At 36.5% G+C, this 288,358-nt stretch overlaps 8 protein-coding genes across 11 annotated transcripts in view; 3 read left to right on the plus strand and 5 right to left on the minus strand.

The window, feature by feature from the left end:
• The first annotated feature begins 9,248 nt into the window (after nt 1-9,248).
• Nucleotides 9,249-27,163, plus strand: LOC114453897 (von Willebrand factor A domain-containing protein 7-like). Its single transcript, XM_028445917.1, has 18 exons — nt 9,249-9,330; nt 11,730-11,938; nt 12,787-12,994; nt 13,506-13,591; nt 13,682-13,775; nt 14,806-14,934; nt 15,543-15,729; nt 16,122-16,291; nt 16,664-16,776; nt 17,866-17,982; nt 18,152-18,355; nt 19,242-19,377; nt 20,599-20,751; nt 20,833-20,925; nt 21,226-21,335; nt 22,809-22,973; nt 23,066-23,365; nt 25,031-27,163. The coding sequence occupies exons 2-18, from the start codon at nt 11,744-11,746 to the stop codon at nt 26,270-26,272; spliced, it is 3,702 nt and encodes a 1,233-aa protein (XP_028301718.1). The 5' UTR covers nt 9,249-9,330; nt 11,730-11,743; the 3' UTR covers nt 26,273-27,163.
• A 1,196-nt stretch (nt 27,164-28,359) lies between these two features.
• Nucleotides 28,360-95,137, minus strand: LOC114468985 (cytoplasmic phosphatidylinositol transfer protein 1-like). 3 transcript variants are annotated; one of them, XM_028456192.1, is made up of 10 exons: nt 94,799-95,137; nt 47,352-47,500; nt 43,523-43,611; nt 42,363-42,370; nt 41,591-41,662; nt 35,992-36,087; nt 34,930-35,085; nt 34,334-34,397; nt 32,649-32,788; nt 31,643-31,780 (listed from the first exon to the last, which is right to left on the minus strand). In XM_028456192.1, the coding sequence occupies exons 1-10, from the start codon at nt 94,844-94,846 to the stop codon at nt 31,775-31,777; spliced, it is 828 nt and encodes a 275-aa protein (XP_028311993.1). In that variant the 5' UTR covers nt 94,847-95,137; the 3' UTR covers nt 31,643-31,774. The 3 variants fall into 3 exon arrangements, with proteins under 3 accessions (XP_028311975.1, XP_028311986.1, XP_028311993.1); XM_028456174.1 differs by lacking the exon at nt 32,649-32,788 and having other exon boundaries at nt 28,360-31,780; XM_028456185.1 differs by having other exon boundaries at nt 31,638-32,788.
• A 3,051-nt stretch (nt 95,138-98,188) lies between these two features.
• Nucleotides 98,189-107,791, plus strand: psmd12 (proteasome 26S subunit, non-ATPase 12). The gene is made up of 11 exons (XM_028457234.1): nt 98,189-98,296; nt 98,932-98,991; nt 99,284-99,412; nt 100,500-100,607; nt 101,595-101,699; nt 101,851-102,000; nt 102,135-102,269; nt 102,524-102,636; nt 104,257-104,431; nt 106,009-106,086; nt 107,273-107,791. The coding sequence occupies exons 1-11, from the start codon at nt 98,189-98,191 to the stop codon at nt 107,480-107,482; spliced, it is 1,371 nt and encodes a 456-aa protein (XP_028313035.1). The 3' UTR covers nt 107,483-107,791.
• A 1,607-nt stretch (nt 107,792-109,398) lies between these two features.
• On the plus strand, nt 109,399-173,280 carry helz (helicase with zinc finger). The gene is made up of 33 exons (XM_028462884.1): nt 109,399-109,476; nt 124,427-124,672; nt 126,117-126,153; nt 127,260-127,384; nt 127,746-127,802; nt 128,048-128,096; nt 128,671-128,746; nt 129,699-129,897; nt 130,589-130,696; nt 130,823-130,964; nt 132,853-133,008; nt 133,182-133,452; nt 135,167-135,293; nt 135,423-135,635; nt 137,189-137,319; nt 138,671-138,850; nt 140,269-140,370; nt 141,765-141,943; nt 144,942-145,060; nt 146,450-146,595; nt 147,860-148,007; nt 149,055-149,238; nt 152,761-152,989; nt 153,543-153,816; nt 156,612-156,657; nt 158,902-159,089; nt 159,966-160,170; nt 160,250-160,332; nt 163,532-164,024; nt 165,092-165,347; nt 165,508-166,186; nt 167,416-167,710; nt 169,694-173,280. Exons 2-33 carry the CDS (start codon nt 124,445-124,447, stop codon nt 170,068-170,070), a joined length of 6,102 nt encoding a protein of 2,033 aa, XP_028318685.1. The 5' UTR covers nt 109,399-109,476; nt 124,427-124,444; the 3' UTR covers nt 170,071-173,280.
• A 542-nt stretch (nt 173,281-173,822) lies between these two features.
• LOC114473380 (voltage-dependent calcium channel gamma-1 subunit-like) lies at nt 173,823-190,882 on the minus strand. Its single transcript, XM_028462997.1, has 4 exons — nt 190,251-190,882; nt 179,689-179,763; nt 175,444-175,584; nt 173,823-175,352 (listed from the first exon to the last, which is right to left on the minus strand). The coding sequence occupies exons 1-4, from the start codon at nt 190,486-190,488 to the stop codon at nt 175,120-175,122; spliced, it is 687 nt and encodes a 228-aa protein (XP_028318798.1). The 5' UTR covers nt 190,489-190,882; the 3' UTR covers nt 173,823-175,119.
• A 9,849-nt stretch (nt 190,883-200,731) lies between these two features.
• Nucleotides 200,732-217,405, minus strand: LOC114465501 (voltage-dependent calcium channel gamma-4 subunit-like). The gene is made up of 4 exons (XM_028450561.1): nt 216,974-217,405; nt 206,475-206,558; nt 202,892-203,032; nt 200,732-201,960 (listed from the first exon to the last, which is right to left on the minus strand). Exons 1-4 carry the CDS (start codon nt 217,200-217,202, stop codon nt 201,413-201,415), a joined length of 1,002 nt encoding a protein of 333 aa, XP_028306362.1. The 5' UTR covers nt 217,203-217,405; the 3' UTR covers nt 200,732-201,412.
• A 10,319-nt stretch (nt 217,406-227,724) lies between these two features.
• Nucleotides 227,725-254,251, minus strand: LOC114466491 (voltage-dependent calcium channel gamma-5 subunit). Its single transcript, XM_028451955.1, has 6 exons — nt 254,137-254,251; nt 243,909-244,148; nt 231,353-231,439; nt 229,809-229,949; nt 229,082-229,227; nt 227,725-228,465 (listed from the first exon to the last, which is right to left on the minus strand). The coding sequence occupies exons 2-6, from the start codon at nt 244,102-244,104 to the stop codon at nt 228,202-228,204; spliced, it is 834 nt and encodes a 277-aa protein (XP_028307756.1). The 5' UTR covers nt 244,105-244,148; nt 254,137-254,251; the 3' UTR covers nt 227,725-228,201.
• Nucleotides 254,252-265,467: 11,216 nt separating this feature from the next.
• Nucleotides 265,468-288,358, minus strand: part of prkcaa (protein kinase C, alpha, a) — a 177,474-nt gene continuing 154,583 nt past the window's right edge. For both annotated transcript variants that reach the window (XM_028463973.1, XM_028463883.1), the window contains 4 exons: nt 286,096-286,176; nt 284,143-284,250; nt 278,996-279,136; nt 265,468-268,226 (listed from right to left, as the gene is read on the minus strand). In XM_028463973.1, coding sequence (XP_028319774.1) covers nt 268,062-268,226; nt 278,996-279,136; nt 284,143-284,250; nt 286,096-286,176 — 495 coding nt within the window. In that variant the 3' untranslated portion in view covers nt 265,468-268,061. The remainder of the gene's footprint in view (nt 268,227-278,995; nt 279,137-284,142; nt 284,251-286,095; nt 286,177-288,358) is intronic.

The following is a 288,358-nucleotide window of genomic DNA, read 5'->3' on the forward strand; positions in this document are numbered from 1 at the left end:
ACAATGACACATATAACATATACTTGAGAATAATTACCTCAATAATGATTGTATAAGCTAAACTTAGAAAATAATAATTATATAACAATCTGCAATGCCAATCAGTGTTCTACATGCTTAGAACTGCCACTGGAAATAATCAAACAATCTAGAAAACAGTAAGATCATTAGAATTGGTTGTAGAACATTACATTTAAAACTATCTAAAGTAGGGAAAACTATACTTCATGGTAATACCTATTAGATTTTACAATCGAAATGACAAGTTTTTTCTCAAATCTAGTTTCTTCAGCTAATGTGTACATTGGGTGCAGAGAGGCGCCAACATGCAGTATCTATGCAGCTATGATGATGCGTAATGCTTTTGTAATGCCCTTGAACAAGGTATCTTCTGCTAAATGTCAAGATGATTTCTGTAATTCAAATGAATAAAGACCTCAGATGTCTCTCTGAATGTATAACAATTAAAAGAATAATGAAAAGTTTAAATCATATTTTTGACTTAATAAACACTGCTGGTTTCTCTCTGTTCTCAACTTCGGAGACAAGCAGTGACAACATGTTTACACTGTAAATGAGATTACTACAAATTTGATTCTTTTATTTTTTTTCTACAAATTATGTGATGTAATGACCACTGTGGCTGAGATTGTTGTGTTTCAACACCACACTTAGAACATAGTAGAGTTGTCACGATACCATACTATACCAGACAAAGTGTCACGGTTCCGGGTAATATCGCAACACTGAAGCCTTTTTTTTTTTATCATTATTATTTTTATGATCTGCAATGTATTTGTACAAGTTAGAAATACTTACATACTGAATGTGATCCCTCCTTTGTATGTATATCATTTGTAAATGAAAAAATTAATTACATTTAAAAAAAAAGATCGCTCTGAGTCTGTGCGGAAAAAACAAACAAAAAGTGCCCCCTCCTTTGGCTCCTATAGCTTGATGGCAGCGCCTGCACAGTGGATCTTCTATTGCTTTACCGTCTCTGCCTCATTTAAAGCCCAAATAGTTCCAAATGGGACTTTTGGAGTTTGGTTTTTTGAGCAAAATTAGTGATGCCACTGATCCCACCACGGCAGACTCGCCGCTCAGGCCTGGTGCTTCTGCCATGTGTTGTCGTGTTTGTGACTGTAAGCCGTGCACGCATCCAGTGAGAAGCCGAGAGGAGAGTAGAGGCAGCCACTATGTAGCGGACACTGACACTGGTAGTATCGTAATGCACGGTAGTAACGTTGTGTAGAATTCCTAGTATAGTAGGAACCGTTACAATTTGGCACCACGGGGTACTGTGGGTATCGTGCAACTATAGAACATAGTGCACGCCATCTGGCGGCTGAAGAAAGAAGACAATGCAGAGAGCAGTGGAAAAAGCCTGCTTGCATTGCTACAAAAGGCTGAAAGTTATACCTTATGCCAGGTGGGAGGATCGAGAGATAACAACTGGACAAAACCCATGGGAACGAGAGTTCCAAGCTCTTCTGCTGGGAATCTTTGCGCTTTTAAGATAGCCAATAGATGGCCGCAGTTGCGTCCATCTATTGTGAGTTGCGATAAGTATTCCGTTTTCCTGCTTTTGATAAATAAATAATTGATTATTGGTTCTCTAAAACTTTGTGTCTGTTAAATCTGTTCACATCTCAGGCTGAACACTGGCAGCTGTTTTCTGCCCAAACAATAACAATACAAAAATACACAAATTGACTCCAGAATCACACTACAACAAAAACAATAATTACCTTATGCAAAAAATGCACAAAAAGACAACAGAATGAGTAAAAAAAACAAACACATTTATTGTGCGCATGTCCCATAGAATTGACAGTCAATGAAAATAAAACAAACGCTTCTGGAGCTTAGGTGAGGCTGATCAGAAGGGTCGAGTCATACATTTTAACATCACTAGAAGCAAAATGTATAAAATAATGTGAGGTATTTTTAACATATTTGATTGACATCGACCAAGAAATATTGGATTACATTCTAGGTTTTGAATTACTTGTGTAAAGCTTCTTTTGTTTTCTGTGAGACGTTGTTGATGACAGTTGCCGAGTCATATTTGTTTTTCACAAGGTTAGAATCCTGAACATCTTTGCCAAATCTTTCACAGGAATGTTTGTTCATTCCAAACACATCAAGCAGAAACACGGAAAGAATCACAGATGTCATATAAGTGGGTCTTTGTTTTTTACTTTTGGTTCACCAAGTGCGCAATCATTTTTAGATTGCACTCAAACGCACTTTTTTTGTGTAATCCACTTCCTTTGTGTAATGTCAGAATTGTTACTGAAAATTTATTTTCTGTATTCTGTATTCTGTATTTTCTGGGTGTATTTGAAAAGCCCTTCTAGGGACGGACATTGCAAATTAGCCTAGGCTATAAATGTTGTAGTGTGGTAAATGTTGATTGTTCACACTTGTCCCGATCAAATAAACGAATAAATAAATAAAAATTTACTTTGCTTCAGTGGATCTATATGCGTGTGACTGTTTTGTCACTCTGGGGTTGTTGTTTTTTTTGTGTGATAGTACAGTATACAGTATCTACAGATCATCTTTTTCCTAAAATAGCTTCCAAAATTGCCTATACTTTCAAAATGCAAGTTGCAACAGGTCCCTACCAATTTAATTCCAACCCAGGGCAGTAGTTTATGACACTAGTACACTGCCCGTCGGATGTATGTATTCATATAGTGGGGGCTTAAGTAGAGTTGTCAATTATGGCCAAATGAGTATATGTTTGAAGGTTGGATGTACAAAGAGGTGTACATACTCTGTACTCTGTAGTGTTATAAAGGGGTTTATTTGTGGGTGCAAAGTAAAATAGTGTGTGTGATTTCCCTGGTTTAATTCTAAGGGACATGCGCATAATAATTTATTTTTTTTTTTTCATTTGGTGTATTTTTCTGCAATGTATATTTTTTGGAATCATTATGTGTATTTCTGTATTTTTCTGTTGTAATTATTGTTTTTGTTGCCATTGTAGTGTGATTCTGGAGTCATTTTGTGTATTTTTGTATCTTTTTTGGTGGAGTTTTGTGCATTCCTGTTGTCATGTTGTGTATTTTTTGTATAAATATTTAGTTTTGTGTATTTGAGTCATTTTCATATTTTTGTTGTTGTTTGGTGTATTATTCTGTAATGTATGTTTTTGGAGTAATTTTGTGTGTTTTTGGAGCCTTTTGTATATTTTTGTGCATGTCATTTGTCATTTTGTGTACTTTTTGTTTAAATATTGTTTAGTTTTATGTTTTATATTTTTTTATAATAAATACTGTGTGTGTGTGTGTGTGTGTGTGTGTGTGTGTGTGTGTGTGTGTGCGTGCGTGCGTGCGTGCGTGCGTGCGTGCGTGCGTGTGTGTGTGTACCTCCATCTCCACTGTCGGTTATCTCTCACACACACGCATCTGCCGTGTGTGTGTTTACATTATAGCTGCTAGCATCTTAACACACAGTAATAATATAAGAAGAAAAACTCACCCTTGTGCAGAACAAACGCTGAAAATGTAGCGGCATGGTCTGGACAGATGAAGCCAGGGTAAAATTTTTGTCCCAGTCCACCCATGACCATTACCAACCACCTGTTTCATAGAGGACTAAAAAAGAGGCTGTAGTAGAACAGATATTTACAGTAATGAAGTAAAAATACTTACAAGCTTTACTGAACTCATTGCTTTCTTTCATTTACTTTTACTCCATGTATTTCCCCGTCGGAAACCGATTCTTTTCCTCCAATACATTTTCATTTAAACAGCTGGTCCCTAACTACGAAGCTGGATGAACTTATCCAGGATATCTCTAGCTCCATTATCCGGCTTTACCAAACCTAACATTCACAATCTAATATCAGCTGTACTTGTCTATGAAGCTGGTTATTAACACTTTAATTCAACCCAGAGGTTTTGCATCTGGATCAGTGAGTGCTCACATAAACGGACTGGAGTTTGCAGCGTCTGACCAACAACAAACAATTATTATAAAAAAATGTGAAGTATTAAAATCTATAATTAAAGCCAAAATCAACACTGTTGCTGCAGCAAAAGCAGGAAGGAAGGAATGCTGGCAAAAGATTGCAGACTGTTAATGCGTAAATTGGTGAGATTATACAATATTAATTCACATATGATGGACAACCGTCTGACCAGTCAGTTTCAGCCAATGAAGTTGGATCGTACAAAAAGAATTTGGCTGATTGGTTAAAATGTATAAATAGTGATTGCACTGTTTGTGGTGTGTTGAATTTGAGAAAAATGCTGGGATTTTTTCTGCGTGATTGATCAGAATCTGTAAAGATTTTGACTTTTTTAAGTTTTAGTAATAAATTGTTTAAACCATTTTCTAGACCAGTGGTTCTGAACCTTTCCAGCCTGCTACCCCCAAAATAAAGGTTCTAGAGACTGGGAACATTTATTTATTTTATATAGATAATATCCACTGTTATCTAGGAAGTTTATTTATTTTATTTATTTATTCAGTTCATTTCCGACACGGTTGCATTCACAGAAATTCATTTGACATTCAGAGCACATCATTGTTTTTTTTTTTTTTTTTTTTTTTTTTTTTTTTGTCCTTTTTTCATGCCGGAAAGGGCGACGGAAAAAAGCATTATGCTTATCTAGATCCGTCCCCTAATTTGAACACAGATAATTTTACATCCAACCTCGTTTCTTCCCTTTTTTTTTTTTTTTACTGTTACTCCTCTTCACAGTCTTTTTCCCCCGTATTTCCACGAGCTTTCTTTTCCAGTCGTTGTTTACGTTCCTCCAACTCTGTAGAGTTCAATGGAGAGTTGTCTTGAGATCTGTATGCATGTAGAAATGTCCTCCTCGTTTTGTCCTTAAATTGTTTCAGATTATCGGACTGTTGTGTCTCTGCGTCAAGGCTGTTCCAGAGGTTCATGGCTCTATACACAGTACTATATTTGCCAACGTTTGATATGATCCTGTTTGGTCTAAACACATTTTTATGTCTGAATTCATAGGGATTTTGATTGTATGTGAAACGTTTTTGGATTTGATGTGGTAATTTTTTTGACGAAGCCCTAAATGCGTGTATTTGTGTGTTATAGTGTATTATTTCTTGCAGTTTTAGGTATTTTGACTTCTCAAATAAATCGTTTGTGTGTGTGTTGTGTGGTACTTTATGTAAAATTCTTATAGCTTTTTTTTGTTGTTTAAATAGTGGTTCCCTCTATTCTTTAACTTGTTCTATTATTTCCTTGTTTAGTTTCAGTCTTATATCTCCTGTTTTTTTTCTCTTTCCAAAGTTAATGAATTTTGTTTTACTGACGTTTAGGGATAGTTTATTTACATCTAACCAAGTTTGAATTTTTAATAGTTCCTCATTTGTTGACTCTATTAGAGTGTTAATGTCTTTGCCTGTGCATAGAATGGTTGTGTCATCTGCAAACAATGTTAGTTTTAGGCAATTTGTGACTTTGAAAATGTCGTTTATGTATAGAATGAACAGTTTTGGCCCCAAAATTGAACCCTGTGGAACACCACATTGTATGGTTTGGCATTTTGATGTATGTTCTTCAAAGTCAACATATTGTCTCCTATTTGTCATATAGCTTTTAATCCATTTTAAGGCGTTGCGCTTTATTCCGTAATTTTGAAGTTTTTCTTCTAGAATATCATGATTAATTGTGTCAAAGGCTTTTTTTAGGTCCAGAAAAATTCCGAATACAAATAGTTTTTTTTCTAATGCTTCTCTTATATTCTCCGTGATGTCAATTATAGCCATTGCTGTTGAACGTCCTTTTCTAAATCCATATTGTCCTTCATGTAGTATATTATTGTCTTCTATAAATTTGTCGAGTCTGGTCATGAACAGTTTTTCCAGAATTTTTGATAGTTGTGGTAATATTGATATAGGTCGATAATTAGTGAAATTACATTTTTCTCCACCCTTGTAAATCGGTCTGATTTTTGCAATTTTCATTTTTTCTGGGAATACCCCATTCTTGAATGATAGATTACTTATATATGTTAGTGGCGGGGTTATTTCAGCTGTTATGGTTTTTATTAGACTCATAGTTAGATTATTAACGTCTCTGGATTTTTTTGAGGTACTGGTAGTGATTATTCTGTCCACCTCTGCTTCTGTTACTTCTTCAAGTACAAGGTACTTATCAATGTCTTTCTTCTCATTGTCAAAATGGTTCCATTTAAGTGTTGGGTGTTTATTTATCTCTTTCTCTATGTCTTTTCCAGTATTTATGAAAAAACTGTTGAGTTCTTGTGCTATTATGTTTTTATTGTGTTCTTTTACATTGTTTATTATAAAATGGTCTGCATTTTTTTCTTTGCATTTGCGCATGGTTATGTTGTTTATTATTTCCCACAATTTTTTGTTTTTGTTTTTATTCTCTTTTAATTGTTTTTCATAATATTCCCTTTTTTTTTCTCTAAGTAAATTATTAACTTTGTTTCTGTATTTTTTATAACGTATTTCTGCTTTTAATGTTTTTTCTGTTATATATTTTTTATATAATATGTTTTTCCATGCCTTTTTTTTCATTCATCCAAGTTTCTGATAGTGCTATTATGTCAAACCTATACAAAGTAGAGATGTAATCCTTAATGTCTTCAAAATTTGCATACATACTGCGACAATTACAGTGAACAAGTGACAGACCTTTTTCCTTCTTATTTTCCACTTTGAAGTCATTCTCTGTGTAGTAATGGCTGTTCGTGTATTGTTTCCAATGTGAAAAGTTGTTTGGGTCCACTTCGTCTACTTGATTAATCTCCCGTTGTTGATGTTGATGATGTTGCGGATGATTTTTAGTGGTTCTGTCCATATCCATGATTTTTATCAGTATTCTTGGCTTTTAGGTACCTCATTCGTATTTTTCCAGGTCTTCCATCCTTTGGACTAGAACGGGTTTTCCATTTTCTCCTCCTGGAGGTGTGATGTAAATCCTGCAGCCTCTGGTCCAGTTTTTCACAATTTTTCCTCCTTTCTTCAGTTGGCGTGCTTTCCATGCGATACTTGCATTCTGCTTCGTCAGGTTCTCGTTCATAAACACCATCGTTCCCGCCAGTTTTCTTCCTTGTTTCATTATTTCAGCTTTATATTTCACGTTGGTGAATGTAATTTTCACATCTCTGGTGTCTTTGCGTTTTGGCAGCAGCTGGCAGTAGTTGATGTTGTCTGGGTTCACTTCAATGCCTTTCGAGTCCAGGTAATCAATCACCTATTCTTCAATTGATTTTTCGTCTTCGCTGGTCTGATCCTCAGTTTGTCTTGTTGCACTGGCGTAGCTCCTTGGCCTTATCTTTAGGCCCGTGATGATGACATCCTTTTCTCTTTCTTTTCTTTCCAGATCTTCAACCCTCGCATCCAATGTTTTTATCTTTTCTGCATTCTTTACATTTTCTTCTTTCAGTACCTTGACATCATTCTCCAGTATTTTCAATGATTTCTCCAAGGCATTCGTCATGTTCTCCATCTTCGTAGATAGTTCTTGTCTTAAGGACATGAGATCCTGTCTCATCTCCTGTTTCATGTCCTTAATCATTTCTTTAAGCTCTTCTTTGAATAGCTTAAAGTTCTCTTCCATTTTTGGTGGCATGTCTGGGCCCAGTTTTCTCTCTTCAGATGCAGCTGGTCGCTGCTCGCTGGTAGTCAAGGTCGCGTTATCAGACGGGAGTATAGCTTTTCCCGGAGAGCTCTGAAAACACGTCTTCTCCCTTCCTTGGCTATTATTATTATTATTATTTGCTCCATAGAATATAGCCTCCTAAAGATGTCAATTCTGGTCTTAATCAGAAATAAATATGCGTGGAAAAATGGTCAAAAATTGAGTAAATGGTGGTGAAAGGGGATTTAAAATGTATTCAAAGGAGCAAAAAAAGCTGAAAATTGGTTAAAATATGGCAAGTTTGACATAGTTGCATTTGTTGCAATTGTTGAGAAAATATTCTGTTTCCTGCAGGCATTTGACGACCCCAAATGGGGTCCCAACCCCAAGGTTGAGAACCACTGTTCTAGACTTTTGGAGAATTTTGGAAGCAATGATGCAGAAATGTGTTTCTTCTTTTCAGATTTGTAGAGGACTATTTGTGTGAGTTTTAGCTATTTTCATTTCGTTTGAAAAGGAACCGGGTGGAAAATCGCAAACAATATCCTGTTTTATGATTAAAAAAACAAGTTATCACAGGTTGATGGATAATGCTAGAATAAAATGTGTGGAAATGTGACGGGTTGATAAAGCTGTTGTAACAGAAACTAGTTATTATAGCAGATAAAGCAGTGTGGTGTTGAAACCAAATCTTGTGAATCGTTTTAGTTAAAAGTTGTTGGGGGTTTTTTTTTTATGTTTTTTTTTCCCTAAAGTTCAACTTTTTTTATATTTTAAATGATAAATTGACGTGTACCAGTACTTCTGCTTGTGATGTTTAGTAAAATTTTAAAGCCAGTACCTTTGATACTTAAGTAAAGATAATAACAGCTACTTTAAAGTTTTTACTTTCATGGGTTTTCAGGCCAAAACTGCAGTAAAATAATAATAATAATTTAAAAAAAAAGTATTATGGCAAAAAAACATTTTCAAAAAGAAACACCTATTTATTTGTTTCCTACCTTGAATTTTAGATTGAGGTAATAGATACTTAACAAGGCTTCTTGGAAACAGATGATCGCTTGCCAAGAATTAAGAGTATTTTGTCAGTGGGCCAGCAACACAACTGACAATAACAGACAAGAGAAAGAAGAGCAAACCTACACATAACCAAATTCATTTAACGTAATTATTACTTTTGTCATCGACTTTTGTGAATGACAGTTTATTGTTTCAAAAATATATAGTTTCTTGACACATATTACAGTCATGCATCTGCAATAAATGAACAATAATTTAATTGAATACTTTGTCTATAACTTTATATAAGTACAAAAAATACTGTAAGACTTAAATTCCTCTTTCCGAGTTTGTATCATTTTCTTTATTCAACAAAATATACATATATATATATAAAAATATATATATATATATATATATAAATCTTTTAGGTTACGGTTTTTATCTCCGCTTTCCTTCTTTTTTTCTTATTTATCTGTTTATCTACGTTCATCTACGTTCGTCTCCATACGTTCCCTAGCTGAATGTTGTCCTGTCAAACCAGAAAGATGAGGATTTCCCAATCTAGGTGAGCAGGTGAGGCGTGATATTTAGATGAAGAGTGATGATTGGTGGACACATAAAACTGTGTGATACAGTTGCTCTAGAGACAGCTGTCTGACCATCAAACACAACCTGTGTCATCATCCCAAACAAGGCTGAGCTTTAAGCTGAAAACAGAACATCGAAAGGTTAGTTTGCTATTGTTACTTTACATCTTTGGTCATTTTGGTTTTATTTATTATTATTCTTGTTTTTGTGACATTTATCTAACACACATGAGGAGTTGTTCAAACACTTATGGGCATGTTTCTACAAGCATACTATGAATAATATAATATTTTTTTTTTGTTTTTGTTCTTAACATATTGACTTTTAAAAGTAAGTAGAATAGACTGCATATCTAAATATCTTGTGACTTTCTGTCTTTTGTTTTTTTGGGGGGGGGTTGTATTCAGACGCTCAACTATTCGATGGCTTGACGACACAAAATGTTATATATTACTACAAGAATATATGTATATGTAGATATATTTATTTATTTTTTTAAATAATGTTGAGTAATGTAATATGTAAATTACATTATAAACCAGTAACAAAGGTATTGAGTTGTTTCTTGTATCCTTGATGGTACCCCCTTTTAATCGGGTATAATCTAATTGCAGATCGTCAAATTTAAAGTTTTGTTTACAAGGAAAAAAAAAAAAAGCATTAAATTGTGCAGAGTTTGTCATCTGGAGTTATTTGAAGTCGGTTGTAGGCAGGGCAATTTCGTTTATTACATTCATTTACTAAAATCACGATAAAGCTGTTATTAAGTCAGTGATACTCAACATGTGGCAATTTTGCAACTTTCTTTGTCCCATTTTTCCGCTTTTCTAAAAAATGTGACATGTCTTTGTTTTTTCAGATTTTAGCGAAAAAATATCAATTTTTCCTCATCTTTGCAAGTTCTTTTTGACATTTTTATCAATTTTTTGTCAATTCTTTAACAATTTTTCATCCAAATAAGCTACCTTTGCCCAATAAATAACGCTTGTTTTGACAAAATGCCCTTACATACTCCCTGTTTCTTCTTCTTTTGTAATTTTTTTTTGCCACTCTGCTTTTGGCACATTTTAGTCACTTTTCACTCTTTTTTTGCCACCTGTGATTTATTTTTTGTCACTTTACTTACACTTTACTCATCACTGTTAACTCTTTGTTTACCTTCTTGGAACGGCGGCTTCGTCAAATGGCTGGCTGTGATTGGCTTGTTCACCATTCGATCAATCTCACTGGACCTCATTTTGTAGATTTTAAATGTTCTCCCCAAACTTGCATGGGTTTTTCCTGGGTACTCCGACTTCCTTCCACAGTGCAAAAACATGTCGATAGGAATGCCCATAGGAATGTCCATCTCTATAAGTTGTCCCTGTGAGAGGCTGCAGCCCAGTCCTTTCCTTTCCTGGGTGTACCCCGCCTTGCTCAACTGTCAGCTGGGATACACACCAGATCATCGTTACTGATATTTGAGCACTTCTTTTTGACTAATTGACTTGTTGGTACGATGCCAGTAAAACCCATTTCAGAGCCGCCATGTGTCCTATTGTGAGGAGGTTTTCTGTGTGAAGATACTCTGACATTGTCATTGTGGAAACTAACAGCGAATGGACTTGTTTAGTCTTTCTCAAGGGGTTTTAATTATAATGTTAAGTATGATCACGTACTAAATATCATAGAATTTAAAATTCACTTTTAATGAGCCACTGTTGTGTCTTTTTCAATCTTTATATTGTGAGGTAAAATGTTTTAGGGTTATTTTGTGAGCTCATGTGTAAAATATATTAGCGGTATTTTCTTTGTCTTTTCCTATAACTTTTTTTTTTTCCTGTTTCCATTTTTTTGTTTGGTAGCGTGGGCAAATGTTTGGCTTTTTTGTTTAATTGTAAAGGTTTGATATTCTTTTTTTTTCTTTTTGACTTTCTTAGACATTTATTTTCTAGTAAAAAGATGGTTTTCCTTTTCCACTAATACAAAAAAAACAAAAAAACTATGATGTCATATCACAATTTTTTAAATGCAAGCTAAACACCTATTTATTCAGTCTGGCTTTTATGTCATGCTTTATGATTTTTATAACTTTGAGGGTTCTTAAATTTTTTATTTTTTTATTATTCTGATTCAATGTTTTATATTTAAAAAATTGTTCCCTTCGCTGCTTTGTTTATTTTCTGACTTTTTATTATTTTATCATCTGTTCAATTATTTTTGATCAAATTACTTCTGTGTGCATTAGTCTCTAAACCTTTTCATCATTTTTAACTTTTGTCAATCAAACAAGTTAATTTCTGTGAAGCACTTTGATCTTTAATTCAATAGTAAGAAAGGTGCTATATAAATAAAGTTTGATTAATTAATTGATGTCTTCCATCTTTTTTATTGTTGAATTCATCTTAGTTTGTTAATAAATGTTCATATGTTAACTCTTCATTCATCCCACGTTTTTCCTCTTTTATTCAGAACTTTGATCGAGGTCACTTTATCGGGGTTGTAAGGGCTAGGGGTTCATACTTTAAAACTTTATTTGTTTCCTTTTATTTTTCCACAGCTCTGACCGTCAGCATGAATCCCATGCAGGTAGTCACGGTCCTGGTGATCATCTCATTGCCTGATCTCACCAAAAGCTTTCAACCATTTTTCTCCATCGATGGGGTGTCAATTACTCATCGCGATATAACTGAAACTGCAATCCTGAGAAAAACTGCAGAGGTCTGCCGGGACATTGCTGCAGATGAAGGAAGAGATTTCACGCTGAATGTGAGGTTTTAACAAAGGACACCAACATCAAGTTTTGCGATTTAGAAATAACTGCAATTTCTTTCTGTTGCTGTTATTAGTCTTCACTTTGTGTAACACGTGTGGTGACAAATTTGTGCTAAAAATGTATTAACATCAAAAATAAATCTAAATGTAAAAGTTAAACCTAAATGGCAAATCCAATTCTAAATGTTAAATCTAAATCTAAATGTTAAATCTAAATCTAAATGTTAAATCTAAATCTGTTTTCAGTCAAAAAAAACTGCACATTACAGTAAAACACATGGATATTAAAGCGACTATTGTGATTGTGAGTTAGTCTCAGCGCTGCTTCAGGGTGTGTGTTTATCACAGCAGCAGCGGAGTCAGTCATCTGTTTCAAACAGTCACCTCTTTCAAGTTCGTCAGTTTGGAGCGATTCTTCCCCTCTCATCACTCATTGAGCCTCAGTCAATGGTGTGGGCGGGGTCTTGTGATTGACAGGCACTGAACCTGCCCACTTTGCAGAATTTTGAAATATTTCGCTTCATTTAACATTTAGATTTAAATATAAATCTAACATTTAGATTTATATTTAACATTTAGATTTACATTTAAATTCAACATTATCATTTACATTTAGATTTTAGACATATATTTAACATTTAGATTTTAGACATATATTTAACATTTAGATTTAACATTTACATTTATTTTTCATATGTACACATTTTTAACAATGATATACAACATTCTGTTATTAAGAAAAATGAGCTAAATGTTCAAAATATGTCAGCTCTGAAAAAGTGGTTGAGGTTTTACATTGGGCACCCCATAAACACAGTTAAAGTCATTCTCTCCCTCTCCAGATTGATGGAAGCCTTACAGTCAGTAAGGTGCAACGGGCTTGTTCTGGCACACCCAGCTCCACCGTTCCTGTTTCTGCTGTATCGTTTCAAAATGCCCTCAGCACTATACACGACAGCAACACTAAAGTGGACTTTAATTCTGCATTAATTGCTAAAATGCATTTTGACAATGAAGAATTTGTGGCAGGGCGCAACATCATCACAGAAGGTAATTAACAACAGTGTAAAGACTTTATTGAGCATAAAATGGGGGACGTTATGAAAACATTTTAGGCCACAACTTTAGAAATATGCTTTAAATTTATTTTGTTATGCAAACCAAACACATATAAAGTGAAGGCATGAATGAATTAGTACTTTTTAAGGCCAATAAAACTCCTCAGACGAGTGCTCTGAAACAGCTTTTACTCTGCACCAGGGCATATCATCAAGACTTCTGATATTTCAGAATACAGCATTTATCATAGGCTGAGCATTGTTTTGCAAAAATGGTGCATGAGGATGTAAAATGGAAATCAGACTCTAAAGTGCATAAACTTTTGTGTTTTACTTTTTTTTTTATGACAGATTTTATGTTTCATTTACTACAAATGTATAATGACTATGATATCGTCAATCCCCCCAATACTGACAGATAATTGTAAATAGGTTGAGAAAAACTGGTAAAATGACCACACTCACTGGGAGTTTCACTCATAAAAAGGCTTTTCTTTATTTAGGTGTGGTTGCTGTAAAGTTTAATGTTCTACGGGGGAACTTTGAAGTAGGCAGGAAGACTCTTGGAAGAATCTGCCACACACTTCAGGTGCATTTACCTTTTATTCTGTTGCAATGTTTATTGTATTGTATAGTTTAGGAGAAATTTAAATATTGATAATACTGTCTTTTTATTCAGGATTTCTACAGCCACAGTGATTGGGTGGAGCTGAACAACAACAAGCCTTACAGTGCACTCATCATTCCCAGCCAACCACTCACAAACTTGACAGGTACGGTTCTGAATAATTGATTATCTATTACCCAAAATGCAATAAAATAGATTTTTTTAATAACTAGTACAGTGCCCGTTGGAAGTATGTATTCATAAAGTGGGAGGAGCTTTAGTAGAGTTGTCAATTATGGCCAAATGAGTATTTGTTTGAAGGTTAGATGTAAAAAGAGGTGTACATACTCTGTAGTCTGTAGTGTTATAAAGGGGTATATGTGTGGGTGCAAAGTCAAATAGTGTGTGTGATTTCCCTGGCTTAATTCTATGGGACATGCACATGATAAATGTGTTTGTTTTTTTTACTCATTTTTATATTTTTTTGTTTGGTGTATTTTTCTGTAATGTGTGTTTTTTGGAGTCATTATGTGTATTTTTGTATCTTTCTGTTGACGTTTTGTGCATTTTTTTTGTATATCTATTGTTTTTTGTTGCCATTGTAGTGTGACTCTGGATTTTGTGTATTTTTGTATCTTTGTTTTATTTTTGATGTAGTTTTGCGCATTTCTGTTGTCATTTTGTGTATTTTTTGTATACATATTTAGTTTTGTGTATTCTGAGTCATTTTCATGTTTTTGTTGTTGTTTGGTGTATTTTTCTGTAATGTATGTTTTTTGGAGTCATTTTGTGTGTTTTTGGAGCCTTTTTGTATATTTTTGTGCATTTCTGTTATCGTTTTGTGTACATTTTGTATAAATGTTTAGTTTTTTGTTTTATTTTACTCATTTAGTATTTTTTTTAAAAGAAATGGTAAAAAACTAAAATATTTAGGTTAATGTGTGAGGATATCTAAATTGTCATTGGTATTTGTTGTAATGCAAATGGGGCTTTAAATCTTGTCTGGGGTGCCAAATTGCTTAGGACAGTCACTAACATGTAGCATTTACCATAAGGCCAATACCAACACCAATAAAGGCCCATTTTGAGCCACTTGTTATCCTCCCAATTTTATCAATCACCATTTCATTCTGCTTTCAATTTAACTTTACAAGAAAACCAATACAATGGAAACATTGTGTGTTCAACAATTTCAGGCCAAGATGTTCCAACCTGCAGCAGCTGTACAGAAGATGTATGTAGGGACAACATTTTACCAGACATCTTGGAGAGGAAGCTTCTCACTTCTGGTTACTTTGAATTTTTTTCCAAAGTAAAACCTGCAGGTAAATCTAATTAAAATCTATTTCTTAACAAGTTCAAGTTCCGTAGTTAGTGGGGATGCAGGAGAATCCGTGTATCAATCCTTCATTCGTTTTTCATTATGTAACAAAAACATGAAAAACAAAAAAAAAACACTCATCATTTGATTTGTTTCCAAAACCAAAATGAAAACACGGAAAACGCCTTGTTTTTCAAATTCAAGCTCTTTTGCACCTTTATTTGTTTTCTCCAGTACCGATTTGCCAAAGTATGTGACCCGGAAGTGAAGCATTTCCGAGAAATCTTTAGCTCTGCAACACTTAGGAGTTTCTAAATCCTCCAAAATGTCCGTGAGGAAGTTTTGTGCCCAACACGAGCTAAAGTGAAAAGGACACGTTTCGGATGCACAGTTGGATCCGATCTTGTCATGCTGAACTGCCGTTAGCATAGCCGTTAGCGTCGGATGAGAGTACACTTCCGGGTCACGTACTTTGGCAAATCGGTAATGGAGTCTTGTTCTCTGCACACATGAGCGCTCACTAAGAAATTAGATGAATTTCTTTACTTGACCTTATGTTATTGATTTTCACCCTCCAAAGAAATCAAGGCTTATAATGGTTTCTCCTCAAAGGTAAATGCAGTCATGGAGGGTTATTTGACAGGACGAGCAGAGTGGACCCAGAAGGTGGCATCAATAAAGATTCAGTTGGATCTTTTCATGGCTACCTACATGTGAATGCAGCTACTGTTGCTATTGATGCCACCATTGAGCTACTGGAAGACATCCGAACAGCAGTTGGAGACAAGACTTTCTTGCAGTCAGTATTTCGTGATCAATGATGATTATTTATCATTTATAAACACACAGAAAGCTAACAGCCAGGGTTGGGGTCATTTTCATTTTTTAATTACAATTACTTTTTCAATTATCCATGTTAAATTACAACTCAATTATGATTGCCTTTACCAGAATGTTTTCCAAAAACAAATAACATTACAAATATTAGTTTTCCCCTGAAATCCATTACGTTGTCAATTACTAAAGTTCAATTAAAATTAATCACAATTACCGAGCGTTTAATAAACAACCCCATTAAATGTAACCTTCCTCTTGTGTTAGCTTTCTGTTAGCATCTCTGAGGTCAGTTTGACCCTATCATCTAATGACCCTAACCCTGCGAACAGCGCCTTATTGCTCACGTTCTTCCAGGTTCATGGGTGTGTCCCAGTCCTCTGCACTGAGTTTTGTCATTGACACGACAGGAAGCATGTCCGATGATATAGCTGCTGCTAAGGAGACCTCCTTCTCCATTATTGATAGTAGAAGAGGAACCGCTGAGGAGCCTTCCGTATATATACTGGTACCTTTCAATGATCCAGGTGTGTAACTTTGAAATTTAAACATAAACCTGCTTATACCTGGGCGACCGTGGCTCAGGTGGTAGTGGGTCGTCTTCTGATCGAGAGGTTGGGGGTTCGATCCCAGTACCTGACTATGTGTCGAAGTGTCCTTGGGCAAGACACTGAACCCTAAGTTGCTCCCAGTGGTCGACTAGCGCCTTGCATGGCAGTCCTGTCCCACTGGTGTGTGAATGTGAGAGTGATTGGGTGAATGAGCTGATATGTAAAGCGCTTTGAGACTGCGTCAGTGTGGGGATAAAGCGCTATATAAAATCAAGTCCATTTATACAAAAAACCACAACCTCAAGAACCCAATAATATGTAGTTTCCTGTGCTATATCCCCCATCTAGAATTTGGACCAGTCATTAGGACAACTGACCCAGATACATTTAAAGCTCACATTAATGAACTTACTGCAAATGGAGGAGGAGATTTACCAGAATTCAGCATGTCTGGACTGCAAGTGAGTGAACCTTTACTATTCAATTCAATTCAACTTTATTTATATAGCACAAATTACAACAAAAGTCATCTCAGCGCTATCAACATAAACAATTTGTAAAAAGAAGGAAAAACCCCAACAAGATCCACATGAACAAGCAACAGTGGGAAGAAAATAAACTTCTTTTAACAGGTAGAAATCTCCAGCAGAACCAGGTTCAGAGGTGGCAACCATCTGCTACGACTGGTAGGGGTTAGTGAACAGAAGGAGGATGAACAGAACAGGATAGAGAGATAAAACATAAGAGTGTCCCAGACTAGTTGAGCCGTGAACCACAGATCAGGAACTGTCAGCTCCAGCTTCAAGACACCTGAAACAGAAAAGAGAGAGAAGGGCGAGGAGAAGGCACAGACTGCAGAAAAACATGATATAGTATTAGCAGGTCAGCCTGTATGGTTTTTGGCTTTGTTCCTAGTGGTTAGGTTAACGCTAGTTAGAAAGGTGACGTATCTCTTCCCGTAGACTGGTAAGCTAGCAGCGACTCCATGGTTTGTAAATGTGACCATTACAGATGAGCTCATGTCCGCTCTAGTGGTTAGATTAGCTTTAGCTCTACCCTATTACTTTGCCTTTGCTACCCTATTACTTTACCCTTACTACCCTATTACTTTACCTTTGCTACCCTATTACTTTACCCTTACTACCCTATTACTTTACCTTTGCTACCCTATTACTTTACCCTTACTACCCTATTACATACACTTGTGCAGGGGCAACTGCTCCAGGTGACAATCCTGTTGTCCGCGTATAGCAGGAAACGGCTTCACCATGAACCGATGCTATATTTTCCATGACAGTCCCATTACATTGTATTAATTCTAAGTCATGTTCCTTTTTCAATCATGTTAAAAATAAAACAAATTAAACACAAACTAAATCTTGAAACTGTTTAAATTGCAAACCTTTGACTTTAGCACATCTGATGGTGCAGGTAAGCAAACTAGACCAAAAGGTTTTGTCACATCATCATTTATCTTCATCTCTTCTGATGACATGGTAACATCCTTTGACATTCTAACAACCAACTCTATTTTTTCTGTTATGTTTTAGCTTGCACTGACAGCCGCTCCCCCCTCCTCTGATATCTTCCTCTTCACGGATGCTACAGCTAAAGATGCAAATCTGAAAAACACTGTCCTAGCCCTGATTGAGAGCACCAAGTCTAGGGTAAGAGCACTAAGTGGTAGGTGTTAAACGCTGTGATGACCTATTATTTATTTTTAGACTGGGACACTTCTTGATTTCTCATGATTCAACATAACGTTTTCATGTATTAATGCACTGGTCAAAAAATAATGTAAATAACATTTTTCTTTCCCCATATTTGTACATTTAGGTAACCTTTATGTTGACCAACATTGTTACCAGTCGACGTAGGCGACGTGATTCTCAGAGTTTATCAGATCGATTCGCATCCTCAGAAGGCACTGTGATATACCGAGACCTGGCCCGAGCCTCCGGGGGGCAGACCATTGAAGTCAGCAAGCTCAACCTCATCGAGGGCACGGCCGTTATCGAGGATTTATCAGCCAATGCAGTGGTGAGACACCTAAAAATAGTGGCTGCGTCCCAATACCCACACTACGCTCTATGGACTTCCACAAAGTGTTTAAGTAAATGTGAAGTGTGTAAGGGAACAAGTGTGCTGAAAGTGTAGAATTGGGACAGTTTGTAGTTATGTCATCCACTGGAGTCAGGGTGTCATCAATCGTGATGGCAAAATATATAAAATATATACAATTATTATGTTTTTGCTTTTCTTGTTAAAACAATACAAAAAAAAAATGCTTTTAAATAACACACGACTTGTGTGGAAGCATTTTGGTGGCCTGTGAAAAATTGCTCATTTTCTGCCCTCAACTGATTACAAATAAATATATTTTTGTCTGTTCCTGTGAAAGATTAGACATTGAAAATTAAAAATATGTCTTGATAATGGGCGGTGCTCCTGGAGCAGTTAAGACACGCCCAGTCTAGACGATAAAATCTCCAAAGAACAATCTATGCAGTGCTAGCTAGCTACTTCACAACTCTCTCAACCCAACCTACTGAACACAGATTCTAGAGCCCACAGATGCTAGTTTTTATAAAAGGGGCGGGGCCAACAGTGCTTGTCTGTGACGCAAGATGGTCCCAAAACATCACATGATCTTGTTCTCAGCCAATAGCAAAAATCAATTGTAATAGCTGGGTTTCAACCCATACAGGGCAGTCACTGACATTTAACAACAAAATACACCAAATTGAAATACTTTGACTAAAATGTTGAGAGTTGGACCAGGATTAATCAACAACACTACTTAATACCCAAATACATTTGTATTCAGCAGAAACACTGGTTTTGGTGTTCAGTTACTCTTCCAAAAGAACAAAATAGAAGATTTCTGTCCCTAAAGAAGGTTTTTTCTTTTTTTCTGCCTCTTCAGGTGACAGTTTTTCAAGTGACAGAAGATCCCGGGAAGCCTGAAAATTTTACATTCATTGTTGATGCGGCAACAAGCAACATCAAAATTTTTGTCACTGGGATTTCATCACTAACCTTCCAACTAACCAGCCCTTCAGGTTAACATTTAATACACGCTTATGTGTTTGCTCATGGAAGATGACAAAATTACAGGTTTCCTACTCTTTTTTTTTAGCTTCAGATCTCAGATATTTGATATGTTGATAAACAAAAAATATATATAGTTTTTATAATAGAAGGAATTGATGTGATAATACCTGCTGTGTTATGAGTGAAAAAGTGACAAGTGAAGCTTGTTCCATTTACCGAGGTCCATATGTGTTTATTAAGTCCGTGTGTGTCCATGTTTATGCCTCCGTCCTTCCACTCTTTTTATTATATCCATGTCTTTTAAGGCTTTTATCAAATAGTCTCGGCTGGAGTCCGGGCCCCCGCCATCTTGGACTATGTCGTCACCAGCGCGACATTGCTGCAAGTCGCACAAGCGCAAATCGACTCAAATTAACTTAAAGCGGATTTAACCAAGTTAAGTGTTTACAAGAAAGAAGAATTATCAAATTTGGAAATAAAATCGGAATAAGCCAGCCACTTAATTCGGATTTAAGTTTAATTCGGAATTAAATTAGCATTAGTAATTAAGTGTTTATTAAAGCTCCCATGTAAACGTGGTCATTGTCCTGAGCATACGTTCTCCCTAAATCTAGTTCAGTGATTCTCAAACTTTTTTGTCTCAAGTTCCACCTTCGTCCGACTACAACATTTTGCTCAGAATACTTTCAAAAAACAACAATAGAGCATAATAATGGAATGAATGAGCGATAACACACATTTTAAATAATCTAATTTTGTAAATAAATGCAAGAAACAGTATTTAGTAAAGTAGTTCCTAACCTTTTTTGGATCATGACCCTATTTTGATATCAAGCATTTCTGGTGACCCCAAAGACATTTTGTTTTAGAATTAGTTTTTAATCATGTTTGAGCTCAGATATACTGCATTTTAGTTGAACTAGATTCACAAGTATAGAAATAGTTGTTTTAAATTTAAAAAAAAATATATATATATATATAATTCTTCAGAAATTTCAGGCAACTCCACATCGGGCCCCCCGACTCCAAGGTTGAAAAACACTGCTTTAGTGGCTCCTGAATAGATTTATTTCAATAGTTTTTATAATTTCCCGTCACATCATGCCTGGGGTGGGACCAAGACTGAGAATTTATTTGTTAATTCTCCTCTCTCTCTCATTTGAGAAACACTAATCTAGTTGAAGGGAGGCATTTTAATTATGTTAAATATTATATTGTAATGTTCTTAGGAGTATCTCAGAAATCTTCAGAGCCCAGTGGTCCTCTGGCATCTATCACCACCGTGGGGAATCTAAGGCGGATACTTGTTAATGGTACTAATGAAACAGGAACATGGGAGCTCAGTGTCAGCTCCAGTAGTGCCTACTCTGTTAAAGTTACAGGTCAGTAGTAAAAAAAACTAAACAAACTTAAATGTACATTATGTTGTATTTCTCAATGAAATATAATTTTACATTAATCAGGTCAAAGTTCTGTGAATTTTCTCTACAACATTGTGGAAAAACGGGAGGGGGCTCATGCTGGGATTGATGTTCAGGAAGGACGTCCATCTTCAGGTAAAAAAAGAAAAGATCATTTCTTCATTTACATTGTTAACTGTTAATAATGCCATGATATTCTTTAAATGTTTGGATTTAATTTAATTATTGGAAAAAGAAAAAAAAGCACACTTCTAAGGCCGATTGTATACAACACAAAAGTACAATACAAATTGGAAAAAAATAAAACCTGTACAAATTCAAAACAGGAGAACTGAAATACATTAGATTAAAATGATCTTTTTTATATGAAAGTTGATTCTTTTTAACTTTATTTATAAATTCCTGATGAAACCATTTCCTTGTTTTAACCTACAGGTGGTAATGTAACTCTTTTAGTCACTGTCACAGGAAGTGACACTGCAAAAGTTACTCATGTAAGTCTGTACGACAGCTCGGGTCCAACGCAAATCAACGGAACTGTGCAGGTAATCCATATTTTACTAAAGGGTTGGTTGGAAGAAATCTATTTATGGTATTTTAAGTACCATAGTTATATAGCCAGTTTGGAGTCAGCGTGTTACCATGTCATTGGAATTTTTACCACGATTATCCATGCCACACCTGCATGTGTTAAAGTCAGTTGAGTAAAAAATAATGATGGAAATTTTGATGGAAACTTATTAAAACATTATCTTTTACGAATGCTAAATATGGTTTTAAATCACACAAACGTTGTTAGTTTGCATCTCGGTTTTAATTGGTGAAGATGTGCTACATCTATAAAGGTGTAAAGAGTAGTGATATATTCTACTCGAGTAGAAGTACTGTTACTTGAATGAAATTGTATTCAAGTACAAGTAAGTCATACAGTCGTGCAGTGTACTTTTGATGCCAGTTGTCTGTGAAAATTACATTTTGTTTGTTAATTAATGCAATAAAGTATTTTTTTTTTAAATTACAGTAACTCTGAAAGTAATGTATTACTTTCTGGATTACTTTCTGAGTAAGGCTGCCTGATAAAAACACAGCTCCTTTTACAACCACCAAACATTTATTCACATTAATTATTTACACCAGTATATGTACTGTATTTCATGAATGGTTTGTATTAGGGATGTAACGATTCACTCAACTCCCGATACGATTCGATTCACGATACTGGGTTCACGATACGATTCTCTCACGATTTATTTTACAAAATGGGACTGTATATAAATGACTGAAAAATATTCCTTTATTTTTTTGGGTAAATACTATACTATTTTTCATTGTCAAAAGAATTCCTTGATAAACTATTCAAAACAATGCAATTTAACTAAAAATAAATCTTGAATGAAATAAATAAAAGAATAATACAAATGAAGAAGCTAATTATTTAAATTCTGGTTCTATAATAAACAATACAAAACTACATAATAGTTATTTTTCTTTTTAAAAGTGCAACTGAAAATGTATTTTGTGCCTTAACAATTGGACTTAAAAAAAAAAAAAAAAAAAAGTCATTTTACTGTATTTAGGTCAGATATTTGTTTGGACCAGCAGAGGGCGTTGGTAACCCAGTGGTCGGTTGGCATGCATATATTTTGCAGTGAAGAAGAGATGCTATGCTAGCAGACAGAGCTAATAGAAAAACGTGGCTTTTACAGATATTCACGTAATATTACAGATATTCGTTGTGCTAAAGGGGTAAGGAATCATTTATGAATATGTTTAAGAGTAGAAGGCAGCCAGAAAGAAAGTATTAGCAGATTTCCCTCGCTGCCAACACTTCTGGATAGCACCCTCTGCTGGTTAAAAAAAGTACTGCGATTCAATTTTCACAGCATCGATGTGAATCGTGATACCTATGAATCGATTTTTAACTGCCTTACGATTAATCGTTACATCCCTAGTTTGTATGGATTTGTATTTAACAGAAGTATTGTGTAATAAGATGTTTGTCCTTGTTTGGTCCTTAGGCTTTAGATAACAACAACTTTCTAGCAGAATTCACAGAAATTCCAGCAGGAGACTATGTGGTCCGTCTGATTGGACAGGAGAGTAACCCGACCTCCAGGTCCACACCCACCATGTTTCAGAGACAAGCCTCCACACGCATCAAGACCTCCAGCCTCACTGTTACTGTGAGTGTTATTCAAAAACCTCTTTTCTTCTAAAACAAATGTGGACCATGAAATATAAAACCAAACTTTGTCCTTTTCCTTCTCGCCCCCAGTCTTTAGTGGCTACCAGCATCCTAGAACCAGGTTCCAACATCTCCATCCCATTCACAGTTTCCTCCAACGTGAACGGAACATTCATGTTGCAAGTGAACAACGATCGCAGCTTTGATGTCGCTTTTCCAAGCAGCGTCTCCATTGGCGGAGTTGATGGAGGCACGGCCAACGGCACCGGAACCCTAACAGTCCCAGCCGACGTGAATTCAGGGACAGACTTAACCGTCACCATCCAGGCCCAAAACACAGCTGGGACGGAAATTAACTTTGCTGTCGTCAGGTTTTCCGTGGTTGCTAGGGTAAGAAAACTTAAATGGGAACTAAGCATCGTAAATAGTCTTTTATAATTCTAACCCAAGGTTTTGTTTCAGACATGGGATTAGTTATGGTGTACAACAGGGGTCACCAACCTTTCAAAAACTGGGAGCTACTTCATAGGTAAAGATAGTCTGAAGGGCTCCCAGTTAGAAAAGCACTTCTTAGATACTAAATGTTCACTTTTTCACTTAAATTAGAGGGTAAGATAATAAGGAAGGCTAGCAGTAACTTCAAAAACAACTGGGTCAACATGTAACAATTTATTTCTCCTAATTTATGAAATTGTTTCATTTTCATTACATTTCATAGAAAATTATCATCTTCCTAATTTACTAGCAACTAATCAACAATTTTTAACTTAGCATATAACGTAACATTTGTTAAATGTAACAATTATGTCATATTTTATAAAAATCCACCCATTATATTATATATATGTACCACAACCCATACACCATATCTGCAATTCGCATCATGTTTCAATGAAAATAAACATTCAAAAATGATAATTTAAAACTAAAACTTTATCACCTGCAGCAGTATTTGACTCTATTAAGTACGAACTACATCTGTCATATGTATTTGTTTTTGTTAGTTTAAATCTTGGAAAGTAAATCAAATGTTAGATGGACTTCATTGGTGACTAAAGCTCCTGAGGGCCCCTCACATGATCCATGCATGGACCATTTAGCATGGTTCTCCGCCTGTATCTAGGGCAGGGGTAGTTGGTGACCCCTGCCCTAGATACAGATATTTCTTCCACTTCTGACCCTGGTTTTTCAGCCCACCACACCCTCTCCACTGTCACATAGTCTACGAACAGCTGTCCAGACAGACTGAGGAGTGCCAGGGTGGCAACCCATCCCTCACTTTTGTTCCCTGTTCAATATTCATCACACTGCTTACATAGCCACTACACTGATTTCTCCACTTCCTATGTTCATTCCTATCTTATATAGTCTATCTCCAGGGTTAGCCAAGCAGGCTTGGCGGTGGCTGACTGCTTCCGGTCTACCCACTCCTGGTCTCTGGACACGTTTCAGACACCTCCAACACTATTACACCTTCACAAACTATTTGATGAACGATGTATGGAACAGAGACACCCAAGTAACATGCCCCGGCTGTGCCTTGCCTTTGACTCCCCATACCAAACAGTCCAGAACTGTTCAAGTGGTTTCATCGAGAAAAAGTAACCACAAACCTAACCCTATCTAGCTCCACTAGATCTCTCCACCTAACCCAAAAATGCCAACATAGCTCTAAATGACAGCCTTCATGACACCTTATTCATGCTAATGACAGCGTATTGTCAGCTTTATGTATAAAACTTTAAGCAGCGTGTTACCGTTGTTTTGATCTCCACTGTAAACACTTTGTTGACATTTCGAAAGTTTCACGCATTACATTGTGGGATGTGGAGTCTCGTAGACTGATGCACAAGTTTTTACTTTATTCTTTCTGTGATTTCTTGTTTGCCACCCAAAAAACTGCCAAAATGACTCCTCAACACATGCCGGATGGTTTACGTGGAAAGATAACACGGGAATGGGCAATACCGGGAAAAAACTAGAACAGTTTGTCTGGCAAATAAAGTTTATATACTTTAACGCTTGAACACAAACTTTTTTCCTCCTACTGTCCAGGTAGCAGACATGTCTGGCCCGGTGTGTGAGGTGGTCAACATATCCGGTATCTGTCCACACTCCATCGCCCTCTGCGCATCCTCTCAGTGGGAGCTAACTGCCAATCTCACTGATGGCGTCAATGGGACGGGCATCGAAAGAATCACTCTTCGTGAAGGGAATGGAACCTTCAACACCGTCACCGTGACAGAGGCAGGAGGTGTCAACGTCACCATGCTCACCTACAACTCTTCCTGCTGCTCACAGAGAGTTGTCCTGGCCACTGTGGACAGAGCGGGAAATGTAGGGAGGTGTGTGGGGCAGGCGAGGATGCTCTCAACACCTACGCCTATGACTGTAACCAACTCAACTCTTAACTTTACAACTGCAGCTAGCACCACAAGCCATGGAACGCTCCAGGTGGCAGACATGTCTGGCCCTGTGTGTGAGGTGGTCAACATATCCGGTATCTGTCCACACTCCTTCGCCCTCTGCGCATCCTCACATTGGGAGCTAACTGCCAATCTCACCGATGGCGTCAATGGGACTGGCATAGAAAGAATCACTCTTCGTGAAGGGAATGGAACCTTCAACACCGACACCGTGACAGATGCAGGAGGTGTCAACGTCACCATGCTCACCTACAACTCTTCCTGCTGCTCACAGAGAGTTGTCCTGGCCGCTGTGGACAGAGCGGGAAACGTAGGGAGGTGTGTGGGGCAGGCGAGGGTGCTCTCAACACCTACGCCTATGACTGTAACCAACTCAACTCTTAACATTACAACTGCAGCTAGCACCATGAGCCATGGAACGCTCCAGGTGGCAGACATGTCTGGCCCGGTGTGTGAGGTGGTCAACATATCCGGTATCTGTCCACACTCCTTCGCCCTCTGCGCATCCTCTCAGTGGGAGCTAACTGCCAATCTCACCGATGGCGTCAATGGGACTGGCATAGAAAGAATCACTCTTCGTGAAGGGAATGGAACCTTCAACACCGTCACTGTGACAGAGGCAGGAGGTGTCAACGTCACCATGCTCACCTACAACTCTTCCTGCTGCTCACAGAGAGTTGTCCTGGCCGCTGTGGACAGAGCGGGAAACGTAGGGAGGTGTGTGGGGCAGGCGAGGGTGCTCTCAACACCTACGCCTATGACTGTAACCAACTCAACTCTTAACATTACAACTGCAGCTAGCACCACAAGCCATTCGAGGCTTTCACACGGTCTTTTGATTCTGGGTTTGATTTTTCTCCTCCTGAAATAAATAAAAACATTACTTATCAAACAAATCACACTCTTCTAAAATGTGCAATCTTCAACTTTATTCCCATTTATAATTTGCTTGACAAGTCTTTAGCAATCAAATGCATGCAGCGCATGTATTCAGTGATATTTTGTCATACATTGGTCAATTATATTTGGATGTAGTGATACAAGTTCACTCCATTGGCTTCTTGTCTATAACAGTAAATATAGAAGACGTTATTGTGATTTTGAATGTTGCATGTGTTTGTTATTGAGAACAACAGAAGACAGCAGGCACATACCAAAGCAGCAGACAGGTGTTAAACCTCGGTGGTTGTAAAGCGCTATATAAATCATGTTCATTTACCATTTTAAAAGGGATATCACTACAAAGTTGGCAGCTTTTGTTATTTAGAAATGTAAAGTGTTAAATATTGGGCACAACTGTCATGCTCTTGTTCAGCTCCCCCAGTCCGGCTTTGATTGAATTAACTTTGAGACTATTTTGACGTTTTCATATGTTTTGCATCTCGTTTCACATCCTCTGTAGCAGTGGTTCTCAAGTAGCCCCCTTTCTCTTATTTCTGATTCAAAGTACCTCCTTTGTCCGACTACAAGGTTTTGCTCAGTGTACTGTGAAAAACAAAACTTTAGAACATTGTGATGAAATGAATGAGTGAAAAACACTGCTCTGTAAAATCTAACTTTGCTACCTCTCCATCAGCTTCTGCTTTAAAGTGCAATATCTTGTTTGTAAGTAAACACTCATTGTATACAATTTACAATTACTGAAGGATAACAGATCACCCTATGATTCTTTATGCCTGTATGATGCTACTATTGTGCAGAAAGCTCACCATGAATGTAAACCAAATCTACCTACGGGCACAAATAAAATTGTCTTACTTATTTTTCTGTGTCCCATATTATTTCCCCTACACAGCACCTGGTAACATGAGCTCAGTTTATATTTACAACTAACCTAAGTATCTATAAATTTATACTTGAAGCTTCAGTATCTGCACTGCTAATTTTATTTATTCTAAATACATTTTAAAATGTAGCTTGCAGATTTATAAATGAGAGAAATGTAATTATTGGATATTGAAGACTTCAAAGAGCAACTAAACTCCAAAAGGACCTTTTCCCTGTTGAATATGATTATAATTTAGTATGAACTGAAGTAGTGTTGTTGGTTGATTCTTGCCCAACTCTCAACAAGTATTTTGTTGTAAAAATGTGAGTGACTGCCCTCTATGGGTTGAATCAAATTTTGCTATTGGCTGAGAATGGTAGTTTTCTCCATGTGTGTCTTGGCAACTTTTATCCATTTTCTGTGAGCTGGGCTCACAAAAATGTGATTTTTTGATCCGAGGGCCACATTATTAACTTATGTCAGGATTTAGAATAATGACCGATCTGAACATTAATACAGGAAAGAACAAATGGTTTTGTCTTTGTTGTCAATTTGTGTAGGTTTGGTGGTGTTCTTTTTGAGTTTCTAGACCTTTCATGTGTTTTTGAAGTTTTGTCAATTTTTTTTTATCAGTAGTGGCAAATTTTTGTTGCAATTTTTGTGTTGTCTGTGTTTTTCGATCATTTTGTGCATTTTTCCGTAATCTTTTGCAATTTCATCTGCATTTTGTATATGATGCTTGTGTCATTTTGTGTTTAAGTGGTTGTTTAGTGCATCTTTATAATTGTGTGTACTTTTGTTGACATTCTGTCATTTTCTGTGTTTCTGGAGTCTGTGTGTTATGTTGAGCTTCATGCAACTTTAAAACTTCCTGAACTACAATTTTGTTTTGGGGGGCCGCACAAAATTAGAGCGAGGGCAGCGTGTGGCCCCCGGGCCAGGTGTCGGCTTTTACAGCCGTGGGTTAAGTTGCTTTTTTAAAGAAACAGTTCAGGGACAAAAATGGTTATTAGGTCTAGTTTGCACATTCACAACTTGCTTGGTGGTGAATATAGTAACCGCTCTTTTGTAAAAAATGGAGGAATCAAAACATCTTTACATATGATTTTCTATATAGCTAATGCACAATTAAAATAATCTGGATTTTTAGAAATGGCAGCATGTTGCAATAGATTGAGAGCGAACACAAGTTGCCATTGCATTTCAACAAACTTTTATTTGTCAATTTCAGAAGGTAAAGAAAAACAATTACATCAACCAACCAATCGAAGCTCAAAGGGCAGTAAAAATAGAACAAATGCAATATCTAGTCAAAGTGGAAGAACTAACAGTGACTTCCAGCAGCTGAAGAAAAAAAAAAAAAAAAATGGCACTTCTGGGATCTGGCTCACAAATCTAGGTTTAGACTGCAACCCAGTGACTGGGACCGCAGTGATTGTGGTTTGTCAGACAGATCCCAGTAACCAGAATACAGCACATAAGCCTGGTTGAATACAAAGCTTGGTCCATCAATGCCCCCTCCCCCCACACACAAAAAAAAAAATCAAATAAATTCAATGGTTAGCAAAACTCGACCTTTAAGCCATTAAGCAATCACAAAATAAAGTACAACAAGAAAAAAGAGGAACTACTTTCCGATAGTCAGAGCAAGAAAATGTCAAAATGGGCATTAAAAAAAAAAAAAAAAAGCATACACTAGAACAATTGTAAGCCATTGCCGAAAGCAACTGGAGGATCAAAAGTACACCACTACAATTTAGAGATAACCCGACAACTTAATATACTCAACTTCAGATACTAAAAATCATAACAAAACAACCTTCAATTCATGTGCATGAAAATGTGCAATTCCTTAAACCACAAACTTACATCCTTCAATATCTAATCCAATTAGCAAATATGTCACATCATTCATAACAAATCCAATGTAAGAAATCTACAAATCAACATTATGTATAACGCCAAACATGTTACTCCTTCAAACCCGACAGAACTTTATGCATCACTCAGGTGAAAAAGTGTCATGACTTTCATATCCAGCAAAAGATCAAACATGTCCCTGGATCAGAGTGTTTCTGACACAAGAGGTCAATACCAGAGGTGTAAAGCATTTAGTATCTACACATAACATCAGTGCGGTGGATCCATTACTGAGCATTTATATCCAAAAACAAAAGGCTACAGTTACAGATCAATAGCTACAATTTCATTAGTCAGTTCTTAACAAAAAGAAGTGACAAACTGTACAAAGTATCACTTATATTGAATGACGCATCGACCTTGGCCTTCGTTTTTTGACCTTGAAAAATACTACATTGTCCTAAGTGGACTTTGGTCCAACTGACCCAATAAGTGAAATCCTACGATGTGGAGAGCAAAAAGCATTTGCGTTGGAAAGTTTGTTATTAAGATAAAGAAAAAAAAACTGAAAATAAATCAACTAGAAAAGAGTAAGCTGAAAGCCTGGAGATTGTTTTGAGGTAAACTATAAGTACAGTAGCTGAAAAATGTTTTCAGAGATGATTGATTTGATTTCTTACGTGGGCTATTTTCTAATGGAGCCAATCAACTAAAAGGCTTTTTAAGTGATTTGTTGAGGGTTTGGGCTGCGAGTCTGACTGAAAGTAAGAAACAACTTGAGACCAAAAAACAAGAACTTTTAAACACGATTGCCTGATTTCTTTGGGTGCGTTTTTAAAGCTGGCTATAACGGGCTGAAATGTTTTGGCTCATACACGTGTAGTTGATACGACTGCATGCAGAGGCACCGAGTTAAAGAATCCATAGGCCCATATCACTTTGTTGGCACATGCTTATGTTTCAAAAATCAGCATTAATCTTTTTATCATAGAAAATTTAGAACACGCACCCCAGTGAAAGCATTAGTTTACATCTGCATACGGTAAAAGTTTGAATATCCTTACTCACTTCACTTAATGTATATTTAGTGAACATTTCATGCAGCATTAAATAAAATTGATTTATTGTATAATATATAATAACTGGCCAATTCCCACCAAAATGCAACTGCTCACTCATGTGTCTTGGTAAACTAGAAGCACAGGCTTTACACATTTTTTAGGTTGCTGCAAAAAACATCAAAGTTCAATAAATTTCCTGATTTCATTGGCTAGACATAAGTAATGCACTTTGGTGCACCTGGGAGGTTATACATGAGTCAGCGTCAACTAAAGCACGTCACTACCAAGTGTGCACAAAGATCACTTATTGTTCACAAGCTCCCAAAGATGGCCTTGTTCCTCCATGCAATAGAAAAGTGATTGACTGCTTTAATGAAAGTGGGTTGCGTTCATGCCACAAAGTGTAACTATTGGACTTCTATGGCAACGAATCCCTCATTCAACACATACACACACTAATGAAAGTCAACAACTGGTATAGTGAAATTGCAGTGCTAAAACAAAGAAAAATAGTATCCAAAAGTGCCAAACTCTCCGACGTGTAAACATTCCTGCGGTTAAGCAGCTTGGTGTCACACACACACACACAATAGTAACAAATCAAAAAAACAACAGGATAGAGAGAGAGAGAAAGGTACACCGACATCCCTTCAGACTGTAAACCAGGCAGTCCTGGAGACCTGAGGCGTGTTCTTTCATATTGTTCTGGTTTGCATCTCTGACGTGACTGGAGATTGTGGTTCAAATGGTAACAAAACAACTAAAGTAGAATTCAGCTTGGAAGACAGTTGGGTGGTACTCTGCTGTCTTACCAAGGAATGAGTATATCATTTTTGCCAACTGTGCTATTCTGGTTTGTGTCATTTTAACCTTTCTAACCTCTACTAAACATTAATGTATTTAATTCAACATAATGGGAAAACAAATAAAACACCCCTGACTCTGTGGTGTTAAGGCAACAATTTGATTGTTCCATGATAGTTCACAGCTAGCTTGTTTTGTCTGAAAAGAAAACGCGCGTCAAGGAAAACATCTTCATACGAAACAAAAAAAATGAATGGTTACAATTAAATGTCACAGCCTGGTGTTCAAGTAAAAGTGTGCCAATGACAGAGAGGTGAGCCACATCACATGTAGCTTAGCTTACAGCAGCCTGGATTCTATCAATGACATGAACATTTCTTAAAGGATTGTTGTGTCCTAATGGCAGATCACTGATCATAGGTTTATCAAAGGCTTGAATAATGGACACTAGTATTGAAGGTGAGTCTCTTAATTGAAGTGGGGAGTGTGTGGAACAGGCAACAAATGGGGGAAGACCGTCTTAAACCAGTCTACTGTTTGTCCATTCCAGCAGAGTCTGAATTGGAAGGTGGAGTGGAGGCTTGGAGATGATTTGAAATGGGCGATGGGCTTAAATCGGAGCCCTGAGGATCGCCACTTGAAGTGTGGTCCGGAAGAGTGAGGGTTTCTGGAGCAGACTTTTTTCGGGGTCGGTCTTTGGGGACAGAAAGGGAATCTGGTGCGTCAGTGCACATGGGGGTGGATGGGGCACTGGCAGGGCCGCTGAGGGCGCAGGAGGAAAGAGGAGTCTCACTAATGGAGAAGGATGGAGGGAACATTCCAATCTTCTGATTGGTGGCCTCCTGGATGGTCTTCTCAAACTCTCTCACTTCATCCATCGTCATGTCTAGTTTTCAAACAGATGAGGTAAAAAGTACATTAGTAAGAGGACATTTACTTTAGGCTTTACAAAAAGCAGCAAGTCACAGTAATAACTAAAAACACTACCAAAAATATACAACAAAACTATTTCGAGGGCAAAACTTGTCAAAACTTTACAGCCAAATACAGAACCTTTATTGCTAAACATACATACCATTGCTATTTTTTTTAATGACAGCTAGGTTTTCAAAAAAACTTCAATTGAAGATTCACCAGCAGATTAAATGCATTAAATCAAATCTATTAAATAAGAATGTTGGTGTCTTTTTAAGATACAAAATGTCCAATTTTTAATTGCCGATTAAGCAGTTGTGCCAAATCTCACTTTCAAAATATCAAACTTTAGTTTGATATTTTAAAAGCTGTTCCTATAGCTTAGCAACAAGATATTAAGGACCCGTGATAGGACTTCAGACCACCTTCTCATGCCTGTTGATAAATCCACCAGTACCATTTTTTAAATAATTACATATATCTTACCTGCTCTTTCAAGCTGTAGGAAAATGTTTTCTGCTATTGTGACATTTATGTATTTACCTTTAAGATTCCTACACTCAGTGCCTTGGCATCAAATAATGAAATTTAGTTATTAATGCATTGATGTGCCCAGCTCTAAAAACTGTCATGATGTTTGCATGGTTCTGGAACATTTTATTCAAGTCTTGAGCTGAAAACGTTCAACACTTGCCACAACTATTAGGATGGTCTTCAAAATTCTAACAATTGAATAGTCACTTGTTTGAGTCTATGGGGGATGCATGAGGACAGATGCAAAGTCAGAGATGAGTGAGAAACGATGAGTACAGAAACAAAAAAACAAAACAAGCACATACACTTTCTTTGTCATGGCTCTTTGTGTCATCCGATGAAGATGGGTTTGCGGTGGAAGGCCCTGGCTGCTCATTGCAAACTTTTATATTGGTTTGCTCATGCATTTGTTTCTCGAAATTCCGCACATCATCCAAAGTCATATCTGGAAGAGGGGGTGGAACGAGGGGTTGACATGTGATGATTTCCTCTACATTGGTTTACACTTAAGTTGGCAGCAGGGTAGAAAGAACTTAGTGACCAGTGTGGACTATAGAAAGTGCAAGATTCCCCAGGCCCAAAGTGTTCATAGCAGACAGCAATGCAAAGGGATTAGGTGAACAGGTACGAAAAAGGAATACCAACAAAATATCACTAGCTTCGCAGGCAAAGTTAATTCAAGGCATGAAAAGATATCAAGCATCCACAACGCTAATGGAAGGGTCCTTCTCCATTATCTCCATTATGAAACATAAAAGAGCAGACGAGGGGGTTTTGTGCAGGATTTCTCTGATGTGAACTGTGCAGAGTGTTTGTTATTATTAGAAGGTTAGCGGTGGCATGACAAGTAAAGATCGATGTCACAGAAGACTGAATGAAAGTGCATGCAAGCAAATCAAGGCAACAATGACTTACAAAGACATAGAAAGGATAATGTAAATGTAAGATCAGAAATAGCGAGAAGTGAGACAAATAATACACCAATCAGCCATATTATTATAACCACCTACACAATACTGTGTACTTCACTGTTAAAGAAAAAAAGAAAAAGAAACAAACTGTTAATTATAGACTAAGCTCACTGCTGGAACTAGTGGTTAGCGACAAACTGAGATAAAGGCAGCCAACATGTGGGCTTTAGACAATTTTGATGTGGTGATTCCAAATATCCATGTTCCCAAGCTGAATTTCAAGTTCTTCAAGCTCAAAATCCCCATTTAAAACTGCTTATGTACATTGTTAGCTTAGAGATTATTTTATGCTCGTGCTATGTGCAGAACCTTACTATATGCAAATGTCCGAAAACGGGTGTGCTACTAGTGAAGAACTTGTCTGGCATGTACACGAATTAATGATTTCATTCAGTAAGTATTGCTAATATCATTGACTATCAAAATATGTTACATTGCAGGGGAATGTGTTCACAGAGTTCTGTCTGTAATGTAATGTAACAAAGTTTGAATTGATTTGACTAAAATTTTACCAAATAATAATCTCAATATCACCTGTTTGTAAAATGTTGAAGATTGGCCAAAATCTGCCATCCAAGCACAAATTTAGATTTTTAATTTAAGAGGTAAAAGGCTCAAGTTACAGCTTGGGAACATTAATATTCTGAATCAGTATATACAGTATACCCAAATTGTTCAAATCAGCTTGGTTCCCCACTTTTACCCCCAAATGCTCCTAACATTCACCTTTTTGAGAATGCGGCCTAGACAACCATGTGAATTCTGGCACCATTCCATCTGTGCAAGAACTTTATTAGATGTCCGGTAATCAATCCAAAACCCATTATGAGCATTAGTTCGATTTGTCTGAGTCAAAATTTCACTGCTTTTCTATCATTTGACCACTTTCAGTGTCCATACACAGAAATTCTTTATTTTTCCAGTAAAAATTAATAATGTTAGGGCTGATTGGTGTACATATGCTCTTTTTTCCAAAGTGCATCAGACAGAAAACAAAGGATAACAATGAGAAGGTATACCTATCCACTCATCTACCCAGGCAAACGCCTGTCTGTGGCCGAGCAACAGCACATCTCGGACTACCTGGAACACAATCCAAACATTATTAGACACTTAATGATTTACTGAAGGTACTCCAGTACGGATGTACTACATGCCAATTCAAAAAAAATTTTTTGTTTCCACAAAAATGTTTACCAAAGGAGAAAAAAACATTTCCAAACAAATTTTGAATCTTTAAAACTACTCTTCTACTCATTATAATGTAGTTGCAATAAAAGTTAGATAGTATTATTATTACAATACAGAGAAAGTGATCAACACAAACCTAACTTGATTTGAAAATGACCAAATTGTAAAATGGGGGTGGGTGATTTATTAATAATCAAGTGTTTGTTTTTTCTTTATTATATTTTTATCTTAATATAGATGCACTTTGATTTCTGTTGCAGGGAACTTCTTCCGCAACTTGACGAAAATATTAAGTTTCCTGACCGATACAAGATGAGATCACTAAATGCTTTTCAATAAACATGTTAAAATCTATAAATGCGCATTACAAATCTTGAAAATAAAGGTCAACAGTGTTTTTTTTCATAATGATTTCCATCCATACCTTGTGAACGAATTGCTCCACTCGTGTTTGCAGACCCCAAACCTCAAATTTGACTGTAACCAGTTTGTAGGAGCACATGATGGGATTCTGCGTGTCTCTCCAGCCTTCCTGAAGCTTCCCTCGGGAGGTCTTTTCCGACTTGAAATATCGCAAATCCTGCGATAAAAGTACACATACGTGCTTAGATATCAAATAACTTGATTTAAACAGAAGAGTTTTGTGGTTTAAACCTCATGAAGACAAAAAATAGTGGTGAGAATAAACGTTTTTACACAGTTCATATGAACTCTTATGGGCCTTGACAAATCACTGCATGCTTGTTTAAAATAAACCTATACTGTATTAAACAGCTCATATGGAAAGAAAATCATGTATGGAGAACAAAGATGATGAATCATATGAGATCAAGTCCATCATTAAAAGCTGTACGATATGCTTTTTTTGAAAATAATAGATGTATACAAGCCGGTCTGGGTCTATTACAATAGGTTTGCTGAACAGGAAGTGCTTTATAAACACTTTTTGCAGTGACCGTGTTTGATCAGTGTTTTTTTTTTTTATGATTAACATTGGGTTTTTTTTGACCAGCCATGCAGGGTTAGGGCTACTTAAAATAGTTGTATATATCTGTATTATATTTGTACATTTGTATTAATATTATTAATTAGGGATGTCCCGATACAACTTTTTCATTTCTGATATGATACCGATATTGCAGCCTTGTGTATCGGCCGATACCAATCCAATATCAGCATGAATCATACATACTTTTTATCCTCTCTTTTCTTTAATTAAAAAAAAAAAAATTACTTCAGAAAATTGAATCCGATATTCGTTTTCAGGCTAATATCGGACCGGCACACCCCTATTAATAATCATATTTTACTGATGTCTACCGTAATGTGTGCACTTGTAATTTATCCTTATTTAATTAACAGTGTTTTACTTAATTGGTACATTTTTTCTTTCTTTGTTTAGTGTTTATTATTTTTATTGGTTTCCTGATTCTGAAAATATTAACAAAATAAATCAATAGGGATGGGAGAGAACTACAGGACTTACCTCTGACTCTTTATAATAACGCTCAGGGATCTCATCGTAAGCAATGTCAACGTAACACACCTCTCTCTCCTGTTCCCTCAGCTCGGTGTCAAAGATCTGTAAATAAAACAAGTTTCTGATTGGTCGCGTCTAAAATGGAACCAAATTCATAAATATTAAGACATGGTACTAAATCTCATCATTTCTTATATAACCATTAAAAGTTGCTCTAGGCTCATCCGTGTGGTCTTGCTCGATTTTCAGTTGTATAAAGTGAAGCTTGAATTTCTCTGTAGCAGATCTGAGAATAAACAAAGTCTTACAACGCAAAATGCTTTTAGGTTTTATATACTTTCTGCTTAAAAATGAATAAATAAAAGAAAATCCTTTGAAGCTCAAACCTGACTAATACAAGAATGCCAGCATGGTGCTCCACATTTTAATGACATTTTTAAGATAATTTGCATCATTAATACACTTGGAAAACTATGACCATTTCTGAGATTTCTCGTCACATCAGGATTAAGCTTCAAATTTCTGTATCCATATTAAGTCTATTGTGAAATGGCATTTCAAACAGACATTTAAATACTCAAGTTCATCCAATTCTTCGGACATTATGAATGCAATCCTAAGAAGACCAGGAATATTATAAATGTAAAAGTATTTCAGTGGAACTGTCTTTGTATCTATTTAAAGAGGAAGTCCTCAAATAAGCTAAAAGTAAGGAAAAGCAGAGGAGCATGAATGACTTAATGTCTAATAACGAAAGGTTGACCGATAATTATTGGTAATCAACGAAACCGATAACAGATATCCATTTGCTGTAAAGATTTCGGTGTCAAATGTAGAACCCCACCTGAGACTAGACTGAATACAGTATACTGTTTGTTTTTGTACACTGATCTATGATTTTATTTAAGAAAAGGAGCTCGTTTTGAAATACACTGCTGATCGCTATTATAAAAAAAGAATTTCAGCCAATATAATCGGCCTGCTGATTATTGGTTGATCCTCACTAACAAATACTGTTATTTAATGAAAAACTACAACAGGATCCTTGTTTAGTTATTATAGAATGAAGTCAGTACTTTCCTTAGGTTTCAGTGACTACATTGTGACTTCTACCCTGCACTTGGTCATCTTTTTCCTCATTTTTAGATCCTTCACACAGAGCTGAGACATGCTGAGTGGACAGATGGATAGAACGCCATAACATGACACTGAACAAACAACAACAACACACTGAGCTCATTCTTTTACAGAACCAATTGAAAAATACAGCATAAATCATCTAAACGCACTCATAAAATGGGCTAACATGCAATAAAGATATTCTACAAAAGTAGATGAATTATTGAATAATTTTGAATGTGAAACATAGAATAAGCCAAACAATAAACTACCAGCCTCATGTGTAGGTTTCTCCACACAGGGAGTTCCCTGTGTGGAAAAAGTTTAAACTTAATGAGGGGAAAAATAATCTCAAATGAACTACAACAATACTGACCATAGATATTTTTAATTGTCTTGCCGATTTGGCCATTGCATCACTTAGATACTGTATATGAATTCATTCATCCCTTGTGTAAGCTAGCACGGTAGGCAAAGCAAACTGCTCATAGCTAATGTATGTAGACATAGATGACTGAATAGTACATTCATAGATACTTGGGTTACGTACACAGTTGTGTGTTTTTATAAATGACTAAGCATTTATAATTAATCAAGAAATTCAACTGCACACACACACACACACACACACACACACACACACACACACACACACACACACACACACACACACACACACACACACACACACACACACACACACACACACACACACACACACACACACACACACACACACACACACACACACACACACACACACACACACACACACACACACACCCCCCCCCCCCCCCCCCCCCCCCCCCTATGCATGCCACTCTCCTCTCCCTGCTCTTCAACAGTGGCAGCCTTTCATATGCTGACTAATGCAGTGAAGCAGAGCGTCCAGCAGCCCAACTGAACCTAGCCGTCCAATAAGTGGAGTGTTTTTGGCTCACTCTCAAAACTCAAGGATTGTGCAGCTAAAGGATGGTTTGAGTCACTAAAGTGAACAGTTGGCCCTGGCTATTCCAACCAATTCAATGTGGCTCTATGTAGAACTTTCATTTTCTACCATGCACATGCTGTAGGTTAATGTTAATCTTACCCAGTCAGTTAACAAAACCAAGTCAATTCTATTAACTGACTCGTCTCTCAGGGCTGACACAAGTAGCTTAGTTTTAATGACGTACATAAAGACTAATGACTAATGTAGAACTACTGTTAACCATTGAAAGTAGGGACTAGGGAGCATCAGATAAGTTATAGATTAATATTTTCATCCTTCCCCCTAATCTGCTTCACAATGGTTTATGCCATGTGTCAAAGTCACGGTCCGGCTCCCAATTCAGGCCATTTTGAGCATCTGAGTCGGTCCGCAGGAGAAAGTACAAATGACAGAAAACATGAACCATTGTGTAAGTTACCAACTAATTCAGTTGTAGATATCTCAATGACTCTAAACACACACATTCATTTAAACTCCACAATATTTAACAGTGTTCTCATGCTTACAACATGATTGAAGAATCAAAATTTTCTAAGATTCTGCAAGTTTCATTTAATTATTTTACCAAATTTTCCAAAAATGAAATAAAACAATGATCACAAAATCCAGGAAATGTAAAGACAAGAGCCTGCAGGGACAGATATCCATCACTTATTCCTTAGATATTGTAGGTGTCTTACATACTTTATATTTCATTTATACATGGCAGTACAAAATAGGGCATGTTAAAGTTGAAATTGCTCGTTTTTGCCATAAATCTGAGGCCCACTTGACACCAAACTGCTCCAAATTTCAAACCTGAGCGTAAATGGTTTATGCTAAAGGTCATTCAACGTCTCATTTGAATTACTGTAGTGGTCACACCTGGTGCTAGGAGGTGAATTCCTCAATTTCTTTTTTGTTCATTGTTCCTTTAGTGACCGAGGTAGCAATCGCCAGTATGGGTAAAAAAAGAAAAATACTTTTTTTAACCTTTTTGGATGAGTATTAATGCACAAACTTCCAGTTTGAGATAAATACTGTTAAAGAACATTTAGAGAACTTTCAAAAAAAAAAAAAAAAAATCTGTCAAAACCCTAAACCTTTTAGATGCTGAATAAGACTTGCTGTGGATGATGCATTTCAAGTTAAAGTATTCATTGACCTAAATTCATAAAATATGCATGTTTTCTTATTGTAAAGCTCTCTGGGAAAAATGACCTTATTTAGCTTTCCAAATATATATCAATTTTAATGTAATATTTTTCTATATTCTGTAAATTTTTTGGTTATTATGTTACCTTTTGAAAAAAAAAAAAAGTGATTGTTAATGTGCATGTCTATTTAAAAAAAATGGGTTAATCCCACTTTTGATAATTAAATCTGACTGTATATAAATTTTCTTTTGAAGCTGAGGGTAGATAAGTTGCTATAATTTATCCTATAAAGTACACCTTTGTTGCTGCCTCAGATTACTGTTGTGTTTTCTGAAAGGTATTTAAATACAGTGGTGTGAAAAAGTGTTTTCCCCCCTTCCTAATCTTTTTTGCATGTTTTCCACACTCAAATGTTTCAGATTAACACAAGTAAACACAAAATGCAGTTTTTAAATGAAGGGTTTTATTAATGAGGAGGTAAAAAAAAATCCAAAGCTACATGGCCCAGTGTGAAAAAGTGTAAATCTAATAACTGGTTGGGCCACCCTTAGCAGCAACTACTGCAATCAAGCGTTTGCGCTAACTTGCAATGAGTCTTTTACAACACTGTAGAGCAGGGGTGTCCAAACACCGTCCTCGAGGGCCGGTGGTCCACCAGGTTTTCAATGTGTCCCTGCTCCAACACAGCTGAGAGGCTCATTAGCAGACTTTCTGCAAAGCTGCTTCAGGATTTCAGAAGTGTTGGAGCAGGAACACATTGAAAACCTGGTGGACCACCGGCCCTCGAGGACCGTGTTTGGACACCACTGCTGTAGAGGAATTTTGGTCCACTCATCTTTGCAGAATTGTTGTAATTCAGCCACATTGGAGGGTTTTTGAGCAAGAACTGTCTTTTTAAGGTCAGGCCACAGCATCTCAATAAGATTGAGGTCAGGATTTTGACTAGGCCACTCCAAAGTCTACATTTTGTTTTTCTTCAGCCATTCAGAGGTGGACTTGCTGGCGTGTTTTGGATCATTGTCCAACTGTAGAACCCAAGTTCGCTTCAGCTTGAGGTCACAAACAAATGGCTGGACATTCTCCTTCAGTATTTTTTGGATAAACGGCAGAATCCATGCTTCCATTTATCACAGCAAGTTTTCCAGGTCCTGAAGCAGCAAAACAGCCCCAGACCATCACATGTTCTTTTTCTGAAATGTGATGTTACTTTTACGCCAGATGTAATGGGACACAGACCTTCCAAAAAGTTCAAAAACTTTTGTCTCGTCAGTCCACAGAATATTTTCCCAAAAGTCTTGGGGATCATCAAGATGTTTTCTGGCAAAAATGAGACGAGCCTTGATGTTCTTTTTGCTTAGCAGCGCTTTTCGTCTTGGAACTCTACCATGCAGGACATTTTTGCCCAGTCTCTTTCTTATGGTGGAGTCATGAACATTGACCTTAACTGAGGCAAGTGATGCCAGCAGTTCTTTAGATGTTGTTGTGGGATCTTTTGTCACCTCTTGGATGAGTCGTCGCTGCTGTCTTGGGGTAATTTTGGTCGGTCGGCCACTCCTGGGAAAGATCACCACTGTTCTGTGTTTTCACCATTTGTGGATAATGGCTCTCACTGTGGTTTGCTGGAGTCCCAAAGCTTTAGAAATGTCTTTATAACCTTTTTCAGACTGATAGATTTCCATTACTTTTTTTTCTCATTTGTTTCTGAATATCTCTGGATCTTAGCATGATGTCTACAGCTTTTGAGGATCTTTTGGTCGACTTCACTTTGTCAGGTAGGTCCTATTGAAGTGATTTCAAGATTGAGAACAGGTGTGCAGTAATCAGGCCTGGGTGTGGCTACAGAAATTGAACTCAGGTGTGATCAACCACACCTTTTCACACAGGGCCATGTAACTTTAGATTTTTTTTCATTCTTCATTAATAAAACCATTCATTTAAAAACTGAATTTTGTGTTTACTTGTGTTATCTTTGACCAGTGTTTAAATTTGTTTAATGATCTGAAACATTTAAGTGTGGAAAAAAAAGTAAGAAATCAGGAAGGGGGGCAAACACCTCATCACACCACTGTATAATATTTCTGTTCAACAATTAATATGTATACAATTTAAAAGGTTTGTACATTATAGATTAACTGTAGAGTAACACATTTAAGCACGTGTAGTTTATCCTTATTGATTGCTGAGAGTGTCTTCCTTGCTGGATTATGTTTCCCCTGCTAATACAAGGTAAAACACTTGTTGGGAGAAATTAACTTTGTGAAGGATTATAAATACACCAGGGCATCCATGCCATTTCCAAGTCTAAGTTAGAAAACACTAGGCTGCCATTAAAGACTATTCATAGTGGAGGCATACTCACATTATCGTTGCTTCCTTTGTTATCTTCATATTTAGTCTCTATGTGGATGGAAAACTTGGGCAGGAATGAGCACTGTGGGCGGAGTGAGAAACACTTAAATCCTTTGTATAAACATATTTGAACAGCAAAAAACATGTAGTCTGCATGTTTTTTTACTAAAAAAATAAAATAAAATAAAGACACTCAAACAAAAATGTGATTCTTTTAACACGTGTTAAAACACCGGAGCTCTTTATGATTAATTCAAATGGTACAACTTGTTTAAAATGTTTATTACCATTTGTTTTGAAGGGGAAAAAACTTTAATTAGCGAGAGAAGTTATACAATTAAAAAAAACTGGGCCAGATGAAGAAGTCTCAATATTGCCTAATTGAAAATAAAATGTGACAGTACATTGCTTCAACTTTAACTTTAAATCAGTACAAAGCATGTAAACATTTCTGTACCTGAACTTATGAAAGCTTAGTGTTTGTTTTTAGGGTTAGTCACAGGTCAGAGATGCAGAACAGCCTCATAGGAAATATAAACTCACTGATGTGGAAAAGAGTGTGTATGCACGAGCCTGTTGTTTTGATGATGGCAGACGTATAGATTTTTCCACCGGTATTTGTACCATCATAAAATGATCTTTTTGCTCTGTTTTCTGTTTAAGACTATCATTATTTATTTTTTTAATAAAGAGGCTGCAACCCAATGGGGAGTAGCACACAGTTTTAAATTAAATGCTTCTATAACTATCACAAGAATAAAGTAACCATTGTTAATACTCACAGTATATTCTTGAGAGGACAGCATGAAGTGACGAGAAAAAACCCAAAACAAAAACAGTTAGCACAGTTTTCATCACATTATGATTCAAAGTATCATTCACGTAGATATGACATTCAAACGTGTCAGCTTTAACACATTTCCATGTGGATGACATGCTCGTGTTTTCTCACATTATGTCTAATGAATGAACGCTGAGTTGCAATGGTTTCAATGACTCGATATCCTTGTCGCAAAATAGTCAAATTAAATCTTAGACGGCAACAGGGTCTTACTGTAACTACGACATACATTTCAAATTAAAAAAAAAAAACAACTTTAGGTGCTATTTTTTTTTAAAAAAAGCGAAAAAATGATAGGCTACATTTACATGAGAGCTTTAATTCCTCTTTAATTCAGAATGAAAACTTAATCCTCTCTAAAAAGATTAAAATTCACCTTTTAAATATCAAATTCCGAATGAAAATGGCCATTCCGAATTAAAATTAAATCCTAAGTAAGTGACTGGTTTATTTAGTTTTTAAATTCTGAATGGAATAATTCCTTGATCTTGTATATGTATAATTGCACTTTAAATTAATTTTGGGCGTTCTGTGCCTGCTCATCCTGTCACTGTCCAATCAGAACACTTCCCAACCCCCAGATCTAAAGCGGAATTGAATAAAGGCAAATCAACATGTTTACATGTAAACCTCAATTCAGATTTACCATTTCCACGTAACCACGAAGCAGAACACTTTAATTCCAAATTACCTAATTCTGAATAATTAATTCCAGATTTAAAAAAAAAAAAAACATGTAACGTGACTATTTGCTTGTAGAGTTTGTGTTAAACTGTCCTCTGAATATTAATTATGTACATTTAACGATTACCAATACCCATACCAGTCCACAGAAGTGATTCATGATGCATGTTTAAACACCAGCATTTTTAATTAATATTAAATAATTCTGTACTTGTGGACAGCATTTTTGTTCTCAGTTTTGTAACAATCATTTTCTAAAGCTTCTGAATGTAAAGGGGTGGTGGTCTGGGTGTTTTTCTGACCAAGTGGTCAGTGAGCAAACCTTGTTAAAAAAAAAAAAAAAGAAGAGGGCTGCAATGTTGTACAGTTGATTTACAGCTAGGTGCTTTGAATGCAGTTTTTAGGTCGTATACTCACCAGTAACGGTGTATGGGTAGTAGTTCCATGCTTTCTCTGTCACATAGAAGATTTTAGGAACTACTGCTCTGGCCCAGCTGGGTAATTTACTGCAGAGACAGAGAGATGACAGACAGAAGAATGAGGCTACAGTCAATGCTAGATTCATTTAAAAAAAAAAAAATAAAAAAAAAACTGCCTTTATCGACAAAAAATCCAATTTGCATTTAAATAGCTAGAGGTTAAAAACCTGTTGAATGTGTAGGAAAGATAAAATGTCTACTTTAAATCAATAGACTTAAAACCTTTATCGCAGTAACAAAGGTCAAAACAACAGATCATACCAAGACTTAAACATTTTTTTTTTTTATACAGCTAGAATATTCTAATCATCAGTCTAATATTGCTTTGGTTCCACACTGACCGGAGGCAACTATTGAAAGTCTGTCAAGACAGAAAAATTATTCAAGCTCCAAGTTTTTTTTTTGGTCAAACATTGCACAGATATTATTGATAATGCTCTTTTTGCAGATTAACTATTTCCATTTAAGAAAACGAGAGTGTAAATGAACATTGCTAACAAAGAATAGTCTGATTACAAATCCGATGATTCGAGCCACAATGCCATGAGTTTTCAATGCCGTCTTTGAAAGGATTCTCCTAAAGTCATGCTCTCAACAATGTACTCAGACTAAAGAATTAAATCTGCCTTTTGTTGTCACGTTTTGGCAAAGCTGGCAGATTTGTGCCCGCTTTCTATTTCCTACACATCCATCTTTTGAATTCTGCCATTCTGTGCCATTATTGGCTGCTCTGCCAGGCATAATTGCTGGCGGCCCGGACTCCAGGTGACACTATTTAATAAGAGCCTTAAAAGACATGGATAAAATGAAAAGAGTGGATGGACAGAAGCATAAACACGCAGACTTTCACACGGACACATTAAACACACGGAGCTCGGTAAACAGAACAGGCTTCACCTGGCACTAGGACCCGGAGGCGGAGTACATGCGTCCCCGTACTGCATTCACAGGCTGTAATAGCACCAGTTTATCATTTTACCTGTTAGTTGCTCACTAATAAAGATAGTAGCTCTATTATTCCTGGTGATTGTTTTCCGGAGTTTTACTGGGGTTTTTACCGGTGATTAGTTCATATCTCCCTTCTGCTCCGTGGTCAAACTGAAACCAGCCACGCACACGCACAGCAGTCACGTTCTGAACGCATCTTACACAAACCCCTGCGTAAACGCACAGAGCAAGCTGCGCAAACAAACTAGTGCGGGCATTTAGGAATCAAAAAAAAAAAAAAATCGAAATGCAAACATCTTCGTAACGGTTCCGGAACCGGATGTCAGGAACCGGTTCTCGGTGCCCAACACTAATTAAGAACATCATAAATAGCAGTAACAACATATAAAATCAGAATCTAACACATTACATCAACATGTCCAAACGTTTAGAGTGCAAAAGAAAAGAATATTGATAAATACTCAAATTTACCCAAAAATTTGCCAAAATTGACTAAGGGCTAACTATATAAATACACAGTTAGAGTGCAACTCCTAGAAAACAATTACAGAATATAAAGAAACATTAGAACATTAGGCTTAAGACTACAGGTTTTGAACAAGAAACACCAGCCTCAGCATTTTCTGGCTTGGGTGTCCACTGGATTAATTAATTAGGGTACTTATGTCAATCAACTCATGGGGGCGTGTCGAGGCATTCAACACGAGTGTCCCACCTAAAAAGAAACCCTAAAACTTTGGTTTTATATCCATCAGAGGCTGCATTATAGATGTAAAAATTGCAGACAAAATCATAATCACAATTAAAATTTGATTAATTGTGCAGCCTTAGGCTGAATATCATCTGATTGTAGAACATTTGGTAAGAAGAACCACCCACAGCGTAAAAAACAATAACATTAATAGGGAAATCACAAGTTGACAGACAGAAAGCGGTTATGAGTCCATTTGAGCCAAATCCAGACTATTCCAGTATGAAAGCATCGAAAAGTTGAGGAGGCAACACTGTTGGTGTACTGGTGTCTGATAGGGATCTAATGTGGCCAGAGGTGGTGAGACACAAACATAGCTGTGTGTTTTATTATATTATTTACTCATACAACTGATGAGTTGTCACTCAAAACAGAACGGCCGAGCTTTCCCCAAGGATTTAAAGAGATTGTTCATAAAAGGGATCTTTACCCCAAAATAATTCACAAAATTGACCAAGTCTAGTTACTCCACTATTAGATGCATCTAGTAAAGCTAAATATTTTCAATTTCCCTTTTACATTACAATGTTAAATGTATTGAGAAAGGCTGTTTCATTTCACACAAGCTGGATGGTATTAAGATTTCAGCTCATTTCAAAAATAAAATATTGTTTTAATTTCAATTTCTTTAGATTATATTGAACTTTTAAGAGCAAGCATTATAGTCTTAAAGATAGGAAGGCCAAGTACTTCTGTGTAATCTTCCGAAACAATCTGGTCTTTGTTAAAAATCATTGAGTCTATTTTCCTTAATCAAGCTTTAAGCAGTGAAGTTTTAATGAAAGCTATAGCAAAAATCTATTTACACAAGTTTTTCTGAGCACGTATTAAAAATGAATTAAAAGACTTGAGCAAAATTACAAGTCACTCATCAGTGCTGCTGCCTTTGCCCTCCTCTGCAGAGCAGAGCTGCGCTGACTAAGCGAAAATTAACTCCCCCACCGTTGCAGATGCTGACACAGGTATTTTGTACTCTGGCAAATAGATTTTTCTGCCTGCTCCTTCTTTTTTCCTCGCATTAGGTTTGTCTTATACTATTGTCTTACTGTTGCTTGTTCACCTCTGTCGTACTCTGTTACATCTAGATCAGCCTCTCAGGGTAAATGATGGAGAAATTGGATGGATTGGCATTGGGATATTTTTTTGCCTTCATGGTGGCCAATACCTCTGGTTTTGCTTTGCTGAGACACTTTGACAGCAGCATAGTGTACAGTTTAGAACATCCTCAGGTCTCAGAGGCTCTCTTGATACCCGATACTTCTCACTGTCATTTGTCAGACCAAACAGACTCATGACTCAGCCAAGCCTCCGTCAAATGACACGACCTCAGGCTGTTGTCTGATTTTGAAGCCTCAGACCGTAAAACAACATGGTGTTTTATTTTGAAGGAACTGAAAGTACATAATGATGATGTTAAAGGAAAAAAAAGCACACATGACGAAGCAAGTTGAAAAGTCGTTTTTTCCTTTTGTTTTTACAAAAAAGTCAAGATATATCAATGTATTGTTTGATTAATAAACACACAGTTCAATGAAACATTGATATAATCTTAACTTTTAAAAATAAATAAAACTTTCAACTTACTCTCGTAGCCGAAGCAGCACATATCGATGACGTCATGAGTATTTTCGGTTTCTTCAAAATACGTCAGCTTGAAGCCATCTAGGCTGATGACTTAAGTCGAAAGCTGTTTTATTTATTTCTAAAGGTTAAGATAAATTGTTTCATTTAACTATGTATTTATTAATCCAACAATAACTTGATATACAGTATCTTAACTTTTTTTGCCATGTGTACTTTTTTTAATTCAAAATAAAACGCCATGTTGTGCTTTACGGCCTGAGGCCATTGAGTCCGATGATTTTGAAGCCATTTGATGGAGGTTTTGCTGAGTCATGACTCTGTTTAGTCTGACCAATGACAGTGATTTTCACAATACCTCACTCTGAGACCTGAGGACGTTCTAAAATGTACACCGTACAGCAGGCTGAATCCAAGTGTCAACATTTTGCTGAGACAGGATCACCAACGATTGACCTGCATCGTCACACGTGCACATTGGACTGACCTGTTGAGGTAGACTCGTTTCTCTGTGAACTGTCCTTGTCCGTGAGTTGGATCTTCATATGGTTGATTATGCACAACCTCCACACCCTCTCCTCGGTCACTCTGCTCATGGCTGTGTTTGCTGATCATGTAAAGCTGACCGATCCGGTACTGGAGAATGAAGCACAAACGATTGGAGAAGATGAAACACTTGTTTAAAAGCAATCAACCGACAGTTTCCTTTGAAAGAAACGTGCAGAAAAAAAATAAATGAAGAACTGAGGCAGAAAAGACTGACATTCAGTTACAATTACCACTTCAATTATCAATGTTCAATTAGAATTACAGTGATCAGCATTTTTTCCAATTACATTTTTTTATCCTCAGAAAGTCAATTAGAATTACGTTCTCAATTACTAAAGTTCAATGACAATTAAAAACAATTACTAAGCCTGAAATAAAGAAAATGACAAAATGAATGTGCACTGCTCTCCAAGAATGAGGAATGACATGACACTATAAATATATCATATATGTATATAAATCAGCTGGAAAATACATTAATAACAGATATCTATGAAAATATTGGTATTAATATTTTTGGTGTGGGCATCTGAGCCTTTTTTCTGTCAGTATCCCTCTAAATTTATATATGTATATATTTTAAATGGTAAAATATGGGAACACTTGATATGAAATATATTTTAATAATTGTTAACTGCGTGTGAGTAAAACTATACATAGAACTGTAACATGGTTCCCAGTTTAGCAGTAAATTATAATTGACAATTTTTATAGAATTTTTACGACAATTATTGAATGAATGCATGTTTTTATTTCCGTTTAAAAAATTTTTTTTAAATAATAATAATTTAAATCATGTTTTTACAACAAAATTTGTTGAAAAAGCAACCAAAAAAGAAATAGGCTGAAGCCCCAAGGCTCATTTTTGCCTATCCTGTACCATCATAGGATTAACTAAATAATTCACAATAAAAAAAATAAATAAATAAATAAATAAATCAGATTTCAATTTAAAAAAACAGAACATAATCATGTGCTCATCCGATTTTAAGTGGAAATGTTGTTGAAAAGCATGCGAGCAACCAAGAACAGATGTTCCCCGATGTACAACATCTGCAGAATAGCTGAAAATTATGCATTGAGAGGTTGAAAGGACCCGTTATTTTAACCGATTAACCAAAGCAATCATTGTCAAGTGCTACTCACAGCGTCCCTTTCCCGGGCTCGTCACTGCAGGACCGATCATTAGCTACATGATGCAGCTCGGATGAAGAGGCCCGCACTTTCCTCATCTTTATTTGATTTGTCTGATGACAAGGCTATTTGATTTGCTGGAGCACATTCATTATTGCCAATAACCCGGAGTGCCTTGTCGTCATCAGCCTAATATTAGAGCGCTCTGGTCAAGGTCACAGTAACCAAATTCACAAATTAAGTATAGTGACACTTTATGAAGGCCATACATTCTCTACATTGACCTTTTATACTTTTTTTTTTTTTTCTTTACTTCAAGCCACATCTTTAGCATCTTAAAATATGATTTGAAGGATTCGTAATGGCCAAGGTTCAACCTTATATATGCATAGAAAAAGATGAATTCATTATTCATTTTAATTGACAAAATACTTTCTTCTAAATAGTTCAACCCTATTTCAGTTTCCTATGGAAATAGCCACATATTTCAACTAGTGCTGGGCGATATGAACCAGTCGTCACATCTCAATATTTTTCTCAAAATGGCGATATATACGATATAAATCTCGATATTTTTAATTCAAATATATTCTTACCAGAAATACAATTTGGGTTACATTTGCTGACGTGTATTGCCACACAGGCCCATTTATTAACTAACAGCAGCACAATATGTGCCACTTTAGTCTTTTTCTCCTCTAAGGGACAGCATGTGTGAGTGAGTTCTGTAGTGTGGCTTGTTTAGATGAAGGTCTGGGTTAGGACGCACTCCGCAATTCATCCAACTTTTTTTTATGCTGTTCTGAAAAGTAGCAACTCCTAAAATAAGTATTTTAATACAAATTTAGCAAAAAAATAAATATCTCAAAATAGGCTATATTGTAATTTTTCTATAAATAGAAAACTCAATACATCTTAAATCTCAATACACATATGTAAATAACGTAAAGCAAAGGTAGGCAACTTATAACAGCGGGGCCACGTAAATGTGTTTGATCGGAGGGCCACGTGTTCAACATTCATGTAAAATGTGGGCTAACAGTAAACAGACACACAAAATGACAGAAAAACACATAAAATGACTGTCATTTTGCATTTTTTGGAGCAATTTGTGTGTTTTTGTTGTCGTTTTGCAAAATAATTTGACATTTTCCTCTTGTTTGTGTACTTTAGTCATTTTCTGTAATTTTCTTTATTTTTCCACAAGTAATTTTGTGTGCTACTCATTTTGCTCATTTTTGCAGTAGTTTTAGGTGTTTTTGGAGTATTTTCTGTGTTTTTCTCGTCTTTTACTGCATTTTCATGCAATGTCGTAATTCTATGTATTTTTTAATGTATTGTTACTTTTGTTTTGTGTATTTTTATCTCATTTTGTCCATTTACTTTGGGGGACGCATAAAATTAGACCAAGGGCCCCGTGTGGCCCCTGGGCCGCCAGTTGCTCATGACTGACATAAGGTGTAAAAAATTTCACAAATATGGCAGTTTGAAAGTTTTTTTTTTTAATCATTTTGCATCAGCAATTATAGGTGTAAGGAGCAGCTGAAACAGTGAAACAAAGACCGTTAACATGCTTAGAGTTCATCTGAAATTAATCAGTGTCACACATGAGAAGGATGGCTGAATTTAAACAAAATGGAATAAAGCTTTATGCAAGTAATCCAACCTTGAGACTAATGGATACATTTGGGCTTATGTGTTGAATTTGTCAAGCACTGTTTTGACAAAAAAGAAAAAAAGTCAATAACCTAAATGGATTCCTGGTGTTTTTAGGAAACAATATGACTCGACCAGTTTTCAGCTATTTATGCATCAGCCCCGAGCATTATGAATGAATGACATAGCTGTGTTAAAGTGGATCAATCGATATGTGGTCTATCTGAGCTCCCTTTGCAATCAATAATGCTACAGTCCAGTCATCAAGAAAGGTTGAGGGGGAGAAAGAAAGAGGAGTATAAACAGGGGTTGGCATTCTTCTAAGGCCTGTAAAGCTGCAGTGCTGAGGCAAATGAAAAGGCAGGATATTAAGTAGGAAAAATAAAATAAAAATATGGGTAGAAAGATGGAAAGAAACAAAAAAAGATAAACAGTAAAGGGGCAAGTAAAAAAGTGAAAGGGAAAGCAGGAGGAAAGACACAGAAATGTTGCATTATTTTATACATAATGCTTTCATGTCAGCTTATTGAAATATAGGACTGCATATAAAAAAACACTAAAAAGCATCAAGTTACTGCAAGTCTAGTGTTACGTTTCATAAATGGGTCTTGTAAATTAGATTTTGTTTAAAGTGTAACATTTCCATCTTAGTGCCAGGGGACTGTTGAATGGGATTCAGGGTTGGGCTTAGGGCTGCACGATGATGGCCAAAATGACAGTCACGATTATTTTTTATTAATATTGTAATCACGATTATAATCACAATTCTTTATGATATTTGGGAAAAGCTTTCAAATGTTTTTTTTTTTTTTTTAATTAACCCAATAATTTAAAATGTACTAAAGGCATTTGATAATTAACTTGTGGAATCATGTTACAGCTCTATTGCTTACACATATATGTAGTGAATTATCAAAACTCATTTCAAATCAAGTTACCCCCTCAGTTCTCTTGACGCCCACACCAAAAATATTAATACCAATATTTTCATGGGAAAAGAAGCCTAACAAGGTAACCAAGAGATGAGAAACCAGCGACCCTCTAGTTCCCAACCCAGGTCCCTACACACTGAGCTACTGCCGCCCAGTACTGGTATTAAAGCGAAAGTAAACAGGAGAATAAACAAAACAAGGGTGCGCACTAGGGCTATTGAGGTTTTGACGACAGCAATAATGTAACCTCAAGAGGCTCAGGTTTTTTTCTCTGGCGTTTGAGTGATGTTCACCAATCAGAACGGTGGAGCCTTGTGATCTCAGGTTCAGCAGGAACAGATAAAAAGGTCTGAGTTTCCATAAAGCAGATATTTGTGTTTAGACAGACACTGTGAATCCTCCAGAAGAGGGCGCTGTCCACATATAACCAAATATTTTTGAAAGTAGATTAATGCGTTTTGTTCTAATGTGGGGTAAATTGAGCAAGAATATGTTGTTTGACAGTCTAAGTCTAAGTAACACGACTTCCTTTACTCATCATTTGAGCAGTTTATGCATTTAACTGTATCAAATTTAAAAATCTCAAATCAAATCACAATATTGGTCTGAAAAATCTTAATTAGGTTTTTAGTCAGTCGTACAGCCCTAGCGCACACATACACTAACAGCAGACGCTGTTCCCTTTTTCAGAGCCAGTAGACTGTGGAAGAAGTCCGGCGCTCAACCGCTCCGCTCCAACAGAGATATTTTTGCCGTTAGCTTACAGGTTTTGGCCTTTGTGCACAAATGTGAGCCGTGTCATGCAAAGCAAACAACTCTTTGCTGTAAATGAGAGATAAAACACTGCAATGGGTGCATCTACAAAAAGTTTCATCGCGACAATGACGTCATTGATTGGATAGGCGAATGAAAACATTACAGTCGATCACGTTAATTAGTTACATGGATAATTGAAGAGGTAATTATAATGGAAAAATGTAATCAACTACAACCCTGATGGTAGTACACACTAAAAGTTTTTAAAAATAAAAATAAAAAGTCAGATGGGCGGATCTAGTCGCCAACTCCAAAACTTAATAAGGCCAATAAGGATTCCAATGTGAAAAAATATTTTTTCCGCTAATTGATCTTGATAAAGTCAAAGACTATTCTTAATGTAAACTAATCTGATCCGTCTTCCTGTGACTTAACCCAATACGTGTCATCCTCCGAGTTAGTGCTAATGTGGAACACGGTGCTGACCAGCTGAGGCACACAGCCAGAGCGCACGTCTGGCCTCGCATCTCATCCCTCACCCAACGGTTATTGCTCATATCGTCACACACGTGGACTGATAGAACATGACAACTTTTACAGACATAATTCAATATGGGAGACATAAAGCTAATAATTCCCTGTGACTACGACGTGAATCGTGACTAGAGGTGAAACAAACTAAAAGAAGTTAACAAATTTAGGCAAAATGACAACAAAAACCTAGACAATTTGGCAATAGAATGCAGTTAGTATAGTTTTCCTTACATGTTTCATTTTGTCTGTCAGTTTTGGGTATCTAGTTTTATTGTATCAGAAAAACCTCACGATAATCTTTGGTGAGACACACCTGATTTCAATACCTTAATGGAAAATTGTGACAACTTTAAAGCCACAAAGAAAGCATGCTCAATGAATGAATCAGTTACAGAATAAAAGAAACCAGACGATGAACTAAACTCAGATGGAGGGAAGATGCATGGTAGGAATCTATTCTAATCCTTGCTAGCTAACACAGGGACTGTAAATCCCCTGAAACTTGAGAGGATGCAATCAAACCATTAGTCTGTTCCTCTGGTGAGAAAAAAACAACCTCCAAACTCACTAGGGCATTCTACACCAACACACATATATATAAGAAGGCGGCAATGTGCCGATACGCCAAGTTGCCAACTTTGGATACAAATTAGGATATTTGCCCAGAATACAGCAGATTGTGATCAATTAAAAAAACAATGGCCACAAATGCATGTTATTTTTTTTAATTCGGATATAATTATTCATAATTAAGTTATTCGGAATTGTTCTGATTCGTGTTTACATGGAAATAGTCATTCCAAATTGAGGTTTACATGGAAAACAGGTTTATCGGCTTTATTCAATTCGGCTTTAGATCTGGGGGTTGGGAAGCATTCTGATTGGACGGGGGAAAACACAGAACAAATCTTTTACTTTCAGCTACAACATAGAAGACCACATATCAAGTACTGATTTCACTTTTACTTAGATTGTAGTTTTGCAACAGCAGCTTGACAATAACCATCGGTTTCACTTTTGTTAGCTGAGCAGGAGAAGGAGATAGGAACTAACTGGCGGTAAATAAAGCCTAGTAAAATTACGGAAAATAATAAACGGGAATAAAAATTTGCTCTCTGGTAAAGATAGTAGCTCTAACAACCGGTACAATGATAAATTTGCTGATATTACAGCCCGTCTTCATCTCCGGTATGTCTCTGAAATGTTTCCGGATGTTAGTATCACCCGTCCCGGTGCAGGGCTTCATGTGCCAGATGAAGCCCACTTCGCTTGCCGATGTCCGTGTAATATTTACGCATTTTTTTTTTTTTTTTTATTAATCTTTTTCATTTGGGAATACAATGGTATACAAAAAATTATACATAATACACATATTTCCCATCATTTTTTTCTTTTACAATGAACATAAAACTCAAGGCCCTGAAACAAAAGCCATACAACAAGAACAGTGTCTCTGACAGGAAATATAATAGTAATGTATATAAATTAATACAATAGAAAAAAAAAAAAAAAACAAAACAAAAAAAAATAAATAAATAAATAAAATCAAAATACAAATTTGACATAAATTAACCCAAGTGAAGTCTCACGTCCAAGTGGTTAACTGTGATGAATGGTTGATTGGGTTACAAGAATGCAGAAAACCGTGGCATTTGTATTGGTAACCTTCACGAATAATGCTAATAAAACAATAATAAAGAAAAAAAAAAAGGGGGAGGTGCGGTGGGTACTGGCATCATGTAGGGGAGTCAGTCAGGGGGCAAGGTTTTCAAAGAGTTAAAGTAGTCCGTGAAAGGTTTCCATTTACGAACAAACGTCACCCTTCACAGAGAACATTATCTTTTCAGATTTAACAAAATATATAACATCTCTAAGCCAGCAGGCAATTGAAGGTGGTTTTGGGAATTTCCAAAGGAATAAAATACATTGTCTTGTTAACAGAGATGTAAAGGACAATATATCTGACTGTAGGCGGTTTAGATTAGAAGAATCAACAGAAAGGCCAAATATAGCAAGGAAGGGACCCATTTGAATGCATTTTCCCAGAACTTGTGACATAATTGTGGAGTAGTCGTTCCAGAATTTCTGTAAGCTCGGACATGAAAAGAACATATGGCTTAGAGTACAGGAGGTAGCCTGACATTTGTCACATTGATCTGTAACATTAGGGTATATTCGGGATAACCGAGATTTTGATAAATGAACGCTGTGCAGAACTTTAAATTGTACTAATCCCAGCCTAGCACAGGGTGTGCTCAAACGTATATTATTGATGGCCTTATCCCACAACCGATCTGTAAACTGAACACCCAACTCCTGTTCCCAAGCAATGCGAGGTTTGGAACCCGAGTGGCCATCAATTGACAATAACTGGAAGTATATTTTAGATATGAAAGCTTTCCGGCTGGGTTCGCATTTTTATGCTTCTGTCCATCCACTCTTTTTATATTTCCATGTCTTGTAAGATTCTTATCAAATAAATAGTCAGGACTTGAGTCAAGGCCCCCATCTTGGATTATGTCATCTCCCGTGCATCATCGAAACTGGACGAGTATGCGCAGAACGACCGGAATTAACCTAAAATGGATTTAAGCATTTGAAAGATCGAGTAATTATTTAACTCAGAAGTCCAACCTGAATAAACCAGCCACCTAATTCAGATTTAGGTTTAATTCGGAATTAAGTGTTTACAAGGTCAGTTTAAGGAGGATTTAACTTTCATTCTGAATTAAAGGGGAAGTTAAGCTCTATTGCTAATGTGGCCAATATCAGTCACTCTCCTAAGATTATGGTGTGTGTGTGTGTGTGTGTGTGTGTGTGTGTGTGTGTGTGTTGGTTTTTCTACCCTGGTGGGGTCCACCTCCTGAAATATCACTCACGCCGTGGGGACCGATTTTCCCCGTGGGGACCGAAAATTAAGGTTTCAAGTGATTTGTGTGTTCCCTTAAATTTTTCATGATTTTAGAAGTTAAAATCAGATCTGTATGACCTTCAGAAAGGGTGGATCCCATAAGACACCATTCTGTCATTGGTCCTCAGGGTGTGATAAAAACGGGTGTGTGTGTGTGTGTGTGTGTGTGTGTGTGTGTGTGTGTGTGTATCAGTGTAGAGTGGAGTTGCTTAGTGTAGGAGGGCAGGGGAATTGTTTGCATTGCACAGAGAGGTTGTGAATGAGGTTGAGAGCGCGAGTGTGAACACAACTCAAATAAAAAAGGTCACGATGGGTGACGGCAGCTTTGATGGGAATCCCTGCTGGGTTGGTGTGTCTCTGCGTGCGTGCGTGCGCGTGTGTGTGTGTAGCAGGGCTCATCAAAGCTATTTTTAACCCAACAGGTTGAATTCTTACTTCAGTTGAGCCAGCTCTGCACTGCATTTTCCGTAACATCTTCCCTTTGTTTTTATATCCTTTTCTCTCTTTTTTTACACAATTATACGTAAGTTTATGATGACAGTTTTTACCTAAAAATAAAAACAAACAGACTTGCTTTAAGTCAGGATATCTCCCAGAAAACTTGCTAAACCTGGTGGTAGAGAAGCCCATCGGCGGCTCATCATGTTTATGTAAAAAAATTAATTTCAAAGTTGACAGGAACTTAGAAATTTTGTGTTTTCTATTTTGTGTTATTATAAGCCACTTATTAACGATACTTCAACATAGAGTTACAAAAAGGCACAATTTTTTAACGTTTTAACAAACAAAAAATACAATTAAAAAAAAAAATCTCAATTATTTTTACTAAATCCTAGTGAATCTTATTTTCATAATAGTTATTTCAGTGTACTGTATATACATTATTGGTTACTTTTGCTTGCTGCCATCACAATACTTAGAGTCTAGGGCTGCAACTAAAGACTATTTTATTAGTCGACTAGTCATCGATTATTTAAAATGATTAATCAACTGATCGAATGGCAAATCGTACAATTGTTTGCTCTATGTTGCTATAATCCTAAATTTGGCTTGGGGCAAATTACAATAAATAAAACATGTTTGTGCATATGGGTCACTCCATTAGTGTTAGTGTTTTTACTTTATCCTTCGACAAAAGTGTTCAATCTGACCATAAGTACATCTGTGGCCCTTTGTGGTTTAAGGACAGTAAGTCGTGTACTTTTTACTAGTCTTTTCCTTTCATGAAGTGGTGAGAAGGTGGGATGAGCCACTCTCAGAAAAAACAACATTCAGCTCCATCCACAGCTTGGAAAAGACAGTTAAACCGTTAAAAAAAAAAAAAAAAAAAAAAACTATTTAAAATAATTAAACAAGAGATGCTTAGCCTGGCGAGGGGGGGGCAAGAAAAGCCTGGCGGCCCACCAGGCCTATGAAGTAAGTACTGGGGGAAACCCTGCTTCAAGCAATATGTTGTTTTGAAGTTGCCTTTTGTTTATTACAAATTCAATTCAATTAACTTTATTTTTTCATTCGGAAATTCCTTTGTAACAGAGTGTAAGCGCTATGAACAGAATATAATGCTGTTAAGACCACATACACACGACACATTTCACATACCATAAATGGCAGATAAAAAGCTCTTAAAAAAAAAAAAAAAAAAGTAGCTTCGTAAAAAGCTGCAACATGCAGGATACATTATTTGAGGTGATTAAAAAGGTTTGGTTAAGATGCTTTTAATAGGGCACATTTCTGTAATCCATGCAATACTCAAATAAAATAACAAGCAAATCTGTTGAACAGAAGGAAGGAAGAAGCTAAGCAAATTCCAGCTCCAGGTGCTTTAAGCTAAGCTGCTGCCTCTCACGGATTATGCCTACGCTCCGTCTCATTTCAGTGTTAATACCTGTAGGGTCCATAGGGAAAAAAACGTCAGGTATTCATTAAAGTGCATCTTATCACAGCTTGCCAAGCAAGAACAACTGTTGGCTTCCTCAGTGCACTAATTAAAGTTCATACCAGACTCTACCCACTGAAATAAAGCACAGCAATCAATTAAAGCAGAACAAAGGAACTTTTTCACCTTAATGAATCCTACCCGTATTCCTCAGAGGGTAATACAAGTGTTTACGGGGTCTTTTATCTCCCCCTGTTGTCTCTGGCCAGAAAACTACGATTGCAACTTTCCCTGCCTCCGGACCAGTTCCAGTCTTGCAGCTCTGTTCTCGTGGCAAGTGGTACTGCTTTACGACAGCCCAATACACACTAATGCTAGACTGATGACCAGCCCCGTGGCTGCTCACGGTCGTCTACAAATTAACTTTTCTTAAACTTATATCATGGTGGAGACAGCAAAAAAAAGGCAAAGAAGACCTTTGTCCGTTAAAAAAAAATGTGAATTGGACCAACAGAGGGCTCAAACACAAATTAACTTAGGGAAGGCATATTGATAGTACCCACCTCTTCAGATATGATATCCTTCTTCTACCGTCCTGGGGTAGCAAAAGTGAGCATGTACCTGTGGGGTGGGGCAGGTGGTGGGGGGGTGCAGAGTTTTTACAACAGTAACATAACCAAAGGGACCTTTAGGGGGAGCGCTAAGCGCAAGTTACTTAGTTCTGCTTTAAGATTACTAGAGAGGACTCGCTGTGCTGTAACTAACTTTTCTGTTAAAAAACACCTGTTCCTCTATTACAGAAACATTGATTTAAAAAACAAAAAACAAAAAACTAAAACTTAGTCTTAGGTCAGGTACAGGTCAGTACAAAACCCCATATCTGATGCCACACAGCTGAACAATGCAAGACAAATGCGATCACACAAAGTGAACACAATTTAAAAATATTGAAGCGTACACGAACAGAAATATGTTGTTGCTCAGGCAACCAAAAGAGAGAAGCTAATTATAGTTCTGCCAGTAAACTCTGGGACACTCAAAAGATGTGATATTTTTTGACATTGAACATCATGATTAAATGTGAATTTAATGAGCGTTTGCTCTATATGTTAGAGATGGTTTTTACTTAGGCATGAGCAGTAATTTACCTATGTCTGATGTTTATAGTAGAATAATCACTTGTTTCCAATTTGAAACATGAACAACAGGGAACGTGTGGGTAATGAGATCTTTGGCAAAGTAAATACACACTACTTGTCATTGCAATTCTCACAGGAATGAAGCAATGTAGGGCAGGTGACATTGTTTTGCAGTTGCAAAATGGGAATTTAAATAATGTACAAATGGTCACAGTATAATAATTTAAGTATTTTATGTATGTTGGAAACAAAAAGATAACTCTTTTGAAAAACAAAAACAAAAAAAAACATACAGAACCTAGAAAGCATTTAAATTACACCCCAATATACGAACCAGGTGGGGGAAAAATCTCATCAAATGCTGAGAATTGTTGGAATTACCTTAAAACAAAGTTAAGTTATGCATTGTATTACATTGTACAGGATTTCCAGTGATTTCCAGTTTTGACTTCTATCATGAAATCACCAACAAGTTTATTTGCTTTGTGTGGAATAGGACCAAAGCCAAAATGTCTTGAAGAGACACTTTCTACAAGTTTACTCGCTGTTTTTATACAATGATTACATTGCACCAGGAAGGAGATGATTTACACAAATTTCAATGCCATTGCACTTGAATGGATATTTCAACTTCATTAGAATGCCAAATTGTGAATTTTTCTGAAGATGTACTGTTAAAAGTATTTTAAAACGAAACTGATTCGCAATTTAAAAAAAAAAAGAAAAAGAAAAAGTGTGCTTTTATACAAGAAAGTACCGCAAGTTTATTTTCCCAAACTCACCTGCTTTCCAGAGTTTTAGCCCTCTGAAAAGTCACTTTCTGAGCAGTTCTATAAACAGGCTGTTTTGCGGCCTACTTGTGCATATTCATGAGTAACCCTGTCTATAGACTCATACTTCATGCCTCGCTCAGCAGCAGCAGCTCAGAGAGCAGGATTAGTGAGAATTTCTCTGAGACGCAGAGAGGAAGCCCAATCATACTTTGGGGGTGTTTTTGATAAAGAATTTACATTGTAACAAGGTTACAAGCTCAAAAAAGGTGATTTAGCATGATATAGGCTCTTTAAAATAAGGAAGGAAACTAAATAAAAACATAACTGCAAGGTTCAAAAGAAGGTCCATGCAATGCATTTCAGTATTTTTCTTTAATTCAAATGTATAGCTTTTAATCTCCCTTAACTTTACACCTTCAAATTTACAACCCTGGAAGACTACTTAAGTTCTCCCCGTCCTTAAGATACTATCACTCCCGCAATTCACATCTTAAAGTTCCACAGGACTTTTAGATTTTAATTGAATGAATAGTGTATAATAATGCCACCTGCTAGTGGGTGGGTTGTATTAGCAGCAATGGAACATTTTGTTCCTAAAGTTGATTTGTTGGATGACAAAAACATGAGCTAAAAAAACATTTAGGAAGATTTAAGAGAGGCCAAATGATGTTGGCTGGACAAGTAGTTACTACAGGATAATGAAAACTCTTGCTTCTGTTGGGTTTTGCTTGCCTGTCGGGGTCAGTATGAACCTCAGTGGTCTAAGACGTAAAAGCCTCATTACTGCACAGTGAAGGCTGGCTTTTGTAGTTCGACTGTGCTGGATGTGATATAATGATGGCATAATAAATTGTACATAAAAGGACAAGGCCATGTAGCCGCACTAACCACAGTTTTATGCTAAAAGAACCATTAGCAGGCATGTGGGCATTGGAACCGGACCATCTAGCTAAAAAAAAAGCAAAAGGAGAAAGAAATGTCTTAGGCTGATGTATCACTTAGTTCAGGTATGCATAATTTGCTTGATATACAGCAGAAAAAAGGAAGAGTTTGAGGTCAGTAACTAAATATCAGATGTGTGGCACAGCCTTAAATGTCCAATAAGACTAAAATTTGACAAAACATTGCAGTGATTAATGTAAAATAGAATAAATATTCAAAGCAGAGTTTATATTTCCAACTCCTATGTGGTATACGAAGAACCATCTACCAATCTAAACAAAATATGGGCCTAAAGATGAAAATACTCTGCAAAATCTTTGTTCCATAACTGCCTGGCTAGAGAGCAGTGTAAAGACATCAAAAGAGAAAAACAAAATCGTAATGGGGCCTCAACATTTGAAGCTATGAAAAGAGCTCAGCTGGCAGTTTACCAACATGGGAAATGGAGCATTTCTAAATCGGCCAACATCTCATTCATTTAATCTTTTGAAACATTGCAGTTTCCTGGAAAATATAGTGACTTTTTCCTTGCACTGCAAATTGCAGCCAGGGTAATGCCAATTGCCATGGAAATTGTAACAATTAAAGTTCAAAGTTGAGGGAGAAATAACAAAGGAGGCCTAAAACCAGAGCAGGGATTTAGAATAAGCATCTACTCTTTGTAGAACGACGGTATTGAGTAACAAAAACTTGGAGTACCCAATTTAGCAAAGGCTAGCCACAGTATGTGAGGAGTGTTGAAAAAAAAAAAAAAAAAAAAAAAAACAGTGCTTTAAAAATGTCTTCTATTCACTAAGCCTGGTCAATATATCAAGATTCAAGCTATATGGAGATTTTTAATTTGGTGAAAATTACAATTTCGCCCATAGCGGTACATTTTTATTTATTAGCTTATTTTGGAATAAAACACTCATTTTAGGAGTTGCTACTTTCTTTACTTCTCAGAACAACATGAAAAGCACAGTTACATGGATTGATTAGTGTATCCTAACCTAGACCTTCCCCTAAACAATCCACACTATAGAACTCACTCACACATGCTGTCCCTTGGTAGAGAAAAAACAAAAGTGACATGTTGTGCAGCCGTTTGTTAATAAATGTGTGTGTGCAGCATTTTGCATCAGATTATTTAACCCAGAATTGCTTTTCTGGCAAGATTTTATTGAGTTAAAAATAGAGATTTATATCTTATATCGTCATTTTGAGAAAAAGTATTGAGATAGGAGTTTTGGTCCATATTGCCCAGCCCTACTATTCACCCTTTTCAGTTTCTTATTACTTGTTGTTGCCTTAATCAAATAGATTACTGACTTATAACAGCATTTAAATTACAATCCAACTATAGCAATAATAATTTTACCAAAAACCAACAGCATGTTTATTCAACACAAGCACATATGTCATCTTCAGGGATTACAGTCAGCTATTATAGCACAATGACAACTTCAGTCAACAGTTATTGCTGTGCTCTGCTATTAATGACAGGTTAGTCTAACCACGGCAGAGTTTTTGCAGCAGGCCAACACAGAACTGGACTGTTATTAAGGCAGTAATGGCTCCACCCTCATACACTAATGGAGCTCTCTTATTGATTGTGCATGAAAGTGGCTCCCCAGGGCAGACTATGGTGAGTATGTGACTAAGAAAGTTAAAAAGGAAAACTTTGCATGTGGTAGAAAAAACAATGTTATGTAACATCTCCCTGCACCAGGTTCAAAAGCAAGCTGATGCGACACGGATATTTCTGTGAATTGATGTTCCTCTGAGAATCTGCGGGATAATAAAAAGCACTTGTGCCCCCGACACACTGCTGAGACGCAGAACCTAATGCATTATTTAGATGTTTTGACTCCAACAGTCACATGCCACTGGGACATTGTGTGGTCTTTAAGAATAGAATGTGACCACAATCAGTCATACTGGGTGAAAAAAAGAAAGTGATGAAAGTTCATTAAAATGTTTTAACTTTACCCATATTTGCAATTAAAGTTGTTTCAGCCAGGTCGGGGTCAATTACATTTTTCATTTACAATTACGTTTCTGATTACCAATGTCCATTTACAACTCAATTACAGCGACCAGCACTTTTTCCAATTACAATTATTTTTGTCCTATTATGACTAAATTCACAATCATTGAGCCTGAAATACATAACCTAATAAAAGTTCACCTTATTTTAAATTTACATTAGCATCTCTTGTCTTCAATCAGCTTTAAAATACACCAAAAACAAAATATCTATCATCTAATTTATTTCCTACCTATTGGTCACATTGTTAGACTTCCTAATCAATGGAAATATAAGTTTTAATATTTTTGGTGTTGGCGTCTCAGCCTTTTTTATGTCAGTACACCCCTCGCTTTATATATTATTTTTAAATGGTAAAATGTGGGTAAGCTTGATATGAAACATTTTAATAATTAACTATATATGTGTAGATCTGTACATGGAACTGTAACATGGTTCCCCAGGTTTGCATTAAATTATAATTGACAATATTTAAAGAATTTTCATTGCACTTAAAATTATAAAGTCATTAATCTGAAGTCAATTAAAATTTAATTACAAATACGACAGCAACAGATTTTTGAAATTACAATTACACATTATTATCAACCCTGGTTTCAGCATTTATTATTAAACTAACAATGGGTGCTGCTTGCCGACATCCCCCCCCAATTACAAATCAATTGTAAATGTTAGATACCTTCTAAGAGCAGAGGTTATTGTGGTGTAGAATTTACTGGAAGTGTCCCACTGTGATAGAGTCCATTAGTGCGGCTGAAGAGACTTGGTAGAACAAATGAAAGCTGGGATTGATCCGAGATAGAGTAGAATGCATATTTTACAGTAAGCTGCAAAAGGCACTTGATTTTGCGTCAAAACAAATAGCGTTTTTTAGGTTTGCAGATAACTGAAGTAGGGCTGGGCGATATATCGAATATACTCGATATATCGCAGCTTGTAGTCTTTGCGGTGTTGAAAATGACCATACCGATAAACTCGCGGACTTTTTTTTTTTTTTTTTTTTTAAATATCTTAGTGGCATTATGCACAAAAGGTGCACTTAAATTTAGTGTTGTTTTGAAATGTCATCTTAATGACAACATGCACAAAAGGGCACTATTTGTTTTAAAATATTGTAGTGGCATTATGTACAAAAAGTGCACTTTAATTTTGTGTTTTGAAATGCCATGTGAGTTGCATCCTGCACTAATGTCTTGTTTTGAAATGTCTCTGTGACAATTTTGCACAGAACGTGCACTTTCTGTTGACAATTTTATGTTTGAGCCACTCACTGTTTAATAAATACAGTTATGTCAACTTTGACTTAGTTGTGATATCCCCTTTTTTGCATGAAAGTTTAAAATTGGCATATATTAATGCAGTATGATCAAGAATGTTTTAATGTAGACATATAGAATCATCATACTGGTGTGATTTTGTGCATCAAAGTGTTAATTCAAGGGTAATGCAAAATATCGAGATATATATCGTGTATCGTGACATGGCCTAAAAATATCGCGGTATTTATAGAAGGCCATATCGCCCAGCCCTAAACTGAAGGACTGAGTGTTTGTGTCTGAAAGCCATTTGTAGGTGTGTTTGTGTTAGGAGGCCAGCATTGATGGAAAGCACGAGCCAGTCACTAGAGTTATTAGGTGTTAAGGACAGAATTGCAGCCAGGACAAGACTTTCCAGTTCTTGTAAATCATAAGACGTATATTATCGCCTAATGGTTTGGTCTTTAGTCAATGGTAACAGCAGCCTGGATGCATCTCTGCTCAGGAAAGTTAGAGTTTAGTGTCCAAATGTTGAAATAGTACAATAATCCTATTTCACCTAATAATGAAGGTATAAAAAAATAATAATACCAATAAGGAACATAAAACAAATGTACACGAAAACAGAGTGTAAAACAATGGAAACTAGGGATGAACTGGTTGGATACTGGGCTAATAGTCGTACTGGTCAAAGTTTACCAATACCCATTGCATGTAATTTTCAGTCATTTCTGTTGTAGCTTTGTTCAGGGACACATTGTAAGCTCACTGAAATTTTGTGAGAGTCGAACGTGGACAAAAAATTAATGTGTTGTCAGACTGAAAGTTCGAGAAAATGCCAAAGATCATTTTGGAAAGCATGCAATAGTTTCACAGAAAAGGTTTGTTTTTTACTAAAAATGTCAGTTTTATAGTAATTTTTCAATATATGTTTTACCTAACATCAACATAATGTAATAAGTAAATATCGGCACACAGAATCAATCATGATACCGATTATTTTTTCTGATATTAGCATAAATCATACATACTTTTGTTACTTATATTGTAGTGTGGAATGTAGGAAAAGACTTGATCAAGTAATATTATTCAGAGAACAGTCAGCAACAGTATGTATGAGAAAAAGTCCCCCCCATTGTTTAGAAGTGCTGGAGCAGAGTATGGAATGGACTGCTTGTATCGGATAGAGATTTTAGATACAGGCCAAAAAGGACTTTTTTTTTTTATAGAACTACAAAAAATTGAAACATTATGATACAGAATACATGAAGCCTCTATCCCCTATGCCTGCATCCTTAAAATCATCAATTTTTGCTAATATTCTATTAAATTGCAAATGCCATATGTGTACTGAAAGGGGACATTATGAAAAATCCACTTTTGCAGTTTTTTTTTGGATTACATATGAGGTAACTTCAGTGTTCACCAGCACACAAAATGTGAAATAAAACCATCCAGTCGTTTGTTTGTGGTGCGGGTAAGTCTTACAACACCTGACAATTGCTCAGTTTCAAATTTTTTAAGTTTGTGACATCACAATCTAAATCGGGAAAGAATACCCTCCTCTCCACTGGTATCTCCACCCATGGACCGGTTATATCACCTCGTATCCCTGATCTGAAGCGTTTGTGACACAATGCGATGCAGAGGTTGGATAAAAATGATTATCACCTTAAATGCACTAGTCCTGTAGTTGAAAGAGCAGAGGAGGAGAAAGTGACTTATCAGCTTAACACTCCAGTGAGTTAGAATGACTGCTGCTGCTGCCGAGATAAAAACAGACCCTGAAGCGCTAAGACGGACTCAAAATTACAATAGACTCTTAAATAGCCATGTAATTTACTGTAATGTGCAGTTTTTTGTGTGGATAGCAAAACTAAAATTGCTTTGGTGATCACTGATCCCCTTATAAAAGAGTGAGGCCGGAAAGTCAGCGTCTATAGACACGCCCACTCATGAATATGTATAAGTAGGCTGCTAAACAGAAAGTGACTTTTCTGAGGGCTAAATCTCTGGAAAACAGGCAAGTTTGGGAAAATAAACCTCAAATACTATGTTTTGGGGTTCTTAGAACAAATGGAAAGATGTTGAGTTAGCATTGCATTTTCATCAGTCGCTAAAATGTCATACAAACAGCTGTTGGCAAAATAAGAGGAGAAAAAATGGTGACACGTTTGAAAAAGGTCAAGGGCAGCCAGCAGAGCCCTATACTACCTGCGTTTCCATAACAGTGTTGCTAAAGGCTCTGCTGAACCAAGGACACACACGTAGGCGGTCATATTTTACCAGCATAAGTTGCAAGAGAGGCTGGGCACTTGTGTTCATTTTGACAAAAATCGAGTTTTAGGATTGAGACTAAATTACATTTTAATCAGAAGAAACCGACCAAGTAATTCACAAGAGCTTTATTTGTATATCCACTTTAATCAATTCAATCTGATTAGATTTCTTCACATCACTTTTTTTCTCATTTTTAGTGTCTCATTTTATTCAACCTGCTTTTGTTTTAATTTAGTCCTAATCAAGAATTAATCTTGTGTTACAGTACAAATGATAGGAAAATGACCAAAAAAATTTAATTCGCACAGCTGCCATTACAATGAGGAATACATGAACAAGTTGAAAAAAAAAAAAAAACCTGGCCAACGGGCAGAGGTCAGCTTAAAAAAATACCACAATAATCATTATTTATCGACTGCCAGGACAGAGTGGGTTTGGGCTACCACATCTGGTATTGACCAGAGAGGAACAAAGCGTCGCTGCTGTCCAAGGCTACTCGCAAAAGTAAACCATGTAATAGCAACCAGTGTGTGTATGCGTGTACTTGCTCACTTGTGACATTTATGAGAGTCTGAAGAAAAACATTCTACACAGGATGAGACAGAATGTTTCCTTTAGATTTTGAATGGTGCCATTTCCTCCAAAAATATTTCAAGAAAGTCAACATTTAGTTAGACATTTAGATTTATCTTTACAAACAATAACCCCAAGGTGAGATATTGATAACTTTCAGAGAGCTTTAAATGGAGCCAAATTTTATTGCACATAAATAAAACCTCTTTACGAGCACCAAAGGCAGTTTCATGTGTGCCACCATCCCAATAGTGAATTTTCCATGGCAGTGAATCCTTGGGATCACTTATCTGATCGTTAATTAAAGCCCTGTGGCTACAATTTATACTTGTACAAGTCACCATATACTGACAACTGCCAAAAATAAATAAATAAATGTTCCATCCAACTATTTTGGTCTCTGATCATTTGTGTTACTGACAGAAGCCACTAAAACATGAATGTAAACGCCAGCATTTTTATGGTCCAAGCAGTAAAGTAGCAATTAGTAATTGTGCAATTTCATGCAGCATGAACATGTCCTGAATATGTGTGAGTTTTACTTGACGTCCAAAAACGTTGGTTGGGTTAATGTGGATCTCTGGATTGACTAAAAATGGACATGTGCGAGATAAAGGTAAAAAAAAAAAAAAAGGACCTCTTTGTGTTCTTTTTCTTTACAGGTTTAAAATATTGCTTCCAAATATTGTGCTACCTTTTATGGCTCATCTCCACCTGCGCTAAAACTAAACCCACGGCCAGCAAACAAAAAAGTACCCCACACACAAAAGTGATTTGGGACTACTTGAGCAGGTAATTAAGCCTGGATGCCTGGCTTTAACCCTTTTAAACTTCAATTAAGTGAAAATTGGAATTGGTGGTGTTTTGCCCCAGTGGTCCATGCGATTCCACTCCTTTTGACTTAGGCCCTTCAGCAAACTATGCAAAGGCAACAGTCTTAAACTTGAGTTTTAAGATGGACAGTGCTAAATTGACCAGGCAAATTAGTGTTGCAGTGAAATCTGTCTTTTTCCAGATTAGGCAGCTGGCAAAGGTGAAGCCTTTCCTCTTACAACAACACTTAGGATAATTTCACACATATACTGTAGTTTGGTGGACTCTGTGCGGTTCAGGCAGTGAATCTGCAACATTGTCGCATTTTAATTTGGTCCGGTCCGGTCCGCTTTCACACATGCCATTTGCCAAGTGCACCAAACTTTCTGAACAATGTCACGCAGGCAAAACGGTCGGTTTCTTATTGGACAGAATACTTCAGCCTCCATAGACAGAAACTGCGCTTCTGTCAGAAAAATGCATTTTCAAAAGGAAATCCTCAAACAAACCCCCCAGAAACATAATTGATAATTCAAAATAACCCATAATTACATAATCCCACAACCTTCGCTAATGCGCTACATAAACACATCTGACCTGTCAGCGCTCCGAGGCGTCATGTCATGTAACTTACCAGTAAGGATGTATGATGTGTGAGCAGGTGAAACATAGAGCAGTCAGGCGGGCAGCCATCGGTGACCATGTGAACAGTATGAGGAAGAGAGTGAAGTGAAATGAATGAATGATGTGGGAGTAATAGGGAAGGGAGTGAGGAAATGTTTGTGACGCTCTTGTATGCTTACAAAGCAGGTCTGAAAATGGATAGATGGTCAGAGAGATGTATATTTGTGTGTGTGCTGCCTACTAGAGTGTTGGGTGAGTGTGTGGGCGCGTGTGCCTGTTGCCGTGGCGACAGTGTGTGTGATTGATGTGTGCCACCACTGTCCTGTCACTGATGGAGTTGCTATGTCACAATTGCGCTTCAATGTAAAGTCCTATATTTGGTCCTGGTTTACTTTCTCACATGATTAAAAACCGCACCATGCTTTGCTTAAGGCGAACCAAGACCCAAGACCAGAGTTTGCTTGTTTGCTCCACAAAAGACTGAGTGAGCTTTCACATATCGCAAAAAGACCGGACTATCCATGCAAACAAAGTATGGTGCTGATCAAAGAGGCATGTGTAAAAGCACCCTCAGACACAGTAATCCATGCCTTTATTACATCTCGGCTGGATTACTTTAATGCTGTTTTGGAGTCAGCCAATCCTCCCTCGCATGTCTCCAGTTGGTACAAAACGCAGCCGCTCACCTCCTAACTAGAATACGCAAGAGGGAGCACATAACCCCCATCCTGGCTGCCAGCGCATTTTAGAATCCATTTTAAAATTATTTTATTTGTTTTTCAGTCTTTAAATGGTCTCGCTCCATCTCTGAGCTCCTCCACCCGTATGTTTCTGCTCGGCCTCAGGTCAGCTGATCGGCTTCTCTTGGAGGTACCATGGGAGCTTTTAAAAGTTCAATCCACTTTAAACTTACCTTGTAAACACTAAACTAGTAAACTCCTGAGGCATATGTAATTCCAAATAAAACTTAAATCCGAATTGAGTGGCTGGTTTATTCCGACTTTAATACCGAATTTAATAATTTCTCTATCTCTATTTATTTCTGCTTTAAGCTAATTCCGGTCAACATGCGCATGCTGGGCCAGTCGAGATGATTGGTGACGACATAATCCAAGACTATTTATTTAATAAGAGTCTTAGGAGACATGCATATAATGAAAAGAGTGGATGGACATTCACACATGGACTTATTACACACACTGACATCGGAAAACGAACAGGCTTTATTAGACGGGTGCTACTAAACCCCGGAGCCTGAGTAAATGCAGCCCCGTACTGCACCCACAGGCCGTAATATCACAAAGTTTATCATTGTACCGGCTGTCGAAGCCACTATCTTTACCAGGGGGAAAACATTTTTCCTGGTTATTGCTCTCCGGGGTTTTACTGGGCTTCATTTACCGGTGATTAGTTCCCGTCTCCTTCTCCTGCTCAGCTGACGAAAGTGAAACAGTGCATTTTTGTCAAGCTGCTGCTTCAAAACTACAATCAAAATAAAAGTGAAAACAGTTCTCTTCTATGTTGGAGCTGACAATAATATCTTTGTTGTGTGTTTTTTCCCCGATAGACGCGATACGTCACATTCGTCCCCTGTCCAATCAGAACCCGTCCCAACCCCCAGACTTAAAGCGGAATTAAATAAAGCCGAACAAACCCATTTTCCATGTAAACCTCAATTCGGAATTACTATTTCCATGTAAACACAAAGCAGAACACTTTAATTACGAATAATTTAATTTGGAATACTCATTCAGATTTAAAAAAAAAAAAAAAAAAACATATAAACAATGTAACTGCGGCCATTGTCAAAACGGAAGCTCAGAGGGGACAGAGCAGCTCCTAAGCTGTGGAATGAGCTACCATCACACATAAAAAAATTCATTTTTTAAAACTGCTCTTAAAACCCATTTTTATTCCTTGGATTTTAACCTGACATGTTTATTTTATCATTTTGCTGTTTTTACCTGTTGTGTACAGCACTTTGTGCCAGCTGTGGCTGTCTTTAAAGGCTACATAAATAAAGTTGAGTTACTTTTTTTGTAGTTCATACAACAGAAAAGTATCAAAGCCACACAAAATAAATAATTTGATGACTCTTCTGTGCTCTGATAAAACTAAAACTTGCTGGGTTTGTACATCTGTAATTCATTGTTTGTCTCTTTTTCCCTCTAAACTTTTCTCTCCTCTTCACTTTGTTTTCACACTAAGCAGAGAAAAAAGTCAGCTCGTGGAAAAAAGAGCCGCAGCAATGGGTTCAGTTCTCTGGACTGGTTCCCAATTCTGACCAGCTGCCTGCGTCATCCATCTGCAAACACGTTGTAAATTTGCTGCTCACATACACCCGGGACCAAAGTCGATCTCTACATAAATTAACAAAACAATCTGAAGAGAGGCAGCAATAGTTGATGCATATCAATTCTGGCCTAATCTCAGCACTTCAGTGGACAGAAAAAAAACACATTTAGCAACTTGAAAAATAATATATGAATATTAACTAAATGGATTTTATAGACCTGTTCTCACAGCTTTTTTTACACAATGCAGCTCCATAAAGTAAATTTAACACCAAACCAACTCAATGTTAGTACTTTAAAGAGCTTACATTCCTACTTTTACTCTTCACTGGACAATTGTCTAAATGGATTTTATAGACCTGTTCTCACAGCTTTTTTTACACAATGCAGCTCCATAAAGTAAATTTAACACCAAACCAACTCAATGTTAGTACTTTAAAGAGCTTACATTCCTACTTTTACTCTTCACTGGACAATTGTCAGAATTCTGCAAAACAGATGCTGTGTTAAAGAGTATCAGCTTTCCTTTGATAGTAAGTTGAAGTACTGCAAAGGATCCTCTACTTTGGCCTCAAGTGCAGCCATCAGAAGTATGCAACCCTGGTTCAGTTTTACCTCCCATTGACGTCAAAGCCCTATTAAGGCCGAATCCGCCCAGCAGCGGCACGCTTCAAGCCCCCTTTTACTTGAACAAAAACTTTGCTTGTTCCAAAAAGTGTGTACAAAGGGAAAGGATATAGTAAGAAAATTTGGAGTAAAACAGAAAAAAGGAGACCATTGTCTCATTAACAGAATGTTCTGCACCTGTCTCAAGTCACTGCAATCATAAATACATGTATTTATTTATTAGGTAGTTATAAAATAAATCCCATAGGTGTTCTCGCAAAATGCTGTAAATTCTGCAAAGAGGTACACAGCAGAAAATTATTCAACACAAGCAGTGAGTCATGTGCACACAAATACACTGGAGTCTGCACACCAAGAAAAGAAACATGTGGGAAGTGATGAGCGGGGTGTTGGCACCAAACAAATCTAACACTTTTAGGTTGGAGAAAAGCTCGTACGAGTGATCGATAGGTGATGAATCACTTTGACATTCTGTGATTCCACACTGACGGCACAAGCTTTGGAAATAAACTAAACAGTACCAACACAAACCAAGAACCGAAGGGAACAACCAACTATAAAGTGGGCTGACCTTGATCAAAAGGGAAAAAAATTATAAATCAGGTTCCCATTAGAAGAGATTCTCTCTTCTGTGCTTTAATATCATATGGTATTTTATAACATCCATCCACACATTTTTTGAGCTGCTTTCTCCATTTTTAAGGGGTGCCATTTCAAAGCATCAGAGAAAAATACAATCTTTAAGATGAACAAGTGAAATCCAAGGTAAGAGGAGCACAGAGAGGAAAGGGAGAAACAAGAGAGCGAATGAAAGCCATAGTTTGTTTATTTATATTATTTCTTTGATATGGGATTTGTTTTAAAGTCCATTTGTTAAGGCACAAAATACATTTTCAGTTGCACTTTTTAAAAGAAAAGTAACTATTATGCAGTTTTGCATAGTTTACTGTAGTGCCAGAATTTAAATGAATAGGCTTCTTCTTTATTTGTACTATTAGGATGTTATTTCAAAACAGTACTTCTGCAGTTTACCTTCATATTGTCATTTATATAATTTTTGTTGACACGCACCAGTGTGTATAAAAATCACTATCAAAGGGGACATATTATGAAAAATGTTCACCCTTAAAACAGTTCCCTGTGGTCTAAATGACATCTGTGCTGGTGTTTGGTCAAAACATAACATGAATTACGCAACAGAAGATGGTTAATACCCTATAAAAATTACGGCTGCAGCTGTAACTTAAATGGACAAAATTCAAGCGGTTAACTTCTTGAATAAGCCTACATTCTTTATTAACTCCTTAAGTTGATCATTTAAACTGTAAAAGTGGCACCGTTAATGATAAGTGCTGGGAGAAGTGATCAGCTCTCTCTCTCCCGTCGCACGCACGCACTCTTTCTCCTCCTCCTCTGCTTTTCCAACTACATGAACAGTGCATTTAAGGTGATAATCATTTGTTTTGATCATTGTTTTGATCAACCGCTGCATCGATTGTGTCACAAACACGTCAGATCAGAGATACAAGGTAATAGCTCAGGTTGGGGTGGAGTTACCAGCGGAGGGGAGTGTATTTTCTTCGCTTGTGATGTCACAAATTCCAAAAATTTGAAATGGAGCAATTTTCTCGGTGTTGCAAGACTTACAGACTACAAAAAAACAACTGGATGGTTTTATTTCACATTTTTTGTGCCGGTGGACACTCAAGTTACCTCATGTGATCAAAAAAACTGTAAAAGGAGATTTTTCATATGTCCCCTTGATGCAATACGGTGGTAAGCCATAGCTGTTGACACAGGGGCCCTTCCAACACTGCCTTTCATACAGCAATATTTGGGATAAAGTGGAATTGGAGGCATCAGCCCCCCAGTTACTAGTATTAGTAATATAGTATTATTACCAACTATTAGTCCCGAAGTCTGAAATGACAAACCATGTGGCTACATTTCAAGGATACATGTTTAATAGATGATGATCCTGCTTGAGCACAGCATGGATAGAGTATACAGTATATATATGTATAAATATAGTAAGCTTATACTGAAAACATTGAGCAGAGCACACTTTAGAAAGGTCACCAGATCACCACATACAGTTAAAGATAAAAGTGATGACTTTCTATTGGACAGGCATCAACAATAAAAGGTCACTTTAAAGACGTGTTCCCATACTGTTAAAGCACATGGTAACCACATAGACTAGGTTCCTACAAGGTCAAGGCACAACAGGAGCAAGTTTAAATAATGGGGAACAATGACACAGACACCAAAGAGAAACAATAGCTATGTTTCCATTACAGATTTTCTCTAAATAATATATATATATAGGTAGTTTTGGGCAAGAGATTCATAACTCCTGTGAAATCTCATCCCGCGAGACTTGACTGCAGCAAGATGAATGCTCCAAACCTCCTTATAACACTCTGTATTCCTTTGTTGTTTCCTATCTAATGTGGCAGTAATAATTATTAAGTATAATGCTGAGAAATGTCTCGTTCTCTTCCATCTACATGTACTGTGTCATGTTTTCTGAGAGAAGTGGTCACGTGACCAGGTACTTATGTTCTTTGACGTCTAACTGCAATATTGAAACGTGTATATATATATATTCAACATTGAAAGGTCTGAAATAAGTCATGAAACCGTAAACTTTTTAGCAATATTTTGAGTGTTTTTATTGTGCCAATTAGATTTTGCACATTTCCAAAGGTAATGGAAATGTTGTGCACTTGCATCTTTAAGGTAAAGAGGAGGATTTTCCCGAAGTTTAGGAAAAAAACGCCCTCTCCACTTTTTGAAAAAATGCACATGCGCAACTCTACCTGCCCCCAAGAGGGAACGCCTGTTTAACATGTGCAAGAAAGCGTGCACGAGCCCAGTGTTCCTCGTGCACAGCTCTGTTTACAAGTTGGTGTCGGCATTGCTCATGCAAATATACTTTCCAAAAGAAGATTTGCACTTTTCCCACTATGTCAGACTCGCCACCGGTAAGTGAAAAGTGAGAACGGCGAGCTTCAATCAATGGCTGTGTCTCGTGAGCTACAGTTTCAAACACTTGAAAGTGCGCATGCGCAGCAAGCAAAACTTAGCTAGGGACGAGCATGTATGACAGCCTTATGTAAACATATCACCAGAATGATTGACAATTAGGACGACCAATAGTCTTGATTATCCACCCAGAATTGGAAGCCAAAGTAACATCCACCAAAATACCTTAAAGAGTAACAAATAATATTTTTTTTTCAAATGTTCTACAAATTCAACAATTCTTTTGTCCCTTTTTTCCACCTTGCAGAGTCACACAAAGGTCCTTCTTTGTATCTTAGAAAACAGGCTGCATTTGTTTGATAGGTGCGTCTTATTTGCAAAACAAAATGCTTGTGTCTCTCAGATCTATGGACACAAGTCAGACAGTGAAGACCAGAGCTCACAGTAAACATGGTGATGCTGCGTTTAGTTGTTATGCTGCAAAGAAGTGGAACAAACTGCCAGCAGAGCTGAAGTCAGCATCTAATGTGAACATTTTTAAATCAAAGTTAAAGGAACTCTTTTTCTCTACTGCATATGACTGAGGGAGATTTATGGTTCATGTTGTTGATGTAATGTGTTTGTTGATGATTTGAATTGATTTTAATGATGATTTTAAATGTTCTTATTGATTTTAAACAATTGAATGTTTTATCATGCAAAGCACATTGAGTTGCCTTGTGTATGAAATGCACTATACAAAAAAATTTGCCTTGCCTTGCCTAGTATTTGCAAACCACACAGTTTGTGATTCATTGGGCGTGAGCAAAACATGAGGGCTGCCGGCCTCGGCCGTCGTGTGCAATCTTGTCTGTCCAGACGAAAACGAGTCAGGTGATTCTGCAGTGACATGACGTCGGCTCCACGACAAACTCGTGACGTCTTGACAGGCTCAAGTTCCACGCTGAAAACAAATGCCTACAGAGGTCTGATTTACTGCTTGTAATTCAAGACACTAACGCGCTGGGGGGAAAGCTAAACTTGCGTCACATCAAATCAAATAAAAATCAAAACAATACGATATCCTGGAAGAGAAAAATTCAAAAGAAATCTGCTGTAAATTCTTCCTAAAATTGCTTGAATATGTAAAGAAGATTTCCAACACCTATTTTGTCCTTTCTTGCTCTCTCGTTCTTAGTTTAAAGCAGTTATCCTGCAGGCACACAGACACCCTTACCATATGTTCTCCAGTCAATACATCTTAGCTGGCATTTTTGGTTCCTAAGCCTCTAAATCACATGATAAATTAGTGGCAGACAGGGCTGACTCGGTTAAAGTGGTGCACTAACAGGTGAAGAGTTACACACAAACACACACGAGGGAGGAACTGCACCTGTACCTTTTCAGTCAATAGAATAGAAATCATTCTCGACAGCAATTTCTTTTTTCACATTCATTCTCTGATCCTTTTTATTCTCCAGTGAAAGGCAAACAGTGGAGCAGCATTAACCCTCACTGTTAAGCCATTAGGATAAATCATGGAGCATATTGGCTTTCCTCAGTGATTTAAGGATTTCAGCGTTTTTATTCAGAAATTTCTCATGTGGAAGAGCCAGAGGAGATTTGAAAAGGGCAACAGCTCTTAAAAACCAAGGAAGTTCTTATCAAATTCTACCAGGGTTGGGGTAAATTACATTTCTGCGTTACAATTACCTTTTTAATTACATTTCAATTACAATTAGTGACCAACATTTTTTCCAATTACAATTGAATTACAATTATTTTTATCCTCAGTAAGTCAACTAGAATTACATTTTCAGTTACTAAAGTTCAATTTCAACTAATCACAATTGGAATAAACAGCCTAATAAAAGATAACATTCCTGTCCTGTTAGCATCTCTTATGATAATAGGTCCTAGATCAGCTGTAAAATACACTAAAAACTAATAACTATCATCCATTTACTTTCCTATCTCTTGGTTACTTTGTTAGGCTTGCTAACCAATGAAAATATAGATTTTAATATTTTTGGTGTGGACATTTGAGCTTTTGTGTCAGTTAACCCCTTGATTTATTTATATATATATATATATATTTTTTTTTTTTAATGGTAAAATGCGGGTAAGCTTGATATGAAACATTTTATTGATGTTAACTACATGTGTAAAACTGTACATAGAACTGTAATATGGTTCCCCAGTTTAGCGTTAAATCATAATTGACAATTTTTATTACAAAGTCAGTTATCTAAACTCAATTCCAATTTAATTACAACAGCAATAGATTTTTAAAATTAAAATTATGCCATAATTAAAATGAATTATCAATTACAATTATAAATGACCCCAACCCTGAATTCTACAATGTTCATCACAAAGGGCTTTTTGTGGTTTTGTTGCCGTACCTGTACTTGCATGTCAAGTATACAGTAGATGAAAGTTCACTGAGTGACAAACTACTAAATAACTTAGGGCTGAGCAAAAAAAAAAAAATTTCTGTATTTTGCTAATATCAGGGTTTTTTGTGTTGATTTTTCCCACCACAGTTTTTTCAGACTTTTTTGCATTCCATTCTTGTGGGTTATCGTAGCCAGAGATGTCCAAATTGCAGTGAGTAACACAAGTTGGAGGAATGCAGTGAAGGCGTGCAGCAACAGTGGACTGGAGAACCGAGTTACGGACAGAAAATGTGAAATAAGGACGAAAGCAGAGGAAGTGGAGAAAGTAAAAAGGTTTAATGGTGTCAATGGTATGCTGAGGCAGTGAAAAGACTATAGAAGGAAAAAGAACAGAAAGAGAAAATGGGAAAGATTGTAACAGAAGCAAAGCAAACAGTGCAGGAGCAGAGAGAGGAAAAACTACTAATGGGAATCAATCAGAGAATGGAGGATATCAGTGGAACATTACTTTGGATTGGTTTAGTCCTATTTATTGCATATGTGATTAAATGCACTGACCAGGCCAAACAGAAGACAGAAAAAATTTGATAATTGTGAAATGGGCAGAGAAATTCTTGAATATGAAGAAGCTGTCATGGGAGGAAGGTAAAAACATGCTGGAAAGTGACAGCAAAGCTAGTGGAGGGAAGACAGAGCCATAGTTGGACTCCTGGGAATTCACTGCATCTTTGTGGTGGTGCAAGAGTTTAATGTGGGGGGGGGGGGGGGGGGGGGGGGGGGGGTGTTTACTTTAGTTACTTCATTTTTTATTTTTCCAGTTAGTTGGTCCTCTTAAATCCTGAAGCTTGAAATTGTTGAATGACAGAGGCTCATTTAATTTTTTTTTTTTGGGATTGTTCTATGCATTTGAACTTGAATGAAATAAAGTTGCACTTTTGAAAATGTATCTGATGTCTGCAGTCATTTTTAAGTGCATTGAAGAAAAAAAAAAAAAATCCAATCTCGAATCTTTCTATAAAAAAAAAAAATCTGAGATATTTTTTTTTAGGCAGAGTCGCCCAGCCCCTTAAAATGACCCTATGACTATTTTTTTGCCATGTCTTCAAACTAGAGATGTCCCGATACAACTTTTTCACTTTCAATACGATACCAATATTGCAGCGTTGAGTATTGGTCGACACCGATACAATATCAGAACGAATCATACATATTTTTGTTACTTATTTTGTAGTGTGGAATGTTAGAAAAGGCTTGATCAAGTGATGTTACTCAAACAGAGAACAATAGTCAGCAACAGTAGGTATGAGAAAAAATAATATCTACAATATTCTATAATTGAATGAATATAATATATATCGGAGATTTTCGATGCAGTCCGATAAAATCCAAGATTCGTTTTCTGGCTGATATTGGACCGATATCGGATATCAATATTGGATCGGGACCCCTACTTCTAAACAGCTTAACAGGGCTCATATACAAGAGTTTGGATTAAGATATTTGCCACACAAAAAAGAAAAGTATTGGATGTTAAATCAATAAGCTTTTTCACTCTCTGGAACTGCGCATGCACGACTATTTATTTTACAAAATGGGACTGTATATAAATGACTGAAAAATATTCCTTTATTTTTTTTGGGAAAATACTATACTATTTTTCATTGTCAAAAGAATCCCTTGATAAACTATTCAAAACAATGCAATTTAACTAAAAATAAATCTTGAATGAAATAAATAAAAGAATAATACAAATGAAGAAGAAGCTTATTATTTAAATTCTGGTTCTATAGTAAACAATACAAAACTGCATAATAGTTCTTTTTCTTTTTAAAAGTGAAAATGTATTTTGTGCCTTAACAATTGGACTTAAAAAACAAAAAAACAAGTCATTTTACTGTATTTAGGTCAGATATTTGTTTGGACCAGCAGAGGGCGCTGGTAACCCAGTGGTCGGTTGGCATGCAGATATTTTGCAGTGAAGAGATGCTATGCTAGCAGACAGAGCTAATAGAAAAACGTGACTTTTACAGATATTCACGTAATATTACAGATTATTTTGGTGCTAAAGGGGTAAGGAATCATTTATGAATATGTTTAAGAGTAGAAGATGTCCAGAAAGAAAGTATTAGCATATTTCACTCGCCGCCAACACTTCTGGGTAGCGCCCTCTGCTGGTTAAAAAAAGTACTGCGATTCAATTTTCACAGCATCGATGTGAATCGTTATACCTATGAATCAATTTTTAACTGCCTTACAATTAATCGTCACATCCCTATCTAACAGAATCTGAATCTGTTGTAGAAGCAAAAGTTTACCTTTTTTAATGTAATTTGACAGTTTGATAAATTTACCACTTGTTTTTTACTGCATAATAGTACTTCTAAATACAGTTAGTTACCATTTACTTGTTCTCACAAGTTTAACAAAAATGAAATAAATTATATTTCAAACCATTTTTAAAGGAAAGGTAAACTTTGTAATTACTAATATTGTGAAATATATTGTGATGCATATTGTATTGCTTAGTATCAGGACATATCGCGATATATCATATCATGACATGCAAATTGTGAATTCTATCGTCAGATTAACGGCAATGTAAACCCTTAACGGAATTGCTGGTCAAGTCAAAACATTTATTTTTAACTCTAAAGTATAATGACAGAGTTGTTAATTTTTAGCTGTTCCCCTCAACCAATGCTGAATTGGAGCTGCATCGTGTTGCATCACTCAAAATATCGATGTCCCAACCCCTCATTGTCAATTCAGTTGATAAACAGGATGACTGAAATTCTTAAAAAGGTGAGTGATAGTCAATAGAATATGGTGAAACTGATAATAAAATGTCAAATATGCAAGACAAAGCAGTGCATGCCTTCTTTAAAAAAAAAAAAAAAAAAAGGAAAGATTCCACCCTTGCAAATAAGTAGACTAAACCAACCAGCTCATTATTTGACAGCTATACTTAGGATGGTCTTACAATGTAATCACTATAATTCTCTCTCTATGAAGTAAATGCAGGGACGGATGTGCCAGTTAGTTACCATAGAAACAAGGGATCATAATGAAACATGCCAGCTTATTGCTGTGTATAGTTTGTCTAATATTTATAGATATGTATTTCTATAGATATATATATATACACATGAACATGTGAGCCTGTGTGTGGGCTGATCTGGTCGTTCCAAAGAAGCTGCACCTGTGTGTGGGCGGCAGCCGCAGCAGAACAGCATGATGACCAGCAGTAAGCACTCAAATGTATTCTTAACCAGCATGTGAAGTAACAGCCGGTGCAAGAAAAGAACCTTTGAACTTTTTCAGAGGGAACAAGCACGGATGCACATTCTCATACAAGTGCACTGTGTGCCTTTAGAAATCTAAAACAATTAAAGCCGACAAGATGGCTTAGAAACTACACTCATTTTATGCCTCAACATCTATCATCTTTTATGATTCATCTATAAATATATATGTCGTCAATTTAGATTAGTTGTATTTTTAGGGCCAACTTGGAACAACAGTTGAAAACTAGCAAAAGCTATTAACGGTGCAATGCATGAGTTTCTGTACCTTACTGAAACTATTTTGGATTGCATTGTCCCCATCAAGTCAATAAATTCAATCAAAAGAAGAAATGGAGCGGACGTGATCAGTACGAGCAACAAGTCAGGTTTATCTTCTCGTGCAAAACACATTTAAATCAACGTAGACACAACTGCGGAGTTGTATGTGAAAAACAATAATGCGTGAGAAAAATGAGTTCACGCCCGAGATGGCCTAGTTCAGACACAGCTCTGCTGTAAATAGGCTTATACGGGCAATAGTTATTAATGTATATATAACTATGTAATCCAAAAAAAAAAAAAAAAAATCACATGTTTCTTAACACAAAATTTGATTTTAGGCATTTCAGACATATTTTAAAGTTGGAAATTCACAATAATTCTAGATATGGCCCCTTTAAAACAAGGATCAATCATTCATGTACTGTATGTATCAAATCTTTAACAAGAGTTTACAAAGCCAGAATGCACTTAGTATAAATAAGTTAAAGGAGCCTTTTGGAACCCAATTGGTGTCATAGCAACACATCTACCTAAAGTTTGCAATAGAGCTCAATAAAGCTGTCACTAGGAAACAAAAGTGGTTGTCAAGGAAAGAGCATCTTTTAATGTGGAAATGAAAGCAACCCGACTCCACCAGTGCCACTACTAGAGATAATCTGTTTCTATTTAGGGTGGAGTTACAGGGTTTGCATCATTTTAGAATATGAAGGTAGAGAACAAGAAGCAAATTGTAAATTCAATAATTAATTATTCGTATTATTGCAGTGATAAATTGTACGTAAAAATATTTCATTAACTTTCATAATTTCTTTTGATGACTTTTAGCTAAATTTGCAAAGTATGCAGCTACGAACTGAGAATCTCTCACATTTTCAGAAACTACGTCAATATTCCACATTGTAGGAAAAAAAAAAATTATTCACGGTCTATGTTCATTCAATTTACCGGCATTTATATAGCGCAAATTACAATAGTTATCTCGAAGCACTATCAAAATATAAAACTATTACGAAAACCCAACAAATCCACATGAACAATAATTATTACAACAAGAAGACAGTCATCAACATCCCCCACCAGATTGGTTGTCATTATACAGTAACTCAATCTTTTCCTAAATGTCCTAATTCTAAGAACGTAAATGTATAAATAAAAATATCACATCAGAATATAAAACTACTAACTATCATAATATAACATTTAAATTACTAACTATCTTAAACAGTTTAATAAAAGCTGTCCCCTTTGAAGATACTTCAGGGTAAAAAAAAAAAACGGCACAAGGGCAGTAACTCTGGAAAAAAAATAATTGCGCGCTTCACATTTGCGAACTCCATCAAGGTATTGACACCCTGAAGACACATCAAATTTGGTTATCCTGTCTTAAACTGTTTCTGAGAAAAGCTGTCCCCTTCAACTCGGACGGACGGCGCTCAAACCTATATCCCTTCCACACTTTGTGGCCAACCAACCATTCTTACTCACCTTCTGTTTGGCACCAACTATAGATAGTTCCAGGTAGGGCTGGGCGATATGGCCTTTTATAAATACCGCGATATTTTTAGGCCATGTCACGATACACGATATACATCTCGATATTTTGCATTACCCTTGAATTAACACTTTGATGCACAAAATCACACCAGTATGATGATTCTATATGTCTACATTAAAACATTCTTGATCATACTGCATTAATATATGCCAATTTTAAACTTTCATGCAAAAAAGGGGATATCACAACTAAGTCAAAGTTGACATAACTGAAAAAAAAAAAAAAAAAGTCCGCGAGTTTAACGGTATGGTCATTTTCAACACCGCACAGACTACAAGCTGCGATATATCGAGTATATTCGATATATCGCCCAGCCCTAGTTCCAGGTCACTCTAAAGTCCTGGGGTAAATATTCTAATTTCTATTTAACTGTACAAACTATTACTCGTACATTTTGATTTCTGTCATTTGGCAATGATATACTTAGCATTTCATTTTCTATTTTCTGAAAACTGGATTGGTTGAATCTTTCTTCTGTGCAAATCATAGTATTGTTTTTTCCTCGTCAATTATTTGTACAATAAGTGAGTTTTTTGGAAAAAAAAACAATTTCATGTTACCAGAGCTGCTTAACTATAGCCGCCAGTAGGATTTCCTCAGATAAAACTCTGATAAGCATGAATAATGGCATGTACGTGGTGCAAGAGACAAATGTCAAGTAAATGTTTGACCATTCCATGCAACAACACAGCTGCAATATGTCAATGAGCTAATGCAAATGAATGCAAATTGATCTTTAAAAAAGGCAAATGGCTGGCTTTATTTGACTTTTAAATCAGCGCAAGGTTTACTTTTGATATTATTTGAGCAAAAACTAGCAGCGTTAAAGAGTTAACCATTTCAGTGAGGATCTTTCAAAGTTCACCACAGTTTTGAGGATCAGCCGCTTTGTCCACATTTACAGGCTGACATTAGGCAGATTTAAACACCGCCTTCAAAAAGTGTTTCACTATCCCTCCAGTGGTTCATTAGTGCAGCACCGAGACAGTGGTAGAACTGCCTCGCAATGGTGACATGGTAGAGTTTTAGCCCAAAACATAAAATCAAATAAAAAAAAAAAAAAAATCAATGTGCAGCACAGGATGGTCTGAATAAATACACGTCATTGAAGTTCATAGATACAAAAGACTAGACTTCTTTTAAAATGAAATAAATACATTTGTATTATTGTCTTAAAAAAAAGACAGACCAACTCCATCCATACACACCTGACTGCCACCAAGGTGTGATGACCTAATGTGTAGCTTCAATGTTATAAAACAGCCTCTGTCCCAATACAACACACACACACTATCACACAAACATGCACACACACAGCTATCACGGAAATGAGAAAAGTCCTCATCCGAGGATAATGGACCATCACAAACCATGATGGTTTCCTCTAGAACAGTAAATAGCTGTAAATGAGATGTTGATTGAATCATAACATTGCCATGTACAGCAGATGGCATAAAGGCCTGGCACCTCACCACAAAACCAGAGATTAAATAAGCATCTAAGGAACCATTTCCCTAACAAAATCTAAAGTGTAAGAGGAGCAACTGACAAATAATATCCATAATGGATGGGTGGCGAATATGGGTGGGACAATATACTGAGTTCACCATACGAAAGTAGGATGTTACAATATTTTGAAAAGGGGGGGGAAAGATCAAGCTATTATCCAATCATTTCATTTATTATTAAAAAAATCTATAAATTAAATTAATTCATTTGACTTAAAAATCAGTATGAGATTTTCAAGACTCAAACTGAATATAAAAAAGCAAAAGAATAAAGAAAAACTTTCAATCTATAGGGGTGCAAGAAAAAAAAAAACTTGAGAACCACACTGTAAACCTGAACATTCAAAGTAATTAAATAGATTAAGTAGTTTATATTCAAAGTTATAGAAAAAGGTCTACCAACTCATTCATATCATGTTGATGTAGCATGTTCTTCATTTTTTTGAGTTATTGTAATATTTTTGGAGTAAATGCAACTACATTTGTTTATAAGTAAGCATAACTTAAAAACACAATGTAAGTAAAATTTAATAGAATTAAGTAATTACTAAGGATGTACCGATCGATCGGCTGGCCAGGCCGATTTCCCCGATTTGCCTATCCCCGGGGGATAGGCAATGGCTGATCCTTCCATATGAAACAGATCTTTTCTGCCAGCTCATGTGTGCATGTCTCTGCTACACAGGATAACGACAACAGCACGGTTAGCTTAGCATGTTGGCAGTTTTACACAAAAAAGGAGCAAAGGATCGCAATTTGTAATTCCTGTAATGCAGAAAAGAGCCTTGGTGGAGCTTCAAACACAACGTTGCCTCATTTAATAAACCACCACACCGCTCAGTATACAGCATTTGAAGCTAGAAATCAAGCTAATGCTACAGCTACAGGTAAACAGAGCCAGGGGTCTGCTGTAAGTACTTACCAGAGTTCATGGCTTTGGATTTGAAGAAAAACCTTCCACTAATGAACAAGTGACTGTAATAAATGTGAGAACAACTAACCTGTGTCATGTTCATTCTGTCATTACCCGGTGACTTATGAAAATGTTACACAAGCTGCACTTTATTATTTCTGTAGATTGTTTGACTTTCAGCTTTTGTCCTGTCAGCTGTTGCATTTAGACATTTTTTTTATTTTTACTTTACAAGGAAATTCAAAACTCAGGACACTTTATTGGTGGTTTAAGATGTTTTGTTAGTTTGTCCTGTAGATTATTATTATTATATCATCTACCCCAAACCATGTGATTTTCTTTATTTGTAAAACTAAATACTGCTGTGAATTTTTTTTTTAGTCAAAGAGCTCCAAAAAGGTCTGCAGTGTAACCTGATGGACACGTTTATTTAGTTTTTAAAATGTGAAAAATGAAAGACTAAAGGAACTGATATAATTTAGTATTTTGGACAGCAATGCTTTAAACTTTTAATTTACATTTGAGATAACTACCTCATGTGCAGTTAAAACAACACATTTGTATTGTTTCACAGGTATTGTTGAATGTTTTACAACAAAATAAAATTGGAACATTCACGGTGTAAGAAAAAAAAAAAAAAAAAAAAAAAAAAAAAAAAAAACGGGATTGGTCAAAATCGGTATCGGCCGGCCAGACTTTTAAAAAAAAAAAAATGGTGATCGGTGATCTGCCATGGTGCACCCCTAGTAATTACATGCTGAGTATGATAAAGTCCTACTATTTCTGTTGTTTTAAATAGGGATTACTTAAAACTAAACTTAATTCATATAGCACTTGAAGTTAACTGTTATCAAAAAGTACAAGTAGCCAGTCATCGTGGAAAATTTTGACTTAAGGTAATCAACTTTAAAGTGGATATTGGCTGCTTTTGTTAGGTGTTATTTTTAACTTCTATTTTGATAACAAACGAGTTATTCCTGAAACGCCATCGGCCCAAAAATGGCTTTGTGGTCATCTGGCAAATGTGAGTAAATAATCTTTAGTGTCTAATAAGGTTTGCCATAAATGACACATGCAGAGCTGCTAATACTTTGAAAAATGTTGGCATGGCTAGACACCCAGGTGTGCTTCTCGCCATCTATCAGACTACTCAATTTAGCAGCCAGCCACACGGCCACTCCAATTTATACAGTCATCTATTCACATCACCCATCTATTCCGTCAGTCTAGTCTACCAAGACATCAACAAATCAAGCTGCTTGCCATTACTAAACTCAATGCAGAAACTCAGTTGTGGCATTTCCTTTGGTTAAAAGAAGTAAAAACACTAAAAGTTTTAAGGGCTGTGGTGCTGTAATAAAATCCCAGCCGGTAACGTAAAAGTAGTCCAAAAGGTGACGAGAGGCTTTTCTGCACATTATAATGCAGTCTATACCCAAATGATTTTACTGCAGTAAAAATCTCTGAGCAGAATTTTTCACAATAAATGTCTAGTGGCATAACCTTTCAGTTAAAACATCAAAAGGCCATTGAACCAAAAGATGACTATTCAAGAACTACATCAAACAGAAAACACAATGGGAGTCAGTTCATTCTGCACTGAATGGATCTCTTTACAGCACATTACTATGAGTCGTCGAGTCAACATAGCCAATGTAAAAAGCAACCAAACCTTTCACAATAAAGGCCTGCCTTTGTTTTGTCTTCTTATGCTTGTATGAAAACCTGAATGAACTCAAAGTCTAACCCTTTGTACGTTTAGGACCTGCAGAGCTTTATTCATTGAACAGATGAGGCTATACGTGTGTGGAAAAAGCAGTCACCATTAAAACTTTGCTCTGAAAGCACATATAATGGGGAAGGCATACTGTGAATGAGGTCCCACACAAGCTCAGGTGATACGAGCATTATCAGCTTGATAAGTGCAACACAGTCTAGAGTAGCGAGGTAGAGTTTCGAGTTCCTGCAGCAGAGAGACATAATGATCAAGAAACGGGGAGAACACAGCACAAGGAGGAACAAATCCATCTATGTCTCCTCCTGTGATGCATTGCCTCTATCTTTTCCAGGGAAAAGGGATAGGCAGTGGCTGATGAATGGCTGAGCTTGCAGGAGAGATGCGACAAGTTATTCTCCAGGCACTTACAGGGGAAAATGATTATTGCACAGCCAAGTAGTTCTGGTTACAGTGACATTTAAATCTTCTGGGAACTTTAAACCAATACTCAAACTTTGGCATTTTACTACTGTCAGTCTTATAGCTGAGTAAATAAATTAATCAATTTAATCAAACTTGAATGGATTTTATTGAAATGTTCCAAAATCAAGTCATCGGTGCTGAAATAGATTATTTTTTAACTCCAAGCCCAGTAGTCTCACGCTATAGTCTTGCGCTAGCATATCTGTTAAGTATCCCGTTTTGGCTGGGAAACTACTGTAATTTACCCCTATTTCCCGTCATCCTCCTGTAGTAGTATTTTCAGGTAAATATCCTGTGTTATAATGAAATAATTAAAAGATAAATAAAAACATTACTCTGCCTCTCTAAACTAAACGCTGTCATTAGCCGACAGCAGAAATGAACCCGGAAACAACTGAGAAGAGAGATGGATAGATGTAAGAAGGCAATTCTGAAATACAGTATAAAAGACATACATATTTATATATATATATATATATATATATATAAAAGAAAATATGTAATGAAAATATAATGTAAATGTCTGCTTAATTTCAGATTATTTGTATTTAAATCAATGTGTTAACTTGATAAAATATGCTTATATACCCTTTTGTGTTTTCATTTAGGCTGTATTATTATAATGTAGTGAATTCATGTTCACAGCATTTCAATGTCAAAGATAGGCCTACCACATTTTAATCACCTAATTGTGTTTAGTAAGTAAGGCTAAACGATTAATTGCATTTGAGAATTTAATGCAATATAATAAAACGTGATTTTCTAATCGCAAAGGCTGCGATTTAAATGTTTTGATGACAAGATGACAAGCTGCATCCTTATCGGTCCTGTTAATGGCATTTTTAAGGTCACGTTAATCCTCGAGCCTCAGACAAGCATCGATAGTGCCGTGCTGCCTGTCAGTCCTCCTTAAGAACCCGTATACAGAGCCGACTGATGGGAGGGGCTACTGTAGACAGTGCTCACCTGTTCGCCTCGCTTCATGAGTAGCCTTCTGTAGACGCTATCCACACACATTGATTTTTGTTTTCAGCCAAAAAATTGCACATTACAGTAAAACACATGGCTATTTAAGCGGCTATTGTGATTTTGAGTCAGAAAAGTGTGTGCCGCTGCAGAACCAGAGCAGCAGAAGTAGACGAGTTGTGTGCGCGCTGTGAGGGATTCTCCACGGCTGGTGTCTGTCACACCGCCTCCATCTGCTCTAGTGGCGGCGAGTACTGGCAGGAAAACCTGCTGCTTTGTGGGCCGCTGGGTCGTCTCGTCGTAGCAGTCGAAGGCTGCGTAGGTTTCCCCGCACATCGGCCGCTACCGTGTCTCGGCAACGTTTAGTTCGAGTAGTGACTTGCGATCATATATTATCTTACAGCTAAAACGTTACGAGTTAATATGGCAAAACAAGGGTAAATCAACATAGTTATCCTTGTTGTCACGAGCCAGTGCAGCAGCAGCAGCCATCAGAGGCACAGCTCACTAATTCTCCCTTAGCACAATTTTTCATTGTCAAGTTCTGTTTGATATGCTTGATTTGAATATTTGTGTTTAGATAATATAAAAAAGTTATTTATACTGCATTTGTTATTGTTTTATATATACAAACAGATTGATGTTCATTATTAGTTTTGTTATTTTGTGTTTTTCCATTGATTTAAAAAAAAGTAAGGTATCGATAAAGTACCAGATCTATAATGAGTATTGATAAGAGTAGCAGTATTGATAAATAAAATGACACCCATCCCTAATGTTGAAGAGGTAAAGCCCCAGATTAGTTTGCTTTATTGTTGTAATCTGTGCTTTAAAATTTATATTTTATATTTAATAAAAGTTTAAAATAATCTGAAATTATTTATTTTGAAACAGATTGATTTATTGCTTGTGTTCATTGAAAAATACATGACACGCAATATTGAGGGAAAAAAAAAAAAAATCGCAATTAGATAATTTTCCAAAATCATTCAGCCCTATTAGTAAGTAGTTGAGAGTGGCTATTTTAGATTTCTTGTACACCCGTCTTAAAATATAAGGGATACTGGAACTTGGTTGGGATGGGTTGTTGTTCAAATTAGGGCTGGGCGATATGGCCTTTTATAAATACCGCGATATTTTTAGGCCATGTCACGATACACGATATATATCTCGATATTTTGCATTACCCTTGAATTAACACTTTGATGCACAAAATCACACCAGTATGATGATTCTATATGTCTACATTAAAATATTCTTGATCATACTGCATTAATATATGCCAATTTTAAACTTTCATGCAAAAAAGGGGATATCACAACTAAGTCAAAGTTGACATAACTGTATTTATTAAACAGTGAGTGGCTCAAACATAAAATTGTCAACAGAAAGTGCACGTTCTGTGCAAAATTGTCACAGAGACATTTCAAAACAAGACATTAGTGCAGGATGCAACTCACATGGCATTTCAAAACACAAAATTAAAGTGCACTTTTTGTACATAATGCCACTACAATATTTTAAAACAAATAGTGCCCTTTTGTGCATGTTGTCATTAAGATGACATTTCAAAAAAAAAAAAAAAAAAAAAAAAGTCCGCGAGTTTAACGGTATGGTCATTTTCAACACCGCACAGACTACAAGCTGCGATATATCGAGTATATTCGATATATCGCCCAGCCCTAGTTCAAATTCAAAACTCGACAGGTATGGCAACGCGAGAGTGCATTCAGTGCAAATTTGTCAGATGCAGACAAAGCCCTGCCTGGTTAGCCGCCCCAGCTTAAGTCAAAACTTTGGAACCATTTTATTAATATCCAAGTAAAATTTGAAAGATCAATCAATCAATCCTGAATTTTAATCTAATGGTGATTAAACAATTCAAAACCTTATTAATCTGAATCATTTGGATTCAAGAAACTGGCCATGATACCCAGCTCTAGTCAGCGTACTTCATAGTTTCATACTCCATTTCAATGAAAGTATATTAGTGTCTTTACAGTTTACCCTGGCTCCCAGTCAGACTTAGAACAGACTGAAGTCCTGCTACTGGAGTATAAATCATTGCGTGGGTCAAGTCGAAAATACCTCAAAGAAAACCCCCATATTTTATTGATTTCATTGTTAATTTTTAAAACTCTGTATAAATGTTTTTCCACTGTTTATGCAAGATTCAAAAACATTACTAAAACATTACTAAAAACTGTGGCAATTGTGAATAAATGTGCCTTGCCTCCAACAAAAAGCCTTAGTTTTACACAGTTACAGCCTTCTCCATGTACTTCTAAAGAAAAGAGCTCTAGGTTTTTACAATGCTCAAGATCTTCATTTATTTAAAGGGCCCATGTTACGCTAAATTGACTTTTCTGTGCTTTAAACGTCATAAAAGTGCTATAAGGGCTTCATACACATGCCCAAAATGTTTTTTCATTGATTCCCTCAATCGTTAGTTAGAAGGTGATTTGCATTCTTACTGCAGGGCGAGCCCAAACATCTCACTCCAATTTGATGACACGTTCCCAATTTGATGATAAATTTGACGCGGCACTGAGCTGGAGAAGCTGCGCCTCCAGTACTATGTATGTATTTTCTACAGTCTATGTATGTACCGGTGAACGCCCAGCCCCAACACTCTGTCTCGTGTTTATAAAGCAGCATGAGCTCAGCTATGGAGTGGGTGGGAGGAGGGCGGGCCGTCCTTTGGCCCTACGTCATCGTGCGAGTAGGAGGAAGTTAGTGTCCCGTCTATAGACACGCCCACTCATGAATATGCATAAGTAGGCCGCAAATCAGCCTGTTTGTGTAGAGTTGCTCAGAAAGTGACTTTTCAGAGGCTAAAACAGGCAAGTTTGGGAAAGTAAACCTCAAATATTATGTTTTTGGGGTTTTTAGAACAAATGGAGATGGTTAAAGATAACATGATATGGGACCTTTAAGTTTGAAGCACGGCTGAGTAACATAGACTAAAATTCGTAACATTTGTTTCATGAAACTGGTGATAGACCATATAAACTTGTTACAAAATATATCCCACCCAAGTTTAAGTTATAATTAATTGTGACACTGAGTGTTCCATGTGGTACAAACAACGTGTACTTTTAAGATGCTCAATCCCTCATAAATCTGTGAACATCATCCAATTTTTTTTTGTTGAATGTTCAATAAAGGTGGGAAGATAAATAAGTAGTCAAAGTAGTTTCGGAACATTAAGCACAGACAGACTCAAACTGACTTCAACATTCTTCGTAGTTGTTGAAGTTGTGTAAACAAAGTCCGGATGGTCACACCAAACATCTGCAGTAGTAGAAATGTGATGACGTGATTCAGCCTGAAGTAATCTCCTCCCCAAGACAAATGACCTTCCACACCCTCACAGCCACAAATCTCAGTGTGCCTACACACTCTGCGCACGCACACACTGTATGACCCTGGAGAAGTATCCAGACAAAAAAAAAGACACTTCCAAAAACTCCCGATCGTCACTCCTCCTTCCTCTCATCCTTTAACATTAGCAACGAGGAGCTTGTCCTTGTGCACCGTCAATCATAGCTTCCTTCCGTGTTATGCTCCATTAGTCTTTCCTCCCACAGCTTTTGAACAGGCAGAAAACTGACTTCACTTTAAGGACTTGAGATATGACCTACTCATTGTGGTTGCTGTAAAGCCATGATAAGAACAAATTGCCATATTTTAACCTTATTTCATCACTTTTCCTTGCCATATTTTTGCTCTTTTTAATGCATTTTGCGACAATACCCATTTCTGCCACTTCTCCATCAAATTGCAATGCCTTTTCTGCATATTTTTCCACTTTCAAGAAATGTTCAGTACTTATAAACCTTTTCTGCCACTTCTCCCACTTAATGATCCATTGTCACTTTTAACCTCTTTACCATATTTCATGCTCATTTGTCAATTTAACCACATTTTTAACCACAATTTGTCCTGTCAATTATTTTCCATAATTATTTGAGTATGTGAGGTACTATGTACCTGAAAAAAAAAAACAATACCCCCCTTCAACCTTCAGTTTTAAATTATTTCCACACAAGTAGGGCCGCATGATTGTGGCCAAAATGATAATCACAAATATTTGGATGAATATTTTAATCATGATTATAGATTATTATTTTTTAGATTCCCGTTATCTGATATGGACATCACAACTACATTGGTTACCCAGATGTATTGTTTTGAGTGTGTTAGCATATGCACTAATTCACAACACCTGTCCACAGGAGACTTTTGAAAAAGTTTAAAGTAAGAGAAATAAGTAAAGAGGAATTATGCACTGCATAAAACATTACAAAAAAAAACCTCTGTTATAGGACAGAGGCAACACGTGCAAGCGAGTAACCAGGTTTCTCTGTGTACACAAATGCAGCAAAAAAGAAAAGTTAAGAACATTAGGCTTACTGACTCCTGCTATTTGGGGCAGGCCCGACCGTAGTTCAGCAGAACTTGTTGATTGGGCAGTAGAAATCTCAGCCAAACACGTGACTGTGTTGTTGTCTTACGCAATTTCTACTTAAATGACATCCACTCAGCCCAGAAACCAGTAAGATCTGAGTGGTTCTGTGTGTTCCGGAGTCCTTACTTGCCCAGGTGTGGTGATTTCAGCCTTGCAATCCACAGAACCTTCTGAGGCATCTCATCTACTATTTATGTTTACCGTCTGATTCACTCTATTCATTTATTCTATTCCTCAATAATAATTACATTCTTGTTTATAAATAGGACGCCCTTAAGGTATCTGCTCATTCACTCTTATATAGACTCACAAACTGATTTACAAGAGAAAAACAACTCTCCTCAACAAACAGTATAGAGAGAAAATGGAAGCCTAGTGAAGGCTGAGGCCACAATTTACTGAACGGAAACACTTGTGAATGCAAACACCCACGTAGCACACACACGCGGTGTTGCACTTTAATGCACACACTCTGAAGGCATTCAAGAACATATTCCTCAGCACTAATGCATTCGACAATGACATTTTCCATTTCCTTTTGACCCCAGACGTCTGCTTTCGTCTGTGGCGCATTGCCTTTTACTCCTGAGGTTCAGAAAATGTCACCAAAGTGGTAAAGTTATTTTTATTTTTTAATAGCCATTTTTTCTCAATTTGTTGTTGTAGCCTTATGTATTTCCAATGTTCTCTATAAAATGCAAGCTGTAAACATAAGACAAATCGTACTAATCTGGATAGTTAAGGCTTTATCATCTGTTTCCAGAATGGGGCATGTGTCCTCAGGGCTGCAATCTGACTATCTGATAACAGGATGTCAAAGAAGATACATTGATGTAGCAGGGTCATTATTCCACACCACTAGTTAGCCGTTGGCTGTGCAGGGAAAAAGCACAACTTTGCATCCATACATCACAAAGGCATGTGAGATACAAAAAGGCAGCGTTATGGGCGCTAATTAAAAAAGGTGGCGTTTTCTATGCGGCGCACATGCCAGGACAGGAAACCAGCCATTCTCACCTTCTAATAATAGACTGAATGTTAACAATGGACACGGCAGCAGCATGTGAGACAATGAGGAGTGTGGACATTTTCTGCACAGCGTTATAATGTTAGTGTTGGCGTGTGTGTGAGAGTCGTGGAGTGATGAATTAAATGCAAGGTTAATCACATGCAAGGTGTGACAGAGGTACCCTTACAATGTGTCAGGAAGATACTAAAAATAGCGTTGAGTGGTGGTGGATGTGCTACTCTTGCTGTTACTATGGGCACAACTTCCTGTATGATAGAAGAGAAGGCCTGTAACGATTAATCGTAAGGCAGTTAAAAATCGATTCATTGGTATCACGGTTCACATCAATGTTCTGAAAATTGAATCGCAGTACTTCTTTTAAACAGCAGATGGCGCTATATATCCTTCTCGTCTAAAAGTGTAGGCGGCGGGCGGAATCTGCTACTATTTTCTTTCTGGCCGCCTTCTACTCTTAAACATGTTCATAAATGATTCCTTACCCCTTTAGCACCAAAAGAACATCTGTAATATTACGTGAATATCTGTAAAAGTCACGTTTTTTTATTAGCTCTGTCTGCTAGCATAGCATCTCTTCTTCACTGCAAGGATATCTGCATGCCAACCGACCACTGGGTTACCAGCGCCCTCTGCTGGTCCAAACAAATATCTGACGTAAATACAGTGCAAATTGTTTTTTTTGGTTTTTTTTAAAGTCCAATTGTTAAGGCACAAAATACATTTTCAGTTGCACTTTTAAAAAGAAAAAGAACTATTATGTAGTTCTGCATTGTTTACTATAGAACCAGAATTTAAATTAATAGGTTTCTTCATTTGTATTATTCCTTTATTTCATTTAAGATTTATTTTTAGTTAAATTGCATTGTTTTGAAAAGTTTATCAAGGAATTCTTTTGACAATGAAATATAAAAGGAAAATAGTATAGTATTTTTAGTTTTTTTTCCCCAAAAAAATAAAGAATAATTTGTCTACATTCCCATTTTGTAAAATAAATCGTGAGAGAATCGTATCGGGAGTTGAGTGAATCATTACATCCCTATAGAAGAGGTATGGTGAGCTAGTGGCAGTTCATTCTAGAATATATTATGCTATAAGCAACTTAATCCGATACATGAGTTGAAGTTGATTACAAATGTAGGGCCTCCAATTTTCCGTTTCATTGCAAGAGCGACGTTAGCCACACTGCTAACTTCCATTCACCTGTTTAAGGGAAATACTGGAAAATTGGAGGCCCTACAAGTGTTATATATATATATATATATATATAGCACTGGGCAATATGACCAAAACTCATATCTTGATATTTTTTCTCTAAAAATTGCGATACATACGATATAAAGTAATAATTTTCTTTCAAAGTCTGACCAGAAAGACAAATCTGGGTTAAATTTGTTGATCCAAATGCCACACAAGCTCATTTATTAACAGCTGCACAATATGTGTCACTTTTAGCTTTTTCCTCCTATAAGGGACAGCATGTTTGAGTTAGTTATGTAGTGTGGCTTTTTTAAGGGGAGATCTGGGTTAGGACGCATTTAGCAATTCATTTGTGCTTATCATGCTGTTCTGAGAAGTGGAGAAAGCTACAACTCCTAAAACAAGTATTTTAACTAAAAGCTAACTAGTTAACTAAGTTAACTAAATAAGCTTTATCTAAAGGCGATATTGTAATTTTTTTAGATCCCCAAATTTGAAAATTCGATATATCTTGAATCTCGCAATATCACCCAGCTCTAATCATATATCACCATTAAAAAAAAAATGATAAAGATGCTTAATCAGAAAATGAACTTTTAACTTTTTAGCCTGCACACAAAAGTTGGTAAACGTTTATGCTTGTCATAAAGTTATTTTGATGACTGCATTAATAATTCGTTTTTTGTGCATTTATTTCTATTCCCCAGCAAGGAAGACATTGGATTGTTGAGCTCATCAGTAGGGCTGGGCGATATTGACCAAAACTAAGCTCAATATTTTTTTCCCAAAATGGCGATATACGATATAAATCTCAATATTTTTTACGTGATAAAGTTTTACCAAAAAAAAAACAAGTAAGTCCGGGTTAAATTTGCTGATGCAAAATACCACACAGGCACATTTATTAACAAACATCTGCACAATATATTATAATAATAAATTGGATTTTATATTGATGTGCATTATTCTTTCACTCGACTCACAGTGGTGGTAAGCTACTATTGTAGCCACAGCGAGGCTGCCATAGTGTGCCATCAGTCCCTCAGATTACCATCAACAGTCACTCACACACCAAATTCAGTCGAGGAAATGTGGGTACAGTGCCTTGCCCAAAGACAACGATAGTGACTTGGCTGGAGCAGGACACGAACCCCCAACCCTTCGGTTATTGGACGACCTACTCTACCACTGAGCCCAAGTATTTTAAAACAAAATAAAAATGCAATATTATCGGCAATATTGTAATTATATATATAACCAAAATAGAAATCTCGATGCATCTTGAATCTCGATATATTGCCCAGCTCTACTCAAATAGTGAAGCAGCGAGTTCTCGACAAACTCCTCTGAAGTTCAAGGGAACGTGAATTCAAACACTTCGTGGAATCATCACTAAATCTCATCCGTGTGTGAGGGAGGGGGAAAAAACAGACAAAGAAAGAGAGAAAGAAAGTAAAAACTTCTTACCTCCTCCACTGTGAGCGGCATACATATCCTGTACTCCTTAAGCAACATCTTCCCCTGTGTGTGTTCTCACAGTGTCACAGCAGCAGAGTTAAAGCCACGGGGTGTGTGTGTGTGTGTGTGTGAGAGGACTGCAGGCGTGTCCAAGCATAGACGAGGAAGAAAGGATGTTGAGCCCGAGTCAGAGAGCCAACACCCGGGGAACGACTCGGCTATCTCATGGATAACACAAGGCCTGGCCAGCGGTGGACGGGATACTAAGTAGGGATGAAGTAACTCCGCTACAGCTGTCCAGCGACTTAACGCTGATCCAAGTCAAGGTGTCAGAAAGCAAACCGGAACACCAGCGGAAACTATATAGGCTGAGCCTTCAAAATAAAACTCGGAATTAATTGAAATATGGACGTTGGATTTATTTATTTATTTATTTATTTATTTATTTATTTATTTATTTATTTATTTATTTATTTATTTATTATTATTATTATTATTATTATTATTGAACAACAACAACAACAAGTTTCGGAGAGGTAATAGCAGTAGGACAACTGTACACAATATATCACAAACCAAGCAACAGCAAAAAAAAAAAAAAAACCTAACACACACAAAAAAGAGAGAAAAATACAAACTAAAAGGAGCTTGACTTTATAAATTTAAAACAAAAGTAAGATAGAAAAGTCAGATTTTTTTTTTTTGTTTTGATTTGTTTTTTGTTTTGTTTTTTTGCGTGGTCAGCATTCAACAGTCATAAAGAGGAAAAAATACAACTCTAATTAATTGATAAATTGGTTAAAACATGTATTCTCAAATGTATTACGACATAAATGTATACACATGGGTTTTCTGGTTTATTGTGGATATAGATTACTTGTATGATATGTGAGAAAATAATCCTGATTAGAGCTAACATTAATTTCATAGTCTTATGATGGATTTAAAGGTAATTTTTTTCTGCTGTCAGAAATCATAGGCAACCATTTAAACTGCTATTTTAATATTAAATCGGTTGATATTGATCACATCTAAAACACATCCTCAAAATATAAAGTCTGTTTCTGCCTCATAAGCTGAGACACAAAGTGACGCAGTGTGCAGAAGTCATTCAATCAAAAGCTGCAGAAAACTATGAAAAGACGTTGTATTTGAGATTCAGGACCCTGGCCTGTGCCATTAAAAATGAAATAAAAAGGCTATTCTTGAGCTTTTAGTTTGAAAATTCCTGGAGGATATTACATTGCCTCTTACCCGTTGGTTGCACACGTGTCTTTTAAGGATAGCGCTCGAGGTTCATTGAAGTAGTGAGTGAGCAAAGTATGAACTTAGTGGAAACTCGAGTGTCGACCACATACATTATTCTAATCCTCACAAACCAACAGCTGGTAAACTAGCTTTACCAAACTGTAAAGTTTTAGGCATGTGAAGGTATTTTAAAAACACCAAAACCTGATCTGTTTCATAGTTTGGGGCAAGAAAAGCTTGGAAAGTCTCTGGCCCTCAGTCTAATTGTGTGCGGACGCTAAAATGAGCACACGAAATTGCTCAAAAAAAAAAAAAAAAGGACCTAAAAAAAGGACACAAAATTGCAACAAAAACGAAAATTAAGCCAAGAACACAAAAGTAACAGAAAAATATTTTTAAAACCACATAAAATACAAAAAGACTCAAAACAAGTACACAAAATAAGTCCCAAAACACACAAAATGACAAAAAAAAATAAAAATAAATTAAACAATATGATTGCAAAAACACACAAAACAACAACAAAACACAGACAATTGGAGTAAATATACAAATTGACATTAGGAATTTACAAAACCACTATAAAGAATACAAACATTTTTTTTTTTTAAAAAATGCAAAAATGACAAGAACATACAATATTACAACAAAAAAACAATGTTCTTCCCTGTATTAAAAATCAGATTGGTCACTATTCATGCTGACATGAATTTTGAAAGTGTGGTCCTCGTGTCAGACAATGACATTTTTGTGGCCACTACTGGGATAAAAGTTTTCCATTGCTGGGTTAGGCTGTATTCGATCACTGGTTTCAACCACAATGCAAAACACCCAGAAACTTGTTAGATTGTATGAAGGTTCTATGGGATATAAAAATATCATATTGTTCTGTAGATGCTCCAAACCATAACAGTAAAATATATAAAGGTGGCTTTAATACAAAATATATTTCTTATCTCTGAAATAGGAAACAGCAATAACAACAAAACCTAAGAGTAGTTAGGTTAAAATATGTCAAGAGTCTTCTTAATTACAATTGGATTTTATTCATTGTGTTAACTGTTTACAAAGGTATATTTAAACAGCTTAAAGTGACATCTGGTGGTAGGTCTGGGTTACTACAAGATCTGGTCATTCACGTTCAAGCCCATTCACGGTTTTTCCTTATTAATATACACATTTTGAGTATTGAGACTGGAAATGCTTTGAATTTCTATACAATGTAATACATTATACATTCTACAATCTACAATTTTATACTTTCACTTAAAAATTACAATTAAAAAAAGCTGGAAACACAGGGAATAAATAAATTAACTCCGTTCTCTTTAACTTTACAATCAACCATCTACCGCAATAAAAGATAAAAAATAAATAAATAAAGATAATAAATAAAAAAAATATTTAGGGATTGTGGGGCTTTGTTTGCAGAAATGCCTGAAATAAATGTATAAAACATGTTCATCTTTGTCCCTATAAGCAATAATAATGGCTTGAAAATCTATATTGCTTTATTTATTTATTCATTGTATGAATGTGATGAGAATATCATGAAGATGAGATGATTTGGGTTTTTTTTTTTTTAACAGCCATGAATTGTCTGTCTCTGTTTTTGCATTCTATTTGCAGAGTGGCACTTTTTGCACTTTAAATGGGAAAAAAAGTGTATCATTTATTATATTGGTCATTTTATATCTTATATTCACTTTAGTTGAAAAGGGTTTACCCAGAGTAAGTGTAAGTATGCCCAGAGTTAGTAAAATAAAGGCATACCTATTTTCTAAACTGTATTTTTTATTTTTTATTTTATTTATTTATTTTTTTCCTTTTCCAAAAGTATTATTCTGAGCCCAGTATCGTCGTATATCATCTCGTCTCATAAACTTTGGATATTGTCCCACCTCCAGTCATCAGATTATCTTTATTTTTTATTTTATGAATCGAATGTTTAACTGAATAGGTATCAAATGAGCCTGACTGAAATATATAACCTCTTCAGTGGGTCCTTCAGGCGCCGCGGACACCTAATCGTTTAGTTTTCTGATTGGTCCAGACGGAGCTTCGTCCGTCAGTTAAACTAAACACAGCTAGCTGCGAGGGGTTGTCTGAAGGAGTAAGCTCTGTAAAAACGATACATCTACACCTGCAACCATGTCCGATGAGCGGTCTGAGAGATCCGATGGAAAGATTGTGAAGATGGAGGTGGACTATAGCGCCACTGTGGACCAGCGACTGCCAGAATGCGAGAAAATGGCTAAAGTAAGTCTGGTGTAGAAGAATCTGTCGCCGGCTGAGTCATGGTGCCATGATGTTTCAGTTGAACTGGTGACTGTTTCAAGTGATGGCTAACATCCGGGTTCTTTAACACTGCATCACCAATGCGGTTTAATTTATTCTAGCTTTCAGGGAGACCCTATCAAATACCAACATATCCACGAGAATAAAAAACATTAACTAAATTACTGAATTAAAAAAAGTAATGAATTACGTTTTAGAGTGATGCATTGTCTGAAGTCTATCACCAATTAAAATGGTCGCCTGTTGTACCTGAACACTGGAGCCAGCGTTAGCATTTATGCTACTGTCCAACATTACTGATTTGGGGCGACCAAGAAACACCCCATGATAAATGCAGACAAACATTAATAGTCCATATGTATGAATTACCTTCATGTATGGTTTCAATTTTCCTTAATTCACTTCCCCGTGTTGTTTGGGTTTTGTTTGCTACCTAAAACAGCGTTTAGCTTAGCATTAAATAGTAATTTTGTTGCATGTTAAGCCAAAATGTCACATAAAACGTAAAAACCGTGTAACGTGTGAACATTATCAAGAATAAATGAGACGCATGCAAATGAAAAAAAAAAAAGATTTTAATCTTTGTTTTACAATAGGAGGGAAAGTTACAAGAGGCCATCGAAAGCTTGTTGTCATTGGAGAAGCAAACCAGAACAGTAAGTCACTTTTATTGTTGTTTGTTCATTTCTTTCTTGCCTTTGTGGTTTCTTATTTTCACTTGCAAATTAAACATGTTTCCTATATATGAACTTTAATTTAATTTCAAAACATTAAATTGTTTAATTGCTCAAGGATTACCAGTTTTAATGATTAAAGGAATCATTTCACTCTCCTCAGATAGCACATGTGGACTTTAGGGATTTGATCTAGCTGTGACATTTCAACCAAGATCATAGGTTTTAGTTTCTGTCAAAATGTTGTGTGCTATCGAACTTTTGTGTTTTCTAGGCATCAGACATGGTATCCACATCCAGAATCCTTGTGGCAGTGGTCCAAATGTGTTATGAAGCCAAGGACTGGGATTCCCTGAATGAGAACATCATGTTACTCACCAAAAGGAGGAGTCAGCTCAAACAAGTAATGTTGCCAGCTTGACTAGTTTGCTTGTGTATTTAAAAATGTATGGCAGTGGCTTTCAGTACGTAATACGTGTCAATAAACCGTTAGTATACGGTATCTGTACACAGTGTCCCTCATTGGCCAGTTTCGGTCATGTGATAGGTGCACTCTGTTTTATTTTAGCTCATATTAATGTTTAGCTACCCCGCTAACCCTTTTATTTTAACCCTAACCCTTTTACTTTAGCTTTAACCCAAACCCAGGAAATACCCTAAAATGTTTATTTTTTTCATATATGTATGTAGGTGGAATTTGCCATGTTACATATGTTAAAATGAAAAATTAAAAGAAGAACACTGAAGTGTCACCATTGAAACAGACGAAGAAGAAAAACACGGAAGTAAGGAGACGCTCGCAAATCTCAGCAAAAAGAGCTTTAAAAAAGAAAAGGCGGCGACGTGATGGACCAGGAGCTGGCTGGACACACGTGGGCATGACAGTCTGTCAATTTTACAGCGGTCCTACGGTGTTCGCGCAGTGTCAGCGTTTACGGTAAGCCAGTCCGTGGCACTGCTTCAACTGTGCGATACCCTCACGAGGAGCGACTGAGATGACGTCCGATTGCTGATCGGGAGGTGGTCGTGAGGTGTTAATCGCTTCCCTTGGCCCCATGTATACTACACGACGCACGATCTAGCAGAGACTCGCACGATCCCACAAAATAGTCGCACCAGTCAAAAGTCGGCTGAAAATGGGCCAAAAATCGCGCAGTGTATGCCTGTCTTTAGACCACTCGCCCATCCTGACACGGTGAAAACACACAAGGTACATTACGGGTAGACTGCCGGTATATAGATAAATATTACGTACTACGAAACACTTCCAAAATGTATTTATTTGGTACAAAAAAACAATTTTTTGGTGCACATTTTTCTCATTGGAAGGTAAATGCGGCAAGTATAAATGTTCTATACTGATTTATATTATACATTTTTTTTCTTGTTGTCTTTACCCCCTGATCTTTATTAGTTCTCAGTAAAATTTTAAACTTTTTTCCCTTCTCGTAAATGTCAATAGGAGATACTGTTTTGCCTTTGTCCTTTAGGCCGTTGCCAAGATGGTGCAAGAATGTTACAAGTATGTGGACGCAGTGACTGATCTGACCATCAAACTGAGACTCATCGACACACTTCGCACTGTTACTGCTGGGAAGGTCTGAGAATAATTTTTGTCTTTTAACAGCACTTTGCAATTTTAAATACTTTACTGAACTTCTTCAATCATCCTTCATCAATTAGGCTTTACCACAAAGTTGCAAAGTAGCTCAGCTATTTTATCCCCAAGTTTTGGTACCTGGATCATTGTGCATTTCTAGGATACAAGTGACATTTGTATTATACTCAATTTATCACAATTACGCTTGCCTTTGTAAGCTGTTACTTTAAACCAGTGTTTCTCAAATGTGGTTACGTGCACCCCAAGAGGTACGTGATGACACACACACACACACACACACACAGAGAGAGAAATAAAAGCATTCAAAATATGTAGTTTTATATATTACTAGCAACTCACAAAAACACACAATAAGTGAAAAATACACTGAAAAATGAAAAGAACAGACAAAATACACAAATTGACGCCAAAAAACGCGCACTAAGAGAGAAAAATACACAAAAATAACAGCGAAACATACAAAACGACACACATTGAGAGGGAATAATTTAAATAATACCAAAAACTCACAAACGGCAAAAAAAATACACAAAATGACACCAAAAACACACAAAATCATAGAAACGATCTTGATTAGAGCATGAACTGAAAATACAAGGGTCAGTCTTGGTCCCACATCACCATAGATGATAAAAACTATAGAAATAATTAATTTCAGGAGGCACTAAATACTGTTTAATTCCACTTATTTACAAAATGAGATTCTTTAAAATGTGTTAGTCATCCATTCCATTATGCTCTACAGTTGTTTTTTCACAGAATTTTGAGTAAAATCTTGTAGTTGGACACAGGGGGTACTTGGATTCAGAAATAAGAAAAAGGGGGAACTTGAGCAAAAAAAGTTTGTGCCAAAGAAACAAGAGTACGGGGGGTACAGGATCTTTTGTCGCAGATCTTCAAATTGTACACTTAGTTTTTTTTTGGAAGCACAAATAAGTTCTTCACTCCTTTTTCTTCTTCACAGATTTATGTAGAGATCGAGCGTGCCAGGCTTACAAAAACCCTGGCAAATATCAAAGAGCAGAATGGGGAGGTCACAGAAGCTGCTTCCATTCTGCAGGAACTACAGGTGAGTGTCTGATGATATTATTGTAAATATTACCACCCATGTCTGTCAAAGTCGCAAATGAATAGTCTTATCCCAATGCAAATTTTCTAGGCTTGCAATAGAAAAATTCTATTATGGATTTGCATGTATGTTTGGTTTTTTTACTGTTAAGGTGGAAACCTACGGCTCCATGGAAAAAAAAGAAAAGGTGGAGTTCATTTTGGAACAGATGCGGCTTTGCATCGCCGTCAAAGATTATATTCGCACCCAGATTATCAGCAAGAAGATAAATACCAAATTTTTCCAAGAAGAAGGCACAGAGGTAAGATGAAGCCATAAATTCAATTCTTTTAACACTTTTTAAGAAATCATTTATTTTGGAAACTGTTTTTGCAGTTTATTTACAATTGAGCAAATGTTTTTTTTTTCTCTGAATTCATAAAAAAAAACCCCTAGGAGTCAAAGTTGAAGTACTACAACCTGATGATTCAGGTGGACCAGCACGAGGGCTCCTATCTATCTATCTGCAAACACTACAGGGCCATTTATGACACCCCATGCATCTTGGAGGACAGCAGCAAGTGGCAACAGGTGCACCGCTTTGAAAGTCTGTGGCAGACTAATATTAGATCATTTATCACAAACGGAAGAACTTCTTTTTATTTGAATAATTGTTGTCTTCAGAATAACTGTTTTTAGTTGGATTTGTTAAAAATGTTACGGTATTTTGTGATGCTATTTAAATACAATAACAAGTAGAGTTTGTAAGAATACAGAACCATGTGTTTCTGTTAGGATTGTAAAGTTTATTGTTGTTACGGCAACGACTGCTTTTGCATTTTTAGGCCCTGAAAAGTGTGGTGCTGTATGTGATTCTGTCTCCCTACGACAACGAGCAGTCAGACCTGGTGCACAGGATCAATGCAGACAAGAGATTGGAAGAAATCCCAAAGTACAAGTAAGATAGCTAATGTTCCTCTTTAGTAGGGATGCACCCAAATGAAAATTATTGGCCAAAATCAAAACACCAGAAGAAAATATTATGCAAATTGCCCCATTGCATTTCTGGCTATAAATGTGTATTGACCTCACTAAAATTATAACATCGCATTTGTGTAAATTAATATTATTGCTTCAAAGAATAAATCCTTAAAAAAATATGAAAATATGTATTTAGCACCAACATTCCAACAATGCACAATATAAAATAAAACAAAAATAAATGTTTAACTTGACCCCACTCATACATTAAATAATAATGTACAGACCTATAACTGACTGAGCTGCTGAAGGAGAGTCAAAGTAAATATGTTACTTCATTAAAACACAAAGTGCATTGAAGTGTTTGATGAAAATCAGCTTCTTTGCTTTGTTTATTATCCAAGTATGTTCTCGGAGATGCTCACGCACAAGTTCTGTGTGCTTTGATTCTGGCGTGGATCATTTCTTGTGTGCGCTGGTTTAATTTTAATCCCATCCAAGTAATGATCATTATTACGCAGACCAATGCAAAAGGGCAGACGTGCACTGGCAGACTCTGAAATCAGATGCTATCGGTGTTCTGCCATGCGCCAGGCTGCTGTATGTGTCCATGTTAACTACGCGTAACTACATTGTCTAAGTCAGTGTTTCTCAAATGGGGGTACGCGATGGCACTACAGGGGGTACTTGAGAGAGGGAGAGGAAAATTAACAAATAGTTTATTTCTTGGTCCCACCCCAGGCGTGAGATGGCTGAAAATGATAAACTATATAAATAAATCTATTCAGGAGCCACTAAATCAGTGTTTTTCAACCTGAAATTTCTGAAAAATTTAAATAGATTTTTGAAGTTTTCTAATTATTCTTTTTTTTTTATTAAAATGACACACAATCCTGTAAAAAAACTGTGTTTATATACTTTCACTTTATGAAATATAAATCTAGTTCAACTAAAATGCAGTAAAAAAAAAATATATATATATATATATATATATCTATATATCTGACCTCAAACTTTTGGGTTGCCAGAAATTCTTGATTTTAAAATGGGGTCACGATCCAAAAAAGAATGGGAACCACTGCACTAAATATTAGTTCTTTCCACTTATTTACAAAATAAGATTATTTAAAATGTGTTATCATTATGCTCTATAGTTGTTTTTAAATAGTTTTCTAAGGAAAATGTTGTAGTCAGACAAAGGAGGTACTTGGATTCAGAAATAAAAGAAAGGGGGTACTTGGGGCAAAAACGTTTGCGAAACCACTGGTCTAAGTGACGCCCTTAAATCTCACTTAAGGGCTCCATCATCTATGCTCAGAAAACGCTTTAGCACTCAGGTATGTTGAAATACAGCCTCTCTGTGAGTCCACGGACAAGTTGGCCCGTTTTCAGACAAGGTGACCACTGTTTGCTCGCATCTTTACAACATCTTGTTTCGGTGAGAAAAGTATTTCGGTGCATCCCTACTTCTTGGTTAGTTTGCTCTCCTAATTGATCGTCATCCAACCACAGGCCTATGGTCGGCTTTGTCTTCTGCCATTCCTACTATAATCATGTACATGCTCTCACTATGTTAATCCTCTCTGTTGATTCTCAGGGACCTTCTGAAACAGTTCACCACAATGGAACTGATGCGTTGGGCGGCCTTGGTGGAGGATTATGGGAAGGAGTTGAGGGAGGGCTCAGCCGATAACCCAGCAACAGATGTTTTCTCTTGTTCCGAGGAAGGCGAGAAAAGGTGGAACGACCTGAAGAACAGAGTGGTAGAACATGTGAGTGGCACAAACCAACATCCATCAATGTCGCGATATCAATATTTACAAATGTCACCTTTACAAGTACTGAAATACTTTTTTTTTTTTTTTTTACACTTGTGAGAACAAGTAATGGTAACTAACTGTAATCCAAGTACCAATGTCAAAAACAAGTGGTATGTTTATCCAATTGTCAAATTACATTTTTCAAAAAAATTTAACTTTTGCTTCTACGACAGATTTGGATTATGTTGAGTTCTTAAATTATTATTATTTTTTTTAAAAGTAACCACCTCCATCTATCAAAGTATGTTTTATGAAAATGCAATCAACTTCCAAGCTAAAATGCATTGAGGAGTGAGGTATTTAAATTGCGCAATGAAATGTTTTATTCGTGAAACATGATTAAGAAATTGATTTGGACATTTTTTGGATTGATACTATAGTCGCGCGGTGAAATATCTCAAAATATCGCCGAATTGTTTTTTTTCTTCCACCCTTACAATCCACTGATCCTCTGCAATCCAACCTTAATTTCATTCAAATATGTTACATTTGAGATCATTTAGTTTTTAATGGGTTAGCATTAATCCCATTTTGGGTGTCCATGTAATTGCTTTAATATTTTGTCTGACTGTTCATTTTCTAACACAAATATTAAAAAAAAAAAAAGGAATTTGATCAATAACTTTTTCCTTGTGCTTATCTTTTCATTTATTTTGGTGAATGTGTCGCTGTCAATCCTACTGTCTGCTCCTTGGGCTTTACCATTAAAAACATTAGCAAAATAACTATTTTAAAATGTAAGTCTTTGGATGTATATCGAGTTAGTTCAGCAATAATATCTAACCCAGGAAAGTCTTAAGTGTTTTCTCCACAGCTGGAAGTGGAGAGAATCATTGTGTATGAAGTCTGTTTCAAGGAAAAGAAGAGGAGGAGGAGGAGTACATTTTAGTTCTAGTTTCAATTTGTGGAAGAATAAGTTTATTAACAGTTAAAAGAACATGTCTGTGTAGTTGCAGCATGTTGTTAATGACACACTTGGTCAGGCTCTGTTTGCACTATTTGCACTCTGTGTTGACAGAGTAGAACTTTGATTTGGTTTTGCACATAATATTGTTTGTACTTGAAAAAAAAAGAGAAATACCGGTATATTATTTTGTTTATTTTATTTTAACTTTTATAAGTTTTAGTTTCAATTCATGGAAGAAGAAGTTTATTAAAAACTCATGCTTACATCATGCATGTAAAGAGTTAGAATAAAACATTTCAAAATATATGTGCAACTCGGTTAAATAAGTCTGTTGGTCCAGTCATATATTTTGTCATTGCAGTTTTCTTAAAATCTCGTCTCGTTCTTGTGAACCCAATATCGAGTCTCGTCTCGTGAGCTGAGTGTATCGTCACACCCCTCGTCCCGATGTAGTATACTTTACATCCTGGTCTTTCTCACATACTCAATCTTTTCATTCTATCGATTGTGGAGGCACTACATACTCATTTTGATGTCAGGCTTAGTATGAGTAGTATGTTAGCATGCCATAGTCTGGTGCTGCTGTTATTGGTGCTAATTCCTATTTCCTTAACCTCTACAGAACATCAGAATAATGGCCAAATACTACACCAGAATCACAATGAAGAGAATGGCCGGACTCCTCGACCTCGCCATTGACGTAAGCTTCGTGCTTCAATAACACAAGCTAACGATAACTGTAAATGTCTATTGTGTCTGATTAAATTGATTGTTTTAAGATGATTAACTGTGTGTAACATGACTTAAAAATATCAAAGGATAGTCACACTAACTGTGGCAATAGTTGCTCTTTAATAGCATTAGATGTTCACTCCCGTCAGGTTTGGGATAAATTATAATTGTAATTGATAATTAATTACAATTATAGTGTAATTATAATTGTAATTTAACAAATTCTGTTGCAATCATAATTGTAATTGAATTGTGATTGAGTTTAAAAAATGTGTAATGTGTAAGGGTTTTTCACGAATGCACATGCTTTGTTTCATAGTTGTATTTCAAATTCACAAATGCACATGATCTGTTTCGCCAATATATGTTTTTATGCAAATTTGTACTTTAAATTCTGAAATGCACATGCTCGACTTCACAAATATTATTTTGAGGCACACTTGTGATATAGATCCACAGATATTGCAAATTGCTGAATGCGCATTTACAAACTGCTTCAGTGCTGTGAAACCTCTGCGTATTTGTGAGAGAGAAATGTGTGTGGTGAATTTTGAGAGTGCCCTGATGTCGTGGGTCAACGAATGTCACCATTGGCTGATAAAACTGATTGACAGATTCATCAGCCAATCATATGGCTTCTTACATTTTTAAACCAATTGCAAAGCTACTGATATGTGCGCATGTGCAGTGTTCAAACAAAAGTGTGAAGGAAATGTAAGAAGTAATATGAATGGCTGAAAGCAAACATCTGATTGGCCGATGAATCTGTCAATCAGTTTTATTGACCCGCGACATCAGGGCAGTCTCAAAATTCACTGCAGACATTTCTCTCACAAATGCGCTGAGGTTTCCAAGCACTGAAGCAGTTTGTAAATGCACATTCAGCAATTCGCATTATCCGTGGATTTATATCACAAGTTTGCCTCAAAAAAATATTTGTGAAGTAGAGCATGTGCATTTCAGAATGTATATTACAAGTTTGCATAAAATATATATTTGTGAAACAGAACGTGTGCATTTATCTGAAATACAACTGCGAAACAAAGCATGTGCATTCGTGAAAAACCATGCAAGAGTTCATTCATTATGATACTGTTCTGATTCTGTACTTTTGGTATTAACACACTTGCATCTCCTCTCAAACACTTTGCCAGGAATCAGAGGAATTTCTCTCCAGCCTTGTTGTGAACAAGACCATTTACGCCAAGGTCGACCGCCTGGCCGGGATCATCAACTTTCAGAGGCCCAAGGATCCCAACGACCTTCTCAACGACTGGTCACACAAACTTAACTCCCTCATGTCTCTGGTCAACAAGACCACACATCTGATTGCCAAGGAGGAGATGATCCATAACCTGCAGTGAAACATGAGCACACCTCAGTATTTTATGTTTTTCTTTATGGTCCTTTATGTATTCCTTCAATTGGAATGTTTTTTGAATAAATTGTATATTGGCAGATTCTGAGTGCAGCTCAGTTCCTGACTAATAACTATATAAAAAAAAAAATACATCTTTTTCTTTTTTAAGAAAAATAATATTTGAGAACTGTCAGTGTTCGACATGATCACAGAGAGTTACCCATTGCTGTTAAGCATATAAAGCTCCATGAAAGTCAGACTTTAACTTTTTTTTGATGTATTTCAATTGACGCAATAAACAATAATATGCTAATGTTTTGGGTAACTGTTTAATACGGGCTGTGTTAAATGCTTAATAAAATTCAGAAAATGTTGTATATGGACATATAGGAAATATTTGTTGGAATTTGCATCACATTCTTGACTTAAAAGGAGATTTTGTAAGTATTAACTTTTCTCTTGGTTTGGTTTTTGATATTAGTTATCAATTATTTACACATGAATACTGACAATTTTTCATTTATTGATTCGTTTGATTTTTTTTTTTCCCCTCCTCACAGTCTGCGAACATGTAGATTTTGGCTGTAATCTTAGCTAGGCTGTTAGCTAAAAGGTTGTAAGTTACAACCCCAGCTTATGACTTAGCTTTGTTTTTAAGTGGTTCATTATAGCCAGGCCATTTTCCTGCTCCAGTCCTATAACATGGACGTTGTTGCTCATGCAGCTGATTGTAAATAAATCCCCTTAACAAAGAATGAATAAAGGTAACCTAATGAATACAGCCTCTCTACAAGTAACATCATGGAGCAGCAGACATCCCTACCAGGTTATAGTGACCCACTATCGCAGATTACATTAAGTAGTTAACATTGACTGTTTTTTTCTTCTTTCCATATGTTATTGTGCCTGTTGGGACTTCTCTTCTTGTCATTTATTGACTTGCAAAATCATGAACTTTGAACTATATTATGCATCACACATGACTGAATACAGTCTTATGAAATCTATTTTGAGACTTATAATGCACATTTTTTACCAAACCCACTGTAGTCTTACTGGTGTTGAGCTGCAAAACTCATATGATAAGCGTTAAATAGTTTTCTTTAGTTGCACTTTTTAACCTTGTCAAGTCTTTTAGTGACACGCCACTACATTTTTTTCTTGCACGTCTACAGGCGCGGCAATACAACGGAAACGGATTAAGGACAATTTTGATGGAGAAAATAATTTTGGACGAATAAAGTGTCAAAATTAAAGTCGAAAAGACGAGATTAAAGTTATGATTTCGAAAATAAACTCAAAATACAATATTGTGATAAAAATAGAAGGCTCCTACCCTTCATTTAATTTTCATTTTATTGTTTATTTCATTCATTTAAAAACTGCATTTAACATATGAATGAAAAGGAGCCCAGCACCAGCTCTCCCTTCGCACAATTATGCTATAAAATAAATTGATTTATCTAATTACAATAATAAAAAAAAAGTTCAAATAAAATGATATATATACGTATATGTGCCACCAATTACTACTTCCAGCCTTTGAAACCAAAAATTCTGGATTAAGGCCATACACTTGTAATTAGTAGAATATGTCTTCCCCTGTCCCAAGTTATAAAATTGTTAAAAAAAATAAATAAATAAATAAAAAAAAACTCACATTTGTACAAAAGCAAGTGGATAAAAAAGGTATAACGATCTAAAATAAAAATAGGAAGGAAGTGCTCCTTTTGATTCAGTGCTATACTTTCTACAATTGCTCAAGAATTTCAGCCCATAACTATTCCTAGAGTCGCGCCTCTAGGAATAAGGTTGATAGTACTACAATATAATTCAATAAAGCATGTAATTACAACTGTGTGCAAATTATGCACCTCATTTAAACTACATACACACTAGCGCGCGCACACAAGCCAGCAACCTTCAGATCGGCACATCCCACTATGCTTTGCGACGGTCTGACAAGTGGATCCAAGATGGCGTAGAAAGTAAAGCTAGGTAAGTGTTGACTTCCCATTTTCAGCCCTCTCAGTTGTCTTTTCTATCCCGACGCCACTAACAAGAATCACCTTCATCAATCATTAGGGCATTGGCGAACACTTGGAGTCCATGCACGATCAAAAGCACGATGTCATTGCAGTTATATGCGCTAAAAGACCGAGGCAAAAATACAGGCCCGAACCCCGTTTTGTTTCCGCGAACCTACCAGCTAGCCCGTTAGCCTGCTAGCGGTAACGTAGCAGGCAACTATCACACAGAGCGGTGCCTGGCTGGCTGTGTTCCTTCAGGAAAGGTCGTGCTGTTTGAGGCTAACAGGCTAGCGGCTAGCTTTGCGAGGTGCTAAGTGTCCGCGCGGTTTAAACCGTGCTAACGTCATCAAAAAGTTCTGCTCTACTGAAAGGACGTTTTTCAGTGCTTTTGCAGTAGTGTCGTCGCTCTGACTTGTAGCAGTCATGACAAGTTTCGACCAAAACAACAAAGTGATTACGATAGAGCTACACACAGATTGATCCTCCATAGAAGACCCCTAAAGGCTTTGAGGCTCCTCGACGCACTGTATAATGGCTCTCAATGAAGTGTTCTGGACTTTATTACCATGCTTTTGTTTTTGTTTTCTCTCCAAATTCTGTTTTCAAACGAAATCACTTGATGCTAGACTCAAAGTACTCAAAAAAAAAAAAAAAAAAATCCCATTACAGATTTAGAAACTCTTATTAGCCATTTACGCATTTATTTGTACAGCAAGTTAATTTTGAGTGAGGACAGAAATATTCTATGGGCTGGGAAAAAAAAGTAGCAATATAATATATTACAAAATATAGTAGGGCTGCGCGATTGTGGCTATCTATAAAGCAATTAATCTCTGTGTGTTTTTCAAATATCTCTGTGAATCTAGTAATTATAATTTCGATTATTTTGACCAATGTTTTAATCACAATTGTTCGCCCTGTTAAGGAAAACAGTATTTTCATTTAACTACTTTTTAACAAACAATATGTAAACAGATCAGAGTGCAAAAGAAACTAGTGAAGTGAAGGATTTGTAAATGTTTTGGGTGTCTTTTTGGGATCGTAAACTGTTGCCTTCAACATTGTCTTGTACGTGTGTTGCAAATTAAAATAAAAAATATTTATATACATAAGAAAAAGGTTAATTTAATCGTGGCAACCCCCCCTTCTTTTTATTGATTATATTTTGTCCGGACTCGTATGATATGTAGTTGCACGATACCCACGGTACCTTGTTTTGCCAAATTGTAACGGTTCCTACTATACTAGAAGTTCTACACGATGGTACTACCATGGATTACTATCCTACCGGTGCCTTTTTCCGCTACTTAGCGGCTGCCTCTACTCTCCTCCCGGCTTGTCACTGCACAGTCTTAAGCTCACTGCACGCTCCTCACTTGAAAACAATCCAACATGGCAACCACTGCAACCGAACTTCACAGCTGCTGAATGATTGGCTGTTTGCCTGTTACTGGTGACGTCCGGAGGTATGATCGGCTGTTTCCGCATGCTTGGTCTGCCCGTCTGTTAGCTGATTGGCTGTTCGTGTGTTTCTCCCTGCAAGAACCAACTCCATGAAGACAGCTCCACTTTGATAGAAATTAGGTTCAAAGCAATCAACAAACTAAAGTTCTGTCTCGCCTGGACGCATGCACGGCTTACAGTCACAAACACAAGACAACACATGGAAGAAGCACCGGGCCCGAGCGGCGAGTCTGACTCGGCGGCGGCATCAGTGGCACCATTAATTTTGCTAAATAAAACAAGCTCCACAAAAGTCCCATTTGGAACTATTTTGGCTTTAAACAAGGCAGAGACGACAGAGCAATAGGAGATCCACTGTGTAGGTGCTGCCACCAGCTATAGGAGCTGAAGGAGGGATCACATCCAGTCTCATAAAATACCAGTGACGTCCCCCAGAAAATGCATACAAATATAGTTTTCTCAGGGAATCCTCCATGGTTTATTATATAGGAGAAGTAGCATTATTGTCAAATAGATTTGTTTAAAAAGATCCTAAGTTGATTATTTATAATGAACATAAATTGATGTACATAGGAAACTGAAGGATTATTTTTTAATTTTTCAACGATATCAATTCTTCTTTTGATTGTTTTTTTTATTGATTATATGCTTTTGTTCATGTACTTTTATCATGCACCAAACAACACTATCAGTAATAAGTATTTCTAACTTGTGCAAATACATTACAGTTCATAAAAATAATAATAGTAAAAAAAAGGCTTCAGTATTGCAATATTACCTGGAACCTTGATACTTTGTCTGGCATAGTATTGTGGTTAATCATTTTGGTATTGTGACAACCCTAGTATGATATAAGTTGTATGTTGTCTGACTGTACCTGGAGAGAAATATTAGGTTGTGTTTTGCTGCTGTTGGAGATTGTTTTTGTTGTCTTTGCCTCAGCTTGTATCCTTAGTTTTCTTTCCAGAAAGACAAATGTGCTGAGACGTGTCCCTCAGGATGCTCTACGTCTTCTGCAGTTGATGTCAAGAGAAATAAGCAAAAACCATTTCAAAGCTGTACCAATTTCTTCTAACCAGATTATGCTAAAGTAGAGGTAAAGTCTGAATGCTTGACTTTAATAAAGAAGTGGGTAACCTCTTTGGTTACGGCAATAGGGCAGTTTGCTTGTAAGCATTATCTACAGGATTTCTTTTTCTCCAGCAGAGAAACAGCACTATGATAGTAGTTTTCGTATGACATCACCAATTTATGTGGGACAGTCGTCTGCCATATCGGAACACAAAACCAGTGTTGCTGTGTTAATGTATTTATCGAAATAAGTTGCGCAAAAATGCTGTTTTCCTCTTTTTTTGGGAGTGATTAACCTACCATTAAAAAGGAAAAAAAAATATTACCGTATTTTCTGACCTATTGAACGCACTGCTGTGTTGGCAGCATTCTAATAATATTTTAGCAATTTTCCAAGAAAGACAGCTCCGTGATATAGGCTTCACCTATTGGCTGATGACGTTGCCCTTCAAACGACTCGACCAGTCAGAACGGGGTAATAGGCGGGCTGCTATACTCTGGTTAACAGAGGTTTCCATGTATTCTGATCAGTTTCAACAGACAAGTTTCCGTCTCTACATTAAGTCTCATCCTCACAGTCCTGCGTTTACATATCAGTCCATTTACAGCTTTTTCTGGTCAGTTTTTACTGGAAGCAGACTGATATTCCGCTCTGTCCACTCCCCGTGCACCATCTGTCATTACATTGGTCACGTCGATCGGACTCTGAGTCAGAAAACGGACACGACCGCTTCTGAACAAACGTAAAGTGGTTATAAGTTATTTGGCAACTTTATGCTGTTCATTCATTCTTTCTGTCATTAACTTGCTGGTTTTTACTTAATCCGGAGTGTTTCCATCAGATGCTCAGCCAACAGTGAGATAAGGAACATTTGGTGGCAAAATTTATTCTTTAAACATTCTTTGTTTGTGAAAGTGCTGTAGGATTTCATTACCATTATTAGTTATTACCGATTCCACAAAAGAGGATACATGGTTTGGTTGTGTATATAGGTGTCATATCATATCATGTTTAATATTTCAAGCAGGTCAAACTATTTTTATCAACCATCTATAGTCATCATGTGTTTTTCTTTGTTTGTGGTTTTAGCTAAGAAGCATGCACACACTTACACAGAAAACCTGGAAGACAAAAGATCAAAAAAGAACATACCAATTTCTGTAAAATATTTAGGAAAATACAATATTGAGAAGGAAAAAAAACATCAGGATCAACATTATGTGACACAGTAAGATGATTAAGCAGTTACATGAAATTGTATTGTAGATGAGATACATTTAACATAAAAGGCATAACAAGAAAGAAGTCAAATGCAAGTATGCAAAGATATGTGTAATTTTAAAAGACACATCTGGTGTTTGGAAAGAGGAAAATACAATAACACATTTAAACCTTTAATTCAAGCCGCTAGCCAAATTCCAAACTTAATGTTTTAAAATTACAAGGCTTGCAGTTTCTGCAGAATGCATTAGCCAAAAGTCTTCTTTCAACTCTGCGAGACAGTTGGAAGAACCAAATGATCTGTAATATAGTCTCGGGGAAACCCATTCTGTGCTTTTGTCAACTGATAAAATAAACTTAAAACCAATTTAAAACAAGCTATGATGTAAACAAAGGGTTTTGTCAAATGTGAGTCATCAAATTCTGCCTCGGGCATCAAATTTTCTGTGTTTACAGACAACAGAAGGAAATCGTGGAATTAACCTCCTGAAATGGAAATAGTTATGAGATATAACAAACCTACCCACACCTACATGTTTTGGGAGAATATCACACATTTTCTACCATATTGTATCTACTAAATGGGTGGTTAAATGTGCAGCAACTATTTGGAAGAAATACACACACAGACTTGTCTTATAGCACACAAAATCTTTTGAATCTCAAGATTTTGCGGGATTCGATTGTGCTGTTTCGACTGCTGAAGCTTTACTTAATCCCTATTGTATATTTTGGCATGATTTTGAGATGTGGGAAAACCGATAAACCTAATATAAAGCAGAAATGTGTACACCTGGTAACAGAATTTGGGAAAATAGCATATTTCACTTTGCCAACCTACCATCACAGACCTACCAATCTAAGCAAGATTTGCTGTATTTTAGGCAACCTCAGGAAAAGACTTATGTTTGCTCTATTTCCTGCTGTGGAAATAGATTTATTTTGTAGATTGTTAATTACCAGTGCAGTGTATTAACCTCTGTGGCACTCTATGTAATACATGGTTTTGTGGATAATACATATAATTGATGGCTGCATAATTGTTGTAAGAAGCTACGTACGTAGTTTGACGTGTGTTTCTGTGTGTCTGTCTGCCAGCATGCTCTCTACATGCAGCTTTAGGGTTACAGACCTTTAGAACGGTTTACCAGTAACAAATCAGTGGGTATACTAATGCTGGGCAATATATTGATATTTTATTTTATATCGATATATTTATAAGCACAATACCACACGGGAAAATATCATTTATATTGATATAGTTCATTTTGCGTTAAAATAGCAATACATTTTTTTTCCTATTGGCCGCAAATCTGCACCTATTTCTCTCCCTTTCCCGTGTCCATGTTTCACACACACAGCCACTATGATCTGCCTCCCTCGCGCTAACGAACAACCGTCACACTGCACATTTATTGTGTGCAGGGGAAGCTCAAACACAGCTTATATGTCGTTTCAGATGGGACGGGAACTGAAAAGTAACATAAAATTCTGTTTATGCACTCAGTACAAATCAGGAAGAAGGCAGGGCTAAACTCTAACCTTACATTGCTGTGGCTTTTAAAGGGACAGTCCTCAGAAGGCGATCATTACAGTGCGCGTGTCTGTGTGCACGACTGCGTGCAACATTTTAGTAGTGGTAACTGTTTATATATTCTGTATGCCACTTTTTATAATAGTATCTGATAAATTCACAATTGTCAGTAATAAATAATTTATAGTTAATTATAATAATAATAATAAAAAGAAACGTACAGCACTTTGGTTAGCTGAAGTTGTTTTTTGAAATGTGCACAAATGCAAGTAATTTGTTTTTTTAAATTTTGATATTATTCTCTACACCTGTGTTAGTAAATGTCCCTGTGTGACATTTGGCATGTGGTTTTAACTGCCTTACCTTATTTTAAGGGTTTGCCTTAAAAAAGAAACTAACATGTATGCTATGCTATAATAGTTGGAGGAAACCCCAATTACACCACAGAGAAAACATCAAAATATATTGAGTGTTGCCATTCTGGTTCGATTGTATGCATGAAAGCATCATCTCAAGGCAAGGACAATATATCGAGATATAGCTTGAAAATATTGAGATACTTAAAAAAAAAAAAAAAAAAAAAGTAATATCGCCCAGTCCTAGGAGATATTTTATTTAGTGTAGTTTAGTTGTTTTGTAAACTAGATGGCTTTTTAGTGCAGCTGTAACCACTTTGTAGGTCAGTTGTAAGACTAAAGTAAAATCTGGTTGTTTACAGAGATGCACTGTTCCCTTGTAGTTGCAGTAGTAGCTAACAGCATTGCCTATAGCGAGAAGTGGAGACGCACCAAAATGAAAATTTTTGGCCAAAAGTGGAAGTGAGAAAGCAAAAAAAAAAGCCGAAACACTGGGAATTACCTGAATTAATATTACTGCTTCAAATAATAAATCAATATATCAAAAATATTTAGCACTGACATTCCAACAATGCACAAAATTAAAAAAAACAAAAACAAGTGAAAATACAAAATGGAAAGTTTGACCCCACTCATGTATATCATCCATCTATCATCTTCTTCCACGTTAATGGAATCGACCAAATCCACTGTTGGAAATTGACATAATGTGAATGAAAGGCGTCATCGTGAGACAAAGAACTTTTCTCTGGGGAAATGTTTCCAAGGACCGCTAATTCGGTGTGCAGCCCTCGCGGTCCCAAGCTTAACATGATTCTGAAGTGTCCTCCCGAAAACACCTTCTAAACTGCCAAAAAACTATGCAACTCATCACTCACTCCAAAATACAGAGACGACCAGTACTCGCTTAACTTTAAAGTGTCTGCGAAGCTCCGCCTGTTTCTCACTAAGCGCTAGGGAAAACGTGAGCAGCCTTTGTCAGTTTCACCTACTCAGAGCATTTGAACAGCACATCTCATCAGTGCTACATAAGATCTGTGGGAAAAAAGTTGGCTTTTGTTGTGGACGAGACCGCCGATGCCAGGGAGCGTCTTAAACATCATAGGTTAATGAGAACTTGATAGCGTCTAATACTGTAAAATATTCTAACCCCTTCGTGAAATGACTGATGCATCCTTGCGTCCATTTGTTTTTGTTTAGCCATTAAGGTCTGGAATGATGTCATCAGAATAATTTAAATTAGGTTGATTTAAATTAAGTCAAAACTTGATCAATAAACCTGCTCAGTCAGTAAAACATTCATCCCTGTGGGGGAAATTGGCTCACATCAATGCTGCTCTCATATATCTTTATATGACATATAAATAATTAAAAAAGAGCAGTCCGAATAATTCATGTCACTACAACTTATATCTACCATTTAATTGTAACTTACACATGGTTTTAAATAACATTTTTATCTTGACATACATTTTTATTTAATTGTGTTTTCCTTGCAGGAGAAGACCAATAGTGTCTGAAAAAAGTGACGGAATATTCCTAAAATTTAAAGAAATTAATGTGGAAAAAATGGAATTTGGAAAAAAAATAAAATTGATTTCATAGAGCACTACATTATGTCCAGTGTTTTTTGTGAAGAGTATCTTGTCTGCTTTATCACAGTAAAGTCTGCTTCTCTTCTCATTGAGAACATGAGCTGCAGCAATGAAGTGTCTCTCAGGGTTAGCGCTCTGCTTTAGCGTGTCTCAGTGCAGCATGGATCATTTCTTATGCGTGCTGCTTTATTTCCACATCTAAGTAATGATCTCCATAACACTGAGTACCTGATGATGTATTGCTGTTCTAACAAACATTTGCCAAGAAATGGAAGAGTCATCATGTGTTAATCATCAGTCCATTCAGACCAAGTCCTGGACTATCCTGATGACATCGTGGTTTAGCCTAAAAATGTCAAGATAATGGTTTTAAGCCATGTCGTGCAGGCCTACATGTAGGCTGTTATTAACCAATACTAGTAAGTATGTATTGCTTTAGAAAAGTAGGAGGTTCAGTAGCTTTTTCATGAATGGCCAAATTAGGTTGTGTTTGAAGGTGGGACGTCAGGGACATTTAGGTTTGTTATGAAATGTGTGATAACTATTTTCATATATTTTGGTTTTTAGCAAGGACACTGAAGGGAGTTGAACCCCATCTATTCCGATTCCAGTTTGTTGTCCTCGCGGATCAGGATCTCCTCAGACCAGAACAGACTCAGTCCGGACTCGTTTAGTGTCATTAACACTTACATGACTTACATGTTGATGTTACTGGCTCTTCTTTAACTTTCATATTTTTATCTAATCTAATTTTGCACTGAGTGAGTTTCTTCTGTTATCCTGCTTTGCTGCTGTAACACTGTAAATTTCTCCATTGCGAGATGAATAAAGGATTATCTTAATCTTAATCCACAACAGTCAGTTTAGATGGGAATTTGTAAAGCATTTAGGAAATAATTTATTAACGGTATCATTGAAGTCCAAACAAATTTGACATCGCACACCCTTGAACCAAGCAGCAGCCATGCGCACTTTGTGCAAGCAACAGTCACTGTTGAGGTACGACTGATGACATCATCACTGTAGAGGAAGGATCAGTGTTTCAATTTTTTAAATGTTCTGACTGATGATGTCATCACTGTAGAGCTAGGACTGAGTCACTGTAGAGCTAGGACTGATGACATCATCACTTAGTCTGTTGACTCAGGAGGGAGTTCGGGGGTCCAAACAAATTCGACGTTGCACACCCTTGAACCAAGCAGCAGCCATGTTTAAAATAATGAAAATGATAATACATCTTTATTTCAGACTTAGGGAGATCCATATCACAATAAAAAATGACACCACAGTAGAGGGCATCATAAAAAAGAAGATCCAGTGCTATCCGCTGTCCTCAGTGTCTAACATACAGGAAAGTTTGCAAATGGTTCCACAGTCTGGAAGAAAATCTGACAGAACTGCCCACAGCGTTTGCAAAAACAGTAATTATGTTGTTTTCTGACTCTGATATCCTACACATACTGTAAATCTATACATCAGGTTTTTTCAAACAGCAGGGCAGGTCAGTATACCTGGCTTGACATGGAACTTACCACAGCCTCATGCTGTCATTATTGGTCACTGTGAGTTTCCTAATACACTGACACCGCAGAAAGGTGTACAGCATGCTTTAAAGAGTCAGATCTTCACAGGTACAGAGCACATGCTGAACTTCTGACACAGCATGTTCACTTGTGCTTACATATTCTAGAAAATCCCTAAATCTGCATTTTAAGGATAAAAAAATGGAAACGACAAAGCCTTTTCACACCAACGAATATATGACCCACATCAATAAACTTGAAGCCAGAACCGTCCTCTTCCTCTTCCTTCACTTCCAACTCCTTTCCCGATTCGTTCTCACCTTTACCTGACTTCATCCAGCTTTCCAGGCTGGTTTCAATCGCTCCCTCTTCTTTTGGTGCGCTGCAGCCCGAGGATTGTGCGATTTGTACGGTAGTTTTTAAATGAGATGACGGCAAAGTAGTTCATATATTGTTTGTTCATAGATAGCGAAATGTGTTTCTGAAATGTGTTTGTAAAACTCAGTGAGCATTTATGGCAAACTGCTTTAGAGCGCTTCTGTACATTTTTATTAACTTGCCTTACTGTGATGAGTTGCATAGTGGGGAATCAGCCAGGGCTGTGTAGTGTATAATAAGAAATTAACTTCACAGTAGTAAAGTGTTTCCAGCACAGGCTGCCATGACGGAACATATTCTCTTCACAATGACATCATATCATTTGAATAAACCCTTAAATAGTTAAAGGCTTCCTGGCAGAGCTGCTTTTCCAGCTTTTTATCCACAAATGATACACAATGAATGATGTTGCGTCTGCCTGCAGTAACGACATTTGGGCTCTTCCTTTAGCAACCCGAGTAATTAAGATAAAGATTTGTATTTATGCAAATCCTCGTTAAATTGCAGTCTTTAAAAAGTTTGGGGTGAGTTGAGAATGTGTGTTGTGGAGGATATAAGAGTCGAGCTCAAGCTGGATATGAGGCTCCTATTAGAGCAAGAGGGGCTTCATTAGATTTGTTAACTCTTGCTGGCTATTCATCCACATTCGTCCCAAATTAGGGCTGCACGATTATGGTATGTTAACCAGGTTTAGTTTGATCAATATTGTAATCACAATTATTTATCGTATTAGGGAATAACCTGTGTTTTTAAAGCACTACTTTTAGAAATATGGGGTAACAACTACAAAAGGTCACTACATCATCTCTGTTTATTACAAAAGTGTGCTATAAGAGTTATACATAAAGTTGGTTACATCGATCACACAAACAATCTTTTTTTAAAATCTGGACTTCTGAAGCTCACTGATTTGTAGGGGTGAATATTAGCAATAGTGATCGACCAATTTTTGCGTGTATCGGCATTGCCCAACGAGCAGGTGCTGGAGGTTTGGCGTGTGTGTGTGTGTCCATAATCCTGTTAATAAAATATATCTTCAGTCAGGCCAACTTATTTGTCAAAGCTATTTTCAGGACATAGACGAACAGTTCTCTTTCATAATATTTCATGAGATGTCTCTCTATTTTTTTTACTTGTTCTACATTCCTGTTTTTATTATTGGTTAAATATTTTTTTACTTGGTGTCATTCTACCTCACCTTTGTTCATTTCAATAAATGTTCCTTTTTCTTTTTAAATTGAGACTTGTACTCTTTGTCATCTTCTTTGTGTAATTTTTATGATGTAAATTAAGGGGGCAAAAGTACTATCGGCTCCAAATATCGGCTCAAGAAAATCGGCAATCCATATCGGTCATCGGCTAAGGCTGATGGAAAAAAAATTGGCATCGGTCCTAAAAAACCCATATCGGTCAATCCCTAATTGGCAGGGATGTTGCAATACGATACGTATTGCGATACGTGGGTCACGATATGATATCGCGACATTATACCCAGTTAATATCAAAATTAAACGTAGAAATGAAAAATCACGTTGCTGTATATGTTCATCAGAAGATATTGATCGTTCAGAGGACAAATTGAGTCAACCATTTGCTTCAAACATCCTATTTATTATTAGTGTTTTTGCACATTTTCACAGAAAAAAAGAAAATGTAGTGTTACACACTGCCATCTCAAGTTTCTTTTCAATCAAACTACTGTGTAGAAGTCTCTAAGTAACCGTTACAACATAATGACGGCATTGTAACAACTGAGAACATTAAGGATAAATCACCCTGAGTTACAGACATTGCACAAAAATAAGAAAAAATAATTTATCCTATTGTATCAGTTTAAACACTGATCTGAACAGATGATATGAAAATTAAAATGTCTGTGCATACATAAATACTGCAGGCATTACACACTGCCATCATAACATTAAGTGCATCAAATAACCATTGCAACACATTGAAAGCATTGTAACCGCCACTGAAATATTGCACAAATACACCAAAATATTGATTGAAAAAATCGATTTAAAATCGGCACCCAAAAAATCGCGGTATATCGTGAAATCTATTTTTTTTTTTTTTTTTTTCACACACCTACTGATTTGGTAAAACTATATACTGTACTGCACTCCTTTTATACAAGGCCTACAATAATGTTTTGCCATGTAACATCCAGAAATTGTTTTGTAAAAATGAAGGGCATAACCTGAGGGGATGCGGTAACTTTAAAGTTCCACGGTGGGATCCACCAGGAAAAGTTGGTGTGTCAGTATGTAGAGGCCTACTCTGGAATGGTTTGGGGAACCATTGCACAACTATTTACATGTTTAAAAAGAAATATAAAGAGAAGATGTTGTCAATGTATGGAAATGAAGGGGAATATTGACTACTGAAAGTGAATTTTGCAGGGAGTATATCTAAATTAAAAAATAAATAAATATATATATATATATATATATATATATATATATATAATAACAAAAGGCAATAACAGTGCTAAAAAGATTGTTGTGCTTTAAGACCCTGAACTACAACAATAGCGGTTATTTTTGTAACTAAAAAATAAATAAATAAAATATAAATAGACTATAAAGGTAAAAGGTGTATCTGGGTGAACAATGTAGGAGGTGTTCTTAGTATGAGAATGACAGGAATATATATATATATATATAAAAATAAAACTGTTACATGTAAGAGCTTAACAATAGATTGTGATATGTTCAAGTACTTACCATTGTTGGTAACATATCCTTTTGTATATATATGTGTATATATCATTATGTGTATGCATATGTATGTTTTTTGCAAGTAAAATGTTTATCTGTTATGTTAACTGTTTTGTGAAAGGAAGCAACCACTGATATGAATTATGACAATTATAGAGGTGGGAACTTATAAGTTTACTTCCTCCCACTCCTTTTCAAGTTTATGTATATATGAAAGTATGTTCATTCGAAGAGTCATGTGTATATGTAATTTACATTTAACTTGGAATAAACAATCAATCAAAAACAAATTGTTTACAGTTTTTATTGCAAAATTGAACTTTAAAATTGAGTTATAATTTTCTTTAAATTAACCGAAGAATGCAACCAAAATTGTGATAACGCTTAAAATTTGATTAATTGTCCAGCCCTATCCCGAATACAACTTTAATTCTTCATTTAAAAAAAAAAGTCAAATTTAGAAGTAATGAGTTGCGGTGTAATAATTGCACCACAAGCATTAAGTTGTTGTTTATGGATCTTGTGTCAGAGAGCCATTTGTGGCCACTGCATATAAGCCAAAAATCTGTGTTACACAGGCCAAGGCCAAAGTGCTTGGATTAAAAATGAAGGATCAGGTAATTGTTGTGGAATTGACAACCTAAATACTTTACCAACTGTCATAACTGAAGCTTCCTTCTGTGAAGCAGTGTTTTATTTTTGATGCACGCCTGTATCTGACACCATAAAGTGACAGTGCCAGGGCTGAAGGCAGGCTGGTGTAATTGGGACTGAAAGTTACCAGGCTATTGGCCAAGGTTGAATTTTTGTGTTGTTCGGTCATGGCGTTCTTTCTCTATCCTCAGCAGTGCTGATTGGTGTGAAAGAGGTGGTGTTGTCTCATGAATTTTCTGACTAAGGTTTCGCTTCACAATGTGGCCTTGTTGAGATTTAAAGTCTTTAAAATAACTGTTAATTAATAAAACATTTTTAAAAAATGCTCACAAATAATGCAAGAGCTCTTGTCAGAGGAGCGAAGGTAAATCAGTTAATATGTCTGATGCGAACCAAGAATTAAAAATAATAATAATAATTTGTCTGAGATGTAAAGCCAAAATAGTTCCAAATGAGACATGTGTGGAGTTTGGCTTTTGGAGCAAAATTAGTGATGCCACTGACGCCGCCGCGTAGCCTAACGATTAATTGTAAGGCAGTTCAAAATCGATTCATAGGTACCACGGTTCACATCAATGCTCTGAAAATTGAATCGCAGTACTTTTTTTAAACAGCAGAGGCTATATATTTATCCTTCCAGAAGCGGACGTGACGGGCGGAATCTGCTACTATTTTCTTTCTGGCCGCCGTTTACTGTTAAACATGCTCATAAATGATTCTTTACTCCTTTAGCACCAAAAGAATATTTGTAATATTACGTGAATGTCTGTAAAAGTAACGTTTTTCTATTAGCTCTGTCTGCTAGCATAGCTTCTCTTCTTCACTGGTGGAATAACCGCATGCCAACCGACTACTGGGTTACCAGCGCCCTCTGCTGGTCTAAACAAATATTTGACGTAAATACAGTAAAAAAGTCCAATTGTTAAGGCACAAAATACATTTTCAGTTGCACTTTTAAAAAGAAAAAGAACTATTCTGCAGTTTTGAATTGTTTACTATAGAACCAGAATTTAAATTAATAGGTTTCTTCATTTGTATTGTTCCATTATTTATTTCATTCAAGATTTATTTTTAGTTAAATTGCATCATTTTGAATAGTTTATCAAGGGATTCATTTGACAATGAAAAATACAAGGAAAATAGTATAGTATTTTCCCCAAAAAAATAAAGGAATATTTTTCAGTCATTTGTCAACATTCCCATTTTGTAAAATAAATCGTGAGAAAATCGTATCGTGAATCGAATCGTATCGGGAGTTGAGTGAATCGTTACATATTAATTATTAATTACTTATAGTGTTGTTTGGTGCATGATAAGAGTACATGAACAAAAGCATATAAGCAATAAAAAAACAATCAAATGAAGAATTGTTGTGGTTGAAAGAAGTTAAAAAATAATCCTTCAGTTTCCTTTGTACATCAATTTATGTTCATTATAAATAATCACCTTAGGATCTTTTTAAACAAATTTATTTGACAAAAATGCTTCTTCTCCAATATAATAAACCATAGAGGATTCCCTGAGAAAACTATATTTGTATGCATTTTCTGGGGGACGTCACTGGTATTTTATGAGATTGGATGTGATCCCTCCTTTGGCTCCTATATCTGGTGGCAGCACCTACACAGTGGATCTCCTATTGCTTTGTCGTCTCTGCCTCGTGTAAAGCCAAAATAGTTCCAAATGGGACTTTTGTGGAGTTTGTTTTATTTAGCAAAATTAATGGTGCCACTGATGCCGCCGCCGCGGCAGACTCGCCGCTCGGGCCCGGTGCTTCTGCCATGTGTTGTTTTGTGTTTGTGACTGTAAGCCGTGCACGCGTCCAGGCGAGACAGAACTTTAGCGTGTTGTTTGTTTTGAAGCAAGTTTCTATCGAAGCGGAGCTGTCTTCATGGAGTTCATTCTTGCCGGCAGAAACACACGAACAGCCAATCAGCTAACAGACGGGCGGACCCAGCATGCGGAAACAGCCGATCATACCTCCGGACGTCACCAGTAACAGGCAAACAGCCAATCATTCAGCAGCTGTGGAGTTTGGTTGCAGTGGTTGCCATGTTGGATTGTTTTCAAGTGAGTCGCGTGCAGTGAGCTTCGACTGCAGTGAAAAGCCGGGAGGAGAGTAGAGGCAGCCGCTACGTAGCAGAAACTGGCACCGGTAGGATAGTAATCCTGGTGTGTTGTGACTTTGAAGCTTATATTATATAAAATGTGAAGACAACACAAGGAAAGAAAAGAGAGAAGAAGAAAAAAAAACAAACTCAAAGGACTACAAATTATTATAGAATGTCATAGGGTGAAAGTTAAACAATTTGGAAAATAACCTCTAAGTACTGTACATGGAAAAGACCGAAATGCTGAAATATTTGTAATAAATCAACTTTGTGTCCTCTCTTGTCTGTAGATGTTTTCTCCCTGAGTCATGGCGGACAGGAGAGCGGAGAAGTCATGTGAAGAAGCTAGCCGATCGTTATCCAGACGGGAGTACGAGGCCGCAGTCAGCCACTGCACCGATGCCTTGCTGGTCCTCGCACCCCAAACCTCAACTGCCAGTGACACTGTCCCACCAAGCCCCCCAGCTCTAGTTGCATCTGCAGGAACCCTCCGTAGCCGTGCCCTGCTCTACCGAATCACTGCGTTTTTGCAGCTGGTGAGGAAAAAGTGTCTTTACAGCTTAAATATCATTTTGACATTCTGGCCAACGTTTTATCAGTCCTTGCATAGACTCTCCTCCTACCCCCCACCATGGACTGTTAATGGCCTCCAGAAAGGGTTCCACAGTCTTCTCAGCAAGCTTAAGAAGCTCAGGAACCGCTTTTTTTATATATACACATTTATTTTATTTAATTCACGGTATTTTTTTTCTTTTTTAGTGAACTTTTTGCGCTTCTTGAATATATACGTTTTCCTTTTTTTTTTTTTTTTTTTTTTTTTTTTTACATTTATTCTTCTACATCATGTTCTACAAAGCCAATGCATTGGAATATTTAATTGTACTGTTTGATGTAAATTGAAATGACAAAAGAGTAGTTTAAGTTTAAGATGGTTCCTTTTTTTCTTATGGATGAAGAAAAAATATGTTTCCCTCCTGTTTTTCTATTTTTTCCCCATTTAATATCGTTGAGGGTCATCATTTTTGACTGATTTTTTTTTTTTTTTTTTTTTTTTTTTTTTTAAGGCTTTGAAGTTGTTTCCATCATAGTTTGGCAGTGGATGTCATATTTAAGCAAAAGTGCAACATGTGCCTCTTCTTTCTTAAAGGTGCCGTCCGCAACTCTCAGATCCCTCCCTCCCCACTGCTCTCTTGCCCTGCCTCCAAACTTTCCAAAGTCCCTCCCTCAGAGGAGCTATCAAGCAAACGTTAGTTCGACAGCAACATCATAGTGATATAACATGCTCTGTTAAAAGCATATTACTGCAGCACTTCTCTCTTTCTCAATGTTCGCACACCAGATTCTAGCAGCAGCAACAACACAGTGTCACTTACAGCACCCACACTGAGGCTGCTGCGCACACACAAACAACAAATGCACTACAGAGTTCTAGTGTAACAATTACAAATCAAACATAATGTAAATCAAGCAGCGGTAATTACCTTTCAAGCAGAAAAGTCACCAATTCCATCTTCTACTCCTCCAGACCATACACTGTAAAAAAGATGGCGCTCCAGCCCGGGAAAGGGGTGGGGCCTGTGAGCATCAGCTGTCAGACAGCCCATCAAACACAATCCTGGCTCTGTTTGGTTCTTTTTGCTTGGTCGCGGTGCATTTTGGCAATCTGCCAAAGGCTACAGGAGCAACAGGGGGACTCAATGAGTCTGTTTTTTTCACACAAACTACTAGTTTCATGTAAAGCTGTCCTTACATAGTGACAGCTTTAGCAAATATGACAAAAAGTCACTTTTATAAGAGTTGCAGACTGCACCTTTAACACTGCGGCTGTTTAGCCAAAAATATGGAAAAATATCCAATGTGACTAAAAGTTATAAAAACAAAGTTTCTCTGTAATACTCTCTGAACACTTGTTTTAAATCATAGGTACATGCAAGTCAAGTGTTTTTGGTTGTTTACAACAGTTTTTGTTTCTACCAACAGAAAAACTATGATGAAGCAGATGATGACTGCAAACATGGTGAGGCAACACAACATTCAGACATACTTTGCCCACTCCTGTACTAAGACTGGGCTCTAGTAACATTTTAGACCAGTTGTTTTGGCTCACGATTTCACAGGAACATTAATATGCACAAATTACAATGAATGTTTATATTGATCAAAGAAATTTGTATATTTATATTGATTAAAAGATATGGAATTGTAACTGAAAAGCTCCCGAGCTACTAACAGATTTGTTGTTGTTGTTTTTAACCTTCTTGTTGTATTTTGTATAAACTTCATAAATGTAAACTTCATTAAAAAGAAATGGCAGTAAACAGCAAATTTTAAATTCCAATGACTGCAACTTTCCCCTAAACAATAACTAACTTAATATGAGAACACTTAAGGAACCAAAACCACAGTAATAGCTCTTTTCTTTCCAACCAATGCTAAAAAAGTTGGAAGTCCAGAAAGAGCAGCAATGTAATGGGATTTTGCCATTATTCCAGTGATGGCAGAAGTTAAAAAGCTACTGGTGTGTACTTTGACCTACATTGACTTGCTGTATTACTGTAGGCAGTGTAATTTATCATTATGGTCAAAAGTGAGAGAATTAAAGCAGATAGATTAAGGGTTTTTTTGGCCTTTTTTTTTGTTTTTTGTTTTTTGCCTAAAGTCTACTTAATGACAATCAGAAATACTTGGACCCTGCGACCCTGAAAAAAGGAACAAGCGCGTCAGAAGATGGATGGATGGAAGGAATGGTTAGAAGCAAATAATTTTTTGGCTTTATTAGTATGACAACCGTAACGATGTGTATTCAGTTATTTCAGTAACGGCTTTACAGTAAAGATTTTTAGTTGGTATATGATAGGGATGTGAATCTTCCAACAACTCACGTTTCGATTCCATTCCGATTCTTGGGGTGACGATTCAATTCAGAACCGATTCTCAATCCAAAACCAATTCTAGATTCACAATCGGTACTCTTAATTAATTAATTACTCTTAATAAGAATTGCGATTCAGACGTGAATCGTTGTTTTTGGGCACCCTTAGTATACAATGTAATGTACAAGTTTTGCAATAGAGAGAAACCAATTCAATCTGTTTCCCTTGTGTATTTGTACCTTTGTCCCAGTCCTGGCTGAAGAAATTGCCAGGGGAGATGGCTCGCTACAGGCTAGCCTGCACTCCATGCTGTTGGATGGCAGCTTGCAAGAAGTGGCAAACATTCTCTCAAAAGCCTTGTATGGAGAGCTAATGGTAAGACTTAATTTGACTGTTTATTACAGGGCTTCTCAAACCACAGTCTGTAAATAGGCACAGATGTGAAGTGAAGACCTAGTTAAAGCAGAACTAAGTGACTTGTGCTTAGCGCTCCCCCCAAAGCTCCCTTTTGGTTATGTTACTGTCATGAAAACACTGCACCCCCCGCCACCTGCCCCACCACACAGCTACATGCGCACATTTGCTCTCCCAAGACCGTAGCAACCGATCACTGAAAAATCCTAATACAACAGTGACAGTAACATAACCAAAAGGGACCTTTAGTAGGAGCACTAAGCGCAAGTTACTTAGTTGTGCTTTAAGTTCAAACATTTTGTTTCCTTTTGTTGTTTTCCAGAATGGTATTGTGGCTAAAGACTTGACCCGATTAAAAATTCTCTTCTCTCAAATTGAGGTAAGTGACACCGGTCTGGTTTTTGTTCTTTTTTCAGAGATCTCTGGTTTTGTTTTTGATTGGTTTACAAATAAATGTAAAACAATGGGTGGACAGGTAGTGCACTAACTCTGCTTTGTTTTTGTTTTTTTGCTTGTTTCTTGACTGATGTTTCTATTAAAATGTTTACACCAAGCTAATAGATCCCATTTTAGATACAAGTTAAATTACTTTTAATATCTTCCTCTGACTTTACTTTTATTTAGTCTTTAAAAAGAGAGATGGCACCAGAGTACACAGATGAGCAAGATGAAGGTGAGAAATCCTAAATCATATCAACATATTTGTATTTTAAATTTAAATGTTCTACTGCACTACTTATCAATGCTCTACTGCACTATTTTCCTTTTATTATTATTATATTTTATTATTATCTTTCTTTTCTATTATTTTCCTTCTTTTATCTTATTTTTTTATTTTTATTTTGTATCTATTTAATTATTTTTTTTATACTATTATTATTATTATTATTATTATTATCATCTTGTTATTTGCACATTCTAGTCTAACTACTGTTTATATTTATACTTATGTTTATACTTATTTTCATCTTTTCTAGCTGATTGTTTATTGTTGAAAATTTTTTGTTTTCACTATTGGAGAGAGCACAGTTGACCGAGTCAAATTCCTCGTGTGTACAACATACACTTGGCGAATAAAGATGATTCTGATTCTGATTCTGATTTTCTCCAGAAAAAGTGCCTAACATGGGGTAACCATGCCTAGCGTATCATATACGTTATTTATTTAACCTTGTATTACTATATGATAAACCACCATTTTATTGGATGATGATGTTAAACTGATATAGATGTTTTTGTGTTAACAGAGGTCCAAGATGGCTGGCAGTTCAGACCTCCACCCAGAGGTGTCACCAGCAGTGAGGAATATACTCTCTGTAAAAGGTAATGCAAAGTATTTATAGACACACTTGATGTGAGGAACAAGACATTACTGAATAAATATGAAGTGACAAATGAAGCTTTTGGGGAGTAAAAAATAGAAGTAATGTGAAAGTGAAAGTGTTTCATAGAGTAGACCATTATTGGTTTTACTCCTATTATCCATCTATATGGCTATGGTTCTCAGTTTATCATCTGAAAAACTTACTTTTGGTCATTTTCACATCATCAAAAGCGTCTTGTTTTCTTATCCAAATGTATCAAAAATATTTGTGTTACCTATATTTAACATGGAGTTTGCTTAAAGACGTTTTCCTTCTAATCCAAGAAGCTTATTGAGTTCTTAACTGAACTGGTTAATCAACATGACGTAGATGGCTGAGAACCTTAAAAAACAAAAAAAAAAAAATCAAAATTGTTGTGCAATTTTATTTTGGGTGTTGCTGGTTCACAAAAGTTAGAAATGTAGCCAATATAATGATGCAGATTTAAACACTTTGTGCACATTTTACCATTTAAACCTTGAGAGTTTTGTCAGAAGTATAAATGAAAAGTATTTTTAACTGTTTTTGAGTCACACCCTGGCTGGCAGATAAGCTGTGTCTTATTATGACTTACTTGTATGGTGATGAAGTTTGATTTTATAACGAAGGTGTCTTTTACTTCGTGCCGCCTTCATAAAATGGTACATTTGGCATGTCTACATAACTTTGCTCTCTTATATTCAATGATTTATAGATTTTATCAGAGATTTCTCTATATATATATTGTCAACAATTACAAAACCTTAACTGCAAACAATGAATGACCACATTTTCAACCTGTAGATTGTATTTTTTACTTAATTGTTGTGATCTCATTAGCATTTTGAAGTGAATAAAATTGTTGCTAGTTGATTTTGGAAGCGCTTTGTTGCACTTTTTCTGAGTGCTTTGCTTTCTGTTACCAACCGTAGGTACTTGGAGCAGGGTCTCTGTCGGTACGGGGCCCAGTGCACATCAGCTCACTCACAGGAGGAGCTGATGGAGTGGCAGAAGCGCTATGCGTCACGCCTCATTCGCCTCAAACAGCAGCAGGAGAGCAAACACTTCACGGAAAACTACATGGAGACCCTCATAGAGAAGTGGATGAACTCGCTTTCCCCAGGGAAAGTGGTGAGTGGCTGTTTGGTGCAGAAAATCACCAGTGGTTTAGGGTTAGAGTAGAATAAAATGGAATACACCTTTATTAATCTCTAGAGGGGAAATTCACATTTGCAGCAACATGGTAAAGCAGAGAGTAAGAACAAAAATAAATATAAATAACATAGGATAATAGTGCAAACAAATGTAGATGTGCATAATTAGAAAAATAACATTAGCAGAAATAAAAACAACAAATTGAGGAATTGGGTTGGGGGTGTGTTTAAGTGTGGTTACAGTTATTTTTAAACAGTCTGATGGCAGTGGTAGATAGCAGCCAAATAGTGCTATAGAGGTGTGCAAGTATCAAAACCATTCTAAAAATGAGTTGCATGTTCCGACCCAGCATGCACCACACTACTTTATTGGGTATTCTTAAAAGGATTGTCCCTCAAATGCTGTTTAATCTTTCAAATTTTGTATCACATTCTATCATGCTGACATGCAATTTTTAGGATTGTCTCTAATAAGAACACATTAACCTGAATAGGATTTCTTTATTGTGGGATTTTAACGTGGCCTACAAAATGCTAAGCATACAACCAAATTAACCAAAGCAACTATTGCAACCTTAAATTCCTCACTCATTTTTCATTTTTGTTTATCTTTTTGGAAAAAGACATAACCAAATTATTTTTGTCTTTTATTTTTCTATCTATTGCAGCTAAGTGACTGTTTAGAAGGAGTAAGTGTTGAGACCAGCTCCAGTCTCTCTGTAACTGTCACCAACAAGAAATCTGCGCACACTTGGGTTTTTTCCTTGTTGTGCAAGGTAGGATCAACTGTTTTATTAATGTCACAATCTGTGTTTTTTATATTTTAAAAATGTTTTTACCTTTTGATAATGAATGTTTTTTTAGATTTCTTAACAGTGCTACCATCTCTCTTGTTTCACCAGCCGCCCCGGAAGCTGTATCGTATCGCTCTGCTTTACGATGCCCACCGACCGCACTTCTCAATCACAGGGGTTTCGACTAGTGACCGGATCAGAGCGGTTCCCAAAGGCTGCCAGGAGTGGACCCTAGTAGAAGAAATAGCAGGTGGGTCACACATTCTGTATATGGGCCTGTTACAACTGAAATACACTACACTCATTTTAATATCATTCAGTAAAAAGAAGCATTAAAAAAATTTGGCCACACGTTAACATTCTGTCACAGAAGTCGATGTGTAGAAAGGTTGTTAGAGCCCGATATGTAACAAGACTTTTTATTTAAAAATAATTTAATAAAATGCTAATAAAAATAATGCATCAATTTTATAAAGTGCCGAGCATGAAATATAATTTATAAAAAAATGCAATAAAAGCCAAAATGTTAAAACTGTTCAATAAGGTAACAAGATGCTGAGCTCAAAACACAAAAACGTGCGTATGATTAGGGTTTGGCACCGAGAACCGGTTCCTAACGTCCGGTTCCAGAACCGTTACGAAGATGTTTGCACTTCGATCCCTAAATGCCCACACTAGTTTGTTTACGCGAGGTTTGTATAAGATGCGTTCAGAACGCGACTGCCGTGTGTGAGTGAGTGTGAGGCTACGGTTTCAGTTTGGACCGCAGAGCGGAAGAGAGATAGGGACTAATCACTGGTAAAAAGCCCAGTAAAACTCTGGAAAACAATCACCAGGAATAAAAAAGTTTTCCCTGGTAAAGATAGTAGCTCTAACAACAGGTAAAATGATAAACTGGTGATATTACAGCCTGTGAATACACATAATACGCATTTACTTCGCCTCCGGTCCTAGGGCCAGTAGTCCGGTGAAGCTTGTTCCGTTGACCGAGGTCAGTGTGTGTGTTTAATAAGGCCGTATGTGTCCGTATGTTTATTACTATAACACAGAACACCACACATGAGAACTGTTTTCACCTTTATTTTGATTGTAGTTTTCAATCAGCAGCTCGACAATAACACACGGTTACAGTTTGGACCGCGGAGCGGAAGAGAGATAGGAACTAATCACCGGTAAAAAGCCCAGTAAAACTCTGGAAAACACTCACCAGTAATAAAAAAAAAGTTTTCCCTAGTAAAGATAGTAGCTCTAACAACAGGTAAAATGATAAACTGGTGATATTACAGCCTGTGAATGCAGTACGGGGATGTATTTACTCTGCCTCCGAGTCCTAGTGCCAATCGACCGGTGAAGCTTGTTCCGCTTACCGATGTCCGTGTGAAAGTCCGCATGTTTATGCCTCCGTCCATCCACTCTTTTCATTATATTCATGTCTTTTAAGGCTCTTATTAAATAGTATCGGCTGTAGTCCGGGCTGCCGCCACGAGCAGAATGACCCAAATAACTGTAACGAGGTCTTATATTAGTTTTTTTTTTTTTTTTAAAGTGGTGGGTTTTTTTTGTGGCTTTAGACTCCAATTACATGTATGTATATATATTCTTATATATATACAGGTTCACAATATAACTATTTTTATAGTTTCTGTTTCCACTGTATCCAGAATAATAATAATAATCTTTTTCAACAAGAACTGTTGATCGATTTGTCACATGACTGCTCCAGGGTTTGTTTGAGTTTATTTTATTTTGTTTCTGCAGCTCTTTGTAGTGTTATTTCAGCAAGTTTCACTTTTACAGTTACAGTTGTGGACCTTTGCAATTGAATACCCTAGTTACATTACTGCAACTAAATTAAACTATATCAACTAAGTGAATTAATAAAAAAAAAAGGCCTGTGTAAAGGCTTTTTCAAATTAAAAAAATTATCCTGTGAAATCTGTGACCTGTTGACCTGCACAACTCAAAGAATTGGAATTGAGAATCGTTTAGAACAGGAATTTAAATTTAGAATTGTTAAAATTCAAATGATGCCCAACCCTATGCATGATACTACACTACATTTTATTACATCACTCTATCTCATCTTTATTTACAGAGCAGTAGAATTGCATTTAAAATGAGCTTTCCTGTTGTTTCAGTAGCAGCAGATAATGGCCTGGATCATTGCATCTACAAGATAGTTGTAGGATTCAGCACCGAGATCTTTGGAACGTTCAGACAAACTATTGTTTTCGACTTCGGCTCTGAACCTGTGCTGATGCAGAGGATCATGGTGGATGCTGCTTCCATTGAAGGTATGAGGCCTTGTTTTTTTTCCACAAATGTGCCCATACTCTGCTATTAACACTAGTTTCACAAAAAAAACACAGTTCAGATAAAGACCCATTTTAGTGTTTGCAATTCTATCACTGTTTTTTTGCATCAGGGTTTACGTGATTTTCTGATATTGATATGCTTGGTTTTGCAGACTTGGAACATCTGATGGCAGCGAGGCAGCAGCTACTGATGACTGCAAAACGTTGGGACCCCTCCTGCAAGACCATCGTAGGATTTACTCCCAATGAGACAATAGCCGACCTGGAGCGCAGCCTCCTCACCCGCTATCAGATCCCTCTGTCAGCCGATCAGCTCTTCACCCAGTCAGTCCTGGACAAAACGCTCACCAAAGACAACTATCAAGCCCGGCTGCACGACCTGCTCTACATCGAGGAGATTGCACAGTATAAAGAAGTTAGCAAGTGAGTTTATGAGTAATTCCCGCTGCTTGTCATTAAAAAATCGTGGTACATTTGAATGACACATCTGACATATATGAAATATGGTAATATTTATATGCTGAAAGAACAAATGTTTGATAATCTAAAATGAGCAAACAAGATGGGGACATTTAATTCCAGAGACTATTGCTCAGCAATGCCTATTTACTATTTTTCCATCTCTTAGATTATGGGCTGAGGTTGAAAGAACATTTGATGATTTGAAATTTCAACCCACCACTAGGTGTCAGCCTTGACTTGTAGTTTAGCTTTTGTTAGAGCACTACGTAATACACAAGCAGGGTGAGTGTAAAATAATAACAGTAATAATTTTAAACATACCTTTTATTTTGCAATTACCCACAGGTTGTAGCCCTTCAATAAATGTTTTTACCAGCTGCTTACATGTTTATTTAGATCCATTATTTACTAGTTAAAGGGCATTTTGTCTGATTTAATTTCTTTCAAAATTCTTTTCAAGCTGTGGGTTGTTTAAAAAGTATCTAGTCTCAGGACACGCAGCATATATCGACTGTGTAAGTAAGTGAATAATAATAATAATCTCTGGTGAAAAATAAATGTATGATTAATCCTGATTTTTTTTTTTTATCGATTTATTTCCAAAAATCAGAAGAAAAAAAAATTAAATTGTGATGAAACACAATGACTCCTGCTAATTTGGATATTTTAAGTACACTGTGCAAAATTGAATGTGCTGTGAGGTAGAACACAAAAGAGACGTAAAATAATTTATCACCTTACCATTTTTAAATAGATTAATAATCAGTGGTAATCGTTATTTATCGAAAATTGGTTTGTAATCCAATCGAGATTTCAGTAATCTGAATGGATTTGAATCTGATTAACCACCCCTAATCTCTATGGGTTTGAGTCTGCTCATAAATAATTCATTAGTCTCCTGCTGGAAACCCATTCGCACTGTGGCAGATTCAGTTTCTGCTGGTGGTTTCCAGTCAAATGTGCACCAACTGGGATTCCAACGTTTTAGATACTAGATATGAACATGAAAGTCATAAAAGTTTCAAAGATTTTCTAAACTCTTCAATGTAGGTTTTTGGCTTTAAAAGAGTGATTTAAAAACATTTTAACAGAAAGCTCTCTTTATATACATGTAAGAAAAACTAGTGGAAACACTAACAATTCTTTAGTCGCATAACTAAACGTTTACAAATGAATTTTGTGTGTGTGCGTGCGTGCGTGTGTGTGTGGAATATTCTTTGCATGTCAATTATTTACAAATTCTTACTTGCAATTTCATCATTTCAAATCCAGTAGAGCCTGAAGAGCCCACGTTGAACAATCCAGATTCAAACAAACTTTTTCTGTCAGAGTCCCAAAAATATGTGCATAGATTATCTTAAGGCTAGCTTTTTTTTTCTCTTAAAGGCTATTCTGATTGAAGGATTTTGTTTACTTTTTAGTGGTTTGCTGGCTGGTTTGTTTTATGTTAGTTTTTCATATTTACAAAAGTTAAAGAACGTTTTTTATTTTTAAATTCTCGGAATTCATGTCCAAATATGTTCCAGTAGTGCAACCCACTGCGATCTCAGGCAGCTTCTGAGTTAAAAAGTCCTGTCTCACTTGTAATGTATCAATGTATGACTGTAATGTTTTTCTACATACTGAGAATAACAGATTTTGGATGTGCATGACATCTGTGGTCTTCATCCTCCAGGTTTAACATCAAAGTGAACTTGCAGCTGGTCAACAGCTTTATGCTGACTGGCATATCTGTTGGGGCCAAGTATGCCCAGAATGGACAGCTTTTTGCACGTTTCAGACTGACTGAAACACTTTCTGAGGTAAAAAAAAAAGAAAAAAAGAAAAGCAAAACACTAATTGAACTAAAATGAAGATTTAGTATGACTTTGCATCCAAAGACAGCATTTCCTATTGCTTTTTTCATAACTTTATTTGTTTTTCTTGGTCAGGACACACTGGCAGGGCGTCTGGTGATGACTAAGGTACATTCAGTTCTGCTGTTGCCATTGGGTCGAGAGGGGATGAGCAGTCATCCTCCTCCAGGGGTCAAAGAGCGCGTTTACGAGGCTGTGATTGAGGAGAAGACCAAGGACTACATCTTTCTAAGGATCTGCAAAGACTGCTGTGATGAGCTGGGACTGCTGCCTGACAGAGAATTACCGGTAATGGCTGTGCCACATGTGTTCAAAAGCATGTCACTCTCCTATCCACTTAAATGCTTTAAGTGTACATAGTTTACCCATATAAGAAATTATATATAATTGGAACTTTAGAATTAAATAGTGCCACTTAAATAATCAAATCACTACCAAGTATGACTTAAAGAAAATGTTTATCATTTTGGCTATAATTGTACAGCTCTAGAACACAGTGATTAATCACAATTTCTTTGCTCAATATTATAATCACAATTATTTATCATGTTAGGGAAAAATCTGTATTTCTTTTGCACTACTTTAAAAAAAACAATATATGAACAGTTTACGTTGCAAAATGAAACTTAAAATCTAAATTATACCAAAAAATGAAATTAACCCAAGAATTAAAACTGTACCAAGGGTTAATTGAATAAATACACTATTACAGTGCTTTTACAAAATGCAACTCATTGGAAATGATTACAGCTCACAGCTCTCATCAATCCACCAAATTACTCAAAGCTTTCACTGACTAATGGTTGAGAAAGATATGCAGAGTAGAGGTGTCCGATATCAGCCAGAAAACAAATATCAGATTTTATCGGACTGCATCTAAAATCACCGATATAAGCACTCCGATGACATTTTCCGCTCCAGCACTCCTATCCATAGGTGACTGTGGTTCATACTCCAACAAAGTAACCTACTGTTGCTGACTATTGTTTTCTGTTTGAGTAGCATCACTCGATCAAGCCTATTCTAACATTCCACACTACGAAATAAGTAATAAAAGTATGTATGATTTGTGCTGATATCGTGTCAATATTGGTATCGGCCGATACGCAAGGCTGCAATAATGGTATCATATCAGAAGTGAAAAAGTTGTATCGGTTCATCGCTACAGCAGAGTGTACATTTTAAATGTAAATATTGTAGATGATCACATTAATTTAATTGCGACAACCAATATCATAATCACGAATAAAATTAAATTAATTGTGCAGCTCAACTGTGTTCTTTAGCATTATCACAAACACTGTTTTGCAAAAATGCAACAATGTTTGCCTTTTGCAGCCTCACCTAAATGATTTTCTTCCCCACGGCTGTGTAATGTGGCACCATGTTGAGAGTTATCAAAGCACATTCAACCTATAACTGTCTTTCCTCAACAGTCTCCAGGATGTTTGTCCTACAATTGAATGGCCTTACTAAGCTCTTTTTCCCTGCCGCCTTGATATATTTCCATCCTTATAAAAATTCAGAGACTTCTCTTGTCATTCTTACAGGGTTTTTCACTTATTACAAGAAATTATCATTACTTTCTCTATTTCTCCAGCAGCTAATCCTTCTACAGTATTTCTTGTAACCTATCATATTAAATAAATGGTTATTGGAAATGTATGAATCCATTATCCATTACTGTCTGAATGGCGATGCATCGATTATTTCTCCCACCCCTAATGAATTTTTGTTGGCACTCCTGCATCAACATTGTTGCACAGTTAAGACATCTGGCCTTTGTGTTGCAATAATAATGGACTCTTCAGATGTGAGCAAACTCTCTGCCTCTGTTTCAGGTGGAGCTCCAGTTTCAGCTGAACAGACTGCCGCTCTGTGAGATGCACTATGCCTTGGATCGCATCAAAGACACCACCATCCTTTTCCCTGATGTTAGCCTCGTGCCCACCATACCATGGAGTCCCAACAGGTATTATTCCATCACCATTGCACATCCTGAATTGCACAGTTTGTAGATTTTCCTCACAGAAGGGTTTTACAGCATGTTTGGAATATTTCATAATGGAGAGCAGATGTACAGTAATTTAATGACGATAAAAACATACACGTATGTTTTCATCTTCGCTGGAGATTTTTTCCTATAAAAAGAGGGCGTTTTTTCCTCCCACTGTCACTAAATGCTTGATCATGTGGCTCTTGTTGGGTTCTTTCTTTCTTTCTTGCTATGGACTCTACAGTATATTTTGTTAAGCGCTTTAAGATGACTTTGTTGTAATTTGCGCTACATAAATAAACTTGAATTGAATGTCACTTTATATCACTGTAGTTTTATTAAGAACTCACAAAAGCAATAAAAAATGAATAATATAACTGAAATGTAACCGTTCCTGTCATTGCCCTACTGCAGAATGTGAGCTGTATAAATGACACACACACACACTTACGTGAACATTAAATGTAACTAATCCCTAACGATTTTATTATTCAAAAACTCCTCTAATCCTTTCATAGCACATTTGACACGTATCCTTGTGGGGTCCTTGCCAATTTGAAAAATGACCGATGATCCCTTTTCTTGCTGACTAGATGGACATTCCTAAATGTTTTCTGCTTTAGATCTTTCTTTCTGAAGTTGGACAGGTGAGGGATTTCTAGGTAATCCTAATTGAAAGGAACCCAAGTCAAATATAATCCCCTCAATGTTTGCACGATGCTGCTGCATCAGCTTTCCAGAAGCTGTTTCATTTAGTCTTTTGTGTTCAGTTAAATCATAACGATTAAGTCTAAAATTATAACAATCAAAGAATGAATTCGGTTCAGATGGACCCTTTTTCATCCTCAATCGAATGTAAATATATTTAGGTGTTAAGATGAGAAAATTCAAATGTTACAAAAAAATACACAAACTTATAAAGTACACAGGAAGGAAAAAAGATACCCCTCGCAGTGTGTAAAAGGGTCTTACCTAATAATAAACATTTACTGGATTCTGTCAAAATAAAATACCAATATATTCATATTCTTAAAGTCAAAAGCAGGAACATAATGCAGTTTACAAGGGAACAATTAATTTGTGACAGATTACAATGCACTTACAAATGGCTATATGCAGTTAAAATCGTTTGTTTAGATCTCTTTAGAAGGAAGACATGTGACTGGAGTGAGACAGAACATCTTTTCCAGATTACTGGGCCTCTGAACCTGTAGGCCTTTGTCACTTCTGATTTTTTTACTTTTTCTTCACCTAACAACTATTAGCTTGCGTTTCTTAGCCATCACACTTCAAAGGATTTTATACAACTTGTGTTTTCTCGCATCAGGCAATGGGACGAGCAGCTGGACCCTCGCCTAAACGCCAAACAGAAAGAAGCCATCCTGGCCATCACTACTCCAACCTCAGTCATGCTCCCCCCAATTCTCATCATTGGACCTTATGGCACTGGCAAGACCTTCACCCTGGCACAGGCTGTCAAGCACATCCTCCGTCAGGACCACAGCAGGTCTGTTTATGTTTGGTTTCAAACGTCATAAAGGTTTTATAACATCTGGCTGTTTTTTTCATAAGAATGAATGTTCACTTTTAAAAAAGTTCTTGGCTAAATTGAGGGACAAATGGCCCGTGGCCCTCGCTAATTTCCGACATGGGAATTTATTGTTTATATCGAGGGATGACAAATTCTTAACGGTGAGAATGTTTTTGATGATAAATCATAAACGATAAAATATCGCACATTCCTATCATGACCCCATTTTTAGATCACAAATTTCTGGCAAATTTCTCAAATTATTTTTTTAATCATATTTGTTGATACTGTTACAAATACAGAGTAGTAAAGATTAGAGCACAAAGCGGCAAGTTCAGTTATTTTTTCTGGATTTTATTCGAACCAGATAGTATAGAACACAGTTGTTTGAGATTGAAAACCCCTGCTTTAAATGTTTTCATATATCTTTTATTGTATATGGATACTGAGAAAATAACAGGAAGCCTTTGGTATTATTTGGCTGAACTTACTGAGTTTGCATGGGTGTAAAGTCTTTTTGTTTCTTGAAACTTGTTGTAAATAACACTGTGAAATTAGTTGTTGGTGTTTGTGACTAGTGAGCTTTTTTATTAGATTTGTTTGTATAAAGTGGTGTGTGTCTGTGCAGTGATGATTTGGCAGGTCTGTGGAGCGATTTAGATTCTTTTGTTAAAATGCAAAGGTCCACTGACTGATTTTGTCACAGAACATTTTTTTTACAGCAGTGGCTTCTAGTAGTTAAATGTAAAACTCACACAAACTATAATTTGATTAATAAAAAGTTACTCCAGCTGAGCACACAGTGTGGTCTAACAATAAAACACAGGATTTCGTTGCATTGGCATTTTTTGTTGTTGGCCTGCTCCATCACTGTGTGCACTTACCCACAGGAAACTGTAATATGATGAGTTTGAGGGAAAACTGTGCACTGGTCTTTCAGAAAGATGAATACGATATCTTGGACACTGTTCCTGGGCAGAAGATAACATTTTGTTCTTTTGTTAATGTGTTGCAATGTAATATTTATTCCCATTTTCACTCTGAATATATTCAATATTCTATGGTTAAGATGAATTATAGATACTTTAAAATCTACCACAGGAGGAAGATGGCCTGCTGAACCCAACACTAGCAAATCATCCATCTGTTAAAGCATTGAAAAATACATTATACATGTGCTTTTGACAGGTGCTCTTGATACGTGCTGATGGTGATGGTGCTGGCTCCAACTATTCTGTAAAGTTTCACAAATATTTTCTATATGTGGCTTTAGCCAGTTGTTTTTTTTTTTCCCATAATATGTTTATGTATGTTTTATTAATGTCCTGTGTTATGTCTGTTTTAACACTGGCTTGGCATACAATGACAAACTATCTTACAATCTGTCCGTGCAGGGTCCTGATCTGCACTCACTCCAACAGTGCAGCTGACCTTTACATCAAGGACTACCTTCATCCTTACGTCGAAGCAGGCAATCCACATGCCAGACCTCTCAGGTAGGTTAAACTCTGAAAACCACAAGTGCAAGCCAAACCATATTTTAGACATCTTCAACTGTGCTGTAGCTGTTACTTCGCTCAAAACCATGCACAGCATCAATTATTTCATCCACTTTTTATGATTCTGAATGTTTTCCATGCTTTTAAAGCACTTCAGCCTGAAATCTGAAACTGTCAACTTATTTATGACAAGCACAGATATGCAAGACAGTTTTATTTTTCTGGAAAAAGCTGTGCATAATAGTTCAGAATCAAATTCTGTATTCCTGATGTTTGGAAGTTTCCAGCTACAGTAATGTATCAACCGTCTACACAGGTTGTTCAGTGTTTCTCTACAGTGGTGACGAGTTAATACAGACTGACTTAAATGATAACACGCACCTAAATGACACACATACATGTCAGTTCAGACTCGTGAACATCTTTAAGATTAAATATGACCTATTTGTGTTTCTTCATAAAATGATGGTTAGCTGTCAAATCGATTGTTTTGGTTTGGATGCTGTTATTTTTATCTGGGTATTTTTATCCAGTGATGTGAAGTGACCCAAAAACATTTGGGTATGAAGTAGTGTTAATGATTGACTAAAATGTATTGGTTTTTGACATTTTGGGGGCTTTTTACATCACAAACCAGTTCAGTTTATTAGCCATTTGCAGTATGAAAAACCACATTGGAAAAAAATGTGCAAGGAGCTCAAAGTGTACTGTCAACATTTAAAGACATTTCATGATAAAAAAAAAAAATCAATCCATTCCACTAAAATTACTATAAGGTAAAATACTGTACAATAAAGTCACATAAAATACAATAAAAAGTCCATACAGCCACCACGGTTAGCCCCGCCTCTCCTGTAAAAACGAGCACCTGCTAACTCAGCAATCTGTGGTGAGCAGGTTGGTTTGAGAGAATTGTGAATAGAGGTATAGTGAGTATTAAACAGGTAGTGTGCATAATATACATTGTTCATGGTATAGACTGGGTGTGTCTTAACTTCTCCAGAAGCCCCGCCCAAAATAAAGGCACTTTTTAATTTTCAAACCCGCAGACACTTGTCAGCCAAAACCTCAGGGTTTCGCTACCCCTTAAGTTATTAACAATTTATTTTGAAACTGAGGAAGCCACAATATTTTGTTTGCAGTTTTACATTTGCTAATTTCAGTCAAAAAGGTAGTCAGGAAACACCATATTTTATAAAACTGGAATATTTGAAAATATTTAAAATCGGTAGATTTTTTTCTTCATCTGTTATTTTCTATTTACTTTGATGGAAAACAAAGCTTCTACAGAAGAATCAAAGGCTACCAAATTAAACTAAAAGACATTCAGAGACAGGAATTGAACTGTTTTGTCTTCCTACATATGATCTCCTCCGTTTGCTTCTGTACAGGGTATACTTCAGGAACCGCTGGGTGAAAACGGTGCATCCAGTGGTCCAGCAGTACTGTCTCATCTCCAACACACAGATAAATTTCCAGATGCCCTCAAGGGAGGACATCCTCAGGCACCGGGTGGTGGTGGTCACCCTCAGCACCTCCCAGTACCTTTGCCAGCTTGACTTGGACCCTGGTAAGTCAGGGATTTTTATTGTTTTCAGTACAATGTTTTGTTTTTTTCACAGGCACCCACAGTTGTTTATAACGGCAAGACTTAATGACTAAAAACTAATTTCTTTCTTCTATAAGCCTATTACAAGCACAACGGTTAATGCCTTCACTACATGCTCTCTATTCACATCTACTTTCCTCCTCTCATTGAAAAAGGGTTGAATCTCAGTGATGTTGTGCAACAAACATGGAAAGTCAACTAATTTGTCAGTGCAGGCTAATAACCGTCACTAATGTGTCAGCAGAGGGACATTTCTCTGTTGCTTGGGAACACCATCTGCCTGTATGTGATGTACATAGCATCATTAGACCTCCTCCCCACCTCGTTCATCTTTTCTTCTTTGTGCATTTGGTGATGAAAACAGCAAAGGAAACAATGCAATTGGGAGCCTGTAAGCAGCTCCAACAAAGCTCATGCCAGAACACTAAGACCCCCTGTTAGATGTGCTTGGGTTTTTATTTGTTGCAAGTGTGGTTTGTCGTCCTCTCTTAAGGGATATATATTTGAGACAGGTGGTTAACAATTTGCACATGTTTTATCATTCTTGTAAACTTTATTCTTTCCTGCAGATCAAAAAAAAAACCCTGTCTATTTTGGGAACATATTCCTTTGGCTTGTTTTACTAATTGTAGAAAGCTGTTTCAGACATAATACTTTTGTTTAGGAAACTGTACACAGCTTAATAACAATACGTTTGCTGTTTTAAACTATTTTGGAAATGTGCACAGCAAGCAAAATTTTTGCAAAACACAGAATTAAACTCACTATTTTGGCGAGATAGAGAATTATATTTTTATTTTATAGCTAATTTTGTTTTAAAATCATTGTTTTAGGTGTCGCTGCTTTCACTACTTCTCAGAACAGCATAAAAAGCTCTGGTAGATGGATTTGAGTGTGTCCTGCCACTCGATAGCACTAACTCACACGTGCTGTCCTTAGGAGTAAAAAGGCAAAAGTAGCAAATATCGCTCACCTTTTAACAAATGTCCCCGTCCCATTGTATATTTTTTCCCTCCTTTTGTGTATTTTGTTGTTCTTTCTGTATATTTTTGTGTTTTTTTTTTTTTTTTCTATTTTTGTTCATTTGTGTATTTCTCCATTTGTAAGTTTTTGTAGGATTTATTCTTTATCATTTCTGTTGTCCCATTGTGCATGTTTTTTCTCTTTTTGTGTATTTTGTTGTCTTAATAAGTATTTGTGTTGTTCTTTTGTGTATTCCCCTGTTAATTTGTGTTTTTGTAGTAATTTGGGGTATTCTTTTCTGTCATTTTTGTGCTTTTACTTTTGGTGCTGCTAGTGGCTCATGTTTGTCACGCTGTTTATTTAGCCTGTGTGGCATTTCATTTGAATTAAAATTACCAAGATTTATATCGTATATCACTATTTTAAGAAAAATTATTGAAATATGAATTTTGGTCCATATTGCCGAGCCCTATCTAAATGCCCTCAAAGATGTTTTTGATGGGATTTTTTTCATGTCGTAATCGAAAGACTACCTGTTGTTTCAAACTACCATATTTTGCGGGGTATAAGACGCTATTTTTTTCCTTTAAAATGCACTCTGGGTGTGGATTTTTCAGTCAGACATTGTAATAGGATAATCTACAGAAAGTGAAAGCACTCACACTCTTAATAAGAAGGGAAATTGCTTGTTAGCGAGTGACAGCAGACATCACACATCTGTTGAATATTTGTTTCTATTTATATATAAAATGAGATTGGTGATTGTTTAAATAAAATCAAATACTGGTAATAAATTGAAGTTCGGGGAGCGGTGCAGGCTTGTATGCATTTACGCTGGGTAGAGTGAATAAAAAGTACACTAAGGTTTAAAATGTGAGATATCTCAGACAGTTTTCAATACTAATTAATAATAAACAGCATAAAGTTGTCAAATCATTGTGTTACGTTTATCAGGAGTGATCGCACACAGGACTCTCAGCCTGACAGCTGGCGTGACACACACACGTGGAGAGAGAGAGAGAGAGTGCTGTGAAACACTCCTGATAGAGTAAAAATCAGCCGGTTAATGATCGAAATAGTAAACAATAAACAGCATAAAGTTGCCAAATCACCATGTTACATTTTTTTCAGAAGCGATCATGTTGACGTGATCTCTGTTGAGGTTGAGTGCACGGGGAGCGGAGGAAGCAGTTTATCAGTCTGTTTCCATTAAAAAGTGACCATGAAAAGCTGTAAATGGACTGATATGCAGATGCGTTGCAGTGAGGGTGTGATTTTATGTGGAGATGGAAACTTGTCCGTTGAAACTGATCAGAATACACGGAAACCTCCGTGAACCGTGGCCCGCCTACCTACCCGTTCTGATTGGCCGAGTCGTTTGAAGGACACCCTCATCAGCCAATAGGGTGACAGTGCGGCCTTTCCATTAATTTTTCTTGGAAAATTGCTAAATTATTGGAATCCGACAAATACAGCGGTTTGTTCAATAGCCCGGAAAATACGATAAAATGCTCATTCGCTTGTAAAACCTCTGCAAATGTATTGAGACACTTTCTGTGGGTCACATTTCATGTTTGCATTGACTTTCATGTGGAAGCCGTGTGTCTTTGCCAGTCGGATGGAGGTTGTTGTTCATCCTCTCTCCTCTCGCTCTTTGCACGCTCTCATTTGCTATGCCGTTTCATTCCCTCCACTCAAACTGTCAAGCTCTGTTGGAGGTTTTTGAAACAGTGTTAAGATAGTGTGGAGTCTATCCTCAAACTCTGCTTTTTACTGTATTTAGTTGGTCACGATTAATACACATGCCCAAAGATTTTCACAATATACCAGATGTACACATTTTTATAGCCAAATATACATGTTTGCTGTGTAATTACTCTTTTATTTGATAATGGTGAGAGGTTATTTTTACCTGAATGGCAAAAAAGAAAAAAAAAAACAATTCTCATCTGTAATTTCTTAAAAGTCACTGAGTTTCCTTTTTCTCTTCCAACAGGGTTATTTACTCATATCCTATTGGATGAAGCAGCCCAGGCTATGGAGTGTGAAACCATCATGCCTTTTGCTCTAGCTAGCAAGTCCACCCGCATTGTGCTGGCTGGAGACCATATGCAGGTAAGATTAGATTATTTATTTGTTTTTTTCATTCTCAAATCACACTTTGGTCTAAGATTCAATTCCTAAATTCAAATCTGACATAAGGTAATGCTGATTATGCTTTTTATAGCTGTTTAATCCCACTCCTACCCACAGGAAAATGCAAAAATGAATGAGTGGAGCTACAGATAACACAAAAACAACCCCTGTCAGTCAGGCTTTATAAGCCAAGGAATTAAAACTTCCATTCTTAGACTCCTGGTTTTTATACAGTGTGAGGGATTATGAAGGAAGGTGGATGGAAAATCAGCCAAAAGACTGCTAAGCAATTACAGCCATGTTTTATATTTCTCTACTATATGAATCGGACTCGGCCTGTTAGTTTTGCCTGTGTGTGATGTTCCAACCTTCCTCTGTTTTTGCTTTTAGTTTGTATTGCCTGTTTAGTCACGCTGCTGGCTAAAAGACATATGGCTCTTCACCCCCTTCCTTCCACACAGCTTAAACTCCAGCTGCTTTTCCTTCAAATGATTACTATCTAATCTAAAGAGCAAAGAGCTCAATAAATGTTTCCTATATTATTGGTTCTTTAAAAAGTCTTAAAAGACATTACATTTCTGAATCGAAAAATAAGGCCATAATTGTCATTAAAATGTCTTAAATCAATGTTTCAAAAGTAGAATTTTAAAACGCAACAAGTATGATTTTATGATTGTAATTACATCACATTTCAAAATGAATAATGACATTCCTATTTGTTTTTTTTTTGTTTTTTACTTTATCAACAAAAATTGCCTTTCCAACAAAGATTCATCTTAATGTCTTTTCTTAATTGTCTTTATTTTTTGTATTTTTGGTGTAGTTTTACAGATTTTTGGTTATTTTTGTAGTCATTTTGTGTTCTTCAAATAATTTTGATTATTTGTTTGATTTTTTTTTTTTGCATATTTTACTGTCGTGTATTTTTGTGTGTTTACTTTGGGGGCCGCCAGTTGCACGTCTGCACTAAACTCTAGAGAAAAGAACCCTAATCTTATGTAACTGATGTAGTGTTTTTTTACCAATTATGTTTACTGTGAAGTTGGTCTTAAATTTAATTTCAAATGGCAGTAAAAAGTCTTAAAGTCTTGAATTTAATTTGACTGAAGCTGTAGGAACCCTGAGCTTGTTTCAGTGAGACTGATCACAATCATTAAAAATCTGGCCAAAGACAAGTTCCCCTTTTATATGTTGTCAAAAATGGTTAAATTACATCAGCCTGTTGTCAAAAAAAGTTTATATTTTCTGATTTCATTAAAATTGTCAGTTGGAACAAGTTGTTAAACCCTGAAAACAATGTGAAAAGGTAATATGGGAGTATCAGATGGACCAGAAAATAAAATATTTGTCTTTTTTCTCAAATTGCAGCTTAGTCCATTTGTGTATAGTGAGTTTGCCCGAGAGCGTAATTTGCACGTCTCACTGCTTGACCGACTGTATGAGCACTACCCTCCTGAATTCACCTGTCGCATTCTCCTGTGTGAGAACTACCGCTCCCATGAAGCCATCATCAAGTAAGTTCAAATCTTTGTAAACGCTGCTTTGTTTTTCAAAATAAGACTGAAAGCTTAAAAGCTGATTCTGATGGACAGCTCAAATCTGCTTAATTGTCTACAATACATGGCTGGTCATATAAAAAAAGCTAAGTAGGCTTTAGGCATGAATATACTGAAATACAGGCTTGGGGGGGGGGGAGAAATTTTTTGAGTTGTATAGAAGTTTTTTTTCTAATCTGTGACTGGTTTGAGAATTGTCTATATTTTGGTATTCACTCTTATCAATCCAGATGAAGGCTATTATTGGCAAAAGAAAGAGATTGTTGTGTATATGTTTTTGTGGTGAAAAATGAATAAATTTCATGCATTCAAACATTCAGTGCTCAAATAAGCTAGACTAAATTAAACATTGCTGAAAAACAGGAGAACATAAAATGTCCAAAAAAGCAAATATCACAATTGTATTGCTAAAAGAAAAAAAAGGTTCCCCTCCAATGTATTGATTTATTTTACAAACCGTACATTTTATTTACATTTGTATATTAATGTATTATCAGGGTTCCCACGGGCATGAAATTCCTTGAAAAGTTATTGATTTTGAAAAAACTATTTTTCAGTCTTCAAAAGTCATGGAATAATTTAACTGTTTTTGAAATATAGCCTATTTTATTTTAATGTTGAAAATCCAACCTTCACTATTACTATGGGACGCTAACTCAAACACCTTGTGTTGTACATCTCTTTTAATAAATGCGTCTGCAAATTGAAATTGTAATCTTATAATTAAACATGTTAACACTTAGTTGTTGTTTAATGTTACATTCAATAGCTGATGCATTGTTTCGTTATTAAAAAAAAATTGCATAAAGGGTGTCAAAGGCAGTTGCACCATTGTACGATGCTATATGATAAGTGATGGGCACAACTTGCATTCCCTGTGCTACTAACCATGGCACACTGTCAAGTGTCAACCTCTGTTACACTAGTGCACTTTTTGCGCTCTAATGGTCTTGAATAAATCTTTGTTTTTTCAGTCATGGAAATTTGGTAAAATGTTTTGAAAAATCATTGTGAAGAAAGTGTGGGAACCATGTAATACTCATTTGTTAACTACTTGTTTTTTTCACTGATGTGTGTTCAATATTTTTATTACCTAACATCAGTGTTGTCATAGAAATTATGCATGACTGGAATTCAGAATGACAGGACCAATAAAAAGATCATTGATCTCTTTCATACTTTAAAAAATTTATATATATATATTTCTTCTATTTTTCTGAAGCTACACATCTGAGTTATTTTATGATGGAAAGCTAATGGCGAGTGGAAAGCAGCCCTCCCACAAGGACTTCTACCCACTGACTTTCTTCACAGCAAGAGGAGAAGACGTCCAGGAGAAGAACAGCACTGCGTACTACAACAATGCTGAGGTAGGAGCGACGGCTCACAAACTTGTTGTTCCTTTTTGATAAGGTTTTGTTTGTTAGTAATTTTTTAAAAAACATTTAATGCCACCAACTAGGGCTGAGCGATATGGACCAAAATTCATATCTCAATATATATGACACAAATCTCCATATTTTTAACTTTGTAAAGTTTTACCAGAAAGATGGTAGTGAAAGCAGCAACTCCTAAAACAAGTATTTTAATACAAATAAACTATAAAATAAAAAAATATATCAATATAGGCGATATTGTAATTTTCTACATCACCAAAACAGAAAACTCAATGTATGTTGAATCTCGATATTTTGCCCAGCCCTACCACCAACATTCCAGGTTGCATATTGTTCATACCCTAAAGATTGAAATGCATATTTTAAACATGCTGGTTTGACACCATTGAGCTTTTCACCTAGGAGAGAGAAAAAAAAAACGTTATTTCTCATTGGGTTTATATGTATGTTCATGTGCAACTGTTTGCACTGGTCACCAACTCTATAATCATTGGGAACTATTTGCAAAAGTTTAGTTTGAAAAACTTCTATACAATACTTGTGCTGAGCTGTTATCAACACTACCTTAATTGCTTGGGATGAAATGCATTGTGGGGGGAAACAAAGTGTCTTTGATAGGATTAGCTTCAAATGGAAAACAATATTAACGTGACACTTTGAAGCCTCTGGCGAAATTTTTATGTTCTCCAATGAGCGCAAAAGTCATTCATTCGGTGAAAACTAAATAGATGAAAATAAGTTTGCAAAAACATAGAAGTCACTTGCACTAAAAGCTAATTTTGTGGAACATCAAATCTTATCTGTTTTCCGTGATTTATTGTACATTTATGTGAATATTTAATGCTGCCTTGACCGTCTTACGATGTTTGAATTTCTAGACTTTGTGCTGTATTAAAGATATTTGTTGATTATTTGCTGTATTTGGGTAGACCATAAGTAGACTTGTTGCTACAGTACCAGCTAAAAGCAATGTGGACTAAATGCCAATCAAAAACCCTGAATAAAACACTGAATCCACAGGTATTTGAGATCGTAGAACGAGTGGAGGAGATGCGTAAGAAGTGGCCGGTGGCGTGGGGCAAACTGGATGAAGGCAGCATTGGGGTGGTGTCGCCATATGCTGACCAAGTATTTCGCATTCGAGCTGAACTTCGTAAGAAGAGAATGTCAGAGGTCAGCGTGGAAAGAGTGCTTAATGTGCAAGGTGAGTAAAAAATTAACTGTGTAAACTCAGTGTATGTTTAGTGCCCAAATATTGATTCTTCAAAATGTTCCCAAGTGTGACAGGTCAGTGTTGAAAAAGTCAGAAAACAAGCGGTACATCACACAGAAATGAAATGTCATTTCACATTTCAATAACAGAACAAAGGGGTGGTGATTGTTGATGATTAACCCTTGTGTGATGTTCATATTGTTGTTACTCAGCCAGTGTTTGTGGGTCTGATGGACCCGTTCCATTTTGTGGCTTTTAGTGCCTCACAATCAAACACTTTTATGTTAAAATACTGAACAGATGTTTACCTTATCCCAATTATAAGCAGTATAAACAATATATATGGTTAATATTGGCCCTTTACCTTTTTTAGGTCACATTTATAACTTATTATTTAAAACATAATAAAGAAAATCAATTAAAATCAAGATATTAGTGGAAAACATTTACAAGTGAAGCAAGGTTTTTCAAAACTACTGACTTATTTCTTTGAACTAGAAATTTAACCCATTCAGGTGCACAACACAAGCTCAACACATGAACACAGAGTAAACAAGACAACACATCAGCCCCATTGAACACATGGCCTTTAGCCACTAGCCTATATAACACATGAGGGGCAGAGCTTTACTGTGTGTGTGTTGCAGATATACTTTCTGCACTTGATGCATGTATATTGTGTTTTCCTGTCCATCTTGGGTCCGCACACTTCGCACCGCTTCTTCTTGTTGCTGGTGTTCACAACCTAGAATAATGAAAAGATCAGGAATTTTACTAACACCTCTCTCTCTCTCTCTCTCTCTCTCTCTCTCTCTCACAAGACATGAGTGCCAGACATGTACTGCAACAGCATCACACACTTACTTCAGGCTCTGCAGATTGTGGTTCTGTAGGTTGGGTGGACAGGGCACCAGCATTCTCCTCCTGAATCCTCCTCACCATGGCTGTAGAGGCTGGGGTTCTGGGGATATGTTTTCTTGTCTCGATTTGTGGTCTCACCAATGCCTTTCCCAGATCCTCAAGAAAGAGCCGTCTTTTCTGGAGCTTCATTCGTTTCCATTCTGGGTTCAGTGCCATCCAAATGACAAAGGCATTGTACGCTGAGATGTCCAACATGTCAAAGAATATTACCAGTGGCCAGCGTAGAGTCCCCCGTTTGCAGCTGTAGGCCGTCACCAGCTTGTCCCTGTTGTCGACCCCTCCTTTTGTGGCATTATAATCCATGATGATCTCTGGTTTGTGATGTTCCTGGTCACAGATTCTTCCATCCCCGTGCAGTGTACTCATGAGTACCACATTCTTGCCTTTCTTTGGCACATAGGATACCAGGGATGTGTCAGCCGTGTAAACAAACTTGGAAGACTTGACAGGCCTGTTCTTTGAAGTCAGCAGTTGAGGTGGGAGCGCTGACCTGTTTTTCCTTATTGTTCCCACCATGGTCAGCTTCCTCTTCCGGAGCTCTTGTCCCGGTTTGTGCGAGGTAAAAAAATTGTCGCATGTGATGTTGTGTCCACTGAGTCCCTGAGACATGTCGAGGACAACTCTCAATCCTTGGTTTTTCTCTGGGGCTCCTCCATCAGGTTTCCCTGTGTAGACTTGTAAGTTCCAAGCATATGAGGAAGTGGCATCACAGGCAGCCCAGATCTTTATACCATACTTTGCAGGTTTAGATGGTATATACTGCCGAAAGGGGCAGCGGCCCCTAAATGGCATCAGCTGTTCATCAATGGTGACATTTGGCCCAGGGTTGTACAGCAGGGGGAGGCGGCGCACCCACTTGTCCCACACTGTCCTGATGGCAGCTAGGCAAGGATGAGAACTCCAAAGTAAGCATGTAATTGGGTTTGGTCCATTTCCTTCCACCTCTCTCCAAAAACACGTTTTCCTTCTAAATTAGTGCAGTCAAGAATAATTTCCACACTTCTATTAGCTCCGGGTCCAGTGGCCCCCGAACATCTTATATGTAATAGAAATGTGTAGGGGGGTGTACGGTGTGTGGTCATTAAATATGTCTTCTGATATATGTTCTTCACAGAAAATGAGCCAAAGCCAGTGAGTCTCAGTTTGAAAAATTATTTAATTGTATCATTTTTCTTTTAATAAAAACTGAAAACGGGTCCCACAGACCCGAACACCACACAAGGGTTAAAAGAAAGCTAACATTTTTTTGGTACCACTAGACCCCATTTCTCTAATTCTGTCCAATACTGCTGTGTATGTTTTGTTAAGCATTGTGGAATGCTCAACAAAATGATGTGATGGTTTGTACAAATATTTTTCAACTTAAAAAGATGTATAGGGCAAAAAAAATCTGCTAATATGCTTTAGAAAGTCGACTCGGGGTGTGATTTGTAAATTTTAATTTGGCATTTTTAGGTGATAAGAGAATTGTGAAAATTATGTGGACTGATGGAGGACGGTTGGTGGGGTCATTAATTATGTATTTATTAAGTTAAGGGACAGAAATATAAGAATTGTATTCTTCTTACTGCTCCTTTCCAATCATGAACATGTTTCATTTGGACTGTGATATTATTTGATGTAATAGTCTATGTTGGTTTGCGTGTTCATCAAAGGATCAAATGTACCACGCTGATTTTCATCCATTCATTTATCTTTTCTGCTTATCCAAGTTTGGTTTGCTGAGACAGCAGGTTAATTAGGTACGTCCAAACCCCCTCCTTCCTTTCCATCTTCCCTGAGGGGATGTCAAGTCATTGGGTACGTAACTCCTTCACCATGGTCTGGGTCTTCCTGCTAGGAAGGGGTCTCCCGGGTGTTTTTATCCGATGCCCAAATCACCTCAATTTGATCTTTTAAAGGCCGAGGGAAGCGTTCTGTTAAGCCTCTTGCATATGACCTCAATAAATACACGGCAATTCTGCCCTAAGGGGATCTATTCACCGTTGTGGGATGTTTTGGGTAATTTTGGAATCAGTGTGACTCAGTCTGCTTTTTGATGCTTATACTTTGGCTAGAAAGTTTTCTTCCATGGTCTGGCACTGGATGCTTGGTGAAGATTCCCTGTCCCCAGTTTCAGGACCACTTTTTTAAATTTTATTCAAAACATTCTTTGATCACTCTTTTACTTGCATCTCCTCTGGGCCCACTTTGGCTTGTGACCCTACCAAGTGCTTAAGCCCTCCACGAGCCAACGCCCAGGAACATTAAGGCGTACAAGCTTGTCCAACACGATATGATGGGGATCCTCTTTTTTTTTTTTTGCAAATTTTATATTTGCAAATCATTTCCAATTTGATTTTTAGGATTAAAGTTGTACTGCACTGGAAGAGGTTGTGGACAAACTTTTATGTTGGCTGGTGAATCATTTCTCACTATTCTTCTCACAATAATTTATCTCCTTAGCACTTTGCAGATACAACATGTATAAATATAGGAAACATGACTGATATTTGTATTTGGTTTGTATTAACCACAAAGAAAAAGTTCCACCTCTTGTTCTGCGAGAGTTTTCAAGTAAAAAAACACAAAGTTTTTTTTTTTTTTTTGCAGGGAAACAATTCCGGGTGCTTTTCCTCAGCACGGTGCGGACTCGGCACACCTGCAAACACAAGCAGACGGCCATCAAGCGCAAAGAACAGCTAGTAGAGGACTCAACAGAAGACCTTGATTATGGCTTCCTTTCCAACTACAAGTTACTCAACACGGCTATTACCAGAGCACAGTCTCTGGTTGCAGTTGTAGGAGACCCCATTGCACTGTGCTCCGTTGGGCGCTGCAGGTAAATCAAGATGAATAAAGGGTCATCATCAATTTATAAATCATAATTTTACCAAAAAACTTAACAATATTATGACTCAGCCCTTCGTGTCAGGAAATTTAATCTTTCTAAATGTGCGCTGGCAGAGATGAACCAATTTTTTGACTTCCCAATGAATGTCCTGTTAACTAAACACTTATTTCACACCATTTAAATCCTTCTGAGAGGCAAGGAAGCTCAGGGAAGAATCAACATGCTGTCAATCAGCTGTAGCTGAAATAGGGGAATTTCTTAGTTTTGGGGTTTTTTTTCCTCCAAATTGGCTTAACCACCAAAAACAATAACAGGGAAAAAAAAGTCCTTCTTAAAGCTGCCTTCTCAAATACTCCATTTAGGTTTTTGTTTTAAAAAGATAAAATTTTAATAATTTTTAGTTTTTGTTGTTGCCTAATTCATAGAAGCTACTCAATTTTAGCTTTTTAAAATATTATCTTTAAACATTGGTTTATGATAAAAGGACATAAATAGCAGTAGTAGAAATTGTGCCTTAATGTTTTTCACTGTTTATTTACAGAAAATTCTGGGAGCACTTTATTTCCATCTGCCACGAGAATACGAGCCTTCATGGCATCACCTTTGAACAGATAAAGGCCCAACTGGAGGCCCTGGAGCTGAAGAAGACCTATGTTCTCAACCCACTGGCACCAGAGTTCATCCCCCGTGCCCTCAGACCACCACAAGCACACCACCCTTCCTCACAGTCCCTCCACCCACATCATCATCTACATCCTCAGCACACGCAGCCGATCTCTAACAAACCGGGTCAGCAGCAGCAGTCGCCACCCAAGGTAAGGAGTCACTCCGGTGAGAAGAGACTTTGCTGTTTTGGAGTTGTTGTATGAATGGAAGCTGTGTGAAGCAGCGTGGTTGCACCAAACAAAAAAGTTGAAATACAGTTCATGTTTACGTTTCTTAACGTTTGCATTGTTAAAAGTCTGCATTCATTTTCTGCTCTGATTAGGGATAATAAAATGGCGATATTCAATATAAATTTCAATATTTTTAACTCAGTCTTTCCAAAAAGACAATGTTGCCGATGGTCCCAAATTGTCTTGAACAAACATTGGTAATGATGAATGTCGGCACAGGCTTGTAGTTAATTCAAGCGTGTTGTTTAAAATTCCTCAAATTTAAGTCATTAACAAAACCCATTTAGCTCTACCAAATATATATATCGAATGATAAGATGGTGTTTGCTGTAAATATCAGCAAATGACTAATAACAATATCACCATTTTTTTAAAGCCTTTGATCCCTTAAATCTACTGAAAGGTGAGAGCTTTAATGGTCATATACATTGTTTCTCAAAATGCACATATATACGATATCGATCTCAATATTTATTATTCAAATAAAGTAAGACCAGAAAAACAATTCAGGGTTAAATGTGCTGATGCAAAAATGTCACACAGGCTTATTTATTAACAAACTACAGTATATGTGCCACTTTTGGTTTTTTTCTCCTCTGATGGACAGTACGTGTGAGTGAGTTCTGGAGTGTGGCTTGTCCAGGTGAAGGTCTGGGTTAGGACGCACTCGGCAATTCATATAACTGAGCTTTTAATGCAGTGATTCCTAAAACAACTATTTTAATACAAAATAAGCTAGAAAATATAAATATATCTATATAGGTGATGTCATTTTCTATATTGCCAAAATAGAAATTTCTAGATCTTGATTTCTTGATATATTGCCCAGGCCCAGCTCTGATCTATAATTAGGGGACCAAGCCCACAGGGGCTGGAGAACCAGTGGTGCTGGTAAACCTATTGTTTTTGTTCTGAATTTTATAGTTGTACATAACCTTTATTTTTCCATTGGTAAAAGTGGTGCTGCAGCCTAAACCGTGCAAGGGAGGGCGGTGCAATTTGGAGGGTTGGTCCAGGCTCCTCAGACGCAAACACCTGCATATCTTCGCCAGCAGGTGGCGCTATAACCAAGGTCAACGTGTTTTGGCTTATAATTCCCACACCGTATGTCGCACGTTCAAAAACCTCATATCTACGGATTCCTTCAATAGCAATGAATCACCTGGGCTGGGCCACGCTCATTTCCGCCTATAATTATGTTGGCGCAAAAACTAGAAAACCTACTTTTTCGAACTCCTCCTTGGGCTTTTGTCCTATATCTCAAAGTGAATCACGATTGGTAAAAGTGGGCGTGGCTTATTACGACACATACAGCAAACATTTATTTCAGCTGAAGTATTATGTTGAGGGCTGTGAAATTTACAGGGTATATATAGAAGAGCACACAGATCACCCATACCTAAAAAAGTGAGCCACTAAGTGGCGCTATGATAAGTGCAAATGCATTTTGGCCTGTAACTCACATTTTAAATCACATCTTCGTAAGCTTTATATTCAGGTGTTCCCTAAATACATAATCTTTTGACATAGGCCACACCCACTGCTGAATAGCACTGTATCACTTGGGCGTGCCCATTACTATTGCAACACTGCAAATGGCACGTTGGCCTGTGTCCTGACGCTCGCCCCAAGCCTGTCATCCTTTGTAATGTACTTCCATGGGCTCCGCAAAACCTGGGGCCGAGTCGCGCTGGAAGGCTTGGCCCCTATTCATAACTGCTTGCAGTTCTAGTTCTGTTTTATAATTGGTTCTTTACGATTTAAAAAAGAAAGGTCATTAACCTGCATCTTTCCAATGTTGCACATTGTAATTGCTGTTTTGTTAATAGTTTGAGTAGCTTTCTAGCAGAAACAAATTAGCAATGATTTATTTTCTTTTGATGGAGCTAAAATGTTTTTTTCTTAAATTGGAGTTTTCCTTTAGATGCAATGCAATACCCATCTGTTAATCTAATAACATCTTGGCTGTAACGTGATGTGTGTGATGGTCTTAAAGTGGCTCTATTTTGCTCTCAGGAGAGTTCCTCTGTTTTGGAAAATTGATCACTTGTAGCAAATGTTCAGTAACTCCATGAAGCTATTAAGCGTCAGCTTTACGGGAGACATTTGGCTGTAGTGAGTCTGTGGTTGGATCAGATATCTAGCATGTTAGACTATGGGCACCACTCTCAGCCTGGTGTGTCTGGCATTGCTGAGGTAATGTTACAGCCTAAAATAGCCACAAGAACAAGTTGCTTCTGCCACAAAATGTCAAATCTGTCAGTTTTTAAAGGAGAGTCACAAACCTTGGTTGAAAAACAAAGTTGTTAAAGACGTGACGTCTAATTTTAGGCAATGTGTTAAATCTTTTTAAAAGTAGTTCTGGGGAAGAAACATTACAGCTTAAAATGTTTGACTCTTTATTTTGATAAATATTGCTTTTGCTCTGTTTGACAAAGAGAGAGTAGACATTAAAAAATAGCCACTTAAAAAATGTTATATTGAGTGTAAAATATTCCTGTTAATGTGTCGAATTTATTTTAAATTACCACAATATGTTATTACTAGAACAGACTCCTGCACTTGCAATAAGTAGTAGTTTTGTGGGTTTTTTTGCCTAAACACTTTGATCGCCTTCTGCTATACAGAAGAGGTAGCTTATTGTAGTTGTGTTTGTCATGTTTTCAGTCACTGGTTGTGTAAAATGCAGCTTCATCTGTCATTTTCTCCTACAGGGGAAACATTCAAACCACACAGAGCATCTTCCACCTGAAGCTTATGGTGAGTAAAAACCCCTTATCTGGATTGAACTCACCTTTTGCCCTGCTTGTGGTCTGTTACGTCTCTTACTGTATTACAGCACTGCAGAGTGAGGGGTAAAGCAGTTTGATGTATATCACTTTAAGCTAATTTCACAGAATATTCAAGGCATCTTAACTTGTTAATTGTTAAATTGGGGGGGGGGGGTACCATGCTTTTGAATAATGGAAATGGACAAAACAGAATTTACAGAAATAACTGAGCAAAAGACAAATTGATTCAATAAATGGAATTTATGGTTCCTAAGCTTTCAAAAAATAAAAATCCAAACCACTTTGTTTAGGTATTGTTTGTTAAAGCAGGGGTTCTCAACTCAGGGTTGGGGGGAAAAAAATACATTTGACGATTTATTGAGATTTTTTGGGTGTCGATTTTAATAATCGATTTTGCTTCCCAGTATTGATTTTTTTATTTATTGTATTTTTCACATTTTCGTGATCGACCACTGGGTGGCGGTAATGCACCAACAAGTGAGTGCAAACACGAGGAAGACTTAGCAGAAGAAGAGTAGCAGCAGCTGGGACTTCCCTTTAGCAAACAAACCAACAACCGTAATTACGATTTAAATCAAAAGTATGGACATGCTTTTGATTGATTCTATGGCAAATGGATTTAGACATGACCAAAGCTGTATTAAACTCTGCTTCGGACAAGTAGCGTATTGTGTAACACAACGAACATTACTGCTCATCTTGTCCGCCACCACCCAGACATAAAGCTAGAGTAAGCAAGATAAGACACCCGGCAGCAGACCAACGGACCCTGGATGGGATATTAAATAAACTTATCCAGGTAATGAAGCCATTATGTCAGATGAGGCAGATCCAACCCTGTCCATCATAGCGCCTCTACACACACACACACCTCCTCCAAGCTACACATGCACGTCAAATGTTTGACTAATAAGTTCAAATTTACCAGTTTTAGAATGGGCAAAATGCGTTACATTTAATTATATTTTATTCTTGCTGTTCACTCCTTTTCTTGGAAGGATGTTAGCTGCTGCGTCGTGGAGCTGATCAGCTGTGTGCCGCGGTGCGCACGTCAGCTGCAGCTTGTGAATTGAAACTTAGACAGACGTCAGAAAGATGTCCTCACTGGTCAACGGTTTTAACACCGTGTCCAACGTAAAGCCACAGTTTGATCACACTACAGAGTAAAATATATGATTATCATCACTGTAGAATTGCAATACTTGTAAAATCAGAATCGCAATTTAAATCGAATCGGCATCCAAGAATCGGGATTAAAATCGAATCTGGACAAAAGAATATCGTCCCAACCCTGTTCTCAACCTTGGGGTCAGGACCCCATTTGGGGTTGTGAAACACTGAGAGGGGGTCAACAGATGCCTTCAAGAATCTAAGAATGTTTTTTTTTTAACAATTTGACCCTATTTTTGCTTATTTTTACCCTTTTTCTGCAGCTACACCAAACTTGTCATATTTTGATTTATTTGCATCACTTTTTCTTGCCATGTTTTGGCTCCTTTTAATGGATTTTTGCTACATTATTCCCATTTCTGCCACTTCTCCATCAAATTTCAATGTCTTTTCTGCACATTTTTTTCACTTTCAAGACAATTTTGGAACTTATAAACCCTTTCCACCACTTTTCTCACCTAAGGTTTCATATGTTGACCCTTTATTGTCACCTTTTACCTTATTTTTGCCAATTTAACAACATCCACAATTTATCATACCCATTATTTGCCGTTTTGTTTTTGTCTGTACTCAGATTAATAAATAAATGTGTTTATCACAGATTCATAGAACAATGGACCATCATTTTGCTGACTTTTTGGATGGGCCTCAAAAAGCTCTCCCCTTTATTTCCTCTTATAGATGGCCCTGTCTTCACATGACTGTTCTAGATTGTTCATGTCTGAGATTGAAATGCAATGTGATATTACACAGAGTGTACCTGAATTTTTAGTATACAATGCGTTGCCTTTAATTATAGAAATCAGAGATGGACTTAAAATGTGGGTTAAAAAAACCAAAGGATTATTTTGTTTTTAGTGCATGTCAGTCATGTTGTTCCTGATTATTACGAAAGTCCATATGGGTGCATTAGGCCCTGGGGCTATTGAAGCAATCAAAACCGTGCAGGCTACAAAAATATGATGATGCTCAGTTTTTTTCAGTTGCTTAGTAACAGGCTGTAACATTCATCATTTGTGTTTTCTATGTTTCTCTGCTGTAGTCCAACCCAGCTCTGCCGTGTTGATGGGAACCCCTATTCGTGCATTCTCTCCACCTTTGGGCAGTGCACCGGCAGCAATGGGCAAATCTCCCAGTCCTGTGCAGAGGATCGATCCTCATACCGGTGCCAGCATCCTTTACGTTCCCGCGGTGTACGGTGGAAACATGGTGATGTCCATGCCGCTGCCTGTAAGTGGTTTTTTTCTAGTCGTACCCATGAGTCAATACCAAGTGAAAGCCAATCACTTCAATAAATTAACAGTTTTGTGATTGATATTTATTAAAATGTTTAGCAAATAACTGTAAATGCCTTTCGATACTGTCTCCAAGTTTTCCTCCCCATACAACATTACCAGAGGTGAAAGTAACAGATTACAAGTACTCACAAGACTGTAAATGAGTTTTTTTTATGGGTATTTGTACCTTTTTTGAGTATAATTCTAAGTTGTTCATTTAACTTGTACTCAAGTACGTTTTAAAGAAGTTGAATCATTTGCTACATTTCTACACTCAACTGTTAACGAGTAAGTTATTTTATTTATTTATTTATTTTTAAATGATTAACAGACATTGTGAAACTATTATAAAAAAAAAAAAATGAAATGACCAGACATTTTGACAAACCTTTTATACAGATGCCTTTGTGGAAAATAAATTAAGTTCCCTTTATGGTAGATTTAGTCTCTTCCTTTTTAAGATTAGATAAGATTGCCTTTATTTGTCCCACAAAGGGGACATTTGTACACACTATAATTCCTGACTGTTGTGTGTGGATTGGCTGCCAATTTTAAGTTTATACATGTGATGTTTACTGCATGCGTGTTTCAATTTATTACCAAAAATAAACCTGTGGGTTCCAAGTAACTTTTACTTTGACTACTATTTAATTGAGCTACTTTTGTACTTTAATTTAAATCAAGTAACAGTACTTCTACTTGAGCAGGATATATTGGTACTCTTTACACCACTGAACATTAAGACTGTTGTGGTTTTCCTTTCCTGTTGTGTTTTACATTGTCCATTGGAAAGGTAATGTTACCTATTTTGCTTCCCTTTTCCTTATAGTTGCCCTGGCCAGGTTACCAGAATCGCTTTGCTGTAGACCCTCGAATGATGAGCCACCCCGCAGCCATGGCCTACAACTTTAATCTGTTGCAGCCTCAGAACCGCAGCTCCCCTGTCCCTTACAGCGGGGTAGCCCACCCGTCTCCTCTTGGTATGGGTCAGCCCAGTCCTGACAAGGAGCTACATGCTGACCCTATCAGAAACGGTATGTGCTTAAGTTTTTTTTCCAACTCAGCTGTTATTAAGGTCCAGATTTAAGCGTGTTGTTCTGGTGTTTTCTTTAGGTAAGTTGGAAGGTTGTTCAAAGCCAGATCAGAGTCGTCTTCAAACACCAGAGAGAAAAATGACCGACCTGAAGGAAAAACAGGCAAGTTCATTTTTGTTGCATTGCTTTATACTTGTCATTTTTATGATTTATTTTATTTTTTTGCATAGAGATGAGTAATTCTACCCCTTGTTTTATTTACATGTCATTTACATGTTGGCCTCTTAAGTCTCTTCTATAGCTGAACAACAACAGCTTTTTCAACCTGAGTGGTTTACCCTGATCAAGATATCAATCATCTTGAGAGATGTAACTAATAAAATTTTAATAATGAATTATTTCCCATGCGTTCAATTACAGTAAATATTGTATATCAGACAAAATATCTGCTTCAATTTCTTGTTAATAAGTTTGATTATCTTCAACACGAAAAAATAAGGCCATATTAGTGTTGTTTATTCCATTGATGCACTTTATTGTCAACACATAAAAATTTGTCTGCTAAGCATGTACAGTAGGGTGGTTCACAATATAATGGTATAAAAAAGTTTTCCAAATTTTGCCCGATCGCATTTTGCCTTGTTCCTGTTAATATTTTGAACATCTGCACCAAAAATTGGGCCAATATAACGTCCGTTTATGGTGGCACACTTTTTCACAATTGTTTTTGCTCAACCAAAGAATGTGTAACTTTCACAGATATCAGAAACTTTAACGATATAAAGGTAAGTATATTCATAAATAGTTTCTCCCTATATTTATACCAGATGAGTAAGAACATTAGTTTCAACTATTTCTGACTGGGTTGGAGCCAATTATAATTGTAATCGCGTAATTGGTAATTAATTACAATTGACATAATTATAATTTAAACCATATTTCAAAAAATATGTTGCTGTTGTAATCGCAATTGAATTGTAATAGAGTTCAGATAATTGACTTTGTAATTGTAATTGGCATGAACATTTTATAAAAACGGTCATTTACGATGTAATTTAATGCTAGAGAACAGTGTTATAGTTCTATGATTCACACATCGGCCTGTGAAGGAAATCATTAAAATATGTTTCATATTAAGTTTGCCCGTTAGTTCTCTTGAGAATCATTGTACCGTTTAAAAACTGACAGAAAAAAGGCTCAGACACCCACATCAAAAATATTAATACCAATATTTTCATGGATAAGGAAGCCAAACAAGGCAACTAAGAGATGAGGAACATATTGAATGATGAATAATAGTTTTTTAGTGTATTTTACAGCTGATTTAAGACAAAACTCACCCATTATCATTAGAGACGCTAACAGAAAGCTAACACAAGAGGAAGGTTATGTTTTATGGGCTGTTGTATTAAAGGCTCAATAATAGTGATTAATTGTAATTTAATCTTAGTAACTGAGAACATAATTATAATTGATTTCAGAAGGAAAATAATAGTAATTGAAAAAAATGACGGTCAACATAATCGTAATTGAGTTGTAATTGAATATGGATAATTGAAGATGTAATTGTAATTGGCCTCAACCCTGATATCTGAAAATAGAAAAAACTTCAACATTGTGAAAAAAAGTGTGCCACTCCTAAATGTGCAGCGATTGACTCCATTTTTGGTAACAGATGTTTACAATCTCAATTTGAACAAGGAAAAAAGCGATTATATCATATAAATCTCTGGTCTTTGGAGAGAGCAGACGTGTTTTCATTCGCTCCGATAACACGACCTTGGCTACAGCTGGTTACAGCTGAACAGCCTGAAAAATTGGGCCCAAGACTGAAGGAAAATGGTGAAAAAACCGCAGGGAGGCCCTTCAGAACCCAATTCGGGTTTGGAAGAGGTCAAGGAGATGATACGCGAGGGTCTACGAAACCTATCTGCCGAGATAAAGTCATTGGAAAAGACGCTGGAAAACTCACTGGAAAACCTACAAAGCGAAGCAAAGGTACTGAAAGAAAAGAATGAAAGAAATGCTGAAGAGATAAAATTGTTGAACGCCAGGGTTGAACAGCTGGAACAAAAGGAAAGAGAGAAAGATGTCATCATCACAGGCCTAAAGATAAAACCCAGGAGTTACGCGAGTGACGAAGAAACAAAATCGATTGAACAACAGGTCATTGACTACCTGGAGTCGAAGGACATTGTCCTGAACCCTGACAACATCAACTCCTGCCATCTCCTGCCAAAGAAAAATGATAACAGAGCTATAAAAAAATAACCTTCAAGAACATGAAATTCAAAGGAGAACTACTGAAGCAAGGAAGAAAGCTGAAGGAAACGAAGGTTTTTATTAATGAAATCCTGACAAAAAAAAATGCAAGCATCGCATGGAAGGCACGCCAAATAAAAAAAGGAAAGATTCTAAAGACGTGGACAAGGAACTGCAGGATTTACATCACACCACTGGGAGAAGAGAACGGAAAACCAATCCTCATCAAAACGATGGAAGACTCGGGAAAATACGAAGGATCCACCTAAACAACAACATTACTGATGGTAATCATGGATATGGACCCAGATCTATATAAACACTGGAAACAAAACTCAGACTGTGATTATTTTACGGAGACTGAATTAAATGTGGAAACCAAGAATAAAAAAGGTCTGTCATTTATTCATTTCAATTGCTAGGTGGTGGGGTGATTAAGGATTACATTAAATTTAAATTCAAAGTGTTTATTGTCATATGCGCAGTTAGAAACACGTTTTCCTGTACAATGAAATTACTACCTTGCTTATGAACTAAGATATAATAATGTGTTTATACAATTTAAATCTAACAGTGGAAAATACAACACTGCCAATAGAACTAACAACAGCTGGATTAACCTTGATGTAGAGACAAAACAAGCTGCAAATTTGTGTGTCCAAAAGAGACATTCCCGAGTGGTGACATTATGGATGAAAGGGGAAAAAAACTTCCAAACACCTTCGAAAGCGTAACTGTTCTTGCACTGGAGGAATGCTAACAGCGTCTGGCAGGGAACAAGGCCAACACGAACAACGATAAAGAGGAGGAGGAATAATAAAAAAAAAATAAAATAAAAACAAAACACTGACTACAGATGAGAATACACAAAAAAAGGACTGTTCAGAACAACTCAAGAATTTTTGACCAGAGAGACATGTAAACCCATGTAAATTTGCGATGGTAAAACAGGGGACGGGACCCAGATAAGCAAACTGCTTCTCTCGTCTCCTTTTTTGGCATGTACAAAAAAAAAAAAGTGAATTTAACCATGTCGGAAATAAACTGAATAAATAAATAAATAAATAAAATAAAAATTATTTTGGTTTTTTTCCTTTAGGCTGATGTTGACACTGTCCAAAATCGAAATCTGGATTCCCAGACCGATGGAGTCATTGGATTTCCCAACCCGTTGCTTCATCGCAAAGACCCCTCTGCTCCTCAGAGACCCCTCCCTTACCACCTTGCCCCACCCAACCAAGCTTTCCCACCACACCCAAGCAGTGGACGAAACTACCCCCAACAGTACTCTGTCTCCAGGCTTCCCTATCGAGTCAACCAGCCCCAGCACTCGGGGATACCCCAACAGAATCAGCAGCAGCAGCTCAGTCCTGCTTTTACAGCTGGAGGCCACAGCGCCTCTTTCTTCAGTGGTGCCATATCCACCCACAGAACAGTACAGTCTCCCACTTTGGATGGCCCAGACTTGGTGGGTGGGGAGGAGATGAGCAGCTCTGTTAGGACTCCAATGGGACACCATCCAGGCCTTTTGCAGCATAACAGGGTGGGCAGTTTAGGAGATGGACAAGATGGAAACCTAGGAGACGGTCTAGGTGAGTGGATTTTTATCAGTTCACTTAAATATTTTAGATTTCAGGGTTCTCACCAGGAATTTTTCACAGTGTAGGGGGATCGCGAGGTGCGTGAGCGAGGGCCGCTGGCACAAATATTGTAGGGGTGTCAGGACGCATCCCCCCCATTGAAAATTTTGAAAATTATAACCCGCTCACAGACAAACTTTGTGAAGTAAAGCTAAAAATGTTCTTTTTTTTATTTTTGTTCCTGCCTTACTTTAAAGCCAAAACTTGTTGAACCTTTGAAGGTGATAATGACTGTAGTTAGAATTCTGTATGCTGTATAGACAAGAAATAACGTTTTATTGAAAAGACTGATTCAAAGGTCCGGTTTTCAAATTTAAATGATGTATTTTGTGGAACCCACAGTAATATTGGGACTGTTTTGGACACGCTCCCACCCAAACTAATTAATTTTGAGATTATAAAGCACACCGTTTCTATTGGACGGTGATTATGGGTTACAAATCGGAGGATTCACTCTGCAGAGCTTTAATCAGGCCTAAAAAGAAGACCTGAGCCCGACAGAATACGGCCCGAACCCATCAGACCCGACAGTATTCACATCAGTGCGTGTGCATGTAGAATGATTTGTTGCAAGTTATAAACTCGACGAGCAGCTTCATGTGCCGCTACATGCTATGTCCAGTTGAAGCACACTGTAATCGTAATAACTGTCCAATATAAACAAAGTGGAGGATGCACACAGGCAACATTGGTGGCTGCAGGAGTCCTCGGGTAATAACGAAAGCATCCAAGCAAATCGCCTATGTTAAATAGACGGTGCGGCTGACGTATGTGTTTCTCGGTTATGCAGATTAAAAGGAGTTTAAACAACACGAACACCCCTGGAAGCGCCCCTTGCGCTGTGTTTCAACCAGCGTAGGGGGCGACATCACACCGCAGGGGATCAAAATTACACCTTAGGGTGCCCCTATGCTCAACTGCGCTGGCAAGAACCCTGGATTTTCTAAAAGGGACATAAATCTGTTTATTATGTATTAGAGAGTCTACATGTTTTGCACTAACCTCTGTTGTCTATTCAGACCTTCAGGGTCCTATGGCTCTGGAGGCCTTGAGCCAACAGCAGCAAGCAGCCAGGCATGGACAGTGGGGGGAGGCAGCAGGAGCTTTCATCCAAGGAAGCGTCGCCTTCCCTTTGCCTCAGCAGCTCGCCCACCTTGCTCAGTCCGGCATGCCTCGTTTCCCACATCAGATGCTTCCTGCAGCGAGCTGGGGTCTTGGTGCCAATGTAGATGAAGAAACAGTTTCCTCTGCATCTAGCGGTCCTCCTTTCACCAGGTTAGTGCAGATGATTTCAGATTAGTCGTTTTTACAAACACACCTTGAGTACTTTTTTTAACCATTTTATGGATATAGCTTTTGATATGTAAAAATAAAAGGGTCACATGCAATTTGCATCATAAAAACTTTAGGATTCACGTGTAAAACTTAATTCCAGATACCCTGGTCTCTTGAGAGAGATCCCCCCCCAGGAGCAGCCTGAGCCCAGGGAAGCAGCTGAGATCCAACCTCCACCTCAGTCTCGGCTCCTTCAGTACCGCCAATCTCGTGCCTCAGGTGACCCCTCGTCCCTAACGCCCATCTCTAATCATACTGGGCATTTTCCATCAGGACTTTACTCCCAGGAGACGGGTCGCAACATGCTGAATGACAACTTCATCAATAACCAAGCTCTGCAGCAGCATCACCACCCGGGGAATCCAATCTACAACACTGGTAGCTACCCACATCAGCCACCAGCTCCTTCCTCCAGCCCCCCACCCTCCCAGGTCAAATACCTTCTGCAGGAGGCACAGTGGTCCCAAGGCGGAGCCACATCTATAAACCAGTCACAGCAGAACCACATATTAGGCAACCAGGGCCACAGCCTCTCTTATGCATTACCTGCCATGGCTCACCCTGGCAGGCAGGACAATGTCCACCTAATGCAACTTCACCAACAGCACCACCAGCAACAACAACAGCAGCAACAACAACAGCAGCAGCAGCAACAGCAGCAGCAGCAACAACAACAGCAACAGCAACAACAACAACAGAATCAAGGTCCAGATCAGGAGTCCTTTCACCCACTCTCTCCCAGAACTTCAGGAGCCACAGCCCTTCACAATGTAGATGAGGTAAGGTTTGCTTATTTCTTATATTCACTTTGTTAAATAGAGTAAAATAGAATAAGATAAATTTCATTTCCATATGTACAATTTAAAAAGATCAGGTACAATGGAATTTTTGTGTATGTCCCTGAATGTAATGTAATGTAATAGAAACAGTTAATAGTAGAAACAGCAGTAAATTCGAATAAAAAAAGAACCTAAATTGGGGGAATAAAGTTTCTTTTCCAAGTTTTCTTTTTCTTTTTTAAATACAAATCCCTCTTTTGGTCATACTTTTTTTAATTCATTTTTTAAAAGGAATTTAGGCCCTGTCCACATGGAGAAGGGTTGTAGGTTAAACGGTCAAGTTTTTTTTTTTTTGGTTACGCCTCGCGTTTACACGGCAACAAAGATTTGGAAGCCGAATACGGTAACTTCTGAAAACGGGTCCCAGAGTGGGAAAGTCTGAGAACGCAGCCCACTGGGGTGCCTTGAGAACGGTGTATACGCTACTCTGCAACTGATGATGCCATAGCCCCACAACAACAACAATAATGATGGCAACAAAGCAGAAGCTCTTCATTGTCATCGATCCACGAGCAAATGTCCCATCATGTCTTTGTCTCCATCTCTTTCCCATTTTCTTTTGTATGTCCTGTTTTTTAGTAACGCAAGTTTTACGCCCATCCTCGGGTGTCTTCTTCTTCTTCTTCCTCTGTATTTATGGCAGAGTGCACGCCACAAGGCGTATTACTGCCCCCCCTTTACTGGTCTTTATTGGAACGACTAGATCCTCCCGTACGTTCCAGTGTCATGCAGGAACTGCACCTAATCCAGACATGCTGCCTTTCTCTTGATGTCTTGTTCCCTGTTTTGGTGTATTTCTGTAACAGCGTTATAGCTCCACATAGAGGCCTGTAATGTTTATTACAGCGTTTTTCGCCGTTCCGTGTGGACACACACATAATTACCCATTTTAGGGGGAAGCGTTTTTGTTTTGTCTCCATGTGAATGGGGCCTTAGTCACTACAGTTATCAAATGGGGCTTTGATCAAAGTTGTTTTGGGGTTTATAAATCACTTATTGTTGCTAAATGTCACTTGTGAATAAGTAGCAGAATCAACTGCTTTGTGATAAGTTCTTCATTCTTGTTTGGTAAAACCTAATGTGTGGGAAGGATTCCGCATTAGATTACTGGATATATTGGTTTCCTGTTCTCACTCTTTATATTTCACTGTTTTCCTCGCCTTGCACAGTATGAGCCTCGAGGTCCGGGTCGGCCTCTCTATCAGCGCCGCATCTCCTCAACTTACCCAGATGAACCATCTCCAGCCAATACCCAGAATGCTCTGTGTCAGCAGCCCCAGTCATGCCCTTCAGACAGCCAAGATCACCCAAATCCACACCTACAGCACCATCAGCACCCACACGCTTCTTACGGCTATTCATCACACGACCACCTCTGGCCCAGTAACGGCGGTGGCCCGGGTCCTTTTCAGAACATTCCCTGTAACGGAGCTGGAACACTTGCTCAGCACAGGGAACTTCTAGGTAAGTTGTTAACCTTGAGAATAAAACATTTCTTTTCCCAACTTTTTCAATAATTTTATTGTTTTTATAATTGGAAACATTTTCAGTCATGGGTTAATTACAGGGTTGTGGTCAATTAAATTTTTTATTTACAATTATAATGTAATTTATTATCAATTACGGGATTTTTAATTGACCCCAACCCTGGTTAATTGTCCCTCTGATGCTGAACCTTTTACAATTAAGGAAATAATGGCACTTTTGACTTTTTCTAACGTAGAAGTTCGTCATCGCTGAATTGTTTCTCTTCAAGGTCCAACATGTAATATGTTTTATACATATACATTATGCTGTCATTATCTGTCATTAGCAATGATAAGCTGTCATTAAGTGTTGTTTGGAATTATGTTGGCATTTTTTGGGTTAAGTGGAGGGATCTAGTGGGGTTAGGTAGGGGTAGATTTACGTCAGGGGTCACCAACACAGTGCCCACGGACACCAGGAAGCCCTGATGGACCATGTGAGGTGCCCTCAACAGCTCTAGTCACCAATGAGCTCCATTTAAATCAGATTTAGTGTCCAGGATTCAAACTCACAAAGATAAATACATGTGAGAGATATAGAGTTAGTACTAAATGAGCCTTCTTTAAATGTTTATTTTCACTGAAACATAGTGACAAATGTTTTAAAGTGTTGCAGATCTGGCGTATGGTCAGTGGTATGTTTTATATAATATTATTATCTATATATAAGATTTATTTTTAAAAACGTAAGGTGGATTTTCTATAAACTTTAATGAAAATAAAACAATTGCATGAATTAGGAGAAATAAAGTTTTTCAAGTTTAAACTTTAACATTTTCTACCTGTTTAAGTTACTGCTAGCTTTCCTTATTATCTTACCCTCTAATTAAAGTGAAGCCGTGAACGTTTCATATTTAAGAAGTGCTTTTCTAACTGGGAGCCCTTCAAACTATACAGTAGCTATGAAGTAGGTCACAGTTTCAGAGAAGTTGTTGGTGGTTTTAGTGGTTAGAGGTAAAGGTAATGAACAACACTTAATGACAGCCTTCGTAACACCTTATTCATGTTAATGACAGGTGTCATGTCATAATATCGACAGCGTAATGTCAGCATTTATTAGAGTTGGGGTGAATTACATTTTTCAGTTACAATAAGGTTTTTAATTACCCATGTTCAATTACAGCTCAATTAAGATTACAGTGACCAGCATTTTTTCCAATTATAATTAATTTACAATTTTTTTTATCCTCAAAAAGTCAATCCCATTTACATTCTCAATTACTAAAGCGTAATTACAATTAATCACAATTACTGAGTCTGATATAAATAACCTAAAAGTGAACCTTCCTCTTGTGTTAGCTTTCTGTTAGCATCTTTTATTATAACTGGTCCTAAATCAGCTGTAAAATACACTAAAAACAAATATCTGTCATCTAGTTTCGTTCCTATCTATTGATTACCTTGTTAGGCTTCCTAATCAATGAAAATATGTTTAATATAATATATTTATATTATGATATTTTTAATGTGGACATCTGAGCCTTTTTTGTGTCAGTATACCGTTAGATTTATTATTATTTTTTTCAATGGTAAATGTGGGATAGAACATGGTTCCCCAGTTTTGCGTTAAATTATAATTGATAGTTTTTACAGAATTTTCATGGCAATTACAATTACAAAGTCAATTATGTAAACTCAGTTGCAATGTAATTACAATTACAACAGCAGTAGTTTTTTAATAATTGTAATTATCAATTACGCAATTACAATTACAATTGACCCTAACCCCACTAGATCCTGCCACCTGACTCAAAAATCATACATGTTATAATTTAGCGAATGACATCCTTAATGACACCTTATTCATGCTAATGACAGGGTAATGTCAGCCTTATGTATTAAACTTATATTAAAGTGTTACCCACTATTTTAGCTTTTTAATATTTTTCATGAAATGTATCAAATTTTGTTCATTCTGCAGCGTCTAAGCGTCAGACGGAGGAGCAGGTGAAGGCAGAAGCAGCAGCAGCAACAGCAACTCAGCAGCAGACACACCCACAGTCCCTTCAGCACCAGTTCCCTCCTCTCATGTCCAAAAACAAGCAGCAACAACATCATCATCATCAGCCTCCGCCACCGCCGCAGTCACAGCCCACTGCAGAGCCAACCACTCAGGGGGCTCCAAATTTAAGCAAACCCCCCACCATGTCGTACGCGAGCGCCCTGCGGGCCCCGCCCAAGCCACGGGCCCTCCGGCCGGAGCAGGTGAAGAAGAACAGCGACCCTCTCTCTCTCCTCCAGGAGCTCAGTATAGGTAGTTCAAACGGTAGCAATGGGTACTACTCCTACTTTAAATGAGAACCATTTCTCCATCATAGTCAATAGGTAACCAAGAGAAAACTGTACTTTATGAAGAAAAAAAAATCAATAAAAATAGAAAACTTTTTTTTTTTAAGAAAAAAAACTATTAAAAAAAATAGTGTAAATTGATTTTATCAATTGTTTCTCTTCGTAGGTTTTTTCAGCTTTGTTATATTTTAACATTTTAATTTGTAATACTTTTTTTTTTGTCTCTCATATCTGTGAAGAAAGTATATGTAATGAATGCATTACTGTTATATATACATATGCATTATGTATATATGAATATATACTTATTTTATTCACTCTTGTATATGTAAGTAATGCATAAAAATAAAAATTAAAAAAAAGCATAAAAATGAAGAAAAAAACTAAACAGCTGAGACTGCAGACCACTTAGCTACTCGTCGGCTTTTCTTCACCTAATGGTTGATCAACGTGAGTGTTCTCAACCTCCTAAATATGTTGCTACACTAGTTTTATTTAGCCTAAACACAAAAATTCTGATTTCACCGTGATCGTCTCCTGTTATCGGTCGAGGGCTAAGTGGTCTGCTGACTCGGAGTAAATAAAAGTGTATAGAAGTAGATAAAGTTTTTTCCTTTTAATCTGTACATAGATATAAAAATAAAAGACTGAACTGTAAGCCACAGACATGTCCTTAAATCATGCTAGCATAAACGAGTTCCCTTCTTTTTGTCAGCTTTGACTTCTAAGAAATCCTAACTTGGGAATCAGTAGTAAATGTGATTATTTATGGGAAAAATAACAGTATAATATAATTTTTTCCAGAGGTTTCTGCCGTATATAAATGGAGGCAGATTTGGTTCATATTAAAAAAATAAATAAAATTAAAAAAAATTCTTTTAAAGACAGGCGGTTCATGTTGGAGCTTTGTAACGCAAGGTCAAATGAAGTTAGCAACTCCAATAACATGCAGTTTTATTTAAAAGCATGTTGAAAGTGTCTGTGTTTGTTCCTTTCATGTTTTTTTTCTTCCATGTTTTTCCAACATTTGCAGTATTTCTGAAGGCTTGTGTACACGAAGGTAAATTGTTGAGGTCAAAACTGTGCGTCGCACTGAAAGGGAACAAGTGATTCCTCCAGTCAGATGTTTCTGAACACTGTTGACTTTGCATTATTTTAATCTTGATGAAATTTTCACTACAGGTAAGAAATTTGAAATTAAAAGTAATGCCTTTTTTAAAAAAAATTTAAAATGTGAAATAGTTTTCAATAAATGGTCTCGGCGACGTGATTTTTTAAATCACGTAAATCTATTAAATGTGGTGACACTGACTCATAACAAAAAATTATATTCCTTTTTTTAACGATATTTTAAGATTTAAGCTCTGCTAATTAATAATTGCTTATTTGCACCACATTTACAGCGACATTCATTTTGTGTTCTTTTTGAATAGTATGTTAAATTGAGGTTTTTGTTTATTCAGACAAGGTTTTTCAGGAATTTTTTTAAAACAAAACCTCAACTTAACATGCTTTTTGACCATTGCCTATGCATTCATTAAATTAGTTTCCACAGAAAAGATGTAAATGATGTTCAAAAACCTTTGACTGTGAGAATGTTTGCGTTTAGACTGCGGGAAAGAACGTGAATTGACAGAATTTGGGGAAGTCGTTAATGATGGAAGGTCAGCTGTGTGCGATTTCTATTGTTACAGCAGCACGTGAGTTTAATTCTCCTACATTAACTGTATCTAAAGCTCATATCTTAGGCATTTCTGGATCCAAAAAATTACCCAAGACCTGATTCATGTCACTAAATTGCTCACTTTTATGTTTTTCTTTTCACTTTCAATCTAATGAGGCCTTTTATTAGTTTTACTTTTTCTGATATTAAGGATAGAAAACAATCAGATGTTCTTTGATGGGTCTAAAAAAAATAATGTTTTGTTTTTTGTTTTTTTTTTTTCGACACGATTTGAAGCTTGAGGTTTTTTGACTTGGTAGAAAAAAAACATACATGTAAATATACATTTTCTAGGTATTTACAAACAATAACTTGGACAGCGCCTTGATTTTGTAGAAGCTGTTTAAAGGAGAGGTTTTGCCCTTTTTAGATATGCAAATCCTAAAACAACAAAATGACATTTACTTAGCAATGGACAACAACATGGGAGTTAAACAAACTGGTTGTAACTTTTAGGTTTTTTTTTTTCTTTTTTTATTGTAAGTGGCAGAGGCTACTTACTTTACTGTACATGACATAGATTTTGCATTCATTTTTCTGGATTTGGTCTCGTTTCTTTTCACATCACAGCTGTGCAACAATCAAATCATTATTTTTTTCTAAATGTGAACCTTCTGTTTATGCATGTTAAGATGACCCCGGCTGGTTTTTAATCCTCCTTTTTATCAGTTTGTCTTGATTTTATGGTTTGAGAAACAAAAAAAACAAAAAAAAAGTTTAAAGTCAGATCTTTGGTATGTTATTTGATGTGTACAATAACTTGTGACATTATCAACAAAACTATGATATTTTACTAATGTGTCGATCAGTATGTAACGCTCATGTAAGATTTCTCGTTCTGCAGTTCATTAGCGGGTGATAGCTGAGGTTGCTCCAGGGTGCATGTTCACATTTCTGAATTATTTTTTTTTTTTTGATCCCTTGTTGGCTAATCTCTGAACTTGTGCAATACTTAATTTTTCACTGCTTCAGATACAGTTCTATTTATTGTGGAAGCAAAGGAGGTGGAGCCAAAGACATTTTTGAGGGACATTCAATTTTTCTTTGATTTTGTTTCTTTACAATCAAATCTGTTAAAAAAAATAGTAATAATAATATTAATTAAAATTATACATTTGATGTTATTTTTTTTGCAAGATTTTTTTTTTTTTTCGCTTTTAAAGCTAAAAAAGTGAGACTATCCTTAAAGCATGTGGAGAAGGAGCAACCTTTAGCCTAGCCGGCCGAGCTCTATGTTCATTCTAGTAGAAAATGCCATCCTTTCCCGTTATCTGTCGGCTCTCTTCTGTTCTTCCCCCCGCTACAGTTCATCTATGCCACTCCCGTTTTCCCAGTTTCCCATTGGTTCCCATCGTGGGTACATAAATAACAAATAGAGCTGTTTTACTTTTTTTTTTATTTCTTCTGGTGGTGGTTATATTAAAGGATTTAGACTGTGTTTTAAAGGTTTACTTTCCTTTTTTATTTGTTTCTCTATTAAAGTGTTTTTATTGAAACCTCTGTTTTTTTTAATCTACTTTCTAGATATTAAAGCTCTATACACATGGGCAACCTGGTGGCCCTCATGCTACTTTTGTGTGGGCCTAAAAAATAAACCCACAATCACTCCAAAAATACACAAAATGAGTCTGTAAAAATTACACAAAATAATAACAATGCATCCTCATCAAAGGTGGGCAGCTACAGGGTTATCAAGCCTGAGCTTGCGTCTCATAACTTTCCCACTCTCTCCTAACTGCTGCCTATCTACTTCACACGTGGGCAGTGCCCTTTGATCTTTTTCTCCCTAGGAAGTGTCTGCTTTTTGATCTTTCTTTTTGTGATGACTACAAACCTTAAAACTCAAAAATACACAAAACAAACGTAAACATTATGACTTCTTGGAAAAATACGAAGTGAGAACTAAAATGGCAATCACACAAAATTGTACCAGAAATACAAAAAAACCAACCCTTTGTTCTTTCCTACATTCATTTTACTGGTGACATTAATATGTTGAGCATGTGCTCAATACACAAGGCTTTTATGTAATCAACAGTTGTCCAACACACAGATTACTTTTTATTACAAAGGTACAATAATCAGTAAACACACATGTTGCAACCCACAAACGTATCAAAGCCATGCCGATTCATTACAAAACTAAAATAGGTTTATTTTTTTAATAAAAATTCTCCAATGGAGCAGCCCTGCTTAGTTTACATGTAAAGGTACAGTAGGATCCTATAGCAAAACGAGGTTTTCATGCAAACCATGGAATACTTAGAAATGTAAATTGACTTCCTTGTATTGCTCTTTATCACCATTTGAGGTTTTGTCTTATTTATTCACTGGTAATCGAGCATTCATCAAGACCCAAAATCTTTTTATTTTATTTTTTTATGTGCTGTATTTGTAAGAAAACCATAGAAATGTACCTAAAATTTCTCACAAATGTATGAAATAACATTTAAAACAAAGGGCTTTTTTTTATCCAAGAACTTTTAAACAAATATGACTTGTTTTCCAAATAGTACATTTTGCACCACTAAAGCAGATTATTACGGAGACGTTGCATTTGGTTGATCTCGATTCCACCAATCCAAGTTCAAAAGCTTGTTCATGGATTTTTTTGAGCGGTGCCAATGAAAAATGCGTTAAATGTTAGCTATATACATGACATCACACATTATGACGAACAAATCAAGTTCTCATTATACAGACCAGTTACCGTTTTTTTTGTTTCATACTTTCAGAGTCTTTGTGACGTCGACACAAAGGACTACGAGTATAAGAACATGGTGATTCGGGAAGTCGGGCATCCGATTAATTGTGGCATTTCTGCCGAGCAACGCCAGTCGCCATATTTATTTTGGGGGTAAAACAACGTTAACAGCGTATTGACTCCCACTGTAACAGAAAAACTTTCACCATGCCGAAGAGCTGTTGTGTGTTTGGCTGTTCGTCCAATGTAAAAAAATAATAGTACATTTTTTATATCAATGCTAGCTTTCCTTCATAGGACGGATGGGTAAAAACCCGTCTCCAAAAACGTCCCATTCCTGCGTGTGTTCTCAATATTTCATAACTGGTAAGTGAACAGTTAAGATCTAAATTGAGAATTTTACGGGCATCTCGGTGGCCTTAGAAAGTTGAATGCAAGTAAGCAAGCCCGACTTCCCAATTGGGGGAGAAAATGTTTTTTTCAGCTAAAAGTCGTATTTATGCTTTGTCATTCAAATACATACAAAACTCCTTGCATTTCCCATTGAATGGCTAATACCCTGCCAGCACCAGAATAACCAGCTTTTAAATTAAACTGAAAATACCCTCTGTAGTTTATATGCAAAAACAGACTATTCCACAACTTCCGGCTCAGCGTCCATGCAAGTCTCCCATGGGTTCCTGGGCATCTGGGGCATGGAGAGGATGAGGAGGGCGATCCCACAGATGAAGAGGATGACAAAGCTAGCACAGACACAGGCAAAAGACCAGCCGTAGTAATATTCGATCCAAATCGTGTCCTCGCTCTCAATCATGCGTTTGACCGACTGCCGCATCACCTCCAATGAAATGAAGGCACAGAGACCTTAGGAGAAGAAACGTGAAAACATAGGGATGTGAGTTAAATACACACGTGTCAGGTCTTTGTTAAAAGCTACAAGAACAGAATCAGTCACCTGCAAATGCATAAAACATGCCAGCGGGCTTGAGTAGGTAGTCTTTGCTTTTGCCTATGCAGGATCCTATAAGGCACATAGATCCGAAGATGATGAAGGCCAGACTGAAGATGGAGATTGCTGCAGCAGAGATGTTGTATTCTGTGAAGAAGAAAATTAACATTTTCAGCCATTTAGTGAATACAGCCTTTGGTTTTCACTCCGATGAAATTATGATCGAGTGTTCATAGAAGAAGAATCATTAAACACAGGACGTGATGTTAAACTGAGGTTTACTACTTCAGAGTGGTGTGAGAGCTATGTCTCAGAAAATTTTGGGACGCATCGTCAGCAGTGTTCCTTTGGCTCTGGGGAGTTTCTGCTTTTTTAACACTAGTCATCCTCATCAAAGGTGGCCAGCTACAGGGTGATCAAGCCTGAGTTTGCGTCCAATAACTGTCTCCCACTCTCTCCTCTGTGCTGCCTATCTACTTCACACTCGGGCAGTGCCCTTTGATACTTTTCTCCCTAGGGAGTTTATGCTTTTTGATCTCTTCCTTTGTGGCTGGGTGGAGTCCTACACTGTTATTTCTGCGGTTGTACCAACCTCTTCAGTGACATGGTTGTTGATGCTCTGCGAACTGTGGTTATGTACACATTGCTGTGCTTCACTCGACTGATTTTACTGGTTGCTTCATAAGAAGTACTGATCAGTCCCTTGCCTCTGCTTCCGAACAAATTATTTGAATAGTGCTTTGTGTCAGTGGGTGGATATGGTGTATAACAAAGGTCACCAACCTTTCTCAAACTGTGAGCTACTTCATAGGTGCTGAATAGTCCGAAGGGCTACCAGTTTGAAAAGTGTTTTTTTCATCATCTTCTTCTTCTTCTTCTCTTCTTAAGATTTAGATTTAATGTTTAGATTTAACATTTAAATCTAAATGTCACAGGTGAAACCAAATATTTAGCTTATATGTAAACTCACTGGAAGTACACAGATAAAAGCTCATTCCGGTGAATTTGCTTATTAGCTAAATATTTAGTGTCACCCGTGACATTTATATTTAACATTTAACATTTCCATTATATTTTTACAAAATTCACAAATTTCGCAAGTATTGTTGTAAATCTGGTCAAAAGTAACATATTCACATATGTTTTTTAAATGTGGTTTGTTGCTAAATGTTGCAAAAAGTTGCTGTTTATTTTAGCATGTCCAACTTTACAATCCATGCCTCATAGAAGGGGAATATATTTATTTTCTATTTTTAGCGGGAAGGTTTTTCTTTATAATTCTCAATACAAAGCCTTCGACGTTTAACTTGATGTAGCTGCTCCATAGGACCATTAGAAGCCTGGACAACCAGTACATGAAAACCCACTAAATGCACATGTCCCCATCTTTTCATCATCTGATCCTCCCTGTGGGACACAGAAACCTGTATGGTTGGATGTGCTCATGGTCACATCCATCTACTTTGCTTATTCAACCTCGTGCCCTATTATAGTATAGCCAGCAGGCTCAGTCAGGAGTGAATAATAACACCACAAGGAACTCTAGTCAGTGTACGAATCTGTTGACATTTACACCCCAATAATTGAGTGTGACAGTGCTCCACATGTATAAAGGCCCCTAAAACACACTACGGGGGACGAATGTCAGGAAACATGCGTTGACGTTGGAGCAGTTATTAGTTAGAGTATGGTCACAGAGAAGAGAAAGGATAGATAGAGAGAATGAAGTGCTGTATTGCATGTAATGTGCGTGTTTCATGCTGTTCCTAATGTACCATGAAAAATAAAAAAAAAAGCAGTATCAGCCTTGTGTTACTACATACTCTGGGACGTTAACATGTTAAGAAAAAAAAAAAAGGCTTCCTCGCAAAAATAGCACTGTCAGTTGCATCTAAATGAAAGCATGCTGAAGTATTTGTTTTTATTTTTGTTCAGTGACTTTGAGGCACGCTCCCTCTTAAGTCCGTGAGGGTGCAAGTCTGTCTTACTGAAAAATTATGAAGTGCGTGAACCAACTTCCGGTGACTTTTTCAGGCCTTCTTGCGCCCTTTCCGTAAGTGGCCATCTCCGCAGACTTATCGTAAGGGAATTACCCAGAGTTCATTGCATTGTGACGTATGGCAGGAATCTCCTGGGAAAATAGCTAAAGGTGCTTTAAAAGTGACGTTAAACAAGCAAATTAGTAAAAAATTGTAACAGTGATAATTGTGCAAATACCATATACACAAAAGCAAATGGTAAAAAAATAATAATTAAAAAAAAAAAATCTTCTATTGTTGCAGTTAAGGGTGAGGTGAAATCCCTTTTTCTGTCTTTGTCGCTCCTACGTGATACAGGAGATTTTACTGACAGACATATCTCCACATAAACTAAGTATTTAGTGTTTTAAAAGAAACCAAGAAAAATGTGTAAATTTGTGTGTACATCCTTAAATTTGTGTAATTGTAGATATGTATTTACAGAAAAACTTTGTATAGTCTAAGTTGTTGCATTATGCCTTACATGCTAAAGTGACGTGTGAATGGCCTTGCTTTGCAGTTTGTACTTGTATTTATTTTTTTCTCTTTTTTCTTTTTTGTTTTGTATATATATATATATCGACTAAACTCCAGCTAATTTAGAATCGTGCTCAACTTTTAACAAAATTAAGAATGAGGTGGTAAATAACTGAAACTGTAGCAGTACTGCACTGGCTCCCACATGTAGCCTATGCGAGGTAAATACATTTCTGCTACTGTTTAAAGCATCGATTGACCTCCACAGGGACTGAACAGTGAACCCTGAAGTTTTTTCAGCTGAGAACAAAACATGAAAATCCATTTACTGGTCACAGAAATAACAAGCATTTAACTTTCACATTTGACTTGTGAGTTTAAAATGAATTGGTCATGCATTAAAAAGAAAGACTGTAAACACAGTCATAAAGTGTGTGTTTTATAGCCCAAAGTCCCAAAGCTACAATCATAATGCGTTATTATGTATTGATGTCAACAAAAAACAGAGGACTGTCCCAATTCTATTTCTAGTATTTCAAGCCCTCAACGCCTTACACACTCCATCACTTTCCAGGTGAAGTTCCTCAGGGCTCAAGGCAGTGAGTGTGGACATTGGGATTGGGCCTGAGGTTGTACGTGGGACTGGCTGAGTGACCCAATAGTCCCTCCTATCTCCTTTCCTATCCACTTTTCCATAACCCCGTGGAGGACGTGGGGGGGGTTCACAGGGTTAAGGAAAGGTGTTAGGAGGGGAGTAAGGAAAAGGCCATTACCTTTGTTTTGACAGTCAGACGCACTTCCACTAGGTGACGTAATAATCTTATGGCCGCAAAGATTAGTGACGTCTGCCGTGGTCAACAAACTACACATTTCCGAAAATGAACTAAAAGCACATTTATAACACTTTCTGCTGATATAATCTAAAAAATCATACGGTTTGAATGTAAATCAAAGGAAAAGAGGCTACCAAGCTCACTCACCTTCCACTCAGAAATACTGTATGAGTTATGTTGAATAAAACATAATATGGAAGAAAAAAAAGAGTTACAAAAATATAAACAATTGTTCACCCTTCAAAGAGTGTGAACAATAATACAATAAAGAGTCTATTCCTGAGGGTTTTTAGTCAGTCATAATTCTGGTAAAGTGAGCGACAGGAAATGAAATTCCCTGGAGTTTCACTTCCATTTCAATATTTTTTTTAAGTTCTAGACTGACTAGTTCTAGGGTTATAGTCCAAGTTTAAACATTTCATAAGAAATATTAGTGTTTGTTTCTTTGAAGATTAATTTTTGTAGGAGATTTTTCCTTAGTTTGAGTATTTTCCACGTTACCCAAATATATTTTTATTTCACTTAAAAAGTCTTAATGTTGAATAGATGTGATGCCATGGTCGAATGACATAGTAGTATAATAGTGACATGGCAAAACGTTTTAAGAAAAGTCTCCTGTCCTTTTTTTTTCCTATATTAGTAATTTTGAATGTTCCAGACATTGGGGGCCATCCACTTCACAAGCTGACATGATCATGGTCATTGCACAAGAACATGGGCTGACCACATTTGACCTGGGGCTAAACGTGGTATTATACTAAATTATTAGGGATATTGTTCTTACTCATAATTTAAAAAAAAAACAATGAAAACAAATCTGTACTTTACAACATATGGAAAAACATATTCATGCAACAAACATTAATTCTTCCTCAAATCAAAGAATCAAACTAATAGCAAGTAGGACAAAAGCACAAACCTACCTTTTTGTGTTTTGTATTCAAAGATTTCAGCATCTTGTCCTGGCGTGAAGTGTCTGAAGTAGGTGCAATTTTCCTCTAGAAGAAGAATAAAAAAAAACCAATTTAATCAGGATTTGACCTTTTTCTGATTGTAATGAGTCAGTCTTCATTGTCTTTAAGTAGAGATTATTTTGCTCACACTGTCTAAGAAATACAGAATGACATTAACAATTGATCTAAAGTCCTTATCCGACTAGGATCATTTATCATCTTGACATTTGGAGAACATAATATCCAGAGGTGAAAGTAAAGGACTCACATTACTATAAATGAGTTGCTTTTATGGGTACTCGTACTTTTGTGAGTATATTTCTAAATCAGTCATTTTACTTGTACTTCAGTATGTTTTAAAAGAAGTAAAGTACTTCATTACATTTCTACACCCAACCGTTGCTGAGTAAATATTTTTTTTTATTCTAAAATGATTAACGAACATTGTGAAACTACAAAAAAATGAAATGACCAGACAACAATCAAATGTATCACATCATAGCTGACTGATCAGATTAAACGTAATGCATGGCGCCAAAACAGCATTGGTCATTTTCTCATTTTTAGAGTTAATAAATGTAGCTATACTTAGAGCCTGAGATTTTTTTTAGTTTTTTAAAAAAAAATGAAATTCAATGGTGTTAATTCATTTATTTATTTATTTATTTTTAAACATTTTGACAAACCGTTTATTTTATACAGATGCCTTTGTGGAAAATGAATTAAGTTCCAGTTGTGCAAGATTTGGTCTCTTCCTTTTTAAGTTCATACATGAGATGTTTACTGTGTGCAAGGGAACCATGATTTATTAGCAAAAATAAATGTATGCGATGAAAGTAACGAGAAACTTTTACTTTGAGTACGATTTATTTGAACTTGAGTATTTTATCTATGACACAATTTCAATCAAGTAACAGCATTTCTACTTGAGTAGGATATATCAGTACTCTTAGAACCTCTGATAATATCTTGCTTTTCTTAAAGTTCTCATTCAGGGTCAAACACATTTTCTATTTCCTATTTATTATTTCAATTCAACTTTATTTTTATAGCACAAATTACAACAAAGTCATCTCAATTTGCTATTATTTTATACTTTACAGTGTTAAGTTAAACTTTTACCTATTAAATGAGTGTTGTGCTTTGTTAAGCTCCTCTTTTATTCAAACATGAGTCCAGACACATAACTTTCAAACGGAGTTGGAAACCTAACACTCCAAAAGCATCTCACAACCTGACACCCTCAGGAAGGTCTTGTCACCAAAAGGTTTGCCGTGCAAAGCTGCGGCCAGCTTTTCATGGTCTGCTCGTCAAAGTAACTGTAGTTACAGCATATATCACATTTAACTTTTCTCATACAGACGAGGTGTAAAACCTCAGAGATTTGCACAACAAAAAGTCTCTCGTGGGTTTGATAGCGAGAATAGCCTTTTATGATGTGTCATGGAAGACAGTTTGAATGATACTGGTAAGCAAATACCTGTATTGGAATAAAAGTAGCAAAACACAGAGAATCAAATGCTCTTTTTACATATGTCACTTTCAAAGTAAAAGTGCATGTCAGTGAGGCTGGTGGTATGAGGTACTTGCTTGCGCTCACATTGCTAATCCATGCAGTCTAATCATAGGAAGAGAAATGCTTTCATGTGGAAATATGTATCACACTATATACAGTAAGAGCCCATTCATTCATGCTGCGAAAGCTTGATAACTGTCACATGTTCCCTGGAAGCTATGATGATAAGCTAAAAATGAAACATCCCTGAGTCATTTGATATATTGTGTTTAAAGAATTGTGAATACCATTTTATTTTTAAGCCAACTTAATAAAGCAATGCCTCAAAAAGGCTCCCCTGACACAAGCTGTGTTTCCATTACTCTTGGTAATGTGCAAAATCTAAATAGTGCAGTAAAAACTGATTATGGAAACACCTGAATTTCAAACAAACACTCAAATATAGCTAAAAGGTTTTTACGATTTAATGAGGAGTATTGATCGACCGATTCATCGGCCGATTTTTGCGTGTTTTAATGTATCATCATCGGCCGATGCGCGCTGCTGCGTTTGCCGATCCACTTTATAAACAGAGCGGCTGCTACAAGCTGCTCCGTGTTGCTTTTCACTCCCAACGGCAGGTTTTAAACTTTCAATGCATCTTTTAACTGTTTAACTTAGCGGTTGTTTCGTGGTTCCACTTGTTGTGTTGCACTTGTAGTTAACGAGCAGCTGGCTGGAGGTTTTGTGTGTGTGTGTGTGTGTGTGTGCGTGTGTTTCTTTTTATTCTTGTTAATGTTGATGCAATTTAGAACAGAAACCTGATCAGTTTGTTGCTTAATGAGCATCCGACATCACGTTATTTTTCTTTGCTACTTTATATTCTGGGGTTGTGTTGGAATGGACTATTATTCATGGTTTCTTTTTGTGTTTTATACTATAATTATATATCTTCATACTCAATAATCCTGTTAATAAAATATATCTTCAGTCAGGCCAACTTTTGTCAAAGCTTTTTTCAGGGCAAAGACGAACAATTCTCTTTCATAATATTTCACGAGATGTCTCTCTCTTTTTGTTACTTGTTCTACTACATCACCTGTTTTTATGATTTGTTAAATATTCTCCCATTACCCATTCTCCCTCAGCTTTGTTAATTTCAATAAATGTTCCTTTTTTTAATTGAGACTTGTACCTTTTGTTATCATCTTTTTGTAATTTTTATGATGTAAATTGAGGGAGCAAAAGTAGTCAAGAAAATCAGCAGTCCTTATCGGTCATCGGCTAAGGCTGATGGGAAAAAAATTGGCCCTAAAAAACCCATATCGGTCGATCCCTAATGAGGAGGAATTTCAGACATTTCGATATTGAAATGTGTTGCAAAAGACGCGTCACAGAACGTGACGTACCTGGTCACATGACCACTTCTCTCTAAGAAAACATGGCCCAGTACGTGTAAACAGACATTTCTCAGCATTAGACCTAAAATTTGAGTTACGAGGCCCCTGTTCAAAACAACCTTCAATGGAAACACGCGCTATATCAAGGCGCTATTATACTTTGTCGACATTTAGAAATATCACTTTTATTTCGTGAAAATCTGTAATGAAAACCCAGCTACTGGCATCTTGTAAAGTTATTTATTGCGCAGACCTGCATACAAACACAATGGGTCGTACCATTTCATTTCAACAAATTTTTAGGACATCACACGCACTTCTGTCTCAAAAACGTTTTTATAATTTTGAAGGAGCTGGCATGTCCACCAGATAGGATGTATAGTAGATCTTTTTGTATATTCTGAGAGAGTAGGTGAAGCTGAAAATGGAAGAACAATAAGGACGCACAAAATCAAACCTCTAAATTGGACATAACTCAAAAAGGATTAATCCGATCAAACTAAAACCTTACTGTGTGCCTTTTCAATAATCACGGAACAATTGGTAAAAAAAATTTGAATTCTTTGAGACCAACGTGCGTGGGCCATTTGTGAAATGACATGGAATGACCCCAATGTAATATGTATGAGGGGAACGATTAAACAAAACACTTAAAACACACACCCTGAGGTTATTGTTCTGATATCTCTCACTATAAGTTTCAGTTTAATATAAAAGCCTGTCAATGAAGAATGTAAATGAACCTTTATTGAAAACGTGTGGATAAGATTGTTTTGTGTCTGTGGAACTTGAGTGGATAACTTTCAATCAATGTGAAAACCATCAGTTATTTTTCAGTTTGGAGCCAACTACTGTCAAGTCAAATAGTCAAAAGTCAAATTCAGCATTTACAAAAAAGAGCACTTGGAAAGCGTCAAATATCTTCTTTACCAGATATTGGCAGTTATGTGAATAACCAATTGTACGTTTTTTCTTCCCACTGTCACCAAATGCTTGTTCATGTGGATCTTGTTGGGTTCTTTTTCTTACTATGGACTTGTTGTAATTTGCGCTATATAAATAAAGTTGAGTTGAGTTATCTGGATCTATCTACCCACATTAGTAATGGTACAGTTGGTCCAAATGTATGTTTGCCACCATTGAAAAAATAAAAATAAATTCCGATGAAATACACAATCTAGCTACGATCTGGATGAAACATGGTAGAGAAAATGAGGAAACAACCTGACATAAATAATTAAAATCTCATAAAGAACAAACCAAGATATGAATTTTGGAAGTTTCGCCAACGATGAGAGATCCAAACTGATCCAGCTTCAGGATATTGATCCAGATTCCCTCCCAAATTTAATGGAATCTTCCATGGCCTACGCTCTATCTTCAGATACAATTTTGTTAAAAACCATTAAGTGGTTTTGACGTGATAAGATTTGCAAGCCTCTCTTGTTTAACATAGAGGAATCTGTCATCATCTTACAGATCAGGTGAGGGGCTTCATCTCTCCATGTCCCAACCGTGTGTCCCACTTTTTGTTCAGAGCATATTTATCCATCTTGTATTGATGGTGTTGACTCTCTAACCCACCCAAAGTCTCAACACAAACACAAAGATAACGTGCAAACTCGGCACCATGCAGGGATTTGAACCCAGGGCATTCTTGCTGTGAAACAGTTGTGCTAACTACTACTAGCCTACATCACCATGCTAATATTCTCATATCAACATATTCACTCTTTCCTCCTATTATGTACAGCCATGCAGGTGCATCTCACCCGTGAGGGATGCGACACCCACACTTTCGTACAAAACATAATTCATCCCCGGCACATTTTACAGAGGGGTTCATTGTTTAAAACGTATTGGTCCAGTTAGATTGATTGAATGGTGATCAAGCCAATCACAACCGGCCATTTGACAAAGCCGCCATTCCGAGAAGGTAAACAAAGAGTTAACAGCGACGCGTAAAGTGTAAATAAAGTGACGATAAATGAGTAACAGGTGGCAAAAAATGGTCCAAAAGTGTCAAAAACGTGGCAAGAAATTAGTGAAAAGTGACTAAAATAGGCCAAAAGCAGTCGAGAGTAGCAAAAAAATTGACAAATAAGAGGAAATGGGTATGATATAATGGTAAAATGTAGCCTAAATGAAAAACATGTGCCAAACAATAGTTAAAAAAATGTAAGGAAAAAAGGAAACAGGTGTTATTTATTGGGCAAAAGGTAGCTTATTTGGATGAAAAGTGGCAAAAAAAAAAAAAATAGTTAAAGAAAGGACAAAAAATGGATAAAAGTGGCAAAAACAACTTGCAAAAATGGAGAAAAATTAGGAAAAAAATTGACATTTATTGGCAAGAGGAGGCTAAAATCTGAAAAAAATTAATAGTGTCAAATCTTTTGGGAAAGGAGTAAAAATGGGACAAAGGAAGTTGCACTAAAGAAACACTGATGTACAGTACATGTTGCAACTATCCCAGTAAACCTTCCCGCTGGATAGGCTCTGCCTATGTTCATTAAGGACCAGGAATAATGTCTGTGCTTATATCCTTATATCTATAGACATGGTACAGACACTGATACCCTGTTCCCATTTTCAGGGCCCAACCCTGGGTTGGTATGCCATCAGACTTAAAGCAAAATACCAAACATTCTACTTCCTTTTTGGCCACTGAATCCCATGTCCATCATCTATAGACTATGGAGTAATATGAGTGACCATGTGACGCGGGCCCTGAGGTTTTAAAGCTGCGTGTGGGTAGAGGTTTGTTGAACGGGAGATCTTACACATATTGCGGACCCCTTCAGGCGGCCCTGTCACTCATGCCAGTAGACACGGACGTGAACACCTGACCCTGGTGGGTCCCTCCCTGCACAGCTGAGTATTTACGTGACCCATATTTATAACTGCGGCAACTGCTTGCTGAGCAGATTGCTCTTTATTGTTAAGTGAGAAAAAAGCTTCAGCGTGCTGCAGTATTTTTACATCAGTTACATCTGCTGCTATGGTTTTTACTCAAGAACTTGCAAGTCAACCTATATTTTCCCACTGAGTCCCACAGTGAAAAGGATCACACTGTTTAAATCAGGCATTAGCACATAACTCTGAGGACATGAGGCTATAAACAAGCACAGCTGATAAACAATAATGTTCCTTTCCAGATACAGTTATTGAACTCTGGGAAAACCCCAAACATATACTGTAAGTGGGATGGATTATATAGCAGCATCTTCTTTGTGTAGTGAATTCAACGAGTGCCATTTGGCTAAAGAAAATATGATTGAAAGGGAATTATCATCAGATTTAGGAGTTTCAGAGGTGAAAGTAAAGGATTACAAGTATTTACGTTACTGTAATTGAGTTGCTTTTATGGGTACTTTCTATTTCTAAATCAGTAATTTTACTTGTACTTCAGTACATTTTAAAAGAAGTAAAGTGATTCAATACATTTTTACACCCAATCGTTACTCAATAAATTATTATTATTTTTTTATTCCTGTTTCATGGCTCATTGAACATAATCCACATGTTCAGGTTGGGGTTTCTACCTATTACGGTATGTTTACATTTGGCATGGCACTGTTTTAGAGTTCATAAATCTAGCTATACTTAGAGCCTTTCTTTATTTTTAGTTGAATTCCATTGGTGTTACTTCATTTTTTAAAGATTTGTACATTTGACAAACCTTTTATTTTAAACAGATGCCTTTGTGGAAAACAAATTTAGTTCCAATTGTGCCAGATCTGGTCTTTTCCTTTTTAACTTTATACATGAGATGTTTACTGTATGCAACAGGGAATCGTGGGAAGATTTATGACCAAAAATAAACATGGGGGGTCAAAGTAACTTTGACTTTGACTATGATTTAATTGGGCTACTTTTTACTTGTACTGTACATCGGTGACAGGTGGCATATAGTGCGTGTTTATCTTTGTCAGACGGACACATGGTTTGTGCAAGGTTGGGATCAATGGCAGTTGTTTTCTATCAATCTAAAAGATTGGGACTAATTACAAGTCAACCAATGGGAATTATTGGTTTTATGTATGTACTGTATATCATTCTGATTACCAGCAGATTGAGGAACAAGACTTTCCGTAGTCCCTGCAAAATCATGAAACATGTGACCCTTTATAGTAGTGGAAACAAATTGAGGTTTTTCCTTTAAAGCAGTGTTGTCAAACTCTAAGTCTTTGTTCTCAAGTGGGCTGCAGATTCTGGATGGAAAAATTAGTAATATCAACATTATTGTGCCCTTGTTTGTACTTCCATGTAAATATAATATGCAACATATATCATTTTATAATACATATAGATTTTTCTTAATTTTGTGACATATTTTGATTTATTATGGGGGGTATTTGTTGAATAATTTGAGCAAAATTCCAAGATTTAGGGAAAACAATTTGGCATTAAGAATGACTGCCTGCATGTGATATAAGCATGGGAAAACTTCAACCCTGCAAATATTGTGTAGTTTCATTAAATATGTGTATTTGGAGGGACTGTGACCTAAAACTTAATGAATTTGTAATTTTCACAATGATTCCTGTTTTCTCTGTCATTTTTACTTTCTCCTGCAGAACAGATTGGATGCTCCAAAAAGCTGGATTTGACCCCAGAGCCTTGAATTTCAAACGTGCCATAAAGTAACTCTGAAAGCAAAGGTTTTTTTAATCAACAAAAATGAAATAATAAACCATTCATGCAGTGTTCCTTCTAGTTCATTATTTTTATATACTCTTGAGAAGAGTCAGCGGTCGTTATCTAATAAAAAGTCATATTTTTGTTGCAGGATTGCAGACATTGCATTCCTCCCAGTTAGTCCCAGTTTGCCTGTGTGGCTATTCCATAGCTAGTAAAAGGTCAACTGGATATTCAATTTGTTTTAAATCTAAGCCTGTGATGAGCTTGTGAACCATGTACTATTTGCCAGGAGAGGCTGTAACGCAGAACGTAATCCAATTATTTTCCTTTTCCCCCAAAATCTGCAAATTTAGAAATGATAAATTTAAATTTATCATTTCTGGAGTGAAAGGCTTCAGAATGAAGTGAAACCTGTTTGTGTTTTTAAAGCAGACTGGTTAAATGTGATGGTCTTCTGACAGGAATCCCTCTAAAGAGAATCAAACAACTGCAACCAATTTCTTTGGTTCAAGTAACTCACAGTGAGTTTCTTCTTAATTGCTGACAGTATATATTTGCATTCACTGACACCATGTGATAGTGTGTTCTCATCTGCCACTGACAAGCATCCGTGTTCTCAGAATACCAGTATAAATGTGTATTATTATTATTACTACTTTGTCAGCAGGCTCAATAGCTGTTACTTCTTAAATCCTCCCCTGGAAGAAGAGGCCAACCACCTGTTGTTGAGTTTGGAGCCGTCCTGGTAATGGATTTGCAAAGATTCTTATTTCAGTTGGTGATAACAATCAAAGTTGGCTGGCTTGAGTTTCTAAATGACCACCTTGGTTAGCAATGCTGCCTCACTTCTGGAAGGTTGGGTCCTTCCAGTCTTCCACTGGTCTTTATGCTGTGGGTCGATTTCTCATCACAAAGTAAATGAATATTAGCTTCCAGTAATTCTGTAACTTGACCTCAGATGTAAATGGGTGTGTTATTATCCATGTTCTCAGTAAAGGACTGATGAAGACAAGTAGATGTCTACTGGTGAGTAAGCTTGGGCAGTGGTTCTTCAACTGTTTTGCCTCAATGACCCCTTTCTCTTATTTCTGAATCCAAGTACTCCCTTTATCCAGCTACGACATTACGCTCAGAATACTGTGAAAAACCAACTGTAGAGCACAATGATGGAATGAATGAGTGATAACACACATTTTAAATAATCTCATCTATCTATAAAAACAAGAATGTTCTGTATGCGTTTGTCTGTGTGTGTGTGTGTGTGTGTGTGTGTGTGTGTGTGTGTGTGTGTGTGTGTGTGTGTGTGTGTGTGTGTGTGTGTGTGTGTGTGTGTGTGTGTGTGTGTGTGTGTGTGTGTGTAGAGCGAATATCTCCCCGACGCGGTATGTGTTTGACCTGAAACTTTGTCAACGGCTTCCAAATACAGCGAGTGTGTGCATCCGTTATTTTGGAGTAATTTGGTGAAACATACATTACAGAAAAATATAAAAATGACACATTTATCATGCGCATGTCCCATAGAATTAAACCAGGGAAATCGCACACGCTTTTTGACTTTGCACCCACACATAAAGCCCTTTATAACACTACAAAGTACAGAGTATGTACACCTCTTTCTACATCCAACCTTCAAACATATACTCATTTGGCCATAATTGACAACTCTACTTAAGCTCCTCCCACTATATGAATACATACTTCCGATGGGCAGTGTACTAGTTTAGTAAATAAGTGGAATGAAATTGTTTTTAGTGCCTCCTGAATAGATTTATTTCAGTTTTTATTGTTTCTGGTCATCTCCCACCTGGTGTAGAACCAAGAATGACCCTTGCATTTTCAGTCCATGTTCTACTCAAGATTATTACCATCATCATTATTATGATTATCATTTTTAACTAGAAATAAACATAATACCCCATATTTGTAATGCTTTTCATTTTCCACTCTCTCTCTCAAGTACGCCCTGTGGTGCCCTCGCGTTTTGAGAAACACTGAGCTTTCACATTCACATCTCCTAGATATAAATGAGCCCTAATCAAGAACCAAATATTTTCTCATCCTTCTCAAATGTCACTCCTGAGAAATAAGTCTCGCAGTGAGCTTTGTGTGCGTTCTCTAAATGATCTTAGAGCTGATATTGTGCTCCTCTCAAATAAGTCTAAATTTGATATTCTTACTGGAAGAACTATCTCATCTCTCTTATGTCTCAATGATAGAAATACATAATTCTGTCTCTCATTAATCACTATTTTATTCCTCAGATTGTCTTACAGTTTCTGTCTGTTTTCTAGCGCCTCACCAACAAAAAAGAGAGGCTCCAGCTTGAATTTGGCACAAAATTATAAATGTAGGGGATGTTTTATTATAGTTAGGCATATTAATCGGTAAATTTGTGAAGGGATTTAATGTCGGCGGCTTTAGCAGGTGTGGCTAAATGGCTAATCAAGAGCTTACTATTTCTATTGTAATTTGGCTTGTAAATTCAAAAAGAAAATCTGCCTTGGAAGATCTAGTTGCACTTAGTGAACAGAGATGCAGATGCTACATTTTTCTTTGTTTTACAAACAAAGGTACACTGCATTCTTACAAAAAATGTGGACGTAACTGGCAAAATAACTTAACACACCAAGAATGCAATAGTTTCAATAACCCCCAAGATATGATCTTACAATATTTGTTATTTATTACTTACATTGATCACTTTATAAATAGATCACAAATCTAAACTCTGTTGCACTGGGACACTGAGAGAGAAATATAGCAGGTCTGGTGATCTTACTTTAGTATTTCTATTCTTAGTCGTTTCAGACCTCATGTACTAGGATTGTGAGTTGATTCTCACAAGGATGCAGCACTTATACAGCAGCACTTAGTGACAAAACATTTGTGCAAACATCACAGCAAAAAGAACAAAAGGCAAAGTATATTCTTTATCTTTTTTTTTGTAATTCAGTCTTTAACGCTATACAGGAAGTGCAGCTCGGACTTTCTCTTACCTCCTGGCAAGCTGATGGGTCCACAACCATGTTTATCGTTGTAGTTCTCGGAGCTGATGTAGATGTGCTTTTTGCACAGCCTCCACAGACCAAAGTGTGCCGCCTCACAGGTATCATTCAGTCTCTCCACCTTTGGGCTAAGCACTGCCCAGTGGTCCGTCACCACCGCTGTGAACATGCAGGCTATACCCACCAGCAGCACGAAGATGGTGATCTTGATCTTGGTTCGCTTGTGCATGCTGTTGCCAGGTAGGAAAAACTTAGTCTAGGCTGGATATTTATATTTTAAAAAGCACTAGAGTAAATATTTGGCGATGAGGACACACTTGTCCGTACCCTGAGGGCTTTTTCTCTTCAAAGTGTCTGCTGTAGGTCTTGAGTCTTGAATTGTTCGTTCTCAGCTGTCACAAATCTGTGCCTCTGGTTCAAAAGGAAAAGGGTCCAGACTCTGCTCCGTCCAACTTTTAAGTCCCCCTTTCCCTCCTCTCTTAGAGCTGTCGCACAACTCAGAGGGTGCAAGTTTAGATAAACAGCTGTTGAGGTAGATCAGGGAAGTTGATGACCAAACTGTCCTGTATGTGGGGTAATGTGTGTGCGAACTGCACCATGTGTTTAGTAGGTGGTTTTTCTGGGGGGTTGCTGGGTGCTATAAATGTGCCTGGTGAGTCAAATTGTCAGGCTCCCTTCTTATCCAGTTACAGCACCTACGGAGTGGAGATGTGTAACGGGCCATAATAAGTCAGACTTTTTCTCTCCTCCATTTTTTTTTAACTTGCAATCTTTCAAAATGGGAGCCTTGGCATGGTGAGAATACTTCCACCAGCTTCATGTTTCCATCCATTATCAGTGGTTGTGTTTTTGCCCTGTGCTTCACCTCTGCGCTCTCAGTGTGGATTAGTTACTCTAAACAATTTATAAATGGAAAGAGGATGTGAATAATCGTAGCACTGGCTAGGATATTACAGGGAACGACACATGTTGGAGGAATACTTTCTTTTACAGACCACGGCAGGGCAGTTTCCTTAAAGGGCCATGTTGTAGCATCACAGTGTCTAGATTTATTCCTATGCTAGACTAATTCTATGCTATTGCGAGGCTAATGCTAATGCTAAGTTAATGATATAGCTAGGCAAATGTTAATGCTAGGTTAGAGCTAATGTAAGGCTAATGTCATTGCTAGGCTACTGTTAATGTTAGGTTAATGCTACTGTCACTACCTAATCCTTTCACGGCGCGGATCCTTTTCAGATCCTTTCAACGTATGCGCGTAGACTACGTCACTTCCTTCACTCGCAATCCTTACGACAGAGCTGGTGGGACGTGATATTTGAATGTAAACTGACCATACAATGTTTGTTAAATATTTTAATAGTACACATGTAAATATGTGACTGTTTTGTGGTGTTTTTAATTGTCAATTAAAAAAACAAAAAGGAATAAAAACACAATACACAACATAGGCAATCAAAAACCAAACAGAAAATAAAATAAAAATCTAAATTAATCGTAATTCACTCAAAACATACATTTCTAATTCTTTTCAAATAGCAGGGTTTCAACCTTTCAAATAGTACACAAACTGCCATAAAATAGGTCGACTAGATTTAAACGCGTTCGCTCCGTCAAAAGATTAGGCAGTGACAGCTATGGTAATGCTAAAATTAAGCTAATGCTATTGCTAATGTTAATTCTAGGTTAGTGCTAATTTTAGGTTAATGTTATTGTTAGGCTAAAGCTAATGCTAGGTTAGTGCTAATGTTAGGTTAATGTTATTGTTAGGCTATAGCTAATGCTTGGTTAGTGCTAATGTTAGGTTAATGTTATTGTTAGGCTAATGCTAATGATTGGTTCATGCTAATGCTAGGCTGATGCTATTGTTGGGTTAAAGCTATTGCTAGGTTAGTGCTAATGCTATTGCTAGGTTAATGCTAATGCTAGGTTAATGCTAAATCTAGGTTAATGCTGAAGCAAGCTAATGCTATGATAATGCTAGGTTAATGTTAGTGCTAGCTAATGCTAAGCTAATGCTATATGAATGCTAGCTAATGCTAAGCTAATGCAGCACCTGCATCCTCACTTGCATTTCTTCAGCAAATGCAAATATTCTTGTTATTCATGGTATCATTATTGTCACTTCAAAAACACAGGAGACAAAAATTAACACAGTTATGTTTTAAGGTATATAATTATTAATCTGTTACGTTACATTTGTATATGCTAAGACCAGCGTTACAAAATCGTTCATTCAACAGCAGTGCCTAACCAAGAAACTTCTCAAACATCGGCCAAAAATTCCCATTTCCCACTCATGTAGACAGTGAATTATTCTAAATAATATTAAACCTAATGAAGGTTATGTCATATACAGCAGCCTAAATATTTGGCTCCACTTTAAAAAACAAAAAACAAAAACAAAAACACAAACAGTAGAAATTACAAAAAACAAATGCAAGGCAAAATCAAATAATCGCTCCACTGAACAGCATCGTGTGCAAAAACATCAAATTCTCTGACCTGCAGAACAAAGCATGTTTAATTACTATTCATACAAATGTTAAAAAAAGGAACAAGCAATTCTAAAATCTGAATTTGATGTGTTTTTTTGTGTCAAAGATTTTCCGCCTGAATTTGCACATTCTTCCATTATCTGCATTAGTGGAGCTTCAAATCTCTGAATCACTGCAGAGACCTGAGATATAATCAGATATTTACAAAGAAAAAGAAACTATTACTCATTTTAATGAGCTGTTTTCAGCTCAGTGGACTCATTTTGTAAATCTGTGACTCACATTTGTTTGTAGTGCAGTCTTTGGACAGACAATCGACTCTCGTATTTTTATTTCTATGAGCTATTCTTGTAAAACCAGATACAGCTGCCAGGTTAAAAAACCATGGCCTCTGGCCTTGTCCCAGAACATGATCAGAATATCTTTAATAACACATGTCCATCCCTTCATGGTTTAAATGCTTAGCAAGTCACATTATAGGGTGTGTTTCTGAACGTGATAAGTTAATTTAAGGTAAGAAAGAAAAGTGCAGGGTGCACGGTGGCCTAGTGGTTTGCACGTCCCCCTCACAGCAAGAGGGTCCTGGGTTCAAGCCCTGGGGTGGACACTTGGGTCCTTTCTGTGTGGAGTTTGCATGTTCTCCCCGTGCTGCGTGGGTTTCCTCCGGGTACTCCGGCTTCCTCCCACAATCCAAAAAACATGACTGGAGTCTCTAAATTGCCCATAGGAGTGAATGAGTGAGTGAGTGGTTGTCTGTCTGTGTTGCCCTGTGATGGACTGGCGTCCTGTCCAGGGTGTACCCCTGCCCAGCGCCCTATGAGAGCCGGAGATTGGCACCGGCAGATCCCCGCGACCCTGATAAACGGGAATAAGCGGGTATGAAAATGGATGGATGGAAGAAAAGTGCTACAGTGTCTAGCCCTCCCATTAACAACAGGAAATATTTTAGTTTGATTTAGAAAGGGGAGACCAGAGATCGCTTGCATGTTCTCCCTGTACTTTGTTTGCACCATCAGACACAGTGAGTACAAAATAAGAATAAAGAAAAATTTAAGTACTCTCACTTATACTCACCAATACCAAGTACCAATATTGGTATTAAATTAAACTTTTTTGGAAAAAAAAACTAAAAAAATTGGACAATTCTTAAGTAAACTTAAAATATCTCAACAAAGTTGACATTTTTCTTTTACAACTACCTCACTGATAAGTGAAATCTAATGGTTGAGGCTACAATTATGTCAGTGCTATCGGAGCATGTTTACGAGTACACACCTAGTATTGTTCTATCTCTACTTTTGAATAGTTTGTTTGGTAAAATGTAAAGGAGATTGTTTAACACTGATTTTTTTTTTTTTTAACAAAATTCCCATCGCTGAACTTCTGTTTATTTGAAACATTGCGTTTAAAAAGCATTGCCATTTTGTGCAATAAAAGGATGTCTGTGATTTTTTTAAGGTTGAATTCCTGTTTTTCCCCCCATTAATCAAATATTTCAAGTATTTTTCATTGATGATATACGGTAATTAAGTGCACCAATTTCTGAAGAATGTTATTCACGTTAATCAAAAGAGAACAATTGCTTTATTCCTTTAACATTAACAGGGTCTCACCTTATCCTGTAAAACGTGTTTCTCACAATGCATCTTTTTTTGATGGTGTACAACATCAAGAGGTTTTAAATGTGTTTTAGTCACCAAGTTTAAGCCCTTTTGTTGTAGTTGTGAGTAAATAATACTGTATAGTTTACTCTGCATAATTGTCTTGTGACCTAGTTTTAGAGAAATACTCAGAGTAAACCTTTAATGCCTGTTGACTTTAGGAGATTTAAAGGGGCGGGCGGGTGGGCTAACGTTTGACCTCAGGAGTCATTATACTGTTCACTCATTGACCTTTGTTTGCAGTGTTTGATCCACTTTTGTTTGGCCCCTTTGGGAGGCCCCTGGTACTTAAACTTCTCTAAACCAGTCATTTAGTTGCTTTTTGTTCAGAAGATCTGTGATGGATCATCATGGCCTGATATTGTTGGTATATACAGTATGTCCCAACAGATGATAAGCTTTGGTGGCTAAACCCGGCACTGTGACAGGTGTCGTCCTAACCGACGGCTGTGGTTCACAAATCAACACAATGGCACAAATACCAAAGTAGGGTGTGGTATTGAACCCTAGCTGAGAAAAATGTCAGCTGTTTTATATTATTAAAAGATAAAGGGAAATAAGAGAGAGAGCAAAGATGACAGCAGACAAAGGAATGAACATTACGCTCCAATTTTAAATCCCACTTTACAATATCTTGTAATTATATCCCGCTGTGAGCTATGCTACCAGAGGTGGACTAGGATCAAAATTCTGCCCAGGCATTTTGTGTCCAGACCAGCCCACTACATTATCAATGGGCACTTTATGTCTTCATTTTACCTTTTGCCCATTTTGCAACTTCCTTTGCCCCTTTTTTGCACCTTTTCAAAAACTTTTTCAGACTATAGCTACCGTTTGCCAATAAATAAAATCTTTTCCCTGTTTTTTGTGAATTTTTGCAAGTTCTTTTTGACGCTTTTAACCAATTTTTGTCCTTACTTTAATTTCTTTGGCCACTTTTCATCCCAATAAGCTACCTTTTGTTCAATAAATACCACTTGTTTCCTTTTTCCCCCTACATTTAGCCTCTTTTTGTTCCACATTTTGCCCATTTAATTATTCATTGCCATAACATACCACCTGGTTCCTCTTTATTTGTCCATTTTCTGGCCACTTTGACTGCTTTTGATAAATTTTAGTCACTTTTTACTCTTTTCTTGCCACGTTTTTGCCACTTGTGGACCGTTTTTGGCCATCTGTTACCATGTCTGCCTCCACTCGCTTTTAAAAACAAGCAAACAAAAAAATAACCGGACCGGCCCACTTTGGGTCAACGGCCCACCGGGACATGCCAGATGGTCAGTCCACCCCTGCCTTCTACACTTTAAATATATCTCTTACAATTGGTTACCTGACATTAAGTTGGGATGTTTTTCCATCCAGGATGTAGTTTTCACTTTTTTTCCTCAAATGATTATTGCTTAAATGTTTGTTGCCACAACCAAACTTTCTACTTGGCAACTTATTCTACCTCAATTCAGCTAAGAAAAACAAAAAAAAAACATCCTATGAACATATAATAAGACATCTACAACTGAATTATTTAGTAATGTACACAATAATTCATCTATTAGCTGTCATTTTTACTTTCACCTGCGGGCCGAAATGGATGCTGTAAAGGGCCGGATTTGGCCCCCGGGCCTTGAGTTTGACACATGTGGTGTAGATGACCTGTAGGTAAGACACTTAACAGCATAAAACATTTTGGATCTCTAACATGGTGATAAAAGTGAAGAAAGTCCCTTTTCTGTTTAACACGATCCAGTAGTTACTAAACAAATCAACATCCTGGCACCTTGACACAAATTCATTTCTTGTTGGTTGTCAATATTTGAAATCTATCTCTTCCAAATGTTTTTTTTTTTTTTTTAAATAATCTAAATCAGTATCAATACAGTGATAATCAAAGACACAAGTCTACTGAAGCTTAAATGCATATTGTCTTGCCCTATAATAATAATACAAAAAAAAAAAAAAAAATCATATTAAACACAAAGGCTGCTGATGCACAAAAAAAATTTGTGGTAAATGTGAGCATCACACATGGCATCACACTGTTTTTACACACACACACACACACACACACACACAGTGGCTATAGAGCTAATTAATTCTATACATTGTCCCTGATCAAATGAAGAGCAATCTATAGGGACAGTCTCACACTGTTAGCACTAATACACTCCACAGCACATTAGATTGTACTGACATCACCGTGTGCCCTGTCACATCTGCTCTGTTATATTTACAAAAATCTGTATTAATTGTATGAATGTGTCGAAGTGTGGCAGTGTTACAGAGACCTAACACACATACTCTGCACATATGTATCACATGACTCGCACACACGTTGTTAAGATATTCAAGCGAAAGATTTAGGAAATTAAGAAAATAACAGTTAGATGGTCCAGCGAGATTCATTTTGTCTTCTTTTTGAATAGCATGTTAAGTTTAGGTTTCATTCATTCAGAGAAGTTTTTTTAAGGAAATTTACAAAATGAATCTTGCTGGAACTACTACATGGAAGTCAAGTGGAAACTTCAAAGGAACCATCAAAGGCGATCAGTAGAACTCCTCTGACAAAAACTGGTAGTCGAAACATGTCAGGAGATAAACATTTGCTGAATAAACAAAACCTCAACTTCAAATTAGCACCCTTTATTTTGAGTTACAAATACAAGACTTAAAAACGATCACAAAGCCACAAAATTGATCAAATACCTTTTGTTTGTAAAACAGTTTCCCGAAAAGTCAGGAAAAAACACCACCATGGTTGGTTTGGTTTATTTAACCCTTTGTCATGTCAGGCAGTGTACAACAACAACCTGCAAATACAAAGAAGTGCAAGTATAACACTTTTAAGACTCTGTGCTGGAGAAGATTGTTACGAAGGACTGCAAAAAACATTGAGCATTTCTTACCCTGCCATTCCATTACTACATCTAAGAATAATAGAGTAAACAGCAACTCAACTGTCACTTTGCTCTGTGTACAGGCACAATGTTGGAGAATAGTGTTTCATGTATCTTTCTTAAATGTTTCACGTTACAAAAACAAACGCATTTCGATCTTAAAACAGTTCTATGAAATAAAAACTACCTAAACTTCTCTCACCTCCCTGTTTGGAAGCAAATTACATGGAAATACGAATGTTGATAACAAAATGACAAATACTGAACGTTATACAACAGTTAGTAACAAACAAGTAATTTGATTGAGCAAGAGACATTCCAGGAGTGCTGATATAGGGCAACAACAGCACTGGGACTTCTTACGGATCATATCACTCCTCTGTACAGCTGATCTAAATGCCAATAATTACTGTTACATCTTGGGCTACACACCACAGTACACTGTCACTACGTTCACACTGCAGGTCTTAATGCAGAATTTTTCAAAAACTCGAATTTTTTGTGTGTGTGATGCATCATATTAAATACGTCTTCAATCAGTTTAGAGTATGACCAGAATGCGACTCTGAAGTGACCCGCAAGCGCAGACGGAATCCTAAGGTGCCCCATGACCCCACGGTGTTTACGAGTCGCATTGAGAAATTTTCTTTCCAACAGAAGTTAGCACTTCAAAACTTTAAGGAGAGTGAAAAAGAAGAGATCCAAGTTAATCGCTCTAGCTGTTTGCTGTGATGGCTGCTACATCTTTACAACAGAATGTTTGGATGCAGAGTCTAAGTCAACAGTGGTGGGATAGGGATGTTAGCGACTTCAGTGATGCAGAATTCTTTTTTTTTTTTTTTTCTCTCTCTTGTCTGCACATGCTGTCAAAGGTCAACACTACACGAAGTGCAATCATTATGAGACAGCAATGCATGTTTTGTTATTGCAATAAAATAAATTGATTTATTTTATTGCTTAATTGTGACCATCACCAGCCCTCCCTAAGGAAGGGTAAGAAATATTTTATTAGGATATAAAAAGGGAGAGCAGTGTTACACCTAAGTGGACAGGGAGGGGGAGGGGAAAGGGAGCAGGGAGGAGAGACTCAAGGTAGGAAATAGAAAGGGTGGGGAAGAATAGATTATTTTACAGTGAGGGTGAGATGTGAAGTTGTAGAATATATTGTGCTTATTATGTTGTGTAATCAAGCCAGTATAGTGACAAGTGAGAAGCTTAGCTATAATGGTGGTGGCTGCGAAGAGGGGGAATGAGTGAGTGGTAGTACCTAAAGCAGGTATTTGGGATTAACGTGTCTAAAGTTAAGCCCAGTATGAGTTTTATCCCACATCCCAAGGCGTGCCAGTGCATCGTATACCAGTATATGTGCAAAACAATGCTACCGCAAACCCAGGAACTGCCCCGGGCCCGCAGATGCAGCCAGGCCAGCAGAAAGCAGAATTCATTAAAATTGGAATTGTGTTGTTCAAACTGTTTTTAACAGATTAGATTCAGGTCGCATATGAGGAAAAAGACTGGATTTGGTTCACATTTGCCTGCAGTGAACGTAGCAAGTGTGCTCTCCACTTGTGGAACTATTTTTGTTGGTGGAGCCAAATGATTATTAAATAAACAAACAAATCATAATTTCGTGTCACTTATTACAGTTAAGTAATAAAATGTGCTTGTAGAACTGTTCAATAAAGGCAATATCGCACTCGAAGTTGTGCTGTTGTATGAAATATCAGCACTGGTGTGATTATCTATGGCCGAATCACACCCTCTCGTGTGATATTGCTTAATTACCACCACCTGAGTAGCCTGGTGTGGACGTCATTCACGTCCAACAGTAGCTGAACTGCAATTATGCAAGCTTTTTATTTGTAGCTATGTATAGTTCAGTGTCTTTAGAACATTGGGTTGAACAACTAACCTCTTGATTGGTAGATGTGCCCTTTGACCTGAGTCCAGTCAGGATTTTGGCCCTCGTGTCTTGTTTTGTCACATCAGAAAATTTTGTGAATGTTAAAATGAATTCATCACAACAGTGCAAGGGTGTGGTTACTGTGTTTAAACTTTGGAAGCTTGACCAGTCGATCAACTTAGGTGGCGATCCTAACTTTTCTTAACCTTGCCTGCAAGATGGATTCTCCTGGTGTTCACAAACACCAGAATCCATCTTGTGCTATTCCCGCCTTTGCCTTTCGAAACTGAACCAAACCGATTAGAACCAATCATGAGGCAGTGTTGTGGTTTAGGGGCGGGATATCCAGGTGTGACGAAGGCAGAAGCGCCGAAACAAAACTGGCGCAGTTGCAGGAAGAGGAACTAGCTAGGCTACCACTGTTAGCATAGCTCCGAATCAAAACAGAAAGATGTTGGCGCAGGAGGATGGTTAACGTGCCCTTAACTCGCATACTTGCGTTGCAAAACGACAAAAGTCACTCAACGACATAATGACTGCAGCATTACTATCCCAGAAGAAAACCAGAGGAGCCTTGTTGTTGTTATAGCAGTGTCTCTGCGGTGCATGCCGATGACATCATCATCATCGTGATTGGCTAAAACAAATCATGGTGGACAGGTGCTTCGCCCAATCAGCTTCAAGCATTCTGTTCGTGTCCCTCCCTGGTTCTGAAAGAATTTGCCAGACACAGACCCAGATTGATGTGGAGAACTGGAATTAGAGGGAGGGGCTACACATCAATCTGGCTCTTGCCAGGTTAAACTTTTCTACAACATGGTAGAAAAATATTTTGTTTGCTTCCAAATGTTTTTAGAAAGTGTTGGCAAAACTGTTAGGTTTCAGGCACATGTGACACAGGAGGCTAATGAAATGTCTACAGTTCTTGACCTTGACACGTGGATGACTTCATGTCCCAATCTACTTGTATCTTATCAATGAGTAATTAGCAAATTAATTTAATACAGTGATTGTTTTTGGAAGTCATCTGTAGGCTTTGTTATAATACACTTACATTTGATATTCATTGTCTGTTTTAAAATATCTTTTTGTCTACAAACTATTCGTCGCCATAGAGGTTCCACAATATGTCCACTAGGGGCAGCAAATTCTGGCAAAAACTGGCGAAAAGAGAAAAAGGGAAACATCTATAAGTAAGAACACTGTCCTCCCTGACTACTATTGGTGATTTATTTATTTTTTTAAACTACGGTACTTATCTCCAAGTTTTCAAAAAAAAAACCCCCCCAAAAAAACCAGGCTGAACTATGGATGGAATTAACAGAAAACAAAGGACAGACTGAGCCACAAAGACCGCTGGATTACAACGACCAATGGAATTAGTATAATGATTTTTGTTGGACAATCTAAAATGTTTGCATGGCAAAAATCTATATAAAAGAAAATTCAGAAAGATGCAAATACATGTTACTGCACTCTAAATCAGTGATTTCCAATCTTTTTTCTCCTGTGTACCCCCTTCATAAGTACTCTCTCCATAATTTCTTATGCTTTTTTAATTTGTGGAATAACTGTGTCACACTGGTCAAAACATTGGTTCATTAAGGCTTAATCTACAAATTTAGAATTCAAAGTCAAACCTATATATATATATATATATATATATATATATATATATAATAAAATACCATGCAACATTTATGTGATTACTTCAATAGTAAGTAAATATAGTCTCCTTTGTAAAATGTTATTTTCGTTGTTAATTATTGACTCCTATTGTCAGAAGTGTGATACAATGATCTCTACAGCATAAAATGATCCTTTTTCAATAAATTACAATAAAATATTGTATTTAATTGAGCAATACTACTATAATAATGTTAGTTTGTGGTGAATTTGTCCAAAAATAGCCTAAAAAGGAACATTTCCTGATTAATTTTAAATTCATTGTTATGAATGCAATGTGCCCATGTACCCCTGTTTGGGAACCACTGCTCTAAATGATCCTTATGGGGTTTTTACTGTTGTTTAAAAATGGCAAACCTCCAAAGGATTAACACATTTGGTATGCATCCCTTCAAATGTTGCAAATATTTGTGAATAAAATACTTTTTTTTAACCCAAATACAACAGTTACCATCCATTGACTAAGTTATATAACTATAAATAGGATTACCAGAGTCCAATGTTTATGCAAACCTCATACTGGTGTGGTCTTTCTGTTTCCTCCATCTTTAGTTTCTTTCAGGAAACAATTGTGAACTTGTAAAAATCCAGAGTCCCTCTCCGGGCTAAACGAGCCCCCTTTCCCATTCAAAGGGTCTCTACTGAGGGCGTACAGAGATATATTTCCCCTAGGCAAGCTCATCCTCAGCCCTCCCCTCGCTCCATTTCCTCCACTAAACTTCCCACTCACAGGGGAGGGGTCACGGGATGGGTCGGTTGACCTGGAACTGGACCTCGATCGTCTTCGCCGATAGCGATAACTTGGCATGAGAGAATATGTTGATGAGGACGAAGTTGATTTAATGAAGTCGCGTTTGACTCGGAAGCGTATTTCTTTGTTTTTCTCGATGTATATGTTGACCGCGAGAACGCCTATCGATTCAGCAACGATGAAGGAGAGAGCACCAAAGTAGAAGGACCAGCCGTAGTTGTACTGGTTCTTCTTGTCCTCGTCTTTTTTGTCGCTCGGATCTCCTGCGTTGCTGGAGATGTAGACGATGATGCCGATGATGTTGCTAAGGCCTGGAGATGAAAAAAGGAAGAAGTATTTCCCTATTGATCAATTTATGATTGACAATATATACGTTTTTAGCAAAAAAATTAAAACAAAAACTAAAATGTAACAATCGGAATATCTAATTGGTTATTACAAGGGTTGGGGTCAATTATAAATGCAATTGCGTAAATATTAATTAATTACTATTATGCTGTAACCATAATTGTAATTGTAATTTCAAAAAATCTTTTGCTGTCAGTCGTAATTATAACTAAATTGTAATTGAGCTTAGATAATTGACTTTGGAATTGCCATGAAAATTCGATAAAAATTGTCAATTATAATTTAACGCAAAACTGGAGAACCATGTTACAGTTCTATGAACAGTTCTACACATATGTAGTTCACAATTATTAAAATACATTTCACATAGTTTTCCCACATTTGACCATTTCAAAAAAAACTAAATTGAGGGCTATACTGACACAAAAAATGCTCAGACGCCCACACCAAAAATATTAAAACCTATATTTTCATTGATGAGGAAGCCTAACAAGGTCACCAATAGAGAGGAAATAAATTAGATGATAGATATTTGTTTTTAGTGTATTTTACCGCTGATTTATGACCCGTTGTTATAAGAGATGCTAACAGAAAGCTAACACAAGAGGAAGGTTAACTTTTATTAGGTTATTTCAGGTTCAACAATTGTGATTAAGAACGTAATTGTAATTGACTTTCTGAGGACAGAAAACAATGGCAATTGAATTGTAATTGGAAAAATGCTGGTAACTGTAACAGTAATTTATTTGTATTTGAAATATTTCATTGACCCCAACCCTGGTTATTTCAGTTTCTCATCTGTGCAAAGCATCGTAAAATAGTGGAGAAAATAAAAAAGGACATAAAAAAAGATACAGTAGTTTTGTATGTTGCCCTCTTTTATTCACCTCTCACCTGCTGCCACGAACAGAATGCCAGCGCTGAGCAGAATGTTGTTTCTGCTGCTGTAGACGCGTCCAATACCAACACACAGGCCACCCAACAGGAGAAGGATCGTGCTGAGTATTGGAAATAAGCTTGAAGCTCGAACAATGCCTGTGGACAGGAAACCAACCAGTGTCAAAATTTGGAGTGAAATACAAACATTTTATAATTTCATTTATTATCAGAAATGTGCTGCTTGGAGTGGGTTTCCCTCCTGATGGAAGGGTCAAGGTTTCAAGATGAGAGCACTTTTACACTAGAATATTTGCATTTCCTGAAGATACTGCAAGTGAGGATGCAGGCCCATGTCGCACTGCATTAGCTTAGCATTAGCAGTGGCATTAATGAATTCATGTTGGGTGTGGGATACATATGTATGTGTATATACGTATATATGCATATGTGTGTATCCATAAAATGAAGAGTCCGTCCTTAAGACTGCTCTACTGTAAAGTGCCTTGAGATACCATTGGTTATGATTTGGCGCTATACAAATAAAGATTGATTGATTGATTGAATTTGTATTAGTATTAGCTATCATTGGCATTAGCTAACATTAGCTTTAATAATACCGAGCATTAGCATAGAATTAGCATAGCATTAGATTTTGCTAGCATCAGCTTCGTGTTAGCATTAGCCTAACAATAGCATTAGCATGGCATTGGCCTTAACCTAGCATTAGCACTAACCTCGCATTAGCTTAACATTAGTAATAAGGTTGAAATAGGTTGAAAAACTAGAAAAAAACTGAAATGTGTTGAAAAAGTTGAAATGGTTCATAGGCAGTAGCTGAACATGTTAAAGGTTGAATGATCAAAATGGGTTGAAGGATGGCGGGGGATGAAGGGCTTAAAAGTTGAAAAAGCTGAAATTTCCAATAAAAATAAATGTGAAAGAAAAAAGTTACAAATTACAAAAGTACAAGCATAAATCTCAAGAACTTTCAGAATTTTTTGATAGCTTATTTTCAAAATCAGACAAACGGTGTAGGAGGAGTCAGCGACGACGGAAGAAAAAACAATAGTGAGGATGCCGCCTCACCTGATATGTAGACTAATGAAGCTAAATGACAGTATGATGGTGTGTGGTACCATAAAGCAAGAAATAAAGGGACACAATGAGCTCTTCCTTGAGGCAATGAATTAAACAAAGAAAATCTACATAAAAAAAGGAACATGAATTATTTTTGGATGAATCTACAGTATTTAACTAATTGTTTTTCCAACAGTCTTTGGAGCTGATGCTGATTCAGAAAAAATTAAATATGAAAGGAGTACTGGCAGGTGTAATGGTACTGATACGTATATCCTTATTAAATTGAAGTTATGTTACTTGATTGTCCGTGGCTCAGGTGGTAGAGGGGTTGCTCTCTGATCGAGAGGTTGGAGGTTGGATCCCGGTCTATACCGGTCTATGTGTTGAAGTGTCCTTGGGCAAGACACTGAACAAATATATAACAAAAGAAAACCTCAAAGCATTAAGTCTCTAGATGCTTATAACTACTTGTTATGACAGGGCAGGTAGGCGGGTTGCTGTACTCCTGTTAACGAAGGTTTCTGTGTACTTCCGTGTATTCTGATCAGTTTCAATGGATGAGTTTCCAACTCTACATTAAGTCTCCTCCTCACTGTCCCACGTCTGCTTATCAGTTCATTTACAGCTTTTTATGGTCACTCTTTGCTGGATCCAGACTGAGATAGCTCTCAGCATCGCCTCAGCAGTCCTCCGGTTGTTTTGCACCGAGCCTGCGTGCGCATGCACCTAATTTAGTATGCATACGTCACACGAAATGGGCCTATATAACCCCGGTATAAATCTGCATGATGGGTGACTGCTGTGTGTCTCTGGGCACAAGTCATGGAGGGTCCGCCTTCTCCAGCTACCCTGAGCCGTGGTAGAGGCCCGGGTCCTTTAAGTCCTACCTCTGGAGGGGCCGGGGCCGGGGGCCGGGGCGTGGGGCCCTCCAGCCCCCCCTGAGCCCCACCCCTGCTTCTGGAAAAAATTCTGGATGACACAAAGAAACTGATCATCATTGACAACAGATCAAATTCAAGCCATTGCCTTAGGGAGGGAATACATCCTCAATCTACTTTCAGTATCTATAGTCTTTAACTAACATTCTATTCAAGGGGGGCATCCAACCCGTCAGAACATATAGGATGTCGAATTACTGGCATTGGAAACAACATGTTTCTGAGGCTTCTCTATAAGAAATCCACAAATCTTTCTGACACAGAAGCCTATAATTAATTCAATAGCCATCAATGCCAGCCTTTGCTGTAGCCAGTGTTTGTATGGGAGATACTGGGAGTGAGCATGGTTGGTGGTATTCTCCAGTAAACAGCCTCCGTAACGATTGCTCTGAAGGTGCCAGATGCGTTTTCATCTGCTCATCCACACATTGGATCCACATCCACAGAAAGCCTCATGAAGTCCATCAGCTGAGGCAACAAGACCAACACAGGCTGAAAACAAACAAGATAAAAAGCCAACCACTAAAGTTCCAGTGCACAATCTGACACGTTCTTTGAGGCCAATTTAAAAATAACGCCTCGCAAAACAAGCCAAGCATGTGAGAAATGTATTAGATATTGGCTTTGATCAAAATAATATTCAGATTGATTTTTATAAATACATAAATGAAATCAGTTTCTTGAAATCTACTCTTGCCCTTCGATGCATGAAATATGAAAACAAGAGTTACTGTTCATATTCATGTACATTTTTCATGCAAAAATTTAGTTTTTCAATTTTAGAACCTTACAGATGCATCAATTCAAGTGCCAAGCAACAAAGTTAAGACAGCATTAATATAATGATTGAAAAAAAAAAACACGAATGACATTTAATTTATGGTAATTCATGAATGGTTATTCTTTAAATGCAAAAAAAAAAATGTAATGTAATTTAAATGAAATTACCTCAAGTTGAGGGTTTTTATCAGCAATTTTAGGTGAGATTAAAAAGAGATTCATTAGATTAAATAATTACAGAGCATAAATAATTAATCACTCATTTTTTTTTTATCTCTTGAAAGCACTAATCTACATAGTGGAGCTTCATCAGCCAGAGACCTCGGTGAATGCTATCAGTGTGCGATGGTATCTGGCCTGCTTAGGGCAGTCTGACCAGAACTGACCAGGAGAGAGTTCTGTAATTACATATCATGAATGATTGAAGAAAAAAAAACAACTATATAAAACAACTGTCACACAAACAGAATGGTCCTTTGGTAAATGTAGAATACATTGTTATGTTGCCTCCTCTTGCTGAGCACAAGAGATTCGCTGTCCACTCACAACACTTTGGATTACAATATACTCAAGGATGATTACGGATTTTTGACCAAATAATACCAAAAAACAAAAAAACAAACGTACATACTGCAGCTTTAATTTTCTCCGTAACACCCATTAATGTAATGACATCAGGCTTTTTATGGGGCTAGGTACAGCTGTCATGACACATTAAATGAATCTGTGTCAACTCCACACCAGCAACAGAGAGGAAGAAGGGAGAGGCTTTAAAAGCGTGAGAAGGTGAAGTGACTTACGTAAGATGTACTCTGAGCTGTCGGTATCGTAGTCGTTATCTTCTGGAAAATGATTGATCCAAAAACAGTTGCCCTTGTTGATACCTGTAGAGAAGTCAAAAGACATCAAGACAACTAGAAGAAGAAGTAAATGAGTGCAGAAGAGTCTATCTGCAGCTGAACTGTCCTGTGTTCACCTCCCGTTCTGTCAAAGACCATTGGAGAGCTGACTGTAGTGGATCAGAAGTTTAGATTTAAGGCCCTCAGGCTCCCTCTGTTCAAAGAACCCACAGAACATCTTCACTCCACTTTTAACAGAATAAAACATTGGCCTCTCTTTAATATTCAAACGTAGCCTGAGCTACAGCATAACTTGTGAGTTTGCAGCTACATTGTGTCATTTCTGCATTTGTTGCTGTTTTAATTAGTCAGTGATTACTTTACGCACACACACACACACACACACACACACACACACACACACACACACACACACACACACACACACACACACACACACACTAAAATAATGTGTCATCTACATTAGTAGGGTTCCTACAACTTTAGTCAAATTAAATTAAATCATTTTTAAGACTTTTTTTTGACATTTAAAATTAAATTTAAGATCAACCAAAACGCTACATCAGTTATATAGGGTTAGGGTCATTTTTATCTAGTGTCTAGTGCAGACGTGCAACTGGCAACCCCCAATGTAAACGCACAAAAATACACAAAATGACAGTAAAATACACACAAAAAATAATACAAGAAGACTTCAAAAATAGCCAGAAATCTATAAAACAACAACAAAAATATACAAAAAATAAAAAAAAAACATTAAGAAAAGCCATTAAGAAAAATCTTTGTTGAACAAGCAATTTTAATAAAATTTACATTTCCTTATGTTGTTTATACATTTAAAAAAAAACAAATGTTACTATTTATTTTGAAATGTGAGACTAATTATAAATCCTAAAGTATTAAATCAAAATGAAAAATACACTTTTCATCCCAAGTTTTGTGTTAAATTAAATTATAATTGACATATTTTATAGAATTTCCATACTAATTACAAAGTCAATTATCTAAACTCAATTACAATTCCATTATGATTACAAACAGCAACAGATTTTTTTAAATTACAATTACAATTATGCCACAATTGTAATTGATTATCAGTTGCACAAATGCAACCCTGAATGGCACACACAAAAGATGAGATTTGGTAATCACTTTGCTTCGGTCATATTTTGTGTTTAATTAATTTGAATATAGATTATTAAAAAAAAAAACACACACACACAGAAGTAATAAATAAAACATATCAGCAAAAGGTCAACGTTCCTTTTATTCTGAGAGAATCAGTTCACTGAACGGTAAATATACAACCTAATCATTTTTTACATGAAAGATATAGCCCACTAAAACACGCACTTTATTTATTTATTCTTTAGATGTAATGCATTCATTTGCCCGAATAGTAGAAAATCATTATCTAATATTAACCTACAAAAATACCTGTTTACGTCTTTGAGGAATTCTCACAACACGTTTCACTAAAAAGTACCACCCTTCACAACACTCTCTAAGCTGCAAAAATGAAAAAGGGGGAAAAAAAGTGCATTTGATCCATACGTCATAGACTTATAAAGTTTCAAAAGTAATATTTTGTGTTTTAGTAATCTTTTTGTTGTTGCTTAGTCTCATATTTCCAGTCATGTTTCTCTTCACACAAAAAACGAAATAAAAACAGCTTGAGGGCCTGTTATGATGAAACTCTATCGTTCTCCTTATATCACTCTTTTTCTGGAAGGTTAAAGATAATCTGTGATACAACACACATTTAATTCACCGTGTAGTCTATTATAGCGTCGTGTACTCCCCAGCATAAACACTTTAACTCGATATGAGAAGACGTTGAATTCTTGTGTTTGTTTGAAATCCGTGTACCATTCGTTCTTTGGTTATTCCATTTTAAAACCAAAATAACAAATAAACAGTGTGGTTATTTTGTTTTTCTGATAGAAAACAAAACAGAAATACAGAAAAACCAAACCAGCATCGTTTTTTTGTTTTAAAATTGAATCTGGTTTTGTTTGTGTCATATTTGAATATTTACGGGAAAACTAGGACGAGAGCTTCATGTTTTAATCTCACCACACAGAACGAAGGACAGACGGACTTTTACTGCGTTTGATAAAAATGATCTTGCATCATGTTTTCCACCTCACACTGATGACAGAGGTGTCATTTGTGCGTCATTGACGTTTCGTTAAAGACTTATTGATGCTGGAAATCTGAATCTGCGAATATTTGACAACTTTACTCAACAGTGTTACGGTCCAAATAGTATCAAGATAAACAAATATTGTACATGTTATAAAGACTATTTTGCATAATACTTGTCCTTTGGTGTGCCTTGGGCACAAAAAGTTTGGGAACCACTGCTTTAGACCAGGGGTCCTCAACATGGTCTCACCCTGGGACCCACATTTTACCACGGTCAATAAATCGCGACCCAATTTTTTTTTAAATTCAACCAACCAAATTTTGTTTTTCAAAAATAGCTGTTGAAAAAACACTAATATATAATATTTTTTTTTTAAAACATAAATTGATATATTCTCCTGTGCAACATGCATTTCACAGCATGCCTGTCAAATTTTCCCATTCCTTTTATTGCATTACAGCAGTAAATTTTCCTGAAATTATTTCACATAATTTCTCCAAATTAAATAAAAATTGGTCACAAAATCAATGAAATGTAAAAGAAAAAATCCTGCAGGGAATGCTATCCGTCACTTATTGCCTGGATATTGTCAGCGCATTACATACTGTACTTTACGTATCATTTATACATCTTATAAAGTGCAAACTTGGGAACATTAATGTTGAAATTGCTTGTTTTCCCGCCTAAAATCTGAGGCCTATTTAAAATCAAACTACTTTGTATTTTCTACTTTTTTGTCACCAGTTAAACTGGTGACAAAAAGTAGCACATAAGTTACATTACTGGTGAATTGAAACATTACTAACACATAAATAAATCAAAACCAAAAATGGATGTTACGAAAAAACATGCATACGATATGTGATTAAAGGAACCAGAGGTGGTGTAATGAATCTACTGGTGCTCCTCGTTTTTTGTGATCAATTTCCGTGTGTGTTGACAGCTGCTACAATTGTTCTTGCAAAAGTGTCAAATGGTAGAACTTCCAACATCTATCTATCACCAGCATCACAGTCGATAGTCAGTCACCAGTTTATTTGGATACTATTTAGACTGTAACACCGCGAAACAAAACATAAACGTGAGCAGCTTTTTACTGAAACATCCACAGACTGAATGACCAGAAAACTGCTGAAATAAGTCCTAAACAGTTCTATTATTAAGTGAGGAAACCTGGTTCAGACTTGTGGAGGTTAATGAGGTGAAGTGGAATTCAATTCTTGCTCTAATTTCCCTGTAAATATCCAAATATCACACAAACAAGTTAAAAACAACAAAAAAAAGAAAAACAGAAAAAAACAAAAAAAAACAAACAAAAAAAAACGCTGTTTTGGTCAGTAAAAGAAAATAACCACACTGTTTATTTGTTTTTTTGATTTGGTTTTAAAACTGAATAACTAAAGAACCAAGTTTTCACACATTTTACCATTTAAAAAAAAAAATTAAACCTCATATTTTTATTGATTAGCCTAACAAAGTAGCCAATATAGGAAATGAATTAGATGATAGATATTTGTTTTTACAGTATTTTACACCTGATTTAGGACCTGTTTTTATAAGACGTGCTAACAGAAAGCTAACACAAGGTTAACCTTTATTAGGTTTTTGTTTCAGGCTCAGTAATCGTGGTTCATTGTAATTGAACTTAAGTAATTTAGAACATAATCATAATTTAATTTCTGAGGATAGAAAATTATTTTCATTTAATTGTAATTGGGAAAGATGTTGGCGACTGTAATCAGAATTGAATTGTAATTAAACATGGGTAATTGAAAATGTAGATGTACTGTAACTGACCTCAACCCTGGTTGATATGATCCAATTTGCTGATATCGAATCGATACCAGAATGACATGGGGACACCCTCAGTATTTCATGTCTTTAGTTTGACAAACAGCAAAGAAGAAAATTAAAGTGAAAGTTGTTTTGACAAGACGTTATTAAAGGTCCGTAAAAACTACACAATCAGGATTTAAAGATGATTTGAAGCGAGGCCGATGCAGAGTGAGCTAATAGAGGGAGGTTTAACCCCAGAGTCCACCTGTCTGACACACTAGAGCCCGTATATTACTCAGCATGCTTCACCATGGCAACCGTAACCAGCATCCCACAATCACATTAGGAGCTTTGCTTCTCAGGAGGACATACTTCACACCGTAGTCATGCATCAACCAAGCTTCCAATAAACAAACACATGCAGGCGCACTAACCCAGTCACCATGGCTAAATGTGGAATCCATTCCCAATCCTCCCAATTTCACACATCACCTGATATAACCCGTATTCTTGCATGCGTGCACGTTTAGCCTGGATACATACAGTACACAAATATAAATATGGCTGGATGGATATTGAACGGACGCTGAAGAATTTGATTTTCTCATGTGATGTTTGGTTCAACCACAAAGAGGCATTTAGTGCCACTGCAGCACGCTCACACATTCCGAACAGATTCCTTAAGTGAGAGTTCTTGTTGGTGTTTCAGCTTGACTGGCTACAGAACAAGACATGACTTTATTTCTTTTAAAACTGTATCTACCGTCAGAGACGCCATAGCTTGTTCTACAAGATTCGCCCAAACTCTTTACAGATGTTTGGTTTGGATCAAAGAGAGAAAAGGCATTTCTTCTGCTTGGTTAACCATCATCGTCTCCGTCCTGTATTCAGCTCTTTCTCAGACAAATGGCTGGACTAAGGAAACCTAAGATGTCAGGAACTGGAGGTTTCTTCCTTTCTTTTTCTACTTCTAAATCTTCATCTAAACCTCCTTCTTCTTCATCATAATCTTGTAAATCACAAGTGTCAAACTCGAGGCCCATGGGGTCAAATCTGGCCCTTCAGACCAGCGGCTCCCAAACAGTGTGCCAGTGTGAAGCAAGTCGGGGGGTCCAGTGGAAATTTGAGACAACCATACATATTGCAATAAACAACTACACAAAAATAATTGTTTTTTAATTTACTCCTTTGTATGTACTCATTTCATAATAGGGGCAAACTCTATACCTATTTTTTATATATATATATATATATATATATATATATATATATATATATATATATATATATATATATATTGTTAGTAAATGTTTAATGAGTAATATAGTTGTCTTTGTCACATTTTATTTGGTTTTTGTAAATAATTATGCACATTTACAAATATTGTACATGTTATAAAGACTATTTTGCATAATACTTGTCCTTTGGTGTGCCTTGGGCACAAAAAGTTTGGGAACCACTGCTTTAGACCAGGGGTCCTCAACATGGTCTCACCCTGGGACCCACATTTTACCACGGTCAATAAATCGTGACTCAATTTTTCTTTAAATTCAACCAATATATAACATATATTTTTAAAAACATAAATTTATATATTTTCCTGTGCAACATGCATTTCACAGCATGCCTGTCAAATTTTCCCATTCCTTTTATTGCATTACAGCAGTAAATTTTCCTGAAATTATTTCACATAATTTCTCCAAATTAAATAAAAATTGGTCACGAAACCAATGAAATGTAAAAGAAAAAATCCTGCAGGGAATGATATCCGTCACTTATTGCCTGGATATTGTCAGCGCATTACATACTGTACTTTATGTATCATTTATACATCTTATAAAGTGCAAACTTGGGAACATTAATGTTGAAATTGCTTGTTTTCCGGCCTAAAATCTGAGGCCTATTTAAAATCAAACTACTTTGTATTTGGCCCCTGAACTTAAATGAGTTTGACACCCTTCTTCTAAATGTTCTTCCAAATTCCACCAAATTTTGCACAAAGGTCCAGTGACAGTAGGGCTAGGCAATATAGAGCTAAACTTATATCGCAATAGTTTTTTCTCAAAACGACGGTATACGTCATAAATCTTGATAATTTAATTTCAAATAAAGTCTGACCATAAAAACTATTCTGTGTAAAATGTGCTGATGCAAAATGCGTCACAGGCACATTTATTAACAAGCAGCTGCACAATATGAGCCACTTTTCATGCTGTTTGTTTGTTTTATTTATTTATATATTTGAGCAACATAAAAAACTAATTTTTTGTACAATACATAACACGTATTCAAGGAAAAACTGCTCAAAAGGAGTTGTGTTCAAATGTTGTTTACAAAACAACATTTGAAACTTCACATTTGGTTTTTCATTATATAAGAATACTATACAAACATATACATACATATTTTTTATTGTTTATGTTCATTTGTAACAACAGTAATGGAAAAATAAACCAGAACATTTTCTTTTTTATCGTTTATGTTCTGAGAAGTAGCAAAAGCAGTGACTCTTGAAATGAGTATTTTGATATAAAATAAGCTATAAATATATAAATACTTTATATATCAATATAGGTGATATTGTAAATTTGTCGCCAAAATAGAAAACTCGATATCTTGAATCTCGATACATCTCCCAGCCCTAAGTGACAGTTAGTACTTCTATCTATAAGGTTATTTACTTAGTTAGAAGTTAAAGACAAATGACCAATTTGTTTGCACAAAAGTTCTGGCGTAAAACCAACTTTGATTGAATACAGAAATGGAGTGGGAGGCCATGTTGCTCTGCCTTCACAATAAAGTTGCAGACGTGACACGTGTGTTCTAAAACTGTCTTATTGAGGAGCAAAAGAAAATGTGTTGCTTTTACTTTTAGCTCCGGATAAAACACGTTTCCAGCATCAGACCAGAGTGAAGATGTAGAGAAAGGTCTTTGTTCAATGGCAGTCAGCACTCCATCTCACTCAATAGGCAAGAGAGAACCTATGCATGTCTGTGATCAGCTTTACAGGATAGTATATACTGTATATAAATAGCAACACTTACTATCTGCAACAGTAAAGCAAAGCAGAAAGAACATGAAGTTGGAGCATCAAGTGAGAGCTCAGTAATGGCTGCACTCGTCACTATGGGAAGCAGATTGAGATCCTCTGCACAGTCTGAGAGACACTTCAGTTTCCTCACAAAAGATTTCATTCATCCCCTTTATTTGTTTCTATTTCAAATCATGAATCTAAAATATGAATTAAATATGTCACGTCTTATCTAAGAAATAATATGTACTGCTTTGTCTGGGAATGGCACAGCGTCCACAGTATTTATTGACAGTTTCCAGGACTAATATAATATTTCTACTCAAAAAGAGTGTTAGATTTGTTTACTTTTTTAATCCACTCTTACTCTTCTTCGCCCCCTCTGTCTCCTCTGTCTCCTCTGTCTCCTCTGTCTCCTCTGTCTCCTCTGTCTCCTCTGTCTCCTCTGTCTCTCAGTTTCTTCTAAATATTAAAGCCCAATTAATGGACAAAGCTGGGTTTATGTGTTTCTCTGTCGACCCATTACATCTCATGACATTTTAATAATAAGCTGTGTTTTATATTAATGATAAAGAAACAAAGAAAGTGAAAGATGGAAAAACTGTAATGAAATGCATCCAACCTGTTCTCAAAGAGAGCAATGAGATGCATCCAACCTGTTCTCAAAGAGAGCAATGAGATGCATCCAACCTGTTCTCAAAGAGAGCGATGAAATGCATCCAACCTGTTTTCAAAGAAAATGATGAGATGCATCCAACCTGTTCTCAAAGAAAATGATGAGATGCATCCAACCTGTTCTCAAAAAGAGCAATGAGATGCATCCAACCTGATTTCAAAGAAAATGACGAGATGCATCCAACCTGTTCTCAAAGAGAGCGATGAGATGCATCCAACCTGTTCTCAAAGAGAGCAATGAGATGAGATGCATCCAACCTGTTCTCAAAAAGAGCAATGAGATGCATCCAACCTGTTTTCAAAGAAAATGATGAGATGCATCCAACCTGTTCTCAAAGAGAGCGATGAGATGCATCCAACCTGTTCTCAAAGAGAGCAATGAGATGAGATGCATCCAACCTGTTCTCAAAGAGAGCAATGAGATGAGATGCATCCAACCTGTTCTCAAAGAGAGCAATGAGATGCATCCAACCTGTTCTCAAAGAGAGCGATGAGATGCATCCAACCTGTTCTCAAAGAGAGCAATGAGATGAGATGCATCCAACCTGTTCTCAAAGAGAGCGATGAGATGCATCCAACCTGTTCTCAAAGAGAGCAATGAAATGCATCCAACCTGTTCTCAAAGAGAGCGATGAGATGCATCCAACCTGTTCTCAAAGAGAGCGATGAGATACATCCAACCTGTTATCAAAGAAAGCGATGAGATGCATCCAACCTGTTCTCAAAGACAGCGATGAGATGCATCCAACCTGTTCTCAAAGAGAGCGATGAGATGCATCCAACCTGTTATCAAAGAAAGCGATGAGATGCATCCAACCTGTTCTCAAAGAGAGCAATGAAATGCATCCAACCTGTTCTCAAAGAGAGCGATGAAATGCATCCAACCTGTTCTCAAAGAGAGCAATGAGATGCATCCAACCTGTTCTCAAAGAAAGCGATGAGATGCATCCAACCTGTTCTCAAAGAGAGCGATGAGATGAGATACATCCAACCTGTTATCAAAGAAAGCGATGAGATGCATCCAACCTGTTCTCAAAGAGAGCAGCTCTTTGAATTCCTCAGGCATGTTTGCACTGGATCAGAGGCAAAGCTGCACAAACAGCCAAACCTCATCTCTGAAACCAACCAACCAGCCTCGTTCCCAAAATATCTCTCTGCATGAACTTATCACAATTTCTGTAAATTGGAATGATTTTCCAGACCATCACATCACAGTAATGTCAAAAAACAAACATTAAAAAAGCATTTTTAAAGATGGAAATCTAAACCAAAGTGTAAAGCAGTAAAAGGGCAGGATGTGACCTTTTCTTCCTCTGGTGACTAAATAATTCACAAGGAAATCAATACACACCTTTGTGCACCGTGTGGAGCAGTTTACCCTTAGAATCTTCCTGGAAATTTATCATTTATAAATTAACCCATAATGTTTGTTTATTTAGGTTTAAAAAGAAAAAAATATGCTGAATGCGTTGCATATAATTTGGGATTCCTTTTAAATATTTAATTAAAAATCATAGAACTTTTAGTGGTTTAAAAATTTAGTACAAAGCTTTAGTTTTAGGATACATTTCATATGGGAAAAGCAGCATCTACTGCAGGTTTCTTCAACCTTGGGGTCGGGACCCCATGTGGGGTCAGCTGGAGTTTAAATGGGGTCGCCTGAAATGTCTAGATATTTATATTTTTTAAAAGTATATATTGATTAGAAATAAATTTTTTGATCTTTTTTAAGTTATTCTTTTTCAAATTAAAACAACACACATTCTTAAACAATTGTATTCTATACTTGTCAAATATACAACTAGTTATTATTATTATTATTATTATTATTATTATTAATAATAATAATAATAATAATAATAATAATAATAATAATAATAATAATAATAATAAAATGCAGTTAAATAAATATCAGAGCTGGCACAGCTTGATACTAATCATACTAATTTATTTTTAAATATTTGGTGGCTTTTATCATTTTATCTTTCATAAGCTCTATACTCTGTGACTGCACTTTTTATTGTTTTTCATGTACACTTTTCTTCTCTGCTATTTATTTGTTTTAAGCACATTTTAGTAATTTTTTGACACTGTAAACTTGTTTCATGTACTGCTGCCAGGACACACTTTTAAAAGAGATTATTAACCTCAATGTGGTTCCCCTGACTAAACAACGGCTAAAGAATGAATGAATTTGTGATGTGCAAAACAATAAAAAATAAAATATAACAAAATAAAATAAAAAATAGGGCTTCACATATATACAGTATATATGTAGAACAAAATGTACAATTAAGTTATGTGTTATTATAAATAGGGAAAAGGTTATGCACAGAATCTCTCTCACTGTCTCATTCTCAAGTACCCACTGTAATGCCATCGCTTACCCCTAGGGGTACACGTACCCCTATTTGAGAAACCCTGCAATTCAGTATAACTAACATCATTTAAAAAAATAAAACAAAAAAATTAACTAGTTCTACAATGAAAAAATGTATTTAGAGTCTCTAGAAAATATTGATATCAAAATGGGTTTACGATCCAAAAAAAAAAAAAAAAAAAGGGTTGGGAACCAGTGCTGATCCTGACTGGGATTAAATGATCCCACAATGCGCGCTTTGTGTGCCATCTGCGTTAAAAGAACCATCAGAGGAAGCTGGAAACAGAACAGTGTGTGTGTGTGTGTGTGTGTGTGTGTGTGTGTGTGTGTGTGTGTGTGTGTGTGTGTGTGTGTGTGTGTGTGTGTGATGAATTAAAAAAAAGAAGTTTTCAAACTAATAAACACAATAACAGAAAATGTAGTTGACCTTCAATGCAACAGATCCTCCACAGCCCAGAGTGCGTCAGGTCGCCTTTCACTTTCTTGTTTTGCATCTGAGGGTCGTCTGTGGAGACATTGGTGGTGTTGCACATGTACGCCCGGGAGTAGAGCCAGTAGTCGGTGCCGATGGCGATGCTCATGAGGCTGAAGGCGGTGAAAGCGCCAACGATGGCCAGCAGAGTCTGAGTCTGAACCCCTCGCTCACACCATGCCATCGCGTCTCATTGCGCGAGGGCTTTTACGCACGGGTTTATCTGCTTTATCCTGACGATCTGCAGGTCCAAAGTTTGATCTGAGTTCAGCTGATGATCATCCTTCTCTCCTTTAGCTGAGATGCCACAGGTGGGGAGATAAAGTCAAGGTAGAGAAACACCATCCTCAGTGTGGAGCACTCAGTGATAGTCAGTCAGACACTCACTACACTCACTGCTTGGTTTGACAGAGGATGGAGCAAAACTGCATCCAGGCCACACCTTTTTATCATGTAACCAATAGGAAGCAACCATTGTAAGAACCAAACAGCATCACTTTGGACTTTTACACACAGCACAGCAGGGTATACAGTAGGTCTGTGTGTGTATGGAGGTAGATTTGTGTCTTTATTATTCAATACAAAAATACATTTTAATCAAAAGAAATATCACCTCAATCAAAAAACTAAACAAACTTTTCATTAAAAAAATGAATATTTTTAATCAAAGAAAAAAGTACGAAGCCCCCTGGTGACATTGGAAAAAAATTAAATAATGCGTGGCCACGAATTAGTATTTCGTGCACACGTTATACTGATCACGTGGTCACAAGTTAGTATTTCATGCGCATGAATTATATTTTGTGGCCACAAAATTGGATTTCATGCGCACAAATTAGTATTTCCTGGCCACGAATTAGTATATTGTGCGTACAAATGATTATATTGTGGCCATTAATTATTATTATTTTTTTTTATTATTATTATTATTATTTTTTTTTTACCATGTCATGTCTGGGGCTCCGTGAATTTACTTTTGATTGAAAAGTTTTTTTTTTTTGATTGAATAAATAAAAATAATAATGCACTACCCATAATATTGCCCAAATACAAAAAAAGCTGACTTAAAAAAAACAAAACAAAAAAAAAAAAAATAAACAGTAACTTTTCAATATAAAAGAATCAAAGTAAAAAAGTGTTCACATGCAATTTTTTGAGTCTCAAATTTTATTTTTATTTTATTTATTTTTTTTAGCATTGAACACTTTTTTTTTCTTTGATTGAAAATACTTAGTTTTGATTGAAAAGTTGTTGTTTTACATTGAATAATAAAGACACAAATCTACCTTCATATATGTGCATTGCCATGAATCTGATATGATTCACAATTTCCATGTTACAATTGAAAATTATCTTTTTTATTCCATGTCAAAGTTAAGTGAAATATCCAGAATTCGTGATCTGCATATGATTTTGACAGAGGATTACTCAAAAAGTACACAGTAAAGGTACTCAATATTATGCATGCAAGTAGTCTATGAAGTGCTAAGTTCATCAAAATATGAATCATGGACTACTTATAGGAAAAAAGTTTTTTATTTTGTCAAATTTGGGCAAAATATTGTTAAATGTGTTTTTTCTCTTCCAGCAGCTCTTTGGACCGGTCTCATTGTGATTACCGTAAGTGTTAGTATAATCGCGCACAAGAAAACAACGTGCGGTGGATTTGACAGGCAAACGCGAACCACGGCTGGTTTGACCGCAGTTGAGACTCGGCGGTATTTTGGTTGAAGCAGAACCAGGTTCTGCAGACGTTGGTGTGCCTGGATCCAAAGCCCCTATTTATCGGGGCAGCGCTGGTCTGGCAGGGGTGCATTCAGAATCCTTGAACAAGTGTTCCAGGGGTCTGCTGATCAGCTGTGGCTGACAGGCATCTCTTTGCGGGTCCATTGGTGGGCTCCGAGGCAAGAGGAGGGCGGGCAGCAGCAGGACTCATCACCACCGGGGGGGTCTGTGAGTTGACACTGCGCTGGTGAAGCTTTTGTCCTGGTTTCAGAGTGAGCTGAGGTCTGATTGGAGTGGATTTAGTTTCTATTGTTCGTTTGGAGTCTGGATCGAACCTCTCCAGGATCATTTTGGCATTTTTATAAGTTTCCATAACTTCTTCAAGTATCTTCCTTTTTTTGGCTTTAAGAGATTCTAAATTGCCATTGTTCCTTTTAGTTCTTCTAGTGAAAACAACTACAAGCAGTTTTCGAATCAACCAAACTAAAAAGGGAAATATTATAAAAGGAAGAGAGAGGATGAAGCGTCCCATCAGCTGCTCGGGGAGGAACAAAAAATACACAACCATGAAAGTCATCATGAAGAGAAGGAACGAATACAACAGCAGCCGTTCGCCCCATCGCTTCAACTGCCTTTGATACTTCTTGCTGTTATCATTTAGAATCTGAAAGTCCTTTTCAATCCCTTCCAGAATCTGCACAGTAGATTGTTTTGAGCTCCGAAGTGAGATCAGGGCTCCCATGCTGATGAAGAAAGAGCGATGAATAATGTTGTCACTTACAGTAAGTTTCACAGATTATACTGCAGAGCCTTCAAACAGCTCTGAGTGCATAAAATCGAAGGAGTTTCACTTGAAAGGAGACAAATAGAACGAGAACTGGGAGCCTGTGACGTGGCAGGACTTTGTAGTCCACCTGGCTTTCAACTTAAGGGAGTTTCCACGAAGGGGGCGTGGCCAAGGAAGACCTACAGGGCTGAACTTCCAAGCTAAAATGCATTGAGGAGTCTGATGTGGTTCACTGACACTTCGATTTATTATAATGCTGGCTAAAGTATAGAAGTTAATTAACATTTTGATAGTATTTTTTTTTATTTTGTAGGCATTAGAAATCATTTATTTCAATCAGCTGAGTCATCACAGACAGCTGTGCTCATTTTGAATCTGATGGAAAGCAAGTCCAGATGTGGTGCAGAGGTATTATTTTTGGTTTGCACGCCCAGGCTCATGAGTTTGACTAGGTTTAGTGATGAACTTCATTTTTAAAATACATTTTGAAATAGCCATAATATAAATATAATCAGCGAATGAATATTGATAAACAATGCAGATGGTGGTAAGCAACATGGGTTTGCCTCCTGGAGTGCATCTGATGTTCTTTCAATGTGGAGCTTGCATGTTCTCCCTGGTGTGGGTTTTGTTCTGCAGGTACTGACAGAACATCGACATTGACATTACAGACTTTGTCTGAAAATGTACCATAAAAAACCTTTTAAGGGAAATGATTGCTTATAATTCACATACATTTCCACTTGCTGTAAATAGTTGAAAAGAGTCATTTGTTTAAAAATTGTATAATGTTTTTCTTGGAGGTTGTTGTATCTTCACTAATTCTTTGAATAACATGAATAAAAAGGAGATTAGAAGGTGATTAAGTTTGTTGAGAGTGGCTTCAGTTTTGCCTCCTGATTCCTGCAAAAGACTGAAAAGATGTGCATGTGTAAAGAGCGACTGTTAGATAAAACAGTAAGGGATGACTTTGAAATTGCAATGAGATGTGAAAGTAGCTTAAATACAGCCTGCGGACAAAGAGCTGAATATGCAGAAATCCCAGGAAGTGACATGATTCACTTCAGAAAATACAAACTCCAAAATGCACTAATTTATGAGACAGGGTGTCAAACACTCTCATTTTCTTCTGATTCTGATTCATGTTCTTACTTTAAAAGCAATTCATTGAACTCTTGACTCAGCAAAGTTCATGAAATAGACTTTTAATGAGTCAAACAGTCGTTAGAAGTTTCATAGAAGTCGCTAAAGAGAGCTAGCGTGATCAGACAAATTTGTAAAAGCGGATGTTTTTCATTTTGTTGTTGTGTCACTTTAAGACTTTGGGTGTTTCAGACTAAATAAAGTTTTATGAAATTAAATGTGTTTCATTATTTTTTATTTTATTTTACTAATCTGTGCACCTTAGTTCCACTTAGTCAAGTTGTGGGAGTGATGAGAAATCAAGCAGGTGATTTTGACCCGAAACATTTATTAAAGTATAATTAAATGTCATTTTTTAAAACTTCATTCTGTTTTTGCAGCCACTGCAGTGACGCTGCTGTTTCACATCAAGTCTTGTTTTCACTGCAGTTTTATGTTTTAGCTTTGATGCCTGAAATGATTTTCTTTGGAAGGAAATTGCTCTGTAATTTTCCTAATGGCCCAGCTGAACATATTGCATAAAGTCTTTTCACTTGTCCTCATTTAGGCCTCTTTTATTGCATTTATATATATATATATAGATATATTTTTAGAAGCGCGTAGCAAACTCCAAAAGCTTTCATTCCAAACTTCTTTCTTTAATTTCTCTTCTTTTGACAAAGGCTGTTTTATTTATTTTTTATCTAAATTGCAAAAAAAACCAAAAAAAAAAAACCAACAACAACAATCCATTATAACCATTGTTGAGCTGCTTTATATACAGTAGTTTATCATTTGCAGGGCCTTGGTTCATTAAATAAGGCTTTACAGCAGTAGTGGTGCCACACTGGATAAACCAGAGAAACCTAGTGCTAGGACTCACTCTCAACACTTGGTGGAAAGCCAAAACCAGCTTGGCAATCAACCAGATGCTGAACCAGTGCTGGGTTTGAATGGGAATGCTGGTAAGTTCACATCAGAAACAAATAATGACAAGTGGATGAAGTTTCCATTTGTTTGTAGCTTCATTGGTATTGTTAAAGCTTTAAAGAGTCACCGGTGCTTAAAAGACAAAACTCATTTTATTTTAAGGCTTTGGTTCTCAAAGTGGGGTACGGGTACCCTGGGAGTACGCTCATTGTCATAGGTGGTACGTGAATAAAAATTAAATTTAAAAATTAAATTAAATTTAATTTAATTTAAATTTAAAAATGTAATTTTAATAAAAATTAAAAATCTAACAACATTGAAAACTAGAATCTCAATGGACCAGCAGCAGGGTTGGGGTCAATACATTTTTTAATTACAATTACGTTTTCACTTACACTTGTTCATTTACGATTACAGTTACCAGCACTTTTTCTAATTACAATTAAATGGCGATTATTTTTTTTATCGTCAGAATGTCAATTACGATTAAGTTCTCAATTTTTGAAAGTTCAATTACAATTAATCACAATTACTGATCCTGAAATAAATAACCTAATAAAAGCTAACTCTTCTTCTTATGTGTTAGCTTTCTGTTAGCATCTCTTATAATAATAACAGGTCCTATCATCTAAATTCTTTCCTATCTATTGGTTTCCTTGTTAGGCTTCCTAATCTATGAAAATATAGGTTCATATTTTTTTAAATTGTAAAATGCGGGAAAGCTTGATATGAAATATGTTTTAATAACTGTTCACTACAAATGTGTAGAACTGTACATAGAACTGTAGGTTTTGTGTCAAATTATAATTTACAATATAATTTTCATGATGAAATCTGAAAGTTTAGGTAAATTTTTTTTTTTTTTTTTAGAAATGCATATTTATATTAAGGCCTAAAGTTCTTTATAAAATATTCTTTACAGTAACAACATTTAATGTAGATTTATTCTTATCATTTTTGTTAAGTATTTCTTTGGCAATCAAAATAAAATGTGGTGGTTATTTATGATTTATTTGCATTTTAGTTCAAACAAGCGGTCATTTTTATAAATCAATTTATTTATTTATTTTTAATTCATTCATTTCACTATTTTCACTTTTAGGGGAAAATAAATCACTATATCGCTGTGTAATAACATTTGGCAACATGTTAGTGAGCTGTCTTTAAAAAATAACTTACTTATCAAACACACAACTTATAAACATCATCATTTTGTTATTGTATTTGAAAAGATATTGGCAACTAGCGGCCCGGGGGCCAATATGCGGCCCTCAATTTTATTTTGACAGCACAAAATGAATTAGAAAACACACGATGCCTGAAAAAACATACAAAACAACAACAAAAATACACAAAAATAATATAACATGACAACATTAATCCACAATATGATTTTGCTTTTTTTTTAATAAAAAAATGAAATATATTAATTGATTTGAAAAAAAAAAATCACAATATCACACTCATTCCCTGACATATATATATATATATATATATATATATATACATATATAAAGGGAATAATGATAAAATACTGTTATAATAAAATACTGTGTTTTCCCACATCTTACAGTAGATGGTGCTGTTGTCAAAGGTGACAGATAAACATAGTTATAACTGCTTCTGGACTCCTTTATTAAATTGATCACTGAGTGCCAAAATGCTTTTATCCAAACTAAATATGAACAATATTGTCAACTCAGAATTGCAATATTTTCAAGTCTATTTTAATGAGTGTCCAGTAATGGGTTAATGGTTGTGTGGAAAAGAGAGTTTAAAATAAAAATGAGCTGAAAGCAGGGATTTTGTTCAAGTAGTGACTTTTACATCAAGTTTAAAGCTTGAAGCAGATGAAAAAAGATTTAAGTTTTATCAAGGTCATCAGGATCATATGCCTGCATTAAAACTCAAAGTATTTGTGAGCAATAGATGAGCTGAAGCATCCTGTTGATGGATGAAGACTACTGTATATATATATATGAATTAATTAATACATTTTATTTAGTTGTCCATTCGATTTCGATGCACAGTACATATACAAATACCACATTCACCAAATACATCTCAACCAAAAAGGGATTGGGCTGAAGCTACTTGCTTATATGAGCCCATCCAGACTTTACAACAATTTAAACAGTTTAAACACAACAACAATTCTCAATTAAATTTGATACATTCATAATATTAGAAATGTTATTTTCCTTTTTTTCTTCTTCTTTTTTCACTTTTATGACAACAGTATATAGGCATTAAGCATATATGACTGGTAATATGTCTGACTATCTGTGACAGTCAATGACCTTCTCTCTGTGTGAGTGGAGACCAGAGCCATGCTACTGTTGCTTCACCACATCCGTCTGCCTTTTTAACCTTTGTAACTGTTGTAACGACGCGATGAGACTTTAACTGGGACATCCGTCACTACACTATTGCTACCGAGGGTACGTGAACGCGCCTGACTTCAGTGGAGCAGCCAATAGTGACGTCAAAAACAGCTCATGTGTTTGTAGAAGCATCTCTGATTGGCTAACATCCAGATCCCAGGAGTGTCACGGTCCTAGGTTTATAAATGTCATTTTACAGAGTCAGGAGGAGGAGAATAGATTCACTATCCACTCGGAACACTTTGGATTACAATATGTTCAAAGATTATTATGGATTTTTGACCAAATGATGCCAAAAAAAAGTTACATATTGCAGCTTTAATCTGATGACAAATGATTTGTCCCTCAGTGTCGTGCTTAATTGTCTTTAAATACAGAGAGACACTTAGTTATACAACTTATTGCATTCACTGAAAAAAAAAAAGTTTTGTTTTTCTGAATTGATGAGATAAGTAAGTAAATTTTTAAAAAAACTGGCCGTTTTTCAGGTTTTATAGGAAACGTTTTTCAGATTCTCTGAGCTGATGAGATAAAAATAAGTAGTTAAAAACACTTTGGCCCTGTTTTTATAGGAACTGTTTTTCATTTTTTTCTGAAAAACTGAAAAATGTTTCCTATAAAAAATAATCTCATCATCTCAGAAAAAAAGAAAAGTATTTCCTTTAAAAAATGATCTCATTACCTAAAAAAAAAAAAAACGAAAAATATTTCCTATGAAAATGCATCGCATCATCTCAAAAAAGATAAAAATATTTCCTATGAAAAATTATCTCATCATCTCAGAAAAACCAAAAAGTATTTCCTATAAAAAAAACTCATCAACTCAGAAAAACTGAAATTTGAATGCAATAGGCTTCCGTAAATAAGTTTGTGAATACATTATTTGTCATAATTATTATCATCATTGTGAGAATGAAACGTATATAACCCAACTTGTTGGAATTGTTCTCTATTTTGACATAATACTTTAGTGAGTAATAAATCTCTGACAGTTTTAAATCCACAAAGATAAAAAAAAAAAAAAAAACCTCTTATTTTAATAAACAGTAGAGATTAAATTTCTGAGTTCAAAGAACTCAATTTTTTTTAAATTCTTTCTCCAAATTAAATAAAAATTGGTTACAAAATCAATGGAATTTTAAAGAGAAAAAACCCTTATTACCACTTATTGCTTGGATATTGTGGGCTGCCTTACATACTTTATGTATGATTTACCGTATACGTCGTATAAAGTGCAAAGTTGAGGACATTAACGTTGAAATTGCTCATTTTCCCGCCAAAAATCTGCGGCCCACTTAAGATCAAACAACTTCATATTTGGCCCCTGAATTTAAATAAGTTTGACACCCCTGGTGTGGTCAGTATTTGTCATGGCTTGGTGTAGATGTGTTGTTTACCTGATGAAAACGCAATGCACCATGGGAGGTAATTGTATCAGCTGCGTATCACCTGTGATCATAGAGTTAATGAGAAGTTATTGATAGGGCTTTTTAAAATATTTTAAAATGCCAATTCAGTCGACTCTTCCCCACGCCTTCCATTTTCCTACCCTGACTCCCTCTTCCCTGTTCCCTTCCCCCCTCACCTAAGTGTAACACTGCCCTCCTTTTATTTTCTCCCTTCAATAAAGTTTTTCTTACGGAGGGATGGTGATGGTCACAATTATGCAATAAAATAAATGCATTTATTTAAATGCAATAACTAAACATGCATTGCTGTCGTGAAAGTATTACACTAAAAAAATAAATAAATATTTTTTTCAACTAGAAGATATATAAAAGATAAAAGAGTATAAAGTATAAAGTACAACATATAATCTAGTTTAACATCAAAATAAATAAATAAATAAACAACCAGTCATAAATGAAACAAACTGAAAAATCGTTTGATCTTTATTCGACAAGGTTTCCACAGTCTATTGCACATTTAACATCATGAGTTTGACTGATCATAAAAACACACATAGTAACGTTATAATAACAGTGGAAGCAGAACATTCTCAATGTTTAACGTGGTTTTTACTGTGGTGGCTCTGTACAACTGTACAGTGGAAAGATAATATATAAAATATTTTTTTAAAAAAAATGTCTCAAAACCAGAAGGTGAAACCTGCCATCGTTTGTGTTGTTTCCTCAGATGTATTTCTTGTGATAAAATGCTGCATGCTTTATGTAAAATCACACCATGCAACATTATTAAGTGACAAAAAAAACAAAGACTAAAATAACCAATAGTTATGATGATACATGTGTGTAAAATGTTTACTCTCCGCTAATGCTGCTTATCATAGACACAGAGCACAACATCATCCATGGAACATAAAATGATGCTATATTATTCGTACATATCAACATTTCTTCTGTTATAGATGATGGATTTGTGGACATAGACAACTCTTTTGCAGATTATAAAACATTTTTGCAGTCAAGGTATTTTTTTTTACTGAATCTCATTTAGCCTTGTTTCCTTCAGCACGTCTTACATTCATTATGACTCAATATAAAAATATTGTTTCACACGCCCTGACAGATTCACATTCTGCATCCTTGCATGGCCTCAAAAAAAACTCCACCTACCATTTGGCTTTCTCCTAAAAAAAAAATGAAGCATGTTAATATTAAAAATTACAAATTCAGGATTATGTTTTCTGTACTTCTGGATTTCTATGCATCTTTAATTGTTTAGTTTCTATATATTTAAGGATGAAGGACATCACATTCCCTGTAACAGAATATATAAGGTAGAATTATTTGACCCAAAGCTGTGCAATGAAGCAATATTTGATTGATGAATACGATTACTCATAAATATATAGTAATTGTGTGGACAAGCAGCTTATAACAGTTCAGTGTCATAACTATTATCTACTCAGGTTTCACGTGTACTGCCTACACATAAAGGTTTGGCTTGAAAATAATTTTAAAAAATGACTACAAACAAAGCTTTTTAAGTTTGTAAAGTGATTATGTTAAAATATAATACATTAAATGGTATAATATTCTTACATTATGGGTTCAACGTACCCTGTAAACAAAAGAATCCTGCACGTCTTCACAGAGTTTTCGTACAAAATACCTCGAAATTCACATTTTCAATATGTTTCAGTCACTCGTTCCATTTTTCACTAAAGTTTCCAGCTTTAAGCTCGACTCTAACACAATGTGCTAACAGTGGAGTGCACAATGACAAACAGAATACATAACACCAGTGTTTTATTATTACAGAACATTTTTTGTTCTTATACCTCTTGATATTTTTCTAAGAAAAATGTTAAGCATACATTACAGTAGGTATAATTATTTGAAATGCAGACTTTGCATCCCTTACGTTCCCTTCTCCTAAAACTCTAAACTAATTCATTCACAAAAACACTCAATAGAGAAACCGATCAAAGCACAACCTGTTTTAAATGTTTCCTCCTCATTCCTCTGCCATTATTTATTATTACACATAACCTGAGAAAACCTTCAAATCATAGTTTGTACCTTACAAAAGTGATTTCTCACCTCTGTGTCGTGTTAAACTCTACTTAACTGAGCACAGATGTGTCACTGCTGAGTAATAATAACCATCAGTGCCTTAAGTCAGGGTTTTTCAACTTTTGGGTCGTGACCCCATGTCGGGTCACGCCTGTGCTCGCTCTAATTTCCCTGTAAATATACAAATATCTCACAAACAGAACAAGATCTTTTTTAAAACAGAAAAACGCTGCTTATCTGGTTTTTGATTTTTCTGTATTTCTGTTTTGGTTTTTAGTCAGTAAAACAAAATAACCACACTGTTTTTTGTTATTTTGATATGATTTTAAAACAGAATAACCAAAGAACAAACGGTACATGGATTATATATATAGGTATATATATCTAATAGTAGGTTTTAGATCAAACCTACATATATAGTAGGATATAGAATGAAAATACCTACTAAAGATACAGTATGTCCTACTCAAAGAAATATATAACAGACATTGTCAAAAAATTATGATAGAAAAAACACTTTGGGGTCACCACAAATGTGTGATATAAAAATGGGGTCACGATCCAAAAAAGGTTGTGAACCACTGCCTTAAGTTCTGTAGGCAGGTTAAGCACACTACTCATTAAGGAGGATGAAGACTTTGTAATAGCTGTGGTCTTTATAGCTATAGTAGAGACCTAATACTGCAGTGTAATGTTAGACAACTCAATGCCAAGCATGTCAAACCCCCGTTATAGTGTTAGACCCAGTGCTGCCCCTCAGCAGGGTGAGGATGACATCTGCTCGTACTCAGGACACTTGAGGAGGGCGGGGTAGTGGGAGGAGTTCATCTGCAGGGAGGCCTCAGATGAGATGGAGGAGGGGCTGCGGCCACGCCCCGCCCAGGCGTCCGGGTGTAGAAACTGACCCGAGTAATCGGAGCAGTTGCTGTGGCGAGGGCGGTAAAAGCTTTGATGGGGTGTGTACATTTCCTCTGCTGTATAACGCTTCATGAACAGGTACACTGACATGACCCCCGCAGTCTGTAGGGCAGAAAAATGTAGGACGGGGTTGGGGTCAAATGCATTTTTCAATTACAATTCTGTCTTCAATTATCCATGTTCAATTACAACTCAATTATTAAATTACAATAACCGGCATTTTTTCCAATGACAAATAACTTACAATTATTATTTGCATTTCCTGAAGAAAATGCAAGTGAGGATGCAGGTGTTGGCCTGCGTTGCACTGCTTTAGCTTAGCATTAGCATAAATGTATCTCGCTCAGGCCGTCACCCTGTTTGACGCGGGCTGAAAAGATTGGGAACCCCCGCTCTATGGTCTTTAATAGAGTAAACACTCACATACATGAGAACGCCACTGCCCCTACAGTAGTGGATGTGCATATACACTTTACCCGAGTACAGCAATTTTATTTGTAATTGGAAAAATTCCTGGTCAACGTAATCATAACTGAGTTGTAATTGAACATAAATAATTGAAGATGTAAGTGTAATTTAAGAATGTAATTGACTCTAACCCTGGGTATTCTGCTGTTTTGTTTAGATCTCAAACAAAATCATAGTTTCACTTTTACAAAAACATTTCTAACTACATCCATGTTGAGTGAAAACAATGTTATAAATCACATGACGTTACCTCTGTTAGCAGGAAGGAGATGGCAGCGAAGGCAAATGACCATCCATACTTGTAGCTGAAGTAAGCCTCATTCGATTTGGGCCTGTTTAACATTTCATCATTAATGTTGGAGATGTACAACACCAGGCCAACAACCAGAGAAAGACCTGTGGGAGACACAATAAGTGTGGCTTCATCGTTCTGGTTGACAATAACACAAAATTATACATAATATAATATATAATAGATGACGCAAGCAGGATTCGCCAGTGTAGCTCATCTCTGTGGCCATCTTACCTCAGACAACTGACATTCTGACGGTAACTGTTGGAAGGTGAGTGATCAGCTTAAACAACTACAGCCTTAACTCGATGAAATATTGATGAATTTACAAACGGTTTGCCTTATTACAGACCTTATTATGCGTAGGTATGACATAGGATGCTTGTCATTTGAAAATTGGTTTAAAATGAAGCATGTTAGGGTTATTTAAATAGTACATGCACCATTGACATTGATGTAATGAGCGGGCCCAGCTGTCTGAGGTAACATGGCCGCCACGTCGCTCCCCACAGCGCGGGTAAGTCATCTAGTGTTTACATACATCTATGGTGGTTGGACTCCAGGATAAGCCCCGCCCAAAAAAATACGTCACAATGTTTACAAACAATCAAAGGGTCTATACTTTTAACATAGATTTAAATGATGACATTTCATTTTTGAATGTATTTAGCATTTCTGGACAAACCTGAAAGGATGAAGAAGATTCCAGAGACAAAAGCCAGGATTGTGCGATGTGGTCGAATGTGGCCGATGTTACTGAGCACAAAACCGATGAACATGAAGAAGAGACTGACCAGAGGAAAGGGTGTCGTAGATCGAATCATCTCTGAAATGGAGAAACGGGAAAAGTACAGCATTGCTAACTTTAACATAGTTTTCCTTGCAAAACTACTTATTAATGCATTTGGTTCAGGATTGGGGTCAATGACATTTTTCAGTTCCAATTATGTTTTCAATTATCTATATTCAATGACATTTCAATTACGATTACAGTGACCAGCATTTTTCCCAATTCCAATTAAATTCCAATTATTTTTTATCCTCAGAAAGTCACTTACAATAAAGTTCTCAATTACTAAAGTTCAATTACAATTAATCACAATTACTGAGCCTGAAATAATTAACCTAATAAAAGTTATAATAACTGGTCCTAAATCAGCTGTAAAATACACTAAAAACAAATATCTATCATCTAATTTCTTTCCTATCTATTGGTTACCTTGTTATGCTTCCTAATCAATGAAAATATAGGTTTTAATATTTTTGGTGTGTCAGTAAACCCCTAGATTTCTATTTTAAAAAAAGTAAGCTTGATATGAAACATATTTTAATAATTATTAACTATATACTGTATATGTGTAGAACTGCACATAAAACTGTAACATGGTTCCCCAGTTTTGCATTAAATTACAACTGACCATTTTTTTTTTTAGAGTTTTCATGGCAATTACAATTACAAAGTCAATTATCTGAACTCAATTACAATTTAATTATGACAATAACAGATTTTTTAAATTATAATTACACTTGTAACTATGCCATAATTCTAATTATTTATCAACTACACGATTACAAATATAACTGACCACAACCCTGGTTCTAACAGGATCTCCCTATGGCAGGCGTGTCAAACTCATTTTAGTTCAGGGGCCAATAATGGAGTTTTAAGTGAAAAAAGGGAAAATCCATCATTAATGTGTCCTGGTTTACACTTTAACATATAAATGGTATATAAATGATAAACTATGTGAGTATAACATTCCTTGCAGGATTTTCACTTAAATTTCCCTTATTTAGGGAATTTGGGAAAATTTTGTGGAATAATTTGAATTTTTTTTTTCAGATTTCTAGAAAATTAAGAGTTCTGTCAACAATTTGAGACTAAAAATAACTGTCGTCGCGTGATGTAAAAACTGGAAAACTGAGCTCTGCAAATATTTAATTGAATTTTTGTATTTGGAGGGGCTTAGATATCTACAACTAAATTAGTTGTTCATTTGTTAAGTTGTTTCATGTTTTTTCTATCATTTTTACTTTCTTGAGTGAGTTTGACACAGGTGCTCTATGGTGAGATAATGTCAGATTCCAGCTGATAAAAATAAGAGAAAGTATTTAATCCTCTTGCATCATTAACTTTGGAAGCTTTTTTTCTATTAAAATGGAAAGAATCTGACATAAAATTGGTAGATATGGTAAAAACAATTGAATGGTTGGAGAACATGCACTTACTGAGGACACTAACAGTAGAGTCAGACGTCATCTGGACAGTAGTGGGTGTAACATATTCAATGGTGAAGCACCGTCCCTTCTCATCTCCTGGAACAAAAAGCAGAGAATAAAAATAGCCTTACCTTCGTTTTGAAGCGTTTGAAAAGTTTTCATCTGTTATTTTGCCTTACATAGCCTTACGACTGTTTTGAGGCGTTTTTTCGCACTTTTTTATGCCTGATTTTAGTCTTACCTCCATTTTTTGGAGTTTGAAATCTTTTCGCCCCTTTTTATGCCGTACTATAGACTTATCTTTGTGTTTTGGCGTTTGAAAATTTTTACGCACTTGTTTATGCCATACTATAGACTTATCTTTGTTTTTTGGCGTTTGAAAATCTTTCGCCCGTTTTTTATGCCTTACTATGGCCTTACCTTGGTTTTGAGGCGTTTGAATTTTTTACACACTTTTTTATGCCTTTCCATAGCCTTTCCTCTGTTTTGACTATTACATTTTTTTTCACACTTTTTTATGCCTAAAAACAGCGGCATAAAACAGACATAAGACTATAGTAAGGCATAAAAACAGGCAAACATTTTTCAAACCCCAAAAAAAGGAGGTAAGGCTATAGAAAGGCTTAAAAACGAGAAAAAAGATTTCAAACGCCTTAAAACGGAGGTAAGGCTATAGTAAGGCATAAAAAAGTGCGAAAAAAATTCAAACACCTGAAAATGGAGGTCAGACTATAGTAAGGCATAAAAACAGGTGAAAAGATTTCAAACTCCAAAAAATTAAGTTAAGACTAAAGTAAGGTATAAAAAACTGACAAAAAAATTCAGTCAGTCATAAAAACGGGGAACATTTTTTTCAAACGCCTCAAAACGTACGTAAGTTATAAAAAAGTGCAAAAAATTAGTAAGGCATAAAACAGGTGAAAAACTTTCAAACGCCAAAAACGGAGATAAGGCTATAATAAGGCATAAAGAAGTGCGTAAAAAATTCAAGATTTTCAAAAGGGCGGTAAACCATGAAAACAGGCGAAAAAGTTTCAAACGCCTCAAAACGGAGGTCAGACTATAGTAAGGCATTAAAAAGTGCGTAAAAAATTTAAACACCTCAAAACATAGGTAAGGCTTTAGTGAGGCATAAAAACAGGCAAAACATTTTCAAACGCCAAAAAACAGAGGTAAAGCTATAGTAATGCATAAAAACGGGCGAAAAGATTTCAAACTTTCAAAATTTTTTAAAGGTTAGGCATAAAAAAGCTTTTGAAAAGTTTTCATCTGTTTTTATGCCTTACTAGAGTCTTACCTTCGAATTTGAATTTGAAATCTTTTTGCCCATTTTTATGCCTTACTATATAGCCTTAGCTCTGTTTTGATTCATTTTAAATTTTTTCACCTTACCTCCGATTTGAGGCGTTTGAAACCTCTTTGCCCATTTTTATAACTTACTAGTCTTACCTTCATTTTTTTGGAGTTTGAAATTCTTTTGCACATTTTTATGTCTTACTATAGCCTTAGCTACGTTTGAAAATGTTTCACCCAGGTTTATGCCTTTACCATGACTGTACCTTTGTTATGAGGCGTTTGATATTTTTTCGCCAGTTATTATGTCTTACTATAGTCTTACCTCCATTTTTTGGAGTTTGAAATCTTTTTGCTCGTTTTTCTGCCTTACTATAGCCTTAGCTCCGTTTTTTGGGGTTTAAAAATTTTTCGGCTGTTTTATATCTTACTATAGTTTGACCTCCGTTTTGAGGCGTTTGAAAAAAATGTTGCCCGTTTTTATGACTGACTAGCCTTACCTCTGTTTTGAGGATTTTGACATTTTTTTGTCAGTTTTTCTAACTTTATAGTCTTCACTTCATTTTTTGGAGTTTTAAATTTATTCGCCTGTTTTTATGCCTTACTATAGCCTTACCTCCGCCTTTAAGCGTTTGAAAATTTTTCGCCTATTTTTATGCCTTACTAAAGCCTTATCTCTGTTTTGAGGCGTTTGAAAAAAAATTTCGCCCGTTTTTCTAACTTACTTTAGTCTTACCTTACCTTTTTGCTCATTTTTATGCCTTACTATAGCCTTAGCTCAGTTTTTTGGGGTTCGAAAATTTTTTGGCTGTTTTTATGCCTTCTTATATTCTCATCTCCATTTTGAGGCATTTGAAAAAAATGTTGCCCGTTTTTATGACTGACTATAGTCTTACCTTAATTTTTTGGAGTTTGAAATCTTTTCACTCGTTTTTATGCCTTACTATAGTCTTACTTCCGTTTTGAGGCGTTTGAAATCTTTTTGCTTGTTTTTATACTTTGCAATAGCCTTAGCTCTGTTTTTTGGAGTTTGAAATCTTTTCACTCGTTTTTATGCCTTACTATAGTCTTACTTCCGTTTTGAGGCGTTTGAAATCTTTTTGCTTGTTTTTATACTTTGCAATAGCCTTAGCTCTGTTTTTTGGGGTTTGAAAATTTTTCGGCTGTTTTTATGCCTTACTTCCACTTTGAGGCGTTTGAATTTTTTTTAAAACTTTTTTATGCCTTACTATGGCCTTACCTTTGTTTTGAGGCATTTGAATTTTTTAAACACTTTTTTACAGCCTTACCTCCGTATTTTGGCGTTTGAAAATTTTTCGCCTGATTTCATGCCTTATTGTAGTCTGACCTCCGTTTTCAGGTGTTTGAATTTTTTTCGCACTTCTTTATGCCTTACTATAGTCTTACCTCCGTTTTGAGGCATTTGTAAAGTTTTCCGCCCGCTTTTCTAGTTAACTTTAGTCTTACCTCCATTTTTTGGAGTTTGAAACCATTTTGCTCGTTTTTATGCCTTACTATGGTCTTACCTCTGTTTTGAGGCGTTTTAAATCTTTTTGCTCGTTTTTATGCTTCGCTATAGCCTTAGCTCCGGCTTTCGGGGTTTGAATTTTTTTCGCCTGTTTTTATGCCTTACTATAGTTTGACCTCTGTTTTGAAATTTTTTTGCACTTTTTTATGCCTTACCTCCATTTTGAGGCATTTGAAAATTTTTCGCCCTTTATTATGCCTTACCTCAGTTTTGATGCATTTGACAAAGATTTTGCACATTTTCATGCCTTACAAAAGTCTTACCTCCGTTTTGATGCATTTTAATTTTTTACGCACTTTTTTTTTTTTTAAAGGATTTTTTGGGCTCTAGTGGCCTTTATATGACAGTTGCTTGACAGAAAAGGGATCATAGAGAGCAGGGAATGACATGCAGCAAAGGATCCCAGGCCGGGAATCGAACCTAGACCAGCTGCAGGTGAGGAACTACAGCCTTCGTTCATGGGGCGGGCGCTCAACCCACTGAGCTAAACACCACCTCTTATGCACATTTTATGCCTTTTATGCCTTACCTCCGTTTTTTGGTGTTTGAAAATTTTTCGGCTGTTTTTATGTCTTACTATAGTTTGAATTTTCGCCCTTTATTATGCCTTACCTCAGTTTTGATGCGTTTGACAAAACTTTTGTAAATTTTCATGCCTTACTATAGTCTTACCTCCGGTTTGAGGCGTTTTAAATCTTTTTCCTCGTTTTTATGCTTCGCTAAAGCCTTAGCCCCGGCTTTTGGGGTTTGAAATATTTAATTTTAAAATTTTTCGCCTGTCGTTATGCCTTACTATAGTTTGACCTCCGTTTTGAGACGTTTGAAAAAAAATGTTGCCCGTTTTTATGACTGACTATAGCCTTACCTCTGTTTTGAGGATTCAGAAATTTTTTGTCAGTTTTTCTCTTACTTTAGTCTCAACTTAATTTTTTGGAGTTAGAAATCTTTTCACCTGTTTTTATGCCTTACTATAGTCTTACCTCCGTTTTGAGGCATTTGACAAGTTTTTTGCCCGTTTTTCTAGTTAACTTTAGTCTTAACTTCATTTTTTGGAGTTTGAAACCTTGTTCGCTCGTTTTTATGCCTTACTATAGTCTTACCTCCGGTTTGAGGCGTTTTAAATCTTTTTGCTCGTTTTTATGCTTCGCTAAAGCCTTAGCCCCGGCTTTTGGGGTTTGAAATATTTTTGCACTTTGTTATGCCTTACCACCATTTTGAGGCATTTGAAAATTTTTCGCCCTTTATTGTGCCATACCTCAGTTTTGATGCATTTGACAAAAATTTTGCACATTTTCATGCCTTACAAAAGTCTTACCTCCGTTTTGAGGCATTTTAATTTTTTACGCACTTTTCATGCCTTACTATAGCCTTCCCTCCGTTCTTTGGTGTTTGAAAATTTTTCGCCTGTCGTTATGCCTTACTATAGTTTGACCGCCGTTTTAAGGCATTTGAAAAAATTTTCGCTCGTTTTTCTCACTCACTTTAGTCTTACCTCCATTTTTTGGAGTTTGAAATTTTTTCACTTGGTTTTATGCCTTACTATAGTCTTACCTCCGTTTTGAGGCGTTTGAAATCTTTTTGCTCGTTTTTATGCCTTACTATAGCCTTAGCTCCGTTTTTTGGGGTTTGAAAATTTTTCGGCTGTTTTTATGTCTTACTATAGTTTGACCTCCGTTTTGAGGCGTTTGAAAAAAATGTTGCCCGTTTTTATGACTGACTATAGCCTTACCTCTGTTTTAAGGATTTTGAAATTTTTTTGTCAGTTTTTCTAACTTACTTTAGTCTTAACTTCATTTTTTGGAGTTTTAAATTTTTTCGCCTGTTTTTATGCCTTACTATAGTTTGACCTCCGTTTAGAGGCGTTTGAAAATTTTTCGCCCTTTATTATGCCTTACCTCAGTTTTGATGCGTTTGACAAAAATTTTGCACATTTTCATGCCTTACAAAAGTCTTACCTCCGTTTTGAGGCATTTTAATTTTTTACACACTTTTTTTATGCCTTACTATAGTCTTACCTCCATTTTGAGGCGTTTGAAAAAAATGTTGCCCTTTTTTATGCCTTACTATAAGGTGTTTGAATTTTTTATGCACTTTTTTATGCCTTACTACAGTCATATTTCCGTTTTAAGGTGTTTCTAAAATTTTTCGCCTGTTTTTAATGCCTTACTAAAGCCTTACCTCTGTTTTGAGGTGTTTAAATTTTTTTTACGCACTTCTTTATGCCTTATTATAGCTTTTTCTCCATTTTTAGAGTTTGAAGATTTTTCGCCTTTTTTTATGCCTTACTATATTTTGACCTCTGTTTTGAGATGTTTGAAAATTTTTTGCACTTTTTTATGCCTTACCTCCGTTTCAATGCGTTTGACAAAAATTTTGCACATTTTCATGCCTTACAAAAGTTTTACCTCCGTTTTGAGGCATTTTAATTTTTTACGCACTTTTTATGCCTTACTATAGCCTTACCTCCGTTTTTTGGTGTTTGAAAATTTTTCGCCTGTCGTTATGCCTTACTATAGTCTTAACTCCGTTTTGAGGCATTTGACAAGTTCTTTGCCAGTTTTTCTAGTTAACTTTAGTCTTAACTTAATTTTTTGGAGTTTGAAACCTTTTCATTCATTTTTATGCCTTACTATAGTCTTACCTCCGGTTTGAGGCGTTTTAATTTTTTACGCACTTTTCATGCCTTACTATAGTCTTACCTCCGTTCTTTGGTGTTTGAAAATTTTTCGCCCTTTATTGTGCCATACCTCAGTTTTGATGCATTTGACAAAAATTTTGCACATTTTCATGCCTTACAAAAGTCTTACCTCCGTTTTGAGGCATTTTAATTTTTTACGCACTTTTCATGCCTTACTATAGTCTTACCTCCGTTCTTTGGTGTTTGAAAATTTTTCGCCTGTCGTTATGCCTTACTATAGTTTGACCGCCGTTTTAAGGCATTTGAAAAAATTTTCGCTCCTTTTTCTCACTCACTTTAGTCTTACCTCCATTTTTTGGAGTTTGAAATTTTTTCACTCGTTTTTATGCCTTACTATAGTCTTACCTCCGTTTTGAGGCGTTTGAAATCTTTTTGCTCGTTTTTATGCCTTACTATAGCCTTAGCTCCGTTTTTTGGGGTTTGAAAATTTTTCGGCTGTTTTTATGTCTTACTATAGTTTGACCTCCGTTTTGAGGCGTTTGAAAAAAATGTTGCCCGTTTTTATGACTGACTATAGCCTTACCTCTGTTTTAAGGATTTTGAAATTTTTTTGTCAGTTTTTCTAACTTACTTTAGTCTTAACTTCATTTTTTGGAGTTTTAAATTTTTTCGCCTGTTTTTATGCCTTACTATAGTTTGACCTCCGTTTTGAGGCGTTTGAAAATTTTTCGCCCTTTATTATGCCTTACCTCAGTTTTGATGCGTTTGACAAAAATTTTGCACATTTTCATGCCTTACAAAAGTCTTACCTCCGTTTTGAGGCATTTTAATTTTTTACACACTTTTTTTATGCCTTACTATAGTCTTACCTCCATTTTGAGGCGTTTGAAAAAAATGTTGCCCGTTTTTATGCCTTCCTATAAGGTGTTTGAATTTTTTATGCACTTTTTTTATGCCTTACTACAGTCATATTTCCGTTTTAAGGTGTTTCTAAAATTTTTCGCCTGTTTTTAATGCCTTACTAAAGCCTTACCTCTGTTTTGAGGTGTTTAAATTTTTTTTACGCACTTCTTTATGCCTTATTATAGCTTTTTCTCCATTTTTAGAGTTTGAAGATTTTTCGCCTTTTTTTATGCCTTACTATATTTTGACCTCTGTTTTGAGATGTTTGAAAATTTTTTGCACTTTTTTATGCCTTACCTCCGTTTCAATGCGTTTGACAAAAATTTTGCACATTTTCATGCCTTACAAAAGTTTTACCTCCGTTTTGAGGCATTTTAATTTTTTACGCACTTTTTATGCCTTACTATAGCCTTACCTCCGTTTTTTGGTGTTTGAAAATTTTTCGCCTGTCGTTATGCCTTACTATAGTCTTAACTCCGTTTTGAGGCATTTGACAAGTTCTTTGCCAGTTTTTCTAGTTAACTTTAGTCTTAACTTAATTTTTTGGAGTTTGAAACCTTTTCGCTCATTTTTATGCCTTACTATAGTCTTACCTCCGGTTTGAGGCGTTTTAAATCTTTTTGCTCGTTTTTATGCTTCGCTATAGCCTTAGCCCCGGCTTTTGGGGTTTGAAATATTTTTGCCTGTTTTTATGCCTTACTATAGTCTGACTTCCATTTTCAGGTGTTTGAATTTTTTTTGCATTTTTTTAAGCCTTACGATAGTCTTACCTCCGTTTTAAGGCATTTGAAAAAATATTCGCTTGTTTTTCTCACTCACTTTAGTCTTACCACCAATTGTTGGAGTTTAAAATTTTTTCGCTCATTTTTATGCCTTACTATAGTCTTACCTCCGTTTTAAGGCATTTGAAAAAAATTTCGCTCGTTTTTCTCACTCACTTTAGTCTTACCTCCATTTTTTGGAGTTTGAAATTTTTTCGCTCGTTTTTATGCCTTACTATAGTCTTACCTTCGTTTTGAGGCGTTTGAAATCTTTTTGCTCATTTTTATGCCTTACTATAGCTTTAGCTCGGTTTTTTGGGGTTTGAAAATCTTTCGTCTGTTTTTATGCCTTACTATAGTTTGACCTCCGTTTTGAAATATTTTTGCACTTTTTTATGCCTTACCTCCATTTTGAGGCATTTGAAAAAAATTTTTCTCTTACTTTAGTCTTAACTTAATCTTTTGGAGTTTGAAATCTTTTCACCTGTTTTTATGCCTTACTATAGTCTTAGCTCCGTTTTTTGGGTTTTGAAAATTTTTCGTCTGTTTTTATGCCTTACTATAGTTTGACCTCCGTTTTGAAATATTTTTGCACTTTTTTATGCCTTACCTCCATTTTGAGGCATTTGAAAAAATTTTTTCTCTTACTTTAGTCTTAACTTAATCTTTTGGAGTTTGAAATCTTTTCACCTGTTTTTATGCCTTACTATAGTCTGACCTCCGTTTTGAGGTGTTTGACAAGTTTTTTGCCCGTTTTATATAGTTAACTTTAGTCTGAACTTCATTTTTTGGACTTTGAAACCTTTTCGCTCATTTTTATGCCTTACTATAGTCTTACCTCCGGTTTGAGGCGTTTTAAATCTTTTTGCTCGTTTTTATGCTTCGCTATAGCCTTAGCCCCGGGTTTTGGGGTTTGAAATATTTTTGCCTGTTTTCATGCCTTACTATAGTCTGACTTCCATTTTCAGGTGTTAAATTTTTTCCCACTTTTTATGCCTTACTATAGTCTTACCTCCGTTTTAAGGCATTTGAAAAAATTTTCGCTCGTTTTTCTCACTCACTTTAGTCTTACCTCCATTTTTTGGAGTTTGAAATTTTTTCGCTCGTTTTTATGCCTTATTATAGTCTTACCTCCGTTTTTTTTGGCATTTGAAATTGTTCCGTTTGTTTTTATGCTTTACTATAGCCGTACCTCTGTTTGAAGAGTTTTCAGCCATGTTTACTGTGGCCTTATTTATGATTTTCACTTTATTATGCTTTACTGCTTTTTCAACCTCATTAAAAGTTGCTAATCTACCACTCTTTTATGTTAGTTTGTGTCTGGAGGATAAATTGAACCCCCCTCACCTGTGGTTAGTGACCCAAAGCCACATGTTTCCACAGACTTATCCCCTACACCACTGGTTCTTGACTTACTGAGAGTGGTGCTCGTGGTGTATTTGACTTTAACTTTTTTGGTATTTGAGTTCAAAAACATTTTCAATACAAAGAGTTTACATGTGATGTTTCTAATGGAGGAATGGGATTTGAACCTTAGCTCTGGGGTGCCAGAGTCACAGCTTGATGTACTACACTAAAGCTCCTCGTACTGCTTACTCTTCTTGTAGCGCATTTCACTTTTAATTTAGAGCATGAAACTTGAAAACTGTATCTGAGGGATTGTAGCTGAGTGAGGGATCAGGGATGTTGCCTGATACATGAATGAATATTGTAGCTATTTTTTATCCACCACACTAGACGTTAGCTAAAACAGCAGTTTTTCACATAGTGAGTCTTGAACCCATGTTTCATTAATTAGAAGAGCAGTTGTCACAGGGTGAGCTAAACTCTGCTACGCTCTCTGATGACAGTGTTTTGTGAGGTTTAAACTGTTTTCTAGAGTCTAGGTTTAAAAAATAATGAACCAGACATGGCAAGCTGCCTCAGTGTTCACATTATTATTTAGAAACAATAATTTTCATATTTTGCTGCGCTGTCACCTCCGATTTTTATAATTTTATAACCCTAATACAATCTCAAACCCATTTAAGTGTGCTCATCATATTTGCCCAAGTTTACTTCCTTCTCTCCGAAAAAAGCACAAGAGTTTCTTCAGTGTTATAGCCTTACCTGTGGTTTTGGGTGTTTGTTAGATTTTTCATGCCTTACTGCTTTTTCATCATCTCACACCATGTTTTGCGTTTGTGTTATTATGTGTCTGACACTTGGGAATTTTGAACCCCCCACTCACCTGTGGATAGTGAAGCAAAACCTCATGTTTCCACTGACTTATCCATTATACCATCAGTATTTGATGGTGTAGTGGCGTATTTGACTTTTACTTTTTTGGTTTTTCAGTTGAAAAACATTACATATTCAAAGAGTTCACAGATGATGACTCTAATGGAGGAATGGGATTTGACCTCTTGTTCTGCTGTGCCACAGTCATAGCTTGATGTACTTACACTAAAGTGCCTCATGTTACTTACACTTCTCGTATTTTTCTTTTAATTTTGAGCATGAAACTTGAAAACTTCATCTAAATTTTAAAGGATAGTTGCTGAGTGAGGCATCAGGGATTGGACCCCTATGTTGCCTAATGAATGCATAAACATTGTAGCTATTTTTTTTATCCACCACACCATGTGTTCACACTCCTTTCACATAACTCATGGAGTATTTCACGTTCACATTTGTGGATATTAACTAAAATGTCAGCTGTTCACACAGCAAGTATTGAACCCATGCTTTGTTGATTTGAGAAGCAGTTCTCACAGGGGGAGCTAAAGTCTGCTGTGCTTTGTCATGACAGTGATTTGTGGTGTTTAAACTGTTTTCTGGAATCTAGAATAAAAAATAAAAAAAAGAAGGACCAGACATGGCAAGCTGACTCAGTAATCACACATTTATTTAGAAACAATAATTTTCACATTTTGCCTTTTTTTGCCTTACTGCAGTGGCAGTGCCTGATTTTAAGTGCCTGATTTTCATCATTTTATAACCCTTAATACAGTCTCAAACCCATTTAAGTGTGTTCATCATATATGCAATGGTTTTTAGGTTTCTTCAATAGCCTTATCTAAAAAATAGTTTCAACTTTTATGCCTTATTATAGCCTTACCTCTGATTTTGGGTGTTTGTCACTTTTTTCAAATTTTTCATGCCTTACTGCATTTTCACTTCAGTTTAAATGTGCTCATATCTGCAGTAGTTTTTAGGATCTTATGGCCTCATCTCAGAAAAAAAAACAAAGGTTTTCCATTTGCATGCCTTACTATAGCGTTACCTCAGATTTCATGTGTTTTTTACATTTTTTCTGTAAGACATAAAAATTGATCCTAAGATCCTAAGATCCTAAAAACTAGTGTAAATATGATGGGCACACTTAAACTGGAGTGAAAATGCAGTAAGGCATGGAAATTTACTATAGCCATACCTCCACAATTTGGGTTTTTCACAATTTTCAAATGTTTCATGGCCTGCATTTTCACCCCAGTTTAAGTGTGCCCACCCGTCTTGCCATTTATGAGAAATACATTTCCTATATTTGCAGCGCTCCCTAGTGGCGTAAATCATTAAAATTTTGCTTATACCCTTACAGTCACATGCAAAACCAAGGATCTCAGATTTGTTGTTGTGAGCATTCATTTTGACCGAGATGTGCAACAGTTGTGCATTTTTACAGGCAGCTAGAAAAATGTACTCAGTAATTATTCGCGCATATTTTGAGCCAACAAAATTATTTTATCAACTTTAGATTAGGTCCAAATGAAGACTCTACGTGCCAAGTTTCACGCTGATTGGACAAAACCCCAAAGATGAATTTGAACAAGTAGGTTTTTGATATGTAGTGACTTACAAAGAGCAATGTGCTGTGGGAGTGGGCGTGGCATATGTCAGAAAATGTGACTCTATGTAGGAAACATGTGGATATGAATTTTATGAAGATGTGAATTAAATTGTAAAAGTTAATGGCCAAAATGTTTTTGCAATTACAGCGCGACCTAGTGGCGCAATTTTTGGTAGGGGTGGTCTGTGTGGTCTTCTGTATCTACCCTGTAAATTTCACTGCCATCAACATAATAATTCAGCAGAAATAAATGTTTATTTATTTATGTGTTATGATGTCATTAGCCACGCCCACTTTGACCAATCGTGAATAACTTTGAGATATCGCCTCAGGAGGGATTGGTCTTGCCATTTAAGAGATATAAATATTCACTTTTGGTAGCGCCCCCTAGTGGCCTACATCATTCAAATTTGGCGCATACCCTCACAGTCACATGCCAACTATGGATCTCAGATTTGTTGTTGTTAGCATTTATTTTGACCGAGATATGCGCCAGTTTGCATTTTTATTGCTAGGTAAAAAACTTTACTCGTTGTGGATATGAAGGTTTTATATTTGCAACAAACGGTGTGGGAATTATTGGCCAAAACGTGTTGACCTTTGTTATAGCGCCACCTGCTGGCGGATATATGTGAATTTTTGCGTCCAAGGTCCCCTGGGGGTTTTGGACCCAACCACCAAAGGGCACCGCCCTACCTTGCATGGTTTAGCCTGCAGCACCACTTTCACCCAAGGAAACATAATAAATATAATAATAATAATAATTATTATTATTATTATAATTATGTCATAATTGTAATTAATAATCAATTACGCAATTACAATTGTAATTGACTCCAACCCTGACCCTAACACCACTTAACGTCACTAGATCTTTCCACCTAACCCAAAAAATGCCAACATAGCTCCAAAGGTGTCAAAATTTAGCGAAAGGTGTCATAATTTGGCAAGCAATACTTAATGACAGCCTTCATGACACCTTGTTCATGCTAATGACAGCGTTATGTCAGGCTTGTGTATAAAATGTCAAGTAAAGCGTTACCAATTAACATTTTATCAACAAACACTTTAGCAAAGGATAAAAAGCTTTAAGAAGCCATTGATGTCAAAGCATTGAGAAAAACTAATTCTGTTTCTTTCTGGAGTGACAACATAATGTGAAGGTGAGCAGTAAATGATTCTGCACCAAACCCTGTGCAACACAACAGTTAAGTGGGCAATCAGGCCACACCATTGATTGAAAAAGACTCGGCAAACCATTAGTGAGGTCAAACAATGGCCTGCTGCTATTATATAATCACAACTGATTCACCCACAACAACATCTATTAACCCTGAGACAGGATGCGGAAAGTCAATGTGCACTCAAAAAAAAGATAACCAAGGGATGTGTTTCATTTACCCAGGTTTTACTGGTTTACAGGGGTGGACTGCCCCTGAACTAAAATGAGTTTGACATCTCTACTTTACACTACACTTATTGTGAATAACCTACTTCCACCAAATTATTAATAGTGTAATTCAAATTTGAAAAAAAAAAAAAAAAATAGACAAAAATCAAATATTTCATGCATAGTGAGAAAAAAAAAAGACAACCTTTCTGCACAGACTTACCAGCTAAGAAGCACACCCTCCAGAGCCCAGAGTGCAGAGACATGCGCATCTCTGCGCTCTGGTTCAGGGGGAGGATGACTCCCTCCTCCAGGTACAGCCAGTAGTCCGTGCTCACGGCGATCCCCAACAGGCCGAGGCCACATACAGCAAACACGCTGCTCAGCAACGTCAGCGCCTTCCTGCCACATAGGCTCATACCTCGGCCTTCACAGCAGGGGACGCCCACAGCGAAAAGAGGAGCTGGGAGAGGAAAGATTTCAAATAGTGATGTCAATTTATTGCACAATATTGTGACTCGCCTTTAAACGGGACAGATCTGTTCAACGGAAGTAACAGAATCAGCTCCCATGGCGACACACTAGGCCTGGGCAATATATCAAGAATAGAATAGAATAGAATCTTTTTATTGTCATTGCACAAAGTACAACAAAATTGCACATGCCCCTTACAACAACATTCAAGTAAACTTCAAAGATTCAAGCCACACAGACACAATCATCATAAAAACAAAATAAGGTACGGTAAAAGTCTGTTGGAATAAAAAGTTTATCAGTATAAAAGAGCATGGGTAGAAAAAGTCCATCTGTATGAAAGTGATATGGGCATAAAATATTAGAAAGGAGACAAATTTAAAAAGAGACAGTAATATAATGTACATAATGTACAAATATTTTAAGAGCCAAAATATATACAAATTCATTTGTTGTTCTTTTAAAAATACATCATCGTCTTACTGTCTTTTCTTCACAATGTAAATGGTGAAGCGACAGAGCAGTTCATGGATGGCATCGCAGCAAAAATGAAGCAGAAATAAACAATAAACGAAGCGTCAACACAAATTTTTGTAGTCAACATTACCAGTTATGTTACTAATTATTTTTGCATCATTGTATATGTTGTGCACATTGTGGTTGACGTCTATATATTTAATTCTATTTTTTCTCAATGTCAAACTCTATGAGAAAATTACAACATTGCCTATAATGATAGATTGTGTATTTTATAGCTCGTTTTGTATTAAAATACTCGTTTTAGGAGTTGCTGCTTGTTCTGAAAACAGCATGAAAAGCTAAGTTAGATGGATTTCTGAGTGCGTCCTAACCCAGACCTTCTCCTCAACAAGCCACACTACAGAACTCACTCACACATGCTGTCCCTTATAGGACTAAAAAGCCAAAAGTAGAACATGTTCTGCAGCTGTTTGTTAATAAATGTGCCTGTGTGACATTTTGCATCAGCAAATTTAACCCAGAATTATTTTTCTGGTCAGACTTTATTGAGTTAAAAATAATATTGAGATTTATATTGTATATCGCCATTTGGTGAAAAAATATCAAGATAGGAATTGTGGTCCATATCGCCCAGCCCTAGGTCACACAATAAATGTTTACTTAGAATCTAAAAAGCTACTACGTTCCTGCTTCTAAAGAGAAAGCCTGCTGCTAACCCTGTAGCTGGGAGCATTTCTGATATTTAATACAGACAAACGATGTCATAAAATAATTATACGTTATATAACTGAAATCACCAACTGAGCTTGTTTTGTTAAACTTTCATTTTTTTATCTAGATGCAAAACTTTGAATGAGAGAATAAACGTCTTCTCAGCATTAATGATGCAACAGCAAGAACTGTCAGTGTATTAGCATGAGCGCTAATCACACAGCATCATGGATGTGTTTGCAGAGCTGTCATTGGCTGCAAACGGAGACATTGGGAGCCTGGAACACATCAGTGATCTTTGCATAACCAGCCCTCAACCCTGTCCATTGGAAAATGTAAAAGGATTTTACACTTTCCGATGATTCGGTGGCAGCTTGTCTTATACCATGACTCCATGTAAAAGTGCCATTTGGGTAAGAACATAATAACATAATATGTAGAAACCACAACGTGAAACCCAAGAAAGTGGAAAGATAACCGGCTATGATGTGATGCATTTGATTGTTGTCTGGTCATTTCATTTTTTTGTAGTTTCACAATGTCTGTTGATCATTTTAAAACAAAAAAAATATATAATAATTTACTCAGTAACAGTTGGGTGTAGAAATGTAATGAATTACTTTACATCTTTTAAAACATACTTACAGTAAGTAAAAGTAAAATTACTGATTTAGAAGTACACATAAAAGCAACTCAGTTACAGAACCTGCGGTTCTGGAGCCTCATGTGGCTCTTTGACTTTTTTGCAATGACTCCCTATAGCTTTAAAAAAATATTGAAATTAAGAGTTGTTATTTTCTTACAGAGGGATATTAATGAGGAATGACATTGACGCCAAATAAAATCATGACATAACAGTTTGTCAACCTAAAAATACATCACATTGCGCAATAACCTTCCTTCTTCACCTCCTGCAACGTCTACAGACCATCAACTTTCTTTCAACCTGTGGCTAACCTTAAGTTTTAAATCTCTGGTAAGATAATTACATCAATGACAGTTAATTTCCCCACTGCGGGATCAATAAAGCTACTCTACTCTACTCAACTAAAACACTATTCTGGAAGAAAATAGACATTTTCTTTGTGTGAGGACAGATTCATTTAACTGCCACCATGCCGGCTAAAAATCCATGCTTGATGTGTTAGCATGTGTTGACTGACATGATCATGTGTTATCAAATTCAAGTTACTTTTTGTAGCCTTTCAAATACATCAATACAACTAAAAAAAATCTTCTTTATATAACATTTTGTTCATGTAAACTGAGATGTGTAAGAATTTGAGTTTTTTAATTTTATTTCTTGATGTTAATTTATTTTATTTTAGTTGTCATTTACATGGTCAAAATAAATCAATAAATCAAATCAAGCATTATTCAATATAATTTTAACTGTACAGAATTTTTCACACTGTATTGTCTTCATTGAGTGTGTATATTCTTCGGCTACGGAAGGACTTTAATACTGGTGAGATGAGGCAAAATGGTTCCTTTGAGAGAAAAGGTTGCAGACCGCTGCTTTAGATGGTCACTGTCAATGTATTGGTAATTTAATGTTTTGTTTTATCTATTTACTTTACATACTTTGACATCACTATCAACAATGGCTGATTCAACAGACACTTTGCTTTGTATTGGTTTCTGTTCTAGAGAAAAGTGGCCCAGTGGTAGCTCATTGTTTGACCAGCTGGTGTTCAGGTTGGATAGCACTGAAGCTCAAATGGAAAAGTCTGGGAACAAAACAAAAAGGAAACTGAAACTTGTGCAGCTTCTCAGCTTGCACTGAGTAGAGGTGCACAGGACAAATCTTTATTTATTTTATTCAATTCATCCATCTCCTACTGCTTATCCATGGTCGGGTCGTGGGGGCAGCATCCTGAGCAGCGTGGCCCAGAATTTCCTCTCCCCAGCCACTTCGTCCAGTTCCTCCCGGGGATCCTGAGGCCAAGAGACTTATAGTTCCTCCAGCATGTCCTGGGTCTTCCTCTAGGTTTCCTACCGGTACAAGTGACGTGCCCTGAACACCTCACCAGGGAGGCGTCTGGGAGGCATCCTAATAACGTACCCAAGCCACCTAATCTGGCTTTTCTCTCTTCATTTATTATTTTTTTACCTTGTCTGCACATGCTGTCGAAGGTCAACACTACATGAAGTGCAATCTTTTCACGACAGCAATACATGTTTTGTTATTGGCATTAAATAAAAGGATCTTTACTTTTGTGCTATTTAATTTTGTCACTCATTTTTTATGTAATTTAGCAAAATTTTGTGTAGTGATTTGAAGAAGATTGCAGGATTTTGAGTTCTTTTAATAATTTATGTCCAATTATGATTCCCATCATGTGATATAAGGATGGGGAAAATGTGAACTTTGCTAATATTGTGGAGTTTCATTGAATTTGTGTATTAATTTGGAGATCTCTACAACTGAATTTGTTGGTAATTTACACAATGATTCATGGTTTCTCTGAATTTTTTGCTTTCTCCCGTGGGCCAAATCCGGTGCTTTAAAAGGCCGGATTTGGCCCCCGGGCCTTGAGTTTGACACGTTTTCTTGCATCACACATACAGTATGTGGTAGCAAATAATTGTTTAAAACGTGTCAAAATGTAGGGTTTAAAAAACATAGTAGCAACTAATCCCATTGACATTTTCACACATTAATGTGATACCGAGCAGTGCCACTGGGGGCCCAGAGGATACGCTGGTACCAACACCACTGTATAAGTAAAGGGCACATTATCAGTAACAGGGCAATTTGCCCTCTGTATGCTTTCTTAATATGCACTGAGTCTCCTGTCAGCATTCATTTAAACAACTTACACCCACAAGCAGCTTTGCAACTGTTCTGTAGAGAAAGAAATACAAATTTGAAACTTTTGGCCGCAGAGGCGTAGTGAGTAGTGAGTTACAAAACAAACACGAATTAGCATGTTTGCTGCGCATCTTTTTCCGTAACCACCTTCGTTTATTTTTGGTTATCAGATAACAGCATGAGGAACAAGTCATCACACATGATTAAAACGTTAGTCATTTTAGAAGGAGAATGCTGATTGTAAACTAAAATCAGCAGTTGATCATGTTCCCACAGAAACATGATGGCCTGCATGACAGCGTGGATCCATGATGTAACACGAGTCACACTTTACATCTGTGCATTTCTTGGTCTCTGTCAATGGTTTGTCAGTGTCAGAGCACTGATGGCTCTTGGCGTGTTTATTGACCCAGTTATGGTGGCTATAAGGCCATGGCGGTTAGTGTCATCCCTTGCTGCGTCTACCCATGTGGACAGCTGACTAACACTGACTTAGTTACTGTTGCTCCCACTGAGATAAAGAAGCCTGAGGACAGGCACTATTAATCAGAATCAGGTACAGTACATTGCCAGGTACAGTTTAGAACAGTACAAGGAATTTAACTTGGTAGTTGCAGCGGAAAGAACACACATCAACACACAGCGGCGGCCATTTGCGGCACCATCATGTCTAGATGAAAAGTGGGAGAACAACAGGAGGAAAGAGAGGGGTGAGGGGAAAAGGCAGGTCTTAGACTGAATTCCCTATTGATTAAGACAGTTTAAAACTGGTAAAAAAAACATCCTTGGTATACACAAGGCACTAGGGATGTAACGATTCACTCAACTCCCGATACGATTCGATTCACGATACTGGGTTCATGATACGATTCTCTCACGATTTATTTTACAAAATGAGACTGTAGACAAATTTTTTTTTTGAGAAAAAAAATAGAAAATACTGTAGTATTTTCCTTTTATTTTTCATTGTCAAAAGAATCCCTTGATGAACTATTCAAAACAATGTAATTTAACTAAAAATAAATCTTGAATGAAATAAATAAAGGAATAATAGAAATGAAAATGAAGCCTATTAATTTAAATTCTGGTTCTATAATAAACAATACAAAACTGCATAATAGTTCTTTTTCTTTTAAAAGTGCAACTGAAAATGTATTTTGTGCCTTAACAATTGGACTTTAAAAAAAAAAAAAAAACCGTGATTACACTGATTTCCGTCATATTTGTTTGGACCAGCAGAGGGCGCTGGTAACCCAGTGGTCGGTTGGCATGCACATATCTTGCAGTGAAGAAGAGAAGCTATGCTAGCAGACAGAGCTAATAGAAAAACGTGACTTTTACAGATATTCAAGTAATATTACAGATATTCTTTCGGTGCTAAAGGGGTAATGAATCATTTATTACCATATGTAAGAGTAGAAGGCGGCCAGAAAAAAAGTATTAGCAGACTCCGCCCACCGCCTACACTTGTGGATAGTTGTGCTGGTTAAAAAAAGTACTGCGATTCAATTTTCAAAAAATCAATATCAACCGTGATACCTATGAATTGATTTTTAACTGCCTTACGATTAATCGTTACATCCCTACAAGGCACAAGACAGAAGACAACAAATAGAGCCAGTGAAGGCGTAGACAAAATAAACCCTTTGCTTTCCCTCTGATACAGTCAGATGATGTGTGTCGACCTTGGTAGATCTGGTTCAGAAGACAAAACTCCAGGTGGCGATGGGGGGAGAGGAGAGGGACGGAGGTGATAAATGATTTGTTATTGTTTCAGGCTCGTACTGTTTCGATAGCCTTGAGTCTTCGGTCTCAGCAGTAAATCCAATAATGTGGCCTCAAACCGTCAGCCGAGCATTCACCTTCTCCAAGCTTGTATCAATCCCGCGCAAACGCTCCAAAGTAGCCTCCTGCTTAATTTTGACTTTGCTCATGACATTAGTCTGAGTGTTGAGTGCTCTGCCCCATCCTTCAGAAATGACTGGCAGCTTTCCCAAAACAGCTGCCAACGTAACACAGACTTTGTGATAGATCAGAAAACTGCCCAGTTAGCAGCATCCCTAGTACCATAAATCCAATCATGTAGATGTCCTCCACATCCTCCAAGGAAAGCATGGACAGACACACAACCTTCTACTTATTCCAAGAATCCATCATGTATCCGGCTGCAAACGTTCCGTCCGGACACGCAGGCTCACCCCGGCCCGGTTTTTTTGTTGAAAAAATTTGATAGATAGCATTAAGAGACCAGCTGACAAATTCCATGATTTTGGTTTTTGGATAAATGCAGAGAGAGCCACATGTTAAATCCATAAGACAGAGACAGCAGACAAAACAAGCAGGGAACAAAAAAGAATGACACCGCCTCCATCGAGTAGTAGAAGAGAAGACAAACTTGTCTAATTGGCAAAAATGAGCATTTATTATATACTATTTTGTACATGTGTCGCTCCTTAGAGACATACAGTAGTTACATTCAATGAGTCAGACTATTCAGGCTGTACTATCCTCTACACCAGCATAATTATCCAAGAAAAACACAAGGTAACATTTTACTTGAAGTTTTAACCCAGAGATGGGCAACTTCTATCTACATTATCAACATTCATTTTTTTTTTTTAGTTTTTAGACATTTTGTGTGGTTTTTAATTCATTTTGTCTTTTTTCTTGTCAATATGCCAAATTTTTACTTAATATTTGTGTGTTTTGTTGTCATTTTGTGTATATTTTTGTCATTTTAGGGCTATACTACGAAGCTAGATAATTATAGCCTGGATGTATTTCCATTAGTCCATCAGGCAGACAGAAGCTGTCCTACAAATCTAGATTACAACTCGCTAAATTAAGCGAGTTAATTTCAGCCTGACTATGTTCGCGCTCTTGTGACAGAGGAGGAGATTACAGAGTCAGACCAATCACAAACACGGAGGAACGGTAGAGCAATTTACGTCACAATTGAATAATTCTTAAAAAATACTAAATAAATAAAATCCATAATTCAGACCAAAAACAACACTGTTGCTGCAGTAAAAAAAAGAAGGAATGAATGCAGGAATTGATGAGTATTATTACTTAAATGAGTGAGATTATCAACAGACAATAAACAGACACTCTGATCAGTTTTACTTTCTCTTTTACCTTGTCTGTGGCTCTGATGCTGTGTTCATGCAGATCAGCCTAAATCATATGGTGGAATATATTTCTATTTTATATTATCTTACAGGACATTATCAGTCCATCAGATAAAAATCTATATGTTTCCTATAGGATGTCATGGGTAAATGAAAGGATTGCATCAATGTCTAAATATTCTCCTTCTCCTGTCAGCTGTCAGATCAGATCCACACAGAGACGTGTTCACACATGACCTTTTATTGGGCAGGACTTTAGTACTTTCTCAGATCTTATCCAGAACAAAACCTGGTCCCGACCAGGTTAGGTGTTCAGCCTAAGCTACAATGGTGATTTAGCTCCGTAAGACATTAGCCAGCTTCGTAGTCCAGCACACACTGATTAAATCGCAGAAGTTAGCGCGATAAGAGAAAATCTAGCTTCGTAGTATTGGCCCTTTGTGTAATTTTGTTGCCATTTTGTGTGTCTTTGAAGTCCTTTTGTATATGTTTTTCTACTCATTTTGGGGTTATGTTAGAATACCTCTTATCGCGCTAACTTCCAGGATTTAATCAGTGTGTGCTGGACTACGAAGCTCGCTAACGTCTTAAGGAGCTAAATCACCATGGAAACTTATGCTGAACAACTAGCCTGGTCAAAAGTAGGTTTTGCTCTAGCTATGATATTAACGAGTGATAAAGTCCCGCCTCCCGACCAATCAGTTCTCTTAGAAAGCGAGCTGTCCAATAAAAGGTGATGTGTGAACACGTCACTGTGTGGATCTGATCTGACAGCTGTCAGATCAGATCCACACAGCATCAATCCTTTCATTTACCGATGACATCCTTTAGGAAATATACAGATTTATATCTGGTAGACTGATCTACAATCAGCTGATGAAGCCTGTGTCTTGATCGTATGCGTGGATGGGTGAAGTCATAAATGTATTCAATAAATTAGTTAATATATGACTTCACTCGTCCGTGCATACAGATCAGCCATCTACATTATTCTTGTTAAATCTAATCAAATCATTCCACTTAAGTTGTAACATCATATTTCACTTTTACCTTAAAATAGTCAACTCTTCCCCACCCCTTACATTGTCTTACCCTGACTCCCTCTTCCATGTCCCCTTCTCCCTCACCAAGGTGTAATTCTCCCTCAAATAAAGTTGTTCTTACCCATCATTATGGAGGGCTCGTGATGGTCACAATTATCAAATAAATTCATTTATTTAACTGCAATAATAAAACATGCATTGCTGTCACAAAAAGATTGCACAACATATAGTGTTGACCTTCAACAGCATGTGCAGACAAAGTAAAAAACGAATAAGTAAATAATACAAAAAAGTCATTGCACTTGCCTGTTTTTCCTGTATTTACCACAACAAAACCTCTGATGCTGTTTAGATACACGTATTCTGCTCAATAACATGTGCCACAGCAAAGCCATAATGTCCCTGGTCATATAATTATGGGCAATGTACAGGTGTCTGATGAAATGTGCACATTAGGCGACATCTTGTCTTCTGGTAAAAACAAAATCTGCTGAAGTATATTTCAGGAGTATAAACTCCTCTGACTAAGACAAACACACTCTAACTCATGTTAGCAGCATGAATTAGCAGATTAGCGTCTCCCCAATCGAGTCTTTTACACAATCTAGACCATATTAAAACATTTCATACGCACGTGGACAAAATTGTTGGTACCCTTTAGTTAGAGGAAGAAAAACCCACAATGGTCACTGAAATAACTTGAAACTGACAAAAGTAGTAATCAATAAAAAAATAAATGAAAATAACTCATAGAAATCAGACATTGTTTTTAAATAGGGATCAAACAGAATTTTCCTTACTTGGTGAAATTCAGATTTTGTTACCTCATTGTCCAAAGCAGTTGTTTAATCACTAATGGAGTAAATGTATTGTCATGGTTTCCTCTACTGTGATTATCCACTGTCTAACATTCCTGCCTTGGCTCAGGCTCAAATCTCTGTCCATGGTGCTGAACGCTCACTGCCAAAGGTGTTAATTTAGCCCTAAAACAGTCAGATACTCAATACGATGTAGGATAGTAAAGGGTATTTGTTTCGTATAACGTACGAGACAAAATGGACTTTTGGTCACTGCACGCACAGACAACAACAAAAAGCTTTTATGTGTCAGTAAGTGGTGCCAGGTTGTGGAACAGTTTGTGTGTGAAAAAAAAAAATGTTTGAATTTAAAGCAATTTAAACATAAATACACAAAATGTATCTTCTTGAAGCAAAAGAGTTAAAGGGAAAAATATATAAACAGGTGTGTATGTTTCTGTATGTTTGTATAGTGGAATACATGAATTGTATAATTATAACTACATATATCAATGAATTATGTCTCCTTTTGTAGTGTAAGTAGGTGTGTAGTATAAAAAGAAACAAGTATAGAACTAGATATTACATGGGGTAGGATCATATAAGTTTATACTACCTCCTACTCCTTTTAGAACATGTACAGGCTTTACTTGCAGAATTGTGTTTTTTCAACGGTATATTGTGTTCATGTTCGAAATAAAAATCAAATCAAAACCTTTCTGTTCGGAATGCAGATCTCAATGAGCTCATGTGTTCAACCCCGATGCAAACACAAATAAAACATACAGTATATTTGGTTTGATGTTCTTTTGTCAACAAAGGAAGGAAAGTCGTAGTCCCACGTCTAACTCACGATCAGCTCAAATCTGAGTTTCCCTCTGAGTGATCAGTGACAAAACTTAGTTATAGTCAAACATTAGATCCAAGTCTAACTGCCGACAAACAAAGAACTCAGTCAAAGCGTAAACATGTGTATTTACATCACATTTAAATCCATTACCTTCGCTGGTGAAGCTTCGTTGAAGGAGAACACGTAGTTTCCTCCTCCGTGTCCTCTTCTCTTCTCTCTGCTACCGTTAGTATCTCTGCCCTGGCGCGCGACACACGAGCCGAGGGGCGGGCGTGCATGCGCGCGCGCGTGAAAATGCTACACGGTGGTTGGCCGCAGGGGTCAGCGTGCACGTGATCCGGATTTGCTGTTTTATCAGACTTCACAGATACCACACACACGCGCTCCCGCACACACACACGCGCGTTACATTTCAAGGGATTGTTTCAGGGGGAGGAAAGCCAGAGTCTAGTCATGTTGCAATAATAATGATCAAAAATATAAACATGTTACTGATTGGTATCAGTCACTAAAGTAACAAAATGCTCTCTTTTTAAAATTGTTCGGTAATAACGAGGGGTGGGAACCTCTGGGTACCTCACAATACGCGATACAAAGCTCTCGATAACGATTATCACACAACATGACGATACAGTGGTTATAGATATATTGGTCAAAAATCAATCTCCGATAATCTGACATAACAACAGAGAAAAAAGATTAAGTGAAAAAATTCATTTTTTTATCTTAAATCTCTGAAAGACAATAGATTGAAAAAGTGTCCTGAGAACAGCGACACTATTTTAGTGCAACATTTCTGTAAATAAGTGTCAACACACCAACAAATAAGTATCTCCAATAGTGCTTTCTGTAAACAAAAAATAGGATCTTTCTTACCAGTGACACCATTATAGTGCAATATTCCAGTAAACAAAATGTTGGTTTCTTCAACAAACAGTGACAACATTTCTGTGAAGACCTACCTTTACATTTTAGTGAAAAAGCAGAAAAGGTTTAAAAAAAATAAAAATAAAAATAAAAAAATATGCGCGAGCATATTGCTAATCAATCGTGCGAAAAAATATCGCGATATATGGAGATATCATCACACTCCTCGTCATAACTGAATGCTGGTCATCAATTTGGAATTTAAAGGTGTATTTATACATTGTTTTTAATTGCTGTTACATACATCCACATCAGTAGTCTCTAAACTTGAAGGATGTTTAGGAAACTAGTGTGAGGTCAAAGGATTTCATTACAGTTTTCCCAAATTCAATCAAAAAAATACAATTCTTAATATAATGTACATAATATGCAAATATTTTAATTGCCATAAAACACTGTGACTGTACAATATATATGTATTTATAAATTAATTTGTTGTAGATTGCATAATGTATTTATTGTAGCATAAGTTTTCAGTAGAATGGTCCCAAACTTTTGAGACTTTAGGTTGGTTCTTCTTCACAATGTAAATGGTAAATTCCTCTTACTATTCTATTATACTATTTCTTAAGTTTATCACATGTGGTAATAATATGTCTATGTTACTGTAGCCCAGTATTGCCCTGTATCTCCTTTAGAGGGAACACAGCTTCTGTCTACACCTTGAATATTTAAATAACTCGTTGCTTGGCTCCAAATAAGTCTTTAAAACTCTCCTCATTTCTACTCTGTATTCATTTCCAAGCTTCATATACCACTGTGGCTTATTATTCAGTCTTATTTTCATTTGTGAAACATCTGCTTCCAGTAACCACAGAGGAACAGATGTGCGTGTGTGATGTGCTGCTAATTTGATGCACGTGTGTCCACATGCGATGCAGAACCAGTTCCCCACGATGAACCAATAAATAGACACTTGTAATTTAAACAATAAAAACAATATGACAATGTTTTCACCAATGCATTTAGTCCATGTTTAAAGCATCACTGGTGGCTTTTGTCATTGGTAAAAAAAAAAAAAAACAAAAAAAACGAAAAAAAGGTCCCTTGTGTTCATGGAGTCATTTTAGGGCCTTTGTTACTTTGTTGAGCTCAGGAAATGTATGAATGTATGTGGGCTGTTATTAGAAAGGAAATAGAGAAGAAGTCGTCATTAGCTTGGCTTTGCCATTCACATTGCTGCTTATTGACCTCACCGGAAAGCCATCATCATCATCATCATCATCATCATCATCTTCATCTTCATCATTTCTGATTGCAACTTGTATCTGTTATTCATGCAGAGGCTGATCCTGCACGTTACATCGTCATTGTGATTTACAGAAGAAGAAAACATGTAGGATTTAACCCTCCATTCATAACGAAACACCAACAGAAAAGGAAATACCAATTATTGAGTGAGTACGTATCTACAGTATAACATATAACAGTGAAGGATACTTGGGTGTTTAAGCATGAATATGTGTTGATTTTCTATGGTTTTTACTTCCCTAAAACAGTCAGGTTAGGTAATGACATGGCTGGGATATAATCTCATCTCTCCAGGAGGTGAACAGTAAAACTGATTCATAGATGGATTAAACCATAAAGTAGGGCTAATGAAAATACAGTGCGTAATTTCTCGCGTTCCACCTTCTTCAGCGTTCAACTGATTTTGGCAATTAAGATATCAAAACTTGTCAAAATTTCAGCACGGGGTGCTTGTAATTTTGTCAATTTTTTTGCCAACACTTTACTTGAAGTTTTAAACACAAGGCTGACATTACGTATGGGGCACCGATTGTAAAGTTGCACATGCTAAAATAAACAGCAACCTTTTGCAACATTTAGTGATAAACAGCGTTTAAAAGATGTTTGTGATTCTTTTTAATGTTACTTTTGACTAGATTTACAGCAATATTTGTGAAATGTGTGATATTTTTCTCCTGAAGATATAATGTCAATGTTAAATCTAAATATTAAATCTAAATCTAAATGTTGACTCTAAATATGAAATCTAAATCTAAATGTTAAATCTAAATCTAAATGTTAAATCTAAACCTAAATGTAAAATTTAAATGTTAAATGTTAAATCTAAATGCTGCCAATGATTATTTGGCTAGATTTTTTTCTCTCGTAAAAATACAATGTCAATGTTAAATCTAAATCTAAATGTTAAATATTAAATCTAGATGATAAAATCTAAATATTACACTTAAATATAATGTTAAATCGAAACCTAATTGGCGAATTTGCTTATTAGATTAATATTAGGTTTCATTAGTAACTAAGTCAATTTAGATTTAACATTTAGGTTTAGATTTAACATTTAGATTCAACAGTTAGATTTAGATTTAACATTTAGATTTAACATTGACATTATATCTTCAGGAGAGAAAAATATCAAACATTTCACTAATATTGCTGTAAATCTAGTCAAAATTAAAGTAACATAAAAAAATGTTTTTTATATGTGGGTTGTTGATAAATGTTGCACAAAGTTGCTGTTTATCTTAGCAGACACATCTTTACAATCGGCGCCCCATGATTACGCTGTCGTTATTGTGACATGATACCTGTCATTAGCATGAATAAGGTGTCATGAAGGCTGTCATTAAGTGTTGTTACCCTAACCCCTTGACCCTATACCTAACCCAACTAGATCCCTCCACCTAACCCAAAAAATGCCAACATAGCTTCAAAGGTGTCATAATTTAGCAAATGACACTTAATGACAGCCTTCATGCCAACAGCCAACAACGCATTGACGCAAATTTTTGTCATCAACATTATCAATTAATTTACTAATAATATTTGCGTTATTGTATACGTTACATATACGGTCTGTATTTTTAAATGTGTTTTTCTTTTCCCCCCCCCCCCCCCCCGAGGCAACAATCTCAAACTCTGCCTATGCTTACACATTGTTCATTGCTCTCATCATTTATTTGTTTTTCTTTCTATAACCTCAAAATGAATGATTCATTCATGCTATATGTAACACACCCTGACATTGTCCTTATTCACAGAGATGCACACATGCAACAGACGGCATAGATAATGCATGTGTTTGAGTCAGGGCGAGAGCAGCTTTTCAAACCAAACATTGTGGGTGTGTATGACTTAATCCAAGCAGTTTCTTAACAGATGACGTGAGCCGAGGAGGATCAGCGTATCTCTGCACCATGTGTGTAGCAATGGAGAGAGGAGGGAACCCATGCAGACGAGAACAGATAGGTGTTAAACAAAAGCTCGTGCACCAGCTGGGTCCGCTGTCAACACACAGCAGGGCTTTTTTTCTGATCATATGCTGCATAGAGTCAAACAGCATCAAACTGTTTTATGTTGCAGCACTAAAAGCATTTCCAGTAATGATATTATTATTACCACGTATTTTGTTCACATTCATCAGGACATTTCCATGATGGGACAAGCTATGAAGATTATAAAGAAAGGTTTACAAGTCGTATTTACTGTGTGCCGTTTAAAAAAAAAGTAAAATAGTATGATTTAATCATTTAAAATTAATCAATAATTACCTTATCTTAAGTAATGTAAGTAAATAGCTCATTAAGATTGAATGTTGTATGTTTAATTATAGAGATATGAATACTAAGAGATAGTGCTGTGCAATATGGCGAAAACTTTATATCACGATATAGTATAATATAGTATTTCTTCCTTAAAATGACACTAAATGAATGTAAAATTACTTTTATTACATATAAATATAGTTTCTATAAATACATTGGTAACATGACCTTCTCCTTTGCCTTTCGGACCAATTTCTGTGATTGTTACCACCTAAATGTATGATTTTGCAGCAGCTTTTTCCAAATATTGTTTCAGAAGTTGTGACTAAAGCTACTTTTTTTTTTTTTTTTTTTTATAATAAGGCTTTATTATTTTCTATAACTTTGCATAGACTGGTCATTCCCCCCCCCCAAAAAAAAACCTGGTTGCTTTTCAATTTTTTCATATTAATATATAAAAGAGCATATTCAAAACAATTTACCAATTTTCGGATAATTTCCATCACAGTGTAAAGGTATAGTGCAGCAGAGAATATTGTGTAAGTATTTATTTATTTTTTTTAAATAGTCCTTTTCCTCAATTTTCTCAATGAAGAAATATTTACAAATTTTGACACACATTGTGTGATTCTGAGTTGGTTACAGAAAAAACATAATGAGAAAGCTACTATGCTTTTGATTCTAGATTTACCATTAATTTTCAGAGCAATTTGTAATTGCATAATTTTCTTTTTTTTTTTTTGGATCAATTTGTAATTTCATATTTCTTTTACAGCAATTTGTAATTGCATATTTTATTATTATAATTTTTTTTTAGAGCAATCTGTAATTTCAGATTTCTATTAGAGCAATTTGTAATTGCATATTTTCTTTTTTGGCAATTTGTAATTGCAGATTTTATTATTATAATTTTTTTTTACAGCAATTTGTAATTGCAGATTTCTTTTACAGCAATTTGTATTTTCAGATTTCTTTTACAGCAATTTATAATTGCATAATTCTTTTAGAGCAATTTATAATTGCATAATTCTTTTAGAGCAATTTGTAATTGCATAATTCCGTCAACAATAGGCCCCCCCACCCGTCGGAACACTTTGCTCATTACCCATTTTAGACACAGACGTCTCTGTGATTCCCTGTGGTCAAGGTCTAATCTCCAACTTGTTTAATATATACTAGTGTATATATTTATGAGGACAAAGTCTAACCTCCACCTTATTTTATATATATATATATATATATATATATATATATATATATATATATATATATATATATATATATATATATATATATATATATATATATGTGGACGACCACCTTGTTTATCTTGTTTTAATTCTCCGGGGTTAATTCACAATCAGTGTTCCGACACACACAGGGTTAGCGGGGAGGGCACCTACAGTCGACTTTCAGACAAGAGGAAAAAAAGAAAAAAAAAAAGGAAAAAATCCAAGTAGAAAACAGTGGAAAAGGGGTGAAATTTGTTTTTTATCTCACCAGACAAATTGTGCATTGGAGTTGGTTTGGATGGTCGTGAAGTCTCTGTCGGGTATCAGCTGGGCCTCGAATCCCTCGTCTTTAAAGCTATTGACTTAAGGATGAGTTGAGGTGAGCAACCCAGGTTGCAAGCCAACGAGTCCCGTGTCCACCGACGTCCACTTCTGCCATCCCACTTTTGACACCAAATTTTCATGGAAATTTTCGAGCATGTACTATATGTCTGATGAAATAAATTTAAAATAGACCAAACTATATTTTGTGGATTTTATTCTAGAGCTCTGGCATGGAAAATGGGTACAGATGAAAAGGTCTTGTGGGAGGAAAATGAAAAAGTGGCAACATACAGTAACAGCAAATATTTCTTATACTGTAGGCTGGAAAAGACAAAATGATCAGAAAGGCTGTTATTGGCTGTATCACACTGACGAGGGGAAGGGAATAAGTTTTTCCCAGCTCAGGACACACTTCCTGAGACATAACACTAGGGAAACGGAGCTCTGACATGAAGCAAGGGACAAATATACATATATAAGTATGTATATTGACATCTTATACGCTCAGAATTAAAATGTGCATATAATTCTACCATTACACTACATATACTGTTGTCACATGTGCTCCTATTTGTAAATTTATACGTGGAAATACCACCAGGGGGACGCAAAAACCAGCAATAATGTCCACTGCTGTCGTTTTTAAACTGTACCTGTACAGAACTTTGATCGACTGTCAGGATGCATGTCTTCAAAATGAAGACAAAATGAACTTGCTGGAATAACAACGATGAAGTCAAGGACACATAAAAGCGATAAGCATACGACTCTGAAAAAGACTGGCAGTTGACAAAACATATCAGGAGATAAAAATAAATTTAATAGGACTCTTACTTGTTACAGATGACGTGAAATTTTGGAAATATATGATACTGAGTGACAATAAATAAATCATGTTTTGAATACAAAAATCTGGAGTCCCCCCCGCCCAAAAAATTAGATTTTTACATCAAATATAAAACCAATTCTCATTAATGAAGGCTATAAAAGCAAAAATAATTGAAATAACATAGAGTTTGGTGATAACAATAAACATTAGGCAGAAGCCCACTTTGACTCAATTATGCCAAAGTTTTCCACAAGTTTGTGTAGTGTCTGATTTTGTGGGTTTGTTTTGGTCCGTAACATAACCGACCTGTATATCAATGGACTCAGCTCGGCCTGTAGTTTCACGTAGGCTCTTGTTGTAGAGCTCTGTGTTTATTTTGTGACTCACAGCAGTGGAAACTTGCAGAGTTTGCCGAATTGTCATCTTTTCCCTCTTCGAACATAATGGCCTAGTGTGTGTCCTGTGGTCTTTTGTTCTGAATGTGGGTTGGCTACAGTTTTAGCTGAGTTTCTTACGATGACGGAGAGGTATAGAATGTGTGATTTTCATTATACCATTTAGACCCGTGAGAGTCACAGAATCTGGCGCTGCCCTCACCAGTGGGTCTGTCGGGGTTGAAGGGGTTAAGAATCAATTTGCTTATGTTAAAAAACGTTGCATTCTTTCTTCATGAATATTTTGCGAAGCCAGTGTAATGTGTCAACTGTGAGCCCAAGCCTGTATGTCACCAGCAAAAACAAAAACACTCATTTACATGAATATGGACCTTTATCTAGCCTTTTTTTTTATTATTTGCATTATCATACATTAGGTACAAATGTCACAATCAAATACGAGGTAAGTATCTCAGACTCATTTTAAAGGTTTCAAGCTGACAAAGGGAATCAAACAATCCTATATTATTTTCAAATATAACAATGTATACTTTCTTTTACAGTCTATGTCGGGATCTACTGCAGGTCATTTATGTACAAGGACCAGAGTGCAGACATAATATAAGTATACATAAGACTGTGTTACAGTATTGGGTTAAGTTCTAAGACATTCCTAGACATCACATATTCAAACAGCCAAGACGGGAGCATTTTGTCTTATTTATCTCTTTACATGACTGACACGACAACAAAGTATGACAAGGGCAAATAAAAAATACACCTAGCAACAAGAAGGGAGTCCTGACAGAACAGACTTTATCATGATCTGACCAAGTAAAAGAAACCAAAACTAAATGTAATTTAGAATGTAAACAATGGAAAACACCAAATAAATGTTGAGTTTGTCAATCCAGTGAAAGAGAAGGTTAATCTGAGATTATGTGGTGATGGGCACCTTTGGCCAGGCACTGAGAGCAAGTGGGGGGGGGGGGGGGGGGGGGGGGGGGGGGGGGGGAGAGGGGGGAATACAGGCAGAGGTGAAGCGAAGAAAAAGGACTTGAGCATTCAACATTATTCTATATGTTTACTATTTAAATTCCAACACTCTTCAGTCAATGGGAGGCACAGGTCGGCAAAGGAGTGGAGAAGAGGCTTCAGGGTTGGGGTCAATTAGAATTATATTTTGAATTGTGTAATTCATAATTATAACACTTATGACATAATCATAATTGTAAAGGAAAAAACTTTTGCTATTTTAATCATAATTAAATGATAATTGAGTTCTGATAATTGACTTTGTTACTGTAATTGGCATGGAAATTTGGAAAAAAAACCTGTCGATTACAATTCAATTAAACAAAAAAACTGGCAAATGATGTTACAGTTCTATAGCTAACACACACACACACACATATATATATATATATATATATATATATATATATATATATATATATATATATATATATAGTTAATAGTTAATATTTCTAAAATCATGTTTCATATCAACTTTTCCCACTACCATTTAAAAAAAAAAAATTGAAATCTAGGCGTATACTGACACAGAAAAGGCTCAGACGTTCACAACAAAAATATGAAAACCAATATTTTCATTGATTAGGAAGCCTAACAACGTAACCAAGAGATGAGAAAAAACATTGGGTGATAGATAATAATCTTTTGTGTATAAGACATGGATCAAACAGCCGTTATCATAAGAGATGCTAACAGAATGCTAACACAGGAGAAAGGTTACATTTTATCGGCTTATTTATTAAAGCCTCAGTAAGTATGATTAGTTTTAATTGAACTTTAATAATTGAGAACATAATTGTAATTGACTTACAGAGAGAATGATAATTGTAATTGTGATTGTAATTGGGGAAAAATACCAGTCACCGTAATCGCAATTAAGTTGTAATTGAACATGAATAATTGAAGACGTAATTGTAATGAAAAAATGTAATTGACTCCAACCCTGGAAGGCTCACAATCCAGGGATTTGTTATTTAGTTAATGATGTTAACAGAACTACTGGTTTACATTCAGGTTTATATTGACTTTACAACATGGGTAAAAGTTAAGCAAAAAAAAAAAAAAAAAAAAGAAATTAGTGATACATTTGTTTTGAAATTGAAAAATAGTTCATCTGGGAAAGGCACAAGAAGGAAGAATATTTATCTTTATTATGCCCACATTGAATTTAACTTGGCATTTTCTTTCTTTTTTTTTTTTTTTTTTTTTAACAAAGTCCACAGAGTTTCTCTTAAAGGGATAGAGCGGAGGTGCTGGTTAGGTTCAGACAAGGGTACAGCAGGTGCTGAGCAAACTGTTTAGTCCCTTTCATCGGAACCCAGTCCATGATTAGAGATACTGGGAACAGTGGGAAGAGATGGATCAAACAAGGGCTAACTCACGCACATTGACTTAATGATACACAATGGCATAGTATGGTGGTACTATGTGTATGTAATGTGGCTAATGAAATACATGAGGAGCTCAAAATAGCTGCCACAGAGTTTTTCATGTGACTAGTGCAAGGATGCTAACGCTAGGTCGTGGTTTGGCACATGCAAAATGGCCAAGCGACAAAGGAGAGAAAGAGAGAGAAAGGAAAACTTGTTGAACAATGTGGTTTGAGTGTCTTAATGCAGGGGCGTCAAACTCATATTAGTTCAGGGGCCAAATACAGACCAGTTTGATCTTAAGTGGGCCAGGGATTTTATGCGCGAAAATGAGTAATTTCAACATTATTTCACCATAGTTTGTTCTTCTACATATCCAGAAACAGGGCCGGCCTTGCCGCTAGGCAACCCAGGCGGCCGCCTAGGGTGCTATTTGTGGCAGGGGCACCAAATTGCACACCCCCAAAAGATGTAAAATCATTTATCTGAATTAAATATTAATATTAAAAATCTGTAACTATACCTGCTAATCTTCTGGCCATATTTATGCTATTTTATTGATATTAAAAAGATGTATCTTACCTTTTTCATTACGTTGCCTTTTTGCATATCAAGTAATTCTTGTTCTATTCTATATAATTCTATTGTGTTGTTTGCACATTTTGTTCTTTGGTTTTAAGACTTTTGTTACTGATTAGTAAAATTACACAAGAAAGTAGAAACTTTTGTATTTTATTTTAACTTTGGATTGCACTGTTTTACATTGCTTTTGGATTTTACACCATTGTTATTGTTGTTCCCTCAGGACTATTGCACTATACCTGTACGGTAATATTGTATTATAGTGTATTATTCTAATTTTTAAAATAGGTTGTATTTTTTTCAATTGTTTGTTGTGTTGCAGAATTGCATTGTTTTGTCTTGATATTTAAAATAAATATTTATGTCTACACACTGTGTATAGACTTCATTTTATTAATTTATTGTTACAATGTGTAAGAAACTGACAATATCCAAGCAATAAGTGATAGATATCAGTCCCAACAAGTTCTTCACTTTAAATTTCCTAGACTTTGTGAGCAATTTATATTTACTAAAGGGATACATTATGTAATCATTTGTGTAAAATTAAAGGTTTTATAAGAATGTTAAGTTTTTTCAACAGTTTAACGATATTAGCACCGGAAAAACTGTGAGTCTTTGCAAATATTGTTGAGTTTCATTTACGCAATGAGTCATGTTTTGCTCTGTCATTTTTACTTTCTCCTGCGGGCCTAATTGAATGCTCCAATGGGCCAGATTTGGCCCCCGTGCCATGAGTTTGACACATGTGCACAACAAGGTCAAACAAGGATAGGTAATGTGATTTTTAGGTTCATCAGTCAGACTTCAGATTTGTGAAAAAAAATGCTTGAAAATTATTTTTTTTTAAAAAAGAACCAAAACTGGCAACACAGACAATAGAAGAAATAAACATTATAAATTACAACAGCTCAACATAAGAATTGTAATATGAGGTTGTTTCATGGGACGGGGGGATCCAGTGATCCCTCTGGTTCTGCAGTATGTAATGCAGCTGACATATATGACCACTGGTAGTTTGGCATAAAAAGGGATTTGTGCACTGTTTAAGGGAAAGTAAAGGTCCCTTTGGAGAGCTCTTCTTCTCTACTTCATAGTCCACTACCAAACTTTAGAGTAGGAACTGTCTGAACTAGATTCTTTTTCGGGTCGCAACTGCTTTTATCCTCTTTCGGTAAACAAAAGAGGATCTATACATAGACATCTTTAACTTTTCCTGATTATTTACAGCAACTAAAAGCAGCACAAGTTGTCATTTTGACCAAAAAAGCTGCTAAATAGCAGGCTGAAGGCGGAATACAGGTTTTAAAACGGTAAAGTAGTCCCATTTTTAAAAGTTAATAAACCGAATATGGTGTAAAATAAAGTGTTTTGTTAGGCATAGATCTTCTAATACGAACATTTCAAAGATTTTAGGCCACATCTGTAAAAACGATGGAGGACTGTTGCATTGGATAGTTGTTCACCTCTACATGGAGTTTGTTAGACTTTTGCAGTGTTTAAACATCAGAGCGTGAGTCATTGAACATCAAACGAGTCTCTGATCCACTTTATAATGGTACAAACACAACATTCCTTTTCTATCCAAGCTTACTGTGTTAACCAGGGTTGAGGTCAATTACATTTTTCAGTCACAATTACGTTTTCAATGATCCATGTTTAATTACAATCCAATTATGATTACAGTGACCACTATTTTTTTCAATCACAATTAAATTATAATTCTTTTTAAACTTAGGAAGTCAATCACAATTATGTTCTCAATTACTAAAGTGAAATTACAATTAATCACAATTAGTGAGCATGAAATAAATCACCTAGCTTTCTGTTAGCATCTCTCATGATAACGGGTCCTAAATCATCTGTAAAATACACTAAAAACAAATATGTATCATCTAATTTCTTTCCCATCCATTGGTTACCTTGTTAGGCTTGATATGAAACATATTCTAAAAATTGTTAACTATATACTGTGTTTGTAGAACTGTACTTAGAACTGTAACAGGGTTCCCCAGTTTTGCGTCAAATTATATAACAATAATTGTAATAACAATGGTAATTAATTATCAATTTGAATTTATTGATCATATAAAAGGGATAATGCACATTAATAAACAGACATGCTGTAAATGAGCCATTTTGCCAAAAGAGGCTAATTTTCATCTGGTTACGTTTATAATCGACCCCAACCCTGGTGTTAACTCTTGCCTTATTCTGAGTTTTACTCTCTTTAAGTCTACGATGGGATTGTTTAGAGTTCTTTCAGAAAGATGAAACCAGCAACAACCAAGTTTGACATAAAACACTTTGACAATTAGGATCCAGCAACTACATGCTACAGATAATAGCATTTACTTTAAGAAAATCATGGCTATTGTTCGTTTAGGTGAGTTAAGTTTACAGTGTGAGTCAGATGTTTATGAAGCATCACTTTGACATTCTGTTTACCATGCAGCGTTTAGCATATCACGTGCATTAATGATTCTAACATGCATATACAGAGGGACGATCAACAGCCTGACACTCATCCAATCAACACATGACTAACTAAAACAAACTAAATCACTTGAAAACAATGAAAACAAAAAGAAAACAAACTACGACAAAACAAGTAGAGCTGATATTTTTTGATTACCTGGTAAACGTCCACTATAGACATCCAAATTTTACAAAATGAATCCAAGCCGGGTTACTACCTTAGCTGTTTGTACGTACAAATATTGGCATGTCTAATTATTTACTGTAAAAGCACATTCAGGTGTTGGTATAAAAACTGTAAGTTGCTCTATTCTTTTTAAACATCTTAAGATTATTTACAAGGAGTTAAACATTGATCTTTAGAAACATTGTGGTTTTAAACTCTAAAATATCACATAAACACAAAATAAAAGAAGAAAAACAAGGAAACAAAAAAGGATTTTTCCCCCCGAAAATAAGACAAAGTTTACGTGATAGTGGGATAACAGTTTTATCTGATATGCAGTTTCTAGAAGGGGATGATATTATAGACAAACGTTTAAAAAAAAAATCAAACATGAAAATAACTGATAGAATGAATTGGATTTTAATATAATTAAAAGTCTGCAAGATAACCTGGTGTTTGTATTCGTGGGTAGGAAAATGCAATGAATAAACAGTAAATAGGATAACAACTGTAAACTACTTCAGATGGATTTCCAGGTAGATATCAGACTGTTCTCAGACTTTAAATATGTTCAAACAGTTTCCATCTAGACTTTGTTGTTTGGATCAGGCCAGATGTGTACTTATTATGTTTTTTTTTTCTATCTGAAACCTATTTGTCACACAATTACAGGCTGCGCATGCTTTTTTCTAACACGTGTTATCATTTGGCTGAATTGCTACTTGAAACTGACTGGATTAACTTAAGTGCAATGGAAAATGACACATGAGACTTGAAAGCAAACAACTATTGTTCGGATGCTTTAAACACGCACCCGTCCTTCATATTTGGCTGTAGCTTCTTTACGGCAGTGTATGAACATTTCTCAACACTGAAAATCTATTCTCTGAGATTTATCCATGTTACCGTACATCTGTGGACGAGATAATCCAGAGTGTTTGCAGTGTTGTGTATTATACTGGCACAGACCTGACACCCTTGTTACTGTTTCTAGGCTAAGAAAGCACATCTTGGTCTACAGTGCAAGTTCTAGGTAAAAAAAAATAATATTGTAAATAATTAATTAGTTTAGTTTAAAAAAAAAAAATCAACGATCTAATATCAATTTAATACTCCAATTTATAATGTATATTAGCAAAATTATGGCAAGTTGTGAACACCCAATACATGGAGTTCTATTGGTGGACTAAAATGGAACAGGTGTAAAATTTGTTTCTTTTTGAGGAGGTTTGCTCTTCTTTTTCTCTCATATGCTGCTGGAGAGCAATGGGTTAACAAACTGTGGGTTGATGAAGGAGAAACCCGAAAAATCGGCTTGGTCGATGTTAGCGATGACCAGCTCGTCTGGTGGCGTTAGCTGAGGCTGCGTGCGAGTGAAGAACTTGTCAAAGTTCTCGGCTCCTTTGCCGCACTGCAAAAAAAACCAAAAAAACATATTCAGTGTTTACAACATTACACATGTGCACATGCATTCTATCAAGAACAGGGGTCACCAACCTTGCTGAAACTGTGGGCTACTTCATAGCTACGTTATAGTCCGAAGGGCTACCAGATTTCAAAGCACTTCTTAGATACCAAATGTTTATGGTTTCTTTAATTAGAGGGTAAGGTAATAAGGAATGCTAGTTAAAAAGGTAGGACATGTTTAAGTTTCAACATGTAACACTTTATTTCTCTTCATTTATGCAATTGTTTCATTTTCACTACATTTCATAGTAAATTATGTCATATTTTACAAAAATACAACTTGTTTTAAAAAAAATATATCTTATATATTATATTATATTATATTATATATAACATACACGGAATCGGCAACACTTAAAAACATTTGTCACAATGTTTCAGGGAAAAATAACATTTAAAGTTGGTTAATTTAGCACTAAAAATGTATTATTTTATTCTGTTTAAGCAGTATATAACTCTACTGAGTACTAATTACATCTGTCATATGTCGTATTTATCTTTGTGAGTTTGAATCCTGGAAAGCGAATCAGATTTTAGATGGAGATCATTGGTGACTAAAGCTCCTAAGGGCCCCTCACATAGTCCATGCGGGCTACCAGGTGCCCATGAGCACCGTGTTGGTGACCCCTGATCTGGAACAAAAGGGCAACTCCACAGAACCACTAACACAGCAATGGGAAAGCAACAGATCTTTAAAGAGACACTAAACTTCAAAACGTGGGTATCTGAGTATGAGGTAGTGTTGCTGACTGACTCTTGACATTTTAGTCAAAGTATTTAGTACATAGTACTTGCTATTGGCTGAGAATGGTTGTGTGTGACATTTTGGTGGTTTCCTACGTCACTGTTGGCCCCGCCCCCCATAAATACTAGTGGCTGTCGACTCTATAATCCTTGGTTAGTAGGATGCAGTGTTGTGCTGGTTACTGAAAAAAAAGAACTAGTAACCGTTACTAGTTACTTCATTAACAAAGTAACTCAGTTACTATTTTGATTACTTACACCAAAAAAGTAATGCGTTACTGGAAAAAGTAACTTCTGAGTTACTTAAGATTTAATTTACGGGCGACCGTGGCTCAGGTGGTAGTGGGTTGTCTTCTGATCGAGAGGTTGGGGGTTCGATCCCAGTACCTGACTATGTGTCGAAGTGTCCTTGGGCAAGACACTGAGTTGCTCCCAGTGGCTCCTAGCGCCTTGCATGGCAGTCCTGTCCCACTGGTGTGTGAATGTGATACACTGCTTCAGTGTGGTGATAAAGCGCTATATAAAATCAACTCCATTTACCAAGTCCATTTTAAACAGGGGCTTTCACCGGCCATGTAATGTTACTACATTAATGAAATTCGTCCTCTGCATTTAACCCATCCCTGGGGAGCAGTTCGGGGTTAAGGGACTTGCTCAACAACTTGCTCAACAACCCACAGTGACGGCCCAGGTGAGGCTTGAACCTGCAACCCTCCGATTACAAGTCCAGAGTCCTTAACCACTAGGCCACCACTCCCCTACTAAGATTTCAGTAATTACACATGGACAGATTTGATGTGATCAATGCACAAGACCACATGAGTTCTGATTGAAAAAGTATAAAAATATTATAGTTTTTGTTGACATGTATTTTTTTTTAATGTAATCATAGTCTAGATTCTAATGCTTCAACCATTAAAACAATTTGAATGGATGTTCTTTCAGCCTCTGGTTTATATAAAAATGGGCAACAAGTCACACCTGATCCTTTCCATTGCCCAATGGGAGAGGCAGAAGCTGAAAACATCAGATTACATGCTCTAAATCATATTCACCTGGAGTCCAATGCACCCTTGTGAATACATTGAGAGAGTCACAGCTGTGGGACAGCGACAATTAATACCACGAAGGAAAACCTAAGAACCTCCACCATATCATGATGTAATTCATTTAAAAATGTTATAAAAGTGTTCTTGAGCTTTAGCCCAAATAAGATATATATGCTTCAGACACAAGACTCATTTGCGCCATCGGACTACAACAGGGGTGTCAAACTCATTTTAGTTCAGGGGCCAAACACGGAGCAGTTTGATTTCAAGTGGGCCACAGAATTAATGCAGGAAAATTAGTAATTTCTACAATATTATGCCCTAGTTTGTAATTCTACGTATACATAAAATGCTAAATATGTAGGAAACTGACAATATCCAAGCAATAACTGATAAAAATCAGTCCCAACAGGATCTTCATTTTAAATTTCCTACATTTTGTGAGAAATTTCTATTGAATTGAGGGAAATATTATATAATAATTAGAGGAAAATTGAAAGTTTTGTAAGAATTTTTACAGTTTAACATTGAAAGTGACTGCCATCATGCAATATTAGCATCTGAAAAACTGTGAGTCCCTACAAATATTGTTGAGTCAGACTTGAGTTTTGTGAAAGTGATATTTGAAAAATTCTTTAAAGAAAATGTATAATTATTATGTAATAATTTAAAAGAATTTTGAGGTTCTTTTTAACAAACATTAAAAATTACTGCAATCATGCAATATAAGCACCGAGAAAACTTTGAGCAGCTGCAAATACTGTTTAGTTTCATTTACACAATGATCCCTGTTTTCTCTGTCATTTTCACTTCTCCTGCGGGCCAAGTTGGATGCTCCAAAGGACCGGGTTTGGCCCCCCGGCCATGAGTTTGACACGTGCATTACAAGGTCAAACAAGGAGAGGTAATACAGTATGGTTCCTCATGAGAACAAGGCGAGCTGTTAGCTTTTAAAAGACAACATCAAACGTGTTTTGATGTTTCTGTGATGAGAGAGGCGTGAAATCTGTTCAGAGACATGGAAATGAATCATCGCACATAATGGAGGCTTGGAAGCCGTGGGAGCGCAGCACTCTAATTTATTTTGTTGTGACAGAGAAGCTACACACACGTGTGTCTGTGATGACGGACGGATGTCAGGACGAAAGTGTGACTGCTTTCCATATTCATATCCAACAGAGCATGAGGTCATTATCTTAATGTATGACCTACCATTGCAAAATGAACAAAATAATAAATTACATCTGCATTAACTCACCTCACTTAACCTGAGAAACTCTGATATTGCTATTAGAACACTATGGCAGTGAGGTGTTGCTAAAGGACAAAGAACGCAAAGAAGAACATTTTAGGTGATCAAGAAAATAGTTTTTTTGTTGGGTTTTTTTGACCAAAAACAAATGACTTTTTGGCCTAAAAGTATTTAATGAGCTACTTCATAACAGTAAAATGTTAAGGTTCAATATATTCAGACAAGTTTATTCAGGAAATTTACTTTAAAATGTACTTAAATCTCCTGACATGTTTCGACTGCCAACTGTCAGTCTTCCTCATGGGCATCTACTGATTGCTTTGATGTGTCCTTATGAGTTGGGCGGGGCTAACTTGAGAACGCAAAGGCAAACACAAACGCTGGATTAAAGAAGCCATCGAGAACATTTTTACTCTTCCACACCTGGGACTCTCTTTTCCAGAGACCAATCAGGGGACAGGGGGCGTGGCCAGCCTGAGTGAACTCTCAAGTTGTCTCATAAGGACACATCAAAGCAATCAGTAGATGCCTCTGATGAAGATTGACAGTTGGCAATACCTTAGAAGAGTGTTTATCAAATAGTGGTATGTGATGGCACTACAGTGGAGAGGGAGAGAGAGAGAGAGCGAGAGCGAGAGAGAGAGAGAGAGAGAGAGAGAGAGTGTCTTGGTGATTGACAATAGAATTAAATCTATTCAGGAGCCACTAAATCAGTGTTTTTCAACCTTGGGGTCACCTGAAATTTCTAAAAAATGTAAATTGTTTAAAGATTTTTAAACAGTTTTAACTATTATGTATTAATTAAAACATAATAAAAAAAGTAATTATATGGGGTTGCCAGAAATGATTGATATCAAAATGGGGTCACGATCCAAAAAAGGTTGGGCACCACTCCACTTAATGCTGTTTCTTTCCACTTATTCACAAAATTAGATCCTATAAAATCTAAGTTATCACTGGTGCATTCCATCGTTATGCTCTATCGTTGTATTAAGACTGTTTTCTAAGCAAAATGTTGTAGTCGGACAAAGGGGGTACATGGATTCAGAAATAAAGTTAAAAAAAGTTTGAGAACCACTGCCTTAAAAGGTAAGTGTATCAAAAGATGAACAAAAAAATAAAATTGGTCCATAAAGTGTGCTCCATTACATCCCACCAGATGTCTTTGTTTTGTTTTGGGGGAACAAAAAGCAGTATAGCACAGTGCTGTTCATAAATTCTAGGTCTCATTGTGTGACTCAGTCAGAGTTATTGGGGTTTGGCTACATCCTTCCATTCAGCGACACAGTGTCCTACATTGGTTTATGACCTACTTTCTTTCATCTTCTATCTCTCCCTCTCTCCCAGCACACAGACTTGAACGCCTCTGCACTCAAGCATATTAAAAGAGGACTCAGCTTGTCAGAAAGATGAATAAATGGCTGTCTCCAATATAAAAGTGCACCAGGACTGTTTTCTTTCGCTCTCTCTTTGTTTTGTCTCCTAAAACTGTGACTAGTATGGAAGTTCTAATGTCAAGTTGACCCTATTCAATGTTTATCATTCAAAAAATAATAGTTGACTCTTTTCTGCTTCATATTTAATGTATTTTCCTAATTTGATGGGTACAATTGATTAAGAATAAAATTATCATGATAATATTTTTCAATGTGTTGAAAACATAATGCACGCATTGGCAGAGCCGGATTATATACAGTAAATGGACTTCACTAGGCAGAATGTATTTTTTGGCCCCTCCTCCATTGATGTTATTTATGAATTGAAATCTGACACTTACCAAAGTTAGTATAGTAACTTATTATAATAAGAAGTTAATTCACATTTTACATAGCGTAGTCTTGTTGGATCTTTGTATACTGAAATAAATTGTGTCGGACATTTTTTTTAATTATTATTATTTAGACGTTATTACCCAGCTCTATTAAATGCTATTAAAATATCCTTATCTTATCCATTGTGAGTGTCATTTTTTAGGCAGTAGTAGCAGTAAATCACCAATAGGTATCAGCATTGCTATGTAAACAGAGCAAATGAGATAAATGTTGTAAGCTATTGCATTTTGCAGAAAATCTTAATTAAATGTGTAGACTAAATTGAACAGTTAAATAAATAGTCAAATATACTTGATTTATTTATTTCTTTAAATGTAGTTTTACAACAAAAACAATAATTGATCAAAGTCAGTGGAAATGCCACAAAGACCCTTTTATTAATCACTAGCAGCTCAATATCAACATTTTGTGCCACTTTTGACTTTTCCCTTCATTAAGGCTGAAATGTGTGACTAAATTCTGTAGTACTTTTAAACCACATTAAGCACGCTGTCCCTTTAAGAAAGTCAGCTGAGCTGCTTGGTCCCTCTGTCTGGCCCCCCTGCCAATCGGGCCCCAGGCACGTGCCTAGTTTGCCTTTGCGTTAATCCGGCTCTGCGCATTGGTGTTCCTCTGGGGTCAATTTAACCCTGAGCTGTTTAGCTGTAGCTTGTCTGTCTGTGTATTGCAACCTGCTCTCTCTCTCTCTTGAAAATGTCCTCGAGGAAAATGTTTACTAACATGGAGGTTTTGGAACAGCTCTTTCACAGTGAAAGTGACATAGAGGAGAATGTGTCTGAAACTTTATCGTGAATAACCCCACATATGTCGCAAAAAGGAGATAAAAATAAGTAAATAAATATGTTTATGAGATGAAAGGGGGGTCATCAACATCACTAAATATGGCTCATTCTGTGAGAGTCATAAATGTGCACCCCAAATTAGAACATATCTGGATGGAAGATTTTCAAGATGCACTGACTCTAAAACTGAAAGTATGACCTGATGGTGACGCTGCAGGAACGGTCATATCATCACCACAACCAATAGGGTTCATACTTTTGTGGTCATTAATGTTCCCAGTAAATTTGAGAAGATTTGGATGAAAACCATTCAAGATAAATTCATTCTAATTTAAAAGCGTGGCCTGATGGTGACGCCAGAGAACAGGTCAAGGTTTCATTATCAAGGGATTATTTATGTTTTCAACAAATAAACAAAGTGTCTGACACAAAAACTTGGTCAACAATTTTCTGGATCATTTTCTTGGGGCAAACATGGATGTCAGAATGTGCTGGTAATATTTAAGGATAATAGGAGGGTGAACAGTTCTGGATTCCATCCTTCAAACCCTTATGGTATCAATAACAAAGACTTTGAAATCATTATCCTGTGCTACAGCCAATATAAAAAAATATGTATATATATACAGTATGAAAATCCATAGTGTAGGCCTCGTAGATCAATAAATTGAAGATCATCTGCTAAAAAAAGAGGATGTAAAAGGTTGAAATTGCTGCTCTAAAGTTTGTTTTGAGCACCACTGTTTATTGACATTGTCGGAAACTTTTTGCGCTCTGCATTGTGGGATGTGTAGAAGTGTTTTTACTTCATTTTGATATCACTGAGAATACGGAGAAGAACAAACGAGAACAACAAAACAGTGTCAAGCCAATCCCTGTCCTCAAATTATTGTAAGAATGAAGTAAAAAGTGTCTAATCACCCATCTATGGGACTCCATATCCCACAATGCAATGCACAAAAATATCAACAGAGTGAGTGTTTATGGGAGAGATGAAAACAAACTTTCGAGCAGCAATTTCAACCTTTTACAGATATTTTTCGAGCACATGATTTTTGAGTTATTGATCTGTGAGGCCTATACTATGTCTTTATCTGATAAGATTATTTTGTCTCCAGTAGCTTTAAAGTTTACATGTCCTCCTTTTCTATCGACTCGGAAACACAAACGTTTACTGTTACCTATACACCTTTAAACTTGACTTTTCAAACTGCCTCCCATAATATGCTACAAGAAGAACAGACCAGTTCTGCCAATCACAACTTTGTTGATTTCCTTTTTCTTGGGCTGCAGTGAATCATAATTCATCCAGACTGTTCGTGCTTTTTGGCCTTTTTATGTGTGTTCCATGCGTTTCATGCACATGATTATTCATTCAGCCAAAGAGCCATGTGCATCCTCTCGCTGGACGATGCATCAGGACTTCTGTGCAGTGACAATGTCCTCCCACTCTTTCCCTGTTTGTCCTCCTTACTTCTATCAATCACAATCAACTGTTTGCTAACTGACCTACCTTTTTTTTTACACTGAACTCCTTTAGGTTATTTAGGCCAGTGGTTCTCAAAGTGGGGTCTCAGGACAAGAAAAATCTATTATTCATTTTGTAACATTACAAAAGTGTATAACTACATATGGGGACCAATGGACCAATAAAACAAACATATACACATGTACAGTCTATTGATACTGTTATATCACCGTGAAGTGCGATAGTTGTCTCAAAAAGGTTTCAATTAAATATATTTTGTTCATTGTTAATACATTTAACACTTATTATGTTATTCACAAGTCTAGTACAGGTACTCTTTAAGTCAATTTCTACTACGGAGATCTTAAATATTTAAGTTGAAATGTTCAAAGAATATATCATTTCTATGGCATTTAGAGCTACAAATGGCAGTAAATTGTGTTTAATTGATGTGAAGCTTATAATGGGGTACTGTAAGAGGGTCCCTGGATCTAAGAAGTTTGAGGAGCCCTGATTTAGGCTACTAGTGATCCACAAGTAGGAGTAAGTAGGAAATAAACCTTGAATTACAACAGTGTTGCTGTCGAGTGTCAGAAACCAGATGAAGGATTCTACTGCACAGACTGAAGGCTCACTGATAGACACAGATGATTTAAATCTCCCAGCTGGTTGGAGGCAGAGTATCGATTGCAATTCTACAGCTGTCACCGTCAGATAGTGCGATAGAGCGATGAAAGATGCAGAAGGAAAAGGAAAAAAGAGGAGTGGATTAGAGAAGACATTTGTGAATGAGGGGAATAATGATTTGCTATAGCAGGGTTCTCGCCAGCGGTGTTGAGCGTAGGGCCCCCTACGGTGTGATTTTGATCCCCTACAATGTGATGTAGAGGAAACACAGCATAGAGAGCTTCTCTGTTTGTTCGTTTTTTAATCGGTACTGTTGTAATACTTGTTGCACACTTGGACACAAAAGGGTCTTCCAGGCATGTGTGGGTTGTTTTAACTCTTTTTAATCTGCATAACCAAAAAACACATACCCTTGTACGTCAGTCACATCGTCTACTTAATACAGATGCTCCCGTCTTCACCTGAGGTCCCCAATTTCTGCAGCTACTTACCTTCCCCAGATGTAGCCTGTGTGCATTTTCTGCTTTGTAACCCATAATTATTACCATCCAATATAAACAGTGTGCTTCAACCGGGACGTAGCGTGTAGCGGCACATGAAGCTGCTCGTCATGTTTAACTCATCATTCTACATGCGCGCGCACTGATGAGAATAATGTCGAACAGGTTCAGCTCGAGTTCTATCGGGTTTGGGTCTTCTTTTTTTCGGCCAAATTAAAGCTCTACTATGTGCATCCTCTACTTTGTAACCAATAATCACCATCCAATAGAAACAGTGTGTTTCATAATCTAAACAAAAACAATCAACCAAATAAAACAATAGAAAAATATAAAATTAATGAGTTGGAGGAAGGGGCGTTTCAAAGAGTCCACACAGTCAAGCTCACAGAGGGACTGGTGTAGGCTTTTCCAGAGTACCGCCTGGAACGCCAGGTCACCACGGGTTTTAAAATGAGTCTTTGGGATCATAAGGAGACCCTGGCCTGAGGACCGAAGGGTGCGCGCTGAAGTGTAGGGGCACAACAAGTCAGTGATGTATTGAGGTGCCTGGCCATGCATCGCACGGAAAGTCAGGACTTAAATTTATAGCTCAATATGAAAATTGACTGGAAGCCAATGAAGACCGGAAAGAATGGGGGTAATGTGGGCTGTTCTGGGTGCACCGGTCCAAAGTCTGGCTGCAGCATTCTGAACAATCTGTTCTCTTTAGAGTCGACTTGCTAAAACAGGTGAAAACCGAGTTACAGTAGTCAATGCGTGACAAGATTAAAGCGTGGGTAATAATTTTCGAGATCTGATTTGGACAACAAAAATAAGAAAAAAAAACCCTTTAGGCTTTACTTCACAAAATGTGGCCCTGTCCTCTACGCTCTCACAGAGACACAGGCACACCAAGCCTCACTTTCTTCTTCAGTTATGATCTCATATCAACAAGTTAACAAGTTTGCACTCATGCAAAAGAAGAGACACAGGGATGAGGGTGTAAGTGCAAGAAAACCTTCCTTTGGTGCTTTAATCAATCCACACGCACACGCACGCGCGTACACACACGTAAAGCACGCATAATTCACCTCAGTATAGGAACTGCATCTCTCGAGGGTTGAAATGGAGGAAACCTATATCATATTTAAAATGTGTTCCCTGTTCTTATGTGCGTGTGTGCGTGTATGAACTAGAAATAGACAGTGTGTGATCTTCATCATCATTTGCAAACTCAAAGATATTTCACACACTGCTTACTGTGCATGAAAATGTGTGCTGTATAAGATATGCATAAATAACCATGCACACGCTACTTGCAACCTACTGTGCTGCTGTGGCTTAAAAACAGGGCAGCATGTGGAGTTATTGTTTTCTACACAACAAGGACATTATTCAATTTACCATGAGTTTACTCGTCCTGGTTAAAAGCAAACATTTAAGTAAGATATAGCTTTAGCTTTTATGCTGTGAATCACTAAGCACCTATGCGCTGTGTATTTTTGAAATAAATAAAACATCTAATCTAATTTGATATTCTCAACATCAGTTCCTGGTCATTTTAAATTGCAGCAGTATGTCACCAAAGACTGCAGCCACTATTTTAAACATACATTAACACTCATATATGGATATCTGCAGGGAAAAGCAGGCTTATTCAAAATTCAAAACAATGTGTTCAGGCTGCAACAATTTATCTATAACTTATAAACTAGTGTGTTTTTTTTTTGTGTACAGCTTAGGTTCAAAATGTAGTACAATTTCACCCTTTCAGCCTCGTAATTATCACTTCTACTGGTATAAATTCTGGTGTGATAGCAGAACGTGATTAGCAAGTAGCTAACACTAAATCCCAGTTGGGATGTGGTGTCTTATGATTCGCCATATGTTTTAGAGCCGCTGATTGGCCCTTTTCTCACACAGGCTTTTTTTTTTTTTTAATTTGGAGTCACTTTACTAAATATATTTTAGTAAAGCTTCAGATCATCCACCAATCAAATGAGAGAAGAATGCACAGGTACGATAAAGCTTCTGATGTGAACATTATAAAAGCTTTCCATTCCATGTGTTTATATATTCAGTTTTTCTTGCCACGTCTTCCCTCTTTCTCTCTGCAATGTGTACAGGCCCATGTGTGTATATACAGTATCTTCTATTTGATTTATCTGCTGCTGAAACTGTGCAAATTTCCCCTTTGTGAGACTAATAAAGGTTATCTTTATCTTTACCTTTAATCACAAAACAGCAGAAATTATGCCTATAAAAAATTATCAATTTAATTTAAAATTAAGGTAAACTTTTAAGCTTTCAATCAATTTTACTTAACTGTTCTGTTGTTAGCTAATGTTATACATCTACTGAATTATGCTGTTTTTCTATGTTATATCAAATATGACTGTACATTTAAACATGAAAAGTGAAGTATGTCTATCACATGATGATAATCATGATATAAAACTGTGCAAGTTTTCACGACTCACCACTTTAGGCTTGAAAGGTGGCTGTATCTCTCTGTTCTGAAGGCGATCCCAATCAATACGTCTAAAGAAGGCGTGTTCTCTGATGTCTCGCTCTCCCTCTGGTCCGCAGCCGAGACGCTTGGATGGGTGTTTGGTCATCAGCTGCTCATGGACGGCAAAAGAAAAGAATATATTAGAACTACTCAAAAAAGTTACAACAAATGTCTAATTTATCAGAATAGAAGGGACACGGTAAGTTACAAACGTATTTCTACCTTTGTATTTACATTGGCCCTCATTCATCAACCGTTCATATAGATTTAGTCATTTTAAGGCTTTTAAAGGTTTATATTGTTCATTTCTTTTAATGTGATATGTATTGCCTCAAGCATGCGGACAACAGAGGTTGATAATTGTCATATGTCCATGTGTGTCGCCAGGATCTCTGTTGTGTAGTTGTTAGTGCACACAGGGGGGCAGACGTCGCCTGCTCAGTAGCTGATCCTCTTCCACACAGTGTTCAAATGAGTTCCTTTAAGTCCAGTTTTCACATCTTAGTTTTGCTCCATCTCAGCTGTGAGGATGCAGATTTTCATCTCAAAAAAGCTTATTTTCTTGTTTGACCTCAGTGGGCGGGGCCTCCGATAATGATGATGGAATTCAGCCACCGCATTTATCAACACCCGATCATTTGTACGCTGGGATTGGTCAAGTACAAATGTTTCATAAATGACACGTTGGTCCTGTTGTGCGATCAAATGTGCACTAAGATTTGAACCTCGGCTAATTTCTTCAAATTTTTTTTTTTTCAATTTCAGTTTTCTACACAGGAATTTAAAGTTGTGTCAAAAAACCCTGCATGCCCCTCAAAAGTGCTAATTACAACACATGCACTTGTCAGATGTAATACCAGGCAGTAGTTTCTTTCTCACTGTGCTTCGCCTTGATGTGCATGCAAAAGATAAAAACATATGTGCACATGGATATCAGGCTTAATAGACATCGACAGTATAAGGAACGAGATGACTTATTCATGTACTCTTTGACCGAGTGAGTTTGAATGCTTAAACAGCATGGCTGGAAGTCTTAGGTAGTGTGTGTGCATGGTGTGATAACCAAGTAATGTTCCTGAAACAAAGCATGCATACACAAACGACCGCGGTAACTCAAGCACATCTCTCATCGGTGATGCTTAGCGTTTGGCTCAATCATCTTAGGGTGGAAGGTATTGGTTTTTAACATCAATTTTGCTGTGCAAAACCCTAAAATTGAAGGAAAAGAGAACATTTTAAAAAGAGATGGTATACCATTTACTAATACTATGAGATACAGATAGAGCAAGAGCACTGAGAGAGCGTAAACCTCCACCAAGAGCAACATCTCCTCTTTTCCAGATATTGGCAGTTATCTAGATCAGTGGTGCCATGACCATTTACAATGTAAAGGTAGTGGTGGCAGTGGTGGTTTAACAGTTAAGGAACCGGGCTTGTAATCTTAGGGTCAGCGGTTAGAATCCAACCTGGGTCAAGTCGTTTAACACTTAACTGCTTGTGTTGTACATCGTTGTGGATAAAGGCATCTGATAAATTAAATTGTAAATTGCAAAGGATTTAAGACATTTATATCCTCATTAATAACAATACATATTGTACTATAGGTCCAAATGTATGGGAAGACCCTTTAAAAAAAAAAATGCATACCGGATCCGGTCCATATGAAACTCAGTGAGGTAATTGATGTACCAACCCAATATAACTAAGTCGAATTTCATCATGGTTGGTTAAAAATTGCAAACTGAGATATACCAATGTTTTGCCAAAGAAGAGAGATAGGGATTTTTTGATTTTGAAACTGATCTAGACTCAGTATATTGATCCGGATCCCATCCAGGTAAGATCTACCGTTGGTAAAATTTTTATCAAAATCCTTCAAGCACTTCTGATGTAATCCTGCTAACAGACAAACAAACAAATGGAGAAACGACAGTGAAAATATTACTTCCTTGGAGATAATTAATATTGAAAGACAGTCTGAAGCTACAGAGCTACAAAGAATGCAAGATTTTCATAGTCCTGTTAACAAATACAGGATAAAATGTATATCCTGGTACTCCAACTTAAGTTCTACTCTGCTAAGAACGTTCCCTTTGCATGTTTAGACATTCTTTAAGTAACCTGGTTTTCTTTAAACAGTCTGAAAACACGTACGACACGTTATTAGCAATACATTTCCTGTGCTAGTGAAAATGTGACTCCTTTAGATGTCGTGCCTCTGCGAGTTAGCCGTCCATCAAACTTATGGATTGTTGTGCAATGCACCTTGCATTGTATAGAGTCAGGTGGGTTTATCCCCAACAACCCTTCATCTTTAGAGGCATAACTGGTGACTTTTCAGCTACAATCACAACAACAAACTGACACTGCACTTTCAAACAGCTACAGCTGGTTCAGAACGCTGCAGCTCCAGAACAAAGAGGTCAGAGCACATTAGTCCAGTTTTAAAGTCTTTCCACTGGCTCCCAGTCAGCCTCAGAACAGACTTTAAAGTTCTGCTGCTGGTGTATAAATCTGTGAATGGGTTTGGTCCAGGGGTGGACTGGGACCAAAATTCAGCCCTGGCTTTTTCTGTCCAGACCAGCTCACTTCATTATCAGTAGACACCACGTAGAAGCTGTTAAGTCAGTAATGCTCGACATGTGGCTTAATTTGAATTATTATTCCACCAGAAAAACTTAAAAGGGGGAACTTTAACCTCTTTTTTTTTTTTTAAATCTTTTTCCTTTGCAACTTCCTTTGTCCCATTTTTGCCACTTTTCAAAACTTTTTTCAGACTTTTTCATCACTATAATTATCCCTTTTTATTTTTCTTCTTCTTTTTGACACTTTTATCAAATTTGTGTCCCTTCTTTAAGTCTTTGGTCCACTTTTTACCCCAGTAAGCTAACTTTTAGCCCAATAAATACCACTTGTTTCCTTTTTTCCATATATTTAGCCTCTTTTTGTTCCACATTTTTGCCCTTTTTCACTATTGTTTGCCACATTTTGCACATTTAAGTTACCCTTTGCCATAACATACCACCTGGTTCCTCTTTATTTGTCCATTTTTGGCTCATTTAAATGTTTTTGCCACTTTTGGACCTTTTTTGGCCGCTTGTTCCCATGTCTGCTTCCACTCACTCGTCAAAAAAAACAAAAAGGTAGCGGCCCGGACCAGACTACTTTGGGTCGATGGCCCCACGAGACGATGCCCGTTATGCCAGATGGCCAGTCTCCCCTTGGTTTGGTCCAGAATACATCAGTGAGATGTTAGTCAGGTACAAACTCAGCAGGTCTGTCAGATCCATGGACACAGTTTTGCCTTGGATTGCCTTTAACACAAACTGATAACAGTTCCACTGACGGCTGATTAAACAAAAATAATTAGCTGCTTTCTGTTCCAAATCACAGTGATTGACAGTGAGAAAACATCACGTCTTAAAATATCCATGTAATGATGTGACTGCTGGTCTGAAACAGTGCTGACACCTTTAACCACTAGCGTTGACATTAAATCCCAAGGAACCTTTAAACATTCTGTCAACGACTGTTTGCAATATCATAGAGCTACATTGCAGAAGGACTTTTTAGCTGATGGCTTAACAGGATTTCTAACAGCCTACACAGCGTCAAAGCCTCGCTGCTGTTTCTGGTGATGATGTGAGATTCTGTGATGCATGATGCAAAGGGAAGTGAAAACCACAACGACAGGGCGAAAATGAGATTCAGGTTAAATAAAAAGAGGTGATGATGTTGGGTCGCTCGGAGGAGGAGGAGGAGTAGGCGATACAACCAAGACGATGGCGCTATGATACTGACTTATATTATTATTTTAATGCAATAGTCGATGAAGTAAACATATTAGGCCTGTACTATGAAATTGGATTTCCTCTTATCGCGCTAAATTTCGTGATTTTTCTCTGTGTGCTGTATTACAACGCTGGTTAACCTCTTACGCTGACCAGCTAACCTGATATAAACAGTACTGTATGTACAATACGATTCACTATTTGCATGTCACAATACAATAAATCCCAATACTAAACAATATGATATACATCGTGACATATTGTGATATCAATAATTACAAATTTCACCGTTACAAGTACAAAATGGTGTGAAATACAATTTATATATATATATTTTTAACTTGTAGGAACAAGTAAATGGGAACTAACCAAAATTCAAGTACTAATATCAAAAACAAGTGGTTTATCACATTGTCAAATTACATTTTTCAAAAAAGTTCAACTTTTTCTGTTGAGTTCTCAAATTCTTAAAAAAAAGTAACCACCCGCATCAATGAGAGTGCACAGTATGTTTTATGAAAACTAAGTGCAATTAACTTCCAAGCTAAAATGCATTGAGGATTGAGGTAGTTTAACAAGGTCTGATGTGGTTCACTGACACCTAGTGACTGGGAGTTTTACGTGCTCTGTATAAGTTAGAGCAATTAAATATTTTTTTTGTTCAAAAACATAAATCAATTTGGATATTTTTCAGATCGATATGATTATCGGGCAGTGAAATATCACAATATATCGCAAAATCGAAGCCTGCTGAAGCCACTATACCAGCGCGTACACTGACAGATAAAGCTGGATGACCCACTACTGCAAGTTTCCTCTCAACAGTTTAAATAAAAAAACACTAGGGTTAAAGGGTAGAGGAGCGGAAAGCTTCAACGCCACTTCCCAGATAGCATCTAAAAAAAGCATCTTTCTCCCAAAAAAAACGTGTGAAGTGTGTAAATCTGGAAAAGTGAGAAGAAGCTTTACGATCAACATGTCAAGGTTAATCCAGTGAGAACGGTAAAAGGGTTACTAAAGAGTTATTTAAATAAGACCTATATTTATCTTTCTTTCTTTTGAAACAAATGGTTTCCTTTTTGTGAATGTTTGCATACACAGACATACATGCTAACTTATATAAACACAATAAAAACACATAATACAACGTGTTATTGTGAATTTTCTTAAAAAGAAGATTAAATAATAATTATGAAATATAATAGAACAGTTTTATGCAGGACAAAGAATTAGTGACCAAATATGTTTAGGAATGATTCGAAAAAATCATAAATGATTTCAAAATCAGCCCATAAAGTTTGGACAATGACCAATATCTACTCACCCCTTTGCAGATTAAAACGGCTTCTTTAGAAAGTGACTTGGGGTATGACACGTTGTGCTCCATGATGGACTGGAACAACTCATCTTCATCCTCACCATCAAATGGAGGCTGGACACAAAATGGGAATCAGTATTAGATAAAGAGCAGTTTATTAGATAAATCTGCGCTCACTGACCCCATTTTTAGTAATCGAAAAGTCACAGATTCAGATAAAAAAGACGACAAAAAAAAAAAAACATTTGTATAATATTTGTGGCTTCAATTCTTCAATAAATTTAAATTGCAGCTCCACACAGTTAAAAGTAAATGGAGGTGGCAAACATCTCCAGATGGGAATAAGATGCTTTAAGCTCCGCTGGGCAAATGGAGTGGATGACCCAGCTTCTCCTACATCACCGCTGGGTTGCTATCATCATCAACATTAATGTGGGTGTAGTGAGTGACAAACCATAAAAACGATTATTCATCATTTCCACTCTACATGCCCCTTCGACTTGTCTAGGTCAAGCGTTGTAAAATCTTTCTTTTAAAATCTCGAGTTATCCAACGGTACACAATGAACAATCATCCAATAAACATTATGTACAGTATAAAACCCAGATATATCTCAGAATTGTAAAAATGTTAATTAAAGAGATCCGTTGGATAAGAATCCGTGTACCCTTCATTTTTTGATTTTTCCGTTTTATAACAAATCAAAGTAACAAATAAATGGTGTGGTTATTTACAGAAATACAGAAAAATCCAAAACCAGACAAGCAGCGTTTTTCTGTATTAAAATGAAATCTTGTTCCGTTTGTGTGATATTTGGATGTTTGAGGGAAACTATGACGAGAGCTTCATGTTTTAATCTCACCACACAGAGGGGACCCACGGACGGGGGGTGGGGACGTTTGCGAAAAACACACACAATGTGTGATTAACGGAACCAGAGGTGGTGTAATGAATCTATGGTGCTCCTCGTTTCTAGTGATCAACTTCCATGTGTGTTGACGGCTGCACCCTAACCCTAACCCTGCACATTTACTGTTCCTCACATTACCCTCAGAGTCATTAGTCAGTCACCAGTTCATTTGGATACTATTTGGACCATAACACCACAAAATAAAACATAAACGTGAGCAGCTTTATACGAGCTAAAACAGGAACAGAATCAGAAAACTGCTGAAATAAATTCTAAGCAGTTCTATTGTGTGTGGAGACCTGGTCCAGGACCTGGGGAGGGAAACCAGGTGCAGCGGACTTCTGTTCTTGCTCTAATATCGCACAAAAATATATATCTTTTTTAAAACAGAAAAGCGCTGCTTATCTGGTTTTTGATATTTTTTTGGTCTTGATTTTAAGTCAGTGAAACAAAATAACCATATCATTTATTTGTTATTTTGATTTGGTTTTAAAATGGAATAACCAAAGAACAAAGTGTACACAGATTAATAGGAACTGATAATATCAAACATTTAACAACACAAAACATTTCAAATTTTCATTAGAATATAGAAATAATACAATTCCTGGATATCTTACCACTTTTTAACCAATAAGAGACTTAAAGCGTGAACCAATTTATCATTCCTGATGTGAATAAACAGATGTTTGTCTTATAACAGGAGGCACATGTGCACACGTAATGTCAATGTGCACCAGGGCTAAATTTAACCCATTTAATTGAAATCATTAAAGGTTACACAATGTTACCTGGACAATGGGCCGCAGGGGTAGTGGGAACATGTGCACGTGTGTGGAAGTGTGTGTTTGTTATTCTGGTGAGAATATGTTCACCTAAACACATTTTACTCAAAGCTGTGCATTTGAAGGAGCTTACGTATCGAAAGATTATCTAACTGTGAAGAGCATGTGTGCACAATTACTAAGTGTAAAGTTCTTTACCTGATCTATGGTTACATAAGGGCCAAAGTGTGTGTTTGTGTGTAAATGTGAAGGCCTGCTGCTCACCTGTCCTGCCAGCATTTCATACAACAAAACTCCGAACGCCCACCAGTCCACAGAGCCCCCGTATGGCTGATATGCAATTATCTGTGAAAGAAGGAAACAATAAGTTTAGTTCAACTGAAAAAGAAACTTCCGATCTCCTCTACGTCAGTAAAAAGGTGCATTCATGTCTGGCCAAATCATTTTCTTTTGCATTCTCTGTGATTTTGTGGTTTCATTTTTTTTACCCTCCAGAGTTATGTCAAAAATGTTGTCATTATATGAATTCCACTTTAGTGGACAATAGATATCGTTTAGAATTTAACTGCAACTGCAATTGTGAGTTTAAATAAATTGTAATTTCTTCACATATAGGGAAATTAAGAAGTTAGATCCACTAATCATAATAAAACTAATAAGTCCTATGAAGAAAAGAAAAACAAACATCCTACGTATTATGTCAACAGTATACATATAGCTTCTGTATAATCAATCATTTAAAATGCACCAACTCTCAGAATGTTTTTATATTTCAGAACCTATACCGTTAACATAAAGGACATTATTAAAGTCCCAGTCGTGTTAATAGCAATGGAATGTAATGGATATGTTATCAAATCAAACTTTATTTATAGAGTGCTTTTCATATATAAAATATAATGTTATGTGAGGTTTGTTTTTTGCTGACATGTGGTATACATTCAAAGGAAGAGAAAGAGAGACATAAAACCCTGTGTAAAAAAGCAAAGACATGTATGGGTAAAACTCAGAAAACCTCTGTCACCTCTTGACATTTTCTTGGGTGACACAAAGTGTCCCTGTGGGTTACACTGACATTGACCAAGGTACAGCACTCATCCACTCTGGCCTTATTCACACAGATGTAAGAACACAGCTCTGTCAGTCCCTCATGAATCACACAGAATCCAATGAAGCCTTTAAAGAAAAAATAAACAAATATGCTGTATATATATATATATATATATTATTATTTATTTTTTTTTCATGAAATAGTCATGAAATAAAGTGTTATTTTACTTTAATAGAAATTGGTATACTGTTCAATCCTTTAGCTTCAGTTAAAGCATTTATCCAAAAATACAATGTAGTCTACTAACTGAGAAGAAGTCAAATGCATTGCATAAAGGGCTTTGCTTTGTTAATAAATCATTATTTTGACATTTTATAAACATTGCAGCTCTACCAGGCCCATTGTTTAACTACCCAAACAGAGATGACGTTTGATTATTTTGTTTTGCATCAGGCGACCATGTAACTACTGCATAAATCCGAGATTTATACTATATCGGGACATTTCTTTAAGTATGCACGGTGGGCACATGTACCCCCTACTCCAGCACACTTAATAAATAATATGTCATATACAGTGTAGAACTACAGTGAAATTTGTCCCTGAATTTTATCTATCCTGTTGAGGAATAATACATATTAACTACAATATTTGCATCTCCTGAAGAAAATGCAAATGAGGATACAGGTGCTGGCCGGTGTCGTTCTGCCTTAGCTTAGCATCAGCAATAGCTACCATTAACCTAGCATTAACATTAGCCAAGCAATAGCATTAGCCTAGCAATTGCATTAGCCGAGCAATAGCATTAGCCTAGCATTAACATTGGACTAGCATTAGCTTTAACCTAGCAATAGCATTGACCTAGCATTAGCATTAACCAAGCAATAACCTAGTGTTAGCATTGGCCTAGCATTAACATTGACTTAGCTTAAACCGAGCAATAGCATTAACCTAGCATGAGCCTAACATTAGCATTCACTTAGAATTAGCTTTAACCTAGCATCAGCTTTAACCTAGCATTAGCCTTGCAACAGCATTAGCCTCGTATTAGCATTAACATTAGCTGCTCTATTTATATTCAAGTTTCCAATGTTGCCAGTGTTTTTCATTTTCATTCACGTACCCCCTATGACAATTTGCGTCCCCCTGGGGGTACCTGTACCCCACTTTGGGAACCTAGGATGTAAAACACTTTTAATTTGCTTGTGTATTATGTGATGTGATGTGCAACACAAATATATTTCCCCAGCCTTGCCTTGCCCTACTTCTCTGGCATTCACCTGCACATGGATGAATAACGACATCTACCTCACACTGCAGTGTTTACTAAATCACTTCTGACCTCTGCCTTTCCCAGGAGATACAAATCCAAACTCAACCACACACCGATGGAACTGCACAAAACACAGAGCTACATGCACTATATAGTCATCATGTGTATCATTGTGTTACATTGTTATACAAAGACCTGTAGTG

Source organism: Gouania willdenowi, chromosome 1 (genome assembly GCF_900634775.1).
Source record: "Gouania willdenowi chromosome 1, fGouWil2.1, whole genome shotgun sequence".
Lineage (NCBI taxonomy): Eukaryota > Metazoa > Chordata > Actinopteri > Blenniiformes > Gobiesocidae > Gouania > Gouania willdenowi.

Excerpts from the sequence above, each read along its gene's own strand:
- LOC114453897 (XM_028445917.1), top strand. The coding sequence starts at position 11,744 with ATGAATCCCATGCAGGTAGTCACGGTCCTGGTGATCATCTCATTGCCT. Across the intron at positions 17,983-18,151 it reads TTGAGAGCACCAAGTCTAGG|GTAACCTTTATGTTGACCAA; the intron begins GTAAGAGCACTA and ends TTGTACATTTAG. Across the intron at positions 20,926-21,225 it reads GGAAGGACGTCCATCTTCAG|GTGGTAATGTAACTCTTTTA; the intron begins GTAAAAAAAGAA and ends TTTAACCTACAG.
- LOC114468985 (XM_028456174.1), bottom strand. The coding sequence starts at position 94,846 with ATGTTGCTTAAGGAGTACAGGATATGTATGCCGCTCACAGTGGAGGAG. Across the intron at positions 47,501-94,798 it reads TGCCGCTCACAGTGGAGGAG|TACCGGATCGGTCAGCTTTA; the intron begins GTAAGAAGTTTT and ends TTCATTCTCCAG. Across the intron at positions 35,086-35,991 it reads GTTATTATAAAGAGTCAGAG|GATTTGCGATATTTCAAGTC; the intron begins GTAAGTCCTGTA and ends CTTTTATCGCAG.
- psmd12 (XM_028457234.1), top strand. The coding sequence starts at position 98,189 with ATGTCCGATGAGCGGTCTGAGAGATCCGATGGAAAGATTGTGAAGATG. Across the intron at positions 98,992-99,283 it reads TGGAGAAGCAAACCAGAACA|GCATCAGACATGGTATCCAC; the intron begins GTAAGTCACTTT and ends TGTGTTTTCTAG. Across the intron at positions 101,700-101,850 it reads CCATTCTGCAGGAACTACAG|GTGGAAACCTACGGCTCCAT; the intron begins GTGAGTGTCTGA and ends TTTACTGTTAAG.
- helz (XM_028462884.1), top strand. The coding sequence starts at position 124,445 with ATGGCGGACAGGAGAGCGGAGAAGTCATGTGAAGAAGCTAGCCGATCG. Across the intron at positions 160,171-160,249 it reads TGCTGACCCTATCAGAAACG|GTAAGTTGGAAGGTTGTTCA; the intron begins GTATGTGCTTAA and ends TGTTTTCTTTAG. Across the intron at positions 166,187-167,415 it reads CCCTTCACAATGTAGATGAG|TATGAGCCTCGAGGTCCGGG; the intron begins GTAAGGTTTGCT and ends CGCCTTGCACAG.
- LOC114473380 (XM_028462997.1), bottom strand. The coding sequence starts at position 190,488 with ATGCACAAGCGAACCAAGATCAAGATCACCATCTTCGTGCTGCTGGTG. Across the intron at positions 179,764-190,250 it reads ACCCATCAGCTTGCCAGGAG|AGGAAAATTGCACCTACTTC; the intron begins GTAAGAGAAAGT and ends TTCTTCTTCTAG. Across the intron at positions 175,353-175,443 it reads CATGTTTTATGCATTTGCAG|GTCTCTGTGCCTTCATTTCA; the intron begins GTGACTGATTCT and ends TCTTCTCCTAAG.
- LOC114465501 (XM_028450561.1), bottom strand. The coding sequence starts at position 217,202 with ATGGCATGGTGTGAGCGAGGGGTTCAGACTCAGACTCTGCTGGCCATC. Across the intron at positions 206,559-216,973 it reads GAGGATCTGTTGCATTGAAG|GTATCAACAAGGGCAACTGT; the intron begins GTCAACTACATT and ends ACTTCTCTACAG. Across the intron at positions 201,961-202,891 it reads CATTCTGTTCGTGGCAGCAG|GCCTTAGCAACATCATCGGC; the intron begins GTGAGAGGTGAA and ends TTTCATCTCCAG.
- LOC114466491 (XM_028451955.1), bottom strand. The coding sequence starts at position 244,104 with ATGAGCCTATGTGGCAGGAAGGCGCTGACGTTGCTGAGCAGCGTGTTT. Across the intron at positions 231,440-243,908 it reads GAGGGTGTGCTTCTTAGCTG|GAGATGAGAAGGGACGGTGC; the intron begins GTAAGTCTGTGC and ends TTTTTGTTCCAG. Across the intron at positions 229,228-229,808 it reads AATCTTCTTCATCCTTTCAG|GTCTTTCTCTGGTTGTTGGC; the intron begins GTTTGTCCAGAA and ends TGTCTCCCACAG.